General features: G+C 41.6%; 1 protein-coding gene across 7 annotated transcripts; it reads left to right on the top strand.

Annotated features, from left to right (window-relative positions):
- Positions 1-56,049: 56,049 nt before the first annotated feature.
- Positions 56,050-187,199, top strand: LOC148034664 (uncharacterized). 7 transcript variants are annotated; one of them, XR_015691103.1, is made up of 16 exons: positions 56,052-56,351; positions 56,430-56,481; positions 56,668-56,816; positions 56,907-57,189; positions 106,653-107,000; positions 107,186-107,286; positions 107,379-107,570; positions 133,733-133,839; positions 133,916-133,963; positions 134,341-134,504; positions 134,645-134,997; positions 143,608-143,729; positions 143,820-143,983; positions 178,634-179,285; positions 184,880-185,089; positions 185,190-185,736. XR_015691103.1 is itself a non-coding variant. In XM_087679615.1 (14 exons), the coding sequence occupies exons 1-14, from the start codon at positions 56,180-56,182 to the stop codon at positions 178,878-178,880; spliced, it is 2,502 nt and encodes an 833-aa protein (XP_087535741.1). In that variant the 5' UTR covers positions 56,052-56,179; the 3' UTR covers positions 178,881-179,342. The 7 variants fall into 7 exon arrangements, 2 of the variants coding, with proteins under 2 accessions (XP_087535743.1, XP_087535741.1); XR_015691104.1 differs by lacking the exons at positions 184,880-185,089; positions 185,190-185,736 and adding an exon at positions 187,038-187,199; XR_015691102.1 differs by having other exon boundaries at positions 184,880-185,737.
- The last annotated feature ends 101,159 nt before the right edge of the window (positions 187,200-288,358 follow it).

Here is a 288,358-nt window from a genome sequence, read left to right as displayed (position 1 = left end):
GGGGGCGATTTTTTTGGCACATGCAAAAAAGCAGCCGTCATGGATGGAGGAGGCAACTATTTGTTGATGGGGGGTTGTAGAGCTTCAAAGCATCCCCCCCCCCCCCCCCAAATAGATTACGTACATGATTTCCCTCTTCTCTATGCTTCCAATCGCCATTCTCCGCACGTGAGATGGCTGCCTGAAGATGAAGATTAAAAAACAGTATTTCTCTCTCCTCCCTCTCTCTCTTCCAAGAGGCAATTCATGTGGGAAGAATCAAGAAGAGAATCGAGTGATGAACGCCCGGCATCGTACCAGATCACTCCCGAATCAATGGAGGGCTAGAGTTGGCTGGCCGGAGGTGGGCTGAGCCTTCAATGAGGGCTGATCTGTAGTCCCGCATTAGATTTTAAAACCTGCAAAGAAGGAAAAAACTGGTAACTCTATTTTACAAAGAAAATTTGCTTTTTTTAAATATTTGATTGAGCCAATGTTGTTTTTATGGAGTGAAAATTGGTAGGCATGCTGTTTACTATTTGTTCTATGCTTGCAGAGTGAAAATTTTAGAAAAATTAAAGTAAAAATGCTGGAAATAATTTTTAGAAACCCGTAAAACACGATTTTTATGAGAAAAATGGGATTTTTGGTGTTTTCGAGTGGGATAAATCAATACACATGGGATAAAATGCCAATAAAATCTATATTTTTGTTGTTCTAAGAATCAAGAACCATAGCTCTGAAAATATATCAATATTTTTATTAAAATTTAGAGAAAAATGGAGAAAAATAAGAAAAAATAGGAATATACCTTTAAAAAATACAAAAAAATATAATAAGTGGTTGTGGATATATGGTAGTGGCAAAGCATGAGGTTTGGCCTCAGTGTGCCTTATCTTTTTGTCACAATCTATGATTTATTGCTTTTTATACATTAAACTATGGTAAAACAACCTCTATACACCTCTGCAACAAAGCAAAACTTAAACGGTGAGGGGGAGGGGGAGGATGATTTTGTGCAACAGTTTGAGGGTTGAAATAATACAAATTCTGATTTTTTTTTCTATGCATAGAATTTAGGAAACGATTTGAGGGCTGAAATAATACAAATTTTGATTGTTTTTTTCTATGAATAGCATTTAGGAAATGGCCTATTTGGAAATAAGGGATCTAGTAGCACAAGGTTCGCCTTGGTACTAGATCCTTACAACGAAGCATATGCGTATTAGTTGAAATTCATGAAAAGATTGTTTGTGTACTAGCACATAGGCTAATTTCGAAATATAACTATTTGTGCACGATGAGACATCCACTATTGCATTGATCATACATATGGTATCAACTCTTGGAAATGCATAGCAATTGTTTGAATTATAGTTGACCCACGCTTGAGAGGGTGAGATTTCCCTTGCCGTAGGTCAGCCGTTCGTTTCTTGGGGAAAATTATTGGTGAGGAAACATGGTATCTCTTGGATCTCGCTGACAAAGATGGGAATCTTGTGCGAATGTGTTTATATATAAAAGCAGCGTATCAAGGGGCCAATCCCCAAGATGTAGGAGAGCTGCAGTGGGGTCATGGCAATCAAATGGGGTGACTCCTGTGTCTGTGATACATGGCACTTATTGCCAATATGTGTGGGATACCCCCTTTGAGGGGTTTTGGGGAAGGTGACATTGGACTCTTATCCAGCTACAAACACAATATTAGATGTATCTAGTGTGCATTTAGTTATTACCGACGCTCCTGGTCCACGAGGCCGTGTGGTGGTGGAGTTTTCTATTATGTGCATGAGGTCCGCTAGTGCCATCCCATTTTTTGTCCCATCAACGATTGGCTCTTCCGTGATGGCATCTTCTAGGTTTAAGGTAATGCTTGAATGTGAACTGGCTGAAACCCCTCATTTCTACTATCAAGTCGTACTTTGCTTGCTCTTCCTCTATGAACAGGAGTTTGCCACCTTTATCTTGCCCTGCCATTTTAGGTTCATGTCATATATCATAGCTCACCATTAGTTTTTTTGAGTCAACTTCCACAAGGAGATAGATAAACATACATGAAAGCTCTGAAGAATGTGAAATGCTTAAGCATAGAGTAAAATTCCTACTTCAAACAATCCACACAATTCAAAAATATCCGTGACAATTTTTTCCACATTCTGAGTTTTGTCGTTTAAACATTGACTGATGTTTAAGGCATGTTTGTTTCCTTTCTATTTGCCCCCCTCCCTCCCCCGGGAATGATTTGAATTGTGGGTTAAGGACGTTTAAGTGCGCGTGGGTGGGACATTACCTTGCAAAAGCCAAGCATGGAATTGTGGGTTATATTCCAACTGAGCATGGCGGTCCATATCATAAGGTCTAATGCCTATGTGTGTGTTATAGGTGAGGATATCAGTAATAAGATCACCAGAGTCAATCCTGCTAGCAATTTGTAGCTCTTCTTCAGTAAGGACTCAATCTAGGTAAGGGTGGCTCATGACATGATATTCCAATGATCGATTGCGAGTGATGGCCAATACCCTAAAAGAGGTAGAACCTACGTAAGTGGGATCATACTTGGAGGTCTTAATGGTGTGTCACTGCTCAACATTGGTCATGATTTGGCATCCTTCTTATTCCCACTAGTATTTGGAGAGCATACCACTTGCGTAAGAAGGATCAGTCGTTATCGGCTAGCTTGTGAAGTTCTTCTAACTTTTGGCTCGTTGGCAGTGACTCTACTCTTGCTATAGGAGGTGATCAACTGTTTTTTAAGGGCTTGGTCTCAAGATATCTCGGGATTGACAATCAATTCCTTCGTGACCATGGGGGTTTTTACTATCACGAATTCATATTCCTCCCACGTGCATGGCAAGGAGTGGACATCCAACTCTAAGGATGCATCAAGTAGACCTAGGTCTAAACGCTCATAGCTCTTAGCAAGCAGGGCAAAAATGGCATCTAAGTGCTTGATGTAGGTGACCAAGTCGTCTCCTATTTTTTCAACTAGATCTTTAGTCAACGTGAGGATTGATCATCATTTCTAGGATGGCTTAAGACATGCTGTCGACGAGTAGGGTCGAAATGAGCTAGACAAGGGAGCTTCTAGTGGTCGATCCTCAAGTGGATCCTTAGGATTAATGGCATCCTTAGGGACCATGGGTTGGGCTTGTAGCTCTAGGATGTGCTACACTCAGCTTGAGAAGTAGCTAGATCACTAGGCTCCTTGGGGGTGGTCAAGTCAAAGGGAATCGGTTGCAGTTTTGGTCGATGGACTTGCTATAGTGCCAATGGCTTAGTGATCTTGGGCTCTATGGGTTTAGTAGCTCTCAACTCTACAGGCTTGGGCATGAAGGTCTCTTAGGGCCTTGCTTCCTTAACTACTATTTGATCTTGCATAGATGGGTTTAAGGGTGGCACTTGAGTAGTGCCCTCCTTTTGACAATTTTGGCTTTAGGCACCCATATCCATGCATTGCCCTTGTAATAGCCCTGCGCTTGCAACAAGTTTTTGGGAACCCATCGTATCTTGTTTTCACTTGTATCGCCTATTCTACGGCCTCCGAGCTCTTGGGTGTGAGTTTCTAGCGTTGCAAGGTTGTGTGTTCCTGCTTCTAGGATGTGGGCCTTTGTGCTTAGGCACCCGGGTAGGCTCTTTGGACTTTTTTGTATTCTTGGTGGGTTGTTGCTTTCTTGTCTGAGTGGGGTGAAATCACGACCCCCCTCCTAAGGCATGGTCATGGGTGTTGAGATATCGAGCTCCACTCGTGATATGCCAGGGTGACCGTTGTGCATTTATGTCACCGACTTGTCAGTTGAGATGCGATTGGTACACTGCCCATGAATAATAGCTAGATGACAGCTATCCTTATCTATTCTAGTTCGTAGCTCAGGTAATATGCCACCTTAGTTAGTTGAGTTTGGTTTGAGACCCATATATAGGGTTCTTCTATTTCTATGTACTTGAGTTCTTTTTGGCTTACACAACTAAGAAGAGGAAAATTGTTTTCAACCTCCACCTATGTGTGTATTCCCCCATTGTGCAAGCAAGAAAGCTACAAGTGAGACTCCTTCCTTCTCTCCCACAATCTTGACATGGTATCAAAGCCTTGTTCGTGGTAAGGAGCTCAAGAAAGCAAACCAAGTTCGCGGTGTTTTGGTAAGAGGACCAGTGTTGCTTTCATTTTACTATTTTGGGAGCAAGTCTCTGTAGGTAGCACAGCCGGAAAGTGCAAGAGTGCATTGTCTTAGATTGAGACGCCCTTCGTGGTATAGCAAGAGGGCAGTATATGCTGCGGATAAAGGCTTTAGCCCTTGGTTGCTCTGTTTTTTTTATTTGAGGCCATTTCGGGGCTTGTTTTGGAGGCGGAAGTTTTCTGCACGCACTCAGGAAAAGGCTCAATTTTATGATGTGCGACCACTGTTCTACAGGTCGGTGAAAAGTTACTGTAGAAATTGCATCATATGCCTGTGCGCAGAGACATTGGGGGTTACAGAATCATCCTTGTTGCCTGTTGATGCAAAATCGTCACTAGGAAGTGACTGTGTGGTCAAATACCACTTTCGTCAGTTTTGCAAATTTGCCCTTGTGAGGCTGAAGCTATGTTCTTTGCAGTGACAAAATTTCTTGCAGTGTTTTCTGGAATGGCGTCTGATTCTCTTTCACAGATTGTCACTGAAAAGCTTGATAAGAACAACTTCCAAGCATGGAAGTTTAGAATGAAAAATTTCCTTATGGGAAAAGGATATTGGGAATTCGTTGCAGGAAATGAAGAAGAACCAGTTCTTTCTTATGTTCCCAATCAACAGCAAATGCAGGCATTTAAAGCATAGCATGAGAGAGCCAGAAAAGTTATGTGTACTGGCTGTCTATCAGCATTTCAGACTCTATGATTGTGCATATTCAAGATGCAAGTACGCCAAAGGAGGCATGGGATACTTTGTCAAAAATGTATAGCACAAATACGCAAGCTAGGAAAATGCAGCTCAAGCAAGAGTTGCACAATGTGCAAAGAGAAAGTATGAGCATCAATGACTACCACATGAAGGTGAAGAAGATTGCAGATGCACTTGCTTCCATTGGGTCGCTAGCGAAAGATGATGATTTAGTTTCTGTGACCTTGAATGGTCTAGGAAAGGATTATGCACAATTCCGAACATCCATTTCTGTCCTTGAAAGATTTCTTGATTTTGAGGAGTTGATTGCTCTTCTAATTTCTGAGAAGCAGAGAAATGGTGGTGCATCTTCTTCAGGAGGAACTTCAAAAGAAGTTATCTTCTACACAGATGCTGGAAGAGGTAGAGACAGAGGTAGAGGAGGCCGTGATAGAAATCAGAATATGCAGCAAACTCAAGAAAACCAGTCCTATGGAGGAGGACGTGGTAACTCTAGAGGCAGGGGGAGCCAAAGAGGTCGTGGTGGATGGCAAAGAGGCCAAAATGCAAACAGTAATGTTGGATGCTACTAATGTGGTAAAATGGGTCATATGGCTAAAGACTGCTATAAAAAGCAGAATGACAACATGAATGGAAAATTGCAACAAGGGAATTATGCATCTTCTAGTAGACAAGGTGATGACAGAAATGAGCATTTGTTTATGGTGCAGCACATGAACAATTCTGTGACAAGTGCAGAAGAAAGCAACGATGTATGGTATGTTGACTCAGGTGTATCAAACCACATGACAGGTCATGCAGAATGGATGGAGGATGCAAGGAAAATGAAAAAACCAGGATTTGTGGAGACTGGTGATGATACTGCACATCCTATTGTGCAGATTAGAAAAATTCCTTTGTCTATGCAGGATGGGAAAAAGAAATACCTATCCGATGTATTTCATGTCCCGAATATCACCAAGAATCTGGTTTCTGTTGGTCAAATGGTTGAGCAGGGCTTGCAGGTCAGATTTAATCCTCATGGATGCTTTGTTGAGGATATGAAAAATAAAGGTCGCTTGATAGCAAAAGGAAAGAAGAAGGGCAGAATGTTTACGTTGGATGCAGACATGCCTGAATTGAGTGCAGCAATATTTGCACATGGGACCAATGTAGTTGCAGATATTGATATCTGGCATAAACGCATTGGTCATGTTAATGTACAGCGACTTAAATCAATGCAGGCCCAAAATATTATTGCAGGATTGCCTAAATTTAAGGTTGCAGAAATGTATAAGGTATGTGAAGCCTGTCAATTTGGAAAACAGGCAAGGAAACCATTTCCTAGACATGTTCAAGAGAGTAAGAAGCCATTGGAATTAATCCACTTTGATGTGTGGACTACTAAAGCTGCATCTATTGGAGGCTGTCATTATTTTGTCACTTTTATTGATGACTATAGCAGAAAAGTTTGGGTGTATTTTATGAAAAAGAAAAGTGAAGTCTTTGGGCATTTCAAAACTTTTAAAGTTATGGTTGAAAAAGAAACAGGCCTGCAAATAGCATGCCTAAGGTCAGATGGAGGGGGAGAGTACCTCTCAAATGAGTTTGCAAGGTTCTTGCAGGAGCATGGCATAAAGCAGCAATATTCATGTAGTCATACTCCACAACAAAATGGAATTGCAGAAAGAAAAAACAGGCATATTGGAGAGGTATCTCGTGCCATGCTCAATGAAAAAGACCTGCCTGATTTTTACTGGGCTGAGGCAGTTGCTACAACAATCTACATAATGAACAGGACTCCCACTGCAGCAATACATGGCATGACTCCAGAGGAGAGGTATATTGGTAGGAAACCAAATATTTCTCATTTGAAAATTTTTGGTTGCATTGCCTATGTTCATGTGCCAGATGAGTTGAGATCCAAGTTGGATCCAAAAGTTGAGAAGTGCATCTTTATTGGTTACTCTCTGCAACAAAAAGGGTATAGATGCTATAACCATTCTATTCGTAAGTTTACAGTGAGCAGAGATGTTGTTTTTGATGAGATGAGTAGCTGGTATAAACCAGTAAATGTGATTGATAATGTAGATGCACAAAATGGTAATGCTGCACAGAATTCACAGCAGCAGTCACAAGATATTAGTGGACCAGGAGTGTCCTCTAGCAGTGGTTCACACTCTTCGCCATGGACAGGCAGATTGAGATCAGGAGAATCTTCTCAAAGCAATGCAGATACTGGTATGCAGGTATCACGAAAAGGAAAAGAGAAGGTAGATCAGCCCATGTTTGATGTGAATGCAGGTCACTCTTATGTGGATGGTGAATCCAGTGGCTCAGAACAGAGCATTGATGATGGGTTGGGTATTCCTTCTATTGTTACACCTGGAGTAAGGAAGACCATGGATGTTTTGAGAGCATCTGGGAGTGAACCTACTTTGCGCAGGTCTATCAGAGCTAGGTATCCTGTGGATAGGCTGAAATATGATGGATTTACAGCCATTCACTATGCCTATATGGTCAAAGTGATACAGGAACTATGCCTATATTGTTTATTTTTATTTACAGCAAATGCTACATGGGAATTGGTACCTTTGCCTAAAGATAAGAATGCAATTTGTTGTAAGTGGGTTTATAAGGTGAAGCACAATGCAGACGGTTCTGTGAACAGATACAAGGCAAGATTAGTAATCAAGGGGTATGGACAAACATATGGCATTGATTATGAAGAAACATTCAGTCCGGTTGCAAGGATGGCAACCATAAGAGCAGTCATTGCTATGGCTGCATGAAAGGAATGGTCTTTACATCAGATGGATGTAAAGAATCCCTTCTTGCATGGTGATTTGCAAGAAGAGGTATATATGGAGCAGCCACTAGGTTATGTGCATGATGTTCATCCTGGGTTTATTTACAGGTTGAAGAAAGCATTGTATGGCTTGAAGCAAGCACCTAGAGCATGGTCTGATAAGATAGGACAGTATCTTGTCACTATTGGCTTTTAGATTTCCAAGGCAAATTTCTCACTTTATGTGAGAAAAACAAAGAAAGGTATTATGATGCTTGTCATTTATGTTGATGATTTGATTATCACAGGTGACAGTGATGAAGATATCCTTCATGTGAAAATGCTATTGAAGTTGAAGTTTGAGATGAAGGATTTGGGAGAGCTGCGTTATTTCTTGGGCATTGAGGTGATAAAATCACTAAGTGAAATACGGCTCTTGCAGAGGCAGTATGGATTGGACATGCTATCCAAATATGGGATGATAGGCTGTAAGCCTATTTCAGTTCCATTGGAGCAGAATGTGAAGCTGAGTGCAGATGCAGGTGAGCTTCTGGAAAACCCTACTATGTACAGACGCATAGTAGGAAGTTTGATTTATATGACTATTACCAGGCCAGATTTGAGCTATGCTGTTGGATTGGTAAGTCAGTTTATGCAGGCTCCAAGGAAAAATGCATTTGGATGCGGCTAGATGCATACTCAGGTATGTGAAGTCCACATTGCAGTATGGACTACTTTATGAGACTGGGGTTCAGATACAGTTGCATGGATACACTGATGCTGATTGGGCTGGTAGTATTTCTGATAGACGATCTACCAGTGGATGTGTTCTCTTTTGGGAGTGCTACAATCACTTGGAGCAGCAAGAAACAGCCTACAGTTGCCTTGTCCAGCACAGAGGCTGAGTACAGGGGTGCAGCAATGGCTGCATGTGAGGTAGCTTGGTTGCATAAGCTAATTTATGATATGCATCAGCCTACAGATGGGCCAGTTGTCATTTATTGTGACAACATGAGCAGTATACACTTGGCAAATAACCCAGTCTATCATGCTAGAACAAAGCACATTGAGGTGCATTATCACTATGTGCGGGAGAGGGTTTTACTAGGTCTTATTGATCTAGTTTATGTCAGCACAGAGGATCAGGTAGCTGACATATTCACGAAGGCATTGGGCGCAGTGAAGCTGCGCAAGTTCAGAGACCTGCTTGGTGTGCAAGAATTGGGATTGAGCTCGAGGGGGAGTGTTGAGATATCGAGCTCCACTCATGATATGCCAGGGCGACTGTTGTGCATTTATGTCACCGACTTGTCAGTTGTTTGCAGATGCGGTTGGTACACCGCCCATGAATAATAGCTAGATGATAGCTATCCTTATCTACTCTAGTTCGTGGCTCAGCTAGCATGCCACCTTAGTTAGTTGAGTTTGGTTTGAGACCCATATATAGGGTTCTTTCATTTCTATGTACTTGAGTTATTTTTGGCCTACACAACTAAGAAGAGAAAAACTGTTTTTAGCCTCCACTGTGTGTGTATTCCCCCATTGTGCAAGCAAGAAAGCTACAAGTGAGACTCCTTCCTTCTCTCCCACAATCTTGACAATGGGTTTCTTTATCGGTGGCTTAGAGGTCTTGGGTTGAGCCATGCAGCCCTTCCTGCAAGTTGTTATTATGCATATGTTGCCAATGGTGAGGTGAATGCACTATGACTCATAGTCCACATTGCAATGGGCCTACTTCTTAAAGGTGCATCCTAGAAGGGATTCCTTACTTGCATCTTTTGTGTTTGGCAATACATAGAAAATGATGGGCATGCTTGCAAACTCGATAGAGACTTCCACTTTGCACTTTTCCAAGAGTGCATATGATTTACCTCCAAATGGGCTGAGTTTTGCATTTTGATGAGAGTCCAATGTTCATGGGTCAAGATGTTGAAGTCATCTCTCTCATCAATCAAAGCATCGAAGGTATGGGTCTGCTAGGCAGTAACAGTTACGCGCAGGTAAGCCGATGCTACTTCTTCCTTATCTTCATCTTCAATGTCGGTAAAGGTGGCAACGCGGACATTCATAGGTGATTCTAATCAAAGATCTCAACTTGATTTTCTTTAGTATCTTTATGAAACCATCCAACCAGAACAACATACCAAGCTAGATCTTCATCATCTGGAATCAACAAATCACCTCTCAAATACATATAAGACATCGGTATTGTCTGAAGTCACAAAATTTTCAAATACCATTCGAACTACTTCAATCAACAAGTTAGAAGACCATGCCCCACTCCATCCATCGTCTGGAAGAGGTAGATCCATCGTTGAGAGCTTAATATAGAACGCCAACTTCTGTTGCTGATAGTGCACAAAAAATGAGTGATCTAGAGGAACATACTCGTGGAATTGCTCGAATGAAGACCATAATAATTCCATTCTAGACTGAAGCCTTTCCACTTTAGCCTGGAACAAAGGGCACAATGTGGATTGTCTTTGAAGAACTACCAAGTCCGTAGGGGACAAAGAAGGAACTGGCTGCACAGTAGGACTCTGTGAAGAGAACGTGACTAAACCAACTAATCGTTAAGTTGTTGAATTTGAATGTTGCTCTGTTCAAGGGTGGTATTAGCTAATTTAAGCTCCTCTATTTGGGCAGCTATCAAAACTTCAAGCTCTTGAGATTCCTTCAACAATCATCCCTCTCCTTAGTCACATTAACCACTTGGAATTTAGTGTCAACCAACTGAGTTTGCAAACCAGAAATTTCCACTTTCTAAGCATCAATAATCTTATTCTGCTACTCCATGTAGGTACAAATATCAGAAAACCTTTCTTGAGCAAAAGCTAGCTCATCATTGAGCTCGTGTTGAACTTCTTCATTAACAAGAAGAATAGAGCTGTTGGATATAGGCACTCACTGAGATCTCAAAAGAACTTTGGATGTCTTTGCATAAGAAAGGAATTGCATCTCCTGTTACCAAGCATTTTACAGAAGGAATGGAAATCTCTAGAGTACCATCACAATGTGCTCTAAAAAGATTTGGCATTGTGAGGAAAGCTGGCAATTGATTGCTAGATTGAATAGGAATAAAGACTAGAGGAGGAAGTGGAGCTGATTCATCCACTCGTTTAAGGTGTTTTCTCTGAATTACCACAAGAGGGATAAGATTAAGATCCTCAATGAAAACATCAATTCTTTTAGTAGTAGAAGGAGGAGCTTCTAGTGGATCAACTGGCAAGGTAGGAACTTCCTTCAGAGAGGCAGCATATGCCAAGAAGACAGAAAGGTAAGAACCAAATGTAACATTAGTTACATTACCCCTTGTGACTTTGACAAAGTGTTGATCCATCTTTGACAAAAGATAGGAACTCCAATCAATAGTAATGCCTTTCAACACCCTTTTGGAAGCTATAAACAACTCCTTTGAAAGGTAGTTAAAGGGTGTCTTGGCAGGCATAAACCTATCCTGAAGAAATTGGCATAACTACTTCCAAACAGGATTAGAGATCATGGAGACACTGATGCCTGAGGTAGTAATAGCCTTCTTAGGATCCAACACATCCTGTGTCTACTTTTGCAACAACTCAATGATATCCTTGTTTGAGAACAATTGTCAAGTAGTAGGGAAAGAGTCTCCTCGATAGGGTAAAGATAGAGCCTTGTCCAAGATTTTAGGCATCAGTTGGATAACTGTTCCTCTTACAAAACCAGACCTCTTACTATAAGAGGCGAGAAACTAATCATAGATATCAATATCCTCCGAGATAAGCAACAATGAAAGTGCTAGGAACTTGGCTAAGCCTACCTTGTTGATAAGATCTGAATCTAGTAATAAAGAGTAGATGACATATCAACTGAACATAGTGAACTGGGGGAGGAGTACGAAGCGCCATTCAGATGGACTATACACACACAAACAATCACAACGAATGCCTACAAAACAATAGGATAGGAATAAGATATTGATCTAAATAAACTTACATGGACTCAACCGACTAACTAACCACCCCAAGCAGGCCACATCCTAGAAAAAATCTGGCATAACCTCTACACATGTGCGACCAAAAGCTTCATGCAATGTAACATAATCAGACAACCTGAATCCCCGTATCAAGTAGAAAAGAAAAAGAAAAAGACATACTGTACCTTGACTCGTCAACATGAGCAAAACAAAAATAGAGACTCTCATAAGAACTGGTCAGACCGACATGTCACTCAAATTGTTTTTACCACCATCGAAAAAAGGGACTAGACAAGACTCCACCGTTCCCATTTCCACGAAGCATGTTCATTAAAAAGAAAATGTGCAGTTGTAGGGGAAATAAATATCATGAAGGATTCATTAAAAAGAAAATGTGCAATGGTAGGGGAAATAAATATCATGAAGGATTCATTTTAATAAAATTACTAATAATGGGTGAAATTTATTAGGTTATAAAACTTTAAAAGAAAATGACGGTTCTTTCTTATCCTTTATTTAAACATTATTAAGTTTGAAACTATGCTTTTTATCGTAATCCAAATTTCGGACCTTGATTGGGAGTCTCTAAATGTAAATTCGTTTATTAAAAATTAATTGTGTGTGTAGCACTTTTTGTTTAGTGTGTGCACTTGTGACGATAGGTTTATTTTTAAATAAAATTATATGTGTCTGTAGTGCAAGAAGTACGTGCTAAGTGAATGGTGAATTGATTTTAATTTTAAAAATATTTGTATTTAGCATGGACACATGTGAAAACGTGTGTGGATTGAAGTCCCTTTTAATAATTAATCGTGGTTTTGGGATAGCAAAAATAAAAGGAAATGAAAGAAATACCTGGGAGGGGTGTGTATGCAACTAAAAACTTGGTGCACTTGTCCACTGATGTGATGCAAGCACTGACTAAATGCAACCACAATGAAATCCAACAAGCATGCAGACTAGCTAAAAATTTGAGGACATGAGCGAATAAATGAAACGCCATATAAAAATTATCAACATGCTTTTAATGTGGTGATTAGATTTTCAACGGACAGATCCATGGATGTGATATAGAATGTGTAGGCTTAGATTTGAGTTTGTTTTTTGTATGTCTGGTTTGTTTATTTATTTTAAGGTTTGGAATATATATATATAGAAGTTGGAAGTTTTTGTTCATTTGAATTAGCAAAAGTGTGGTTACAATTAAACCAAAATATCCACTTGATTTTCCATTATTTTATAGAATTTTCTAGCTATTGTTCGGATTGTTAAAAGATTTATTTTTTAATGGACTCATTTAAGAGTTAATTTCTTATGCAAATAATAGGCTTTCAATGTGTTTCAAAGGTTTCAACTCATGTCAACTGACCATAATGGAGGGAATTTTCTAGAATTTATGGAAATTTCTCGAGATTTTTTGCTACTTTTTAGGATTTTGTGAAATTTTATAGTTTGATGATATTTGTTTATGTTTTTCCATTTTTTTAGTGGCATTATCAGCCATTGGAAATTATAACAATTTTTCAAAACATTTTCAAGATTTTTCAACTATTTTTTTAGAAAAAATATCATTTATTTTTATTTTTAAATTTTCCATATGTTTAGAATTGTCAAAAATGTGAAGGAAATTGTGTTTATATTTCAAGAACTTTCTAGAATTCTTTAAATTATCATTTTTATTTTTATAATTTAATGATTTTTTAATTAAAATTTTCACATTTTGCCAATTTTTTTAATGAATTTTGCAGGTTTTCTTATTTATGGGATTAAAATAATCAAAGTCAGGACAGCGAGGTACGTGACAGAACTACGTGCAAACGGTATCTCTATAACACAGGCAAAACCAGACATGCATCCTCACACATGAACGGGGGCTTGAATGTTACATGTACACGCAAACGGAATCAACCACGCACGTGTTGCACGCAAACAGGTGCTAACAAGCAGAAAATTTGAAGAGGCACCCGCGCGCGAATAGTTGGATTCAGGGAGGGGGTAGCTCATGCGGATCCAAGTCCCAAATGGCCAAAGGGAGGGGGACACACGGAGACGGGGGTGAAGAGGGCCTAAGAGGAGAAAAAAAAGGCGTGGGGGGTGTGGGAAGGGGGTGTCTCTATGGGGGGTCGGGAGGGGTGGGAGGAGGTGGAGGAGGTGGAGGTGGTGGAGGGAGTGGAGTAGGTGGGGGAGGAGGTGATGTAGGTGGTGGAGGAGGTCATGGAGGGGGCGGCTCATGGAGGAGGTGGTGTAGGGCGTCCACAGGGGAGGCAGCGGTGACGACCACCGCAGGCGCAGTAGCCAACGGCAAGGTGGGTGGTGATGTCCACAAGGGAGGCAGTAGCGACGAACGGTGTGGACGCAGCATGTGGCAGCCAACATCCACAGTAAAAGGCGAGGCAGGTGGCAACGGCTAGAGGGCGACGGCATTCCACAACAAGGCGGGGCATCAACAAGGCATCGCCGACGGGGAGGGAGGAGGAGGAGGAGGAGGAGAGGGTGACAGCATTCCACAACAAGGCGGGGAATCAACAAGGCATCGCCGATGGGGAGGGAGGAACAGGAGGAGGAGGAGGAGGAGGAGGAGAGCTAGAAGGGAGGAGAAGGGAGGGAGGAGGAGAAGGAGGAACCAGGGGCATGTGGAGAAGGAGAGTGGGGAAGGAGGAGGCGAGAGAGAGAGGGGTCGAGGAGAGAGAAAGAAAAGGAGAGAGGGAAAGAAAGAGAGAGAGGAGAGAGATGAGAAAAATGGGGGGTGAGGGGATTCAGGAGGGGTAGTTAGAGTGGGGGGGAGTTTGATTGTTTATTTTTATTTATTTATTTTAATATAAGAAAGACAAATGTCCCCCCATCCCGCGCACGTGCACGGGTGGGGGGTAAAAATAATTGTGTTGTCAAGAATAAGGGAGGGTGCGGGCATGCGTAGGGATGGAGGACACCATGACGGATGCGACACGGGTGTCGAAAGACAGAAATGGGGACGTTCACGTGCAAACCAACGCGACGTCGAGAAGCAAAATTAAACAAAAATTAATTCTGGAAAATCCATCTTCCAGAATGAAGTGCGAAAAGAATGAAAAGTAGGCATGACAATGTGGCAAACAGGCCAATGAAAGAATGCCATTTTGACAAAGATAGGACCCATTCATGTTGAAAAAACCATAAAAACATACCCGAAATGGGACATAAAAATTAATACGAAAAGATCCGCGGTCGAAACCCAACAAAGTGAACATGGAAAATTTTCGAAAGAATAGGTCGGATAGGATGGGTAAGGGTAAATGCCATTCTGGGGATGGTAAGGCACGTTCGCATGGAAAAAATGGCAAAAACACAAATAAAAATAAATTCAAAACTTAATACGAAGAAATTCGTGCATCGGAATGAAGCGCAAGAAAAAAGGAAAAATGTCAAGGGAAGTGATTGGAACAAGTTCGTTTGGTCAAAACACAATTTTAATGGTGTTAAGGGGCGTTCACATCGAAAAAATAAGAAAAAAGAATATAAAAATACACTAAAATTTTAATATAATAAAATTCATAGGTTGGAACAGGATGGAAAAAAAAAAGAAAAATCATGCAAGGTAGGTTCACATGGAAAAAAGTCAAAAACACACACAAAAATACCCGAAATTATAGAAAAAATAATAACAGACAAATCTTACATCAAAATGATATGCAGTAAAAAGGAAAAATGTCAAGGAAAAGGTGTAGGGCAAGGATGTCACATCAAATCATGGTTCCGATGTGAAAAATATGCTTTCACATGGAAACATGTGAAACGGATAGAAAATTCATCAAAAATTAATAACTCATGATCCGTGGCTCAGAATAGGGGTTTGTAAAAAAGAAAAGTGGCCAGATCAAAGGGAAGAATAGGGGTATAAGGTTGGATGTGGATTTCGATGAATCGAGAATGCATTCACATAAAAAAACATCAAAATAAGGAATAAAGGGAACAGAAGAAAGAACGTCCTCAGGAAGGGAGTGAAGGAGGTGGGAAAGGGACCCTATCAATGTAAAAATTAGGATATGGCATACATGTATGATCAGATCATGGTAGATGCATAAGAGTATGCAACATAGACGCGTAGGGACACGTCCCCATACTTAAGACCTTAACGGGAATGGTGAACTGAGCAACAAGGACCTAGAACTACACATCAAACCAATCGCTGATGTTCCCACCCTTAAAACATGACCGTCATTGAGAAACAGAAGGTGTAGGATTAGAAAAACTTGGCCCATGTTGCCGAGAATCGAAGTTGGTTGTCGATGTCATGTGTTGTGTCATAGTTGGTTGTGCAGGAGGTACCCAAGTGTCTTCACACACGGTACACGTCCAATGTGGTAGGGACCACGCATTAGTTCCCATTGAAGCAACATTGATGATGAAGTCGCAATAAACTACCGATGGCAAAGGATGTAGCACTTAGCTCATCGTCACTAAAATGGAATGAGAGAATAGTCACTTGCCCCACAACAGACATCACTTGATTGAATAATGATGGAAACCCAATCTCACACCTCGCTTAGAAATCAACAAGGGAGATGGTTCAAAGGGAGTAAACCAATGCGCACAATTGATGGTGCATTAGTGCATCCAACCATGTCTGGCATAGGTGCAAGAAGGAAGGCCAAGGAGCCTCGTAGTGCAGTGTACAAAATAGGGTGACGTGTCCTATGGTGATGGCGAAACCCATCCCGTATGTGCATAGGGAAACGAGAACATACCTGATGCCAAATGTCATAATGTCCCTCAATCCGCACCTCTCAATAATTGTTTGAGGAAACATCAGTCACACGCAACCCCATCTTTGTCTCACGCTCTGTTGATAAATACAGGAGGGCAACCCATTTCTTAAACCCATTGATTTGATCCTCACTGTCACTTGTGCATGCCTTGTGTGCAATTGATGGTGCAATTGTGCATCCCACCCTTTGTCGGCGTACGGTGTGAGAAGGAATGCCAAGGAGCCTTATAGTGTCGTGCGTAGGAACAACTTTGTGCTTTGTGCATTGAGAGGCCCATCTAATATGTGCAATGCTCCATTCACACATCTCACCTCTCTATTGAATATAAAGAGCAAGGACTAGTCACTCACCCCACCCTCTATCTCACACTATGTTGATGAATGCATAGGGTAGTCCATACTCACATCCCCATCCGATTAGGATGAAAGCTCACATCACTCAAGGTTTGTCGATGAAGATAAGCCTTGTCTAGTTGATGACATCAACATGGATTGGTTGATGAAAAGGCGTACCTAGGGAGGTAGGCAACAAGTCCAATGCTTGGATTGCATATTGGAAATATTGTCTGTTGGAGGAATCAAAAGCACTTATGGGGTTGCAAGTGACACTATGGGGTGTTACACTCTTCTCACTGTGCATATGGGATTCAAGATAGCTCTTCATGGAGCATACATCACTTGTCATTTCTCAACACCCCCCCTCAAATGATGAGTTCCTACACTTGTTGACTTTTGCCCTCCCTACATGATGACATGGCCTGGGAAACTAGCTCATAGGCAACCTAGTCAAGTTAAAGCTTGAAACTTTACATCTTTGGCAAGGGTTTTTACAAAGCAAATCCACTAAGGAAAAAATAGAGATCCGCTATGGGAAAAACATATGAAAGATACAATGAAAATTCTTTAGAACAATCTGTCAAAGTTGTTGATGGTAGTAGAAGCATCTTCTTCTTCTTCTTCATTCATGAATTGGTTCCGGTGGTAATCATTCTGCATTTTCTGTGCTCTTTTCTTATGAAAACATCCACTAGCTATATGGCCAATCTTGCCACAATAATGACATGTAATCCAATCCTTGTTGTTGTTGGTGCTAAGTCCTCGACCACGGCCTCTTGCTCCATAAGTGCCCTTGGTGTACAAGAGACTGTTGTTGGTGGTGTGTTCCTTTGTATCCTTGCTTTTCACTTTGCTTTCTCCATCAACTAGTGAGTGCTCAATATCTTTAAGTGAGAGACTTAGAACATTACTTAGGGTGGACACAAGATTCTCATATGGATCCTTATTTACACTTGCAATGTCAAGTATTGCGTGGTGGGGGGACTTGCTCAAGATGCTGCTAAACACACACAGAATGCACAAGGAGAAGCTCACTCAAGAGGCAAGAAGAGAGATGGAGGCCAAAACATTTTCTTGCTAGTTTCTTCTTCTTCTTCCACACACTTTACAATGTACACAAAGTATAGATAAGATACAACATAAAGGAAAGTGGCTTACTAAGTCAAACAATGCATAACCGAGTACACTAGGCGACTGGTGCTATAACTATGCCAGCTGTAAGTAGGTGTAACAACCTGAATATAATAAATAATGAGTCAATGTCCATGTAAGAGTCATAATGACCACTGACGTGCTAAGTGTAGATGTGTGGACCCATCTAACCAGGCGGTCCATCATTAATGTCCGTATGTGTTGAGCTTGTCATCTCAACACTCCCCCTCAAGCTCAACTACATCTCTGCAACTCCAAGTAAGCTTCGAAACTTTTGAAGCTTCTCTGTACCCAATGCCTTCATGAAGATGTTAGCTATCTGATCCTGTGTGCTGACATACACCAAGTCAATCTCACCTGCTAGTACCTTCTCTCTCACAAAGTGGTAGTGTACCTCAATATGTTTTGTCCTAGCATGGAACACAAGGTTCCTAGCCAATTGTATACCGCTCATGTTGTCACAATAAATGACAACTGGACCTTCCACCTGCACATCTAAATCAGCCAATAACTTTTTTAGCCATACTACCTCACATGATGCAACAGCAGCACCTCTATACTCAGCCTCTGTACTCGACAAAGCAACTGTAGATTGCTTTTTGCTGCTCCAAGTAATTGCTGCACTACCAAGAGAAAACATGTATATACTGGTAGATCTTCTATCAGACATAATACCAGCCCAATTTGCATCTGTGTATCCAAACACCTATACATCTGTATTTGCCTCATAGAAAAGTCCATAATGTAATGTGAACTTCACATATCTCAATATGCGTTCTGACTGCATCCAAATGTGGCTTTCTAGGTACTTGCATAAACTGACTCACAAGACCAACAGCGTAGCTTAAGTCTGGCCTTGTAATGGTCATGTAGATCAAACTCCCCACTATCCTCCTGAACATAGTAGGGTCTTCTATCTCATCCCCAACATCAGCACTCAACTTTACATTCTATTCCAACGGGACTGAAAGTGGTTTGCATGGTGTCATACCATACTTGGACAACATATCCAAGCCATACTGTCTTTGGGACAGCCATATACCATCATCACATTTGATCACCTCAATGCCAAGGAAGTACCTTAGCTCACCTAAATCCTTCATCTCAAACTTTTTCTTCAAAAAGTCCTTGACTTTAGCAATCCCACTATCACTATCACCTGTAATAATCAAGTCATCCACATAGATGACTATGATGACCAAACCTGCATCTCCCTTTCTCACATAAAGTGAGTGATCAGCATCAGAAATATAAAAGCCAATATTGACACGATACTCTTTGATCTTGTCAGACCATGCTCTAGGTGCTTGCTTGAGCCCATAGAGCGCCTTCTTCAACATGCACACATACGTGGGATGCTCTAAATCTTCATAACCTGTTGGCTGATCCATATACACTTCTTCCTCCAAATCACCATGCAAGAAGGCATTCTTCACATCCATTTGCTACAATCTCCAACCTTTGGTTGCTGCCAAAGCAATCACATATCTGATAGTTGCCATCCTAGCAACTGGACTGAAGGTTTCTTCATAATCTATGCCATATGTCTGGCCATAGCCTTTTGCAACCAGCCTATCTTTGTACCTACTAATAGAACCATCTGCATTGTGCTTAATCTTATAAACCCACTTACATCCAATAGCTTTCTTGCCCTTTGGCAATGATACTAGATCCCAAGTCTTATTGGCCTCTAATGTAGCCATCTCCTCATCCATTGCTGCATCCCAATGAGTATGACCTACAGCATCCTCAAAGCAAGTGGGCTCAACATCCTCAACTAGTTTCACCATATAAGCATAATGGTGAGCTGCATAACCTTCAAAACCAAACCTTTTAACAGGGTATCTGACCTTGCTAGATCTACGTACCACCGGATTACTCAATGGAGCCTTTACATTACTATGAGCTCTCTGTACACCTGGTGTCCTAACAAAAGGAATACCAAGCTCATCATCCAAGCTCTCTGAGACATTGGAGTCTCCATCAAGAACTGCATCAATGTCATCTGACACTTTATTATTTTCTTTGTCTTTACCTGTAGTGCTACTAGATGCACTTGAAGATGTACAGCTACTCCTTAGTCTCCCAGACCATGGACTACTAGATGGTGTCTCTGGTCCACTAAGAGTTCGTGATTCTTGCTTTTCAGCCTGCACATGAGTGTCATGATCATCATCAACATCCAATGCATCACCACTAGATGCATACCAACTGCTCATTTCATCAAAGATGACATCCCTGCTCACTCTGAACTTACATATGAAAGGGTTATAACAACGATACCCTTTTTGCTCTAAAGAGTGTGAACATTCTTCGGGGGTCATACCATGAAGTGCAGCTGTGGGAGTTCTGTTCATAATATAAGCAACAGTATGAATAGCCTCAAACCAAAAATACTTAGGCATATTCTTTTTAGCCATCAAGGCGAGTGCAACTTCTGCAATATGCATGTTTTTCCTTTCTGCAACCCCATTTTGCTATGGGGTATACCTACATGTGAACTGTCTCTTTATCCCATGAGACCTTAGAAAATCACTGAACTCATTCGAGATGTACTCTCCCCCTCCATCTGACCTCAAGCACTTTACTTTCAAGCTTGTTTCTCTTTCAACTGCAGCCTTGAAAGTTCTAAAATACTTAAACAATGAATGTAACAAAGTATGAACTACCTCCAAGAGATACATTTTGTGTAGGCCCCCAAATATCTGTATGCACAACATCAAGGATATTTCTGCTTACATCTCTGTCATGTGAAAAGGGTTGTCTTGTCTGCTTACCAAGCTGACATGCTTCGCATACCTTATGAAATTTTGCAACTCTAAATGTAGGCAAACTTGTAACCAACCCTTTGGACTGCATTAACTTGTAACCAGCCCTTTGGACTGCAACTCTAAATTCTGCAACTCTAAATGTAGGCAAACCTGTAACCAACCCTTCGGACTACATTAACTTCAGCCTTTGTACATTTGCATGTCCAATGCATTTGTGCCAAATTTCAATATCTGCAACAACGCCTTTTCCTTTAGCATACATAGCAGCATTCATAGTAGGAATTCCAGCATCCAGAGTAAGCATACGTCCAACTCTACTTTCCTTTGCAACCAACCTGCACTTGTCATTGAAGTATTCTACAAAGCAACCCTTTGCATTAAATCTGACTTGCAGCCCTTGCTCTACCATTTGACCGACTGACACCAAGTTCTTTGTAATAGATGGCACATGTAATACATCTGAAAGACTCTTTGTCTTACTATCATGCAAGGACAAGGGAACTTTTCCAATGTGTGAAATTGGGTGGCATGAATCATCACCCGTCTGCACATAACCTGTATTTTGTAAATCCTGCATCTCTCCAAACCATTCTGCATGGCCGGTCATATGATTGGATGTACTTGAATCAGCATATCAAACATAATCATGTGTTCCCTTTCCTGTAACAGCATTCAGCATATGCTGCATAACAAACAGACGTTCATTTTTATCTTCATTCTGTCGTGAAGACGATGCATAGTTTCCTTGTTGCAACTTACCACTGCAAATATCATCTTTCTTAGCATAACATTGGACTGCAATATGACCTGTTTTGCCACAGTAGTGACACACAATACCAGAGTTGTTAGAACCTCTGTTCTGCCATCCACCTCTTCCTCTAAAGCTCCCCCTGCCTCTAAAGTTACCATGACCTCCTGAAACCTGCATATTGCTAAAATTCAATCTATTTTACTGGTTGCACTACCACGTCTTGTACTACGGCCTCTTGAAGAGGAGCTACCACATCCCCTTCTTGAACTGGAGTAGAAAGCTTGGACCTATTCACCACTTTTTTTAGATGTCTCACTTTGCATGTTGATCTCTTAAGTAATTATAAGGGAGACCAACTCATCGAAATCTGAAAACGGCTTTCTGATATATGCGGAAGTTACAAAAGACTTCCAAGCCTTTTCATTGTTAAGTCCACCTAAGGTAGACAACACTAAATCATCATCATCGGGCATTGCATCAATCACTGCCAAGGCATCTGCAATGCTCCTTATCTTCAATGCATACTCATTGATAGACATCTTTCCTTTCTTCAATGTATTCAACTCTTGCTTGAGTTGAATCTTTCGTGCCTTTATATTTACGAAAAACGTACTTTCAAGTATGGTCCAAGCTGCATATGAATTCTTTACATTTCTAATATGTCCCAGCATATTATTGTCAATTACTGCAGACAGCCAATACATGACCTTTTTGTCTTTTGCATTCCATTCCTTCCATGCCTTTGTCTGTTCTGCAGTTGGAGGATCACTCACTTCTGGCTCCTTTTCTTCACCTGAAACAAACTTGTAGAGGCCTTTTTCAATAAGGAAGTTCGTGACACGGAACTTTCATGAAGGATAGTTGTTCTTGTCGAGCTTCTCAATGATGGGGTTTCCACGGAACTTCCATGAAGGGTAGTTATTCTTGTTGAGCTTCTCAATGATGGGGTTTCCACGGTTCTCTGTCATTATCACAAAACTAATACCAAACAATAAGCAAATCTTCTCCAACCCTCGACCTATAATGTACAGCAATACACCAGACAACATTTTTCATTGTCTGCTCAATAATACATGCAATCTACAACCAGTTTGCAGATAAACCTTGTGTTTATTCGCTGATAAACACCTTTGAACTTACAGATCTGAAATCTATAAGCTGTGCACCTGTATACGGCAGACACAACTGAAATTGCAGGATACCTCGAACTGCTATCCGCAACCTTGCGAGTCTAAAACGGGGCCCGAAATGACCTCAGATGGCCAAAATAGCTGCGAAATAGCCCTAAAGAAATCATCTGCAAAATAGATAGTGCTCTTCATGCACACCAAATCTCACTGCAATTTGAGATTTTTGCTCTGCCCTGCTTCTGGTGCCTTCACAGGCACTATCCAAGAGAAAGAGTGGAAGAATGGGAGAGCTTCTTACCCGTGGCTTGCTTGCTTGAACCTTGCTTCTTCTCCTTTACTTCAGCCTTTGAAATCAACCTCTCTCAATGGTGCGGCTCTGATACCATATCAAGAATCACGTGGTGGGGGGACTTGCTCAAGATGCTGCGCGAACACACACAGAATGCATAAGGAGAAGCTCACTCAAGAGACAAGAAGAGAGATGGAGGCCAAAACATTTTCTTGCTAGTTTCTTCTTCTTCTTCCACATACTTTACAGTGTACACAAAGTATAGATAAGATACAACATAAAGGAAAGTGGCCTACTAAGTCAAACAATGCATAATCGACTACACTAGTCGACTGACACTATAACTATGCCAGCTGCTGTAAGTAGGTGTAGCAACCTAAATATAATAAGTAATGAGTCAGTGGCCATGTAAGAGTCATAATGACCACCAATGTGCTAAGTGTAGACGTGTGGACCCATCTAACCAGGTGGTCCATCATTAATGTCCGCATGTGTTGAGCTTGTCATCTCAACATGCAAGTAGTATAGCTATTGCTTCATCTTCATCAATATTCTTCTTAAGAGTTGCAAGCTAGGTTTTTAAGCTCTTGAACTTGTTAATGTGTATGACCAGGGAGGCACTATCTTTTATATCTAGTTTGTAAAATTGCATGAGTAAATTTACCTTTGAATTCTTTGCTTGGGTACCAAAGATCCTGTCACCTCTGATACCACTTGTCATGAAGGGACCTAAAAGGAGAGAGAAAGAGGAGAGAGAAGACTACAAGAAAGAGAATTGAAGCGTACAAAGGAGAGATAAAGTCTAGGGAGAGAGATGGTTGAAAGCCATGAAGGACATGAGAAGCTAGAGAGAAGAAGGACAAAGTTGTATTATTGTAAAAAAAAAGTGATGATATCATGTACATATGTCATTTGCCCCTTTTATATGCCCCTACCCACTCTCTTCCATCATATCTATATCAAGTTAGCATCACCCTTTAGACCAATGTAAGTTATTAGAATGAGACATCTTTTCTATTTGCACTACTTATTGTCTTTTAATTTTATGATCTTTTAGTTTGTGAGCATTGTATATTTGGTAAAATAAACCAAAGCTTTGCATAGGGATGTTGATAATGTAAGATCAGAATGTTGGATTTGGTCCATAATAATTCATGTCGATCTATGCCCATTATATTTATGGGTGAAGCTTTTGATTTTGTCATTCTTAGTTATGATGCCACTAGAAAGGTATGGGTGGTTCCTGTTCATAAGAAGAGTGATGTCTTGGATATCTTTCAAAAGCACTAGGCTTATGTTGAGAATAATCACTCAAGAAAAGAAGCTATTGAAATGCTTGGAGAGTGATAATAGGAGAGAGTATACTTCACAAGCTTTTTGAGATTTGTGTGATATTTGTGGCATTAAAACACAATTAACAACTCATGAAAACTTCACTCAAAATGGGGTGGCAAAGAAAATGAATGAAACTATTTAAGAGAGGGTTCATAGTATACTATCTAATGCAAGTCTCAAATATGGATTTTGTTGAGATATCAAGATCAACATGAGTTGACACATGCGTATTTGGATGATTGTTTCCATATTCATATCACTTACATGGTTGGTACCTACATTGGTATATCATTCCAGAGATAGTGTACAACTAGATATCAATTAGTCCACCTACTTGAGTTATGGGATATCTATCTAGTCATCCTTCTAGTAAGCATGTTCACACTATGGACCACTTGTATATTATGTATGTTGTACTCTCTCTTATTCTTGGTAGACTATTATAGTGGAGAAAAAGAAGAAGAAGAAAGATTAAGGTTTTTGGCTTCCTATCTTGTTTGCATTTTATGTGTATTATGTATCTTTCAAGAGCTCAAGCTCCCTCTCTCTCCCTCATCTTTTCACAGTATCAAAGTGGCATTCAAGCAAGAATCTATGAGCCACCAGCACAAGAGTCTACAAAGAATCCTACTATGGAGTACACTTGTGGAGATCTCTCTCATATAATGTATGATTGATGAGCCATATTCGCAAGCTTAGAGTACTTGAGGGAATGTAATAGATCCCTAACATCGGATTCGTATTCCATGCATGTTTTGACATCCCTTCAAGAGTTAAAGGTTATTCATATGCAAATTATAAGGTGCACAAACTCTATAAATCTCATCATTTCACAAACAAGTTGCAAGTGTTGGGTGTGGCAAATAGTATTTGGATACTATTAGACATTATAGGTCTTTCTCAAGGTATGCTTATGTATTGAGTTTAGTATAAGTGGCAATTTACTTGAATTAGTAAGTCATTGATAAAAGTAGTTTTTTGGGTTTTGCTATACAACATTTGAGGGATTTAATCAGATTTTTCAGTTATAAGCTTGATAAGCATAATTTCCATGCTTGAAAGCTCAGATTGACCAAGGACAAAGGTTATTGGGACTACATTGAAGGAGATAATACTAAGGCTCTAAAGTTACTAGAGGAAATTGTTACGCCTAAGTAGGCCAATGTATTTAAGAAATGGAATCAGGGTGCTCAAAAAGTTATTGGCTTTCCATCAATGTTTTACATAATATGATTAGGCATATAAATGATGTAGATAGTCGGAAGCATAGAATAACTAGGTCAAGCTATTTGGTACAAATACCAAAGCTAGAAAGTTATAGTTGAAGTCTGAGTTAAACAATGTTAGGCATGACAAACTATCTACTAAAATGACTATGCATTGAAGATTAAGAGCATTGTTGAATATCTATTAAAGTGTAGGTTAATGATGATGATATAGTGGATATAGTGGCTACATGTTTGGATGGATTACGCAAGGAGTACAAGTAGTTTCAAACCTCCATCAACATAAGAGATGCCATCCTTAATTTTGTAGATCTAATGTCTATGTTAATACTAGAAGAGAAAAACTTGGTTCTTGCTGCATCTTTGTGACAAAGCAAGAACAGTTCAAAATAGAGCTCTACTCTAGCACAAGTAGAGGTAGAGATAGTGGTGGTAGAGGCTGCAGTGGTGGCTGTTATGGACAAAATCAAGGGCAATCTCATGACCCATAGGAGTATCCACATACATGTAGTAGATGCTAGCCTTGAGGTATAGGGAGCCATAAAGGACATTGTAGACTATAATGCACCCGTCGCTTGATTCAAGGGGTGACATTTTTTGGTAGTCATCGAGGGCCTATTCCCAGTTGATGTTATATGTACTCCACTGGCATAATCAAACTAAGTAGCCCTAGGTCTACCTCAGAAATAAGCACTCTCCCTCACCCATAAGGATCGACCTAAGGTTCTTTAAGACCTAATAGTCTCTAACAGCATTCTAGCACTCGACCTCAACAATCACTTAAGCAATCAATCGAAGCCAAGGGTAGACAAGTCGACACACTTGGTCCCTATACTGAGTGAGAGATGAGGGGGAGTTGGACCCGACCCCTCTTCTTGTGAGGCAAAATCTCATATCCGTTCCCTTAAAATGACACATGGTCCAAACCCTACAAAAATTCAATGATTTGTCTCTTATTCTAATTATTCATTTTTAGGAAAGCACTTAACTTGTTGAGTCCACCCAGCCACATCTATCGCTTCTGTTGAGGATAGACAATCGTCCACTTCCTAATTGAAACATTATTTGGTTTAGTTATCTAAACAAGTCATGCTACTATACTATTCAACAGTTAAAAATAGCTTCCTTAATTAACCTCTATACGAGATTCATTTTGTGTCTTCACTAAAGCATAACACTGTAAGAAGCTAGAAAGACATATGTTTTAGTCATAGATTATTGATAATATATTGTCATACTAGCATAGGTATAAAAGGTGTGAGACATGTAATTTTTAACATATTTTGCAATAATACAATTACTATCGCTCATCTCACCTCCTTGATCACAACTTTCATGACTTGTCTCTCTTCTTTCCTATCTTTCTAGTCATTCTCTCTCCTCGTTGTTGTGCCACTACGCGCACATCGTGTAAAAAAATCTAGAGTGTGGCTTCCTTTTAGATTTAGAGAGCCAATGCCACTTTAGACATTAGTATTAGTGTCCATGGTTAAAAATATTAGATTTTTTTGGACAAATTTTTAGTCAATTTTTTATATTCTAGATATTATCTCTTGTAAAAATCCATAAAACTATAGACATGTAAAAGAAAGCATGTAGCTTTCAGCCAATTTGAGAGGATTTTATGTAAAAAAAAAAGAGATTAGCGAAATCGTGCGACGCGCGATCGCTATTTTCACGCAGTGAACAGCACTCCGAAAGTGGGAGATGAAGAAGGAATGATCTGGCAAGATTTTGGTCAAGTGTCCTGGTATTTAACCCCCCTTTCGAAGCCATTGGAAGCATCAGATTGGCGATCTGAGCAGCATAGAGGAAGGAATTATTTTGTACACATTTTTATCTATTAGAGTTATATTTTCTCTTAATGTTGAGAGAAACTGACAGACTTCATCTCTGTTAGTATTCTTCTATATTTTCTAATTCTTTTTGTGAGTATTCTTCTACATCTTCAATCTCTTCGAACCCCTTCTCTTCTGTGCACTCCTCTCCTTGAATCTACCTACACCCTGCTGTCTCTTATCTTCAAGAACTTAGCTTGAAACCTTCAACCATTCTCTTATCTCTACCATCTCTGAACTCTAAGCTCTTGAACCCCCATACATTCTTCTCTTGCCAAACCCCTATGGTGACCTTCAACCCTACGCGCTGTGACATTGGTAAACCCAACGTGAAGGTCGGTGTAAGAGAACTCCAAGATGGGGGATTCTTCAGGAGATACTCTACAACAATTGGTACGCATACTGCAGTAGACTCAGCAACAACAAATCCAAATGTTACAACAACAACAAAGGCAAGACAAAGAGAAGATTGATTCCACAGCTATCAAGGCCCAGGAAGTTGGGCGTGAATTAAAACAATTTAATGGTCAAAATGTTTATATTTTTATTCGCTTATATGTTGAAAAAATGTTTTTCTTTGGTGTATCACAACATGCATAGAGCCTTATTTTGCCAGACTAGCCAAGCATGGTCTTCAAGAAAGAATCCATGGTCTTTTTCAACAAGATGCGGATTGGGTTTCATTCAAAAAAGCCCTACGCGAAGAATTCTTCTTAGAAAACTCTGGCCTAGTGACGAAGAAAAGTTTCACTGAATGGGTTGAAAAACCCAACAAAGGTTTAGCTGCAACACCTCCATACTATGAGTTTGAAAGTAAATTTGGACAACTTGATGTTGAAGACCAACAAAGTATGGAAGGTCAGAAGATTGAATTATTCCTTAAGGCTGCAGATCCCATTCTACAAGAGAAGCTTGTTGATCATCTAGAAGATGTTGCCTCCGAATTAGGAGTCAAAACTGCATGGACAAATGCTACTGATGTGGTTAACATGATTGCTCGAAGAGAGCGGATGAGACTAAGATTGGGCTCTACTTCAACTTCAACAACTCCATTGATGGAGCTTGTTCCACCTTCAAAATCCCCTATTCCTTTGACTAATCAACCAACTCTTTCTTCTTCTGTTCCTTCTAAAAATGATGTAATGGATGAACTCGTTGAAAGCATGTGTGACCTTCATCTGAATCTTACAAAAATTAGTTCAAAGTAGAGAAGTTGGATGTCAAAGTCTAAGAGCGAGGACGAGCATCAACTCAAAGACCCATGAGAGAAGGCTTTAAGAGGCGCTGTATTTGGTGTGACAGCCAACAACATGACAAGAGGGAGTGTTCTGCCTTCCGTGAGGCTGAAGCACAGAAGCTCGTCTTTTGGAAAGACGAAAAAATTCATGCGACTAAAACTGGTCTTTCTAAAGACGGAAAAATTCATGTGGCTAAAATTGGTCTTCCACTGGAGCTAAATTTTGGCAATGGTGGAATGAAGAAAAGATTAGAAGATTTAACTGTAAAGAATGCCTATGCAGCAATTGATGCAGCTACCTATGGGCTGCAAATTGAGCCAATTAAATCAAGTTTGAAAGCACGTAAAGCTAATGTGCAATCTAAAGTATGGATGCAGGCACTAGATCAAATGGAACGTGGTAAAGCAGCCAAAGAAGATTTGGCTAATGCCAGTCAGTGTGTTTGAGGAATAATTGGTTGGAAAGAACCAGTAGATTCTTTTTCTGTCTTTGCACATTTGGTTGACGTCAATCATAAAGAAGTCTTGATTGAAGAAAAGAGAAGAAGAGAAGATAAACCAGGGCCTTCCTCTTCTGGCCCTCCAAAACGAGTAGCTAGAAGAACACATGAACAACCAAAGATTGCTGAAAATATAACCCCAGATCAGGAGATGGAAGATGCACCACAAACAAATAAGACTGAAGAAAAGAAAAAAGGCAAGCGAGGAAGCAAAATTGAATTCACCTTAGGCGAAATTCTTGGAATTGCCAAACGTGAATTCCATGATGTAATTATTAATGTAATCAAAAGAAAAAGACAATATGTTGGTGATGAAGAAACAGTGCATGCTTTTTTGCAAGTTCTTCGAGTTTTTGTGCAGGATGAAGAGAAGCTGACTTCATAAGGAATTCAACTTGAAGCACTTAAAGAATTAATTGCAGCAATTTACGCAAAAATTAAAGAAGTGAAAGCTGAAAATGTAATGGTCAGTTGGTCCAAACCAGTTGGGCAGCCCACCTCTCAAAAAGAAGGCCGTCTACATCACACGCATGAGGAAGAAGAGGCTCGGTTCATTCCAAGCAGACACTACTCCCGTACGCATTGGGCAAGAGCAACAACGGAGACAGTTGTCAAAATTGGAGAAAGAGAAACACCATGTATTGCACTCTTAGACCATGGCTCGGAGATAAACCTCATGGCAAGGAGTCTCTATGAAAGTGGCGGTTGGCCCATAGATGTTGATCTAGGTTGGCGAATGAGAGGTGCAAACAACTCTTCTGGAGAGTTATATGCTGCATGTCCTAATGTGCAGGTAACTATTGGAGACATAAAAGAAATTTTACTTCTTTGTTCAAGACTCTTGTAGTTACCCTATCATTCTTGGGAAACCTTACATTTCTGAAGCCCGCTTGGAAACAAAAGCTCTTGATGATGGTCCTTCCTAGGCTCGAATCTGAAGCAAGGATAATGAACGAGCTGTCCAATTTCTTACTGTCTGTGTTAACCATCATCGAAACAGAGATCGACCGCATGATTATCCTGTGCCTCCTAATGCCCAAGAATTCAAGGGTTTTCGGACTGCACTACTATAAAGGGAGGCTATGGTAGTGTGTCATGTAAAAAGATTGAACCTCCTCATGCAACAGAAACTGTGTCTCTAGCAAATTTATATGTATGTACATCCAATAATATGGGCTATTATAAGTCTCTTCTGGCCATGTCTAAGGCTGAAAGAAAATATTTATGTCATGTAAAAAGGGAGCTGAAAACTTATGACATGATGGCTGAAAATGAAGATATTTCAGGTTTTTTTTGGATTGATTACTACTGACACATTGGTTGAAATATATGCAACTTCTCATGCAGAAAATCAGGCTAAAAATCAGTCCATAGAAGTATGTACATTTGATTTTTATTGAACAATTCAAGAATTTGTTGAATAGGAAGACAATGGTTTACTCAACAAGGCTGAAGCACGAGTGCAAGACAGTAGATAAGAAAGTCAGTCCCACTGCCTCCTGAAAGTGAAGGGCTCACTAAAAGGGCAGCAAATCAGTCAAGTCTTCATGATCCTTCCAACATTGGTCACAAGTTCACATCTGAAAGTATATAAGAGCTCAAAATAGGTGAAAATTCTTTCCTTTCGCCAGCTAAAAAACACTCTTTTATATAAATGCTAATGAAACATGGAAAAGCTTTTGCTTTTCAATCAAGTGAAATAGGTTGTGTGGATCCAAATATTGTGGTTCCTATGGTCATTTTTACGGTCCCACATGTGCTTTGGAACCTCAAGCCCATTCCCGTTCCAAGGGCGCATCTGCCCAAATTATTGGAACTTTTAAATGAGAAGATCAGAATGAAGATTTTAGAACCTTCTTCAACACCTTACTCAAACTGATGGTTTACTGTGCCTAAGAAAAATGGATCTTTACGATTCATTCAAGATCTACAGCCTGTCAATCGTGTCACAATCCGAAATGTTGGTTCAAGTCCAATTGTTGATGAGTTTGTTGAAGCTTTTGCATGTAGAGCAATTTATTCTATGGGAGACCTATATTCAGGATATGACCAATTTTAGCTTTCATTAGAAATCCGAGACATTACTACAGTGAAGACACCTCTTGGATTGGTCCGCATGTGCACTCTACCACAAGGTGCAACAAACTCCATAGCCCATATGATGAATGCCATGCACAAAGTCTTAAGGGATTTTATTCCACAACTTACTCTTCCATTTCTTGATGATGTACCTATCAAGGGATGTGAAGTCAATGAAAAGAATGAGGAGCTTGACAAAGATGGTTGCAGGACATTTGTAGTTAACCATATTCAAAATTGTGACAGGATTTTGACAAAGCTAGAAGAGGTACATCTTACCCTTTCTGGAGCTAAGTCGATTTTTGGAATAGAAGAAGTCCTAGTGATCGGTCATCTATGTGGCCCCTATGGACGCAAACCTTCTCCAATCAAGATAGATGCCATCAGCAGAATGCAAGAAAAATGCAAAAATGTTTCAAAGGTGAGAAGATTTCTTTGCGCATGTGTATTCTATCTCATATGGATACCACATTTTTCTCATATAGTCGAAAATCTTTATCAATTATTAAGAAAAGGCCAAAGATTCTCTTGGAATAAAGAGCATACTCTCACTATGCATAAATTAAAGAAGCTATTAATTTCAGCCCCCACTCTCAAAAGGGCTGACTATTCAAATGGTCAACCCATCATCCTTACTGTGGATACAAGTCCCATTGGGATAGGATGGGCTATTGGCCAAGAGGATCTCGAAGGTAACAGGTATGCAATTTGTTTTGGAGCAAAAGTTCTCAATGAACGTCAAAGAAGGTATGCACAAGTAAAAAGGGAATTGTGGGGAGTTGTAACAGCATTAAAATGTGATCTTGAATACTTTATAGGTGCTTCCGTAGTGGTAGAAACTAATTTTCTTTCACTCTTGGGCATGATTGCCAACTGCTCTACACCCGACATTGCTATGCTAAGATGGATTGCATATATTAAGTCACTCAACCCCGAATTAAAGCATATTGCAGGAAAGGCGAATACAGTTGCTGACATGCTATCACGTACAAGATATGACAATGAAGAAGAGCTGATGGAAGAAGATGAAGTTGAAGAATCTATACTTGCTGAATTTCATTCCATGGCTGTTGAAAATACCTTTTCAGTTACTGCATTTACTGGTCCAAAGCTAAAAACAACAGGATGGTCAACTAAAGGCCAGCATGCTCATTACATTGCTCAAGTTCTAGTTTATTTCCTTGAAGAAGATTATGAAGAAGATTGGCCAATATTTGAGCACAATGAAGAAGAAGGAGACTTGGACTGATGAGGAGTTCAAACATATCAAGAGGAAAGCTTATGGCTTTTTTCTTAAAGAATGACATCTATGGAAGCACGCAAAGAAGAAGAAAGGAGCACCTGATCGAATTTTAGGTAACAAAAGATTGCAACAATAGGTAATGAAGGAATTTCATGAAAGCCTGTGGGCTGGCCATAGAGGCATATGGGGAACCTTTAGTAAAGTCAAAGAAAAATATTGGTGGCAAAACATGTATCAGGACATAGCACATTTTTTTGAAACCTGTTATGTGTGTCAAATGTATTCTATGGTCAAGCATCGAGATGGGTTACAACCAGCTTATCCTTTGTCTATACATAATAGATGGGTTATTGATCTTGTAACCAATTATGCATGGACAACAACCAATTATTATTATGGGTTTAAGCAGCTATTGAGAAGCTAAACACAGCAAAACTAAAGAACAAAAGAAGATTTGATAAGCGACATCGACTTCGGCCAAGAGCAATTCAAGAAAATGACTGGGTGCTTGTCTATGACAACAGCCTAGACAATCAATACAGTGCTTCTAGGAAGATGGTAAAGCGCTGGTTTGGCCCATATGTGGTAAAGGTCGTTCATGACAATGCCACATATTCATTGGCTAAATTGGATGGAACAAGCATGAAGATACCTATAGCTGGAAAAAGAATCAAGCTCTTCAAACGAAGAGAAAGTTCAACATATAAGCTAGAAGACTTGAATATAATTCAAGAGCATCAAGACATAGAGGAAGAAGAAGAGGTAGAAGATGAAGACATTGACATGGCAAAAGATACTTCTTCTGACACTGCAAATCCATAAGACTTTGGCACATGCCAGAGGATGTGCAGGTTAGGAGGGGGTGAATGTCGTGCCGATACGTGCACACCGTGTAAAAAAATCTAGAGTGTGGCTTCCTTTTAGATTTAGAGAGCCAATGCCACTTTAGACATTAGTATTAGTGTCCATGGTTCAAAATATTAGATGTTTTTGAACAAATTTTTAGTCAATTTGTGATATTCTAGATATTATCTCTTGTAAAAATCCATAAAACTATAGATAACTTCTAGATTAGGAGGACATGTAAAAGAAAGCATGTAGCTTTTAGCCAATTTGAGAGGATTTTATGTAAAAAAGGAGATTAGCGAAATCGCCCGACACACGATCACTGTTTTCAGGCAATGAACAGCACTCTGAAAGTGGGAGATGAAGGAGTGATCTGGCAGGATTCTGGCCAGGCAACCTGGTATTTACCCCCCCCCCCCCTTTCGGAGCCATTGGAAGCATCAAATTGGCGATCTGAGCAGCATAGAGGAAGGTATTATTTTGTACACGTTTTTATCTATTAGAGTTATATTTTCTCATAATGCTGAAAGAAACTGGCAGGCTTCATCTCTGTTAGTATTCTTCTATATTTTCTAATTCTTTTTGTGAGTATTCTTCTACATCTTCAATCTCTTCAAACCCTTCTCTTCCGTCTACTCCTCTCCTTGAATCTACCTACACCCTGCTATCTCTTATCTTCAAGAACTTGGCTTGAAACCTTCAACCCTTCTCTTATCTTTACCATCTCCAAAGTCTAAGCTCTTGAACCCCCATACATTCTTCTCTTGCCAAACCCCTATGGTGACCTTTAACCCTACGCGCTGTGACATCGTCACTCATTGTCTCTCTTGTTTTCTCTCTATTCTACTCACCTTGCTCTCACCTCTCAACCTCTTCTTGACAAATGGTATCATAGCATTGGTCTTTGATCCATTTGGTTAAATCTATTCTTAGATTTCCTTCATAGACTAGTTACATTCTAGTTACTTATGGACAAGGTGCTAGCTTGGAAGTGGACAACCTGGTCAAAGCTAACTATAGTATATAAAGGCCAAGTTGGAGAAATCATAGATAAAATGGCATATCATGGACAAGAAATAGTCCATTCTGGAGGTAAAATGGTTTAAGAATGAAGAAATTAGTCAAGGTTAGAAGTCTAGTTACTTTTCAAAACAAGCTTTCTCTTTCCTCTTTGTTTCAAGCTTTTAGAGAAGCTTTCATGGTGGATAGCAAAGATCTTCTTCTCTTGATCGGTAGCTTCTTTATCTCTCACTAAAAGCATGGGATAATGATTCTTCATCTTCCACTAATCATTCCAACCACCAATATTGAAGCATGACACTCAGTAGGCATAAAAAATAAGCTTGAAATTTGCATCAAATTTTGTGTTGATTTTCAACTCTCTCTCTCTCTCTCTAGTTTATGACAACCATTCACACCTTTTCTATTACTTGCATACTCCTTGGACAAGTGTTATAACATTCTTAGTATAGTAGGGATAGACCTTTTTTGAGTCTTTGATCTCCATTCTTATCCCAAAAAACCCTACAAACCAACAAGGCAACCATAGCCACAAGTCTGAAAGGTTCAATTTCTTCAATATTTGGCTCTTTCCAACTTTTGAGGCTTCCTTACTACCATTTGCATGCAATATTGGCTTCCATAATGAAGATATTGGAAATATTTTAGCATATTAAGCTTCTTAGAGTGCATAATGGAGTCATTTTTTGGGACTTTGGATCAAAGATCTTAAATCTTTGGTATTTAAGTGTTCAAGAGTACTCAAGGCATTGATTCTTCAAGGATTTAATGGTCTTCAAGCATGTGCAAGCTGGATTAATTAGATTCTTGGAAGCATGAACCTCTTGAAGTGAGATTGGGTAATCTTTTCAACTAATAGAATAAGTTTGATTTTAAGTGAATCAATCATCTTCTTCAAGCTCAGTAGAGGTATTTCACTTGCTTAATCTCTAAAATCTCTCAACATCCACTTGTTTTAAGCTTTTCCACTTGTTGACAGGAGACTCTTGATCAATTAAGCCTCTAAATTGATCAATAGATCAGAGATTAGTACTTTTCTTCATTAATCAGAGTGTATCGATTTAAATTTCAATATTTATTTTAATCCTCTTTCATGATAATTACCATTTACAATGACTTGATGCATAATCTTGATTTGATTGTGTGATCTCTTGTACCCAAGAAAGAAATATTGCAAAGGGTAAGTACTTGCAATCAGTGAGTCATTGAATTATAGTGGGAAGACCCTCACTTAATCTCCATTTCTTGATTCTATTCTTTTTTTCATCGATCAAATCTTGCGTATCATTGAAGGGTAAAAGAATTTTTCAATTATGTATTCCATCCTTGTTTGCTTAAATAGAATGCTCTTAGATCCTTAGTGATCTCCATTTCTTGGTTTCATTTTTTTCATCGATTCTTGCATATCATTAAAGGCTAAAAGAAATTTTCAGTTATCCATTTCATCCTTGTTTGCTTAAATAGAATGCTCTTACCATATTGATATTTCCACCTAGGAAAAAGGTGGATGCCGAGGGAGATAATGGGACAATAGAGAGGTGAGCATCCCCCACTATTAAAGAGGGATGCAACCAACCGACCGAAGGGAAACTTTGCCCACCTCCTAGTGATTCAAAACCTGTCATGTTGTTATATCACTCACCACAGATACCACAAGTGGCATTATTGAAGACTTGAAGATTTTAACTAAAGATCGTTTATCAAGGCCTCATTGATTAGATATAGAGATTAAATACGTCTATTACAGGTTTACTAAAGGGTACTTCAGCCTATTTCACCCTTCATTAGCAAGGTACATGTGTACACAAGAGTAACAAGGCACTTGGATAGTGATTGGGATTTATATTTAGCCATCTATAGGTGCTACCAGTTATTCCATGTTAATTATAGGTGATACATAGGGTATTTAAGTCAAATAGTGATTTAGGACCCATTTTGGGGTACTTCCTACTAGGTTATAGATGTTTTAAAGTAATTCAATATTTTTCCAAGGCCTATATAGGATCTCACAAGTCATATTCAATCTCTGTAAACTGTGAAGGGTCTAACCTTCATCCCATTTGCTAGAGTGGCAATGAACCTTGCAGTCTCTACCGGTGTCTTTCCCCAAGCTTACAAGTATGGGTGACTAAGTACACTAACCCCTGCTCTCCCATGTACACTATCCCCTTTTGTGTAGCATCCCCTAAGGCAACTACAGGTAAGACTACATGCATCTCAGTGCCCTCTTAAAAGGAAGTTACTTATGGGGACTTAGGTATTGCATTTAGTGTTAGGCTTGGTATGTGTGTCACAACAGCTTGATGTATGATGGATTTATCTGGATATATTGAGAATTTGGTAGTTGGCACTATCATCTATTGTGTCTTTAACTTATTTGGAGCATGTTCTCAGTGATTTACTTCTTATTCTCTGATTCGTAGTGTTGAAGTTAGTGTTTCTATATCTCTATGTGGTTAGTTCTGAGTTTCTATGAGTTTTGGTTATGAGATTTGGGATTTATTGCATGAAACATTCTCTGTCATGTTATGTATTCTGCATAGATAGGGCATCAATACAATGATTCTTGCCTTTGACACTTCTAGTTCTTCCAAGTTTGCTCAGAATCCCTATTGTTAATTGTTGCATTGTAATGGAATCCTAGCTACATTAAATGGTGCACATTAAGTTATAAAAAATCATATTTGTGCCATTCAGTGGGATTTTAGGCACCACTCGGATGGTGACCACAAGCCTTAGACGATTGAGTCATGACCTTGGCTTGGATGGACTTGCCCACTTGGTCGCCTCGAACAGCCAAAATTGGGGCCTTAAACGGCCACTCAGATGCTTGGACAAGGACCCCTCATCCGAGTCCAAGTCTAACCACTTGGATGATCGAATCCTTTAAAAGGTCCACTCAGATGGCCATGAATCCATGACTCAAATGACCGAGTTTGGGACTTGGACTAGTTGTCCAAAAACCCAAATTTTACTGATTTTTGACCTTTAGGGACTTGTAGGGCCTACTTCCACAATTGACCAGTAGCCAAAGGCTAAAGTCCAAATTAGTAAATGAAACCATAAGACTGTCTACGCCAAAAAAAGAAAGAGAGAGAGAACCTAACCTAGCAGTCCATGGGGGATTGAAAGGTTCAACAATTGGCCACTACTTAAGTAGAGATCCAAATTGACTCACTTGGCTGGATGCCCGACTAGGTGTACTCCTTTTGTGACAAGTAAAGGATCCCCTTAGAGTGAATGCACGTAATGGGCATCCAAAGAATATGTGAGGCTAGATTGTTCTCATTTGAGCTAGTGCCTGCCATAGTAGTTGTCTTCTAGCCCACTAGTGCATCTATGAGGTCAACTAAGCTGGCTAGAGATGTATTCCTAATCTGGATGAGCCTTTTCTTCTCTTGACAATGTGATGGTTTGGTCCCCTCTATGTCTTTGTTCCTAGATTTTTGGGTCCCTTGTCCAATTCTTAGGGTTGTACTCCTACTAGTGGGTTTGTTTTTAGCTCAATCCCCTTTAGTGTGTTCCTTGCTAACCCACACAAACGTGCAACACTTATACACCATTAGCGTGTCTCGATGTGTGCTATGCAAAATCAAGATTTCCAACTTTCACATGTGCTTAAATGCCTACACTATCGAGTGTGACCTTTGATGGAGTCAACTGCATCAAGTAGTTTCCTATTCTTAATGCTTTTGGAAGGGGTTTTGATTACTCCTAAAATGGTTGAAAACTATCGATTGCCAAGACGATTGCTTTATCTGCAGCCTTACACTCAGTCATACTATCCAGGAGTTAGACAACCATATTTTGGAAGGGGAGCCCCTTTGGCTCTCCTTGCACCTAATGATTCAAAGCCAATTGCTCGAGGATAGACATCAACCTGACGGGAATCCCTAGACCTCCAGCACCTATCATGACCCATCCACCAAGCAAAGCTCCAATGCACATGGTGGAGGAACCACTAGAGGATTATTCTTACTTGAATCCTTATGTGTCTTATGACGAAGAGGGCAATCCCATATTGATGGACTATAGGCGTGTGTTGGACATGGCCTTAGGCAGAGGAAGAGGTAGAGGCCTAGGAGGAGCTCAGAACTAGGAACCCATAGCATGTTGGCATCTAGGGCATATTTTGTCCCATCACCCTAAAAAGGAGCAAGCAAATAGATAGAAGGTTGACTTGAGGTGCCCCGAATGTGGGGTCACACATCTATTGGCAGATTGCCCTAGACAGAAACCCTCCACTAGCTTGGCAATCGTGCCATTTGTGTGCCACTTTTTGTCACCTGACAATGATGCCACACCTATTATCCTAAACGTCATGACATGAGCTCAAACAAAGCAGATCAATATTTCATTACCTGGAACTAGCAACTTGGATGCATCCTCTATAGAGGGAAGAGGAGTTGATGATGGAGGAAAAGGAGAACTGAGGCAAAAATAAAGCTCAAGACCAAGAGTGAGACCACATTAACCAAGGGAAAATAGGTCATGGATGCCAAAGTAGAAACATCTACTCCTAGGGTGAGAGAGAAGGGAAGAACTAAGATTAGAGAGTATCCTAAACCCAACAAATAGCTGAGGACTACGGATAAGGTCAAGGAGTGGATAAAAGAAGCACAAGCTTATCTTCAAGATGCCGAACCTATCATTGAGGATGTGCTAACAAACTCTCAACCTTGAGCCCACCAACCTCTCCCACATATCTCAAGGTAGGAGAGACAACGCCACCACATGAATAGCTGCATGGGCACAATGATGAGGGGGCCATGGATACACAAATAGCTCATGAGCATTGGCAGCCAGCCCATGGAGTTGAGGAGGGAAAGATTGATGGAAAATTGCTAACCTCACTAATAACAACTCTTGTGACATTGTCATTGGGAGAAATGCTTAGGCAAAACTCTGCACTTTGGCAATAATTGAAGTGATGGGTAGAACACATCCAGGATGATCAGATCCATGAAAATGACACATAAAAATGCCCCATCAAGTCACGTTTTCTAACTACCTCAACACTGTACTTCATGAGGCACTAAACTTCATAAGACAAATAGAAATTTCCTCACACATAAGACTAACATAAATAAGGTCCAACCATGCTAAGGGTATAATACATGATCCATAAAGTATGAGACCATGACCATGGCTAACACCTAGCACAGCCCGGTGGATGGCTGGCACAGACATGACACAAACCCTTGCATGATCCCCAAAGTCAAAATGCCTTATCCAAAATATGACATATCTAATGAGAAAAATTATGCCTTACCCATAGCCTTGCACCATGAAGTAAGCCGCAAATAAAAACCATAAGTAGAGCCTCTCCAATAGGATACTTATAGCCTTCTGAATGGTTGCATAATCCCCTCAAGAGACAGTCAAAACAAAACATAAAGGCATCACATATAGGCATACATATCAAGTATGAAATAAATATGATGGACAAACAAATAAATAGATCTGACAGTGGTACATCAAAGTAACTCATGAGCTAGGAGGCTCATGAGCATCATGGCAGTCCGTAATAGACTGCTCCTGGTCATGCTGCTCATGTAATCCAAGAGGTAAAACATCCATGTCATGAATCTTGTCAACTGTGAGATCCCTAGTCTTAACTTGCTAGTTAAGATCATGCAAAACATCACTAATATCAGCCCTAACCACATCATCAACATGTGCAGGCCGATTTTCAGCATTGTGAAGCTACTTAGCATGTTGCAATCCACAAGTCTATGATACTCAGCCTATAGACCATCAAACTTCTCTTGCAATATGTCTTTCTCATGTATCAATGCTTCCATATTCTCAAATACAAAGGACTGCTCCAACACTGCATAAGGTTGAGAAAGGTAAGAAAATCATAAACTGCTCTATGAGGCAAAACTCCATCACCTGCTCTATGAGGCAAAACTGCAGAAAGTTAAACCAACTTAATGGCAACCATGGATTTCTTTTGAATTTCAGGAGGTAAATCATTATAATCTAGTTGTACCAACCTCCTTAATCTAAACCCATTTACTGCTAGCTTAATTATTTCACCCTTCAAAGTAGCCAACACATAAGTACCTTGACCCACATCTTTTACAACCTCAAAAGGACTAGTATACCACAACTTCAAGTTTCTCGAATGCTTTCCAAGCCTTGAATTATACACCATAACAAGATCTCCCTCTTTAATTATCTTTTTCTTGATGTGTCTGTTTACCCATACATGTCTTCTTGACTTTATCGATTTAGAATGGGACTCGGCATCCAAATACACTACCTAAACATCATCTTCAAACACTCTAACTGACTAACTCATAGTGTGTTCATATTTCAACTCCGCATCAATAATAGCTTGTTGACTTACTCTATCAAAATCCTCCTCTATTTTGATAAAGGCTTCTTTTGCTCTTTAAGGGTTTCCAAATCAGGTTCTTTACTCTCCTCATAGGAGTAACATTACTTTCCACAACCAAAGTACTATTCTGTTGTATGAAATCACTGCTCTGCTCTATAGAGTCATTCTTTTGCTCCATGGGATAACTGTGTTGGTGCATGGGGTTACTATTTACTAACAATGGTAAATCTGCTGCTTGGAGTAGTAACCCTATTGCCTGCAGTAGTAACCTTATTTTTTGCTGCAATAACCTTGTTTCTTGCTACAATAGCCCTATCTCTCACAGGAAGGTTGTAATCACCTTGTTTCTTATTGCAATAACCCTATCTCTCGCAATAAGGTTGCAATCAACTTCATCAAGATTTTAGTTTCCTGTAACATTAATGGCATTTGTTTTGTCCATTCAAGATAAACAAATACTACTGCCAGCACTAAAATATCACCAGCATAAGTATATTGAGATATTGTCAAAGTTTGAGAACTATTTATATCATAAAACTGACAAATAACCATAATATCCCCAAAGAATTCTGCACTACCGCTACGTGAGACACTACAGCAACAATGGCTTGCATAAAATGGATTCCGAACCTGCGAATCCTTTTGTGGCTCATCATAATCAACTTGAACAATGTCCCCTTTCATTATAACCAGAATAAAAGTATATGCAAATGTTGACAAGTAATGAGCCATAGTTCTATAATACAACCATTTCAATGAAATATGCCAGGGCTAAGAACTCATCATATACGACAACATCCATAGTATATCATAGAGAATGAAAATATAGAACCATAACAGAATAAGTAGATTACTGCTCCAAATGCAAAGAATAATTGCATTGACTTGAAAAGATATCAATGATGCTCTAGCATTTTCATCATAATAAATGTATGGCAATGTACCACCCAATTTGGATCTTGAATAAGACATTTCATCTTGAAAGAAATATGTAAGATAATCCACAACAACTTGTAACTGCTGATTTTCAAGTATTTGGAACTAGTAATCATTATGTGATTGTCGTATTTGTTGTTTTTGAGGTTGTTGTAGCACTTCTAACGGTATTTTAGCTTGTTTTAGCACATTTTGCTATTGTAAGGAAGTGCAAGTGTAGGTACTGCAGAAAGTCAACTTGCTGTTGCATGAAATTTGGTTGTTGCTATATGAAATCAAGTAACTATTGCAGGAATTCAAAGTTTAGTAGTAAGAATTCCTGAAATTTAGGTTCTTACATATAATACAAAAAACTATAACATACACTTGCTACAAGCATCCACCTCTTACAACATCGGTACTTTCATGCTAAAAAACCAATCAACATGAATAACATCAACCATTCCTGCTGCAATATGAACTGCATAGATATCCACTGTAGGTACTTGCATACTTGCAGATACTTCAACTTTAGTGAGGACAGACTAATCAGAGTCCTCAAGGACTTCAAAAATAGCAGTTTGAATTGAAACATCAACAACATGATCATTCAATGCATAGAGATCCTCAAGAATAACATCTTGACTTGAATCAAGAGAAAATACCAACTGTATATGCAAATAATCAATTTCATTATCCTTCTACTGCAGAAGAACTTCCTCAAGAGCATTAATGACTTCAAAACAATGAGAAACTTGGAAATCCATTACATTCCTTAGTTGAGAAACCTCTTGATGTAGTAATGCTTTCTTCTCTTGAAGTAGATTAATAACAGACAAATCTTCAATTGTTGCAACATTGGTTGCATTTCTCTCCTTTTCAAGCTCAACAGAAAACCAATGAATCATCCCAGTTGGATATTGAACCATAGAGTGTACCTCATGGGGAACTTCAGAAAAACCATGCAAACTGACTGCATTGTGCAATGCTTCATATTCAACCAACTCTTGCAAAGGAAATGTAGTGCAAATCTTGCAATCTTGCTCTTCCTACAAAGGGATTACAGTGCTAATCTTGCAATTCCGCAATTCTAGGAGTAGAACACTAACTTGTTCTTCAAATTAAGCAATGCAATGACTTGAAATATTATCTTGCATGTTGGAAACATCGGTATCCTGAACAAATACATCCAAAGATGTTGCATTTTGCACTACAAGTTGTGGCACTTCTTCAAGTTCTAGGGAAAATTTCCTTCATTGAAATTCAACTTAGTCTGCATTATCTTCCTTAGCATCGATAAGAGAACCAAGAAAATCATGCACAATGACATCCTCATTGCAATAACCATAATCCTCAAACTTATCATCCATAACAGCATCATTTTCTAGAATACATAACTGATCTTCTTGATCACCAATCCAATCATAATCATTGTTCATAATTGCTGGATTGCTTTCTTCTTGATTAAAGCTGACTGGAGATTGATTATGACAATTTGCAAAATACCAAAATATGGAAAATACCTTGAGATTATTGATGCAAAGTGTGTGATGATCCACTCTCCCATTGGCAAGTTTCTCTATGGGGTTTGGGGCACTCAAGGATTCTTAGCTTCTTTGGCTCTTGTCCTCTCTCGCTCCCTTTATCTCAATATTTGGCAAGATCATGGGTAAAGAGCACCAATCATCATCACTTGAACTTGAATAAGAATTTGAATCAAAATCCAAAACATCTTCATATCTTTCCTTGAGCTTCTCAACTATTGTAAGCAATCTCCCAAAATGCTTAATGCTTGAACAAGACTTGACTTTCTTGCCTTCATGATCGTCATGCCATTCATAAGCATCATGAAGAATATCCTCAAAATAATCCAACTTCTCCCATGCTTTATCCATCTTTGAACTTGAAGACTTACTATTGATAAAAACCTCTTGCGGATACCACCAAACTCATTACATAAATCAAACATGTAAAAATACTTGTAGGATTTTTCTTCTTCACAAAACCCATGAACTTAAGAACAATGCTTTGAAGTATGTCCAAATTCAAAGCAAACTTTGCACTGCTTTTTCTTCTCCTTTTATTTACCCATTACTTCAGGTAATTGTCACTACTTCAAGCAATTATCACTACTTCAGGTCTTGACAAAAATTTTATATTTAGGACATTTTGCTTCATACAGAAACTCTGCCTCATGCAGAAAACTACTTTCATGGAGGAAACTGCTTCATGCAGAAATTCTGCTCCATGCGGGAATTACTGCTTTGTGCAGGAACTTTGCTTCAAACAAAAAATTCACTTCATGCAAAAATTGTGCTCCATATAGGGATCTTGCTCCATACAACAAAATTCAATTTTCTAGCCTCAATCTTTGACATTTTTAATGGTGTTTGAACACAGAGAAATAGGAAAGCAATGGTAGGATATACAAACAGAAAACCCTTCGAACTCCATACAACAAATTCATTTTTCATCCATAAAACAAAGTCATTTTTCATAAATCTCAGTTGTTACTACTTCAAGTCTTTGCAAAATTCTACACCTAGAAAATCTTTCAAATTGTATACAAGAATTTAGGTTTCCTTCCCCAAAACAGGGTCGTTTTTTATAGAGCTTCAAATTTATGGCATCAACAGAAATCTTTTGCTATTAAACTTCCACACGAAAGATTCAGAAAAGCATGGCAAGATCTGGCAGGGTTGCCAAAGTGTTGTTGCCCTATGTATGCAGAATACATAACACGACAGAGAATGCTTCATGGGATAAATCCCAAATCTCATAACCAAAACTCATAAATGTTGGAAGAGAGGGAGAGAGACAGAGTGGAGCAAAAGATGAGCCTAAGTTCATTGTTGTTCTTCTTCCATTATCCTTTCCTCATACTAACTAAAAGAGACTTACATTGTATGACTAACCAAGACTAACTGTGGTTAAGTCACTGACTACACCGACTTATTGAATGTCACACATGTGCGTACAGCAGTATCCAGCTAATGTCAGTCACACACATAAAGATAGACTAATTGAAGAGTAACAAGAGCTTGATATTCTAACACTCCCCCTCAAGCTCAAACCATTTGATAAACTTCAAGTAGCTGTCTGAAGTATATGAACTTTTCTTTGCCAAGAGACTTGGTAAATATATCTACTACTTGGTCTTCAGTCTTCACATGAATCAAGTCAATTTGCCCTATAAGAACCATTTCTCTAATGAAATGGTAGTGAACCTCAGTATGTTTGGACCTAGCATGGTAGACAGGATTGCTAGCCAATATAACATTGTTGAGGTTATCACAATGCAATCTCACTCTGCTTTCCAGCTGTATTCCCAAGTCTTTCAACAATTTCATCAACCAAACTACTTCGCAAGCCGCTAAGGCAGCTTCTCTGTACTCAGCTTCTTTACTAGACAATGCAACAGTAGGCTGTTTCTTACTCTACCAACTGATCATACTGTTGCCCAATCCAAATGCATAACCACTAGTTGACCTCCTATCATAGGCACAACCAGCCCAATTAGCATCAGTAAACCGTGTCAAGTCAAGGGATTTTCTATATGCATAAAACAGCCCATAATCTGTAGTACCCTTTACATATCTCATGATCCTCTTGACTACATCTAAATGTGGTTTGTGAGGCTTTTGCATGAACTGACTAATCAATCCCACTGCATAACATAAGTCAGGACGACAGGTAATAGTCAAGTATATCAAGCTACCCACCATCTGTCGATACATAGTGACATTCGCTATGTTATTCCCAACATCAATCTGCAGCTTGACATTTTGATCAAGAGGTGTCTACATAGGCTTGCATTCAACCACACTATACTTCTATAACATGTCATGAACATACTGCTTCTATAGTAGCCATATACCTTAAGGCATAGAGACTACCTCAATCCCAAGAAAATACCTCAACTCACTAAGGTCTTTCACTCTAAATTTAGCCTGTAAACATGATTTAATTTTAGCAATGCCCTCTTCATCATCTCCAATGATGAAAAGATCATCTCCAATGATGATAAGATCATCTACATAAACCACTAGAAACACATATCCATGATCAGTCTTCTTCGTGAACATACTGTGATCTGCATCACCCAATCTAAATCCATATCGATGTAAATAACGGTTGATCCGAGCATTCCATATTCTAGGTGCCTATTTCAGCCCATATAAAGCCTTTTTCAGCTTACATACATGTGTAGGAAAGTCCGAGTGAACATAGCCTTCAAGCTACTCCATATATACTTCATCAACCAAATCATCATTCAAGAAAGCATCCTTGATGTCCATTTGCCATAGTTTCTAACCTTTGTATGCTGCCAAAGCAATGACAATTCTGACTATTACCATTTTAGTCATAGGACTAAAAGTGTCCTCATAGTGAAGGCCATACTGCTGCGCATACCCTTTTGCAACCAGCCTGGTCTTATGGTGTCCTAATGAACCATCTGACTTGCACTTAACCTTGTACACCCATTTGTAGCCAGTGGTGGGGACTTAGCCTTTAGGCAACTCAACCAATTCTCATGTCTCATTTTTAGCCAAGGATGCATACTCCTCATCCATGGCAGCACACCAATTATCATCTATAACTGCATCATCAAACTTTGTAGGTTCTTTGTAACTTGTCATACTAGCCATATATACATAATGGCGGGTTGGATAACCAATGTATGTAAACCTGTCAACTGGTTTTCTGACTCTCTCATATCTCCGTAACTGTGGCTCACTGTGAGCTTGCCTCTCATGAGGCGGTACATAATGACTCTGCCTTGCTCCAGCTGTCATAATAGACGAAATGCCCAACTCACTATCCAAACTGTCACTATTGGATGACTCATATCTTGCTATAAGTGGACGTGTCACATCCTCAAGCATTTTTTCTTTTCCTTTATCCAATCTCCCCCTCGCTGACATATCCGTGTCAGTGGACGTAGGAGTATGACTCCGCAAGGATCTTGACCAAGGACTTACTGTATGTGACCCATCACCTGTAGGACCACTCATAGATGTACTCACTGTAGGTGTATTTTCAGCATTACTAGTATTGGTTGATCCATCAACAGCCATTGCAACAGGATTACCATACCATGATGCCAACTCATCAAAAACAACATCTCTCCTAATCAATATCTCATATGTAGACGGTACATAACACTTGTAAGCTTTTCGGTCTTGTGCATAACCAAGGAACACACTCTTGACAACTTTAGGATCCAATTTCTTCCTCTTTTCATTAGGAACATGCACATATGCAATGCTTCCAAATATCTTCAAGTGTGAAATGTCAGGCTTATGACCATACAACCTCTTATATGTAGTTACATCATGAATCCTTGCTGTAAGAATTCTATTCAGCACATAAACAACAGTCACTACTACTTCAATCCAATAACCATCTGGCAAACTCTTCTCATTTAGCATAGCTCTTGCCGATTCCATTAGTACCCTATTTTTCCTTTCTGCTACACCATTTTGCTGTGGTGTATAGCTGCAAGTTAACTGTCTTTTGATCCCATATTTAGCAAGGTACCTGTCTAAGTAATTAGAGACATATTCTCCACCTCGATCTGATCTAAGACATGAAATTTTGTAGCTCAACTCATTTTTGGCATACTTCTTGAAGTCCTTGAATGCATCAAACACATCATCCTTATGTTTCAGTATGTAAAGCCGTGTACTTGCTGAAATCATCAATGAAGGATACATAGTAATGAGCACCACCAAACGAAGCATTATGAGATGGACCGCATACATTTGAATGTACCAACTGCAAGGGTCATGAGCTATTCCGTACATATCTCATAAATGGAAACCGTGCCTGCTTTCCAAACTGACATGCATCACATACATGTCCAAAGTCATGATACTTGAACTTAGGCAGTCCAAGCACAATCTCCTTCTGCTACATAGATTTTAGCTTTTGTACATTCATATGGCCAATCCACTTATGCCATATCTCAATATCCCATATAGCATCACCATTATGTACAAACATGGTTGCTTTCAATTCTGGAATTGACGCATCAAGAGTAAACATTCTACCATCTCTTCAGCCTCCAGCAATCAATTTGCAACCATTACCATATTCTTCAACAAAGCATCCATCTCTATTAAATCTCACCTGCAGATTCTATTCTACCATCTGTCCAATTGACAAAAGATTATTGGTTATTGTAGGTACATGTAGTACATCATGCATGCTCTTTTTCTTGCCATCAAGCATCAACAAAGATACAACTTCTTTATGCTGAATAGTATGCTGGGTGTCATCCCCAATAAAAACACATCCATGCGAACTTGCAACCATCTTATCAAACCATTCTCCATGGGGTGTCATATGATTTGAAGCCCCTAAATCAATGTACCATCTCTCATCTCTGTTCTGCCTAGATTCATTCTTAGACACATGCTGCATGGCAAACAACCTGTCACCCTGATCATCAGGAACTCCGCTAGATGAAGCATAATTTCCATGCTGTCTACCCTTGGCTTTCATGTCATCCTTCTTCTTATGACAACATTTGGCTATATGCCCATATCTACAGCAATAATGACAGTCCTTGTCCTTGTTGGACTGATCATTTGACTGCCAGGATCCTCCTCTGCCTCTAGGGAATCTCCCCCTGCCTCAAAAACCGCTAGATCCATGCCAGCCATGTGTATTCGTGCCATGCCATGCATTCTGCTATTGTTGTCCATAAGTGTTTCGAGTGTCTCCTCAACCTCAAAAAGAGCCACGACCTTTGTCGCCTCTGCCACGCTGGCTAGAGTAAAGAACGGTGTCTCTACTTTGAGATGTACTAGAGCCTATATTCAGCCCAAGCTTAACTTCCTCATGCATTAGCAAAGCAATCAGCTCATCCCAATCACGGGATTCGGCTCTCACAGAAATAGATGTATCAAAGGCTTTATACTCTTTGCCAAGTCCATTCAATATCACTGCAATCATATCATCCTCAGACACTGAAGATCCAATGGTGGCAAGCTGATCCGCTATGTTCTTAATCTCTGTAGTGTAGGCTTGAATGCTTTTGCCATTCCTAGACATGTTATTGAACTATTGCTTCAGCTGAATCTTTCTTGCATGTGTTACATTTCCATAATTATTCATGAGTATGTCCCATGCATCCTTTCGGGAATTACATCCAGTAATCTGTATAACCATAGCATCTAATATACATAAGGAAAACCAATGTAACACCTTGCATGCTCTCTCAGTCCATAGGTTATGAGCCCTTTTCTGATCATTTGTCGGATTCCTTTCAAGCATTTCAGGTTCAGCCTCATCTCTTGTACATAAGTCCCAATAACCTCTGCTAACCAAAAAATTCTTCATACGAAACTTCCATAAAGCAAAAATTTTGTTGTCCAGCTTTTCTCCCACAATTTGAGTGATATTGTCAATGCCTTGAGCATTTTCCATAGTTGCAGCTTAGGTATTCAGTGATGTATACAACATGTAATTATTTGACTCACTTTGCTACAATTCAAGACTAGTTTCCTGCTATTCAGGACAATTTTCTACAACTCAAGATAGTTTCCTGCAGATCAGGATAGTTTCTTGCAATTCATGACAGTTTCATGCAATTCAGGATAGTTTCCTATCTGCAATTCAGGATAGTTTCCTACAATTCAGGACAGTTTCTTGCAATTCAGGACAGTTTTCTGCAATAATTTTCTGCACCAAAGAAACATGGTATTTCATCCCTTTACAACCTCAAAAACATCCACAAGCATGTGGGATAACCCGTAGGTATTTTAGTCAATACATAGACTCTGCAAGCACTATATCTCTGTCTCATGTATTCTTACTGCAATGAAGAGAATATGGGTCTAAATCGGCAACCTGACATTCAGGAAATTAACTCCTTTGAGATCATGAGTGATAAATAATGCTATTTTCTTCAGAGGACAGCACCATATTTTTGGTTGCTCATATCTAGTTCTATTGCTGTGTATTCGTGTTCTGAATATTTACGATGTCTGTTTCAAGCTATCTGATCAGGAGTGTAGAGAGGCAATGCCATACACTGCTTTTACTGTATATGACCAGCCAAGTAGATGTCAATGCATTTTTTTCATCTCCAGATTTCAATTCTCAATTGCATCCAACGCTCTCTTTAGTCTTCCAAGCATTCAACATACATATGTCATGTCATACAAATGATAGGAGCTCCAAAATGGCATGTAGTGCTTCAGTAAGAGACAATGCTTGTTGCCTACATTCAATGACAGTTTTCAGCCATTAAAAATTTATAGATCTGAATATTTTTCAGCATAAAATCCCAGCTCCAGCGCATGGCATCAAGTCCATATGACTTCCCAGCATATGCCTATGCTTCAATGGTACTCCTGAACAAGTTTAAGAGCTCCAACCTCATGTCAAAGGTGCATACAAGATACATGTTGTGTATATACAACAGACCACTATTATTTCAGATTTGTAATCAGTTCTTCAAGCTTCCAAATGAGCTCTCAGTCAAGCACTGATGCTATCACCTGATGTTTATTGCAGTAAACAGCTGGTCTGCACAAGTCTTTGTTGAATATCTCAAAATCGATGCAAAATTGTAGACCACCTCGAAATAGTTAGGAATCACAAGTTGTTCTTCAAAAACCATTTTTGTAGCAAGATATAGCTTCTACAAAAAAATGGGCTGCAAGCATAGTCTCCTTTGATGATATTTTCTTCAGATTTGATGCCTTGATGTCAAATGGCCACTACCAAGCCTTCAGGCTTTAGGTGTTCAAGCTCTGATACCATGTTGGAAGAGAGGGAGAGAGACATAGTGGAGCAGAAGGTGAGCCTTAGCTCATTGTTGTTCTTCTTCTATTATCCTTCCATCATACTATAACTGAAAGAGACTTACACACACAGGTATGACTAACCAAGACTAACTGTGGTTAAGTCACTGGCTACACCAACTTATTGAATGTCACACACGTGTACAGCTGTATCCAGCTAATGTCGGTCACACACATAAAGATAGACTAACTGAAGAGTAATGGGAGCATGATATTCTAACAATAGAAACTCATAACTAACCACATAGAGATATAGAAACACTAACTTCACCACTACGAATCAGAGAATAAGAAGAAAATCATAGAGAACATGCTGCAAATTAGATAAAGACACAAGAGATGATGGCACCAACTACCAGATTCTCAATATATCCAGATAAATCCATCATACATAAGATGGACAAACGTGGGTCAACAAGCCTATTAGACCTAAAGCAAAGCGAGACAGTGTGTAAGCCACTTAGATGGTACAACAAGTTGTCAAGCCATAATACCTCCATAATACCTACTCAACAAGAGGTGGTGGATTGTAAGGTACCCATTATCCAAGTGTAATATTTAGGCAATAAATTTTATGATGTCTTATTGGAAGGAACTAGGGGTAAACATAATCCCTAAAAAGTTGTATTTGGCTCAAAAGCTTCAAGATTTAGTACCACTACCCTTTCAAGTCAAAATGACTGACCAAAGGAGACTACGCCGAGAATTTAGAAGAATTAGATTATCAAAGTGGCAAGATAGAAATTCAAGGTTAGTTTTGTTGTCCTTAGAATGGAAGGATTGGAAGATTCTTATCACATGTAATTGGGAAGGCCATGGTTCAAAATTTCAAAATTGAAGCAAGATTGGGACACATACATAGTCATCATCCGAGACATGCTTAAAGAGATAAAGCTTTTTATGGTTAATCGAGTGGTTTTGAAACCTAAATTTCAACCATTAGTAGCTCAAACTATAAGTGTGGCACTTGAAATAAGAGATGATGAAGAGGAGTTGTTTTTGCAAGCTAATCCTAATATTGTTCTAATATTTGAGGCTAATGTGGAGTGGATTTAATCAAAATACAATTACCAAGAAAGCCACTACTTGAAATAGTAATTTTGTTGTGGGAAATAGGAATTTCAATATGGGAAACATGAAGTCCACTCCGGGAAATAGGAATTCCTACTATGGGAAAGTGTAGTTCCGCTACCTGTAAGAAACCTCAATCCTATTGCAAGAAAGTGATAACTTGATGCAAGAGAGTAGCAGTTTGAAGCAAATAATGACTAATTCTAAGAAGGAAAGTCAATATAGAGATAAAGAGTCTTGGCTTCAGACATTGTGTTCAGGGCAAATCTGATGTAAGAAAAAACTATAGGTTGGTTTAGACCTATGTACTATGCAAGCAAGAGGTTGATTGAAGTAGAAAATAATTATATTATTACGAAAAGAGAGACTTTGTGTATGATTTTTGCCTTACAAAAGTTTCATCACTATTTGTTGGGGAATCCAATAGTGTTCCATGTTCATCATCAAGCTTTGTTGTATTTGATTAACAAACCACATTGACAAGAAGGTTAGCCCGATGGATGCTTCTTCTATAGGAATTTGATTGTAAAATCATTCATACCATGTAAGGAATATGTAGTTAGGAGACTTTTTGAGTAGTATTGAATTAGTAGATCATGTGGAAGGTATTAATGATCAGATGCCTAATGGTGAACTGTTTGGTGTCCAACTCCACCAATTTGACTCTTATTATGATCAAATGTTGAACTTCTTACTTGATGGAGTAGTGCTAATAGACTTATCTATAGTTCAATGAAGAAGATTGGCATTACAAAGTAGGCATTTCCAAGTTATTATGGGAGTACTCTATAGGAGAGGAATTGATCAAGTTCTAAGAAGATGTGTTTTAGTTGATGAACGATCTATTGTATTGAATGAAGCTCATGTGAGATTGTCGAGAGGACATTTTTTTGGTGAGATTACTTGCGAGAAGATCCTCCGGGTAGGTTTAGGGTAGTCTACAATGCTTAAGGATACTTATCAATATGCAAAAGAATGTATTATCTATATGCAGAGAGGTCAACTATATATAGCCTAGGGATAGGATGCAAGATCATCTTATTCTACCCCTAGAGCCATTTCAAAAATGGGGGTAGATTTTGTGAGAACCATCAAACTAGCTGCTAGTCAAGTGTGCATAGACTATTGTACTAAATGGGATGAAGTAAAGGCTTTAAGGGACTATAAAGTAGCAAGTGCGGCTCAATTCCTTTATTCTAATATCATGACAAGATTTGATTGTCCAATTGAGTTTATTAGTGATAGAGGTAAGCATTTTTTGAATGAGGACATAAGGGAGTTGAATTTTTAACATATAATGTTGCATAAGAAGTCTACATTGTATTATCCTCAAGCTAATAGACAAGCTGAGAGCAAAATCTTGTTACATATTTTAAAAAAGATTGAGAGTGACAATCGTAAGGACCGAGATGCTAAGTTGGACTCACTTGAAAAACATCTAGGCAAGTAAAAGCTTCAATATATAGGCCCCCATGAAATAGTTAAGGATTGGTCAATATATTTTTGTCTTAGCTACATTGTAAGGTGATGTTGTTATGTTGGCAGTCAATGGTTTTAGGCTGTAAAGACTTGTTTAACCTAACTATGATGACTTAAATAAGGATTCACAGCCTATGGAAGAAGCATCAATGAATTTGGTTCATATCACCACCATAGTGATACTTGAAGCGGCAAGTCAAGATTTTTGACTATAATGGTTATATGCAAGTTCTAAGGGTCTATTTCTTTTCAAGCAATGATACATCAATTTTTCAAGTAGTATTTTCTTATCACGAAAAAGCCAAATAGGTCTCCTTCCTACTATAGGAAGTGTAGAATATCTTTGATCTTACCACAGACTTGCATTAAGTAATGTGAATTTTAAATAAATTGTGGTATTCCATGCAAAAGAGACTTGTCCATCTAAATTGGTGGCAAGGTTAAGATTTTTCTAAGGGTTTTTCAAAAGCTTTTGTTACATGGCTCAACTAATCATCGTGTCCTTTTTTATGAGACTTATGGAGAACTATTGGTGACTCTAAGGTTTCATGAGGAAAAACAAGATTTGGTTTTGATTCATTCTAATTGGAAACAACTCAAGCATGGGAAGTCAATTCTTCATCTTACTACTATATTATTTTAGCTATAAGTTCGGAAAGCCCCAAACCTTAAGAGGGCTTCCCGAACCTACCTCCTTTTCCAAACCTCATTTCTTTAATCAAAACCCCCTCCCCTCCTCTCTTTCTCACGTGTAATATCTCATTTTCTCTTCCCCTTCCCTTTTTTCATTAAAGACTCCCCTCCTCACCTCCCTTTTTTAAATTAAAACCCCCTTCCCTTTTTAATTAATTTCTTCCCCCCTCCCCCCCTCTCTCTCATGTGTAGGGCCTAGGTTTCTCTCTCTCTCTCTCTCCTTTAATTAAATCAAACTTCTTTTTAAACCAAAAGTTTCTCTCTCTCTCAGAATTAGATTAAACTTTTTTTAATTGAACATTTTAAAAGCTTTTTTTAATTTAAAATTTTTCGAACATAGTTTTTCACACACTTTGAGAAAGAGATAGAATAAAAGAGAGAGAGATAAGAAGAAAAAGAAGGATAAAAAGAAGAAGACGGAGAGAGAAGGGGGAGAAAGAGGAAAGAGAATAGTATTTTTTAAATTAAACATTTTTCTTCTCCCCCTCCTGCCTCTCTCTCATGCATAGGGCCTAAGTTTTCTCTCTCTCTCTCACTCTCTTAATTAAATAAAAAGTTTAATTTGAGAGAGAGAGAGAGAGAGAGAGAGAGAGAGAGAGAGATATATATATATATATATATATATATATATATATATATATATATATATATATATATATATATATATATATATATATATATAAAGAGCAAAAAAAAAAGAAGGGAGGAGAGGGAGGGAGAGAGAGGGAGGGGGAATAGAGAGAAAGAGAATTATAGAGAGAGGGAATATCAAATTTAAGAGAGAGAGAGAGAGAGAAAAATAAAAAAGGAAAAGAGAGGAGAGATGGGGGACAGAGACAGAGAGAAGAAAATGAGAGAGAGAAAATAAGAAGAGAAAGGATTTGAACACAGTGAGATAATTATAGAGAGAGGAAAGATAAAATTTGAAAGAAAGATGGAGAATTTTAGAGAGAGAAAATATGAAATTTAAGAGAGAGAGAGAGGAAAAGAAAAAAGGAAAAGAGAGGAGAGAGACAGAGAGAAGAAAACGAGAGAGAAAATAATAAGAAGAAGAGAAAGAATTTGAACACGAAGAGAGAATTATAGAGAAAGTAAAGATAAAATTTAAAAGAAAGAGCAAATAAAAAGAAAAAGAAATAAAAGAAACATTCTTTTTAATTGAGAGAGAGAGAGAGAGAGAGAGAGAGAGAGAGAGAGAGAGAGAGAGAGCAAAAAAGAAAGAAGAGGAGAGGAAGGGAACAGAGAGAAAGAGAATTATAGAGAAAGGAAATATAAAATTTAAGAGAGAGAGAGAAAAAGAAAAAAGAAAAAGAGAGGAGAGGGGGGACAGAGACAGAGAGAAGAAAATGAGAGAGAAAATAATAATAAGAAGAGAGAGAGTTTGAACACAGAGAGAATTATAGAGAGAGAAAATATAAAATTTAAAAGAAAGAGAAGAAAAAATTAAAGAGAGAAGAAAAAAAAGAAAAAAGAGGAGAGAGAAGGAAAGGAGAGGAAAGGAGAGGAGAGGGGGAGAGAGAGAGAGAGAGAGAAGAAGAGAGAGGAAAAAAGGAAGAGAGATGGAAAAAAAGAGAAAAGAGAAATTTCTTTTTAAAATTTAAATATTTTTTGAGAGAGAGAGAGAGAGAGAGAGAGAGAGAGAGAGAGAGAGAGAGAGAGAATATAAAATTTAAAAGAGAGAGGGAGAGAAGAAAAAAATGAAAATTAGGAGAAAGGGGAGAAGAAGAAAAGGAGAGAGAGAGAGAGAGAGAGAGAGAGAGAACATAAAGAGAGAATTATATATAAGGAAAAGATAAAATTTACATACTTTAAGAGAGACTGAGGGGGTGGGGAGAAAGTGAAAGAAGAAGAAGAAGAGAGAGAGAACATGTAGAGAGAATTATAGAGAGAGAATATATCAAATTTAAAAAGACAGAGAGAATAAAAAATAGAGGAGAAAGAGAGAAGGAAAAGAGAGAGAGAGAGAGAGAAAATAAAAAATTTAAAAAGAGAATGGAGAGAGAGAGAGAGAAGAAGAAAAAAAAGGAAAAAAGAGGAGAGGGAGAGAGAAGGAAAAGAGAGGAGAGAGGGGGGAGAATAAAAGGAAAGAGAGAGAGAGAGAGAGAGAGAGAGAGAGAGAGAGAGAATTAGACATAGGGAATTTTGGGGGGGGGGGAGAGAGAGAGAGAGAGGAAAAAGAGGAGAGAGATGAGAAATGGATTGTTGAGCGAACTTCGCTTGGTGCTTCGAAGTTGCCACGAAGCGACCTAGCGTTCTGTGCGCGCGGAACGCTAGTGGTATGTTAAGGACACTTTGTAATCACTACAGTGATAAGGGCATGGTTGTATGTGACTTGACTCACGCTTTGAAGGCAAGAGCGGTCAAAAAGGAAAAGGGCATGGATAGCAAAACTTCACAAGATTCGGTGCCTTTCTTTTGTTCATTTATTGATTAGCATCAACTTCTTACTAATTGATTGCCATCAAACAGTAAATTTCAGCAAAAATTTAGCAGCACAAATAACTTTTTTTGCGTATGTTTTTCAGGCAGTATTTTTTGCGTTTTTTTTAAAAGGGATTTTTAGAGGTTGCCACGTCAGCTCGACAGTCTCTTTGATGTTTGGAGATTGAAGTTCGGTTCGTGTCTTTTGAAACATGACAGATAAACAAACAACGATTTAAACATTTGAACTCTAAAAAGATCGCCTTTGGAAAATGGGAAGAGACGCCGGTCCGGACAATGGTGTGAAAGTTGGAACATTCCAGCTTCTGGAGACTCCATAATTCTGTGCACGTTTCACTTCGAAACTTTATGCAGCAAGCTATGGCGTCCGCATCCAAGTTCTTCTGCTTCTCGTGTGCTTCCTCAGTGGTCATTGTCCATCAACAGCAGGCTACACTCCCAATCACTGTCATTTCGTCTTCCTGGAACCAGCACTCGCAGCATTACAGTCCTCCATTGCACTCAGAGTTACCACTTTCAGGTGCGAAAATGGCATATACAACATCCTTTTAATTCTGCGCTAACGCTCCTTCTTACTTTATGGTTTTGGCCACAGCAGGTGACTTGGAGCTTCTTGTGGCAAGCGCTATAGAAAATAACATTTTCGGAGAGTATGTCATTCTCTACACGCAATTGATGTCTGACTGTCCTCTATTTAGAGCTATGTCCTCTTCTTTATGTAAGAAAGACGCCATTGGGACAAGCATCTGTACCTACATTTCCTGAAAATGCTTGGTTTGGCAAGCGTGCACAACCTTTGTCTGATTGAAGGCCATGTTTCTTGACATATTACGCAGGTCTCAACCGCATGTGGTTGCCAGAGTAGGGTCTATGCTATTGGTTGGATGCTTTGATATCACCACATCTGCCTTTGAAACTTTGGTTGAGGTAGAGTTACCCATAAAAGATCTAGACGAAAGCACCATCACACCATGGGCATTCGAAGGTCAAGTCCTGAACAAAAACAGCTTATTTGAAATAATTGAGCAACGAATTTGACATTACAAAAAAATGTTAATTTTCTCATTTTATGCAGGATGTTGGTTGTTGGATGGCCCTACTTTTGTGGCTCAAAGTGATCGAATATTTTTGGTTGTGCATACTTTGTGCCAGAAGCCTATGCCCATGGAGGCTTTCCAGATGTCAACCTCTAGTGAAGATGGATGGTGGAGTGCGTCACTGTTGGACCTTGGATGCTTCAATAACAATGGGAGTATAAGAGCACTGTATTGTGGTGATTTGAAGGCTTTTGGAGAACTGGAATTGCTCCTAAGCATACAAACACCCCTTGATGTTGATTGCAGGACATCCTCTCTATGGTATGTATTGCGTGGGTTACATTATCTTATGTCTATGATAGTTTAACAGATACTTGGATGGCACAAGGATAAAACAAGGTTGTGCAATTTTTTATAGGCTTTGCTCATGTGTTTCTGTACTCATAGTTCTTTGGTGTAGATAACATACACACATGCTAAAAAGAAAAAGAAACCACGGTTCATTATGGAAGTCCCTAACAAGGCTGCTTTTGTAGGTTGCCTTTTGCCTTGGAATACTTTGTTCTGAGGAGTCTTATTAATAGAATTTGTTCTCTTCTTTGAACAAAAAAGAAGACAAAATGTTGAAACTGGCCAACTTGCATTTAATGCAGATTGGACCAACATAAAATGCTGTAAAAGCTAGACACGACATACTAAATGCTACGTGTTTGCCCAATTAAATCCACCCTACCCATGGCAAAATATGCTTGTCTAGGAATGGGCAAACAGGTTGCTAGGTGACAAATGCAAGGAAGGTGAGACAAATGAGCTAGTGGACAAATACATTGTCAGAGCTCCTAATGTCCTTGTTTGATTTAGTTATCACAAGGAGGAGATGACCATGCATGGCACACATGTTGCTAACAAATATAACAGTAATTTAGTAAATATCATTTCATGGAAATTTATTGCGGCTGTTGACACGAACATAATTCCCATTTGAGTAACTTTTAAAAATAGTAACCTTCTAAATCTTAGTAGTTGCCAGATTTAGATTTTGGAGAGTTTAATTGTATAGGTTCATTGGTTCATGGTTTGTTTCTTTGATCATGAGCATCTGGTTTGACTTTCTAAAGCCACTTATTATATGGGCTTCTAGTCAATATGACTATCTAGGTGAAAAATTCTTAGTGATCTAGGCTTTTTGGTTAATTTGACTGCCCAACTAAACTTGTAATTTCTCTTGGGCATCTTGTCAATGACGACCCAAGTATAACTCTAAGGCATTTTGATAATTGACCACCCTTGAATAGAAATATGAACATTTAACCATATTTTGAAACACTTAAATAAAATAAATTGCCTTTCAAAATAAATGAGCATAAAATTAATTTGAACCATTGAGGCAATTATCTTGGTAACAATTAATATACAAAAGGTTGGTTTCAAAAAAAAAAAAAACATTCAATCCATATAGAATTTGCAATGTTAGTCCTAAATGGAAATACAAAACTCAATATGAAAGAATCAAGAAAGAAATCTACATACTAGATGTTTCATATTGAGTTGCTTTGGATGTTGTGCTAAAAGAAAGTTCGAGTGTAGATTGCAGCGGAAGACTTGAAAAAATATGGCTAAGTCTAAAGAAAATGTAGCCTGACTAGCCTAAGGTGCCTAAGACTAACCTAAGATTCCTAAGAGACTAGCCTTGGGAAAGGTTAGGACCAACCCAATTAGAGATACTATAAGGCATTGATTGAGGGGAAGATTTAGGATCCACCACATTAGTGGCCAACCACTAATGATCCACGGATATTAGGGGGTGGAGAAAGTGCTCTAGATCCCTATTGGAAAGACCTCCTCAACCTCCTTGGAGTGGTACTACCATTTGCTAGAAGGGGTTGAGGCAGATTAAGGAATGGGAATAAGACCCTTGGCCTTTGTGCAATAATTGTCCACTATTAGAGATATAGTCATCCCTTGAATGAGCACAAGCAGTATATTTTTGTACAGTCATTAGTACTCTTAGACATAGTTACGTATTTCTTGGATACAAGTTGGATAGTTCCATGTGTTTCTAGCATCTCCGAGTAGTTGAGCAAGCTAGGCAGGCTACATAGGATGTCACATGGCATGTGCATTGTTTGCGCAACATTTATGATTATTATTTTATTGCTGCGATTTGATTTATACAGTAGTCAGCCAATTTTGAACTAGTCGACTTCTATTTTCTTGGTGGAGAGATAAAACATCTAGTAGAGATACAATCAACAACCCTTGTACATATCTGCCTTCTTCATTTCAGCGTTCATTCATTGTAGATTTCTGTGTGCTATTGTCTCTTTCTCTCTTTCTTTTCCCTCCATGTTCATTTTCTTTGAGTTCGGTCACAGGCTTTCACATTCTTGCACTTTGACATCTACATGAACTGATTTTTGGCAAAATATACAAAACCTATTCTTTTTAGGTAAGAAGTGCCATGAGGGTCTTTGTGAGGGTGTGAGTATACTAGTTCCTTTTTCCTCTAAAGAAGAAGATTGACCATTGGCATCAGAACGTGGCTCGTGTTTAGGGTCAATCAAGGAAGACAGAACTGGTTCTAAATATGGAGGTGATTCCTTTCTACTCCTTGTTTTCTTCAAAGAAGAAGGCGACTAACACTAGATGGGTATTCATGCGTTTGAGTAATTGAGGACAACGGTACATTATGCGGGAGGGGGATTCCTTGTTGGAATTGGCTACGGAGTGTTGAGCTAAAATCGCATTAGCTTGACTTAAACATCCCAAATTATGCTTAATTGATAAAAAAACTTATTATTAAAGAAAAAAAAGCGATCCTAGGGAGTTATTGTATCCCACATGTCAAACCCTATTTTGGGTGTCCCAAACTTTCTATAAATAGACATGCAGGCTAACATTCTCAATCTCGTTTTTGTAGGTTTTAAGAGGTGTATCTTTGGTACCTACATCTCGTTTGTGGAGGACATTCTGGTCAGATCTTCTCCTTGTTGTATGCTATCATCTAGCTTTTGATTTTAACCTTTGTTTTTACTTGTGAGCTATTGCCTACATCTAGGAGTTGTTGTCTAGTATCTTGGAGCTGCCGCATGCACTGAGAACATTGCGTTTGTTGCTGACGTCATCATCTAGAGCTATCGCCATCATTTAGACACTGTCACCATTATTTAAAACCTTGCATTTGCTGAGTTCTCTCTCCTCCAAGTGTCGCCTATACTTTTTGCATAGTTGTCTATTGTTTCCAGTTGTTGTCCAGTTTTTCTCTCTGCTCAAGTACTTGTATATTTGGTATTTCTCTCTCCTCATTGTATGTCTACATCAGATCTATCCTCTCTAGCTGCGTTTGCTCGTATTTGATACACAGAGGTTGCCTTGTGGCATTTTAGGATCCATTTTAGAGTACGACATACTCTCTAGCTCATAACTAGTGCCTTGATCCCTGAGATACGAGAGTTTGAGGCTCGGTATTCTTTGCATAGTGTGTTTGTTGCAGGAACATTGTATATTCAATAGTTATTTACTTCATTATTCATTGTGTTCACTGTCTCTAAGCTACCCTAACCCTAACTGTGTTCTGTGTTTATTAGTTTGTGCTTTGTCATACATTCGGTTTTGTGTTTTATCGTTTAGAGCATTTTTTCACATGGTATCAGAGCTATGTACTCTTTGAGAAACCTTGGTCTTTGATAGGAAAGTTCATTTGCAGAAGTAGAAATAATAGAAGGATCAGATGATTTCGAATGCACTCACACTACTGCTCCAGTCTTCATAGCAAAACACGGATAGAAACGATTAGGAATAGGCCTTCCAACTTGCTACTGCTGGATTTGATATGAGCGAGAACCATTGGATTGCCATAGCATGGACGTAAGCTTTATCTTGTTGTACATAGACGATATGTGAAGAAATACCCTAACACAGAGACACAAATAATACTGCAGGACAAAGCACAGATTGATAGAACACAATTAGGGTTAGGGTAACTCAGAGACAATGAACACAGAGGATGAATGAAATGATATGACTATTGAATATACAATGCTCATGCAGCAAATACACTATGCAATGAATGAATACTATATCTTGAACTCTTGTATCTCAAGGATTAGGGTAAGGGTATTGAGCTAGAGAGAGTGTTGTACTTCGAACGATTCCCGAATCGTAGCAAGGCAGTCTCTGGATGTCGAATATCAGTAAACACAGCCAAGGAAGGCTAGATATGATGTAGACGGCAGTGTAGGAGAGAGAAAAACAAAAAACGTAGGTGAGGAGAGAGAAAGACAAAACGATGGTTGTAGAAGAGAGAAAACAATAAACACAAGTTGTAGGAGAGAGAAAGACTAAAAGTGTAGGAAAAATCAGCAACAGTAGATAGCATGCTGAAATCAGCTCCAAGCAGCATATGGTAGACTGGAAACATGCGCAAGATTGTTGTAGACAGCAATGGCCAACTTCGATAGCGATGTCCTCCGCGTTCGGGGTGTGGACAACAAGCTGAAATATCTGAAATCTGCAAAAATGAGATTAAGGCTGAAAGGGCAATGTACCTATTTATAGAAAGTTTGGGCCCTCCCAAGTGGGTTTGTGCTTATGGGATACAGATACTCTAGAAACACATTTCTTTTTAAATAAATAAGGTTTCTTACTTGGCTGCGCGTTGACTGTTGAGTGGCCTACTAAGACTATAGAGATGATGGTTATCTTACCAAGGGAACTCAAGTGATCACCCTAGAGACCAGGGCATCAGACAAAGGGTGCACGTCGGCTGCCCAGTGGCCTACCAAGCATATTTACTTGGAACGGGGAATGGGAACAGGACCCTCGGAACGGGGGGAACGCCCAAGGTCAGGGAACGGAAATGGGGGAAATGACACGTCTTAAATGCCCCAAATATGCTCCACATGACCCAAATTGCCCCAAAGAATGTCTCTTTAATTGCCATAATACCCTTCAATGCTCCAAATTGTCCCAAATGTCCCAAAATTGACTTGATTAACCCCATAGTTCCAAATTGCCTTGAATTGCCCCAATTATCCCAAATTTCCTTGAAATCAGACAATATAAATGGATCATTACCTTGGAATTGAGGATAGGCTGGAATTTGATTGTGATTTGTAAGAGCTGATAATGCATCAAATTTGAACTTTGCATGGACTCTTGATTGGCTTGTGGGCTGTCTTGACACTTTGAATCTTCAACGAGAGAGAGAGAAGAAAGAAAGAAAGATATATTAACGTCTACATAAGGCTAATGTGGCCTATGAGACAAAATCTAGAGTACATCCATGTCTAATATCATCTCATCAGTAAGGTAAAGATAACATTACAAATAAGTAGGTGGCCTATGAAACAATACTAAAAATAACTATATGATGGGACTATACAAGGGTTGAACCATGTGTAGCATTGATAGAAAAGAAAAGGAAAGGAAAGGAGAACTAGATCTGATAGAACCATGTACAAAAGTGTGGTGGGGACTATGGGCTATAGTTGATCTCAAGATCTGCATATGATCTCAGCTATGATTCGGTTCCTAGCTGCTTTATTGATATGCCTGGTGGTGAGTTTGCGGTGTCTTGTGATAATGGCTCTAATCCGACTGTGGTGTGGCCTCCTCAGACGTGGTCCTGGTAGACGGGGGGGTTGTGCTCGACGAAGGGAAATGGCTCTATCCAATGTGACTCCACGGTGTAGCTTGTAAGGTGTCTGGTAGGGTGGCTATATCTTTGCTAGGTTGGTAGTGTCAGTAAGGTCGGCTTTGCAAAAGAAGTCTATCACTCATCTGTGTGTGTCCCTTTGGGTGAGATGGCCTCCTGTCTCGCAGTAGTGCAGATTGACGCCTCTCGAGCTCCAGGAGGAAAAGACACAGGCATCTCTGGTCCTCGTACTCCATGATGCGATGAAGGGGTCTAAATCCATCACGGAAGAGGCAGTGGTACTGTCCTCGTATGTCATAGTATATTGTGCATCTGCATATGTAGTGCTCCTCCGTTTGAGGCTCTCGACCACAAAGCTGGCAAGTCCTATCCTTTGCTAGGGTATTTGTCCATCTTCTTGTCTCCATTTGAAGCCTATGTGAGGAGGTGCAAATTTGTCCGATAGCAACCCGTACACTATGGGAGAGATGGGTGTCCATATATGCTGGCCGAATAGTGAAGCCATCATAAGAGAGACAAGAAATGACTCCTATAGAACTCCATCCTCTATCCTAAAGGGAGTGGTGGATGGATTCATGTCCTTGCTGTCTCAATCCTCAAGATATCAGCTCTGATCACCTGGTTCAACTCCGATTGGCTGAGAGAAAGTGTAGGGTAGTCAAGGCTATAATCCAAAGGTGGAAGACAGTCAATATCCAAACCATGTAGGCTAATCCAAATAGTCATATGTGAAAACCAATAGTTCTTCTCGCCTCTTGCTGCTAGTTGTCTAGATGAGGTTAGTGCCAATCTAGAGTATCTATGGCGTGTAAGTTCCCATAGTCTGTGCCAAAAGGTCACTGCCTTGAAGAGTGCCTTCGTAACTATAGGTGTTGCCCCTAGCTCTACTCTGACAATGGGATGTGGGATGGAGGGCTTACTCCTAATCATACATACTATCATCACGATTAGTGGCCTTTCCTTGCTATCCCAACCATCATAATAATCCCTCTCTACTCCAATCTGATCAGTGAGTGGGCTAAGATGCCTATGGTACAAGCTACAACCCCATACCTCTGCTCCATATAGTAATGACTAGGGTGTCAAACAAGAGTTTGGTGCGGGGCTCTTGGAACTTTATGTGAGCACATTGACTCTCGAGTGCCCCTAGTGCTGCGTATCCATGTGCCAGGCGTGCCTTTGATGCCCCTCAACGAAAAACATGGGCCAGAGAAGGTGACTCCCAAATAGACATATTACCTCACATGCTCCAGTATGTCTTCCCCAAATGTTAACTGGTACATAGATCTAGTCACCCATGCTGCTGAAGTATTGAAAACCATGGTCTTGGTCTTCCCAAGGTTCATTGTGAGGTCTTTATCTCTATAGAAGATGTGCAAAGCATCTAGATGGCACTGCAATCCCTCCGGTGAATTTGAAATGAGAATAGTATCATTTGCATATAGTAATATCGGTACAACACCCCTACCAGGCTGACTCCAGCTCCTCCTCCTCCTGGGTCTATGTAATCAGACACTTCATCTATGTATAGACCAAACAATGTGGGTGAAAGTGGACATCCTTGTTTCACTCCTATGGTACTGTCAATCCTCTCTAATAGCCCCCCAGGTGCTCATACATGACCTGTCATTGCCTCATATAATGCATAGACACCCCATCGTATACCCTCTGGTACTCCAATGTCCTGCAATCTCTGCATGATGCGTGTACGAGGCACTATATCAAAGCTTTGCGAAAGTCTACAAAGCAACAATAGATCCTCTTGTCTCGGGTTCGACCCTCCTTAATAATGGCTCTAAGTGTGAGAATATGGTCCAGCATGGTATATCCTCGTCTGAAACCTGTCTGTCCTTGTGCTCTCTTGCCTTGCATTTCAGCCCACTCACTGAGTTCATGTTTCAATATAGATCCATATATCTTGGTCAAAGTATGATCGATCATGATAGTCTTGTAGTTGCTAGGAATCAGGGGATCACCACTTTTAAATAGCGGAATTATAGTATTGTCCAACCAACTCATAGGAAAACCTTCATATACTGCTCTATTGAACATATGTGCTAATATGGGTGCTAAAGTGTCACAAGCATGTGAGAAATGTTCCGCTACTGGTCCATCTTCATCCTGTGCCCTCCCATTTTGTAATCTACAAATTGCATCCCTAGCCATTTTCCACGTAAAGAATGACCACTGTGTTGGCCTACAAGCTTGTGGGGGATTGCATAGGTGGCTGTCCTGGCAAGTCATACAACTGTCTCCCATAGTTAAGCCAAGCATTTGGTGATGTAATTTGTATGGGTGGACTGTCTTTCATGAAACATCTTCCATGCGCTTTTGCTATCCCGCCCCAAAAATAGCTAATATATCTTTTCTTCTGCTTTCGCTAAGTTGTCTCGTTTCTTCTTCCGCACAAGGTGTTTGAAAAACGCCTTTGCTTGGCGATGTGTCTGAGTTGTTGGGGGTAAAGGCGCCTCCGCCGTGCCGCCCCGTGTATTACTACACTGACAGTACCTGCCACTGCACACTGCAGGTGGCGGGCGCCCGTCACGCCACTTTATTGCCCGCCCGTCACGTCACTTTATTCTTTATTCTTTTAGTGACAGTTTGAATAAAGGAAGGCCCGGTCACACATTGTGACTGTTGGAGTTCCCATTTCTTGTCTCTCTCTTTCTTGCTCTTGCTCTCCCGCCATAGCTCGCGTGCAAGCTTCGATCCTTCTCACCTTTCAATTGGTATCAGAGCTTGGCATTCTCTTGCTCAAGCTCGACTCGGTGCTTCCCGACCTTCGCATCGACTCGCTTCACGCATTGGATCTCCATCCCGGTAGCCATATCCGATCTCCCCGAGCTCCCGTCACTCTCCGGCTTCCCGAGCACCTTCCCAGCCTATTGAGGCACCTTCAAGGCATTGATACTGAGGTATTTGATCATTCTTTCAGGGTTTTATTTCAGTCTACAGGTTGCAAACAGCAAGGGCAGCCATGGCTTCAAACCCTTGAAGCTTATTCCCCTCATATTGTGCCTTACACCTATCAAGGCTCAAAGAGGCTTGTCATAGGCCTTTGATAGGCCCTTCTTGAGTCCCCCATTACCCCCTTTTCAGCCCATGTGGAGCAGCAGCAAGTTCAGCACCAACAGGGCAGATTGCATCATTTTTTTCCAGGCTGTGAGCACTCATCTACTTCAGCTCCACACTTGGCCATTGCTTCTTGCTCTCTACCTTGATCAAGAGGGCTATAGACTTCATGTTTGATGTCATTCAAGCTTTGGGCATTGGTCTTGATCATTCGGGGCTGATTTCTTCAGATTTGGGACTGTCATAAACTGTCATAACAGGCTGAAAACAGGGCAGCACCATTGGCATTAGCATTTGTTGCTTATACTCCATTCCGGTTGTGCTATTTGATGCCCGTATGCGGTCTACATGATGCCTAGTGCCTTGGGAATGTATGCACATGATTATGCCATGATTTTGGCTTGAAATATTGGCTGATTTGGGACTGTTATTTACTATTATACAGTGCTGGAAACAGGGCAGCACCCCTGACACTGACATTTGTTGCTTATGCCTCATTCCATTGGAGCTATTTGATGCCCGTATGCGGTCTACTTCCTACCCGGATGGATTGGGGATGTATGCATTTGGTTTGACCATGATTTTGGCTTGAATTCGGGGCTAAAATCTACTGTTTAGAACAGTAAATACATGCTGGAATAACAGTGGGCTGAAGGTACTTTATATCCTTTGGCACTTACCTACCGATACCGGATGTATGCTTTGAGCTTTGGCATGATGTCTCTGACATTTGGGGACTACTTTGAGCATATGTATGAGATTATGGGATGCTTTTGAGCTTCGCATTAGCTCCGTCTTCACTGGCATTTGGACTGACTTGGCATGCTCGTGGACCGTCTATGCCTCATGTCTCTGCTTGACAGTTAGGCTTTTGCATTACATGCTTTGGTTCGTGACATATGCTATTTGGTTCGTGTATGCCATACCGACATTTGGAGCTTGGATTTGGATGTATTTGAGCATTCCCGGCTTACTTGATCACTGATCTTGGTTGCTATTTGGATGTCATTGAGTTGACCGAGAGCTTATTTGGGCTTATGTATTGCTTCATGGTTAATACGACCGGTGCTTCATGTATGTCATGCTCTCTTGGATGCGCTTGATGCATTGACAGGGTCACTTATCACTGGTGCTTTCTCTTGGGTTGTTTGAGCTTCTGAGCTCGCTTTGTACGCCTTTTGTGCCAGTGGGAGCATTTTACATGCTTGCTTGACCTTTGACAGTTGCATGCTATTGGAGCACTTACATGTATTTGGAGCAGTTTATGTCTTGAGCAGCTACATACGCATTGAGACTTTGGGATCATACTCCGATCTTTATGGATATGCATTGATGTACTCTTGGTTCACAGGATGCTTATGAGCTGAGTCTCATATTTGGATCTTTCTCTTTGAGCAGACACCTATTTGTGTCAGGTTTTGGCAGTTACAGGAACACTTTGCCTAGAGTGTCTGGGGGTGTGCCTTTCACTGGCAGATGTTATTTTGACATGCTTCGGTGTTGAGCTCATGTTCTTTTCACTGTCATTGGCCTTGCTTATGTCCGTTTCATGCCGGCTTTGGACCTAGCATTGTTTGCTTGACATTGGATCCTATTTTGGGACAGTTTGCTCTCTAGACTGCATACTTGCAATTTATTACAGCAAGCAGTTATTGGTGGACTGAGGTGTACTTTTCATGCTGAAATATCTTGATTTGGTGTACCGCACCTAGTACTAAGTGGGCAGCAACTTTTGGCACACTTTGCTCGCCCTTTGGACCCCATTTTGGTCATTTTTGGGCAGTTTCTGCAGTAAAACAGCAAGCAGTTTTGGACTGTTTGGGCATTTCCAGCCTGCATAATGGCGTCATCTTCGCATGATAGTGCCATCTTTAACATTACAAAGTTGGATGGTACCAACTACTCTTACTGGAAGAGTCAAATATGGCAGGTTTTGGTGCAGAAATCTCAGATTAAGCCACTTCGGTTGAGTGGGGAGCAGCTTGAAACTATGGACAATGACGACTGGCTTGAACTTGATAAGCTATGCAAGTCCACGATTGTATTGTCTCTCACTGAACAGGTACATTATAATGTATTTGAGGAAGCACAGAGTGCATGGGATCTATGGAATAAGATCAAGAATCTTTATGATAAGAAAAGTCCGGCGAGTCAGATGTACTGGTTGAAGCAGCTTATGGATCTGCGCATGAAGGATAATGCGACTATGTCTGCTCACTTGAGCCAGTTCCATGCTGTACTGAAGAACTTGACTTCGCAGGATATCACCTTTGGAGAGGAAGTAACTCCTCTTTTCTTACTTGGGACTCTGAATGAGTCATGGGATGTATTCCGCACTGCCCTATGTGCCTCTAGTGCTACTCTAAAATTGGCAGATGTTGAGAGTGCTCTTCTTCAGGAAGAGGTGAATCGCAAAAACTTGGATGCCTCTCGTGGTAGTCATGCTTTGACAGTTAGAGGCAGGAATGACAGGACTGATCGTGGTAATAATTGTGGCCGTGACTCGCAGAAGGGTCGGTCTAAATCTCGTGGCAAGTCGCGTAGTAAGTCGCGTGGGCGCAATGCAAATGTCACTTGTCATCATTGTGGGAAAAAGGGCCATATTAGACCACAGTGTCATGAGTTGCGCAATGAGAAGCGCAAGGATAAGGGGAAAGATAAAGTGCAGGAGAAGTCCTCTGATCGCAACATAGTACCTGCGAAGTCCAGCGTCAAGATTGAGGAAATTAATGTCACGCAGACTGAGGAGTCCGATGGTGGTGATGAGTTTATACTTGCAGCTAGTTCTTCTGATGCTTCACACTTGACTGAGACATCTAGTATGTATGCACAGTGCTGGTTATTGGATTCCGGAGCATCCTTCCATGTGACGCCTTACCGTGAGTGGTTCCACTCTTACCGCACTATATCTGGTTCAGTCAGACTTGGAGATGACAGGTCTCTTGACATTGTGGGCATGGGTGATATTCAGTTGCAGTTTTCCACTTGCAGTTCATTTTTACTTAGGGATGTACGTCATGTACCTGCGCTTACGCGCAGTCTTATGTCTGCAGGACAGCTGGATGATGTAGGATTTCATGTATGTTTTGGGGATTCTGCCTGGAAGATTACTCGTGGCAGACTTGTGTTTGCTAGAGGCGCCAAGGCTGGCAGCCTCTATCCTCTTGTTGTATCTGGGTCCTCAGTTGACCATGTTTTGGCAGTGGGTTCTATCCCACATGTATCACTTTGGCATGCTCGTTTAGGGCACATGTCTTTGAAGGGAATGAAAATGTTATCTGGTTTGCAGTATCTTCCGCCTTTGGACTATGCACGTTTTGACTCGTGTGATCATTGTCTTTATGGTAAGCAGAATAGGTCTACGCATAAGAAATCGGGTAGGCCACGCATGAGTGAGCCCTTGGCATTGGTGCATTCCGATGTTTGTGGACTTATGCCTTGCATGTCTATGGGTGGTGCGAAGTACTTTGTTACCTTCATTGATGATTTTTCTAGGAAAGTGTGGGCTTATCCCATAAAGCAAAAGTCCGATGTCTTGGCAGTCTTTCAGCGATGGCTTGCTCTTGTTGAGAACCAGACTGGGTATAGGCTGAAATGCCGTAGGACTGACAATGGGGGAGAATATGTCTCGCATGCTTTTGAGAAGTTTTGTGATGACAGGGGTATTAAGCGTCAGTTGACCGCCCCTTACACCCCACCCCAGAATGGTTTGGCTGAGCGCATGAACAGGACTATTCAGGAGCGTGTGCGCTCTATGCTTAGCCATGCAGGCCTACCCCTTTTTGGGCTGAGGCAGTTAGTACGGCAGTGCATGTCATAAACCGATCGCCTTCCAGTGGATTGGATTTCCAGGTTGCAGAGGAAGTTTGGGCTGGTAAGCCACCCTCTTATGCGCATCTCCGTGTCTTTGGATGTGAGGCATTCTGCCATGTGCCCAAGGACCCGTGTATTACTACACTGACAGTACCCGCCACTGCACACTGCAGGTGGCGGGCGCCCGTCACGTCACTTTATTGCCCGCCCGTCACGTCACTTTATTCTTTATTCTTTTAGTGACAGTTTGAATAAAGGAAGGCCCTGTCACACATTGTGACTGTTGGAGTTCCCATTTCTTGTCTCTCTCTTTCTTGCTCTTGCTCTCCCGCCATAGCTCGCGTGCAAGCTTCGATCCTTCTCACCTTTCATGAGTGCCTAGCTTCACTTCCCTCTGTAAGCGAGCTTGGGTGACTCTACACTCATCATCATACTAGCTATTTTGGGGAGCAGTAGATCGTGGGGGTCTACATCGGGGCAAGGTGTGTGGGAATGCATACATGGTTGATCCATGTATGGCCTCCGCTAAATCCCTTGTAAATTCTTCCAACGATCTACTGAAGTCCAATGTATGTAAATTGGTTTGCAGAGAACCACTCTAGATGTGTGAGGTGTCTTCTGTAAAGTAGTATTTGGGATGTTTAGGGAGGCATGGTGTTTCATGTTTCATATATACACAAGAAAACATGAGTGTCAAAATAGCATGATCTGTTGCTATGCCAATTGGTCTCTTAGATATCTTAAAAGTTTTGGATGTCTGGTATCGATGCTGGTGAGCCTATCAAGTAGTCCACAGTACTTGCCCCTCCTTTGTGATTCCAACATGTCAAATTGTCAGATCTTGGTTATTGTGGCAGACCATTAAAGATGGCTAGTCCATGTGCACTTTCCAAAGTCAATAGGTGTGTCCCATAGGTACTCACTTCTTTATCCTGGGCTCTCTTGCGTAGGCCTATTTCATCTATGTCGATCTCTTTGAACATGGCATTATCATGCCTATAAAAGTCACTTTGTCTATCTCTAGTGCGTGCATTGAAATCTCCTACAGATAATATGTCCCCAATGCTAGCATATCTCATGATATCCTCATAAAGTACATCAAAGGGAGATCCATCTCGTGTGGCATAGGTAGAATTTGCAGGAGGAAAGTAGCATATTGTGATGAATATATCCCGTGGTCTTCGTGCATGTATCCTAATCCATAAATATTGTGCATCATTATCTCTTTTCATTACTTGCACTATCCCTTTGAGGTCTTCTCGGTATAGAATGGCCACACCTCCAGAACCCCTAGTGCTTCCTGGTTTTCTGGCTGCTGGACGAAATGCACTTTCCCACCTGTATCCCCGCATGTCTGGTAGTCGACTGCCTTTACATTGGTGTGTTTCTGTGTACATTGCTATATCTATGTTTTGGAAGCTATATTCAAAGTAACTAGCATCCAAGTGTAGGGCTCCATTACAATTTCATATTGACCTCCGAAGTGTCTCGTAGGCCTTGTACCGTCATGAAGTCCTTTTGTCAGTGATGATGACTTGTTCATCCCTATAAACAACCCACTTTTCCTCTTTGCGAGCCTCCAATACCTTGGGCATGTGTTCTTTGCAATGCGCTATTTGTGTTGGGGTAAGGTCCTCATCCAAATAAATCTTCTCACCCTTGAGGGCTCTCCTCTTGGAGAGGAAGGCCTTTTTTTTCTCTATGTCTCCAAAGCGAAGAATTAGAGCCTTGGACTTAAGAGTCCTCTTTCCCCACTCTCCAAGCACTGACGATAGGTACGTCTGAAGCCCGAATTTTGTCAGCAAGTGTCTTAGCATCTTCCTGTGGGTTGCTCTTCTCCTCCCATCCTACTACTCTTACATGTAAAATCCTAGCCCATCTCCTAGCCTCTTCTTCCAAGGTAGCATTCATTACTTCAGTTTTGTTCACTGATGTTTTCTTATTCTTTTTACTACCTCAATCCATGGGTTGGCTTCTTCTATCCGCTTCTGTGTTGTCTTTGCCACTTTTGCCCATGAGTGAACCTCCCTTTCACATGCCTTCAAAGCCTCTTTCTCTTTTTGTAATTCTTCTTGCTCGTTCATTTCTTTTTTCTTAAATGTATTCAATTCTTCCCTTAGTTCTAAGATTTCAGATTTGTAGGCATCTACAACTTTCAGCATTTCAGTTTACAGCGTCTGCATTTTGGACAACATTTGTGCTTGTAAGTCATTCTTAATCTTTATTTGCATGTCTTGCATTTCTGCCCTTTGAGTTACCATAAGTTCGGCTTTGATCTGCTCTCGTATTTCTTTCTCCAATTCTCGTCTCATAATTCGTAGTTCAAAGCGAATCATGAGATGAATTTCTTTGTATTTCTTTTCATTCATGGTGGGTGAGGCCTTTCCATGCATGTCAGATGCTGGGGAGACAGCCCAATCACGAACCCTATGGCCATACGTCTTGTACCGTGTGTTCTTAGAAGGGGTGTTGAACATTGCTTCCATGGACGGTTGTGTTAGTTCTTGATCAGATTTGTCTCCCAGATATTCATTTTCCACGGTTTGATGCTTGCATTTGTCTACATTATCTATCTCTCACACATAGTGTGCAAAGCTACTTGACTTGTACTTTGTATTGTCAAATCATAGCAATTTCTGTGATTCGTGCAAATTTTCAGGGTTTCCCTAATCCCTCACTAAATTTTTGTAAGCCCATTAATCTTTTACGAGCCCAAATGCCATCATATTATTTACAGTCATTGCAAAAATACAGATTGTAGCCCCAATCAGTGCATTACTGCATACTCCAGGACATGATCAAAATCAAAGTCAATGCATCATTGCCTAGTCCACAAGCTAGTGCATCAATACATTCACCCAAGTCTGCATTCATGTCATTTTGAGTACATTCGTGTCATATCAATTTGATTACGTCTGCAATCTTAGTACATTGGCATCTGGGTTTGTGTCAGTACATTACTGCATACAATATGCCTGCATCAATGCATTCAGTACATCTCTGCAACACTATAGTGCTAATGACAGGTCTGCCTCATGCCAGGTACATTCTTGCTCACGACAAGTCTGCCGAGAGAGAGGAGGGAGGGAGAGACAGTGTGTGTGTGTGCACATTGGGCAATGGAGATGGGTGAACATGTGGTAGGAGTGTGATACAATTAAAAAGAAAAAGAAAAAAAAAACGTCATTTTTTGGTCAATAGGCCTGAAACGGCCGTTTCAAATAGGGAACGATAGGGGGAACGGCAAGGAACGGCCTTGGGAATGGCGGGGAATGTTCCTTGGCTGTTTCACCTCCTCGGAGGGTTTGGAACGCATTAAGCTGTTCCTACAGGCTGGAACGACCGTTCCTTGTTTCTATGCTACCAAGTCCTGCAAAGGCGGATGGAATCAACTCTCTCTCTCTCTCTCTCTATAGATATAATATATATATATATATATATATATATATATATATATATATATTATATCTAGATATATATATTTGAAGGGCTTTGTAGTTTTGATAGATTTAACATGAAGTGAGGGTTTTAAATTAGTTATTGTCATATTGAGTATTTGTGTCCCAAATGCGAGAGTAATAAAGGGATGGTCACACCTAGGACCTTCAAAAAACAACCAGACTATTCTTACCATTACTAGGTGTTGATGAAAAAGGAAAATGGCTAAGGTATGGGTGACACAAATATAGCAAAGATGTAAAGCAAGCAAGACAAGCAAGCAAGTTAGGGAGAACTGCCTTGGAGATTGCCATGTGTAATGCTACGAATATGGTGGATCTAGAGTCGATGACTCCAAAAGACTTAAAAGGGATAAATACGCACAGATGTATGTTTACATGAAAAGAATGCCAATACATGGGATAATGCAAAGGGAGATGGAAGATGTCATGCTCATGCAAAATGCAATGCAATGGTGCCACTTAGACAGTGCCCTCGCAAGGGAATTGTTCACTTGTCCAAGTGCCCTTTTACAATCATGTCATTCTAATAGTGCGGATGAAGTTATAGATGTCGATAAGTACAATATAAAAGAATAAATGAATGAATAATGTCAAAAAACTTAAGCATAATCACTATCACTATCAAGAAAAGTAGCCGCCTCCCCTCAAATTGGAAGGGAAAGCAAGAGAAAAGCACCCTTTTCTCGTCAATCTTAAGAAGTAGGGGAGGGTGTACCCAAGCCAAGATCTTGGGTAAACGGCACTGAAGAATCGTCGGATTGACCACTTTGGTCAAAATGTCTGCAAAATTGTCTGATGAAGGCACAAACTCTAGGCGGATAGTATCTAGCTCAACCTACTCTTTGGAAAAGTGGAAGTGGATCTCCACATGTTGCGTCCGTGGTGTGATGATCGGATTGCCCGCAAGGGCAATGGCACCATGGTTGTCGCAGTAGACAATGGTGGGAGAGTCACAAGGGAAGTGAAGTGCCACCAGTAAGATTCTCAGGTAGATGGTCTTGGTGGTGCGATTGAAGAGAGTCCTATACTCGGTCTCGGCCATGGAAGTCGCCATCGTCTCTCGCTTATGGTTGGACCAAGAAATGGGAACCGTGCCCAAGGTGAAAAGGTAGCCGCCATGGGAACGTCGGGTGTCAGGATCTACCCAATCAGAATCAGTATACCCCTGCAAACATAAATCAGAACCATAAGTGAGGTCAAGAATAAGTACAACGTAAATAACGCAACACACAAAGACACGCAATTCAATGTGACATTTTAGGTGTGTGAAATACTGATTGAGTAAGCTAAGTTTGGCCTAGTATGAATTAACCAAAGAAGTTTCTCTACAACAGACCTACAAGTGGAGAGTAGGATCGAGAGGCGTGGCCACACTGGCCGTGTTTGGTTTGTAGTGAACTGTTCCATGAGCAAAAGTGTGCACTTTTGTTGTGACACATAAATACAATCCCCAGATCGAACTACCTCTATCTCCAAGAAGCAAGATAACAAACCGAGGTTTGTCACCTCTAGCACTAAGCTTTGCCTTGATTTCTGCTATGGCAGCAGAATTTGAGCTTAAGTCATCGACGTACAGTAGGATGTAGCTGATCCTCTCAGTAGTAGATTGAACATACAAGTTCAGGTCATAAGGGGTAGAATGGTATCGTGAGTTTCTAAGAACTTGTCCATCCCATGGAACCAAGATAACGGTGCTTGCTTTAGTCCATAAAGAGCTTTTTGCAAGTGAAAGACCTTATCCCTTGGGTTCGCAAAACGAAATCTTGGTGGTTGCTCCACATAGACTTCCTCCTCTAGATAACCATTCAGGAAGGCACTCTTGACATCCATTTGATGTATCGGCCAACTGTGGTGGGTGGCTAGCACAAGTAATAACCGAAAAGATATCAACTGCACAATAGGTGTGAAGGTCTCTTCATAATCAATACCATGCTTTTGTCGAAACCCTTGCACGACAAGGTGAGCCTTGTACTTGTCTAAAGTCCTATCAGCCTTTAGCTTGGTCCTAAAAATCCACTTCGTTTCGATGACTTTTTTGTGGCTCGGATGATCCGCCAATGTCCAAGTCTCATTTCGGTCGATACTCTCTAGCTCCTCCATGGCAACTTGCCATTGAGGGTGTTGAAGAGCCTCTTGCTATGTATCCGGCTCAAAATGTGCTATGTAATCAACTGTAAAAAGCGATGTAAATGATGCCTAAGGTGTAAGTTAGACAAATCTTCTAGGTCCTTCCGGAGTGGAATCCGGTGGTAAGATCCGCGAATTACGCATGGTTTGCTAGTACCAGCGAGGTGACAGGTCTCGCGGAGGGGGCTTGGAAGCTGAAGAATTTGCAAGTAGGTTAGGAGCGGGTAGTCGATCAGGCTCAGGAGACACGATCTCCGATGATATGGAAGGAGGAATCCGATCGGAATCCGGTGTAGAGGATTACATGATATCCCTCTCGTCAAAGATAACATCCCTCCTTGTTTGTTCAAGGATCAAGCAAATGGTAGACTTTCGCTTCGGAGGAATATCCGACAAAGATAAGGAGATCAGCTCAGGGAGTGAGCTTTCCTATTTTATCGTTAGGCGTATGTATGTATTCATGACACCCGAAGACGACTTTGAAGTGGGATATGACAAGCTGAGTGCCAAAGAATGCCTCGTATGAGGTCTTCTGAGAAAGAGTTACAGTTGGGCACCGGTTGAGAATGTACACTGCAGTGTTAGCAGCCTCAACCCAAAGGCGCTTAGGGAGCTTTGCCATGAATAGTATAGAGCGTGCCATTTCCATGATTGTTCGGTTTTGATGCTCTACGACTCCATTTTGAGAGGGGGAGTTGGTAGAGGTGAGCTGGCGAGAGATGCCATGCTATTGTAGAAACTTGGAAAACTCATGGGAGATAAACTCACCACCTCTATCACTCCTTGATGCAACCAACATTCTATCACTCCTTGATACAACCAACATGACAGTCTGTTTGGTCATGAATCAGTAGCATCCAAGCAGAGAAATATGTGAAAGCATTGGACTTATGCTTGAGGAAGTACATCCACATGTATCTCGAATGATCATCTACTATAAAAAAGAAGTACAATGCGCCGTTCAAGGTAGCAGTGGATGTGGGTCCACAAAGATCAACATGAATCAATCTAAGAGGTGTTCAACTTTATGTGAAGATTGCTGAAGAAATGGGTATGGTGTTGCTTCGTGAGTTGACATGCTCTACAGATATCTCAAGCTAGCTTCAGGTGAGGCAGGCCCTCAACCATCTTACAGCAAGACAACTCATAAAGAGATTCATAGCTAAGCTGCTCTAGGTGGAAATGCCAAAGACGCTTATTATTTGTAGGCTCCCGAGATGCGGCTAATGCCTGGAAGCTATGGAACACGGAGCCCTCGGCTATCGGCCCGGTAAGAAAATGGGTCATGGTATAGGCCACTATGCCTCATCGTGAGCAATCACTAAACCAGTTTGAGAGTCAAGGACCTCGACTGTGGTCCCCGTGAAGAAAATTGCTCGCCTCAACCGGCAAAGTTGTTGAATAGATAACAAGTTCACCCCAAGCTGAGGGACATAGTATACATTGTCTTGCGAAGCCAGATCCGAACGCTTGTTAGTGTGGCAAAATTGATGCAACCTTGAGCTTGGATCTTGACTGAGGAGTTGTTTCCTACACGCACTTGGTCGGCTGTAGGGGCTTGGATACGGAAGATGTCCTCTATAGGAGTCATGTGATGTGTAGCTCCATTGTCCACAATCCAAACATGTGCTTATGTGTTCGACGGTGATGAGTGGGCCTCTGCGGTAACCGTCGGGAGGCAACTCACAGATGTGGATGAGACTCGCATCAGATGTCTATACGGAGACGATGTGGGCCTCTACAGACCAGCCAGACAAGCCCTTTGGAGTTGAGAACGTTGTTGATTGAGATGGTTGACCGGTGGTAGTGTAGGTCTGACCTTTCCACTGCCCCTTGCCATTACCCTATCTCCCCTGAGGGGTTTAATCGATTGAGGGGTGGGGGTCTGTTACTTGGGTTTTGATGCTGTGTCTCTCGCCTTTGATCTACACTCATCGTCAAAATGGCCAATCTTTTGACAATGTTGACAATACCTATTCTTCTTATGTACATTTTGCCACCTGGGTTCGAGTTGAGATTGGGAGTTTCCTTGTGATTCCGCTACTTGTTTTTGATTTTGATTTGAAGCTTGATTTGGTTTATCCTTCCCTTGTTGCCCCTTCTAAGAATGAGCAACAAGAGCCCCCGTTGAGGGAAATTTAATATGAAACTAATTGAATGACTGTGGATAACGCAATAACTGACATTGAAATTTATAGAAAATGGGTAAATTGGATAGAGAAACCACTTAATGCACAAAATTGAAGTATTTACATGGCAGCTTGTTAAGAAACAATGTGACCTAACCGTCTGAGGACTTAGGAGCGCCTGTAGTGGAGAATTCGGCAAGGAGACGTTGAGACTCAGCCAACTTGACTTTTAAGTCATCCTGGCGAGAGATTTTGAAGTTTTGAAGCTCATGATGAAGATTTATTCGACGGGTCCTATCCCAACCTGCATAGCGGTCAATCAAGTGTACCGACGCTCTAATGCTAAGTCAAAATGCCGAAGCTGAGAATGGAACTTATGCAATAAGCCTTGCATCAGCTCGACAATAGTGGAGGCATTCCTAGCCTTCCATGAGCGGATGACCTCGTATAGAATAAGTGCGGGATTGGATTGGGGTTCCAATCCCTGCACAAGATCTCACAGGTTTTGTGAGTCAAGGATATGTCTCATCAAGTTCGACCAAGTTGTAAAGATTGATCCATTAAAACAAGTCTTGTCATTGAATGCATGCTTGGTGGAAGGTGAGGTAGAATCATGAGGTGTAGAGAATGTGGGGTAAGATGGATATGGAGGATAAGATGGTGGTGGTGGTGGTGCTGGAAGTATCTGATAAGGAGGAGGAGGGGGAAGAGCCGAATAGGAAGAAATAGGTTGTGAGTATCCAACGAGTGTCCATTGATGTGGAGGCACTGGAACATGAATGTTTCCATAAGGTGCCGATGGAGGTAGAGGCATTGGGACACGTAAGCCCTATCCAAATGTTGGCTAGGACACAACAAATGACCAGAGGGTCCACTAGGTAATGCCATGGAGGCAAACTGTGGCACCAACTGATTCACACTTGGGAGATTATGGGGGAAATACCTAGGTTGCAATGATTCCGAAAGTGTGTGAGGATAAGGTGGAATACCACTCGACTGAGGAAGAGATGAGGTTCTCATGGCTGTGCCTAATTTGAAGAACCTCTCGGTGTGGTGAATGAAAACACATGTGATCCTATATGAGAGGCAACATACAGTGCACTTAATGGAGGTTGAAAGGATGTGGTAGTGGAATAAGAGGATGGAACATAATGTGGATTCCTTTTGCCCATTAAATGTATTAAATTGAAGTAATGATGATGAAGATGCAACTATTTCATTTTGACATTTGAAAACAAAATTGTTTAAAGGAAAAGAAGAGAAAGGAGCACTCATATTTTCTTGTTTCAACTGCTTACCTATTCTTCAATTCATAAAGAAATATTTGTCTTCCTCATTACTCATAAACCAAAATTTGTTTTGCATACGTCATTCATTATGAAAATCATCCATATTAATTGGAGAAGGGGAATCATCATTAAGAGAATCTGAAATGGTAAGACATAACCTGGCACTAGACAGAATAAGTATGAAGGCAATGGAGTGTACTTTATGCCAGTTTTCACTTGTGAATGGCTAGTCCTAAGTGGAGATTCCGCCCTTCTTGCATGGTCAATAGATCGGTACACTAAATCTAAAGGGCGAAATTCAGACTTACCTTCTATTTGGTGCTGGGCTCTATGCATCAAAATGAGATCGTACTCAGCTGCAGTGATCTCGTGGAACTCCATGGTAGTCCAACCGGTCATGTCGGGAGCTTGTGAAGCAAGCTATGAGGCCCACTCTGACTCCTTTCTCGATGGATTTAGCTCGGATGTGAGAAGTGTAGTGTTCGAAGTCAGCTGTCCTTTGTAAAATATTACATGGCATTGCGAACAGAATCTGAGAAAGAGATAGAGAGTACACAGCAGATAAGAGGAGAATCAGTAAATTTTTTAACTCCAAACAACTGATACAAAGATGGCTCTGTCCACCCGTGCGCTTCCACTGTGTGAAGCTTAGATGGCGATCTAGACAGAAGATAGGTGAAGAGCTTAAGGCTAGCTGGAACAACAATTCTGACTGAGTGAAAGATGAGTGAGAGATGGCTGCGAAGGGGTTTAGCTTTTATAGCCCGCGAAGGTCGTTAGGTCGGCCTGCTGACCGACCTACCATATGAGCCTCCACTAGTCGGACAGGGAATATTCCAAGGAATATTCCCTTTACCATCGGGCCGGAGGCGCTGCCCCTGGGACCCCCCAGCTAGGGGCCGCTTCCGCGGCCCCCGGACCCCACAATAGGGGCCCCTTTTAACTCCCTTACACTGCAACTCGATGCAATGCGCCTCGAGTTGCTACCAGCTTAACCACTCTGTCTAACCCAAAGATTAGACCCACAATGGTCACCTTTTTGCCATCCGGTCACATAGACCTCATCTGATATACAAGTCAGGACTCAACCAATGTCCGGGCTCTTATTTGGCTTCTCCTCATAATGGGGACCTTACAACTTTGAGCACCATGGATCATTGGTAGCACCTAATGAGGGTGGGGCATTGATCATATCTAACATCCTTTTGTTGTTTATGCTTCTTGTGTAGAGCTTTTAGATCAAGGCCTAGGTTTCTCTCAGAGAACTTGGCTTTGATACCATGTGAAGAAATACCCTAACACAGAGACACATAACATTGTACGACAAAAGCATAGATTGATAGAAGAACACAGTTAGGGTTAGGGTAACTCAGAGACAATAATGAATACATAGAATGAATGAAATGATATGACTATTGAATATACAATGCTCATGTAGCAAACATACTATGCAATGAATGATTACTGTACCTCAAAGTCCTATATCTCAAGGATCAGGCATGGATAATGAGCTAGAGAGTGTGTTGTACCCTAAATGGATCCTGAACCGCAGTAAGGTAGCCTCTCGATGTCGAACACCAGCAAACGCAGCCAAGGAAAGCTGGATGTGATGTAGATGGCAGTTGAGAGAGAGAGAGAGAGAGAGAGAGAGAGAGAGAGAGAGAGAGAGAGAGAGAGAGAGAGAGAGAGAGAGAGAGAGAGAGAGAGAGAGAGAGAGAGAACTTTAACCGCATGGCCCGTTTGGGTGTGACTTCGATTGCGGATGCTACCCTTGCTACTCGCAATGTCCTTGCATCATTTCGGACTGCTAGGAGACTTTTCAGGATCCCGCGCGGATACCGTGATTTATGGGGGAAGCTTTCCTTGGAACTTCAGGGTAGGCAACCCTTTCCTGCCCTGGCTATGGATCGCCCTTGGCAGGACTGGGACCTTGCAGGCCGGTTGAGTCTGGAAAAGGCCTGTACTAATCAGGTGTATCATCTTCTCATTAAAGATCACCAATGGTTGGGTGTGAAAGTTAATACTGTTTGGGGCCTGCGGAAATCACTGTCATGGTGGCAGGCAACGCTGATGGAGGGATGGCAGAATAAGACACCTTTCAAATGCAAGGTCTTTCTGTGGCGGGTAATGATTGGTGGTCTTCCTCTTGCCTCGGCCCTTTCCAAGCGTCGAATCTCGAATGGCACTTGCTTCTTCTGCACCACTTCGGCGGAATCGGCCCGACATCGTTTTCTTTCTTACCCGCTCGCCAAGAATATCTGGTCACTCTTGTCACAAATCTGGCACGCGGTGGTGGGGTCCTCACTGACTCCTTTCGATTGGGTTTTTGTGCGCCCGAAGTATCCCACACCGCCACCGTTACATATGAAGATCTTATTCCATTTTTTCAGATACTGGGGATGCTGGCACATTTGGACCACCCGAAATGCTTTTCTCTTTGATTCGGCTTCTAATGTACCGCGACATATTGCAAGGCTTAAAGGGCTCTTGCATTGGCAGCTTGATCTCATCAGGCACTCTGACTTGCTCCCTCGGGAGGATTTGTATTCCTGGCATTTGGCAATTGCCTCTGGGTCCTTGCCATGATTGGTGTAACTTTTTAGTACCCTAGTCCGGGGATTTCCCACATGTTGGCCTACGGCCCTCGTGCCTCTTGTACTCGTGTAATCATGTAATCTTGTACTTTTTTCGTAATTAATACAATTACCTTTTACGAAAAAAAAAAAGAGAGAGAGAGAACGCAGGTGAGGAGAGAGAGAGACTAAAAACACTAGCTACAGGAGAGAAAACAACAAACGTAGGTTGCAGGAGAGAGAGAGACTAAAAACGCAAGAAAAACCAGCAGTAGTTGTTAGCATGCTGAAATCAGCTCCGAATAGTGTGTGGTAGGTTGAATATAGGCGCTAGACTGCTATAGACAACAATGGCCAGCTTGGACCGAGATGTCCTCCACGTCCGGGGTGTGGGCAGCAAGCTGAAATACTTGAAATCTGCAAAAACGAGATTAAGACTGAATGGAAGGCATCATACTTATTTATAGAAAGTTCGGGCCATTTCAAGTGGGTTTGTGTTTATGGGATACAGACACTCTTTAGGAACACATTTCTTTTTAAATAAACAAGGTTTCTTTCTTAATTAAGTATGTTTTCGGACTGTTTAAGTGAAGCTAATGCATTTTTAGCTTAGCACGATATACTTCTCATTGACTTAGATTTTGCAGCTATAGCAAAAATCAAGACAAAGCTTTGTGCTACATTTGAGATGATCGGCTTAGGTTTTGTTGTCTTAGTTCTTGGGAATGGAGATAGTTTGATCCAAGGAAAGTATCTTTTTGTCGTAGTAGAAATACACCCTACAACTAGTGGAATAACATTAAACTGATCAGACATGGTTAGTGTCTACGTCTCTTGATCCCACTATCCATTTGGATAAGGATCAAGCTAATCTCTCCTGTATAAGATCTCTCTCTGACATGATGGTAATGAATCTCAGTATGTTCCATGCAAGCATGGAATGTAGGATTTTGTGCTACTCCAATAGCATTTTGACTATTTGAGGGAATGGGTGTAGGACCTTCTAATAAAATCTGTAGATCAGCTAATAATCTGTGTAGCCATCTACATTCTATCGTTGCTGTGAAGGCTGCCTTGTGTTGTGCTAAGAAATGCACTTAACCACTTAAACAGTCCCAAAACATGCTTATTTTAGGCTTATTTTAGCCAAAACCCTAAAACGGTAAGCGGATTGAGAAAGTTAAGTGGGAGAGGATCTAGAACCCTAATTTTCTATAAATTGGCAACCAGCCCTTCATTCTTTCACAATCTCGTTTTTCTAGGTTTCAGGTGTTACCAGCTTGTTGCCCACACCCCGGTCATGGAGGACATCTCAGCCGTTGCTGTCTATGTTCCCTACAGTCTGGCACCTGTTTCCAGTCCTCCACACCCTGATTGCTGTTGTTTCTGCCTGGCGACTGACTGCTATTCATTTGCACTGTTGTCGTACAGTCTGACACGCCAGCAAACTGCTGCGTTTGCGGGCTTCAGCTACCGCCCTGACAATTTTCTCTCTCCTGTCTCCAATCGATGCAGTCTTTCTCTCTCCTGCAGGCTGTCCTGTATGCGTTTTCAGTTTTTCTCTCCTGTAGGCTCCGTTTTTAGTCTTTCTCTCTCCATAGGTTGTCCTGCTTGCGTTTTCAGTCTTTCTCTCTTGCAGGCTCCGTTTTTAGTCTTTCACTCTCCTGCAAAGCTCTGTTTTTAGTCTTTCTCTCTCCTGTAGGCTCTGTTTTTAGTCTTTCTCTCTCCTCACTACTGTCTGCATCAGATCCAGCTTCTCACTGCCGCGTTTGCTGGTGTTCGACATCCAAAGGTTGCCTTGCTAGGATTCGGGATCCGTTCGGAGTACGACTCACTCTCCAACTCATTATCCCTGCCTTGATCCTAGAGATACAAGAGTTTGAGGTTTAGCATTCATTCACTGCATAGTGTGTTTATTGCATGAGCATCGTATTATTAGTAGTCATATCATTTCATTTATTCACTGTGTTCATTGTCTCTGAGTTACTCTAACCCTAACCCTAACTGTGTTCTTTTTATTAGTCTATGCTTTGTCGTATGGTTTCTGTTTATGTTTCTGTGTTAGGGTATTTTTCTTTACATGGTATTAGAGCTTGGTACTCTTTGAGAAGCCTAGGCCTTTGATCTGAAAGCTCTTCGCAAGAAGCAAGAACAACAGTAGGTTCAAATGACTTCGAACACAACAATACCAATTCGGTCTCCAGATTAGTCTATGCTGAGAACCAAGCGAGAGTGGGCTGATCAGCTTGCTCCACAAAGTTCTGACATGGTGGGAGAAACATCTGAGTACATGGAAGAAAAGATAGGCAAGCTGACCTCTGAGGAATATAAACTGATCATAGCTATTGACAAAAGAAGATTGAGGATCTTGATCGAAGGATTGCCCTTCAAGAAAAGCTTCTAAACGAAGGTATGTATGGATTTCACTCTTCAGATATTGCGCGTAAGTCTGATGATGTTGGAGGGCCGTCGAGACCTCCATCAGGGATGGGCCCCCCTCTTAGAGAGCAAGATCCAGAGTATGTTCCATTTTTTCAGACTCTTCCGTTCTCTCCTGTGCAAGGTACTTTTGATTCGTCTTTTGTGCCTTCTTCTTTTACCTCTTCTGTTTTGCAATATACTGGTAGAGATCATGTGGAGGAAAGAGTCCAGTCTGTTGACTACGAAAAAGATTCTCTAGAGGACCAATTCTTGTATATTAACACATGTCGCAGGGATTATAAGAAAAAGCCAGGTGACTCTTCTTCTGTCCTTCCTTCTTTTCCGTCTACTTCACATAATCAAAATGAATTTGGTGTTCCTTTCACTTCATTACATGGTGTATCATCATCTTCAGAGTTTCATTTTCAGTCTTTAAATGATAAAAATGAACAAAAAGAATCTCCACCTCATACACCTCACTTTCAAAACCCACCTATCCCACCACATTCTTCCGTTGCTTCACCACTTCCATTTACACCATTTATATTTCCATTTCAGATACCTCATGTCGCACCGTACATCACACCGGGGGGTTATGGAAACATAGGCACATCCTTTAGGACCTCATCCTTCCCTCAGCCGGGTGGTGTTCCACCTACCTCATACACACTTTCGGGATCATTGCAGCTTGGGTATTCCACTAAGTCTCTCGCGAGTGTGGATCAGTTGTCTCCACAGTTTGCCTCCATGGCATTGCCTAGTGGACCTTCTGGTCATAATGTTGTGTCCTAGCCTTACTTTGGACAAGGCTACTGTGTTCCAATGCCTCCACCTATACTGACACCTTATGGAAACATTCATGTTCCAGTGCCTCCGTATCAATTGGCACTCATTGGACGCTCATAGCCTACTTCTGTCTACCCACCTCTTCCCCCTCCTTCTTACTCTTATCAGACACTCTTACCTCCACCATCTTTGCCACTATCATCTTACTCCACCCACCCGACACCTCATGGTTCTAGCTCATCTTCTGCCAAGAATGCATTTAATGATAAGACTCGTTTTAACGGGTTAAACTTTACTACTTGGTCAAATTTGATAAGACATGTCATTGATTCACAGAACCTATGGGATCTAATGCAGGGATTGGAATCCCAACCCGATCCCGCATTTGTTCCATATGGGGTCGTCCGCTCATGGAAGGCTAGGAATGCCTCAGCTATTGTCGAGCTGATGCATGGCTTATTGCTAGAGTTTCATTCTCAGCTTCAGCATTTTGACTTAGCGTCAGAGCGATGGGCACACTTGATTGACTGCTATGCGGCTCGAGATAGGATCCGTCGTATTAATCTTGACGATGAGCTTCAACTTTTCAAAATCATTGACCAAGATGACTTGAAAGTCAAGTTGGCTGAGTATCGGCGTCTTCTCGCTGAATTCTCCACTACAGGGAGTCCCAAGTCCTCTGACGATCAGGTCACATTGTTCCTAAATAAACTCCCCAAGAAACACTTCAATTTTGTGGAAGGAATAGTTTCAAAGCCTACCATGCCTACATTCTATGAATTTGAGTGTCAGCTGTTGTGTTACGCATGGTTGTTCGATCAGTTTCATATGAATTCCTCTTCAGAGGGAGCTTTTCTTACTCATTCTTAGAAAGGGCAACAAGGGAAGGGCAAACCAAACCAAACCTCCACTCAAAATCAAAATCAAACTCAAAAGCTAAATCAATCTGGGGATTCTCTAAGAAACTCCCAGTCACAACTCAAACCTGGGTGGCAGAATATACCTAAAAAGAATAGGTATTGTCAACATTGTCAAAAGGCTGGCCATTTTGACGATGAGTGTTGATCAAAAGCACTAGGCACAGCACCAAAACCTAAGTCTCAGATCCCGCCCCTCAGTCAGGCAACCCCCAACAGGGGAGGCAGGGTGATGGCAAGGGGCAGTTTAAAGGTCAGACTCACATTGCCACTGCATAGTCATCTCAGTCGACAACATTCTCAACTCCAGAGGGCTTGTCTGACTGGTCTGCAGAGATCCATATCGTCTCCATAGAGACATTAGATGCGAGTCTCGTCCACATCTGTGAGTTGTCTCTCGACGAGGTTACTGCAGAGGTCTACTCGTTACAGCCAAGCAGTTCAGCTCCAGTTTGGATTGTGGAGAGTGGAGCTATATATTACATGACTTCTATAGAGGACATTTTTCGTACCCGAGCCCCTGCAGCCGGACGGGTCCGTGTAGGAAACAACTCCTTGGTCAAGTTTCAGGCTCAAGGTTGCGTTAGTTTTGCCATTGATAAGGGTCCGGATCTGGCTTCGCTGAACAATGTATATCATGTTTCTCAGCTTGGGGTAAACTCGTTATTTGTTCGATAACTTTGCCGGTTGGGGCAAGCAGTTTTCTTTATAGCGATTATAATTGAGGTCCTTGACTCTCTGATTGGTTTAGTGATTACTCGCGGTGAGGCACAGCCTAATGGCCTATGCTATATGACACACTTTCTGACCAAGCCGATCGCCGACGGCTCCGTGTTCCATAGCTTCTAGGCCTTAGCCACATCTTGGGAGCCTACGCACAATGAGCGTCTTTGGCATTTTCGCTTAGGGCATCTTGGTTATGACTCACTTTATGAGTTGTCACGCCGTGAGCTGGTTGAGGGCCTTTCACGCCTGAAGCTAGCTCGAGATGTCTGTAAAGCCTGTCAGCTCGAGAAGCAGCACCGTACCCCATTTTCTCAGCAGTCTATACATAGAGCTGAGGAGTCTCTTAGATTGATTCACGTTGATCTTTACGGGGCGACATCCATTGCCGCTTTGAACGGTGCACTGTACTTCTTTTTGATAGTGGATGATCATTCTCGATACATGTGGGTGTACTTTCTCAAGCATAAGTCAGATGCTTTCACATATTTTTCTGCTTGGGTGCTGCTGGTTCATAACCAGACTGGTCGTCGTGTTGGGTGCATGAGGAGTAATAGCGGTGGTGAGTTTATCTCTCATGAGTTTTCCGAGTTTCTATAGAAGCACGGCATTTCTCGCCAGCTCACCTCTACCAATTCCCCCTCTTAGAATGGAGTTGTAGAGCGTAGGAACCGCACAGTCATGGAAATGGCATGCTCTATGCTGTTCGCAACAAAGCTTCCTGAGCACCTTTGGGTTGAGGCTATCAACACTTCGGTGTATATCCTCAACCAGTGCGCGACTACGGCTCTTTCTCAAAAGACCCCGTATGTAGCATTTTTTGGCTCTCGGCCTATTATTTCCCATTTTAGAGTCTTCGGGTGTCATGCGTACATACACACGCTTGATGATAAGATAGGTAAGCTTACCACTTCGGATTAGATACGGCCAGTGGCCACGGCTCTTGATCCTACTGTCCACTTGTCGAAGGATACCCTAGGATAGCCCTTCGATACACACATCTATCGTTCTGTTGTAGGAAAACTTCTTTGATTAATTCACACTAGGCCAGATTTAGCTTACTCAGTTAGCATATTGAGTCAATATTTCACAGCACCTAGGATATACATTGGTTTGCATATCTTCGTGTGTTGCGTTATTTGCGGTGTACTTTTTCTTATGGCTTGACATATGGTTCTGGTTTATGTTTGCAGGGGTACACTGATTCTGATTGGGTAGGAGATCTTGACACCCGACGTTCCCATGGCGGCTACCTCTTTATCTTGGGCACAGCTCCCATTTCTTGGTCCAGCCGTAAGTAAGAGACGATGGCGGCTTCCACGACCAAGGTTGAGTACTGGGCTCTCTTCGATGGCACCACTGAGGCCATCTATCTGAGGAGTTTACTGGCGGCGCTTCATTTTCCATGGGACTTTCCCACAGTTGTCTACTGTGACAACTAGAGTGCCATTGCCCTTGCGGGCAATCCGATCATCACACCACGGACACGGTATGTGGGAGTCCACTTTCACTTTTCCAGAGAGTAGGTTGAGCTAGGCACTTTTTGCCTAGAGTTTGTGCCTTCATCAGATAATTTTGCAGATATCTTGACCAAAGCGGTCAACCGGCCGGTTCTTTAGTACATGCTACCCAGGATCGGCTTGGGTACATCCTCCCCTACTTCTTCAGCTTGACGAGGAGAGTGTGCTTCCCTCTTGCTTTCCCTTCCAATTTGAGAGGGGGCGGCTCCTACTCTTGATCGTGACAATGATGATGCTTACAGTTTTTTAGACATTACATTCACTTATTCTTTTGTATTGTATTATGGGCATTTGTAACTTCATCCGCACTATCAGGATGACTTGATTGTAAAAGGGCATTGGGCCAAGTGAACACTTTCCCTGCGAGGGCACTGTCCCAGTGGCACCGTTGCATAGCATATTGCATGAGCATGACATCTTGTATCTCCCTTTGCATTGGCATTCTGTTCATGTCAACATGCATCTATGTGCATTTATTCCTTTTCGGTCTTTTGGAGTTGTTGACTCTAGGATCCACCATATTCGTAGCATAACACATGGCAATTCTCCTAAAGGCAGTTTCCCTACCCTTGCTTGCTTTGCTTGTCTTGCGAAGCCCACCGTTTTTTTTGTCTCTCACATATTCAACACATGTTTGGTACATACACTCACTTTTATCGTCCTTAGACACTTATCCTCGTCAGTGCGAGGGATTGGCTTGCTAGTTTTGTGAATAACTTGGGTTTAAAACTCTCTTTATCTTTTCCTATCTGTCACTTAATCGGCTGTTGCCCCTATATTACTTATGTATTTTCAAAACACTTTAAAAAAAAAGAGAAAAAAAAGAAAGAAAAAAAAACAAGTCCATTGTTGATTCCATTCGCCTTTGCAGGCCTTGGTAGGCCCTTGGGCAGCCGACGAGCACCCTTGGTCTGATGTCCTGACCTCTCTAGGGTGATCACTTGGGCTCCCTTGGTAAGATATCCATCGCCTCTGTAGTCTTGGTAGGCCACTAGGCAGTCGACATGCACCTTTTGTCCAATGCCTTGGCTGCTTTGGGGTGGGATGCCTTGGGGTAAATCAAAATTTAGGCTAGCCTACTTTTCTCGCCCTATTTTGGTCTTGAGAGGGGGAGTTGTGCTAAGAAATGCACTTAGCCACTTAAATAGCCCAAAAACATGCTTATTTTAGGCTTATTTTAGTCAAAACCCTAAAACGGGGAGTTGATCGAGAAAGTTAAGTGGGAGAGGATCTAGAACCCTAATTTTTTTACAAATTGGCAGCCAGCCCTCCACTCTCTCACAATCTCTTTTTTGCAGGTTTCAAGTGTTACCAGCTTGCTGCCCACACCCCGGTCATGGAGGATATCTCAGCCCTTGCTGTCCATCACTGTTCCCTACAGTCTGGCGCCTGCTTCCAGCCCTCCCCAGGCTGATTGCTACTGTTTCTGCTTGGCAACTGATTGCTGTTCATCTGCATTGCTGTCATACAGACTGCCATGCCAACAAACTGCTGCGTTTGCGGGCTCCAGCTGCCACCCTGACAGTTTTCTCTCTCCTATTTGCAATCGTTGCAGTCTTTCTCTCTCTTGTAGGCTGTCGTGCCTGCGTTTTCAGTCTTTCTCTCTCCTGTAGGCTCCGATTTTAGTCTTTCTCTCTCCCGCAGGCTTCATTTTTAGTCTTTCTCTCGACTCATTGCTGTCTATATCAGATCTAGCTTCTCACTGCTGCATTTGTTGGTGTTCGATATTCAGAGGCTACCTTGTTGCGATTCGGGATCCGTTCGGAGTACAACACACTCTTTAGCTCATTACCCTTGCCCCGATCCTAGAGATATAGGAGTTCGAGGTTCAGTATTCATTCACTGTTCTTTGAGTTACTCTAACCCTAACCCTAATTGTGTTCTTTTTATCAGTCTGTGCTTTGTCGTACGGTTTCTGTTTATGTTTCTGTGTTAGGGTATTTTTCTTTACACCTTATACTTAGCTTCATAAGATGAGGTAGCCCTTGTAGGTTGTTTCTTGCTAAGCCATGAAATGCATGAATGGCCCAAAAAAAAAGGTTATCCTCTAGTAGATTGGTGAGTATCTAAGACTTTAGCCCAATTTGAATCATTGTAAGCTTGTAGTTGCAAGTCTACCCTGTGGGAAATATGTCTAAGTACCTTACAAGTAACTAAAGATCCGCTTAACAGCTTGCCAATAAACTATATGTGGGTAGTGCATAAACCTGCTCACTTGAGATAGTGCAAACTATATGTTAGGGTGTGTGTCGTAAAGATAAATAAGGAATCCAATTGTGTGGCTCTAAATTGCAACATCAATCATCTCACTATCTTTATGCATAGAAAGCTTCAGCCATGGCACCATTGGAGTACTCATAGGTTTACAATCTTGCTTGTTAAGCCTATGTAGAAGTTTTTTCCACATATTGTGATTGTGACATGATGATACCATACTAGTTTTGGGTGAACTGAATCCTCAAAGAGTAATGTAAAAGGCCCATAGTTGATGTAGCAAATGTATTTTTCAAGTCAGCTTTAAAATATGCAATTATGTCCTCTTTAGGTTCGGTGAGCAGTATATCATCCTCATAAAGAATGATGACCAACAAGTTTTCCCTTCATTCTTAATGTATAGAGTAGAAGCAATTGGATTATTCTTGAATCCTTGCTGTTCTGATAAGCATCTATCTTTGAATACCATGCATAAGGAGCTTGTTTCGAGCCATACAAAGCCTTGATTAAATTGCAAACCAAGCGCTCTTTGCCTTTAACCACAAACCGTGGAGGTTGTGATATATAGACATCCTCATGAAGGTCACCGTTAAGAAATGTTTTCTTAATGTCCAACTGATATACTTTCCATCCATGATGGGCAATCATAGCAGTAACACATCTAATTGTACTTATGTGGGATGTGAGAGCAAAAGTTTTCTCATAATCTATGCTCTTTTTCTGAGCATAGCCTTTGGTAACCAAGTGTGTCTTGTGTCGAGAGAGAGGCATGTGAACCCTATGTATGCGAGGGTGGATAAGGGTAGATGGGTATTGGAAATTAGAGTTTGTAGCATGACAAGAGATGTGCATAACAGGGAGAAGAGAGCTTAAGAAGTACAATAAGAAAATCTTGCTTATTTAGTTGCTTATGGAGTACAATTGGTACACTCTCTCTCTGCCAACGAGAGTGACCTCTAGGCTGTTTAAATAGCCTTTGGATGGCTAGGGTTAGGGTTTCTCTTGCCCTCTAGTTCATTCACTTCCATCTACCCTTACCCACCCTTGCACACATAGGGTTCACATGTCTATCTGTCAACACCTTGTACCTGTTAGTTGAATTATCAGCCTTGCATGAGGTTAAAACCCCATTTAGTGCTAATAGCCTTCTTGCCAAGTGGCAACTCAACAAGATCCCAAGTACCATTAATAGCAATGGAGTCCAACTCTTGCATGGCCTACAACCAATGTACATCTTGTTGTGTGTCATCAAATGAAGTAGGATCATCTTCATTCACAATTAGCTCATGAATGCATGCTCATTAAGAAGAGAGTCTACTTCCAAAATTTCCACAAAATGTGCCTCCCCTTGCATTTTGAGTAGCTTGTGTAGCCCCCCTTTAGTATGTTGAGGTAGAGGAGCATCAATCTTTACTCTCTTGGAGAGTTTGGAAAAGCCATCTTGGGACTGTTTTTGTTGCATTTACAGCAGCTCTTTCTTGATCAATTGCTTGGTCCATTGTTAGAGGCAAAATATGATCAGCTAAGGGCTGATCTGGGGTAGATGCAGCATCAACAGCTTGCTGTAATACATCTGTTCCTGGATTTATAGTAGGCTTGGATCCCAATGCAATTGGCAAAAGACCCTTAAAGACATCACCAGACTCACAGCTGGCTGGCATCTCAAACTGATCTTGAGAATAGGCTGTATTTTAGTAGAAATAACATCTTTGCTGACAAAAATCTTTCTATATGAGGATTGTACAAACAGTAGCTGTTCTATCTGAATTGTATCCAACAGAAATACATTTAAGTGCCTTATCATCTAGCCTCTCACAAAGCTCTTTAGGCACATGAGCAAACACATGAAAGTAATCAACCTTTGGTTGTCTATCATGCCATGCCTCATAAGGAGTGATCGTCTTGAGTGCTTTAGTCGGAGCCTGATTAAGTATATGATTTGCACACTGAAAGGCCTCAAGCCAAAACATGTGTGGCAACCGTTTGCATTTCAACATACATCTGGCCATTTTTAGAGGGTGTGATTTTTCCTTTCAGCCACTCCATTTTGTTGAGGTGTCATCCTCACAATGGTCTGATGTGTAATGCCATGCTCAAGTAAAAATGTCTCAAATGCACGAGAAGTGTACTTCCCCCCTTGATCCGTGCATAGCGTTTGCACCTTCAAACTTGTTTTTGCTTCCAATTTTGCAACCAAATGTTTGAAGTGCATAAATACATTTGACATTGCCTTTAGGCCATGCACCCATGTGTAACGAGAGTAGTCATCTATGAAGGTGGAAAGGCAAATGACAATTAAGAGCCCTAGTCTGCATAGGACCACTCACATTAGAGTGTATTAGCTGCATTTTTTGGATACCACGCAAATGCACTATCCTTCTTAGAGGCAAAGCGATGCGTTTTTAAAAGTATACACCACTCACATGCATGGGAAGGTGGAGTATCAACTAGAGGCAAAGCATCCACCATGTGAGAATATTGAAGTGTCATCAGACTATCAAAGCTCATATGACCATATCGAGCATGCCAAAGCTCTGCATTTTGCATAGCAGGAGTAAGTGTAGTGACTGCCAGAGCATGATGAGATCTCCTCGCATTAGTATCCAACAAGAATAGACCTTTGTACAAAGTACTTGACAAATGAAGAGCGTAGTCAAGCTCTCTATCTCTGACAATACATTTGTCATCCTCAAAGATGACTTGAAACCCTTGCTTATTAAAAGTCGAAATTGAAAGAAGAATTTTAGTAATGCCAGGGACATATAATACATCCATAAGCTGAAAATTTAATCCATGTGTAGCAATGATTACAATTGTACCAATACCACAAACATCATAACTAGAGCTGTTTGCACAAGACACTCTCTTCTCGCAGGGGTTGACTATATGGATGTGGACAAACACTTTTGAGAAGTGATATGCTTGGATGCCATACTGTCGAAATACCATTTATGTTGTGTTTCAATAGCATTAAATATTGAATCAGCCATAGAAATATCATAACTGCAAGTGAGAAATGCATAATCCTCCCCAACAAAGTTGGCTAAACCATCTCCATCTGAAGGCTGAGTGGCTATTGTTTCTTGGACAGCCAAGCCAGAGTTCTTTTTCTCCTTTGCTAACCTCTTTCTGTATTCATCTATGTAGTGGCTGTTGAGAAACCACTTCTTCAGTTTACACACTTCATTTAGGGTCGTCACTCGTTTGTCATAGAGGTTGTTGGGGCTTGCATTTTTGCAGCGTACCGGCTCATCCTCCATCATCTGGCATCATCATTATCCACCTTGTGTTAGCATCTGGGCTGCTCTCCCTGCATTTGACAGCTTTGATACTCTGGGATTTACGTATTGTTGCCTAGGGTCTCCTCGGCATCAAAGGGTTGTGGTTCACTCCCTTGACAGTTGGTGATCATCTTCCACATCTCCAAAAGTATCAGAGGAATGCGGTTTGCTCCCTCAATAGTTGTCCTTCACCTTCCAGTGATTACTTTGATAGCCCCTGCATGGAGGGCTGCGTTTCACTTCCTTCTCTGTGTAGATACTAGATTCCCATAGGTGCTGTTGCTGCTGAGCTAAAATATGCATTACTTGCTGATTAGCCTCTTAAACAGCCCCAAAACACACTAAAAATGCTCTATTAGAGTAAAACCCTAAAACGAGGAGCGGTTCGAGAAAGTTTAGTGGGAACCCTAATTTTTGGGGCGCCCTTCCATATCTATAAATAGACAGGCTGCCCCCATTCAGCGATCATCCTTGTTTGCAGGTTATACCAGTCCACACACCCTCTGCTGCTATTGGCGCCCAGTTTCCGGCTTGCAACCCACCTCCATTTGTTGTCCAGTTATCATCTACTGTAGCCACATTATCTTCAGCCTGTCCATTGCTGTAGGCGACAGCTCTCAGCTGCTGGTGACTGCTCCAGATTGTCCTAGACTGTTGTTGAACTTGCTGTATATTATCTCCAGGGTTAGCTAGCCTGAATTTTGAGCATTGCAGGCCTTGACACTCTCAGACATTGTTTCAGCCGCTGTTTACAGCAGATTGTGCACAGTTTCCAGCCTCCGATTAGTGGTACACTGCTTCGTTTTGATGACCAGCTAGTGTCATTTACTATTCAACACTCCTACACTCTAACTAGTGGTCATAGACTTGGGATCCGTCTTCGGTGGACGTCACACTTCGACATTGCTCTGCCCTTGAGCACACTGTACACTCTTATATTCGTTTACAACATTCATTCACTTCAGAGTTGTGTTCTCTCTCTACCTTCTTCTGTTTGTGTTTGAGTTTTGAGTTTTGCATTTAGGGTTTGAGTTTTGAGTTTTACGTTTAGGGTTTGAGTTTTACCCTCTGTGTCTATGTTTGTCTCTTTGTGTTTCTGTTGTGGTCGTATGCTCTGTGTGTCCTCAGTGCAAACCCTAGCAGTTTCCTTCACATGGTATCAGAGCCGGTGCTCTTGTAAAGAGTATCCTGCGGATATTGTGGAGAGCTAGTCTTTGTGCGAGGCATACAATATGACTCGTAATCGAATCACAATGTCCTAGACACCTTCTTCTCCAATTCCTATGATGTCTTATCAGGCTTCTCCATCATTGGAGGCCCTGAGACGGCATTATGGACTCAGTGAAGAGGACGACACTCCACCTTCACTAGATTTCACTAACATGACAGAGAAGGACTTTGAGGAATACTATCGCAACAAGTATGGTGATATTTACACCGCTCCTACCATTTTGCTACTACATCTGGACTGGTTGGTGAGGTTGGCCACCTCTCCGATCATGGAGGACATACGGCATTCGGAACGCTCGACGATCCATCTTCATCATCTCAGCCAGATTCAATGTCAGGTTTGTACAATTCTTTTGTGTTGCATGAATAAAAACCCTTACTTGTTTCTTCTTTTGAGGTATAGGATCCGGATGACTTTGCGTATGTAAACTTCAATAGAGGGGGACTCAAGAAGCAGACAAAATTCAGGTACATCTACAACTTCTGTTTCATTTGAGCATATCATACACACTTCTCACTTCCCTCCCATCCCACTCTTTTCTATATCACACCTCTCATCATCTTTCAAAACCTTGGATTACACTCCACATCTGCATCACACACCCTAGAGGTAGGATCTTCCATCTCTGCTCCTAGCACCTTTTCCTTCTCCATCCCATTCTTTACCTCTTTGCACCATGGTACTTCATTAGGGGGAATGCCACCCTTTGATACAGTGCCTCTCACCTTTTAGCACATGAGCACACCCATAACTCTTGGGACGATTGTGATGGGCATCCCCCTCACTATCCTTAGCTTCACATCTCCCATGACCACTCATATGCAAGGGTTTCCATCCTCAGCTTATGGTGCGTCTTCACTCTCTCCTTGGGTTACACCTACGCAGGGATTCCCATCTTTTGCTCACCGTGTTCTCGTTCCACCTCCTTGGGTTCCTCATGTGGCTACTATGCCCATGCCTAGCCAACCCATTCCTACCTATGGATCCACCTGGCACACTACACACATGCCTGGTGGGCACTCTGGGGCCCATTCCCAAGTGTACACTCCCCCATTCTACCCACACTACAATTTTTCACACTATCCATCTCCGAGCACTACCACTCCTGTTGTAACGACCAATAATGCCTTCATGGATAAGACACGTTTTAACGGGTCAAATTTCACCACTTGGTTTAATTTCATGCAACAAGTGCTTGAGTCTCAGGGTCTCTGGGAGCTTGTCATTGGTCTAGAGCTTATGCAGACCATCCACTAGCTCACCTTGATTACATTTGTCAATGGAGAGCTCGCAATGCCACAGTCAATGTTGAGCTGATGTAGGGATTGCTTCCTGAGTTTCACTCTCAGTTGTAGCACTTCCCGCTCATCTCAGAGCGTTGGAGTCACCTTCTCGACCGCTATGCGGCTCGTGATCGTACTCGGCATATCAATCTTGACTTTGAGCTTCAAGAGTTCTCTATTAAGGAAGGGGATGATCTGAAAGTCAAGGTGGTTAAATATAGGCAGTTACTTGCCGAGTTCGCCACTACTGGCTCTCCAAAGTTAGATGACGATCAGGTTATATTCTTCTTGAATAAGTTGCCCGACAAGTACTTCAATTTCATTCAACACATCATCTCCCAATCTAGATTGCCAACCTTCTACGAGTTTGAGTGTCAGTTCTTGCGTTACGCGAGGCTGTATGATCAAGTCCACAAAAATCCTCATCACAGCCTTATTCAGAGCAGAGGGGGTTGGTTGCCTCTTCTTCGGGAGGAACAACCACTAGTGGCAAGAACTCGCTAGATGCGAAGGCAAGCCAATTAAAGGGTGACTCCTTTTCCTCAGATGGAACCAAAGAATCTAGACCTATTTGGCAGTAACTCCCTAAGAAAAACCGGTTTTGCACACATTGGCAGAGAACAGGCCATGTGGACGAGGAGTGTCGCTCCAAGGCCCAAGGTCTTCTACCTAAAAAGCCTTAGCAGACCGTTGCGACTGCACAGTCCAGTGGGGCTACGCCCTCCGCTCCTGCTTCATTTGCTCCTTCAGCACCTGTTGTTATTGCCGTTGGACATGTGGCTCGAGTATAGCCTCAGCGGTCCATCTCGTTCACTACCCCTGAGGGATTGGCTGATTGGTCTGCAGGTTCCGATCCCGTAGCACTTTATGTATCCATCTCACCTTCCTCTCCACTTCATCAAGTGTTCACTTGGCAGAGTCTTGCTACTGGCCATACGCGATGATAGCCACCTTCTTTGACTCGCATGTCTCTAGTCTCTAGGTCCTTTCGGATATCCTAGGTCAGTCTAGCATTTATTTTTCGCACTCTTAGAGTCGGGCCCATAGGATTCATTATCCTTAGTTTTTCAAATTTTTTGTCTTCCGCTGCATTTACTCACACACATACACATTCATTGCATTTATTTTGAGTTAGATTTTCTTTCTGTTCTTTTTTTCTTTGGAGCATCTCACCATTAACCTTTGTGTTTGTAGATTCTTATCTCTTTTGCAGGGTTTTGTCTTTCAATGTAGGGCTAACTTGCAGATTGCTTTGGTCCTACTTGGGCTAGAGATGTGGGGATGCGCACCGTTCCTTTCATAGTTCCATCATCCTAGGAGTGCTTGCTCTTCTTTCAGCATGGCGGTTTCCCCTCCCGAGGCGGATCGTGCAACATCTCTCTCGATGCTATCATGGCGGTGACTTTTACCTTGCTCTTCTAGCGGGGTGCTTCATGCACTTCATTTTCTTTCATTCCTTATGGTTCTCGACACCATATAAAGACCGATATCAGGCTCCTCTTCCTTCTTTGGCATCTACATCCAGGTTGAGAGGGGGTTCCTACCCTTCTTGGTATTCTATGGGTTTAAGCACTTTATCTTCGACATCGGCTTTTTCCCTTTGTTGTACCGTACCTTTTGCATTACATGATTACATCATCCTTGTACTAGGGCGCTTGGGCAAGTGAACAATTTTCCCACGAGGGACACTATCCAAGTGGCACTTGCTGTATGAGCATTCTTCAACATGTAGCATACTTTGCATCTCATTGTGCAGAGCACCACTTGCGCGGATCCTAAGCTGTTTGCACTGGCGGCTGTTGTTTCCACACCACCATCCTTCTTCATCACATGGATATCTCATCACCTATTTTTTCTCGTCATCGACACCCTGAGTGGATGGGTTAGCTCGTACTGTTTTGTGATGTATTGGGTATCCTCCCTACTCCGGTCTGCTTGGTCACTTTTACTCAATCGGCCACATCCCATCAAATTTACTTCACTTATTCAAAAAAAAAACCCAAAAAAAAATCCCATGTAGTTCCATCTGCCTTTGTAGGGCTTGGTAGGCCACTGGGCAGCCGATGTGCACCCTTTGTTCGATGCCCTGTCCTTTGTGGGGTGACTACTTGGATTTCCTTGGTAAGATAACCATCGCCTTTGCAGTCTTGGTAGGCCACTGGTAGCCGATGTGCACCCTTTGTCCGATGCCTTGGCTGCTTTGGGGTGGGACGCCTTGGGGTACATAAACATCACAATGACTGGGCTAACCTGATTAGCCTCTTAAACAGCTCCAAAACACACTAAAAATGCTATTTTAGAGTAAAACCCTAAAACGAGGAGCGGTTCGAGAGAGTTTAGTGGGAACTCTAATTTTTGGGGCGCCCTTCCACATCTATAAATAGATAGGCTGCCCCCATTCAACGATCATCCTTGTTTGCAGGTTAGACCAGCCCATACACTCTTTGTTGCTATTGGCGCCCAGTTTCCAGCCTGTAGCCCGCCTCCATTTGCTGTCCAGCCATCATCGACTACAACCACATTATCTTTAGCCTGTCCATTGCTGTAGGCGACAGCTCTCAGCTGCTGGCAACTGCTCCAGATTGTCCTAGATTGCTGTTGAGCCTGCAGTCCATTATCTTCAGGGTCAGCCAGCCTACATTTTCAGCATCATAGGCCCTGATACTCTCAAATACTGTTTCAGCCTACTGTTTACAGCAGACTGTGCACAGTTTCCAGCCTCCAATCAGTAGTACACTACTGCGTTTACCTGTTTCCAGTCTCCAGATTGCTGCGTTTTGGTGACTAGCCTGTTGCCATTCACTATTCAGCACTCCAACACTGCGATTGATGGTCACAGACTTGGGATTCATCTTCGGTGGATGTCACACTCCGACATTGCTTTGCCCTTGAGCACACTGTACACTCTTATATTCATTTACAGCATTCATTCACTTCAGAGTTGTGTTCTCTCTCCCTTCTTCTGTTTGTGTTTGAGTTTTGAGTTTTGTGTTTAGGGTTTGAGTTTTGAGTTTTACGTTTAGGGTTTGAGTTTTGCCCTCTGTGTCTGTGTCTGTCTCTTTGTGTTTCTGTCGTGGTGGTACGCTTTGTGTGTCCTCAGTGCAAAACCTAGGAGTTTCCTTCATAGTTGCGTGATTTAGATAGGACAGTGCAGTTATCTTTTGAGCTTCGACTCTGCTGTATCAACTTTTCTTCTCTTATCATGATTTAGTGCATCACCACTGTGTTTTTCTTGTTTCCGAGTTTCTCTTCTCTCTTAGTGTTTGTCGTATACACTTTGTGTTACTCCCCGCAAACCCTACCGTCTCTCTGCACTATTACTTATTTTTGACATGGTATTAGAGCATACATGTTTTGATAGTGGTCGGCAGGTTGCTTGCAGTAGTGGCATTTATCCTTCTTCTTTCCCTTATTTGTGTCTTGAGCAGCTTGCTAGATGGCTGCCCCAGATAAATCTTGGACTGATTTTTCCCTTGTTGCTTGCCTTTGCCTTTGCCTTTATACCAAGAAATAATAGTTGCATCACTTGATCTCATAGCCATATTTTTTCGAGTTTGTTCCTCTTGTAACAAGAGGCCGGTTGAATGTGAGGGGTTGTTGTGCCTCCCTCAAAGACAAATTCAATGAAGTATGGAAACAAAGATAAGACTCTGGAAGAGAGTCAAGTGTGATGTTGACCATCTCTTCATCAAATATCACCCCATCAATATTCAGCAACTGCTCTCATAAATCTTGTATGTAGGTAAGGTGATTTGTCATGCCATCAGTCTCATCCATGTGTGCATTTGCCAACTCTCTTTTAAAGTAAGAGATTCTGGTCTTATTCCTGGTTGCAAACATGTGCTCAAGAGTATCCCATGCTACATTTGAGGTTTTGCAGCACGGAATACGAGGTATTATTGCTCCTTTGATGGATAGAGCAATCAAGGAAAAGCCATGTGCATCTTTGGAGTCCCATCTCCTTTGTTCAGCTGTAGGAGGAATGGGGACAGCAACAAGGGCAGGTTGCTGTCCTCTAGCATCTCTTGGAGGTGTTTGAGCAGCAATTCCCCTCAGTCTAGCCAAATCACCGGTCATACAATCCCTAAGATCTTTAGCAACCAATAGATTGTGCGCCATGAAACTCCACAAGGAGTAATTGGTGCCATCCAATTTATCCTCGAGTAAGGACGCCCAAAATGTTGTTGTCATCATGGTGACCTTGTTGTGCCGTTGCTGCAATAAAATGCACAAAATTTGCAAACTCACTCTTCCAAGCTTAAGTGTGAACTGTACTCCCACGAATATTGAAATCCCAACATGGGATAGGGAATGCAATCTCAAAACTGTCACAAAACTGTCACAAAACAAATTCTGCCATAAATGCCTCGTAAAGCATGTCAAATGTGCACAAACCACCAATGCATTGCTGTGCCTTGGAATGCATGCCCAAAAATTGAATTTCAGCAATTTAATGCTGTAAATCTTCAAATTTGCATAAATTCTTGTGCCCAAACTGTACCAACCATTAAATAAATGTTGTAGGTGCACTTGTTTTCTACCTTGGGATGTGTGAAACATAAAAGCCCCTAATTTTCTCAAAGAAATTTTGAGAAATTGAAGAAATTTTGTACTTACAGCTTTAAAATTGGATGAACTGTCGCCTTGCGATGTGAGTTGATAGCCACCGATAACTTCACTACACCTCGAGATGCGTGTTAGACCTGAAAATCACAAAAGCCCCAAATTTCTTTTGCAAATGTCAATGAAATTGCACAATGTTGGCAATTTTGGTGATGCTGCACGTGAAGGACCTTGAATTGGGTAAAGGCCCCAAAATTTCGAGTCCTGGAGATGCATGTAGAGATGTGAGCGATGGTCAAACCTTGCGGTGCTTGAAACGGTTGTGAGAATAGGGTAGGAGGTGCAGTGGCTAGGGTGTAACGGGTGGGAGGCATAGGCGGTAGCTCAACTAGTGGTGTCGGTGACACAACATTGGAGGCGGCAATGGAGCTTCTCCCACTCAGCTCCTCTCTCTCCTTCTCTTCTTTGGTGGCTTAATGGTGATGCTTCTATTGGTAGGTGTAGCTGGTGGTGGAAAGGTGGCTCGATGCTGTGATTGGATCTTGCATGGTCGGTGGCGTTAAAAGCCCCAATTGAGTAGCTCTAATACCAAATGTTGGAATTGGCTATATAGGAGAGAAAAATGAGAGAGAGTAGGCTGAGAGTGAGAGCAGAAGGGAGTGTATTTACTTCTATTGTGTTGATAGAATGTAAGTACAACTAATGTCTAAGGTTGATCTAACCAACCTTCCACACATTAATAAGAGTTAATTTAACTAACTCTAGGGGCTATTGTCACCACATTAAAGTCCTAAGACATGAGGTATCCACACCACATGTTGACACTTAAATGTTTAAGTATCCACACACCACATGAATTATATCAAGCACTGCCTAGAATTGGAAAATTCTAATATTCCCCACACAAGAGGACCAGAGGATAGGGAGTGACGTACTTGTGGGTGTGTAAGGCACAACATTAAGGGTTGGCATTCCTACTAATGATATACTAGGTTCCAAAGTGATATAGCTCTAAGTATTGAGTGATGGTCTAAAACCGTGATGTGCATTAAAGATAATGTGCGCTAAGATTGGATAACCTATTGTTAGTCTAAAGCAAGGGTTTAGATTGAAAGGAGAGGAATCTAAATATGAAGTGAATGTGGGAGGGAAGGGCCAGAAATGTGAAGGTGAATGGGAAGAACCAAACTTATACTCAAATGAAAGAAAGAATGCAAGATTACCTTGTGGAACATCTTTGAACATAGAGTTTTTTTCAAAACCATTCCCGTACCAATTGCAATTGAGAGGTGATGAATCTCGTCAGCAAGGTGCTCCAACTGAGATATACCTTGTGAAGGAGTATGAGATAAAGTCTGAAGAAGGGCTGGGCCGTCGTGAACGATCCCTAAAAGAAAGGTTAGTATATGGAGATTTGCCCTCCAAATCAAGACCATAATGTCTCCTCAGGTCCTTGGTTGAAGGATTAGAGATAGTATCTTCTCTTTTGAGCTTGGGTCTTCGGGTAATTTTTTAAATCTTGGCATTTGTCTTTTTGTCCTTACAACAGAGGTGTTTTTAAATCATTTAATCATCATTTCCTACACTATTAGTTTGTTTACTATTCATGACAGGTGGAATGCTACTTTGATGATTGTGCCTTTGCATTCTTGGTTGGCATTGGAGCCATCTTCCGAGGTCCAATTTCGGGCATGTCTACGACACTTGGTCAACATCAGAGCTCTTTGTCGAGATCGAGTACAAGCATATCTTGACTACCTTGGTGGTTGACTTTTCCTTGCTCTTCTAGTTTGGGAGGGTCATAGCTACCTCCTTTATCTATTCGATCCATTTGCATGGTGGACTTCTAACCTGGTGTTTCTTGATTAGCATGGAGCCCTCTCCCAAGTTTGAGATTCGAGCTTGTCTACACAACTTGGTTAGCATCAGTGCCCTCTATCGCGATTGAGTATAGGCATGCTCCACATACTCGACGATTGATTCTCTTTTGGCTATTTTGACTTAGGAGTGTCAAGTCTACCTTCATCATCAATTTCATCTTAGCACCACATAGAGACCGATATCAAGCTCCTCTTCCTCCTTCAACATCAATATCTATCGTTGAGAGGAGGTTCCTACCCTTTCTTGGTGTTCTACAAGTTTCAGTATTTGTTGTTGATGTCGGCTTCCCTTCCTTGGGTTGTGCCTCCCCTTTGCATCATCATCATCATCTTTCTAAAAGGGTGCTTGGGCATGTGAACAATTTTCCCACGAGGGGCATTGTCCAAGTGGCACCTTGTTGCATGTGCATTCTTATCACATGGCATTACTCTATGCATCTCATTACGCAAAGTACCTCTAAGCGAATCTTGAGTTGTTTCCACCAATGGTTCTTTTACCATCATACCTCCATTTCGCTTACCTTGTAGTTTGTTACTGATACTCATGGATGGTTGGAATAGCTTGTCTATTTTGTGGTGTGGTGGATCTAACCATCCCTTTCATTCCTCCCCTCAAGGCATAGTTTGTTAGTAGGACGAAATCTAAAAGAGAGAGAGAGAGAGAGAGAGAGAGAGAGAGAGAGAGAAAGAAAGAAAGAAAGAAAGTTATATTAACGTCTTTTAAAGACCAAAACTGGCCTATGAGACAAACTGTGATACAACTGATGAGGTCCAGCTATCCAAAATAAAAGTGCTGAATGAAAAGCTAAAAACTGGAAACTGAAAATACGGTGCTGTGAGTGTGATAAGTGTCGTATATGTGTATGTGCGTATGTAGCTCTGGTACTCCAGATAATGGCTACAAAAGGGGAACAAATGTCGGCTGTGATAGGGGAACAACTGTCGGCTGTGATAAAGTGGTGCGATGTGTATATGTAACAGATGCAGGGAGATATACTATCCTGGGATGTAGTAGCAGTCGTCGAAGTCGCTAATAGCAGGTGATCCCTCCTGGATGCAGGATGTGGTACATCGGCGGTGGAGAAAGAGCAAACTGGAGATCTGAGATCCAATGTGTCGAGTGTCATCGGATCTTAGTTTGCTGTCGATGTAGATTAAGAATCCTCCGGATCTCCTGTCGGTGTGGCTGTGGGGTTCGAAACCCCCGGATCCTCGTGCGGCGTCGGGTACGCTGGTCCTCAGCCTGCTGTAGTGTGAGCCCGGAGGTCTGGCTGGAGGCTGGTATAGTAGCTCTCACTCTGTCTGTCTGAAAGAACTGTGTAATAGTCGTCTGGGTGGGCCCCTCTCTGACTGGGACCCGCTGTGTGCTCTGCTCTCTGATGTGCCATGCCTCTCCCAGAAAACGGCCAAATGATCTCTGATCCATATCAGTCATACATCCCTGAAGTGAGCTGCTCAATGTGTATCTAGATCTCAACTCTGAGTATGCCGGGCATCTGAGAACAAAATGCTCCTCACTCTCCACCTCTGATCTGCAAAGGGGGCATATCCTCTCCTCCCGTGGGATGCCACTGGCTCTGCCACTCTCAATCATAAGCTGATGTGATGATACCCTGAGCTGTCCAATAAGAACTCTCAATCGATGTGGCATATAGATCTGCATATATCTTGGAATCTCTATGAATCCCTGCTCTGATATGCTCAAGAACTGTGTATAATAATGTGCCATCTTTGATGGTAGTGGCTGTGCAGGGCTGACCCATGTCCTTTGTATATAAATATGCCATATCTCCTGTCTGATGACTCTGTTCCTCTCAGAGAGAGAGAGGGTATAAGTGGGAGCCTGAGTATCATATAGAAGAGGTGGGAGTCTATCAATGTCCAGCCCATGTCTGTCAAACCAAGCTCTAGTCTGTGCATACCATGATGTGGTATCCCCCGCTCGAGCCATCTCCTGAGATGCCATATATGCTCTATATGCAATGCGATCTCTGTCCATATCCTGAAATCTGTGTAGGAAGCAGACTGTCTGAAATAATGCCTCGACTAGCATGGGCGGTTTGGCAAGCTCTGCTCGCACAATGTCATGTGGGACTGAGGCCTTGCTGCGAATCAATGTCATGTGGGACTGAGGTCTCTCCATCAATGTCCATACATAATCGGCAAGGCCTGGCCCCCATATAGCTGCTCCATACATCAGTGCTGGAGTGACTAGAGTATCAAAGAGCCACCCCTTGGTGCGGGGCTCCTGGAAGTGTGCCTGATAACACTGTCGCTCCATAAGAGCCAATGCTGAGTATCCTCTAGTGAGGCGGTCACGAGCTGCTTGTGTCATCGAGAAAGTCCCTGAAGCTGCTGTAAAGGTGACTCCCAAATATACATATGATCCAGTGACCTCAATACTCCCTCTTGCTGCCATGAAAATACTTTGTCTGCGTATCTGAGCTGATGTATGGAATATAAGAACCTTGGTTTTACCAAGGTTCACTGTCATGCCTCTCTGTATGCAAAAATCATCCAATGCTAATAAATGCTGCTGTAATCCCTGAGCTGAGTCTGAGACCAACACAATGTCATCTGCATATAGTAAGATATGAACTGTGGCTCCACTGAGATCTATACCTCCACCGGCTCGCTGTTGAATAAACTCTGCTATCTCATCAATGTATAGCCCAAATAGAGAGAGAGAGAGAGAGAGAGAGAGAGAGAGAGAGAGAGAGAGAGTCATGTGGTGTATTTGCCTTTGTGGATCTTGCTAGCTTGTGGGTAGCTGAGGAGCACCCTTTGTCCAATGCCTTGACCTCTCAGGAGTGATTACTTGGGCTCCCTTGGTAAGATAACCATCGCCTTTGTAGTCTTGGTAGGCCATTGGGCAGCCCACATGCACCCTTCGTTTGATGCATTGATTGCTTTGGGGTGGGATTCCTTGGGGAAAAAATGGGCTTGAGATTTTCTTACAGTCTCCTTTTGGTTTTAGTCTTGGGTATAAAAATGCATCACAAACTAATTAGCTCTTTTAAATAGTCCCAAAATTGAAATGTTACCAAACTTTCATTCAAAAAGAAATACGTTCCTAGAGAGTTTCTGTGTCCCATAAGCAAAACTTTAACTTGGGAGGATCATTCTGGATCTATAAATAGACAAGCTGCCCACCTTTCAGCCCATCCCATTTCAGTCCTTGTTTTGTAGGTTACACAAGCTCACAACCTCTCTATTGTTGTTGGTGCATTGTTTTCTACTTGTGTCCCATCTCCAATGGCTGTTGAGCCTCATGGGATTGTTGTCACATCATCAACATGTGCTGTCCAACCATCATCAACTGCAGCCACGATTGTTTCAGCACCTTGCGCCCATTTTCCTATTTCGCCTTGCTTTTAGGAAGTGCTAGACCGCTGCATTTTGTATCAGGCCTGCATGGACTGCCACATCAGCATTTAGGCGGCAATTCTCAGCTTGTGTTTTGTTGTTTTGTAGGCCACCTTGCATCAGCACACATCCTTACAGTTGTTGCTGTGTTGTTATCAGCTCCGATGATCAGTTTCCAACCTCCAACATATAGTACACTCTTGTGTTTGCCAAATTTCAGATTCTAGACTGGTGGTTTCTGGAATTGGGATTGGTCTCTGATGGACATCACACTCCAACTACCCTCTTGGCCTGCTCCCATGAGAGCCACCGGGGATGTTGGACAGCTCTGAGCATCTTGTAGATTCTTTCTATCATTTATAGTATTGATTCATTCACTTCAGAGCTGTTTTTCTTTCTTTGTTTGTGTTTGTCTTTTTGCGTTACTATTCGAGTTATTATGCTTTACTCGTGTTCATACATCTACATTTTCGCAGTGCAAATCCTAGTATATCTTCACATGCTGTACTTAATAGTTGATCATGATTCAATTCATGGATCGTTGGTATTTGGGTGATGTATTTATTGTACAACTTGCCTATTCTAGTGGGATTCCATTTTACCATCTACTCACAAGTAAGGCCTCAAAATCTTTTTTTGGAGTCCATATGGTATCATGACAGTCTTTGATGTTGAGAATAGATGTTGAAAGTTCTTGAAACTCATGTATTGTGGTTTTATTGTCATCGGTAGTTTGGGCTTGCCAAATCTCTTATAATGTTACATGTACAATTTATAGTGTATAGGAATTTAAGTGTTCTTGATGCAAGGGTTAAAGTTACAAATGGTTTCACCCCTGAAATGTATGTGTGGCATAAAACTATTCCTAAAAATGAATATATATTCTGTTTCCTGTTCTGGTCTGAAGCTAAAACTCTGCTTTGCGACTCCGAAACGTGTTTATGTTTCTGCACTTCCCAGCAACCATGATGGAGATGCTTTGCTCCATCTTCATAGGCGAGTTGTTACAACCTGCAAGAATACAAGTTGTGAGCACAAAGAAGTAAACAAGAGTCCTGAAAACTCCTATTTGCATCCAATGGCTAGGCTGTCATGGCTTGCATGCTCATCCATATCCTTTAAAATGGTAGAACATCCATCAATCCTGTAGCAAATCTGCTGGAGGAGTCAACTCTCAAGTTTGCTGGTATTCCGCTGTCCTAGGGTACACCAGTTTGCCTCACTTCATGTCAAATGGCTGGATGTTTGTAGAAGAAACAACTGGTTGGTCATTATGTATCTGACTGCCATGAAATGCACAAGATGCTCCGTCTAATCAAATTAGTTTTATTTCCAGTGAGTCACAGAGTTGTTTATTCCAACTTTACAAACAAGGTTGTTAGAGAGCAAACCTTTGATTTGATAACGCTGTGTTCAGCTTGTAGGAGTCAGTTTTTTGGTCACATAGAGAATACTAATATGGCTTTTTTGATGCTGCAGCTTAAGACCTGGATGGAATTTTGTAAGATTCCCTGTTCAGTACTATGATGCTGAGAAGACATACAGCCCAAATTGTGGCTGGAAAAAGATTCCTATAGAAGCCAGATTGAAAGTCTGCAACAGCTTGTTTCCTCCTGGTTTATGTCCTGACCTGATCTCACATATGACAGTCATCCCATTGGACCCCACCACAACCATATCATATTTAGCAAGCACATTGTCTGTGGTTGGGAGTGATGGAACGTTGACTCATGATTTTGCTGTTGGGTTTTGGGATGGCAATGTAAAGAAGGTCAGGAATGGCAAGTTTATTGCAGGAAATGAGCTTGAAGATGCACCAGTGGCATTGTGAGCTTTTGGTCCCTGGATTTGGTTTCCTGTTCCTGCTATTTGCGTCTGATTACTTTTTTGTTCTCTGTTTATGAGCTGTTTTTCTTACTGTCCTTATCTGTTTGATTTTGTTGTCCACTGTATAGATTTGCTCCTGGTTGAACAACAGCTTTTGAGGGCTCACAAATTCTGGCATGTTGCAGGCAGTTCGCTATAGTGGCAGGTGGTCAGGGGGTTCTGTTGGCTAAACTTAATGGAGAGCAAAATGCTGTCTTATGTGCAGAGACCCTTGAAGTAATAAGAGGTATATTGGAAAGTCTATGCCTTTTTCACGGTTCTATCAGTTTGGACATGCCATACCTGCTATATTTTGACAACTTACCTGCTTATTATCAGCTTGGCCAAAATTCCAGAATGTTGTTATTGGAGACCATCAAATGCTTGGACACGATCAATTTCTCTTATTTTATTCATCGATGAATCCATTTATCCCTTCAGATCAGGCTTATTTTGTGCCTTTGCAACTTACTGATCTGAAGAAGTGCTTCTTGTCAAATTTACCAGAGAATCCTCCACCTGATATTATGGGTAAAAAATCTTATTTCTTTAAGAAGTAGGTTTTTCAAAGAATGCCTTGTGCTTTCATATGCATGTTTATATGATGCTTTTCCTATGCATTTTGATATGATACTGGCTGTTTTCATATGTACTAGTTTCTCTTCTTCTTTGTATTGCTTTTCATCAGCATGTGTCTGCGTGCACATGTCCACACATACACATTTTTCTTTTTTTCTTTTTGGTTTTCCGGGGGGGGGGGGGGGGGGGACAGTGTCGATTCATAGAGCAAAATGCGGAGTCTTAGCTCCCAATTTAGGGATCAAAACAAAAGTGGGAAAGAGCTTCAAGTGCTGGTTAGCTGTTGTTCCCGAGTCCCATTAGTGAGAGAGATTTCAACTGGAGATTTAAAATTCACATTATCATCATATTGGATGCATGAACAGATGAGGTGGTTTATATGGTTCTGAATGGTAGGCAGGTATTGGAGCAAAAGGAAAAAATTGCCAAAATCTGGAAGTCTTGACCTTGTTCTTTCAAGAGCTGGAAACATTTGAAGAATTTATGGAAAGACACTGAATACTCAATGTGAATGGATCTGATGCAGAGAATCCCGAGGTTCTGATCGAACTTACAACAGGTGGGGATTGCCTTTTGCTGAGCACCATATCTATGATGGCAAGAAGCACCATCAATCTTGCGGCTATTGAGGAAAGCTCCAATTGACAATACACCAATTAAACAATGCCACAGCAAAAATTTTCGCTTAAGGGCTAGCTTGTTTTTCCAAAATTTCTCAAAAAATTCAATGGTTTAACTATCATGGTCGTAGGAAACAACCATTTTCTGGCTTTTTCACTTGGAAAGCTCCAATTGGTAATACATCAACCTTGCATCTATTTAGGAAACCTCTAATTGGCAATACACCAATCAAACAACATCGAAGCAAAACTTTTTGCTTAAGGGGTAGCTTGTTTTTTTCCAAATGTGTCTCAAGCATTTCCACCACCATTTCAATGATTTAGCTAGCATGGTCATAGGAAACAACGATTTCCTAGCTTTTTCACTTGTGCTTGCTTAGTTTTTTTGTCCATTTCCCCGGATTCCTAATTTTGGTTAAAGTGTTGCTGAGAAATTTCTTTTATCTGATGCTAGTTGCCTGAATTTCTTACCACTTTTGTCAAGCTATGTTAGTGTGCTTCTCTAGAAATTTCCTTCTAGAATCTGTATATGAATAGGTGCCCTAATTGTTTGATTTTCCTAGTCTTGAGCTGTTGTGGTTGTGCCAAAGATGGCCTCTGTAACAGAGATGGACGCTTCTATTGCATGAAACCATGTTAGCTAGGCCCCATAAATTATGATAAATGATTTCCATGCACTTGAATCTAGGGTGGAGGCATGTGTAACTCAATGGGAGAGGAGAATATCTAAGCTGTCCTATTTCCAATCTCCATGTAATATATCTTGAGTGTCAATACAAATAATGGCCCATGTGGGGCAATGAGTTCTCTTAGTATATGCCATAATGATTTGTAAAGATAGCACTTGGAAAAGATAGTGCAAAAATGTTGGTCCGCATCACCAATGTACCGAATGTCTTTTTGAGAGAGAATATAAGGGATTTGAGGCTCTTTAATTGCCAATGATCCATTGAAACATGCTCCAATGCACCCTTTCCAAAGCTAGGCTGCTCCCTTAATTCAGGGATTTGCTCGACGAGTGCAAAGATCGTATTAGCTTTTACCAATCTTGTATTAGACACATGGAGAAAGGATGAAATATATCCTCAAATTGACCCAAGATGATCTCCCAATGAGTAGTGTACCTAGTGTTCAAAAGTATTGGTATTCAGATGTTCACACATATCTACAAGCATAATCGACTATGTTTGTGGTTGTTGTAGAGACACCAAGATGGGTATGAAATAGTGATAGGGAGAGTAGAATGCTGAACGTGATGTGAGCCATGGAGTGTATTTCTTTGGTACAAGGGCGACTCAACAGGTGGTTCTGTAGGTTGATGATGAGGGTTTCATGAGGGTTCAATGATGCTAGAGGGGGAGGAGACAAGATAGACCACACATGTTACCATTGCCCTAGCCTCGACAACGAAGGTCTGGGGGCCATGAGACAGGTGTCCGCTAGAGAGTCGCCCTTCATAGCCACCATACCGCCTCACAAGAGAGAGTAGCATATCCCCCCCCTATGCGCGCATGCGGGGCAAAAACAAACACATGTGCATGGAGCTCCTTCACCTAGTGCCTCCCTAGCCTCCCCCCCTAGCCGTAGCCTCCCTCCACACCCTTGCTAGCTCTCCTCGTCCATAGCCTACCTTTCCCCCCTCACACTGCCGCTAGTTTTGCGGTAGTGCCAACTCCTTGCACATTCCCTTGCCAGCACAAATTATGTCACAAGAGTTTTTCCGTTGTGGTTCGTGGTCATACATGAGAGTGCCAGGATAGATAGGGTTTTAGTTCCCCTAGAGGTGGGGATCTTTGTGGTTTGCAAATGGAGGGGTTGCAAAGTCCACCTACTTGCACCACCAGATGGGCTAAACCATGTCTTCTTCCCTTAGTTTTCTCACTTTGGAGCTTGGTCAATAGCTTTGGTGGATGAGGTCTTGAGTGATCAGGTAGCAGATTATGTCTCTTAGTCATAGTACGGTGGCTCTGATACCAGTTTGTAGTGACGGGTTAGGCACGGAGATCTAGACAGACAGTTGTTATGCACAGTGAGAGACAGAGAGAGTGTAGAGTCGAGAGTGAGCACATTTGTAGGTAGAATGACGAGAGAGTACCTTTAGGTTTTTAGATAGATATATATGTGTAAGTACAAGTGCTAAGGGTGTGTTCACACTCGAGCACATTTAAAGGCACGAGGCCTTTATTCCCAACAAAAGCTAAGTGCAATGCAATGACCATGTAAGTATGCAACAGAAGTTTAAAAAGAGAAAGGCTAAATGTGTGCCACCATCCCATATGGCGAGGTAGCGAGGTGGTCCTAGAAGGTGTAGTGGATGCCCTAGGAATGGATACATAAAGTGCAATAGGTGAGTCACTAGCAGACCAATCAGCCAATCCTTTAAGAGTAGAGAAGGAGATAGGTTGTTGAGGTTGTTTACGTGCCACATATCCAATAGTTGCTAGGGTAGATGGCATAGCAACGGGAGGCGTAGTCCCATTGGACTATCCAGTCGGAGTGGAGGTAGTTGCAGCAGTCTATTGTGATTTTCTAGAAGGAAGACATTGGGCCTTGGTACGACACTCCTCGTCCACATGGCCCGACCTTTGGCAGTGTGTGCAAAACCTACTTTTCTTAGGAATTTGTTGCCAAAGGGGTCGTGTTTCTTTGTTTCCGTCATAGGAAGTGGTGTCACTCTTGTTTTGCCTTGCCTTCACATCTTGCAAGTTCTTGCTATGGTTGATTTTCACTCCTGAAGAAGAGGCAACCAACTCTCGCCCCTCTGAATGGATGTGTGTGGAGGACTTCTTATGGACTTGATCGTGCAGCCTCGCATAACGTAAGAACTAACACTCAAACTTGTAGAAGGTGGGTAATCTAGGTAGTGAGATACTGTGCTGGATAAAATGGAAGTATTTATCGAGCAATTTGTTCAAGAAGAACGTGACTTGACAGTAGACGAGTAACCACTGATATTCGGCCAACTTGACTTCCAAATCGTCCCCTTTCTTAATGGAAAACTCCTAAAGCTCAAAATCAAGATTGATATGTTGAGTGCGACCTCGAGCACATAGCGGCCAATGAGATGACTTCAATGCTTAGATGTGAGGAAAAAATGTTGTAATTGAGAGCGGAACTTAAGAAATAATCCCTGCATTCATAGTTGCACTCGTACGTAGTACGAACTGGTTCATACTATACGGTTTATACCGTACCGTACCGTACGAATTCGTACAAAAAAACAAGCACTTTTTTTTGGGTGCGTGGTTGTTGTTGTTGGTGGTGGTTTGGGTTGTTGACTGTTGTTGTTGTGGTGGTGGTGGTGATTTTGTAGCCTTGATCGATCAACCAAGAAAGGGGGTGGAAGCTTGATTAGATTCGTCACTCCTCATACATGTTTTGTTATGATTTATCCTAGAGCCAAAGGCCATACATAAGATATTCAAGTAGCTCCAAACGTTTCTAATTGATGTCCCATCATTTTCCACAATATGTTAGTGTTATCAATAAATAAATTCAGCACCATTCCAGAATCATCAAGTAGCTTAATCCTATTGATTTTACCTTTGTTCACAGCTCATTTTGCACCACCCAACCCAAAGCATTAGTACACATTGCTAATAAAACTAGGCCAGAGGATAGCTTGGCCTAATGTACCTTCTGAGAGTACACGAATTAGTGAATGTACCATCGATAGCTACTTTAGTCTTAGCAATGCCAAACAAAACCATAACAAAATTCATAAATCTTTTACCAAAAACTTTGGTGGTTTGTTTGGTAACTGTTGGTCTCACAGGTCATTTTGGCCTCTTGTAGACGTTAATAAAGCATCTCATGTCATTTCATCTCTCTCTCTCTCTCTGAACCTTCTCTCTCTCAAGCATACACGCCTCTTATTTGTATGATCATTTATGTATGATGTATCTGCTCCTATGTATGTACTTGTAAGTTGTAGTGCATGTTGCGCGTGCGGCATATGCCATAGAGGTTTTGGCGTGTTACCCTCAAGTATTCATCTTATATACTCCAGTAGCATTGCTATTTAGACTTTAAATATCTGTTCTATCATCTATAGTTCAAAATAATGAAGTTAAATTTTTTTCGTACTAATATCGTACTGTACCTTATAAATTCTTAAGATACCATTTAATACCATATTTTATCGTACCGTACTGTACCGTACTTTTCGTACCTGACAACTATGCTTGCATTAACTCAACATTAGATGTGGCATTGCGGGCTTTCCATTGACGAATGCGATCAGGGCGAGCTTATTGAGGGTTCATTAGCACAATCTTCATACCAATGACGAGGTCCCAAAGTCCTTGAGATTCAAGCACTTGTTGCATGAAGTTCGACCAAGTGGTAAAATTCGATCCGTTAAAATGTATCTTATCCATGAAGGCATTTGTCATGAGGACATGTATTTTTGAAACCTCACTTAATATGTGGATTAATTTTTAATCACATGATTAAGTAAATGTTGCACATGCGAGGTGCAACTGGGGTTAGAGTAAATTTATGAGTTCGGGACCCGAGAAAATCACGGAATGTCAAAGGCAAAAGTTGCTATAAGCTATGTTGCACAGGTACTTGGTGGTATATGGTGTCAATTAGTTGGCCTAGGTCATTCATTTGGCCATAAGTGTCAGTGGTGACACTAGAGATGTGGTGTTTAATGGTACCTAACGCTAATCTAATGGTCAAAGATGGCACAGAGAGACTCGGGAGTGGAAGATGCTTAGCCAATTTAATTATTGGCCAGTCAGGTTATTTTTCTGGGCACTGAAATAATTATTAGATTAATTTTCAATAATTAAGAATTGAAAATTAATATTTGATGATGGATAATGTTGGAAAAACCATTCGGAAAGATTGCCACTTGGCAAACTTGTCCATACAGGCTGGTAAAAGGTTGAAGAAGAGAAAAAACGAGATCATTCTTGTTGTAGCAAATGTGGGAGAGCTGTGAGCAACCATGGCTAGCCTATTTTAAGCCATTGTAGCTAGCCACGAGTGAGTTTTGAGGAGGCGATTGCAGATTTGGACTCTCCACAGCTAGACGATTGCATCTAGTTACAAGGTGACAATTGATTTGGATGTCTCGGCTATAGGCGATAGCATTTAATGCTGTTGTGGCAGGGCAGCAGCTGCATTGACTGATTTTCAATCATTCTTCGTGACAAAACTCTGAATTTTCTCTCTCTACAGCTTTCTCTCTCATCTCCCAGCCATTTCACAACCTTGCTCTGAAGATCTCAGCATTTGGACCCTTGGAGGCTGAGAAATTGCAAATTTCTCTGCTATAAACCCTAATTTACAAAAATTAGGGTTTAGCAACAGCCTTGGGAAGCGTGCCAAAAATTGGAAGCTCCAAGACTTGGATTTTTTCAAGGTTGAAGGTGAATTTGAGCTAAATTTAGGTGGAGGACTAGCCAGCCATTGAATTTGGGGCATTTCCATCGTCTATGAAGTGGGTGAAGGCCAATTAAGTGCCCAAATCAAGGGGCAAAACGGATTGAAGACTTGCTGTCACTTTGGATAGCAAGGGGAGTTTGGATTGCGAAGGGGATTGGGGGAATCCCATTGTAAATTAACTTCTTCTTCAATAAAGCTAAAGAAATACCGAAAGGGGCGCCACTTTTGGGGCCAATCGGGTGTGCATTGTCCAAGATCGGTAGGTAAATTTGTATTTTTAGATTTGCATTTATTGTTTGCTGCTGTAATTAAGTTGTAATCAGGGTTTAGGACCCATCCATAGAGGGAAGGCTGGTTTCAGCATTCCATTGTCGGGATACTATCAAATCCTGTGAATTGGTGAGCCCGTGGTACTTGATTGCAACTTGGGACTATTGCATTATTGCTGAAATTGTTCTCAGTAGTGAATTACAGCAAGCATGTCTTCACATGGTGATACGGGATCAAGTGGAGAGCATGCATCACTCCTTGGTCAATCAGGTGGTGAAGGGGAAAATGCAATGATTGATGTTGGGCATGGTTCTTAGCATGGACAGCATGTTGAATATATGGGAAATGACCCAAATGTTGACACTTCAATGCATAAAGAGGTTGATGATCAGCAAGGGGATGAAGAATTTGATGATAGCTTCAAGGATCGAATGTGTAAAACAACAAATATTTTTGCTGAATTGGCAAAGGATTCCTAGTTTACTCGATTCTTGAATGCCCCAAAGAAGGACAACAAAGGCAAAGAGAAGAAGACACCTTCAACAGCTTTGGGATAGCCACAAGAACCGAAGGAAATGCCTAAGCCTTCTTTAGAAGAGTCCAAAATGCCTGATAAGCACAAACAGTTTTTTGGTAGTGCCAATCCATGGGAACATGGGCAGCAAGGCAATTATGCACATGCAAGCATGGGATAGCAAGGATACTTTGGTGGTGGTACCATTTTTCATGCTATGGTTGGACAGGCACCGCATATGAGAATGTATGGCACAGATCCCTATGGTATGCAGCAGCCAATGCATGGCTCACAACACCCAATGTATCCGGGTAATGCAAGTGGAATGCCTAATCCCATGTATGGCAGCATAGGCATGATGCCTGGGGCACAAAGCGGGCCATATGGATATGTATCGGCACCCCCAGGGATTGTCGCAGCACAAGGATTTGGTGCTGGTCATGTAGGTGCTTCAGATAGTGTTGGTTTTTATGCAAATACAGCCAATGCACCCTTTTTACAGTAGCCCATTTATGATAACTTGACTCCCATAGGTCCGCCGAAGGACTACAATGAAGGTGGCAAAAGTGTAAAGTTTGAGCCTTTCAGTGGTGCACAAAGATAGGTTGAAAGCACTTGTTTTTATTCAGCAGTTTGATGCAGCCTATTTGGGAGACAACTTTACAAAGGCATCTAAGATACACAAGGTAGCCACATTTTTGAAGGGAAATGCATTGCAGTGGTGGTCTACTCTTCTTATTCAAGTGAAGTCACCTACCACTTGGGTCTAGTTCAAGCAAATGTTTGCTTCAAATTGGTTGACAAGTACCTTTGAAGTAGACATTATGACAGCTTGGAATCAGTTGAATTCCAAAGACTGCAAGAACTTGGATCAGTATAATAAGAAGTTTTGGGATGCATTGCTGCCAGTTACTTCTTATCGCATAGTACCCCTCCATGAGCAGGTGAAGAAGTATATTTGTGGTTTGCCAAAGGGTGTTTGGGATTTTTGCATTAAGTCCACTGTTTCCAGCATGTCTAAGCTTATAGAAACTGCTACTACAGCTGACACATTGCTGCGCGGAAAGGATACAAGATTCCACGACGATGATGCCAAGTCACATGTCAAAGAGACAAAGGCTGAGAAAAAGGGTAAATCTGAAAATAAAGCTGAAAATCAGGGCAGATCTGAAAATAGGGCTGGAAAGAGAAACAAATCATAGAGAAAGAGTGGGAAAAGTTATGCACGACGTTAGAGCTATGGCTGCAAATAAATGCTATATTTGTGAACAGGAAGGGCATATGACACGCAGTTGTCCTAATAAACAACAAGCGGAAAATGATGATAATAAGGGAAAGAAAGGCAAAACCATTCTTGGTTTAGTGCTTGATGTAGTGGAAGATTAGCCTAATCAAGATAGTATTGAAATTTGCAAGACATGGGGCAAAATCAAAGATCAGCATGCATTGATTTTTCTTGATCCAAGGGCATTGTCAAATTTCATCTCTCTTGATATGGCAACCCGTTTAGGCATTAGAGAGGATGAGATGGGGCCCATGGGTGAGATTGGTATGGCATGTAAAGGACATGCAGAGCTGGTCACTTCTATCATTGGAAAGCTTCGTTTGCACATTCAAAGTTATGTGGATAGCGAAGAGTTCTTTATTGCTCCATTGGAAGGATTTGATGTCTTGCTTGGTACGCCTTGGTGTCATTGTGTGCATGCAGTGATTGATACTCATGATAAGATTGTGATCCTCTTCCATAGAGGCAAACTTCATACTTTGGATGTAAAATTGAAAGGGGAATCTGTCCCTGTTGTATCTGCTTCTGCTATTTTCAAAGTAATGAAAAATCATCTTTCAGCTTCCTTAGTTTTCACTAAGGATAAAAGTGATAATGGAAATGTTGGGAATGTGACTACTTTGGATAAAGATTGCATGTCATTTTTGCAAATGTATGCTGATTGCTTTTCTCAATCACTTCGGGGATACTTGCCACTTGAAAGGCCTGAGGATCATAACATAAATTTGATCCCTAGCAATAGCCCACCTAATAAGCCATCTTACAGGGTCAATGCAGCCCAACAAGAGGAGATTATGAGCCAAGTAAATGAGCTATTAGAGAAAGGGCTGATTCAGCCCGGTTCATCTACGTTTTGCTCTCCAGTGCTTCTAGTGCAGAAGAAGGATGGGTCATGGGGTATGTGCATTGACTATCATGCTTTTAACAAAATCACGATAAAGAATTGATTTCCGATCCCTAGGATCGATGATATTTTGGATAGATTGCAGGGGGTAGCCATTTTCAGCCGTATAGATTTGAAAAGTGGTTACCATCAGATTTGGATTAGGCCCGAGGATGTATCCAAGATAGCCTTTCGAACATCTTTTGGTTTGTATGAGTTTCTTGTCATGCCATTTGGACTTATGAATGCTCCTGCCACGTTTAACAAAATGATGGATTGTATCTTTTGGCAACATAGGAAATTTGTGGGCACTTTTTTGATGACATGATTGTCTTTTCGAAGAATGAGACCGAGCATCGTAAGCATTTGGCCATGGTATTCAATGAGATGCGTAGGCATCAGTTGTTGATTAATGACAAGAAAAGTGAATTCTTTTTGCATGAAATTCACTTTTTGGGCCACATTGTATCGGTTGATGGCATTCGTATGGATCCTGCTAAAGTTGAGGCAATTTGCTCATGGCCACATCTTCGAAATGTTCATGAGATCCGTAGCTTTATGGGTCTATGTTCGTTCTACAGGAAATATGTACGGAACTTTGCTGAAATTGCTTCTCCATTGCATGCATTGCAGAAGAAGAATGTGCCATTCAGATGGATAGCAGTGGAAATTTCAGCATTTGATGCATTGAAAGAAAAGATGACTTCAGATCCTGTGCTTGTATTACTCGATCTCAGGAAGTCATTTGTTGTGCAGTGTGATGCATGTGGAAACAACATTGGGGCTGTTTTAATGCAAGATGGCCGTGTGGTTGCTTATGAGAGTCGTGTTCTCCATGGTGCAGAGAGGAATTTGCAGGTCTATGAGAAAGAGCTCTTGGCTGTAATTCATGCACTTTCCACATGGAAACACTATCTCTTCGGGGCTGATGTCACAGTGCAGACAGACCACCAGACTTTGTGCTACTTTTTGACTCAAACGAAGTTATCTGAGAAGCACATGCGGTGGGCAAACTTTTTGTCTATGTTTCACTTTCAAATTGTGTACATAGATGGCAAAAAGAATGTAGTGGTTGATGCACTATCACGTAAACCTCAGTTGTCGGTTGTTAGTATGGTTTATCACACTGAGTTGGATGCCATGAAGGATCAGTATACTACTAATTCTGACTTTGGAAATGTCTATGATTAGCTTTGCAATGGCCGGAGGCATGATCATTTCGTACTTCGAGAGGGCTTTCTGATGATGCATGGACAACTGTGTGTCACAAAGCAGTTGAGGGCCAAGGTGATAACTGAGAGTCATGATTCTCCTTATGCGGGTCATAGGGGTATTGATGCCATAGTCAAGGCAGTTGAGCACTTCTTTTATTGGCCAGCTTTGAGGCATGATGTTGAGCAATTTGTTAGGACATGTATAGTATGCCAGAAAGTTGAAGTATGATAGGCAGAAGATGCCGGGTTTTATTGTAGCCCTTGCCTATTCCCAATAGGCCTTGACAGAGCATTGGTATGGATTTTATCTTTGAGCTTCCACGCACATCTATAAGAAATGATGGGATATGGACTATCATATGCAGGTTCAGTAAGCAGGCCCACTTCATTCTAGTGAGGAAAAAGATAAAGGTTGATCATATGGCACAGCTTTTTATGCAGCATGTGTTTAAGTATCGTGGTATACCAGAGTTGATCATTAGTGATTGTGACCCATGGATGACAAGTTTGTTTTGGAAAGGATTGTTTGAGAACATGAGCACAACGCTGAAATTCTCTTTATCCTTCCATCTACAAATTGATGGTTAGTTTGAGGAGGCAAATTCCACAATGTTAGATCTTTTGAAGTGCTATGTATTAGACCATAAAGCACAATGGGAATATTATTTGCCGTTGGTTGAGTTTGCATACAACAACACAGTGCATAGTTCCACTGGTAAGGCTCCCTTTGAGGTGGTAGAGGGTGGTAAGAAAGTAGCCTCTATTTTGCACACAAAAGATAAGATCTTTGAGGCTGATTGCTATGTGGAAAGCATGGATGCAGCTTATCAAAAGGTTTTAAGTATGTGCTTCAAAGATCACAGGATAAGCAAAAGAGAGCAATTGATCGTCATAGGCGTGCTTTGCACTTTGGAGAGGGCGATTATGTATTGCTGCGATTTGAAAAGGCATGGCCGAAAAAGATGAAGGGCAAAGAGTGATGTCTATGAGATGCCATGGGCCATTTCAAGTGTTGGAGAGGATCAGTGATGCATGCTAAAGGCTGAAATTGCCTCCACACTGGTGGATACACATTGCCTTTCATGTGAGCTTGCTTAGACCTTTTCATGGAGATGTGTGAGAGGATGTATCTACTGAAATTTAGTCGGAGGTTAAAGAGCTCGATGAAATATTGGTACCAGAGCAGATTTTGGCACACAAAGAGAGGAAGATTGGCGGTAAGGGTTCCAGAAGGTACTTGGTGAAGTTTCAGAATTATTCACCAATGGATTCCAAATGGACGGAGGAGGATGACTTGGCAGACCATCCTTAGTTGTTGCAACTTAACCTTGATGCTTTCCAGTTAGAGCCGACTTTAGTTCGGGCTCAATTAGGTTCAGCAGAGCAGAGGTCCAAAGTATTACCCGATGCTTGTGAGGGAGCTAGCACCTCCGCTCCTTAGTAATGGACAGCTCTAGAAGTAGTTGATCTCGAATGTATTCAACATACATTCATGGTACTGTAGCTGAACAGTATGTTTGCCAAGAGATCACTATTTAGTGTACTAGTCACTATGTTTGGTATGCAGATCGGTATGGTTTTCACTGGAGCTCTGAAACTGTACATTTGCATTTGTTATGCTCGGTGTGTAATTAGTTATGCTTGGTATGGCATTAGTTATGCTTGGTGTAGCATCAGTTAATGATCATCAAGGGGTGATTATCAAATGTTGGTTTTCAGCATATGATCATTAATATTCAGCTGGTTTTGTGGACAACAACATGTCTTATGATGTCATTGATGTTTCAGCCATGGTTTATGTTTGGTTTTCGCTACACTATGGTTTGGTTTTGCTAGATGAGTTGAGCACACGAGAAATGGACATGTCACATGATAATCTAGCAATGTTTTTGAGATTTTGTGTCTCTTATGTTATGTTATGTTGGCTGGTAATTTTCAGCATATGTTGGGCATATGGAATGGTTAAACAGCAGTGTACAATGTTGTGTTGACTATGATGCCCTATGGTAATTCCAATGTAGTACTCTGCTTTTGATGCATTTGACAATGCAATCGAGGACGATTGCAATGATTTCAAGGGGGAGGGCTATCAGGAGAAAATGTATTTTCGAAACTTCACTTAATATGTGGATTAATTTTTAATCACATGATTAAGTAAATGTTGCACATGTGAGGTGCAATTGGGGTTAGAGTAAATTTACGAGCTTGGGACTCCAGAAAATCACGTGATGTCAAAGGCAAAAGTTGCTATAAGTTATGTTGCATAGGTACTTGGTGGTATCTGGTGTCAATTATTGGTCTAGATCATACCTAGGTCATTCATTTGACCATAAGTGTCAGTTGTGGTGACCCTAGAGATGTGACGTTTAATGGTACCTAACGCCGATCTAATAGTCAAAGATGGCACACAGAGACTCTGGAGTGGAAGATGCCTAGCCAATTTAATTATTGGCCAGTCAGATTATTTTTCTGGGCACTAAAATAATTATTAGATTAATTTTTAGTAATTAAAGGATGAAAATTAATATTTAATGATTGATAATGTTGGAAAAACCATTTCGGAAGGCTGCCACTCGGCAAACTTGCCCATACAGGCTGGTAAAAGGCTGAAGAAGAGAACAAATGAGATCATTCTTGCTGTAGCAAATGTGGAAGAGCTGTGAGCAGCCATGGCTAGCCTATTTTCAGCCATTGCAGCTAGCTATGAGTGAGTTTTGAGGAGGTGATTGCGGATTCGAACCCTCCACAGCTGGATGATTGCATCCAGGTACAAGGTGAGCTGATTTGGATGTCTCAGCTGTAGGTGATAGCATTTAATGCTGTTGTGGCAAGGCAGCAGTTGCATTTGATTGATTTTCAGTCATTCTTTGCGACAAAACTTTGAATTTTCTCTCTCAACAGCTTTCTCTAGCCATTTCACAGCCTTGCTTTGAAGATCTCAGCATTTGGACCCTTGGAGGCTGAGAAATTGCAAATTTCTCTGCTGTAAACCCTAATTTACAGCAGAAATTAGGGTTTAATAGCAGCCTCGGGAAGCATGTAATTAGGGATTTACCACCCATCCATGGAAGGAAGGCCGGTTTTAGCATTCTTCGCCGTTGCAATAGGAGTGGTAGTGCTAAGAGATGGAGAATGTGTAATGGGGGTAGGTTGGATAAGGAGGATAGGGAGATGTAGTGGAGTACACTTGGGGAAGCAATCCAGAGTGTCCACCATGCATACAAGAAGTGTGCATAGTGGATCGAAATGTGGGCATGGGTGGATTGGGTATGGGCATGGTAACCGCATGAGGAGCCCATGGTGGATGGATAGGGACACGGGGAGCAGAGGATGGAAATCTCTCCATAGGAGTGACCCAAGGGATGTGGGGCGACAATTCATAAGCAAAGGATTGATATCCTTGCATCTGAAAGGTTGCATAGAGGGTTTGTGAGTGTCTCGTGGTAGTAAGGGGGATGGCTATCACAACCGTCCCAGAGTGAAAGGATGTAGTAAAGTGGCATTTTCCCTAATGATGCACCAAGAGGTGGAGTGAGTGGAGGGTAGGTAGATGGTGGGATGGGGCAAGAGAAAGTGTTAGGGGTGGAGATGGAAGATCCAATCTCAAGTGTGCTTTGAGTGGAAGTGAAATGTAATCCAAGATTTTGAAGTGAGGATGTGAGTAGATCAGAATGTAGAGAAGATAGTGGTGGGATGGGAGGGAGTTAAGAAGTGTGGTTTACTCGCTCAAATGAAAGAGATAGTAGATATATACTTGACGATATATACTTTACGAAGGGTGTTTGCTCCAAGAGCTTCGTCTATTAAAGTTAACATAGCGAAAATCATTTGGATCCTACACATCAAAAGAAGAAACAAGAGAGGATGTTGGCTCATAGGACTCAAAAGGGGTGGCCTGGCTGAGATAAAGATGGATTGCTAGACATGCCAAATGTCTCTCAAAGTCAGAGGGACGGCCAATCTCACTAATCATTCCAAATGGAGTAGTAGCACTCGTTGGAGTGTAAAGCGAACTATACGTGATGCATAAGTGCTCCTCAAACTCTTCATCTGTAAGATGACCAAAACGAGAAGAAGATGGTAAAGGTGAAGGTGTATCTACCTCCTCCTCGAGACCATAATACCTTCTTAGAGTCTCCAACGATGGAGGAGCCTGACAGGGCATCATAGGATTTGAAGAAGGTGTGTGAGACATTATGAGTCAAAATCGAGTTCCATGCGAGTCTCGTGCAAAGACTAGCCTGCGCAATCACCGCAGGATACTCTTTAGAAGAGCATCGACTCTGATACCATGTGAAGATATGCTAGGGTTTGCATTGAGAAAACACAACATGTACGACCAAGACTGAAACACAAAGACTCAAACAGAGACGAGCAAAACTCAAACCATAAATGCAAAATACAAAACACAAAACACAAAAACTCAAAAACTCAAACATAGAGATAAGAAACTTTGAAGTGAATGAATGTTGTAAATGAATGTAAGAGTATATAGAATGCCCAAGGACAGAGCAATGTAGTGTCTGAGAGTGACGTCCACCGGAGATAGATCCCAAGTGCAGTACCCACTAGTTGGAGTGTGGAAGTACAGGAAACACCAAACGTTGATCACCAGTGATAGGAAACTAAGGTGACAATAGGAGAGGTATTTGCTGATGTAGATGGCTTGCTGGACAACAAAAACTTAGGTACTATAGTAGTTGCTTGGTGGGAGAGATGGCAACAACCTTTCACTTGGCACTAGATGCTGAAAACGCAAGCTGATCAGATGCTATGATGATATAGAAGATGGAGATCTTGAAACAACAAGGTGATGGCTGAAAATAGGTTGCCTAGGATAGTGATGGGCTGTAGTGGGTGATGGTTGGATAGTAGATGATAGATAGCTGGTGGCTGAAATCTGCATGGTAGAGTGAGAAACTTGCCAAAAAGGGTTAGGCTGAATGGTGGGCAGCCTATCTATTTATAGATGTTGAAGAGTGCCCCAAAAAAGTAGGGTTTTGGGGGACCAATGAAACTCTCTTGAACCGCGCCCAAATTTGTGTTTTTCTTTTACTAAGCATGTTTTGGGGCTGTTTTAAAGATGCTAATCAGCTGTGAAGTGTGTGTTGGCTCAATAGTAAGAACTTTGAGGTGTTGGGTAAGAGGGATGGGATGGGTAGGTAGGAATAGGATTAGGGATACTATAAGGTGCCAATGAAGGGCAGAATCTGAAATCCTTGTGCAACTATTGGCTGTGGCATTGGGACATAGGCAGAAGGTCCACTAGGTAATGCCATGTGGGCAAATTGTGGTATCAATTGGTTTACACTCAGGAGTGGGAATGCTTGGGTAAGTAATCCATGCGAGCACTATCCCAAAAGTGCTTGGTTTGGGGGCAAGCCCCCACAACCACTACACCTCCATCATTTGCGTGTGCAAAAGGCGAGGACCTATAGGAAAGGATGTGCCCGTGTTTGAAGATCTCTCCAGTGTGGTGTGTGGTTGAACATTTGGAAGTGTATTGGTTTACACTCAGGAGTGGGAATGCTTGGGTAGGTAATCAATGTGAGCACAATCCCAAAAGTGCTTGGTTTGGGGATGAGCCCCTACCACCACTACACCTCCATCATTTGTGTGTGCAAAAGCAGAGGACCTATAGGGAAAGGATGTGCCTATGCTTGAAGATCTCTCTAGTGTGGTGTGTGGTTGAACATTTGGAAGTGTGAATGGTAGTGTGAATAAGAGTGTGAATGAAGGTGTAGAAGCAGCGGAGAAGGGTGGGATTGGAAATTGTGGTGTAGAAGGGATTGAAGTGAATGGAGTAGATTGAGATTATGGGGGAAATGGGAATGCAAAAGATGAAATATATGTAGATGAAAAACCAATATCAAACTGTGTAGAAAATGCAAAACTTGATGAACATCGGGGGGCCCATCCTAGCTGAAGGCTTTGACGATTTTGCAATATATTTAGATTTATATATAGAATCTAAAGGGAGATGAATAGTGTGACCTTCAATAAGTTGTTGGGCTCAATGCATGAGAATCAAACCGTGAGATCTCGTATAGATGGAAGTGTCCAAATGGCAAAGTAGCTAGATGATTCTCCTCGTGTTGGAATGTTTGGGATCTAGTTGTGAGTACCACTCCTATGTGGTTCTTGTCAATGGTTGTTTTGTAGATTGAAGTGGTGTTGATGTGTTGGAAGCCAGCTTCCCTTGAAGGTTTTTTCTTGTGTTTGATGTCTAGGTTTGAGATCAAGGCTTAAGTTTCTTCAGAGAGTATCTAGCTTTGATGCCTTTAATGCCATGTAAAGAAATACTTAAAAAGTATACAAGAAAACACAATGATAGAACATTAGAATAAAAAGGTGAAGAGTAACTTAAGAGTAAGAGAAGAATGAATGAATAATGAATGCAGCAAACACACCGAGGATCAGGGCAGAGATGAACTAGGCATTGGAATGAACAGCTAGATTGTTGTGATGTCAAGTTTCATTGAAACCCAAGTGGGTGCCCCACTCGGTGCTAGAATTTGGGTTTGTAAGAAAACAAACTAATTTTTGCTAGTTGATTTTTGCACCTTTTGCCTTGTAGAATACCTTTAGTGCTAGGCATACTTTGAGTCCAATAGCTGTCTCAGTCCTCATTGGTAGCTAGAGGCCCTTTAGGCCACCCACACTTGAGTAAAGGAAATAGGACATCACCTCCATGGAGTTAGAAGTGGTAGGGGGATAGATGGCAGTTGTGATGAATAGACCACTCCAATTGAAACTTCGCCCCTCGCCACACCTCAATGATCACTCTGCTGGTAGTAGCTGATCTAAGAAGTGTAGACACACTACTAATCTACCACAAAGGGAAGCCTAGTGGTGCCATGGTGCCCTGCAAGAAGTCCCAATCAACCCTATCACATGCCTTCTCAAAGTCTAGAAGAAGCACCGCCACCCGTTGGCCGTTAGGTTGAGCCCACTCTTTGGCATTGAAGAAGGTGGATACATTGTCTAGGATGCTCCTATCTTGGACGAAGCTTGTTTGTGTGTCATGATTGATGTCCAAGAGAATGGGATAGAGCTGGCCACCAATCATCTTGGCCAATGCCCTATAGGCTATTGACAGTTAGGTGATCAACTACCATTGGACGACTCCAAGCAGTCTCCTCCTTTGGGAAAGATACTAACTAGGCTTGTTGACATGTTGCTTGGCATTCATTTGGAGTTGAAGATCTCTTGAAATGCTTGTAGCAAGGGGTCCTTCACCTCCTCCTAGTAGGCGAAGAAGGTTGCCTTGGACAGCCTATCCTTTGTATGGCGTTTCTAATTGTCTTGTGATTGGAAAGCTTGGAAAAACTCCTCCTCAGCGAAAGGAAAAAGGAGAAATTGGTTTGGTGGTATCGGGCAGCTTGGATGAAAGGCCACTTGATCACATCCAATAGAAATCTATACTGGATGAGGCATAGAGGAGGATATTGAGATGTGGGGGCTGTGCATCTGTTTGCCAGTTAATGTCCATCATGCACCTCGACCACTACTCAGAAATAACTCTAGCATGTCTTTCCAAGCTATTGTGAGACATGCTTTGATGCTCAATCTCTCAAGACCTCCCTCACTTGTGCCCATGTCCATTTGCCAATGTGGGAAGTTTGGAGAAATGTGGGTGTGAATTGGTCGAGGTGGGTGTGGATTGCTGTGTATGAGGGTGGGAGTGAGGGAGGATGGTGTGCTGAGGCAAGAGGCGAGTGTGGAGGGTAATGTGATGATTTAGGGGGTGGGGCGGTGGGGTGGGCTGTGCAGGTCGGGGGAGTTGGAGGGGCGTGATTGAGCTCATATGGTAGGGGGGGTGTGCCGCTGTAGAGGACCTTGTTGGCAGGGAGTGCTAGTGTGGCCACCCACCCTCGACTAAGGCTGCTAGCTCTATGTGGCTTGTCGAGGCTCTGGCTGCCCCCTAGCCCACCATCATTGGACTCTAGTGAAACCATCATCTTCAACCAGTGTAGTTACTTGCTGTGTGGCCTTAGCCCCAAAGCATGTGCACTCGAAGGCTTGGTTCTCAAAGCCATGGCAAGAGTGGCATTGTCTTGGTTGTCCTATCATTATAACTTGCTACTTGAACTCTTACCTTCATGTGTCAATCTCTAGGAACTTAGGTTTTTTCTTGGTGTCTGCCATTGCTACCCATACCTTTGGTACCCTTGTGCACATCACTGCATCATCATAGGAGGGAGGGGGGACTGCCAAAATGGCTCCCAAAGTCCGTGAATTGGCGTTACTTGATCACCAGACTGAGGAAGAGCAGGGTGATCGAGTATTGCGGAAATTCGGTGTGAAGTGCAAGGCTCTCAACTGTGAAGCTGTTGTACCATGGAACCAAATAGATGGCTCTGTTTGTGGAAACGATTGGGGAACTGTCGACCAGCTCTTGTGCTGCATCTATAGAGGTGAGCCGCACCAAGGAGATGTCTTGCTTCATCAGCATTGCCTTTGCTATCTATGAAGTGCCAATGTGCAAGGTCGAGTGAAGCTACTCTCCAAGTTGTGCCTTGGAGGGAGTGTGACCCACGACCTTTCCAAAGATTGCAGTCTCCCCACTTCCTTTTTTAGTGATGTGGACTGACTGGAGCTATTCCTTAGTGAGAATGATGTGCAAGGCATTTGACTAGGGGGCATCTAGATTCTGTGGAGTGCTTTGCTATCAGACTAGAGGTTTCCATTGTGAGTTATCACACTGAGGCCCTTCCCAGTGTGCTGCTATCAATCTGGGTGAAAGTTGCTACAAAGAAAGGGAACAGTTGATGGAAACTTGTTATACCGGAAGAGGAGGGGGAGGTGCTGTGGGGCAGTTGGGGAGGCTAACTTGGGATAGTAGGCAGGCGGGGAGGGGACAATGAGGAGCAAGCAACACAACATCTCCGGGAAGGGGGAGAAGTCAAAAGGGGGGGAGGACACTGGTGGCTGGGGTGGTAAGGCAGCTAGCAGCAGGGGGGTGAATAGTGGTAGAAGGCAGGACAGGAAAGCAGCAGAAAGCATGTGACAGGCAGGGGATGAAGCAGCAGCGTGCAACATGGTGGGGCAGAAGGCAGGGGGTGAAGCAGCTGCATGTAGCACTGGTGGCAGAAAGCGGGGGCTGAGGGTTGGAGTGGCAGGAGGCTGGGGTGGCAAACAGCAGCATGTCATATCAGGCAGCATCATGTCAGGGACATCTAACATTCATTGTTTGTGGGACTTATACCAACAACATCATGTCCATGCCAACACCATCAAACATGGCTGCAAATTGCACCTCAACATCCTGTTAAACCGGTAAAGCAAGCAATAAATAATAAGAAAGAACATTCTCCCTCTCCATGTCTGCCCACCACAACCACCACTTCCACACCACACACACCAACATCCACACCCACACCCCCACCCGAAAAATTAAAAAAGGGGAAAAAAAGAAATTCACCAACAACCCATGCAAGCGAAGCTTTGGTGATGGCTTTGAAGTAGAAGCTCTTTGAGTTGCCTTCATTGCACCTCAGGCAGAAAAAAATTGGTGTGTATACACAACCTACCAAGAAATCATCAAGCAATATCGAGCACAAGTATTGCATAAATGAAAAAGCCACCATACTCACCGCTTGCTTGCATGTAGTCCTTATGTCTACTTCTCCCACTAGGAGCATCCCATACCACCCTCCTTAGGAGTGGAAGAGGCATGTCAAGCATGGACTAACATGGTTCCATGAGCTTTCAGTGGTTTTGTGCATGTTATTTTGTCACATGGTAACTAGAAGGTTGTTGCTCTGATACCAAAGATATTGCCACTTAGAGATGATGTCCCATATCACCATGTCGCTGACCTGGTTTGAGTGAAAATGGAAGCAAAGCTGGACACTCTGGAAAAATCCCTCAAAACAGTGATTAATAACACAAAGAGAATCCTGGGCAGTAGCATAAACAGACTACATTGAGGCTTGATGAACAAGATCACTAAACTTGAAAGTAAGGATGAAGAATGGAAGAAAGGAAAAGCAACCATGTATCTAGAAATCAAACAAATGAGAGAAGAATTCACAGCCGTGAAGGGAAACAATTAAGAGGAAAGAGAAATACAAAAAGACATTATCAGGGCCATTAAAGAGATCTCCAAAGTGATCACGAAGGCCAGTAAAGTGGGTGAAAGCGGTGATGAAGAATATAAGAAGGGAGGTGGAAAAAGACAATCATAAACAGGAATGTCACATTGTCAATGCCACTCTTGAGGAAGAGAGGATGAAATAGGCAAGATGCCAAAATTAGAGAGTCAATGGCAATACTCGATAGGGAGGACTCTTGACTCGAAGAGGATGGTAAGGCCTTTTGCCAAAGCTTAGAGGATAGGGAAGGATGCAGAAAAATGCGCCCTCATATTATAATCCTTGGGTGAGGTGGAGGGAATGGCTTTCATGACAACAAAGTCTATTCTATGAGGATTCCTAGGGGATCCTATCTATATTCATTAACAAAGAGATTAGCCAACTAGTGTCTTTTAACAATTGTTTTCGTTGCAATGAATCAAGCCATCTTTGTCAATTAGTCGGCCACGATCGAGATAGCATCATGACCTTGCTTCATATAGGGTGTGTTTGAAATCAGAGTTGCAACATTGGAATGTGTGCACAAGAGGGAGAAGAGAGCTCAAAGTACAAGAACAAAATCTTGCTTACTAAGTTGCTTAGAGTACAACTTGGGTACACTCTCCCACACTTGATAGTGACCTATAGGCTGTTTATATAGCCTTTGCCAAGCTAGGGTTAGGGTTTCCCTTGCCTCTAGGGCTATTCACACTCATCTGCCCTTATACTTCCTTGCTTATAGTGGGTTCCTATGCGTGTCTTCTAACACCCCCCCTCAATGCCAGGGTGGCATTGGATTACAAAGCATGTAAGAGGTTCCCCTCCTTCTTGGGATGCCTTTATAAATTAGGCTTACAAGGTTGTTTTAGGTAGATGATTTAAAGAGTCAAAACAGTCGATCTTCAGATGGATTGGAGGCATAGTTGGCCACCAATTCTTTGGGTATATCAGGAGTGTTGGGGCATTTACTAGTGATATGCCCTGTCTTTTTACATTTGTTACATTTCATCTTCTCGGGATACTTCTTCCAGCAGTTGTTTACAAGATGTCCTTTTTTCTTACAGAAAGAACATCTAGTGAGAGCTGTATGTACCAATACTTGATCACGGGAAGTTGAAGTTGCTTGACTGTTGCTGCTTTCTTTGTGGTTCCTCTTTTCTTCATCCAAACAGGATTGAATGGTACTTGCCAATGTAGGATCTGGAATGTTGGTGAGAGTGGTTACAAGAGTAGGAAACACCTATTTTATAGCTTTTAGGAGAATAGCAATAGCATCTTCTTCATGTATTGGAGCTTGTACAGAGGCAAGCTGTGCCATAAGTCCCTTCATATGAGAAATGAATTTTCCCAAATCTTCTCTTGATCGATATTCCAAGCTAAAGAATTCAAATTTAAAGAAGATTTTAGTATTTTTACCAGTGGCTTCATAGAGCTTTTCAAGCTCATCCCATTTTTCTTTAGCAGTGTTTAGTTGATCAACATGATGAATCAGGGATTCATCTAAGTGTAACATTATGATTGCTTGAGCACGTTGGTCATCCTCTATATCAACGAGATTCGCAGAGTTTACAGCTCTACTGCCTTGAATGAGAGGCCAATACTCTCTCTCCATCATTTTGTATTTTATAAGTACTTGCCATGGGTGGAAATCTTTGCCATCAAACTTTCGAATTTGAGGATGGACATCAGCATATGTTGTGGTCATTGGGAAGGTCTTACCACTTGTTAGGACAAGGGCAGTGTCTAATTCCTTACAAATTTTCCACTGAATGCGGAAGCAAATCAGACAATTTGAAATCAAAGTTGCAATGAAGAGAAAGGCTGAAAATCATATGAATGTAATACTTCAAAGTATGACTGTGGTGGTCCTTTCTTATGTGCAAACTTCTTCCGAGGTTTAATAGTCTTTTTAGGTTTTAATGAAGTAAACCTAGACTGGACTTCAGGCTCCTCCTTGTGGTATGGCTTAGTGGATGAAGCTTGTGTTGGACAAGGTTGGTCCATGATCTCAATGCTTGTTGCTGATGATTCCGAGGAGAGTACAATGACACTCCTCCTTTTGATTTTATTGACCAGTGTACTTGAAACAAGGTCACTCACGGTATGCAATACACTTCTAGTGTATGATGGTCTATGTGTTTATAATTGTACACATAACCTTACAACAATATACGAAGAGGAATAAAAAACTCACTAGATTTTAGTGAATACCCAGCAAGCAAATGATTAGATGATTAATGACTAGTGTTTAGAAATACTAATGTCAAACTTAGTGAAATGCTTGAATGAAACCCGGTTGGAAGTCGGCTTTCCAATGCACTTTGTGATGTTCATTGAGCATACCCAAGAGCTTTTGAATTTGGAATAAGCTTCAGAGAATATGCTTCAGTGATTAGAATCATTGTTAATGAAGCTCAGAGTGAAAAAAAATGACAGAATGTCAAGCTTAGAGCTTACTGGCTATGGCTGCCACAAAATACACAGTTAGGGTTTGGCAGAGATCTCTCTCTGTGGGAGGAATTGCCAGAAGCCCTCTTGTGGGAGAATGGCCCACTAGGGGGGCTATAGAAGCCCTATGGTGGTGGCTGAGATTGCGCTGCTTGCTGCCCACGCCATGCCTCAAGACGCCACGCTATCAGAAACTGCAATTTTGACAATGCTGCCCACTAGGTCGACTAATCCCGAGGTTTATCGTACCAGGCTGATTCGCCCTGAGATAGGCAAGAAGTCCCTAGAAGAAATCAGAGGCAGATATGGCCTCCTTTGTCCTCCCCAAGTCTTCCAATGGAGGTAGGTTGTAGGCAGCTATGGAGGAAAGAAGGATAAGATGAAAGAGATGATAGCTCATGTGCACTTAGTGATAGCTAAGGTTGAGGGAAGCTGAGGAGATCAGAGATGGCTCTGATACCATGTTTGAAATCAGAGCTGCAGCATTGGAATGTGTGCACAAGAGGGAGAAGAAAGCTCAAAGTACAAGAACAAAATCTTGCTTACTATGTTGCTTAGAGTACAACTTGGGTACACTCTCCCACACTTGATAGTGACCCATAGGCTGTTTATATAGCCTTTGCCAAGCTAGGGTTAGGGTTTCCCCTGCCCCTAGGGCTATTCACACTCATCTGCCCTTATACTCCCTTGCTTATAGTGGGTTCCTATTCTTGTCTTCTAACAGGGTGATCCTACTAAAAAATGTGTGGAGATACTATACTTTTTATCAGAAATTTTTAAAGGCTTACACCCTCACTTGTTTGTGTGGGTCAACTTTATTCAGTTCACATTGCAGGCATTTATGTATACAAGACTCAACCAAAGTCTTGATGTGCCACCAATAAAAGTATCATCTAACCAAGGCCAAAGTGAGAGAATGGTAGAAATCAACTGAAATCTCAGAAAAAGCAGAAGCATTGACTTTTGGAATTGACTAAGGGCATTGGTAGCCTGATTAGTTGTGCCCTTACAATTTCAAATCTCACTGTTAACTCGTGCATAAGCTTCACCCATCTTGCCTCTCAGCTATGGAGATTGGGCTGATTGGATAGGAATTTTAACAAGTGGAGGTCAATCCAAATAATGAATCAAGCATCTCACAAATTATGATGCCATATTTTAAGTGCATGGAGGACTACCAAGAATTCCTTCTCTTGAGTGGTAGGGTATTTGGGCATTGGTTAGCTCCCTTTGTTCCCACTATTGCATTGACATCATTGTCTAGCTTAGTGGACTGTTGTTGCTGTGTTCCAAGATCTACCACGAGTATGACACAATCTTCAAGCTATTCTTTGTGTCTCCAACACCATTCTCAGCTCAGCTCATCCTTGGTCTTCAAGGTTGGGACATTATTCAGCATAGCATTCATTCATTCATCTAAGTTCTTTACACCTTGAGTTCCACGTATACTCTGTGTTTGACGTACACTTTGCATTTCTCTATGTGTGCTCAAGCATTTCTTGACAAGTGGATATGCAGAGATTCATTTGCAGAGACATCTTGGGATGTTCCCTTTTTTGGGTACACCACTAGATTGGGGAGGACAATTCAAATGAACAAGATGAGAGTGATGCCAATGATGAATCAACATTGGATTGCACAGGATATATCACCACCCCTCCTTGATGATGTCTTCAGGAGATTGTAAGACAGATTTAGGCCAAGAAAGATCTCATTCTTTTTGTGGTTACTAGTACATGGGAGTTTAGCAATTGGTAGTTGGCTTGGTTATGGTAGAGACTCTACTTCTTGTATTGGATGTAGAGAGCTAGATGAGAGACTTTCCATTTGGAATGCCCTAGGGCTTAGGAGTTTTGGAGGAGATCGCTTAGGGTGGTGTTTCAACTTTCATGGCGTTGTAGAGTCTATGATCTTCCCTAGCAAAAGATAGTCAACAATTCGGAAGTCTATTACAATGGCCGATGAATAACTAGTTGGGAGGTTCATAGTGCTAGACTATGTGGTTGACAATAAAAGAAAGTGTTAAGAATGCTAGGCCTTGAGAAAAGCATGTTTTCTCCTCAGTGTCTTTGAACTACCATGTATTCTCTCCCATCTCATGCAGACTCCAGATAGTATGGACACGAGCAATAGTGCCAGCCATGAGCTCCCATTTGTGATAGTGCCCCTGAGTCAATAGTAGTTGTGAGAAATCTAGCATGGTGATCTTGCTCATAAGCTACCCCTACACAATGTAAACATGATACCCTTGTACATCCTCACATCTGTAGGATGGGCCTCTATTTGCAACCCAAGAAATTGTCCTCTTATAGGGCTGTGTTGTTACAATATTTTGGTAGCGATGTGTGTGAACACATTTATGGCCACCGAGGCACTTTTTTCCCTCACTACGAGGGTTTTCCCCTTTGGCCTTGTACATATGCCTATTCGCTTAATGGCATACTTGGTCTTGTAAATCTTCTTTATTGATACTACTGAAAACACCTTGTGTTGTACTCTCTGTAGCATCTGCTTCTCTAAGTTGTGTGTGCATTTTTGCAACCCTAATTCCAACATGTATTGTACTTTGTACTTTGCCTTAAGACACTTTGTCCCAAGGGGATCTATTAATAGAATCTTTGTCTTACTGGGAAAAGAAACCCTAAAGTGCCCTGAACATGGTCACACTACAAGACCCTTAGTGAAACCTAGTGGCCAATGCTGCAGGCACCCATCCATGATGTCCAAGGATGTAATAGAGACACTGTATATGGGACTGTCCCAGGTCTCAGGAGTTTTGGAGGAGAGCCCTCAGGATACTTTTTTCATGGCACAAGAGGGACTATGATAGTGACATGGGGGATTGTTACTTAGGTCACAAACAGAGGCCCAGCCCATGGTTATGAGGATATTCAGGGGGGGGTCATCCATATCTACATGGTGACTTAGAGGCTGTGTGGGGGAGAGATGCTTTTCTTGGGATCCAGGACTTTCGTATTTTCTTTCATTTTCAGTTGCTCATTGTTTGGAATTACAGGCCTCCTAATTGGTTATTCATTCAAGCTTGGAGTCTCTTTTTTTACTATTTTTCAGATTTTGAAAGTCCCATACAAGGCTAATTTGTACTTTTCCTTGGGATATTTTGTTCTGAGGGGATTCATCAATAGAATCATTCTTTTCTCTGAATTTTTTTTTAATAGAACTCAATGATGATGCCCCTAAACTTTTTAAGGAGGTACAGCACAAAGTTTCTGTTTACCATATCATTGATTTCACAATGTAAGTGTTTGTTTTAGAATTGAGGGATTAATGTGAATCTGTCAACACCACCTGGTTCACAAAATGCAGAATTCAAGCAGACTGCGGCAAACTTGAAATCAGGTCAAGTTTTATCTACTTTATTTATTTATTTATGTTTTGGCACACAGAATCTGCAAATGAAAGACAGAAAATTCAAAGTCTTATGGCTATATCAAAATGTTTGAAGTTACGGGTAGAAGCTGGCTTGTCACAAATGAAAAAGTTAGAAGAGCAGGTAGAAGATTCACATCAGTCAGCACATTTGTTAAATGCTTCTGTTTGGGCCCTGACTTTTAGTATTATGATTGCAGAGGGTGACGAAGGCAGAACTTCTACAGTCCTCTTGTAGGTTGTTGCAAGTAAGATATTTGTGCAATTTAGGTTGTTACTCCTGTAAAATTGATGTTTTGACAAGTGATTGTCTATTTTTCCATGGATTCCTGTAGGAAGTGTGCATACATTAGGTGTTACATGCATTGCATATGAAAGATCTAGCATGTGTAGGCTTTATGCATTCATAGCATAGACTATGTTTGAAGAATGAAATATACCTACCAAATGGGATAAGAATACTAATGTGAAATAATGGAAAATGTGTGCAACTCTTCATTTGATTCTCTACTTTGAAATGGTGGGTAAGAGTTACTGCTGATATTATTAAGACTTGAATCAGGAGCTCATACATTGAGGCTTGAATCAGGAGTTGACATTATCGGTTTGGCTGGTGCTTTTACAGGAAATGACTAACAAGCATCAACATTCCTTAGCATCAAAAGAACCACATGGTCTGGCTGGCAAGTCCAGCCTTTTGAGAAATTTTTTACAAGCGTCTATAAGACAACAGGGAACATGTGGAAGGACGTGGTATCTTGTGGTGGATGTTCAAAAAGTGTCTAAGGAGTGAGTTTAACCTTTGAGGACTCACTTCCATTTTCTATCTTTAAACTGTGCCATTAGCTGATAATTGGAAAGTCAAAGCTGGCATAAGCATTAGCCCACAACTGAAAGAAGTTTGCTTATTCTGTTCTGTAATCTTTCAGGATAATATCTCTGCGTGAATTGACTTTGTTTTTGACAACTGATGAAGGCTCAATATCAGGAAGTTCCTCCCTCTTGGGTATGCCTTGGAAAATGGGTGAAGAGAAGCAGTTAGTAGTTGCTGCCTCTTTAATGCAGATCCCTGTTGGCCCAGGATTCCCTGTAATACATGTTTTCTTAAGGGCTACAGTATCTAAAATGGATGCAGAATCGGCAGTGCCTCCTGGAGGCAATCAATTTACTCCTGAAGGAGGCTACTGGATGCATACAGAATGGATTGGGCAAGTTCAATTTGACAGGATGCTTGTTACAGATTCTCTAGAACCAGCAGCTGTTCCGGTGGCATTCAGAGAAGGTGTACTTTCTTCTCTAACCTTGAATGTATGAAATGTGGTACCTTTTACTGCACTTCATAAATCTGTGCTCTACAGATTCCTTAAAATGACCATTTGAATCTTGCTTATCTGTGTCCTAGACACATGCATGACTACTAAGTTTTGCAGACTGGCTCTAAAAGTTAGCCATTTTCTCTGGCTACAAATGTAGGGGCTCTTGTTTTGCTGTTTAAACTTAAAGGCAGGTTATATGTTCATAGCTTCATGCCTTGTGAATAAATTTTCAGATCACCAAAAAGCATCCCATGCTGTCTCATTTTTGTAATCCACCTCATTGTTGGTATGGGACCAGGCTGGATGCCAGTTTCTAAGATGGCAGGCATTGTCTGTACAATGATGGCTAAAAGGAGCAGAATGGGCGGAGCAGTGGGATGTGGTAAGAATGACAACCATGAGGTATTGTGTGTTAAGGGCACATGTCAGGAATGAGAATCAGAGGGCAGATCAACAGGAATACAGTAGTTAGTGGAATTAGTGAGAAGATTCACCTGCAGTATTGTCATTGACAATGGCAGTTTTGGTGTTACAAGGCAACCTTGCTTTGCTATAGGCATCTCGTTGAATAGATTCTACCAAAATAAGTGCCATTTATGGACTGCATTATTACCGTGTTAAGCCTTGAGAAATTTGCCCAAAATTATTTCTCAATTGTTGGCCAATTTATTTGCCTCTCATACAGCCCCAAAAGTAAAATCAATTTATAATCAAATCAAAAACCAAAACTCCTAGAGTTTTGATAGGACAACTAGCTCAAAAGTTTTTTGGGGGACCCAGGGCCATGGCCACCTTGATCCTTTTTGTTGTCAGATTGCTGGAGCATCCATTGCTATCATTCAGCTCCCTCATCGCCATCCTAGGCTGCCACAACCATCATTGGAGATAAGTTGACTATTGGGGTTGTTAACAGGGAGAGCAGGGTTTTGGACAATAGGCAACAGTTCTGGACAATAATAGATAGCAGCCTGAACTGAGATATCCTTTGTAGATGGGGTGTGGACAGCTAGAGATAGGCGGTAGCAATCAGGAGACTGAAACCAGCCTGTCTATTTATAGATTAGTGGATCCTCCCAAATTCTCAAGCCCAAAACTAGAACTAGGAAGGGGTTGTAAACATAGCTCAACTCCATAATCATCCCAAGGTGTCCCACACCAAAGCTACAAGGGCATTGGGCCAAGGATGCACGTTGGCTGCCCAAGGACATACCAAGACTAATATGTTGGATCTAGAGTCGAGCACTCTCTAACCCAAAAGGGTAAATATGCATAGATGCATGTTTACAAGAATAGAATGCTAATGCATGGGGTGATGCAAAGGGCAATGCAAGATGTCATGCTCATGCAAAATGCTTTGGAACGTTGCCATTTGGACAATGCCCTTGCAGAGAACTTGTTTACTTGTCCAAGCGCTCTTTTACAATTATAATAATCTTGATGATATAGATAATGATATAATGGTACAAAAATAATAATGTCTCTGAAGTAATCAAAATCTTATAAACACTAAGAGAAGAAGATTGCCCCCTCTCACTATCGTATGGTGGAAGGGGAAGTAGGCACCCCCTCTCTCCTGAAGATGTGTTGAGAAATAGACAAGTGATGTATGCTGCAAGATGAGGCGCTGTATCCCATAAGCACAGTGAGGAAAGTGGAGAAGTTGAAAAGCTATAAAGACATGTACTGTTCACTTTTCAAGTAATGCTATTGTCCTTTCAATCAAGTGTCAGTGTCATTGTCCTACACACAAGAATGTGTTTATGAGTTGAAGTCTCAATCTTGAAACCTAATTCACTTGTGTGATAGTTGGTCTTGTCTGTGTCTATGTTCTCATGAGTCTTGTCTTCATCTTCCATCCTCCATAGCTCCTGCCATGGTCTAGATCCATGTTTTCTGACATGGTATCAGAGCTTAGGTGAGCATGGCACAACTCATACACTATCTCTCTAGTCTCTCTTCACCTCTGGTCACCTCTGTCCAGCTCATGACTCCATTTTCAACTTCATCTTCTTCTTGTCTGCCATAGCCTACAAGACCTACCTGCCTTGGAGCTCCTTGATCTCTCCATACAAGGCATATCTCACTGAGGCGTCTTCAGGGGAGTTGTTCCTTGACTTAGGGTGCAGCATTGTGTTACCTCACAGCATAACATTGGGCACTATTCACTCCAGCATTTCGAATTTTCTCCCTCGTTGCCCTGTTTTGACAGTCATCTGGTCTTACAGCCGAGACGACCTGCACTCATCGCGATCCATCCTGTGAGCTTAGGGGTTTTAAACTTGCCATATGAGCCTCCTTCCCTCCAGAGATCTTGAGAAATAATCGCCTCCAGGAGCTGCTACAAGCAAAAGTTCAGTCGCCTGTCTGCTAAACCCTAGTTCCAGCCATAGCCATTGACCTTCAAGGTTATAAAACTTTTCATTTTCTTACTCCTCTCAGTCCACTGAAGACTCTGTCACTCTGGTCTTACTGAGCAGTTAGTTTCCAGCAAACCATCACACTAAATCAGCAAGCATGAAGAAGACCAAGCATCAACATCCGACATTGAGCTCCAAGATAGTATCTTTTTGATACTCATGCAATGTTGTTAAACACTAATCGTCTTGTGTCTCTTGACATGTTGAGGTACAACTCTTTTGCTGGCTGACTTGCTGCTGATAAAAAATGGCAGAGCTCGAACAAATAGCCAAGTTCAACAGTGAGGACTTTCATGCTTGGAAGAAAAAGACCATGTACCACCTCATGAGAAAGGACCTTTGGAATCTCTTTGAAGATGATGAAGCTGATGCAGACGGCGAGAAAGAAGATTCTGAAAGTGGGATCCTTGCAGTAGCTCCACCAAGAACCAAAGAATGGAAGAAGATGAACAACAAAGCTCTAGGCATCATTGCATGGGGACTATCTGATGATGTCCTGCATCATATATCTGGCATCAGAGATGCTACAAAGGCTTGGGAAGAGCTTGACAAGATCTTTGGTACTCAAGCAAAGAACTCAAAGGTAAAATTGCTCATGCAATTTTATAAGCTGGATATAAAGGATAGTGCTTCCATGTCCATACACATTAATAAGTTTAAGAGTTTAAAAACCCAACTTGCAACTCTTAAAAAGAATATTGATGAAGATGAAGCAATAGCTGTACTGCTTGCAAGTGTAAACAAGGATCCATATGAGAACCTTGTGTCCACTCTAAGTAATGTTCTGAGTCTCTCACTCAAAGATATTGAGCACTCACTGCTTGATGAAGAAAGCAAATTTAAAAGCAAAGATGTAAAAGAGACCAGCTCAAGGGAAAACCTCTTATACACTAGAGGAGATATTGGACCTAAAGGAAGAGGTCGAGGATTCATCAACAACAACAACAAGGATCGGATTATATGTCACTATTGTGGTAAGACTGGCCATGTAGCCAGTGAATGTTTCCACAAGAAAAGAGCCCAACAAGTGCAAAGTGATCATCACCAGAACCAATTCACGAATGAAGAAAAAGAAGAAGAAGATGCTTCCGCTACCATCAACAACTCTGACAGACTGTTTTGAAGAATTTTTATTGTATGTTTTTCCCATAGTGGATCTTTCTGGATTTGACTTTGTAAAAACCCTACCAAAAATGTACAATTTCAAGCCTTAACTTGACTAGGCTGCCATAGAGCTAGTCTCTTGGTCCATCTTTGTATACAGGGGGGGCAAAAGCCAGCAAGGGTAGAGATTCATCATTTGAGGGGGGGTGTTGAGAAATAGACAAATGATGTATGCTGCAAGATGAGGTGCTGTATCCATAAGCACAGTGAGGAAAGTGGAGAAGTTGAAAAGCTATAAAGACATGTACTTGGTTCACTTTTCAAGTAATGCTATTGTCCTTTCAATCAAGTGTCAGTGTCATTGTCCTACACACAAGAATGTGTTTATAAGTTGAAGTCTCAATCTTGAAACCTAATTCACTTGTGTGACAGTTGGTCTTGTCTGTGTCTATGTTCTCATGAGTCGTGTCTTCATCTTTCATCCTCCATAGCTCCTGCCATGCTCTAGATCCATGTTTTCTCACATTGATGTTGATGGGGGAGGAGAAGCACACAAAGAAGAAGAGTGAGATGCATGTGCAGCTGAAAATCTGTGAAATGAATGGCCTCCAAGGTTGCCTCAGAGAAGGCAGGAACTTGGCCTCAAGAGGAAAAGACTCCTTGTTGGTCTAGAGTGTGAAGCCCCATCAAGGAAAGGCAGCCAAGATAAGAAGTGTTGAATCATCCAAGTCTCCTCTTTGATCAATCAGTAGGTCCTGTAAGGATCAGTGCCAACCTGAAAAGACAAGTTAGGAGCAAAAGATACCACATAAGACCAAAAAGCACACATACCTCAATTTCAATGAAAAAGTGCTGATGAGTGCAATGTCTTGGGTCTTGAGATCATCCCACTACCAAAACATAGCCATACTAAAGATGGAGGAAAGTAAGGTAGGAATGTGTAGTGGAAGAGAGAAGATAGGCTAGAGTGAGCCTTGCAAGAATGAATAGATACGCAAGTGGAAGGTGTGCTAGGTCTTTGGTCAATATCACCGACATTTGAAGTGGAGGAATACTCCACAATTGGCTGGATCAGAGGGTCTTTAGGAAAAGAGGTGTTAATTGCTTCTAGCTACGTACTCAATGTAGAGAGCAATTTAGAAAGAGATGGGGACTCATCAAGTCTATCCTTAAGGGAGAGAAGGAGTGCTTGAGGACCAGAGTTCAAAATAGTGGCATTGGTAGACCAAGCAAATAACCCCTTTGGTGGGCGTGGATGGTCCAGCCACCAATTCATTGTGGCACATGCAAGCAGGGTGCACACGTTGCTTATGTGTGCAATAACCCGGATTTTGGGAACTAAAGTTTTCATCTATAAGCATAATTGACGAAAACACCAAATTTACTTGATCATGTGTGTGTTGGAAACTTTCTTGATTCTTATTACTGCCGTCTATGGAAAAAGTTTTACAAACTTTTTATGATCTATTGTTACAAACATAGTCAAACTTGTTAGCTTAGAAAAGATTCAGATGTTCCTTGTGTTGCCTCTAATAGTTGTTGGTTGAACAAAACATGGCCAATGATCTATATGTATGAGGTGATTTTCTGATTTTTTGAAATTTAATGGGAAATTCACAATTTCTCGAACCAATTGGAAATAACTTGATTTCTGTTAGAACTATGAAAGGCCACGAGAATCTAGTTGTTTTCAATACTTAGTCGTAAGCACATTGTCATAACTCATAGTGTACTTTGAAATAGGATTGACATAGGCAGCATAGACAGTATGATAACAGCTATAAGGCATAGGAGAGGTGGGATGCTTGGAGGGCTGTCAACAAGTGTTTTCTTTGTGAAGAGAAAGGTCGGACAGTAAGTGATTGTCCCAAAACAAGATGAGATTATGAGTCAGGTGAAGGACTTATTGGAAAACATGTTGATTCAACCTAGTTCATCCCCTCTTTGCTTGCATATTCTTTTGATCTAGAAGAAGGTTGCTTCATGGCACATGTGTATTGATAAGAGAGCATTGAACTAGATTACCATCAAGAATTTCTGTTTGATTCTAAGGATTGATGATATCCTTGACAAGTCAGATGGATTTTCCATCTTCAACAGAATAGACTTGAAGAGTGGGTATTATTAGATACGCATTTGAAAAGATGCACATAAGATGGTGTTTAGGAAAACCTTTGGCTTGTATGAGTTTTTAGGGATGCTGTTTTGGTTTGCTAATAATATTACAACATTCAATCGAATGATGGCCATGCTTTTTTGTGAGCATAGATAATTTATAGGACATTCATTGATGATATTTTTACTTCAAATAATGAAAAGGGGCATAGAAAGCATCTAGCTACAACCTTTGTGAAACTCTCAAGCATTAATTGGTCACCAATGGCAATTAGCGTGAGTTGTTGAAAGAGATACACTTTTTGGGGCATTTATCTGTGAGTCTTTAAGGATGGATTCAACCAAAGTGGAGACCATTTGTAGTTGGTTGGAATTATGGAATTTGCATCATGTTCATAGTTTCCTCAGGTCATGTTCTTACTATAGGAGGATTGTGTACCACTTTATTGCCTCTCCCTCCACGCTTTGAAAAAAAGGAGCAGCCTTCAAACATTTGAAGGAAAAGTTCACCTTGGATCTGGATTTGATTTTGCATGATGGCTTTTGTGGGATAGTGTGATGCATATGTTATAGCATTTGTGTAGTTGTCATGCACGTTGTGTGGTAGCCTATGAGTAGAGTTTTGCTGGGTGCTGAAAAGAATCAGCAGTTTTATGAGAAAGAGCTTGTAGCTATCATTCATGCTCTTATCGTGCACAAGCACAATCTATTAGCTGCTGATTTTATTGTTTAAACTGATAATTAGACTTTGCATTATTTTCTCACTTAGACAAAACTATTTGAGATGTATATGAGTTGTGCTAGTTCCTTCCTTGTGTTTTGTCACAACACAACATTAAAAAGGTTTGTATCCTTTTTAAGTAATTCACATAATCAATTATTTGTTGAATTTGTTTCCTTTGCATTAGGAGATGTCTAGAAAAGTGGATTAGAGCCATTGATAAATGGTCATAGGTTATGGTGGACCCACACTGTGGGCTAGAAGAAAGAAAGCGCACACTTCCACCTGTATGATCCAATTGGGTGCCTATGATGAGGGTTGACATTCAAAAAACTAATCCTAAAAAAGTGGGTCTGTGTTTTGACAATGGTTACTAAATTTGATTGTTCCTAATGTTCACAATTCTCAACCCAAAAAGGAAAGCCATAGAGAAGAGACAAGTGTCAAGACACTTGTCACATGACATGTGGTTCGGTGCTTGTCTTGTGCTCCTCAACTTTCCCTCTTTGCAGTAAAGTCTCTCTTTCTCGTATAAAAGAGCTCATTTTCTCTCACTCTATACCAGCTTTCCTTAATGTAAACTCATTCATAACAATTGACAATAGTCCTAGCCATCTCCATCATCATCCTTCACTCCGTCATCAAACCCCTTAGTTTCCCTCTTCTCTCATTGTTGTTTTGCACGATAGTAGACTTGTAAATTTATTATAGCACCACTTTTTGGAGCTCTTATTCCATTCAATATCAGGATGAAAGCCATGTCAATGTATAGCTAGCCTTTTAAACCAAGTTGATAGGTTGGCTAGAGTAGATAACTTGATTTACCCATGACTAAACCTTTACTCTTACAATTACTCTTTGCAAAGGTGGTTTATTGATGCATTATTCCTTGATCATGATAAATGATTTAAAGGCTAACTAACTTTGGCCTCTAGTGAAAATGAATTTGGTAAGGACAATTTGGATGAAAATCAAGAGATATATCAAGCCTTTTAAACCAAATTGACAGGTGACCAGAGTAGGTAACTTGATTCACCCATGGCTAAACCTTTATTTTTGCTATTACTATGTGCAAAAGTCGCTTATAAGTACATTATTCCTTGATTATGATAAAGAATCATGCTTACATTGTGGCATCCGATTGCCATTGTAAGCATATATATAATCATGAAGAAGTACTGATTTTTCTCTCTTCCTACTTTTAGTTTGTAAAGAAATTAGTTATTCCATTGCATAGTAAGTATATGCATGTGATGCATGTACATTCTTTGCATGATCTTGTGAGAGTGAGAAATACTTTTCCTCACTCTCAAGTTGATTGTAAGCGAGCTCATCCCTAAGGGACTTGGGTTGAGTAGAATTACAATGCTTGTTTTTTTTTTTTCAAGGGGGGGGGGGGTTGGTTTAGTGCCCATCTTCAACCCTCATATTACCTCTATTTCTTTTATTTATCCATGGCTGTGATTTAAATAATTGTCATATTCAACTTCAAGTATTTGTTTGTTCTATTTTCTCGAATTGTCAAGTCTTGGAAGTAAGTGAATATTATAATTGTAAGCGTACTGTGTTGTACAGGCTGTTTACATATTCGGAACTCCACTTATAGATAGTGCATGTGGATAGTAATAGCAGTGTTTTGATTGATGCTTTGTCCAAGAAACCACAGGTGTCAGTTGTGTCTATTGCTTATACCTTAGAAGATTCAACTTAGTTTTTGCAGCTTTACTTAGAGGTATTCTAGCTACAGACAACATTGGTTGGGGTTGAGATAAGTTCATTAGAGCATTTGCCTTCCACTAAACCTTTGTGTCAGCGCCATGTCCCATATTCAGTCCTGCATCCAAGTGCGTGACATCAGCAAAATGATGGGCAACAGGGTGGTTCGTGAACACTTACAAGTCTCAGCAGGCCAATGCTGTTCTCTATCTTGAGTTTAAAAGCTTGATTTCATTTGTTTGGACCAGTTTTATATTTTTTCCCTTCTGTTTCATTAGCTCACCTTTGGCTTAAGCCTCAAAGAGATGGTGATTTAAGCTCTCCAGATTTGGCTCAATTATTCTAGTGTTAGATCAATTTATTTCTTAACCAAAGATTACGTATTCATAAATGTGTTGTGTGATGTGATTTCCATGTTTTAAAATGGCTTTTTGGCAGTTTGTTGCAGTTGAAACTGAGCGTTTTCTGTATCTGTGATTGGCATTATGGTGGTGAAAATACAGTGGCTTCCAGCTGCTGTTTCATTATTCAGGATATGTCAGAAGAGGATCTGATTAAGTTGCTTGATGATCTTCGGTCGATTCTTAAGATGGAGAACCGGAAGAAGTGTGATAACATGAAGCTGGTATGAGATAACATGCACAAATTCAGCACAATATTATTCAGAACTTTGGTCTACTTTGGCAAAAATAAAATTTGCTGATCTTTCTGGCAGATTAATGTGGATATAAATTTTGAGCTGGTGGCGAGTAAAGGTTCTCTTTGGGCAGACATGACTGTTTTATCTAAAGGAAGGATGCATCTAGTGACCTTAAGGGCAGAAGACTCAAAACACCTATTGGCAATGAAAGCCCTTCTTATGACGAGATTGGAAGACAATATCCTTTTGCTTTCTTTTGTTCACTGCTTGTTTTAGTGTATTTGATCCAGATCAACTTGGAGGTTTCTAAGAGATTCTAAGCTTATGTGCACCTTATGTGCATGTGCACAATTCTTCGGGTGGAAAAAATAGTGCTGACACATGTTTCAGAGGAAAAACATGCACAGGTGTGAGCACACGTGCACATGGGTGTGTGTGCAGAGAGAGAAAGAAAGAAGAAGAAAGAAAGTTATATTAACGTCTACAACAGGCCAAGTTGGCCTATGAGACCAAAATGTTGCATACAAAATGTCTGGGAGGTTTCAAAAGTCCCAGTGAAGCTAATGTGTATGCTATGTTGAACTAAATTGAGTAGGTACAAAATGATATCTAGACTAGATACAGTCTAGAGGTACTCCCAGTGCGGTGTGGAACTGCTCCTGGGGTGTTCATCCTAGGATGTCCCGCATGGGTCGGTCTAGCATGGAGAGACTAAAGCAGCGGGGCAGGGCCCTCCGATGGCGGTGTAGTATCCCTTGTATCTTCGACATGTGTCTTCTGCGGGGACGGGGGCCGGCGGGGCGTGGGTGCCGGGCTTTGCCTCTCGCTGTGGCTATTTCTAAGGTGGTCCCCCAGGGTCGGGAGGCCGGTTGGGTTGGTGGGGGCTCGGTGGTGGGGAGGGTAGCTGGTATTTGGTAGAATTCGTTGAGTGTGCGTTGGTTGGTGGCTCCTTGTCTTTGCTCCGTGGTTCGTAGGAGGTGGTCTTTGTGGCGTCGTATTTCCAGTAGAAAGAGTCCCAGGCATCTCTGGTCTTTGAATTCCATCACCTTGGAGAGTGGTCCGAATCCTTCGCTGAATAGGCAGTGGAAGCGTCCCCGGATTTCGTAGTACCCTGGGCATCTACGGATATAGTGTTCCTCTGTCTCTGGCTCGAGATGGCAGAGCTGACAGATTCGGTCTTCTGGGGGGAGGGGGTTGGCCCCGTATCTGCCCGTTTCGACCTGTAGTTGGTGTGAGGACGTGCGGATCTGTCCGATGGCACTTCTGACCCTGTGAGACAGGTGTGTGTCCATGTAGCTTGGGTGGGTGATGAAGCCATCCGGGGAGATGTGTAGGAAGTGCTCTTGGTAGAAAGCCTTCTTGGTTCCTAGTTCCGACGTGGGGGTCACCCATGTCCTGGCTGTGTCTGTCTGGATGATGTCCATAAATACAATGTGGGATTGCTCAGGAGGCACGCTTATCCTAAGATATCTCTCATGGGTCTATCTAGCATAGAGAAATTGAAGCGGCGAGGTATGGTTTCCCGATGGCAGTGTAGTATCCTTTGTATTTGCAGCAGATGATGCCTCTTGTGGGGGCATGGGCTTGCTAGATGTGGTCAATGGGCTCTACACCTCTTTGTGGCTATGTCTAGGATGGTTCCTTGTGGTGGGGCTGCCAGTCGGTCCAAGGAGGGTGTTGTAGTCAGGGGAATGGTTGAAGCTCAATAGAACTCTGTGAGTGTACGTTGGTGTGTGACTCCCTGTCTTTGCTCCTGGGTCCATAAAGAGGTGCTCTCTATGACAACGTAGCTCTAGTAAGAAGAGCTCGAGACATCTTTGATCCGAAAAATCCAGCACCTTGGATAGGGGTCCAAATCCCTCTCCAAACAGGCAATGGAAATGAGAGAGAGAGAAAGAAAGAAAGAAAGAAAATTATATTAACGTCTACGAAAGGCCAAGTTGGCCTATGAGACCAAAACGTTACATACAAAATGTTTGGGAAACTTTCCAGGTCCCAGTAAAGCTACCATCTAATGCTATGATAAACTAATTGAGTAGGTACAAAATGGTATATAGGCTGGGTACAATTCATATGTGTTCCAAGTATGGTGCGGAACTACTCATGGAGAGAGAGAGAGAAAGAAAGAAAAAAAGAAAGATATATTAACGTTTACATAAGGCCAATGTGGCCTATGAGACAAAATCTAGAGTACATCCATGTCTCATGTGATCTCATCAGTAAGGTAAAGATAACATTACAAGTAAGTGGGTGGCCTATGAAACAATACTGAAAATAACTATACGTTGGGGCTATACTAGGGTTGAACCATGTGTAGTGTTGTTCCATCGATAGAAAAGAAAAGGAAAGGAAAGGAGAACCAGATCTGATTTAGCCATGTACAAAAGTGTGGTGGAGACTATGGGTTGTAGCTGGTCTCAAGATTTGCACATGATCTCAGCTATCATGCATTCCCCAGCTGCTTCACTAATATGCCTGGTGGTGAGTTTGTGGTGTCTCGTGATAATGGCTCTAATCCGACTGTGGTGTGGCCTCCTCGGACGTGGTCCTGGTAGACGGGGTCATCGTGCTCGACGAAGGGAAATGGCTTATCCAATGTGACTCCACGGTGTGGCTTGTAAGGTGTCTGGCGGGGTGGCTCTGTCTCTGCTAGGCTGGTAGTGTTAGTAGGGTCGGCTCTGTAGAAGAAGTCAGTCACTGCTCTCTGTGTGTGTCCCTCTAGGTGAGCTGGCCTCTTGTTTCGGAGTAGTGCAGTTCGGCGTCTCGAGCTCCAAGAGAAAGAGACCTAGGCATCTCTGGTCCTCGTACTCCATGACGCGACGAAGGGGTTCAAATCCATCCCGGAAGAGGCAGTGGTACCGTCCTCGTATGTCATAGTATACTGTGCATCTGCATATGTAGTGCTCCCCTGTCTCAGGTTCTCTACCACAAAGCTAGCAAGTCCTATCCTCTGCTAGGGTATTTGTCCATCTACTTGTCTCCATCTGGAGCCTATGTGAGGAGGTGCGAATCTGTTCGATAGCAACCCGTACGCTATGGGAGAGATGAGTGTCTATATATGCTGGCCGAATAGTGAAACCATCATAGGACAGGCACAAGAAATGACTCCGGTAGAACTCCATCCTCGATTCTAGAGGGAGTGGTGGGTGGATCCATGTCCTTGGCGTCTCAATCCTCAAGATATCAACTCTGATCACATGGTCCAACTCTGATGCGGCTGAGAGAAAGTGTAGGGTAGTTAAGGCTATAATCCAAAGGTGAAAGACGGTCAATATCCAAACCATGTAGGCTCATCCAAATAGCCATTTGTGAAAACCAACAGTTCTTCTCGCCTCCTGTTTGCTAGTTGTCTAGATGAGGTTAGTGCCAATCTAGAGTATCTATGGCATGGAAGTTCCCATAGTCTGTGCCAAAAGGTCACTGCCCTGAAGAGTGCCTCCATGACTATGGGTGTTGCCCCTAGCTCTGCTGTGACAATGGGGTGTGGGGTGGAGGGCTTACTCCTAATCATGCGTGCTATTATCATGATCAATGGCCTTTCCATGCTATCCCAACCATCATAATAATCCCTCTCTACTCCAATCTGATTAGTGAGTGGGCTAAGGCGCCTATGGTACAAGCTGCAACCCCATACCTCTGCTCCATATGTAATGTAGGTGTGAGTAGGGTGTCAAACAACCAAAGTTCGGTGCGGGGCTCCTGGAACTGTATGTGAACACATTGACTCTCAAGTGCCCCTAGTGCTGCGTATCCACGTGCCATACGTGCCTCTAACGCCCCTCTCAATGAAAAAGGTGGGCCAGAGAAAGTGACTCCCAAATAGACATATTCCCTCACATGCTCTAGTATGTCTACCCCAAATGGAATTGGTACGTAGATCTAGTCACCCATGCTGCTGAAGTATTAAAACCATGGTTTTGGTCTTTCCAAGGTTCACTGTGAGGTCTTTATCTCTACAAAAGATGTGCAAGGCATCTAGATGGCACTGCAAACCCTCCGGTGAATCTAAAATGAGAACAATATCATCTGCATACAGTAATATCGGTATTAGCACCCTTGCCAGGTTGGCTCCAGCTCCTCCTCCTCAGTCTATGTAATCAGACACTTCATCTATGTATAGACCAAACAATGTGGGTGAAAGTGGACATCCTTGTTTCACTCCTATAGTACTGTCAATCCTCTCTGATAGCCCCCTAGGTGCTCGTACATGACCTGTCATTGTCTCATATGATGCATAGACACCCCATCGTATATCCTCTGGTACTGCTTTGCATGATGCGTGTACGAGGCACTGTATCAAAATCTTTGCGAAAGTCTACAAAGCAACAATAGATCCTCTTGTCTCGGGACCCTCTTCAATCATGGCTCTAAGTGTGAGAATATGGTCCAGCATGGTATATCCTCGTCTGAAACCTGCCCTGTCCTTGTGCTCTCTTGCCTTGCATCTCAGCCCACTCACTAAGTTCATACTCCAATATAGATCCATATATCTTGGCCAAAGAATGATCGATCATGATAGTCTTGTAGTTGCTAGGAATCAGGGGATCACCACTTTTAAATAGCGGAATTATAGTATTGTCCGATCAACTCATAGGGAAACCTTCACATCTTGCTCTATTGAACATATGTGCTAATATGGGTGCTAATATGTCACCAGCATGTGAGAAATGTTCTGCTATTAGTCCATCCTCATCTTGTGCCCTCCCATTTTGTAATCTATAGATTGCTTCCCTAACCATTTTCCATGTGAAGAATGACCATTGTGTTGGCCTACAAGCTTATGGGGGCTGCATAGGTGGCTGTCCTGGCAGGTCATACAACTGTGTCCCATAGTCAAGCCAAGCATCTGGTGATGTAATCTGTATGGGGGGCTGTCTTTCATGAAACATCTTCCATGCGCTCTTGCTATCGTACCCCAAAAATAGCTGATATATCTCTGCTTCTGCTTTCGTTAGGTAGTCTCGTTTCTTCTTCCGCACAAGGCGTTTGAAGAACACCTTTGCTTGGTGATGTGTTGGAGTGCCTAGCTCCACTTCCCTCTGTAAGCGAGCTCGGGTGACTCTGCACTCATCATCATACCAGCTATTTTGGGGAGCAGTAGATTGTGTGTGTCTACATCGGGGCAAAGTGTGTGGGAATGCATACATGGCTGATCCATGTATGGCCTCTGCTAAATCCCTTGTAAATTCTTCCAACGATCTACTGAAGTTCAATGTATGTAAATTGGTTTGTAGAGAACCACTCTAGATGTGTGAGGTGTCTTCTGTAAAGTAGAATTTGGGATGTTTAGGGAGGCATGGTGTTTCATGTTTCATATGTACACAAGAGAGCATGAGTGTCAAAATAGCATGATCTGTTGCTATGCCAATTGGTCTCTTAGATATCTTAAAAGTTTTGGATGTCTGGTATCGATGCTGGTGAGCTTATCAAGTAGTCCACAATACTTGCCCCTCCTTTCTGATTCCAACATGTCAAATTGTTAGATCTTGGTCATTGTGGCCGACCATTAAAGATGGCTAGTCCATGTGCACTTCCCAAAGTCAATAGGTGTGTCCCGTAGGTACTCACTTCTTTATCCTGGGCTCTCTTGCGTAGGCCTATTTCATGTATGTCGATCTCTTTGAACATGGCATTATCATGCCTATAAAAGTCACTCTGTCTATCTCTAGTGCGTGCATTGAAATCTCCTACTAATAATATGTCCCCAATGCTAGCATATCTCATGATATCCTCATAAAGTACATCAAAGGGAGATCCATCTCGTGTGGCATAGGTAGAATTTGCAGGAGGAAAGTAGCATATTGTGATGAATATATCCCATGGTCTTCGTGCATGTATCCTAATCCATAAATATTGTGCATCATTATCTCTTTTCATTACTTGCACTATCCCTTTGAGGTCTTCTCGGTATAGTATGGCCACACCTCCAGAACCCCTAATGCTTCCTGGTTTTCTGGCTGCTGGACGAAATACACTTTCCCACCTGTATCCCCGCATGTCTGGTAGTCGATTGCCTTTACATTGGTGTGTTTCTGTGTACATTGCTATGTCTATGTTTTTGAAGCTATATTCAAAGTAACTAGCATCCAAGCGTAGGGCTCCATTACAATTCCATATTGACCTCCGAAGTGTCTCATAGGTCTTGTACCGTCATGAAGTCCTCTTGTCAGTGATGATGACTTGTTCATCCCTATAAACAACCCACTTTTCCTCTTTGCGAGCCTCCAATACCTTGGGCATGTGTTCTTTGCGATGCGCTATTTGTGTTGGGGTAAGGTCCTCATCCAAATAAATCTTCTCACCCTTGAGGGCTCTCCTCTTGGAGAGGAAGGCCTTTTTTTTCTCTATGTCTCCAAAGCGAAGAATTAGAGCCTTGGACTTAAGAGTCCCCCTTCCCCACTCTCCAAGCACTGACGATAGGTACGTCGAGAGCCCGAATTTTGTCAGCAAGTGTCTTAGCATCTTCCTGTGGGTTGCTCTTCTCCTCCCATCCTACTACTCGTACATGTAAAACCCTAGTCCTTCTCCTAACCTCTTTTTCCAAGGTAGCATTCATTACTTCAGTTTTGTTCACTGATGTTCCCTTATTCTTTTTTACTACCTCAATCCATGGGTTGGCTTCTTCTATCTGCTTCTGTGTTGTCTTTGCCACTTCTGCCCATGAGTGAACCTCCGTTTCACATGCCTTAAAAGCCTCTTTCTCTTTTTGTAGTTATTCTTGCGCGTTCATTTCTTTTTTCTTAAATGTATTGAATTCTTCCCTTAGTTCTAAGATTTCAGCTTTGTAGGCATCTACAACTTTCAGCATTTCAGTTTTCAGCGTGTGCATTTCGGACAACATTTGTGCTTGTAGATCATTCTTAATCTTTATTTGCATGTCTTGCATTTTTGCCCTCTGATTTACTATCGTTTTGTCTTTGAGCTGCTCTCGTATTTCTTTCTCTAATTGTTGTCTCATAATTCGTCATTCAGAGCGAATCATGAGATGAATTTCTTCATATTTCTTTTCATTCATGGTGCGTGAAGTCTTTGCATGCGTGTCAGATTCTAGGGAGATTGTCCAATCATGGACCCTACGGCCATAAGCTTGTAGCGTGTGTTCTTAGAAAGGGTGTTGAACATTGCTTCCATGGACGGTTGTGTTAGTTCTTGATCAAATTTGTCTCCCAGATATTCATTTTCCACTGTTTGATGATTGCATTTGTCTACATGATCCATCTCTCATACACTGTGTGCAAAGCCACTCAACCTGTACTTTGTATTGTCAGACTAGAGCAATTTCTGTGATTTTCTACAAACTCTTGCCAATTTCCACGGTTTCCGCAACCCCTCACTTAATTTTGGCAAGCCTAGTAATCTTTCACGAGCCCAAATGTGTTCGCACTGTTTTCAGTTACTGCTCACGATTGCATTCTTTGGTGACGACTGCTCATGTCTGCATTCCCTGCTCACGACTACATTCATTCAAACCAATGTGCGAGAGACTGCTTACATGACTGCATTCCCTGCTAACCAGCATGCGAGAGACCCTGCTTACAACTACATTCCCTGCTCATGACTACATTCATTCACACCAATGTGCGAGAGACTGCTTACACGACTGCATTCCCTGCTAACCAGCATGCGAGAGACCCTGCATTCCCTGCTCACGACTACATTCATTCAAACCAATGTGCGAGAGACTGCTTACACGACTGCATTCCCTGCTAACCAGCATGCGAGAGACCCTGCTTACAACTGCATTCATTCATTCAGGCCAGAATGCGAGAGAGAACGACTGCATTCTTTGAACATGACTGCGCACGACTGAGTGAGAGAGACCTGCTCACGATTGCATTCCATCACGCCAGGTACAATATCTTATGCTAGGTCCCTCGCACCACGACTGCTCACCACGAGAGAGAGAGAGAGAGAGAGAGAGAGAGAGAGAGAGAGAGAGAGAGAGAGAGAGAGAGAGAGAGAGAGAGAGAGAGAGAGAGAGAGAGAGAGAGAGGTGTGGAGAGAAGTCGACGCGATGGAGATGGGGTCGTCGCCTGTGCGTCGTGCCCTGCTGCCCCCGTTTTGACCTATCGCCAAGTGCCCCTGACGTCGCCCCGTCCTGCTCAACCTGTTGCCGTTGCCCGCGTGACCCTGGCGCTGGCAACCCTGCATGCCCCTCCCTGTGCGGCGACCTGATCCCAGCCTCGCGCCCCTGTCTTCCCTGTGCGGTCCTGTTCGCCATCGCCATCGTTAGCCTGACGCCTGATGCCTGATGCCCGTTCGACGTCTGCCTGCCCCAGCCGCCTGACGCCTGACGCCTGACGCCCGTTCGACGTCTGCCTGCCCTAGCCGCTTGACGCCTGACGCCTGACGCCTGACGCCCGTTCGACGTCTGCCTACCCTGTCCTGCCCGTCGACAGCCTGCTCGGTCTCCTGTCCTCTCGCCCGCCCCTGATGACTGCTGCCCTGTCGCTTGTCAGACGCCCTAGTCTGACCACCGCCATCGCTTGCCAGATCTGTGCAGCCTTGTCTTTCTACAGACAATGAGAGAGTGCGAGCGCGCGAGCGCGAGCGAGAGAGAGAGAGAAACGCCAGAAGACAGCAGTATGGCTAGCCTGGATATGGATTTTCTCGACCGGACGGTGGCAGCCCTTGGCTCTGATTCCGATACAGAGGAGCCGGAGGATATGGTGCCCTGCACGGAGGAGATGCCTCCGGGCTCTGAACTGCAGCCTACGGGCAAACGCTCCAACCATACTCCTGACGAGCCAATGGGTCCTCAGGAACGTTCCTATGCGCAGGTTGCCTCTGATCCTGTGGAGTCGCAGGAGATAGACTGGGAGCATTTGCTAGACTTTGCCAATACTCTGCTTGGCGATTATGTCCAGCACAACAATGAAACTTTTTCTGATGCGGGAACTGATGATGTGCTGGAAGCCACGGTGGACCCGAAATCAGTCTTGCGGTCCTTCTCAGTGTTTTATGACCGTGCAGTCATACTTTTCTTCACCGGTAGAATCCCCGTGCTTTCACATATTCGCCAGTGGATGCATCATTTATTGCAAGGGGAGTGTGTTGAGGAGATCTTCCTTGGACCTCGCGGCTTTTATGAGGTGCTGTTGAAATCAGAAACACATCGCGCTGAGCTCCTGTCCAAGCTGCCATTATTCTTTGATCGCCGCTTGGTCCATGTTGTACCATGGCGCCCGATGGCCGATTTCCAGCGTCTGCTTCAACGAGAATGCCCAGTATGGGTAGAAGTGGAAAATTGTCCGGCAGTTTATTGGCCATTGTTGAAGGATGCGATGGCCGTTGTGAGCACAGTGCTGGTGCCCCCAAGCCTCAAGGCTATGAATCGCAACCATTTATGCATGCTATGGGACACAGCCAAGAAAAGGCCTACTTGGCTTCGCCTCAATTGTTCTGGCATGCATCCCTTGCATTTTCGCTTGAAATGGGGCAATTTTGCAGGCCACTGCTTTTCATGTGGTAAATTGGGGCATTTCATGGCCGAATGCCCTGAAAGGCAACCGTCTTCCGAGGATGCGTAGGCTGTGCTGCCTAAGGATGACATGGTGCTTGATGCCCCGATGCAGGAGGCCCTTCAGCCGCCAAATGTTGTGGATAAAGGCAAACAACAGGTCCTGGGTTTGCCTCAAGGCTATGAATCGCAACCATTTATGCATGCTATGGGACACAGCCAAGAAAAGGCCTACTTGGCTTCGCCTCAATTGTTCTGGCATGCATCCCTTGCATTTTCGCTTGAAATGGGGCAATTTTGCAGGCCACTGCTTTTCATGTGGTAAATTGGGGCATTTCATGGCCGAATGCCCTGAAAGGCAACCGTCTTCCGAGGATGCGTAGGCTGTGCTGCCTAAGGATGACATGGTGCTTGATGCCCCGATGCAGGAGGCCCTTCAGCCGCCAAATGTTGTGGATAAAGGCAAACAACAGGTCCTGGGTTTGGACTCTCGTAGCACTGATTGGATTGAGGCCCGTCCAGGATAGGCGTTATCCCCGCCCTACTCCCAAGGCAGTGGATTTCCCTTCTACCTCTAAAGCAGGTCGCCCGAATTCGTTTGCAGTATTGGCTGGTTTTCTGGATGAGGGTGTCGTGGATGCCCTCGCGGCAAAGGTGCAATCGAGGCAACAGGCGCCTCGTTCCTGACTTCCTTTTTTGAAAATATATGAAGATTGCCACGTGGAATGTGCGAGGCATTTGCTCTCGCCATAAGCAACATACCATGTGGTCTGTCTTGCATGAGAACTAGTGGGATGTATTGTGTGCAGTGGAGCACAAAAGTCACGGTGAAGTAGGAAAAGTTGTGGATTGTCATGGATTCCGTCTGTTTTATGCAGGGACACATGCTAAGCACTATTCGGGCGTGCTGATGATTGTCCATGAGAAATACCAGCCTGTTCTTGTTAAAAATGATGTGCAGGGCCGCTTTCTGGTAATCGAAGTCTTATTTAAAGGAGAGATTTTATGGTTGCTGGGACTCTATGCTCCGAATGATCCCGCATCCCGACGGGATCTATGGTCAACTTTGCAGGGCTCCATGGCACTTGGCCGCAGGGGGTTTTTGATGGGAGATTTCAATATGTGTGTTGACTCTTCTCAGTCCACCTCAGGGCATTCGGTAATGGATACGCCAGAAAGCCGGGTGTGGAACTCCTTTGCTTTGCACGTACTTAAGCAAGATCTTTGGTCGTGGCTTCACCCTTCTGTTTCAGGTTTTACTTTTCATTCCGCACAATATGCAACCACTTGGTCGCGGTTGGACAGAATGTATATCATGCAGGGGGATGATTTTCTTCCCGAGATGCTGGAGATGAAGGTCTTGCAGCAATATGCGTTGTGGGATCATTTCCCCCTCCAGCTTGAGATGCGGGCACAATCTATTGCACCTTTTATGCAGTTGCCGGATAAGCTTCCTTTACACTTCAACTCCTCTTATTTGAAGCATCCAATTTTTCAGGGTTATATGCAGCAATTGATTGCGAGGTTCTTATTGGACTTCGCCTCTGAGGGCTTGGCTTCGTTTGCACGCCTGCTCTCTAATGTGCAGCGGGTTGCTTGGTAGTATGGGATTCATAATGCCTCTCTTTGTCGCCGACGTCGACATGCAGCAGAGGACTTATTGGCCTTGGTCCGTTCCTTGCTCCTGGACTCCCCAGATGATGATTTTCTGCTGTCACTGGAGCGGCGTTTGGCCCATCTTATTCAAGTATTTAGCTTGAAATCTTATCAGCAGGCCAAGCTGCATAACTTGACTGACACATTGCAAGATAGTGCCTGCCAGTCTCATAAGTTCTTTTGCGCCTTGCATGCTTCTCCGGCTCGCGAAAATATGACTCGACTCCAGAATTCGGAAGGTCGCATGGTCACTGATCCGCAGACCATTATCAATATGTGCAGAAATTATTTTATGAATCTTTTTGGTTCTTCTCCCTTGCCTTCTAGCCAGGTTACGCATGCCCGCTCGGTCTTCTATCATCTGGTCCACCAGCAGGTTCCATTTGATATGCAAGCCACTTTGGAGGCGGATATTTGCGAAGAGGAGGTTATGGATGTTTTGTTGCACCTGCCTAAGGATAAAAGTCCTGGTTGGGATGGTCTCACTAATGAATTTTTTGAGCACTCGGCCACGCAGTTGGTAAAGCCATTGGTGGTCATGTTTCAGCAGGTTTGGGAAACAGGGGTCATGCCTTCTTCATGGAAAGAAGGCCTTATCAAACTGATTCCCAAGGTCCCTTCGCCGTCAAAGCTGCAACACTGGAGACCAATTTCGTTGATGGGCGCAATGTATAAAATCTTTTCCAAAGTACTGGCAAATTGGCTTCACAAGCACCTTCCAGCTATTGTGCACCCTCTCCAATATGGTTTCATTAAGGGCCACAACATTTTGCATAATATCTTAAATGTGCAAATGGCTATTGACTATGCGCGGCACTCCAATCAGCAAGTGGTCTTGATTCAATTGGACCTGGAAAAGGCGTTTGACTGTGTGGACTGGTCTTTCCTTGCAGATCTTATGTCTGCTATGGGCTTTGGTAGCCGGATGTTCCGATTGATCTACACCATTAGTACTGAGGCTTCTTCAAGGGTTATGCTTAATGGTGGGGTTACAGAGCCATTTGTCCTTGCACGCTCGGTCAGACAGGGTTGCCCTTTGAGTCCTCTCTTCTTTGCCTTGGCGACTCACCCGGTCCTTTCAATGCTATCCTCCATGGCGGCTTCTGCCCAGCGGGCAGGGTTATCTCTTCCTTTGGGGCAGCACTTCATTAGCCAATCTTTGGCTGATGACTCCTTTATGATTTTGCAGGCGGACAGGGATAACATTCGCAAGGCATTAGATGTTTGGACGCTCTTTGGTCAAGCCTCTGGTCTTCGCATCAATGCCTTTAAGTCAGCCATTCTCAATTGCACGGAGCCTGATTTACAGTCATTGGGCTGGCAGGGCCAGGTGGTTTCCCGTAGCTCCATTGTCAGGCATCTTGGATACCCATTGGGGTTGGATGTACGGCCAAAGGACCTGCTGGAGTGGATTTCACAAAAACTGGCCGCGAAGTTTATAAATTGGAAGTCGCAAGCCTGGCCGTTCCATGTCCGCCTCAAAGTGGCTCAGACAATTATGCTACCAATACTGACGTATTTCCTGCCATTACTGCCATGGACGCCCACTACTTTGAAGGCTCTCATTCATCCCATTTGTTTCATGCTATGGAAGAAAGATTCACTGCAGGCAGGCATTTCCTGGATTTCATGGTCACATGCATGTACCCCTAAGCACATGGGTGGTGGAGCTATTTTGGATGCAGAAACTCATATGTTGGCTCTTCGTTGGTCTCTTTTTCGTGCCATGTGTGTGGATCATCACCCGTGGACCATCATAGCCCGTTATTTTCTTGAGGACAGCGGGCTCCGCCAGGGTAACACACGGCTTCGGGCCTCATGGTGGCATGTCCTTAATGCTGACTCTCGATTTTCCAGTCCCTCTTCCTCTTTGTTACTGCACTTGGTCGGCTCTTGGAAAGTGGTGCTCCAAAAGGCCCGTTGGCATCCTGTAGGGGACCGCTTGCAGACTAATTCTTTTCAGCTGGAATTGTTGGCAGTATCCAGATTACTTTCATGGGAAGATAAACATCAGCTCAGACCAAGATTTAACCGCATGGCCCGTTTGGGTGTGACTTCGATTGCGGATGCTACCCTTGCTACTCGCAATGTCCTCGCATCGTTTCGGACTGCTAGGAGACTTTTCAGGATCCCGCGCGGATACCGTGATTTATGGGGGAAGCTTTCGTCGGAACTTCAGGGTAGGCAACCCTTTCCTGCCCTGGCTATGGATCGCCCTTGGCAGGACTGGGACCTTGCAGGCCGGTTGAGTCTGGAAAAGGCCTCTACTAATCAGGTGTATCATCTTCTCATTAAAGATCACCAATGGTTGGGTGTGAAAGCTAATACTGTTTGGGGCCTGGGGAAATCACTGTCATGGTGGCAGGCAACGCTGATGGAGGGATGGCAGAATAAGGCACCTTTCAAATGCAAGGTCTTTCTGTGGCGGGTAATGATTGGTGGTCTTCCTCTTGCCTCGGCCCTTTCCAAGCGTCGAATCTCGAATGGCAATTGTTTCTTCTGCACCACTACGGCGGAATCGGCCCGACATCGTTTTCTTTCTTGCCCGCTCGCCAAGAATATCTGGTCACTCTTGTCGCAAATCTGGCGCGCAGTGGTGGGGTCCTCACTGACTCCGTTTGATTGGGTTTTTGTGCGCCCAAAGTATCCCACACCGTCACCGTTACATATGAAGATCTTATTTCACTTTTTCAGATACTGGGGATGCTGGCACATTTGGACCACCCGAAATGCTTTTCTCTTTGATTCGGCCTCTAATGTACCGCGACATATTGCAAGGCTTAAAGGGCTCTTGCACTGGCAGCTAGATCTCATCAGGCACTCTGACTTGCTCCCTCGGGAGGATTTGCATTCCTGGCATTTGGCAATTGCCTCTGGGTCCTTGCCATGATTGGTGTAACCTTTTTAGTATACTAGTCCGGGGATTTCCCACACGTTGGCCTACGGCCCTCGTGTCTCTTGTACTCGTGTAATCATGTAATCTTGTACTTTTTTTCGTAATTAATACAATTACCTTTTATGAAAAAAAAAGAGAGAGAGAGAGAGGCATTGACTCGGATCTCTAGATGTGCTGACAAAGGCGAGTCAACAAGTCCTTAAGTTGTTCCTCCACTTATTCCTTTGTGATATTTGCTTCCATCAATTCCCTCTAGTGAGGCTTGAATTAATTTCAAACCAAGCACGAATGTATCTATGAATAGAAAGAACAAAATCGGAAAGAACTTCTTGCAAAACCAACAAGGATCTATAGTATTTAAGACACATTTGTATGATGGATATGGGCTCAACAACCATTTTCACTTGCTTGTTCATCATTCACACAATATTCTCTTGGGCATATTTTTTACGGAGACAAAGAAAAAAGCGATGAGTCTGACAATTATTATCATGCAAAGCATCCAAATGAGCTAGCAATTTGAACTAGCATTTTCTTTCTCTTGTAGAGCTTGAACTCTGCATTTCAGCCATTGTGTACATGTAGCCAAGTCATCAGAGTTGTCCCAGCCTATGACATACGGAGTGAATGTCCCAATAAAGAGTGCAAATACTGCAATTCTACACACAAAATAGAGGCATGTTGAATACCATACTGTTAGGAGAAGGAACATGCATTATCCCTAAAAATAGGCCATGCATCAATATCTCCAGATAGAACCTACATACGAAACTAACCAATCAATTGTTGCATGTACCCAAAAAATTGATTGTTTGATAGAAAAGATTGTTGAAACATAAAGGCAAGCGGGCAGTAAGAGTCTTGAACACATGCATCGGCCGATGAGTCATGTCCAAAACCAAGGGGTAGTGATCCAAAAGGACATGATGCCTCTCGACCCACATGTCAATCTTTGTTGGAATGAAGGAATCACTCTAGCAAATGTACATTCTATCCAGTCAAGCCCAGTTCGAATGTTGGAGACATTGGTATGTAAAACCAAACTCATAAGGATGTAACCATGACCATATGTCTTGTTTGAAAGCCAAGGTGGACATAGCACCTCATGCTTGATGCTCAAGGCCATCCATAATGTGGCAGCCTTGCCATTGAAACAAGACATGTGGTCTTAGGTGCATCCTTTTTAGTGTGGATTTACATATTGATGTGTACAACTGTTAACATTTGGACACTTGGTCTGTATTGGACAAGATGTACATTTGTTGGAGTGATTGCTTTCTTCCAGTAGTGGTTGAGACATTTGGGTGGAGAGAGGTCATGCTCTTTTTTATTATTATCCCTTGGTTTTGGAACATACTCATGGGCTAGTGCATGCCTTCAAGGCTTTGATTTGTCTCTACGTTTTAGTTAGTCTTTTTTGTTGCATGATCAATTATTGGGGTAGATGCAGCAATTGATTGCTTCATTTGGTATGCAGGTTCTGTCCAAAGGGTTCAAGGCTTTTGTTTGCCTCTACGTTTCAATTAGTCTTTTTTGTTGCATGATCAATTATTGGGGTAGATGTAGCAACTGATTGTTTCATTTGGTATGCATGTTCTGTCCAAGGATATAGATGCACAACCCATTTTTAGGGATAATACATGTGCTTTGTCTTGATAATATGGTATTAAGCATGCATCTACTTTTTGAGCTGAACCACTTGCAATCCTTGTTGGAACATTTGGTGTCTATGCATAGGCAAAGTATACCTCTAATGAATTGGTCGCATATTCTGAATGATTGAAATACAAAGCTCAATCTCTTCAAGATGAGAAATATGCTGAATATAAATTGCCGGATTGTCTAGATGCTATGCGTGATAATAATTGTTAGATTCATAATTTCTTTTCTCGTCTATGCCAAAATGTGCTCAGGAGAATATTGTGCATTTGATGAAAAAGTAGGGTGACTTAGTTACCAAGCATGGAACTATTATTTAGATGTATTTGAGTACTACAAATTGGTGCTGGGTCCGCATGAAGTTCTTTTTGATGTTATTCATTCTACTCATTGTTACATTTGTAATAGGGTTCAAGATTAGATTAAGCTTGAATGGGTTGATTTGATGAAGGCGGATATTATTAAGGCTGATGTGAAGGATGTGTTGTCCCATCTACCATGCAAGAAAAGCCTAAGTTGGGATGGCCTCCTAGGAAGTCTTTTTGTAGTTGTTCATCTATGTAAGTATTGTTTTATTCAGGGACGAAACATCATACATACTATTTTGAATGTTTAGATGGGGATTGATTATGCCAAGTTTGTGGCCAAGAGGTTATAATGATCTAGCTAGTTATTGAATAGGCTTTTTATTATGTTAGTTGATCTTTTCTACGACGACCAATGTCTAGCATGGGTTTTGGTCCTGTCATGACTTCTCTTATTGATGCCATCAATTGAGATGTTGAGGTATATAGTGCATTTAATGGGGGGGTCATAGACGAGATTACTCTTGTCTTGTTCTCTTCATCAAGGATGCCCTCTTAGTCCTTTATTGTTTGCATTGGTCACTCAACCGATGCTCTCTTTGTTAGGTAAGTTGACTGATGAAAAGGAGATTGTTGGTTTAACTCTTTCTTTGTAGAGCTCAACTTTTGGATCAATCTTTGGTAGACTATTTCTTTATGTTTCTTAAGGTTGACTAGACCAATCTGAATAGGGCAATGGATGTTTGGAGTCTCTTTGGTTGAGCTTTGGGGGTTCATATCAATGCTCAAAAATCTACATTGATTTCTTGTACAGAGACAAATTTGCAAGTTTTGGACTGGTAGGGAGTGGTTGTTTCTAACGATGAAATCACTAGCACTTGGGTTATCCCACTGGCGTGGTTCTAGCTCCTCAGGTTGCTTTGTTGGATGTAAATCTCCATATGATAGCTTTGAGAGTAGCTCTTTTGCAGGCTCAATGTGTTGAGTCATCCTTGGATTGATATTGCAAGATTTTTGATTGAGGACAGTGGTATCTCCCATGGTAGTACTATTTTCCGAGCTTCTTAGTGGCATGTTTTAAGTTCAACTTGACCTCGTAAAATTTCATGTTTTTTTCCCCTGACTCATTTGAGAAGCTCTTCCCCTGACTCATTTGAGAAGCTCTTGGCAAGAGATTCTCCACTTTGTAGTTTGGTGTTCTCTTGATCTCCGAAAGGGGGATAATTCATTGCAAGCAGAAGTGCTAGCCACTTCTAGGGGGCGAGATTGGGTTGATAAAGACTTGCAGCGAGATACATTTGATTGAATGATTAGATTGGGGTTGTAGACTGTATGTGATGCCATTATTCATAGTCAGCCCAATCTTTATTCTTTCCATTACATTTGCTAGTACTTGTGGGTACCTAGAGGCTAAAGCTAGATTTGGTCCACCTTGAAGAAGCAACTTCAGCAATATACTTTGTTGCCCTGATTTTCAGCCTTCTGTTCCTTGGGAGGATTGGGCATTTATGAAACTAGACGATTTTCTAAAAAGGTTCGCTAATTAGATTGACCATGGAAGCCGAGCCTTCCCTATTGTACAATCAAATATTTCTTTTTCTAAAACTTCTACAATGTCATCAAGCCAATATGTGATAAGATCTACTTCATAAGGATCTTCTTCTTGAGAGATTTTGAACAAATGTGCATCAGAAAGATCATCTACAATGCGCTTTCTACCAATTCTCCGTTGGGTACTCATGACAAGTGATTCATAGTGATGTTTTTCTTTTCTTACAACTACTCAAAAGTCAAATCCAAGAAAAAGCGATAGCCACCAAGCTATGCATCTTGCTGCACAAGATTTTTTAAACAAGTAAAGCAAGATGATCAACAAAAAAATAGTAGTGAAATTTTTTCATAGCAAACACCATTGCCAAACTTCTCTCTCTTTAAAGAGTGGGTCGAGGATATGAGATGGATATGAAACTTTTTCATACATATGGAGGCTGCTTATTGGGGGTCTTTCCATTGGGGACGTGCTGCGTGCTTGCAAGATCTTCCATCACTACTCTATCTTTTGCACTTTATATGGTGAGACCCCAATTCATCTTTTCATCTCCTACTCTATTGCGTGATAGATTTGGAGCTCTATTTCTGTGTGTGGACATCGGTGACATAGCAAAAGAATGGCCATTTGTTCTTGGGTCATGGGCAAGTTGCCTTCTTTGACCACTTCGTAGCCAAATCATCCTTATGTTTTCCATTTTTTGAGATGGAGTGCTCCTTGGCACATTTGGCGTACTTGTAATGCCTTCATTTTTGATTCTGCCTTGAGTATGTGTGGTTCCGTTGTCCTTGTTCGAGGATTACTATTACGATAGATTTCTTCCATGGTTTTGGTTGACTTAGTCCTCGTTGAACTGGTTGCTCCATGGTTGCATGTTGTTCGGTCCACTCCTATTCTGTCCCCCACATGATATTTATGTGCTATGTTTTGGTAGACTTTTGGCTTCAATTATTTCGGTTAAATTAAACGGCATTTCGGGGTTGCCGAAACGGACCAGCCGTTTCAGACCGAAATGGAAATGGCAGATCGGTGTTTCGGCATCGTGCGGTCCGTTTCGGGGCACTCCAGCTCCCACCGCCGCTGCCGCTACCTCCTCCTCCTCTTCTTCTTCTTCTTCTTCTTCTTCCCCCCCATTAGCCTTTACTTCTTACTCTTCTTCGTCTTCGTCTTCGTCTTCTTCTTCCTCTTCCTCTTCCCAATCCTCATCCTCATCCTCCTCTTCTTCTTCTTCCTTTTCCTCTTCTTCCCCCCATTAGCCTTTACTTCTTCCTCTTCTTCCTCTTTCTCTTTCTCCTCCTCCTCTTCTTCTTCCTCTTCCTTTTCTTCCTTTTCCTCTTCCTCTTCTTCTTCTTCTTCTTCTTATTCTTTCCCTCATTACCTAAAGGTTAATCATGGCGTTGGATCCATATTGGAGACATGTCATTCCAATCAAGGGATACAAGGGCTTCAGCGGATCAAAGAAGTGGCGGTGCAACTATTGTGGATTGGAGAATTCAGGGAGCGTAACACGCGTGAAAGACCACGTGGCATGCGTTCCCAACAAAGACATCGGGCCTTGTTGTCCAGACTACAGTTGCCACTCATTCATTGATGTTGATACTTATTACTCAGTAGTTACTAGAGTCTAGAGACTAGTACACAGTGCTCAGTGCTCAGTGCTCATTGGACTTTGGAGTTTTAACTGATTATTCACGTGATATAGTTACATGTATCATTGTGTCTTGATTTCACTTATTATGCATCTTAATTCTTGTTCCATTGTTCTTGATGCCAGTCTCCACTGTTCTTGATATCAGTCTTCACTGCTCTTTAGATCATAGATGATTTAGGAGTCATAAATTATAATTCATTTGTTGCCTTCAGTTTTGAAAATTGAGTCTTAATTGTGTTAAGTTGTCTTAAGTTTCAACTATTGAGTCTTAACTCTTCAATCTTCACTCGTGAGTCGTGACATGTGTAATGAATCATGATTTGAATCATATAACATGGACTTAAAAAGTTTTGTATGAAAATTGGGTACATGTTATTGTAGGCATTGATATATTTACATACCCACATAATACTGTATTTATTTTAGTGTACAATCCGAAACGCCGTTTCCCCGTTTCCAAAATTTGGCCAAAACTCCGAAACTCCGGTTTTTCCGGTTTCCATTTCCCCCGTTTCCGAAACTCCCCCGTACTATGGACTGAAGGGCTTGTAGCCCATGGCCCCTATTTATACTATAGCTTAGGGAGGTTAAGGGGAACACATGTCATTACAAGAGGATGCTACATGGCATGACTTGCATGTCGACACATGGCATGACATGGATACTGACACATGGCATGCTGACATCAATGATGACATAAGCGATGATGCGAATATCCTTGCTTGGGTGTGTGTTATAGAAACAATGGTTGTTGATTATGGAAATCATCCCAAGAGGGCAATAGTCTCCTACAAGCATTGAACCTCAATGCAGAATGACAAGCACCTTATCAACTACTCCCACTATAGGTACTTGAGATGACCGGGGTCTAGAATAAAATATCTTACCTTTGTGTTGAAAAGTGTGAGTGACATTTTCAAAAGTTGGATGCACATAAGTGAATGGTATTCTTGATAAGTATGGCGTTTAACCATGGTGATCCTAGAAGCATCCTTCTTGATAGGCAATATGTGGCCCACCCTCAAGTCTAGCTTGAAGGGAAGCTGTATTTCCATTTCCATGTAGATGAGGAGGCATATGGGGAGAAACACATTGTTGGTGAGGGATATCTTGGGGGTCATGCTCTTGTGTATCCACCTCAAAATCCAGACAATATTGCAAAGCCTCAAGACTATGATCACATTCAAAAATGAAATGGCCCAATTGGCCACATCTAGAATAGTGTTTAGTAAAAGTCCCCTATTTTAGATGACAAACCAATTCAGGCAACCGTGGAGCTTCAAAATGAATTTTATTGGGCCAAGGCTTTCTAGTATCCCAAGGCATGCATGCTCTATTTTTGTTATGGGAAGCCAAAGGCGAGGCTCCACCAAAACCCATCCAAGAGACCTCAAAACTAGGAAGGATCTGCCAAAGCTAAGAAAAAAAAACCACTTCCACCCAAATTCGACACACTTACCTAATAGCATCTTGAAATTCATCCATGAGCCTCCATGGAATCACATGAACCAATAGACCATCCAAAAAATAGAGGGATATGCTGCCTTATCCATGCATGAGTATGTGAAGTACGGAGGACCTCAAAGAACCCCTTTGGTCCATCATCAATCTCCACAAGAGGATCTTGCTTATGCCTATTATCATCATTTTGATGCACGTGATCACTCAAAAGCATTGATTGCAACCATGTTCTCGTACTAGTAATTAAGAGAATCCTTCCTGTGAATTTAAAGATGGCTGCCCTGTCATGGAAGATAGCAATCTCGTGTAACACTATCTATGTCCCTAAGACAACCACTACAAATCATTGTTTGGTAAAGAGTTCACTTTTCCTTCATTTGCATGCACATAGTCATTCATGAGATTATTAGCACGTGCAAGCATATATTAAAAAGACCCATTTGTTTGTGAGTGGGGAATACATGCACCTTGTTGAGGCATCTCTAGAGTAGTCGAAACCGGAGGATCAATTGCCAACTTGCGGCATTTACCTATCTCATCATCTTCCAGTGACTCATGAAAATCCTTGGCCAAATTCTCAATATTAGAGTCCACTAATTCTTTTCCTCCGCCTTCTTGAATTTGTTGATCAAGAAAATTCATATCTACACCTCAAGTTGCCTACATATCCATGCCCAAAGCAACCCAAAACAAACCGTATTCAAGAACAACATAAATTGACTTAAAGTTGTAACCTTTTATGAAAGCTGGGAAGGCTCATGTAGTATTGCAGAAACTCTAGTTGCTTATTTTTTCTAGAAAGGATAATTATATTAGTAATCACATTAGGAGTACAAGGGTCATGACAGAGTAGCAGAAGAGATTGCCGTATGCCAAGAGACTAAATCCTCCTTAGGGAGAAGATTAGGATGCTAAACAAGATCTAGCTTTGCCAATGAATAAGTTGTTTTAGCCTAGAAAGATGACTCTGAACCCTAGAGGTAGAATCAAATATAAAGGCATTCTGGGTGACTCAACTGTGCCAGCAGCTCCAAAGTCTAAGGAAATGAAATAAATTTCATATGTGGTTGTGTTGGAGTAGGATATTTTTCCTTGCCGAATACCCAAGTGTAAAGAAATGCCCTAACATAGAAACATAAACAAAAACCGTACGACAAAGCACAAATTGATAAAAGAACACAGTTAGGGTTAGGGTAACTCAGAGACAATGAACATAATAAATAAATGAAGTGATATAACTACGGAATAATACGATGCTCATGTAACAAACACACTATGCAGTGAATTAATACTGAACCTCAAACTCTTGTATCTCAAGGATCAGGGTAGGGGTAATGAGTTGGAGAGTGTGTCGTACTCCGAATGGATCCCGAACTGCTGCAAGGCAGCCTCCGAATGTCGAACACCAGCAAACGCAACAGTGAGAAGCTGGATTTGATGCAAATAGCAGTGAGGAGAGAGAAAGACTAAAAACGCAGGTAGGACAGCTTGCAAGAGAGAGAAAGACTAAAAATGTAGGCAGCAAGTGAGAGAAAGACTAAGAACGTAGGCAGGATAGCTTGTAGGAGAGAGAAAGACTAAAAACGCAGGCAATAGGACTGTGATGACGTGGTAGACTGTATGGCAGCAGGTCTGTAGAGGAATAGCAATCGCCTGGCTGGAATCAGCTCCAAACTGCGTGAAGAGGGCTGGAAATCAAGCGCCAACTGATGGAGATAGCAATGGACAGCTTCGGTTGAGATGTCCTCTACGAACGTGGTGTGGGCAGCAAACTGAAACACTTGAAATCTGCAAAAACGAGATTAGAGAAGAGTGGAGGGCTGGCTGCCTATTTATAGAAAATTAGGGTTCTAGATCCTCTCCCACTTAACTGTCTTGATCTGGTCCCCATTTTAGGGTTTTGGCTAAAACAAGCTTTAAACAAGCATGTTTTGGGGCTGTTTAAGTGGCTAAGTGCATTTCTTAGCACAACACCAAGTTGATGGAGAGGGAAGGACCAACCACATCCCTCCAAATGTTAGACAACATGGACCAAATCTTTCTAGCCAATGGGCAAGAGATGAATCTATGGCTAGAAGATTCCATACAAGGGGTACAAAGGAAGTAGTTACCATTTGAAATACAGAGCATGGAGAGAGAAACTCTAGTCTATGTGTGTGTGTGTGTGTGTGTGTCTCTTTGTTGTAATGAGTAGTTACATTAGATCAAATCACACGATGAATACAAAGTCTCTTTTTTTTGTAATAGGTAATTGTATTAATTACATAAAAAGTACAAGATGCAAGATGGCTTTAGACCATCATGTAGAAGAAGATACAAAGTCACAACAATGGAGCAAGGAGATTGCCGTTTGCTAAAGATTTAAATCCTCCAGAGGGGGAAGATCAACATATTGGATAAGATCTAACTGCCAATGCAAGAGACCCTTGATTCTAGCAATATTTCTACGAATACTTGTAGCTGAATCAAAGATGAAAGCATTCTGGGTGACCCAATTATGTCAACAAAATCTGAAAAAATGAAATATAATCTTCATATGTTATTGTGGTGGGGTGGGATATTGTGGCTAGCAAAAACCTTGGCAAAAACCCAATAAGAGGGGTACAATGACAGACCAGCCACGAATCTCCAAATATTTGAGGAGAAAGTGTAGATTTTTCTAGCTAAAGGGCAGGAAATAAACCTATGACGTGAGGACTCCACATTGGTTGTGCAAAAGAAACAAAGACCATTGAATATGTGGGGCTGTGAAAGAGCTGAAGGGAGGGGTAGTCCACCAATGATCACTTGCCAAAGAAAGACCTCGCATTTAAAAGGTGTTTTATTCAGCCAGCCCTCCATCACAACCATCTTCCACTAGGCCTTAGATTTATGCATACCCCAAGTTGCATTGGCTTTATCAACCAGCCAATGACGATCTTTAATCATGAAATGGTAAACCTAATTATCTAAATCCTTTTGAAGGTTAAGACGGCCAGAAAAATCCTAGTCTTGCTAGGGATGATCAAGAATAGGTATAGCAAATGGTTGCTTAGGCTGCAACATCCTGTCTAGCTGACCCCATAACTCACGATACCCATGAGGAATCCAATAAAGTCTCCAGGCTGTGACGAAAGACATGAACAGTCCACGGCTCATGAGAATGGCATCAGCAAAAATAGAAGTCAGACCTAGACGCTCCATACGATTAAATTTGGGGGGATCTTCATGTTTCCCATCCCAGGAGAGCAGCTGCAACACAACCAGCATGTCCAGCTGAAAAGAATTAGTCACCAAGCCATCCTATGCAGGATGCCAATGGACGCTTCAAAGAACCAGGCACCAAGAACAAACCAAAATAATTCACCAAAGAGGAGGAAGATATCGAATAGTGGGCATTAGAGTTAAGAATGTGCCACCATGAACCCTAGCAAACCAAAATAATTCACCAAAGAGGAGGAAGATATCGAACCGTGGGCATTAGAGTTAAGAATGTGCCACCATGAACCCTATATGCTAGTGTTACTATGGATGATGCCTATCTCCCAAAAAACGGACAATAAAGACCTAGGGGTGATAGGCAGTGCAGATAGCTCGAAAGAGGGACCAGCAAAGGGCCACCATATGAGTTTTCGCATTGAGAATAGTTCCACCACCCATACTTTTAGGGGTACAGGCATGATTCCAAGAAATGCAAGAAATTCCTGCATGCAAAGCTCTCTCTCTCTCTCTCTCTCTCTCTCTCTGTGAGTTACTTGTAGGTCTGACAGGTCATGCTGCCTGTGAGTTGCATGTCTGCAGAGATCGTGATGAGCCTTTTGTGGACTGCAAGTCTGCCCAGTAGTCAGCCCAGGTCTTGTGCTTGTCTGGAGCTTCAGATACACCTGCTGTTCCATGTGTCTCCTGCATCACCTGCGGTATCTACCTGCCACTGTTGCTTCAGAAATGGCAGCAATGTGTTCAGCTCCTGCACAACTTTGGCCCCCTTAAGTGCGCAGAAAGTGAAGACGGAGTTCGTGATGGGCTCGGTACTCGCCGTGCACCTGGTCCCACTGGTTGCAGAGGGAGTGGATGATGGAGGTCCAAAGCTCTGCCAAAGTCGCATATACTTAAATGCACTCCCCGCCAAAAACCACTTGATAGTGTGCCTTCGGAATGTGCCATCTTGTAAGACTTCCTATGATCTCCCATATCTCTAAGTGCTCTGTTGTGGGCTCCAATACTTGGCGGATGGGTAAAGCCTCCAAGCCAACCACTGCACAAGACCTAGCCTCGATGAGAAAAATCGTATCATGTATCCTAGTCTTATACAAAAGGTGACGACCCTGGCTGACTGCCTGCCAGCAAAAGCCCCCCACGAGATACGTCCAAGGCTGGGTGCCACATGGCGGAGAGTACGGCAGGCTCCTCTCCACACAAGTTGTGCTGCCTTACAAGACCAAAGGCAGTGCTTTGGAGTTTCCAAATGTTGCTGTAGGCAGCGCTTACGACCTCCATCCTACTACATTTGTGCCAACCAACTCCCAACATGCAAACCCCCATGTGCCAAAAGCCAAAGGAAATATGACACCCTCCTTGGCCTCTAGCTGTCCCATAGGTGATGCTAGAAGGTCACGGACGGCATTCGTAATGCTATGCTCCGCCTAGTATCTGCTGCGCGAAGCGCCCAATCCATATCTGCTTGCATCAGTACATGTCTACCAATCTTGATTGTGTACTCCAAGAACCTCAGAGACTTCTTGGCGATCGTAGTGGCCGGACGTAGCCACTCTCCAGGATTCCACTCCAACTCATTAAGTGGCTTGCAAACCCATATCCAAAGGCGCTACTCCTGAAACTCCTCCCAGGGCACATAAGGGTCCAATTGCTAGGTCTTCCCCTAGAGTCCGCCGACCACACGAATCCTCCTCCAGGAAAGGACAGCTATCTCCTCATCGTGCTGTCCTCTGTCAAGAGCTAGATGTCCCCCATCCTGCACGGTAAAGAAAGTCCCACAGGGGGTACCACCCACTCTACACCTGTAAGGGATACCTGCCGGTGAGAATCTAGCAGTCCACACCTCCCTAGGCTTCACTGGCTCTTGGATCGGGGGATACTCCTGAGTGATCGCTAAGTCAATCTCCCTTCTCCTTAGCTCAACTTCTCATTGACATCCTGATACCTGCTGCAACATCTCCTCATCTGCCATCCTGTATACCTCCCTCCATGTCCTGATAGTATGAGTAGGGCCAACCTCCCAGCCAGCCCACCGGATGTGGGAGCGCTCACCTATCTGTATCCTGTCCCGATCTCTGACTTGGGAGTTCTAGACCACCAGTTGGCGATCTATCTCTTTGTGGCATCCTGGGAGCCTTTGAACTAGGGCCTTACGAAGGCCTTGCCACACTTGAAGTAAACTGCGGAGGAAGGAAGATGTGGGTGGCGTAATCTGGACAATCATGAAGATCCATCTCAAGGATGGCCTCTAGCCCCCGCCAAGCCTCGGTCTGCACTCCTGGAGACCCTCTTGCAAAAGGACCTTCCAGGTTGCCCACCCGGTATGAGACCACGGACCTCTAGCTTGCCCAAAAGGGCCAAGCTCTGGAACTCTGGGTCAATGATCCCAAGCCCTCCCTTAGAGTGATGTCGGATGATGGTCGCCCACCTCACCTTGGCACAGGAATCCTTGGAACCGTTTGAGCCAGCCTAAAGAAAATTCTGCACTAGGCATCAAAGTAACATCACACAAGATGAGGAGAAACACCAACAAGAGGCGATGTACCAAGCGGTCACTAGGAGGACCTGGTTGACCACTAGGGCTCGGCCTGCTAAAGAAAGGTGAACAGTGCTCTAGTAGGTCGGCTTCCACCTAATAGAGTCCAGAACTCGAAGAAACTGCTGGGCAAGAGTGATGTTGAGGCCCACCTAGAATCCTAGATACCAGAGAGTTTGTCCCCTGGTCACCCATCTGAAACCCAGGTGGACACCCCACTTGGTGCTCGAGTCCGGATCTGTAAGAAAAACAATCGACTTTCGCCAATTGATTTTCGCTCGAGCTGCAGTGCAAAATACCTCTGGAGCTAGTCTCACTCTCTCCAAAATCAACTCATCATCCTCAACATAAAGAGCGGTATCATTTGTATAATTTGAGTCTGGTAGTTTAGTCTCCTTCCTTATCAAAAGTCATTGGCCACGTAGCCCGCTCACTCGTGAGTGGAGGAAATAGAACATCGCCTCCGCAAAGAGTAGAAACAGATATGGGGCAAGAGGGCAGCCTTGCCGGACAGATCTCTCTAGCCGCTCCCTTTTCCTGCCACGGATGAGAACCCTGCTAGTGGCCAGTCTATAAAGTGCCGAAAGCCCGCAGATCCATGCTTGAGCCTCGCCATGGTGCTCTCTAAGAAGTCCCTGTTAACCGCTGTCATAGGCCTTCTCGAAGTCCAGGAGGAGTATTGTTAATCCTTGACCACTATGCTGAGCCCACTCGGTCACCTAAAAAAAAGTGAAGACATTGTCTAGGATGCTCCTATTGTAGACAAAACTTGTTTGGGTGTCATGAATGATGTCTGAAAGCATGGGGCGGAGTCGACTCCTGATCATCTTGGCTAGGGCCTTTTCGGCCACTGACAACAAGGTGATTAGTCTCCATTGGGATACCTCCAACCGATCTCCCCTTTTGGGGAGGAGACTAATTGGACCTGCCAATAAACTCCTTGGCATCCGTTGTTGTAGCGTGTAGGGTTGAAGGTCACCACAGGGGTTTGGCAAGAAAACTGGACAAGATAGGTGGAGATGTGTCTTTAGGAGATAAGTAGATTACAGTGAATGTTTAAAGGTTCAAGTAGTACTTCACGGTCAATCATAGGGGTTTGAGAGAGAAGAATGTATGGGGGTTCAAGAGCTTAGACTCCGGAGATGGTAGAGATAAGAGAAGGGTTCAAGGTTTCAAGCCAAGCTCTTGAAGATGTTGATAGAGATTTCAACCTCATGTTCTTAGCAAAGATCACAAGAGTATTATCGCATAAGTTCTAACTCAAATCAAGCTTGTTTTCTTGACTGTAAGAGCAATCACAAATTATAAAATCAAGTACAATATGCTATCATGTATCATAAACAACTCTACATCCCATCATTCATACATGATGCCATAGCATGAATCAACTTTGCACGATTACATTCAATGTAGATTGTTAGGGACAAAAGCTTATGAGTCAATTACAAGGCTTGTAGAGCAAAGAGATTTGCTTCAAGAGAGCTTCAAATTGAGTTCTTGATAAGGATAAGTTACCACAGCCAAGAAATAAGAGAAAAAGCTCATTGTAATTCAACTCAAAGCATCTATGAATGATCTACAAACATTGTGTTGTCATAGGGGCACATAATACTTGCATATTTTGACAAAATGTCTTCTGTAGAGGTAAGAAATGAATTAAAAGAATAATGATGTAGCTAATTCTCTGAATATGGCTGAAGATATCAGCCCCAAATCAGCCCAAATATCTTTCGGAATTCACATTTGATGATAGCATAAACTTTCCCTAACACGGTTTTGGGGCGTTTGGTGTCGAGAGTCCACCACGGGGGTAAGAGACAGCAAGGTGAAGGTAGATTCAGGGAGAGGAGTAGATGAAAGAAAAGGGGTTCGAAGAAATTAAAGACGTAGAAGAATTCTCCAAAAAAGAATTAGAAAATGTAGAAGAAAACTAACAGAGATGAAGCCTATCAGTTTGTTCCTATATTATGAGAAGATAAAACTCTAATAGATAAGAACGTGTATAAAATAATACCTTCCTCTATGTTGCTTAGATTGCCAATGTGATGCTTCCATTGGCTCCAAAAGGGGGGGTAAATTACCAGTATGCTTGGCCAGATTTCTGCCAGATCACTCCCTCTTTATCTTCCACTTCAGAGTGCTGTTTACTGCCTGAAAACAGCGATCACGCGTCACGCGATTTCACCAATCTCTCTTTTTACATAAAATCCTCTCAAATTGGCTGAAAGCTACATGCTTTCTTTTACATGTATCCTAATCTAGAAGTTGTCTATAGTTTTATGGATTTTTTACAAGAGATAATATCTAGAATATTAAAAATTGGCTAAAACTTGTCCAAAAATCTAATAGTTTTGAACCATGGACACTAACACTAATGTCTAAAATGGCATTGGCTCTCTAAATCAATAAGAAAGCTACACTCTAGATTTTTTACATGGTGTGCGCATAGCGGCACGACACTGTCTTGAGCCGAAAATCTCCTGAAAGGCGAGTAGTAGGGGATCCTAGTAGGTAGGGAAAAAGGCCTTAGAAAGACCATTCTCTCCCAAGCATTTTTACCCATCCTCTGTATTGAAGGCCTCAGCTAGCTCCTTCTCTGTGAAGGGGTCTAGGAGGGAGCGTTCCATCTCCTTTGTGACAAGGGGCAGAATGCAATCCCAGACATGCTACCTACATTGCTATACTCTGGTTGAGATTGCTTCCTATTGAAAAAGTTGTCTGCAGAAGTTTGTGGAATTCTCCAACACCTCATCTCGGCTAGAGCGAATCCTCCCGTACTGAGCATAGAGGTTGCGAATTCGGTTTCTTGAGGTGCAAGGTTGATGCAGTTGAAAAAATTCCTTGCACATCGTGTCTCGCTTCCGCGCCACCCAAAAAGCTGCTGAGGTACGGAAGGAGAACCCAGAGCGCTTGCCCTCAAGGCCGGCGAGGGCTGCCCATGCGCGCACCTCTTGTGTGTTGAGAGTGGGATTCCTTGGTGCCTCTTGGAGTAGTCTCTGCGTGGCTACTAGGTCTCGCTGGAGTGGTCTCTCCTCCTTACTCTATTGCTAGGCCTATAGGGCTGCCTCATGGTAGATCTTGCTCGACTCGGCTAAGGCCTCTGCAACCTCGCTTGTGATCTGGTCCCCCTTGGCCCACTCCCTAGTCCAAAGCTGCTCAATTTGCCTTCTCATCTCCTCCCTCCTGTAGATTGAGTCTGGGATTTGACAAGATCGCGTGTCATGGGCTGAAGTAGGAGCATCAAGAGTGAGGAGAACTGGACAGCGATCAGACAAAGTGGTACCAACCAACTGCCCTACCTGGCCTCCGCGAGAGCACCCCCACTCTCCCACATAGAACTTGTCCAGCCGCTCCAGAAGAGCTCCGCCCAGCCGCTTGTATCCCCAAGAGAAGTCAAGTGATCTCTCCCTCTTGTGGAAAGAGTGACCTCTCCCTCTTGTGGAAAGCTGGGTTCCGCCAAGCATCACGTGCTCCTACTACGAGAAGAAAGACCTCCCATGCCTCTTGCTCCTCCCTTGCCATACCGTGGTAATCTTTGCCTTTGCCTTGCTAGTCCTCTAAGGCCTCAAGGTTGTTGAAGTCTCCTCCAACAATCTAAGAGTCCACCTCTGGAAGTTGTGCTGCGATATCACCCCAGAACCTGTTGCATGCCCTAACCTCAGTAGGAGCATAAACATTGAGGACTCCAAAGCACGAGTCCTCTATATCCAATCTGATCCATAGGACCCTCCTTGCCACAATCGTCCCGTGGTCTTGTATATAGGCGGTAAGGCTCCGGCCAATAGAGGTGCATATGCTTCCACTCTTGCCGTGGGCGCCGATGGAGTACTCTCAGTAGGTGTGTGAACTGCCTGGAAGTACCTTCCCTACCCGATGGGCTTGGGAGGGGGTGAGCTTGTGCTCTTGAAGAAGATGTCGATCCGTTCAGCAAGAGTAGGTAGTAGCTCTTGCCAAATAATCAATTTCCTAGAACCACGTCCCCCACTGTAGTGGAGACTGTTCATGTTTTATGATGCTAGATGTAAACTCATGGGGAAACCTGTGATTGGCCGAACAAGCATCTGTTCGGTGTGGAAGCTGCTGATGAAGAGGAAGAGCTATGAGGCATGTGAATGTGCTTGGCCGTAGGCTTGGAGGGTGAACTCCATTCCCCCATGGTGGCTCTCGAGCGGATCATGGGAGTGATAGATGCTCCAGGTGGTACCACCAGGTCGTTTATTAGCTAGGCTGAGAGGTGTGACTTTGTATGCAAGGGGCCACTCGATCACATCCACCGGTGAACTCCATTGTGGAGGGGCCCAAAAAATAATTCTCAGATGTGGGATCTCGGCTCCAGCCCACCAGTTAATGTCCATCATGCCACTGTTCGGGAAAAAGTGCTAGTTCTCCTCCCATCCATTGGGAGATGTTGTCTACAACGCGGCCCCTCACCTCCTCCTCTATTTGTGTCATTGTCCAGTCTCCTGAATGAGAGGTTTGAAAGAAGGCGACATAGTTTGGTCTATCCGGTGGTGCTAGTAAATGGACCTTGCCGCTCCTTGATTTGTGGACCATGAAGGTCCCCACCTCTAGAGGTGGTGGAAACTCTCTGCGCTCCGCAACTCTCAAATAAGACCACAGACCATTGCGGAAAAACTCTTGGGGGAGCAATTATGCCTGCCAAGGGAAAGTGTGATGGGCGGTTGGACTAGATTAGTTGGTGGCTGTTTGGGGGAGGGGGCGCTTTGGGCTGCTGGTGAGGAGAAGATATGGGTGTGTGAGGCTCATTACCCCTTGTGGGAAGTGGGGGAATGGATGGGGGGGAGGGGGGGGAATACGTCCTGGGTGAAGATCGGGGGGGGGGGGGGGGGGGGCGCTCATCGGCGAGGGACAAGGGGAGAAAGAGGATGAGTAAGGGGTGGTGGGGTGATTGGACGCATGAGGCGGGTGTGAGGGGGAGGCGAGTGGCCTTGGAAGGGGGAGGTTGTGGGATAGGGTCGGGGGGGGGGGGGGGGGATCCATGAGGGGGGGGGGTGTATGGGGGTTGGGGGATCTCGGCTTGGGGGAGGGGGGGACTGAGACGCCTCAGTGGGTGGTGGGGGTGGGGGCTTGTGATCCTGCTGGGTGGGACGAGGGGTTGCTGCGGGGTGTTTTGCCGTCGCCCACCCTCTTGCTCTCTGCTGTCGTGGCTGTGTCTAGGGGGTTGGCTGAGGCCCCCCCCTGTCGTCTTTCTCTATGTCGTTGCTGAACACGTGTGAAACTGTTAGCATCCACTTGTGGTTTTGCCGGTTGAGCCACGTTGGCTCCGAAATGTGTGCAGTCTATTGCTTGATACCCAAAGTCATGGCATCGCAGGTACTAGCTAGGTTGCCCTGTCACAATAACCTGATGCATGAAAGAGTGTCTGTCTGGCTCAATCTCAAGAAACTTAGGTATGTTCTTTGTATCTTTTATAGCCAGCCGTACCTTCGGGACTCGTGTGGCTGTCACTACATCTGCAAAGGAGGGCGGAAAAACTATGCCGAAAAGCTGTTCAAAGTCCTCCACTAACTGACAATACTCTACTGCCAGTTCGGGGAATAGAAGGGTGATCGGGTGTCTAGGAAACCTGTTGTGGAGCGCGAACTCCTCCACTGTGAAGCCACTATACTAGGGAACCATGTAAATGCCCCCCTTCGTGGAGGCATAAGGTGAGCTATTCACTAGATTGCGGGTTGCATCCATGGAGGTGAGTCAAACCATTAAGATCCCCCAACCCATGAGAACTGCCTTCGCAATCTGCGCTGTGCCAATGCATAGCGTGGAGTGAAGCCAATCCCGAAGCTGGTGGAGAGTGTCCTATGAACTGTCCATAGATTGCTGTTTCTTTAGAGAGGACAACGCGCAAGGTGTTTGACTGGGGGGCACTCGCAAAATGCTCTGGTGTTTGACCAGAGGTTTCCATAGCGCGTCATTTCTGGCAGCTAACAATCTCGGTGCTGTGATACCGGGCGGAATGTTGCTGCAGACGGAGGGAGCAACAGATGCTAGTGGTATGAAGGTGCAGCATAGGATGGAGGCATCGGAGCAGGTCGATTGGGGAGGTCTTTCGTGCGTTAGGCAGAGGGCGGAACCGCCACAGCAAGTCGATGCTCGTTGATGCAGAGGGCAGGGCGTGATGGGATAGGCGTGGGCACAGTCGGGCGGTCACGATTAGGACAGGTGTGGGTAGGCAGTCTGGTGGTGTCGTTGGTGGGCGCGAGTGCCGCTGGTGTAGAAACGGGCTGGGCGTGGGTGGCCAGTCCGGCCAGGCAGGCAGGCAAAGACTGGCTAGGTGGGTGGCCAGTCAGGCCAGTCTCAGACGGCTGGACGTGGGCGGCCAGTCGGGGTAGGCGGGTGCGGCCAGTCGGGGCAGGCAGTCGGTCGCGATGAGGAGCCGAAGTGGCTTCCATATCCTTCATGACTTTGTACACAGTGCGGATTGACGGTTAATCTTGGGAAAACCAAGATCTTGATCTTCCACACATTAGACCTAGTGAGAGGAGGAGATCAGTCTTTACCCTAGGAGCTGGAGAGGTGGAGGTTTTGGGTTCGTATGATTTCTTAGGGATCACTTTCACTGCATTTGCTAGTTACCATGGCATAGGCAGCCAGAGACCGACTCACACAAGGATATGCAGCATTGGCCATGATGGAGAGATTCTCACCAACCAGGTTCATACATAGAGTACGTGATATGCATCCAGATAGACTGCCTAGGAGGGCCTTTGAGGCCTCTAGGCAGCTAGCTCAGGCAGGGAAGGAGACTTCATGTATGCACAGGTCGAGCAGTGGCTTATAGGATATGGGATTGACATGGACCATCTCCCCCCCTTTTAGTATGATCTTGACTCCCCCTTCATACACCTCTCTCACACAAAGAGGAATTTGGTCATGCGACAATATCTCTACCAGTTGTACATATAGCATACATGGCTATTACCCATGCAGCCCCTCCCCCTAAAGATTTCTTACTACAGAGATCACTTCATGTGGACTACTGTGGATGGCTTCATTGAGAGACTTGGATACCTAGATGTATACATGCCACATGAGAGGCGGGTTTAGCTTAGGGTATCCTTTCAGCAGCTTGAGATTGTGACCGGGAGAGCAGTCCACATTCCTAGAGTTGAGTGGATTTTGTAGATTATGCCAGGAGGTAGAGAGCGAGGAGCACTACGTTTGTAGATGCAGAGCCTATAGCACAGTTCGAGCTAGATTCCCATGCTATTTGGAGGAGACACCTCATTCAGACTAGTTATGGAGTCCCCACACCAGCACCACCTAGGCCAATTCCTAGTTGAGATTCAAAGGCTCCGCACATCACTACTACAAGCTGGCACTACACAGAGAGGGGGGTGTGTCACAACTTACTAATTTCTTCTAGACGGTGCCCACCAACATAGCACCCACGCAGATAGGGGTGACAGTCCAAAGAGCTGAAGTGATCAGGGTGCCCACGGATACACTGGGTACCAAACACAGATACTACATGAGAGAGCGATGAGGGACATCAGCCAGTGACATGAGCAGCAGCTGATAGAGTTGAGGACCCAACCTAGATGCTACCCTCATACTATTTCATCCGGGATGTGTGACATACTCTACCCATCGATCTTGACTGGGTGGAACTAGATATATGAGTATCATTCAACCACACAGCTAGACATGTACTATCTCATCCTCCCATTGTATCCCTATACAAGCACTATTTGGTCTTGTAAACTGCCTTGGCTTCTTTTAAAATATATCACCCAGCACATCACATTTTGATGTCTAGTGGCGATCAAGATTGTACATGATTTTGTCTCATAGCCTGATTTTGGCCTCTTTCCTGCATGTGAATGTCTATTAGAGCATTAGCACTCCACCTGCCTTGTCTTGGGTGATGTTTTATGTGGATTTCTTGCATCCCCCTCTCTCAATTTCTATTGGTTGGCCTTGGGCATATTTGGACTAAACTGGTTTCATATTTGATTTGACTACAGGCTTTGATTCGTCACATTGGTCATATACAGAGATTGTTGTTACATTCCACTTTAATTGTGTCTCCTTTGTGATGTGATTTCTTTCTGCTAGTAACCTTGTAGCAGCTTGAGTTGTTTTCTAGTTGCCTATGAAAGTTTTATTTGCTTTGGCTTTAGTTGATATGGTATTTCTAATTTCGATAACTTTATGGAAAAAGAAAAAGAGAGCATGGATTCTTTGCTGGTTAATCCAGTTCTTGTACATGTGGTTGAAGAGGCAATAGGTTTTCTAATTAGAACATGGCTGAAGAGGCAATATGTTTTCTAATTAGAAAATATGAAAAGGCTCTGTACCTTACAAGAAAATTAACATTAGTCTTGTCTAGAAAGAGTTGAGAAGTCTGTGGTATTTTGAGATCGACTGTTCGTGGTCATTTTTCAACAGCAAACTTTGTGACCTGTCAGCTCCATATTTTCCACTTTTTCCTGGCAAGTTTTCAACCAATTGCAAATCACTTGATTTCACTAACTAAAGAGAGCCTTAACCTTTTTTCATAGTTCCAACTCAGAATTATGGCTGCATGCCCTGTCATCTCAAGAGCTGTTCGTGATTTTGTTGGTGCATTCCAGGAGGAATTGCATTATAAGAAACTTCTGATGAGTGATTCAATTAATGATGTGCAAAATGAGAGAGAGAAAAATCTTTATCTTGTGGATTCTTCAACATTGCGTGAGATGGAGCTGCAGATGTCAACTGATCTACATCTCTCCTTCCTACTGACAGCGGGTTCAAGTTCGATGTAATATTCACCAGCAAAGTAAGAATAGCTGGAAAAAGTTCACACATTAAAGTTTGATTTTAAGCATGCATAGGACATGATGGATTGTTCCTGTACCATCAACCAGTCACAAATATTGTTTAGCAACTCCATGCTGTCAAATTCTTCACTTGCAAGAAAGAGAATGTGATATGGGGATTTTGGAGTCTGGAGAAAAAGAGAGCCTGATCCACAGCCAGAAAGGCTGTGATGCTGACTTGGCATGGGACCAGACAAAACTTGGGTTTACTTCATAATGAATGTAACTACAGGAAGCAATGCATTTTCAAAAGTTTCTCAGTTTAACTGGATAAAAGTTGGGTTTCTCCTGACTAGGCTTGTTATCCTGCGACAGCTTTGGGAAATCACCAACAGCATATTTTCATAACTGGTAATACCAATTTTAAGTGGCCATAAAGTTTGAGACTGTTAGTTGTGAACAAGGTGTCATTTCAAAATGTTGTGTAACTTTTGCTTTTTCAGAGAAAAGTAAAAATTCTATTAACACACCTCAGAACAAAGTGTCCCAAGGCAAAAAACAAGTACAAAGCAGCCCTGTAAGGAACTTCCATATCAAGAATTATATAGCAATGGGAAGTCTATTAAAAAGCTTGAATGAATAGCCAGTCGGGAGGTCTATAATGCCAAACCATGTGGGTTTGGGAGAGGAAAAAGGTGCCGGAATCCCAAGTCCTGAGAAACACATCTCTCCTCTTCCTTGGAGTCTCCGAGCTGCCTTGTATTCTCTCCCATCTCCCATGGAGAGTGTGCATAGTCTCTGTCCAGATTCTGGAGAGAGTCTGTACAGTAGACATGTCCAAAAAATCAATAGTCTATTACATCTGGCTGTCCATATGCACCAAGCAATAATAGTTATGAGCTCCCAACTGTGAAAGGGGCCTTGAGTCCATACTGTCTGTGAGAAATATGACATGAAAGTCCTGCTCACAAGGTGCCCTGAGATGAGATAGTCTTGACACCCCTATACATCGTCACACCCACAAGCTGGGCCTCTATCAGTGACCCACGCAAGTGTTCCTCACGTAGCAATCATGGAATCTGTAGTGCCATGAAACACCGTCCTAAGGGCTCTCCTCCAAACCTCTTGAGCCTTCCATAAGCAATCGAGTCTCATGCACCCCACATCTAGTGCAAGGAATACGGTCTCTACCATAGCCAATCCATGTACCAATTGCTAAACTCTTGTGTACTAGTTTCACGAGGACGTGAAAATGTGATGCTTTGCTTATGTTTAATTGACATTTGATTAAAGGATTAATCAAATGTGCAATTAAAAGATGCACATGTGTTGCACATGTGAGGTGCAAGATACTTATTCACAGTTGAAGGTTGAAGGACCTTGTGAAAAAGATGGGTGTCAAAGGCAAAAGTTGTAACAAGTTACACTTGTTAGATTCTAGGTGAATTTTGGTATCAATTTGTCCCTAGGACCATTAATTGGCCATTAAGTGTTAGTGGTGACACTAGGGACTAGGCATTAATTAATGGATTAATGCATGTCCAAGGGTCAATTAATGCATGGGATCACTTTGGGTTGAAAATGGCCTAGCCAATTAATTTTTGGATGGGCAAGGTCAATTTTTTGGGCATGGATTAAGGGTTGAATTAATTTTCAGAATTAATTGATTCTGAAAATTAATTAAATGACTTGAAATTGCTGAAAATGGATTAAGAAAGTTGCCACTTGGCAAAACTTTCCAATGCTAGTGGGAGAAAGGCTAAATAGGGCTGAAGGGAGAGGGAAATCTCGCTTTTTTCATTTTGGAGCTGTTGGAAAGAGGTGTTGGACTGTTGTTGCCAGCTTTTGGGGCCATTTCCCAGCCATTGGAGACCATTTTGGTGATGGAGATTGCATATTCTTGACCTTGGGAAGCTGGCAATTGCTGCTGATGCACCTTCTCTTGAAGATCATAGTCTTTGATGCTCCTATTGTTGTTGGTGCATCCATTTGGGGCTGGTACAACAGGGCAGCATCAGATTTTGATCAGCTCTTCGCGACAAATCTCAAAATTTTCTCTCTCTACAGCATTCTCTCATCTCCTTCAGTGTATGCTCAGCCATTCTCAACAATTCTTAGTCATTCGGAGAAGATCTCAGTCATTTTTGGTGGGCTGATCTGTAATTTCTACAGTAAACCCTAATTTACAGTAGAAATTAGGGTTTAGCAGCCACCTTGGGATTCGTGCCAGAGATTGAATGCTCAAGGGATTGAAATCAGCAGCTGATAATTGAAGATTATCAAGGGAATTCAGTAGCCAGCCTATCCCAAATTGATTTGGGGCAGCATTTGGCCAGCCAAGGGTCAAATTGGAGAAGAAGTCTTGGGTGAATCAAGGGGCAAATGACCCAAAAGGCTTGCTGGTCATTTATGACAGCAAGAGCAATTGGTTAGTAGGAGGAGATTGAAGAATCTTAAGTTGTACTCCTTCCAATTGAATGAAAGTTAAAGAAATACCGCAAGGGGCGCCAATTTTGGGGCCAACAGGGTGTCTACTGTCCAAGAATGTTATGGTAAAGTGTGTATTTCATTTTATGTGCATTTATTTATTGCTGTAATTAACTCTTGAATCAGGTTATCACCACCCATTCCAATAAGGAAGGCTGGTTTCAGCTAGTAACTAGAGAAAGAGTGAAATGTTCTTTGGTCTAAAGCTGTGCTTCAATATACTCCAGAAGTCTGCCAGCAAAGGTTGTGATATACCATGGATAGTCCAGTGCCCAGCTACAGCCAACACCACTTTGGTCCTGCTGATATGTATTCTCCTCCCCAACCTAGTAGTATAGCCAAAGAAGGGGATATTCCAAGGTCTCTCTACAAATGGATCTCTCCATATCCACTCCCCAGGATCCCACTGAAGCGTGTGTAGCAACCTCCTCTTGTGTGCCCAATGTTTCCATCCATCTTCCATACAAGTTTGAGGGTTTGGGTCTAAGTACCAAGTCCTGTCACAATTCTTTATTGAGAGCATCCTGTGAATTCTAACTGATCCAAATCTCTATTGAAAAAGTAAACACACTCTCTCCACTGGTGGCTACCATTGCAAGAAGGATCTCTCCTTTGGTAAAGAGCCCTATCTATGTTTGATCCATCATCGTCATTTCTCCATTCAAGGGATACCACCTACATGATGCCCTCCATTATGACTCTTGCCCCCTCGATACCTCGAAGTCTTTGTCTGTCTATATAAGCTAGCAGCTCTAGAAAGGCAAACCACTCCCCCACTATAGAAGCTACTTGTGCCAAGAACCTCTCCCAACATAGGAGGGTCCTCTCCCCACTGGTGTGGCCTCTCTGTCTTGAGTAGCAAATTAAAAGGAAGTGGCTGCCTCAACTTCTCTTCAACACTCATTGGGTCAATCTGACGAAGTCTTGTAGATACTGATCTCCATGCCCATATAATAGATGCAGCAAATTTGATATCAAAATTGTTCCGAAGCCTTGTAGCTTGGATATGCTGAAATAGCTAGTATGTGCTAGGCTGCCATGGCCCTCCATAGGCGGGAACAATGGTCTTTAATCTCTATAATAATAGCTTCTTCCATGGCTTCTCACTCGAAAGAACGCCCCTCACAATGAGCTTTACCATTAGTGCTCTACTTTGACTATTTGGGTCAAGGACCCCCAAACCGCCCTTGGATGTAGGTTGGATCAATGCCTACATGGCAGCACAAGTATCTTACAGAAGTGCCATAGGGGACCCAAGTGAAACTCTCATGTGGTTTTAAATCTATCTGTTGAGCATGACAAACCCAAAATCCATAGGATTTGTGCTAGTTAGTAAGAGCTCTTGAGGCTTTACAGAAAACCTTCATCGCAACTACAAAGGCCGTAAAATCTCCTCATCCCCATCCAGCCAACAACTCCTCAAACTTTGGAATGCGAAGTTTCATGCCTCGAATACTTGCATTCCTATCGCTTAGGAAGGAGCTTATAGCCTATGAGCTCTATTGCACCTCTAGTCCCACCAATTAGGACCTGGCTATGAGTTGATGAATATGGAATGGATACATCTATAATCCGCTGCTCTGGGAAACCCATCCTCAACATGGTGCTTCTAGAAACTTCCATTCAACTCTGTCATAGGCCGACATTGAGAAGCAAAAGAATGAGATTTTGTCCCTTGGATCATGTAAGAGTTGTGGACATAGCAACATGGAATGGCAGGGACCATTCACACTCAACTACTCTTATCCCCTCCAACATAAGGAGAGTTCACATGCTTATACTTTGAACACACCTCCTCAATGCCAGTGGTATTGGATAAAGCATGGCAGAATGCCCCCTCTTAATCCATAATGAGATGCCTTTATAAATTAGGCTACAAAAGATGGTTATAAGTAGAGAGTTTACAAGACTCAAAAGAGTCGATTCAGTTGATTGGGAGATAAAGTTAGCCTCCAATTCCTTAGGTGGTTCTAGAACACTGGGATACTTACTAGTAATATACCCAATCTTTTTGCATTTATTGCACTTCATTTTTTCTGGGTACTTCCGACAATTACTTACAATATGCCCTGTTTTATGAGAGAAAGAGTACTTTGTAGAAACTGTATGGACTAACACTTGCTCTCAGGAAGTAGATGCTGAAGTGCCTTCGTTATGGTTTCTCTTATCTTCATCTAGATATGATTGGATGGTACTTGTCAAAGTTGGATTAGGGATATTGGTAAGGGTAGTAATAAGGGTTGGAAAGACCTTCTTTACAGCCTTTAGAAGGATGGCAATGGCATCTTCATCATGAATTGGTGCTTGAACGGAGATCAACTGTGCCATGAGCCCCTTTATATGTGAAATAAACTTACTTAGTTCTTCTCCTTGTTTATACTCCAAGCTAAAAAATTCAATCTTTAGAAAAATCTTGGAGTTCTTCCCTGTAGCACCATAGAGCTATAATCTATAGATTTCATTTCTCCTTGGCAGTGGAGAGTTGGTCAATATGATGAATTACGGATTCATCTAGTTGAAGCATCATGATAACTTGAGCTATGACTACATCAAGGGGATTTGATGGATAAATAACCTTGGTCCTTTTTATGAAGGGCCAGTAGTCCTATTCCGTCATTTTATACTTCACTAGGACTTGCTAGGGATGGAAATATTTTCCATTAAACTTACGGATTTGAGGCCTAACATTTGCATAATTCATGGCCATAATAGGAAGGTCTTACCAATTTCCCTAGGCAATGGCAATGGCTAGTCTTTTACAAATGGCCAAGTATTGTCTTTTCTTCTCCCTTTGAAGTGCTGCCAATGAGGCTCTAGCAGCCCTCCCTTTTTCTAAGAGGTCTTCCCTCTTGCTCCTAGCCTTCTCTTTAAGAAAGGAGCTCACCTCTTGCAAACCCTCATCCAAGTCTCTAGCTGCCTTGCCCATTGAAAATGATCCTACAAGTGAAGCATTGTCTTGGGAGACTAGTGTAGTATCTAGTTTGAATCATACACCTTCCGTGCATTGATGGAATCTTGGTGCCGTGAGGAAGGGATCCCAATGCTAAAGTAGAGACCGCGATTGTGATTGATGGGTGCTAAGGTCATCCCTCTGCCACTGCATCTGCGAAGGTCCTGTCCCGTTGAATGACACGCCCAAAAGCTTTTCCAATTTGGGCTATATGAGGCAAAAAATACTTGTCCAGGCCATGGAGGTGTATCGTGATAGCTGTGGCATCTGCGAGCGTGGAATAATCCTTGCTCTCCATCTATCTATCAAAGAAGGCAACTGTAGTTTGGCCGTCTAATGGGCTAATGGCAAGTGCTGCTCTAGAGTGCTCTGGTGTGCTAAAGCTGACCCTGCAGCACCCTTTCCCGAATGGGGTTACCTTTGTAACTCTCGTTGGAGTGTGTGTGAGAATTGCTTGTATCATGTCTTTTCAATTCGTGCATTGGTGGTTGGTCACCTACCTCTCAGCACGCTAGAGAGGAGGCCTCCAAGGCCACCACTTTATCTCTAATGTTGAGCTCTGTGTCAGGATCAAACCTAAAGTGTGGGATTGTATCAGCCATGGGAGCTATGGGGGACTGCACTGGAGTCCCTGAAGGTGGAGGATGGACTGGCTACTGCCTCACGGCTCAAGTTTTCTCCTTTTGGCTGCTGTGGGGGACCGGGACCAAGATAGGATTGATCCATGTATCAAAGCCAAGTCTCATGAAATGAGCGGGAGATCTTCTTCCAATAAAAGGTATTTGGAAATCTATAATCTGTCGTTTTGTCTCCCGAAACAAATTCCGTTTCCCTAATAGGTTCGACTCGTATACTGCCATACTTGATGACGCCCGAAGCGCTGGTCTGGTACTTGAATGGTGCTGCTAGGGCGGGGGAGAGGCCATGGGTTCAGTGAATGGTAATTTCCGTATGCCCCCTCCTCTCTGCGAGAAGCAGGCCGTCAGCTTGAGCAGCCCCCCTGCTTCTGACAAGCAGCCCCTCTCTGCTTCTGTGAAAATGTGACAGTTTTGTGCGTCGTTTTGCGCTGAGCTTGGAGAGCACCTTCCAAGTCAACATATTGTGTGCACGTATGTTCTTCAGTTGGCCGGGTGCCTTGGACAATATGGGAAATAATGTATCATGCATTATTTAGGAGCCTAGTCTTTTGATTCCAACAGTTCTCTTCATGCCTATCGCTGTAAATGATAGGTCACATATGCGATACCTTGTTGTGGAAGGGTTTAACCATTCTTTTTGGTGGTTATGTTGGTTATACAAATTGATAAAGTAATGTGCAATGTGATCATCAAAACAAATTAAGTATGCTTGTGTCTTAAGTATACACCTTGGATATCACTTACAAGACGATCTTGTGAATGTTTACTTGGAATATTTTTAAGAGTCCACTGTTGTGAATGTTGTGTGGTAAGATATTTAAATGTGATGGTTGGTTTTGATTCCTTGTAATCTGACTTGATGATGCATTGCAAGCTCGAAAGTTCTTGAATGTACCACGTCTTAGAATTAGGAAATAACCACTATGCATACATAGTAGTGAATATGGTGTAGTTGAGTGGTCTCTTGTGCATTTGATCAACTTATCCTTGTAATCTAATAGGGCATATAAGAAACTTAGAAGGCTTGCACTTGAGCTTACTATAGCTTTGTTAGCATGTGTTGTGTTGTATTTGGTGGTGGACATATTTGTGTGATTGGGGTTGTTTTAGATTACTTGCCATGTAAATACAAACAACCTAGTCTTGTCACTTTATGGCGAGTAGCTCGTGACATGCTCCATATACTATACAAAGATAATATCTTGATCATTAACTTACCAATGATCATTTATGCCAACCCAAATGATATTTGATTCCTTGTCACTTTCTTTGTTTGCTATTCAATGTTGACTAGCACATCACATTATGAGAGGGGCGTCCCTTTACCATGCACTAAGAAGATGACATTGACTATCTTTAGTTAGAAGATGACTCACTATCCTACTTGTCAATTTCCTTGTGCTTGTAGTTCACTCACTCTCACCAACCTCATAATATAACAACCTTGTGGGCTATAAAAGGGCCATCTTCTTAGAGCCACGGTCATCTATCTTTTGCCCATTTATAGTTTTTTAGGTAGTCTTAAGCTTTTCACTTATTATCTAGCAAAATAGTTAAACGGCTATCCAATGTTCATAGCACAAGTACATGGGTAGATAGAGTCAGTCTGTTTTGAATCAAGGAAATTTTGTTCTCCAATTTGTTGTTTACATGGTTTTTTTAATTTCGATCACTTTAGGTACGTGAGCAACCATACCTTGATTATGCATCTCCTTTAACACCATAAATCCAATGTAACCAAATCCAATTCGAGAAACTATACCTTGCTTACACATCTCCCTTAACACTACAAATTCAATGTGATCAACTTTTTCATGGCTAGGTTTACTTGTTTTTAGTATAGTAATGGCTATAAGAATGCAAAGCTCATTGAAGTTGTTCCTTCTTTCTCCTTTGTGAGCAACATTGTTAAGAATCTTTACATTTGTCTCGGTAAATCACTTCATAGCCAAGATCATTTATGGAGGGAATATATAATAAATCTTTTTTTAAAATTTTCACTTGTAATAATAGAGAAAATAGTATATATGCCCTCATTGGGGCATTTTGTATTGTTTTCAATTGTCTTAATGATTGGTTTTTATACAGGTTGCATATAACTCTATACACCTTTTTTACTGGTCATGTGATGGGAGAAATCATTATCCACCAATATCCATGAGGTAATAGTAGTTGCTTTTTGCATTGAGAAAGACACTTTCTCAATGGCCACCATAAATAACTTCAACTTTGCTTAACCTCCCCATATTAGTTGCATCCTATACTTTTTTAGGGTACAAAATTTTTCATGTATCTTCTTGACATGACAATTTACAATTGCATGCCCTTTTTCTTACACTAGGAGCACGCTCATTGAAACTTTTTCTTATCACTTTTCTTTTCATTAACATCTTTTGATAGAGGAATTACCTTTGTCTTTTGCATTAGAGGAGAATGTTGTATATCCATTGTTGCTTCCTTTCAAGGCTTTAAGCCACAATCGCTCTTCCATGTGTAATGTATAAAATTATTGTCACAACTTTAGGTCTCACCTAAGTGTCAAGAGTTATTATCAGTTTATCCAAAATTAATGAACAAATCCAAAAAGAATGGCTAACACTTGTTGAAAGTAAAGCACGAAAAAGTGAAGAAATTCAAAATAAATGGTGATGGTGAGTTGAACTTAAAGGAGTTTGAAGACTTAGAAAAGGAAAGGGACACATCATTAGTTGCTAACAAAATGGTATTGTTGAATGTTGGAATCACACTACTGTGGAAATGGTAAGGCCTATTCTTAGCGGAAAGGGATTCCTAACTAGTTTTGGGTCGAAGCTATGAATATGGGAGTTAACCTTCTCTATGGAAGCTACACAAAGGTGCTCGAGGGAAAAATATTGTATGAAGCCTACACTAGTAAGAAACCATCTGCCTCACATTTAAGAACTTTTGGATTTGAATAATGCACATATACTCTAGATGAGAAGAATAAAAGTGAAAATAAGAAAGTAACAAATGTATCTTCTCATGTTATAGTAATGAGTAAAAGGCTCACAAATTATATGACTAAGAGGCAAATAAGATCAAAACAATATATGATGTGGTGCTCATAAAGGAACAACAACATATAGTGGAGGGAAAAGATAAATCCTTCAACTTTATCATCAAGCAAATAAGTAGTCGATTACGAATCTATCCCAAGAGCTATTCATATTCTTAAAGGAGGAGGAAGCATTTCCATCGAAGGAGGAAGATAAATTTCACCAATTGGCTATCTCAACACAAAAAAAGTCATTGTCACAATGGGTGAAGCAACTCTATGATTGAAATGAACGTATGAATATATCTCTTGAGGAAAAGGAAGATTGGTTAATGAGGTCTCATAGAATAGAGGAATAAAGAAAGTTTTCAACTCACATGGTCAATATTCTGAGAAGTAAATGAGCTAGCTGACTTGGAAGAAGCACTTGTTAATTGAACATGAAGAATAATTATGGAAGTTGAGTAAGAAAACATAATGAAGAATGATATTTGAGAGCTTGTGGATTGGCTAGTCCTAAGGGAAATGTTATTTGCACTATGTGGGTTTTGAAGATAAAGTACAAGGTTGGTAGAATCTTAGAAAAGTCAAAAGACACATTAGTTGCATAGGGATTTTCATGTATTGAAGGGTTTATTTCAAGAATAATTAAAAAACAGTTGCTAGGATGATTACTCTCCACACATTACTTCTAGTGGCCCACCACAAGATGTAGGCCAATTACCAAATGGATGTTATATTAGGACTCTTGAATGGTGACCTCAAGAATATGTACATAGCTCCGCTAGGGTTTGAAGCTCCCCATTCTTAGAACAAGGTTTGTAAGCTAGGAGAAAAGACATTCTGTGGGTTGAAACATGCCCCTAAAGCATGACACCATTGGATAGATAAGTTCTTTTTAAGCTTGAATTTCAAAGGGTATGCCGTAAATGGTAATATGTATGTTTACAAGGATGGTCGAAAGTCTATAGGCATTGTCCTATATATAGAAAATCTTCTTATTATAGGTGACTATGAATATATATAATCCATCAAACTCAAAAGGCTTTGAGGTTTAGGTTATATGAAGCTCATCATAAACACATTAATTTTTCTTAAAAATATAGTTTGAGTTTTGGTTTAATATGCACAATTATAATGCAAGTTACTCCTATGTATGATTGGATGATGTGAAGAACACTTTCAATTTCAAACCTTCGGATCTTAGAATACGTGATTGCAATACAAAAACTCTGTATACGATGCACAATTTGACATATCTAATTATTTTCAAATGATTCAATAAGAATTGACTATCTCGTGTGTGACCTGACAAAGTGGTTCTTGGAACAATACCAACTAGACCCCCCTTGTCACAAGCTCAATCATCTATATAAAATCTATGCAAACGAGAGAAGATTCTAGCACTAGTTGTCCTATCTATATTGGAGAACTACTAGGAACCTATAGATATGCCAATTTCTGTGATGCACTAAGGGTACGGTCCTCTAATATGGAAAATAAAATCCTCCCAATCTGCTTGCTCTCCTCCTTTGATAGTGGCTATGCATTTTCCCCTTCTATTCTCCAAGGCTTCAACCATATTCAACTCCCCACCTACAAGTTAGTGCTCAATATGAGGTAGAGACACGTAGTCTAGAAAAGTCCTCTCCCTCTCCGACAATTAGGGGCGTATATGACCAACAAACCTATTAGTACCTCATCCACTCTCACAAATACACAGAGTGCTCTCCCTAGTATAAGGATGCCCCAATCCTGTAATGCACGAAGACAATGCTCACCAACACAAATGCATACTCCTGCCTGTATGCCTGAGGCTCCTACAATGGGTGTCCCATACGTGAAGCCTCATCTAGGCAACAGCTTCCCATTGCACTGGGAAATCCTCTCATCCAAGAGGTGATGCTCTTGTAGCATAAGAAAATCCACTAATCCGCCCTTCCGAGAGGTGATTCTCTTGTAGCATAAGAAAATCCACTAATCCTACAACTAGTGCTCTATGGAGATCCTGTTTCATGAGGCTCTATCCTTGGTGGAAAAGTCTTCCACCAAAGCCTCGAATATTCCATGAGAGGATCCCCATGGAGATCGTCTAGTCTCTTAGACTAGCTCGGCCCCATGGACCATGCATGTCTCTTTTGTTGCCTAGTGTATACTTTGTCCTATCTCATTGTTGAAATCTCTACAACCTCATGAAGAGATGGGAATTAAATGGAGTCTAAAGAATCATCTGAATTTGTGCCAAACACGTCCTTGCTCCCTCCCTCGCTCTCGTAAGTAATTGGATCCACCTGTCTCTCCATGGGAATCCCTCCCTTTTGCTGAGTTTAAGGGACCTGAGAAACAAAGTATCCAATTGAGGCCTCAACTACGGGATCCATCTCAAGTGTTCTAGGTGTGGCCATCATCACCTCACAAGGTTGGGGGTTGTGAGCTAACTGCTTCATCCCACATGAGGAAGTCATTGCCACTCTAGCTACTAGTGCTACAGTAGGTGATTGAGCCGTTGTCACTTATGACTTGCGAGAGGGAAACTTAGGTATAGTCGTCTCTGTTGCCTCAAGTGGTGCAATCAGAATCTTGTGTGCAACATGCATGGGATCCCTAGGCAGCTATCCATCATCTCTTAGCATATTGCTCTCAGACTTGTCTCTCTTCTTGTCTCTATCTTTGTATTCCCCTTTTTTTAGTGGCTCGTCTTCTCTACCACTCCCTCTCTTGTGCTAAGGTCATCCCTTTGCCACTGTATCTACGAAGGTTGTATCCCATTGAATGAAATGCCCAAAAGCTTTGCCAATTTGGGCTATATGAGGAAAATGTCTAGGCCATGGAGGTGTACTGTGATAGTTGTGCCATCTTTGAGCATGGAACAATCCTTGCCCTCAATCCATCTATCAAAGAAGGCAATCTAACATGTAATGGGCTAATGGAATGTGCCGTTGTGTAGAGTGCTCTGGTGTGCTAAAGTTGACCGTGAAGCACCCTTTCCCCAATGGGGTTACCTTTGTAACACCATTGGAGTGTTAGTGTGAGAACTGCTTGTATCATGTCTTTTCAATGCGTGCATCAGTGGTTGGTCACCTACCAATCAACATGCTAGAGATGATGCCTCCAAGGCCACGAGTTTATCTCTCAAATTGGGATAGATTGTAGCCTTTGGTCCTTATTTTTGCTCTTCCAATAGTAATAAATTTATAGCTAATGTTGAGCTTTGTGTCATAATCGAACCTAATGTATGGGATTGTATCAGCCGTGGGAGCTACGAGGGACTGCATTGAAGTTCTTGAAGGTGAAGGATGGACTGGCTACTATCTCACGGATCAAGTTTTCCACTTTTGGCTATTGTGCAAGATCTTGTGATGCTAAATTTTCAATGCTTTGCTGATCTTGTGGCATTTCTTGTGAGGAGGACATGAGTGATGAGGAGAGGGTAGCCATTGCTTGGCATAGTGCTGCTAGGGCGGGGGAAGAGGCCATGGGTTTAGTGAATGGTAATTTTTGTTTGCCCCCTCCTCTTTGCGAACGAAAGCAAGCCCTTAGCTTGAGCAACCCCCTTGCTTTTGACAAGTAACCCCTTTGCTTCTATGCAAATGTGACAATTTTGTGCATTGTTTTGTGCTAACCTTGGACAGGACCTTCCAAGTCGACATCAAGCTTGTTGAAACCCATGCAATACGGTTGAATTGCTAACCTGGATTGGCTCTGCCTCACCCTATAGTCCTGATGACTATGGCCTTGCCTGCATAGGATCACTTTTGGTGGAGGAATTACCTTTGTCTTTTGCATTGGAGGAGAATGTGGCATCTCCATTGTTGCTTCATTTCAAGACTTTAAGCCACAACTACTCTTCGATGAGTAATTCACAAAATTACTATCACAACTTTAGGTCTCACCTAAGTGTTAAGAGTTATTTTTTGCACATCCAAAATTAATGAACAAATCCAAAGACTACCACATATATAATAGCTTCTTTGTAATGTTCTGATACACCAAATCTAACAACAAATTGAAACTTTTTCTTTGTCCTAGTTCTAGTGCCTCCACAGGTACTATCCAAGAGAAAGAGTGGATGAATGGGAGAGCTTCTTACCCATTACTTACTTTTTAGAATTCTTACTTCTTCTCCTTTACTTCAACCTTTAAAACCAATCTCTCTCGATGGTGCCACTCTGATACCATGTCATGAATCATGTGCCAGAGGGGAGTTGCTTAAGTTTATACGCTAAATACACACCATACACACAAGGAAGCTCACTCAAGAATACAAGAAGATAGATGGAGGTCAAAAGATTTTCTTGTTGGTTTCTTCTTCTTCTTTTTTCACCTAGTACAATACACAAAGTATAGATAATATACAACATAAATAAAAGTAGCCTACTAAGTCAAAAAATGCATAATTAACTATACTAATTGACTAGTGCTATAACTATACCAATTTTATGTAGGTATAGCAAACCAAATATAATAACAAGTCACTAGCCATATAAGAGTCGTAATGACCACCAACATGTTAAGTGTAGACATGCAGACCCATCAAATGAAATGGTCCATCATCAATGTCTCTGCATTTTGAGCTTGTCGCTCAATGCAAAGAATTTCTCATTATCAACATGATTATTAGTAGATGCATAACTATTATACTTTCTTCTCCCACTTCTATTATCTCCACCTCATCTCATTTTTGGATAGCCATATCCAATGTGACCTTTTTGATCGCAGTTGTAGCATTCTTCCTTATCATAACCTACATTCTGTTTGCCACATCCTTTATTTCTCCCCTTGTCTCAAGACTAGCATCTACCATGGTGACCTCTACCTCTACTTGTATTAAAGTAGAGTACCTATTCTAAATTGTTCTTCCTTTGTGATGAAGATACAACAAGACCTAAGTTTTTCTCTTCTAATATCAATATAGATATTAGATATGCAAAATCAGGAATGGTTTCTCTTGTATTGATGGAGGTTTGGAATTGCCTATACTCTTCACTTGAACCATTCAAATATTCAGCCACTATATCATCATCGTCAACCTATACTTTAATAGGTCCAAGAGCTTCAACAATACTCTTAATCTTCAATGCATAGTTGTTGATAGACAAATTGTCACGTTTGACATTGTTTAACTTAGACTTCAATTGCAACTTTCTAGCCTTGGTCTTGTTGATAGATAGTCTACTATGCATGATATCGTTTAACTTGGACTTCAATTGCAACTTTCTATCTTTCATCTAGTTGATAAATAGATTTCCACAATTGACATTGTTTAAGGTAGAGTTAAATTGCAACTTTCTAGTCTTTGTCTTTGTACTGAATAGCTTGACTATATCGATCCATGCTTTTGTAAGGCTCTCTACATCCTATATATGGCCAATCATATTCTAAAACACTAATGAAAGGTCTATACATAGATTTTAAAGCACCTTAACTCCATTCCTTAAATGTCTTGGCCTACTCAGACGTGGCATTTTCCTTTAGTAACTTTGGAGTCTCAATGTTATCTTCTTCAATATACTCACAATAACATTTACCCATAAAATTCTAAGCATGGAAGTTATTCTTGTGAAGCTTATCATCACTAACAGTTCAATTAAATCCCTAAGAATTTGTGTAGTAAAACCCAAAAATATTTTTTGATCAATAACTTGCTAATCCATGTAAACTACTACATGTACTTAGCTAGGCGCATAAGTATATCTTGAAAAATGTATGTAATGTCTAATAGTTTGTAAGTATCATCTACCACACCCAATACCTATAACCTATTTGCAAAATGATGTGATTTTTAGAGTTTGTGAATCTAGTAAGATTCACACACAAACATCCTTTAACTCTTGAATGGAGGGTGAAACATGTCTCAACACAAATATGACTGCATAGGTGAAAATTAGAGAAGTACCTTATAGCCCCTAAAGCACTCAAAGCTCATGAAGATACCTCATCAATTAGAGATCATATGAGAGAGATTTCCACATGTGTATTCCATAGCAAGTCTTCCTTGTAGTCTCTTGTACATGTGGTTCATAGTTCCTTGCTTGGACACTATTTTAATACCATGAAAAGATGGGTTGAGAGAGAGAGGGATCTTGAGATCTTACGAGACTCACAACAAATGGAGAATGCGCACAAGATAGGAAGCTAAAAATCCTAGCCTTTCATCATCATCATCATCATCATCATCATCATCATCATCATCATCATAGTCTACCAAGAATAAAGAGAGAGTACAACATACATAATATACAAGTGTTCTATAGTGGAAACATACTAATTAGAATGAGGCTAGATAGATATCTTATAATTGGAGTAGGTATCTAGCTACAAACTATCACTAGAATGATATATCGATGTAGGTACGAACCACATAAGTGATATGAATGTAGAAATGGCCATCTAGGTACATGAGTTTTAGCTCTCATGTTGAGCTTGATATCTTAATAGGAAGGGGATGAAATCACACTTGTTTCTCTCAAAGAAGACGTATCTCATCTTATGTTTGGTTGTGATAGTGGGATCTTCAACACTCTTGGTGCTAGGAAATGTTGCCTTATTGCCCTTGCTAGCTAAATAGACACAATAAATTGTAGGTTTCCTTGTGTTTCTAACAAGAGTGAGCATTTCTCCTTATGGGAACTAATTTTTTTTCTATGCTTCATGGATTTTGTTTTGTTTTCACTTGTTCTTAGCATGATGCAGCTATATGCCATTCCAATATGGAGGCTAATCTACTCTAGATCCTCTAGGTTTACTTGGTAGTTCTGGATGTGTGCCTTAGGGATGTGTCAAATATCTTTGCAATGCTTTCCTCCCTAGCTATTCCTTCTTTTGCTTCCTAGAGTAGAAAGATGTATTTCACTCACAAGTTCAAGTCGATCTAGCCTAGCAAGGCATCTACCACCTATAGATTATGTGTGTGTCTAGCTTCTATGAGCATGTATATATCTAAAATTTATACAACCACAACTTTCAAACTTGGTGACATGGAGAGTATTTCTTATTCAAAAAGACTCATAACCCTTTAGATCATGAAATGACAGGCAAGTCTATATAGGGCCTATAGGTAACTTTCCGAAGAAGGACTACCTTCATGCTTCTATGTATTTTAGCATGTGAGTGCTTCCTCAACCATGCTTTATTTTTCCTATTCTAAGAGGTTCCTTATGTACATCACTAAAATTTTCTATCATTGTTCTCATGTATGTCTTGAAGTAGGTGTGCATACCTTCACTACTCCTCCACTAAAGGTCTCCAATTAAAGTCAGTTCCAAATGTCTAATTGAGGTTCAAAAGTGTGTATGCATCTAGAGCAAATAACTTTCTTTTTTTTGTTTCAAATTGCTATTGTGATATATGACAATGTGCTTGGGTAGGATAAGTCCAATGGTCTTCTTAGTCTTGCAAGTATTAATGCAAAATGCTCACCAAACTTCACTTCTCTCTTTAGACATGAACTTTGCCTCTCCACACCCAGCCTTGTGTTGTGCTCTCAAATAGATATAAGTGGGTCGATAGTTTACAACCAAGGAGATCCAAAAGATTTAGAATGCAAGTAGCTTTAGGTCATGTAAGAGTATATACCAACTTGGTGTAATCTCAACTCAAAGTAAGTGATGTCTTGAGTTATGAGATCCACTCAAGGAAGATGTATCCTAATCAAGGCAAGCAATAAGGGGACCACATTCATGCAAGTGGTTGCAACTAGGGATAAGAGAATGTCCCAACTTGAAGCGGTGCCAAGGTATGTGTTAGTCAAATTAAGTGTCCCTTGAAAAACTGTGTTAACCCTCATTCAAAAGGTGAGTGAACACTCAAGCCCAAGAATCAAAGCTAGTGTCATTCCAAAAAAAATATTATTTGAGATGGGAGGTTTCCTTGAATTAAGTTAATGTGAAGATGTAATGACTTGGGGTAAGCTCTACTAAATATGAGCATGCCCCGAGGTAAATGTAATTCAATGATGAGGTTTTTAGATCAAATTCAAGGTATGTGGAAAACTAAAATAAGTGATGAGCCTCACTTGAGGCATTGAGGTAAGAACAAGAGTCCACTCAAGGTAGATAAATACTCAAAGTAATTAGTAGAGTGCCAACTCAATGCGTAGGATGTATTACTTAAGGTAGTGAAAGTTTAAACTTCACCTAAGGTAAGTATGTTGAGTAGTCAAAGTATGCAATAACTCAAGGTAGATGTGTGCATGAGAATTATCTCAAGGGATGTGAGTATGGCTCAAGGTAAGTAATATGTTGTCAAGTTCAACTTATGGTAGGTGGTATGTGGAGAGAGAGAGAGAGAGAGAGAGAGAGAGAGAGAGAGAGAGAGAGAGAGAGAGAGAGAGAGAGAGAGAGAGAGAGAGAGAGAGAGAGAGAGAGAGAGAGAGAGAGAGAGAGAGAGAGAGAGAGAGAGCTCTTGCAAGACAAAAAACACACGAAGGAAATGCACACAACATAGAAAGTTGATACCCTAGTCCTTGTTTTTTTTTTTCTTCTTCTTCACTATGTGAGTCTACCAAGATACAAGAGAGTACAACATACATAATATACAAGTGATCCATAGTGTGAACATGCTAAATAGAAAGATGACTAGATAGATACCTCCTAACTTGGGTAGGTCGACTAACTAACCTAGCTATAAAGTTAGACTACCTGTAAAGTATCATTAGAATGATATGATAATGCAGGTACCAACCATGTCAATGATATGAATGGGGAAAAAATCATATAGGTACATGGGTGTCAACTCCTGTTGATCTTGACATCTCAACAATGACCCCACTCAAGGTGGTTGATAAATCATATAGGTACGTGGGTGTCAACTCCTGTGTTGAGCTTGACATCTCAACAGTGACCCCACTCAAGGTGGTTGAGAAATCCTAGTCCAACTTGATGTTTGTCTTGCTCAACGTAAATCTCAATGAGAGATTCCAAGTGATGCTTTTGAATTCTAAAGGTGAGTTAGTCTCATGATGTGATGTATAAAAACTCGAGGTGGTTAAGGAGACTTTTATTCAAAAATCCATTCAACACCCTTCCATAATATTTTAGTGCACATGTAATGAAGCAAATTATCAACATGAGAGTTGAAGCCTATTCCAAGTATAAACCTTGTAAATACTTGAGCCAAGAGAAAAGAGGACTTTAGGAATTAGTATAAAAAGGAAAGAAGTGCTAATGTAGCATCATTCTCTGTCACTATCACAAATTTTCCCTTCTTGTGTTTCATGTTATTGTACTTGGTTTGCAGCTCATGGCTACATTGTGCTATGGTAATAGAAGATGTTCATGGCATGGCTATGCTTGTATCTTAGTTTGGTATATTTCTTGTTATGTGTAGCTTAGAATATATTGATTTCCTATTCATTTCCATTGTTAGATTAGTATTTCTTTACATTGGTATTAGATCATTAGTTTAGATCCTTGTCAGGAGTCATTTTCTTGTACTTGATCCAGTTTCACAGACTAGGGAATGGAAACCACTGTTAGATTTGAGTTACGGGACTTAGTTTCTTCATAACCAAGGTTATATTTGAAGTTATGTTACAAACAGTGACAAAGATGGTGATTCTTGGCATTACCCTATGGAAAATGGCGGGCTCCAACCAATTTGGCAACTCGTGACCAAGAGTTCTAGACCAAAAATTGGGGTAAGTTGGACAAAATGAGGGTTACATGACTTAGTTTGTGGGTTAAACTTGAGTTACTTTTCAAGAATAGGGGTTTCTTTCCTTTCCTTTTTCAAGCTAGCCTCAAGAATCCATGGCCAAAGACTAATTTAATCTCCTTCCCATGTTCACTATAATACCAATGGACTCCATATCCTTGCTCTTTACCTCTTGAGCTTCATGTAGACTAGTGATTTGGCTAACTTAGCCTTCTTCTTTTCCTCTTCACTTCATGGGATGTTGTTGCGTGAAATGTGCTTGCAGTATATATTCGACTTGTTCTACAAAAAAATGAGCTATATGGCTCAAGCAATCCATGGCTAATGTTCCAAACATCATTAGCAAGTGGCCTTTTTTAAGCTTAGGCAATATATTTTCCAATCTTGGACTCTTCTCTCTCCCATGAAACCCTATACTTGACAGTTTTGGACAGCATCAAAGAATTTCAGATTTCTTGAAGCAAATGAAGGGAGTCTTGGTGGCAAATCACTCATGGAGCTTGCTTACACCTGTGGCTTCAATCTATTATCAACATTGAAACAACATTGAAGAGTTTTTGGCATATATTGGTCTATGGAAGCTTTGGATAGCATGCATCTTCAATGTCACTGAAATCCTTGATTCTCTTCTCAATTTTTGGAGTTTAAAATCTACATTGGAGTTGTTCATTATCATCCTTCAAGCTCTACATCAAATGGAAGAAGAATATACCTTCATCAACCATACTTGAAGCATTGGAGAAACAATGGAGTTCATAGGAGAAGAGTATGAAGCTAAGAGCTTATTCCATATTGAAACATGCTTAAATTGGGACTTTCTTGGATCATTTGAAGCTAAAGACAAGTCATCTTTGCGAGAGGTATTGTAACATTCTATCGTTGCAGTAACAACCCCCTTTTTTTAAATGAAAAATAATGAATTTTCTTTCATTTCCCCCTTGCCGTTGTTTGCCGAAAAGTGGTGAGGGGGGAAAGTAGCAGTTGACGTGGCGACATAGGCAATGACGAAGAGGGGGAAGTCAAAGATGTCATGGATGACGATGGCGATAATAGTGAGGAAGAGAATGATGACATGCAAGGAGGAAGGCCAAATCTACTCGTTCCACAGCCACCTGGAGGATGCAAGGAACCTTGGTAGCATGCAGATGATGACAAATGGTGGTTACCGCCACTACGACTCCACAAACACACACCCCCCCTTCCCCATCATAAGGGGTAGGGGATGTATTGGAACGGAAGGGCCTGGGGGCAGAGAGAGAGAGAGAGAGAGAGAGAGAGAGAGAGAGAGAGAGAGAGAGAGAGAGAGAGAGAGAGAGAGAGAGAGAGAGAGAGAGAGAGAGAGAGAGAGAGAGAGAGAGAGAGAGAGAGAGAGAGAGAGAGAGAGAGAGAGAGAGAGAGAGAGAGAGAAGAGGAAGAGGGAGAAGAAGAGTAAGACAGAGGGAAAGAGAGAGGAGAGAAGAAGAGAAGGAGGAGGAGAAGAAGAAGAGAAGAAGAAGAAGAAGAGAGGGAGAGAGAGAGGGAGAAGAAGAGTAAGAGAGAGGGAGAGAGAGAGGAGAGAAGAAGAGAAGGAGGAGAAGAAGAAGAGAAGAAGAAGAAGAAGAAGAAGAGAGGGAGGAGAAGAGAAGAAGAGAAGGAGGAGAAGAAGAAGAGAAGAAGAAGAAGAAGAAGAAGAGAGGGAGGAGAAGAGAAGAAGAGTAAGAGAGAGGGAGAGAGAGAGAGGAGAGAAGAAGAGAAGGAGGAGAAGAAGAAGGGAAGAAGGAGAGAGAGAGAGAGAGAGAGAGAGAGAGAGAGAAGAAGAAGGGAAGAAGGAGAGAGAGAGAGAGAGAGAGAGAGAGAGAGAGAGAGAGAGAGAGAGAGAGAGAGATTCTTTCCCTTCCCCTCTGAAGAGGGTGGCCACACGCATCTCTTTTCCCCCCTCGTAGCTGTGAACCTATATCATCTCGCGGAATTATCCCCTATTCGCGAACTTAACTCTCTCTCCAATTGGCCCCACTAATCGAGCACAAGGTGCGGGAGTCTTGTGCGACTCGCAAAGATCGAGAATGGTCCCCCAAGTAGGAAATGATGTGCACAGATGGGAACCTCACAACGAGCAATGAAGCCTCGCACAAGGACATCACGACCAATCCACATGTGATATCGGTCATAAGTAATGTATTTCCAAATTAGTAGATGCTTTCTTTGATGTCCCGCATGAGATGCATTAGACCCATGTTATGCCATACAGGAATAGGACATTAAAAAGGATAAACTGCATCGCAAGTGTTTGAAGGATTGCATGGCAAACAGCTTAGCCTAGAAAAGAATCGTTATCGAGCTCTAGTTCTTTGTCCAAGCTCTCATTAATAGCTTATGTTTGATAGATTGGAAGTCTTGATGTTGTGCATAGTTAACACAAACGGTAATCATAAGGGCTAAAATTGAGATACCTTGAGATCCATCTGATAGCCACGATGTTATCAATCCTATTCAGGGACTGGAATAGATACAAAAAACTCTAGGCCTCAAAGGCAAATGAAGAGCTCAAGAGTTAGGAAACCCTAAGTCAAAGGAAAGACCGATGCTTTTGTACCAAAAAAGGTTCGGTTATCGATTAAAGTAAGGGATTATTAGAACTCATGTCTTGAGCAACGTTGAAACTTCGACATATGTCTTATAGCCGAATGGAGGAAGTGTTAAAGTAATTTTTGCATGGAATTGCTTAGATCCCAAGGGGGAGAGTAAACATATGATGGAAGGTTATCGTGACTATTTCCGCAATGTTTGGAAAATGATACCGATGTTTTGTTGATTGATTAAATAATGTCCTAAATGCTTTTGCATTAAACTGATTATGGGATGTGAATTGGATGATTATTCCAAGTGCTTGTGTTTGATGGTAAATGCATGGTAGGGGTCTGTAATGACAAGTTGCCATGGGAATAAAGAAATGTTCTTCTTAGAAGATGATATTAGGCTGATTGCCTTGATTGTGCTTGGTTCTTAATTGGATTGATTAAGAAAGGATATTTTGCGTGGGTGGATCATCTCCAATGTCACGCCGCATTTCAACCCGAGAGAGCACTCTCAATTCACGGGCTGAAAGTCAAGTGGTGAAAAGGCCAACCACAGAGAGTGGTCTCACTCCTAGGTTTCTTGGGGTCAGTGAAGCTCTGGACACCCCTTGCCAAATCCCAGACAGAGTTGTAGACTGCCGTGAGCCCAACATCTGGGGTGTTGGAAGATCCTATTCTCTAGATAAAGGATAGAAACTATGGTGCCATGTGATTTGGACCGGGACTTTTGTTGGACATAAGGGATATATAATTCTCTTGTATGGGCAGGAGACAAAGATTAACTTGAGATAAGTTAAGGAACTTGTTTGTCAAAGGATTGGTTGCTCTGTGTTTGTGTCTGTGATGTAACTTACGCAAATAAACCTTGTTCCCTAAAAGGCCAAATCAAGGGGTGGATTTTAAATGTCACATATAAATGTGATAGGACCTAATTAGAAAACTAAAGCTATCAAGGAAAGCGAGTGGGCAGAGCCTTGAGGAGTCTGTCATCCTATGGTAGGGTGGTCCCAGGAGAGCTGGGAGGCTTCTCACAAGGTTTTACCATCATTTGACCCCTAGGTATGGTTAGGTTAGAACTCGATTCATGCCATTTTAGGGGACTAGAATGGGACTATGTCCTACGGGCAGAGAGGTTGAGTGGTGCATCCCTCTCGTTTCCCATTCTCCTTGAACCAAGCGTGGCATGGGTCTACTTCAAATTTGGTATCTCTACGTAAAGTAGGATGTCTAGAATCTGACAATAAAATACTATCAGGAGACCTTGACTCCTAGGAGCTCAGATTGCAGGTCCCTGATCCTTGTGGGTTTGGCCACGAACGTTCCATTGCGAGGTGGACTTGGGAAAACCTAGGTGACAAACCTTGGAACATTCCATGGGAGTGCCAGGTGGCGACACTTAGATTCATTTCTTGATGGACCACTAAAAACGTGCTTGGACAGCTAAAAGGCAGGCACATTACATGTATCTACATCAACTACATTTTTCACATACAAGCTTAAGAGGTACTTTCAATCATTTTAATCTCTCCCTTTTGAATCCAATTGCAGAGCTAATCCAATTCATGGAAGAGGGATTAAAATGATTAAGAATTTCAATCGTTTTCTCAAATGCATTTCATGAATAATCCATAGAGCTACCTTAGTGATTAATCATTGTTTGATCACTTTCATTCACTAAAATAATCACTCTCAATGCCTCTAATTCTCATCCATTTTTCCCTAACCTTGACATTCAACTGTTTGCCTCTTGTTTCATTGCCATGAATGAAAATTTTTCCCAATAGTAAGTGAAATAAAAATTGTATAGCAATGAGTCATTGCTTCAGGTATTCCTTACCTAACCCCATTTCAATTTTCAGCCCAAGTCCATCCAACTTCTTGCGTATCATGAAATGGAAATCAAATTCCTTTCAATACATACATTTCATGCTATCTTCTTAGCCTAGCATTTATTTTCCATGTCTATATCCACGAGGAAAAGTGAATGTCGAGGGCGAGTTGGTAAGAAAAAAGAGAGGTGACCCTCCCCTACTGACGAGGAACCTGAAGGGGAGCACAACCCGTCTTCAGAGGGAAATTTGCACACTCCTCAAGTCTCGGATCCCACGCATTTAAAGTTTGGGTACAGGTACCATTTCAAAGGCACAAGAATTCATTCTACAACATGATTTACTTGGCAGTGGTTACATGATGTAACGACAAATGCATGACAACATAATGCAATGCAATTGGAAAAATCGAGACAGAGCTATGCTGAGCAAGATGTATGCAATGCAATTGGAAAAATTGGGACAGAGCCATGCTGAGCAACATGTATGTTACTTATGGCATTTGCAATTTGGTTCAACACTAAAGAGTTGTGACATGGTATGCAAACAAGGTCTCATTGATTGGATCCCTATCTTGCAGTCTACAGTGGGATTATTCAACCATTTTGGTTCTTGTAGAGGTTGCATGAAATCCCATACAGTAACAATAATTTGATTACAAAATTTTCCATCCTCAACCATTTGCAATACTTGATAGCTCATTTGAAAGGGAGCATCTTAAGCTTTAAAGAGAGCCAAAAAGTTCATTATTTGGATCATTAGAGCTCAATATATTTGAGTTTTTCTTCTGATTTACATCCAAGACAGGACGCCACCTATGGCTAAAAATAAAAGAAAGGACCCCATTATGGACACCATTAGTGAAGGATTAAGGGACTATTAGCTAGATAAAGAGCATGAAGCTTCACAAGAGGCTATTTACCATGAGAACCATGATAATGAGGGGCTAGAGATTAGTTTAACACATGTTGCAGTAGTAAACAATCAAGTGAATGGGGTTGGCACTACTCATGTCTCTATACTGATTCAAACAATTTTCAACAACTCTCCAATGACACAAAGGACATGAAGTTGGGCATTGACAAGCTTGTGGCTCTCTTGAGTGAGAGGATATTAGCTACAGCAATTCCAAATGCTCCAAGACCTCCCATTATTGAAGAGCAGCCAAAGACCACAACTCCCAAGGTTGTTGGACATTATGAAGTTGGAGAGCCATAGAGCTCAGCCCTCTCATTTTCAGCCTCAATTTCAGTCCCTTAATCAACCCAAGATCTACACTAGCCCTCATGGGCAGGATTTGAAAGATAAGACTCATGCTAACTCAAGGCTTGATGATGACACACATGGATGCCATCCTTTTAACAATTCTCTTTATGGATAGCCATCTACTATTCATAAATCTACACATGAAGAGAAAGCTGAAGAAGAAATATCTTATCATGGTCAAGCAAGTGGAGGTAATAATCCTTATGTGTAGCACCCTTACAATGGACATGGTCATGTAAATTCAGCTCCAAATTCTTTTGGACAGCCACATCAAGTCAACAATAATCATGTAAATAACCATCCCTCTAAAAAAGGCCCTTATTCAAATCAGTTTTGGCCTCATCAAATGAGTGGACAACAGCCACCAATGAATGCCACAATAAATATACACTCTCCAATGTATGGACATAAAGTCTATGGAAAACCTCATGTTGTTGGCAACTCTTTCTTTCCACCACAAGGACAATTTAATAAGCCAAATAGGTCTGTAAATATTCATGGACAGCAACAACCATATGTTCATGGAACATGGAGTAACGATGTTCAAAAGCAAAATTCTTTTGGTCCAAAATTTAATGGACAACAACATAATAATGGCCAATCTCATCAATATGAGTGGGATTACAAGGAGAAAATAACGATTTCTAATTTCAAGGGTGAAAACCCATCCCCTACCGAATTAGAACAATGGTTTGACAAGCTTGAGATGTATTTCTCTTTGTATCCTAGACCGGTGAATGCAAAGATAAAATTTGCAGGTCTACATTTGGAGGGATGTGCACGCACTTGGTGGTGATACATGTCAAAGATTGGTAATGAAATCTTAACATGGGATGCATTAAAGAGGGCAATGATCAAAGTTTTTGTGTCTCCTGTTGAAAAAGAGAAGTTAGAGAAGAAATGGCATGCTCTTAAGCAAAGGGGATTATCGGTTAGAGATTATTCTAACCAATTTCTTAACCTCTCCATGTATGTGGATGGAGTATTCGACAATGCCAAGCTGAATAAGTATATATTTGGGCTTGACTATTCTCTATCTTTGGAAGTGGGAGCTATGAAACCATCCTCTTTACAAGCTGCCATACAATTGGCTGAAAGGTATGGTTAAAAATAATAAGCTCCAATTACCTTTAACTACTCGCATACATGATGTTTTTCATGTATCACAATTGAAGAAGTATATTAGGTAGGATGTACAAGTTATTGAAGAGCTTCCATCACTTGATGAAGATGGGCTAATTGTCTATGAACCAGAGGAGATTATTGGGAAGTGTGAAAAGGTTCTTAGAAACCAAACTCTCACTAAATATTTTATTAAATGGAAGGGGCTACCTATGGAAGAGTCCAGTTGGCAACCCTCTTCTTATTTGGACACTTTTCCATGGATATTGCAAGATGAATGATGATAGTCCGTGTAGGGACAATTTGCTGTTTTAAAATACTATTATTAATCAAATTGCCTTAATTACATCAAAAAGTGGTCTTGATGGTATGGGATGATGCCTCAGGTTGTGTATTTCATCTCTACACCTCAAACACTAAATTTGGACACTCCAATCAAAAGTTATGGCAATTCTACTTATGCATCCCTGTTTGGACAGTAAGCAGTCAATTCACTATTTCAAGCTCATTGTGATGTTTCTTCACACAAAGTGCTTCCACATGATTATGGATCTTCATCGACATAATTTTCTTCATTAACAACTTGTCTTTTACCTCATTATCTTCAGTTTTGAGGAAAAAACATCTCTAGGAGGGGATGATTTGTAATGAACATAATTGTTGTAATATGTCACCGCAAGATTCTCCCCCCCTTTTTTTAAACCAAAGAAAAATGAAACAATTTTAAGCTGCCCCCTGTTAGTGCCGCCAGTTGGCAGAGGGAGGGGGAGCTGAACTCCCAGTCAACGAGAGTGAGGGAGGAGTCATCTATGAGTCGACAGAGAGCTAGAGGTGGTGGCAGCAACGATGAAGAATAATGACGAAAAGATGAACTAGCCCCCAGGAGTCACAGATTGCATGGCAGGATTGTTGTTCAAGCCACCTAGGTGAATGCAAAATAAGGGGGGCTGTGTCAATACACTAGTATCAACCTTCTTTCTCCCCCCTATAAAACACCCACCCCCCTTACTACCAACTTGTGAAGGAGAGAAGGAGAGGGAGAGGTACTAAAGGAGAGTAAGAGAGCGAGAGAGAGAGTGAGAGGAGAGGGAAGGGGAACCTAGAATAAGAGAGGAAGAAAGAGAGAGAGAGAGAGAGAGAGAGAGAGAGAAGAGGCCCAAGGACAATTCATTACCTAGACAAAGCCTCGAGCACCCTCTCTCCCCATTGACACTTCCCGAGATCTCTCCATCGATTGCATCTAGGTTATGAGGAGATCACGAAAGTCAAGACAAGCGGTAAGGAACTTGGGCACCAAGGAGCCCTCCAAGAGAAGTGAAGGATGCATTCCAAGCTCTGAAATGGCCCCAAAGTGCAAACTCTCCCTAGTAGTTGGAAAAGCTGCTAATACAAAAGGAGGATTGGGCAAATATGCCACCATCAACATGAACAGGTTATCGGGCGTAAATGCTAATTCGACATTTCAAAAACAGGTACCGCTACTGCATCTAGTACTTTGAATTGAACATTTAAGCATGGACATCATTAGGAAGAAGTCATACTTCGCATAGCGTAACTTGCATAACTCAAAAGGTAGTTGAAAAGGCTTAATAACCATCAATTTCCATGAATAAATTGAGCATCTACATGTTGTTGCAATAATTAAGTCAAGTATTAGGTTTGACCTTTTGCAAATGCATCATAGATTGTCAGTGTACATATATATTCTGTATAGGTCAATTGCATTTTGTAGACTATTGGAGTAAATTAACTCGCATTTATAATGAACTCATGTACACTCGTACTAAAATACTTAGGTTATGCCTTATGAATTGCATAAATGCATTAGAAGGAATTTTCATGGATCACGATTCGCATCGTATCATCAACTCAGGAAAGACTTGCATCTAGATTTGCATGGCATCATGGAAAGCTTCAGTTGCACCACATAATAGAGATGCATCTAAAAAGGTAGATTTAAGATGTGCATGTGAAATTGTAAGCTTAATTGAAAGGGCCAATTTGGTAAATGAAATCCTACATGATAAGTGAGACTAAGATCTAATTTGACTCAACTAGGATTTTAATCGCAAATAGGTCAGGTTGTCCTTATGACCATATTTGTTACTTAGAGTCAACATGCTCTTTGGTATCTATCCCAATAACTAGCCACGGTGGGTCCAAAACACTCTTGGGTATATCATTTTCAAAATATGATACATCTCAAAGCTAAGACAAGAAAACTCAAATGTCGTATCCACAAGAAGAACGACTATTCGCCACATTAGATTTGATGCTCGCAACTATTTAAGGATGGAAAATGGGCTTAGTTTATGCTTGACTTACGAGAGGAATGAACAAAAGCTCCTACTATCTTGAGGGAAGGAAACCCTAGGGTAAACTTAGAACCCCAAAAAATTCTAAGGTGGAAAAATGGTTACCAACTGACCAATTGAAATCCTAGATCAAGACCTTAAGATAATATTCAAAGGTTAGTAATTTAAGGAAGCTACAATCCAAAACTATAACATAATTTCTCACCCCTATTACATAGGAGTGAGGTCGGAAAGAGGGTATTCCCTATCCCTCAGAAGATAATGGAAAATGACACCAAGGCAAGAAAGACCCAAGAAGGGCAATGCTAAGCATTCAAAGATGGGAACTCCACCTCAGCAGATGTCCTGAGCACTTGCCTTCATTGTTGTATGTGTGCTTGTAAACCTAGAGTCACTGTCTAGTATGGATTGAATCCATGGAAGATTACTTCAGTGCAATAGGAATAACACCTATAAACCAAGCTATGATTGCTAAGCTCAAGCTTATCGGTGAAGCTAGGCTTTGGTGGAAGCAATGGTGTAAAGACCAAGCAGTCATAAAAAGCACAATAACTTGGGATAAGCTAAAGGAAGCAGTGTAGGGAAGATACATGCCACCTACATACAAAACTCAAAAGATGAACGAGTTCTTCAAATTGAAATAGTTAGGCATGTCTCTGGAGGCATACTACTCAAGATTTTTCTCCTTGTTGAAATACGCCCCGAGAATGAGTATTCCCCAACAAGTCTCGAAGTTCTATGATGGGCTGAACCCACCAATGAGCACTCGGTTGGAATCAATGCATCCTTCGATTTGCAAGATGCATTGATAAGAGCGGGACCTATTGCCCAAGAAGTCTAGTCGAAGCCCAGAAATAGCAGGCCTTGGTCTCACAAAGACGAGAATCCAAGGATGTTGAAAGCTCAATTCAAAAGGGTATAAGGACAGAGTCAAGTCCAACGAAAGAAGCCGAGGGAAAATGCAATCAATGACTTTGTCCCCACTCAAAGAAGTGAGCAAAACCTATGATGCTTCCATTGTAATGAATTAGGGCACTTCAAAAGGGAATGTCCCAAACTTAGTTAAAATTATCGTCAAGGAAAATTTAGTGGCCAAGCTAGAACTACTCGTGGCCACATTCATGTAGCAAATGGAAGGGAAAAAACTTCCAATATCTTCACTAAGGGAATTAATGAAGAAGAACACCCGTCCATGGAAGCTGAGATTGAGAGGGTATACATTCATGTCGCTCTCCATAAAAAGGGGCCGAACAGCCAATTTTTGGTGATCCAAACACCATCGGATTATCAAGGTAAGAAATTCAAAACTCTGATCGATTGTGGCAGCACTCATTCTTTCATTTCACCAGCTTGTGCAAGAAGGTTAGGGATAGCCACTTTAGCTGCACCTACCTTGCTTGTCAAATTAGCAAATGGGCAAGAAATCACTTGCACTAGACAAATTGCTAAGGTGGAATTCCTACTCAGAAATGAGCCCACAATTGTTAATTTTAGGGTAATGAATCTAGGAGTCCATGAGTGCATGCTCGAGATGGATTGGCTAGTCCCCAACGAGGCTCACATCCATTGTGGAAAATGTCAAGTCTCCTTTTCAGAATCCTAAAGGTGAGCTAGTTACTACATAATAAGAAGCAGGTAAACCAAAGATCCATCTAGTTAAAGCAACGCGAATAGCTCAAGGAATAAGAAAAGGATTACCCATCTATCTAATCAAGCTAAATAAGCTAGAACAGGTAGAGGACTCCATTGAAGAACCATCATGGATAAAAGAGTATATGGATGTGTTCCCAGAAGAATTGACTGAATTGCCACCACCTAGGGAAGTGGATCATGAGATTAAGCCAACACTAGGAGCTGCACCAATCGCAAAAAGGCCCTACAAGATGTCCATTCCTGAAGCTATTGAGTTAAAGGAACAACTCAAACAGCTACTAGACCAAGGGTACATATGCCCCAACAGTTCTCCTTGGGGGGCTCCAATCTTATTCCAAAAGAAGAAGGATGGTACACTTCACCTTTGCATTGGTTATAGAGGCTTGAACCAAGTAACCATCAAGAATAAATATCCTATCCCAAGGATAGACGAGTTACTTGATTGATTGTAGGGAGAGAAAATATTCTCCAAGATTGATTTGAGGTTAGGATACTACGAGATTCGTGTCAAAGAGAAGAGGATATTCCTAAGACAACATTCAACACCAGATATGGTCATTTTGAATTCACAATGAAGTCCATTGGATTGACTAATGCCCGTGCCAAGAGAGAGTCAACATAGTCATTGAAGATATTCTTAGAGCATATTGTTGTCGCAAACCCAGGAAATGGATCAAATATCTACCATTGGTAGAGTTTGCCTATAATGCTTCCTACCAACAAAGCATTCAAATGACACCTTTTCAAGCATTGTATGGGCATGATTTATGTACTCCATTGAATTTTTTAGATCCTACCTTGAGGGTAGAAGCTTCCAAGAAAATGCTTGAGGAAATGGATTAGTATGTCAAGGCCATTAGACAAGACATTAGAGCCGCCAAGGATAGGCAGAAAGCCTATGTTGATTTAAATAGATAAGAGTGACTCTTCAAAGAAGGAGATATGGTTTTTATTTGTGCATGACCCAAGAGGAGTTCCTTATCACTAGGAGAATTTAAGAAACTAAGTCCAAGGTATTGTGTACCCTACAAGATCCTCAAGTGCCTAGGGCCCAATGCCTACAACTCCCTAAGAACATAAAGGTTCACAATGTATTTCATGCTAGCCCACCACTAAAGAATTATGTATCCAATCCTAGCCATGTGCTGAGTGATCAAGAAGTTGTAATTCCAAGCCAAGGAGTCCTTGAGCTTTGCCAAATAGAATCCTAGACACTTAGGAAAAGAGATTGAGGAGTAGAATCCTCAAAGAGTATCTCATTGAGTGGAAGGACTATCCAAAGAGGATGCCACATGGATTGATGAGAGTACTCCCAACCAACAATACCCCCAATTCCTTTCGAGATGAGGACATATCGATTCCTTAAGGGGGGAAGGATGTAATATGTCATCGAAAGATTCTCCCCCCCTTTTTGAAACCAAATTAAAAAGAAAAATTTTTACGTCGCCCTCTCCTTGTCAGCGCCACCAGTTGTTGAAGGGAGGGGGAGCTAAACTCACAATCAACGAGAGTGAGGGAGGAGTCGTCTATGAGTCAACGGAGAGTTAGAGATAGCGACATCAATGATGAAGAATAATGGCCAAAAGACAAACTAGCCCCTAGGAGTCACATATTGCATGGCGGGAGGGTCATTTTCTGCTGGCCGCCTGGGTGAATGCAAAACAAGGGGGCCACGTGTCAATATCCCTATAATACCCTTCTTTCTCCCCCCCTATAACCCCCCTATCCTTAAGGATGGTACGATAATTCTCTTTTCTTCCCCCTCCTTTAGCGAAGATAGGATAATTTTCTCTTCTTTTTTCCCTAACTATTACCCATCTTCCCTTATAAATCTCCACCCCCCCTCCTTTCCACATACACGCTATTCTTCTTCCTCCCCCTCCTCCCCAACTCCCTCCCTTGCTGCCAATTTGTGAAGGAGAGAAGAAGAGGGAGAGGTAGTGAAGGAGAGTAAGAGAGAGAGAGAGAGAGAGAGAGAGGAGAGGGAAGGGGAACCTAGAGTAAGAGAGAGAGAGAGAGAGAGAGAGAGAGAGAGAGAGAGAGAGAGAAGAGGCCCAAGGACAATTCATTACCTGGACGAAGCCTTGAGCACCCTCTCTCCCCATCGACACTTCTCAAGATCTCTCCATCAATTGCATCTAGTTGATAAGGAGATCATGAAAGTCAAGACAAGCCGTAGGGAACTTTTGCACCAAGGAGTCCTCCAAGAGAAGTTAAGGACACATTCCAAGCTCCAAAATGGCCTCAAAGTGCAAACTCTCCCTAGTAACTAGAAAAGTCGTGAATATGGAAGGAGGATCAAGCAAAGATGCCACTATCAACACAAATGGGTTATCGGGCATAAACACTAATTCGACACTCCAAAACTAGGTACTGCTACTGCATCTAGTACTTTGAGCTGAACATTTAAGCAAGGACATCATTAGGAACAAGTCATACTTTACATCACATAACTTGCATAACTTGAAAGGTAGTTGAAAAGGCTTAATAACCATCAATTGCCATGAATAAATTGAGCATCTATAGGTTGTTGCAGTAATTAAGCCAAGTATTAGGTTCGAACTTTCGCAAATGCATCATAGATTTCTGGTGTACATAAATATTCCATATAGGTCAATTGCATTCTATAGACCATCGGAGCAAATTAACTCGCATTTGCAATGAACTCATGTACACTCTTACTAAAATACTTAGGTCACACCTTATGAATTGCATAAATGCTTAGAAGGAATTTTCATGGATCGGGATCTACATCGTATCATCAACTCAGGAAAGACTTGCATCTAGATTTGCATGGCATCATGGACAGCTTCAATTACACCACATAATAGGGATGCATCTAAAAAGGTAGATTTAAGATGTGCATGTAAAATTATAAGCTTAATTGCAAGGGCCAATTTGGTAAATGAAATCCTACATGATAAGTGAGGCTAAGATCTAATTTGACTCAACTACTCTGCCAATGCAAAAGGCAAAGGTGGTTCCTCCACCAAAAATGATGGTGACAAAAAGAAGAAGGGCGGCAAGAAGAAGTTTCAAGGAGAGTGCTTCTACTGCAAGAAGAAAGGACATGCAATTGCAGATTGTCGTGTCAAGAAGGTAGATGAAAAGAATGGTACCCTTAAAAGTAAAGGGAAAGAGACAGGCAATACGGCTGAAGCAGAGTTGGAATTATTCATGGTGACCATTGAGGAAGTGTGCTCCTTGGCACAAGAAGAATCTACCACTGACTCATGGGTGTTGGATAGTGGGGCCTCCACAACAAGAAAGATCTATATAGTTCTATGCAGCCTCTACAAGAATCCATCACCATGACGGTTGGAAATGATGCTAAATGCCCTGCTGCAGGCATAGGTACTATTTGTTTTGTTGCTGCAAATGGTGAAGTCAAAAAGCTTTCAAATGTGTTGTATGTTCTTGAAATCAGGAGAAATCTGTTATCAGTTGCTGCCATAACGGATCTTGATCATGAAGTGAGGTTCAAGAAGACAGGTGCAGAAATTCTTGATAGTGCTGGCACAATTGTTGGCAAAGGAGAAATAAGGAACAACTTGTATGAGCTAAGTGCTCTTACAGCCACCCTTGGAGTGGGCACAAGTAAGCTTTGACATGAAAGGTTTGGACACATCGGATTTGTAGTGTTGAAGGAGATGCAAAAGCAAGGTATGGTTGCTCACCTACCTACAATAACTGAATTGAAGGAACCATGTGAAGCTTGTATGATGGGCAAGCAACATAGAAAGGATTTTCCAAAAGAAAGCAAGAATAGAGCACAGGCTCCTCTAGAGTTGGTGCATGCTGACTTGTGTGGTAAGATGCCTACACAGGCCTTGGGGGGATCTTCTTATTTTATGTTATGTTAATTTTCGACGACTACAGTAGGAAGATGTGGGTGTACTTCCTTCGTGATAAGGCTCAAGCTTTTGGTAAGTTTAAAGAATGGCTAAAACTTGTTGAGAATGAAACAGGAAAAAGTGTGAAGAAATTTAGAACAAATGGTGGTGGTGAGTTCAACTCAAAGGAGTTTGAAGACTTTTGCAAGAGAAAAGGGATCAATCATCAATTGACAACGCCTTACACACCTCAGCAAAACGGTGTTGTGGAACACATGAATCGCACCATTGTGGAGATGGCAAGATGCATGCTAAAGGGCAAAGGATTGCCCAACAATTTTTGGGCTAAAGCTGTTAATACTGCAGTCTACATTCTAAATCGGAGCTATACAAAGACTCTCAAGGGAAAAACACCTCATGAGGATTACACCGGTAAGAAACCATCTGTCTCACATTTTAGAATTTTTGGATGTGAATGTTATGCACATGTTCCAGATGAGAAGAGAAACAAGTTAAAACCAAAAAGCAGAAAATGTATCTTCTTGGGTTATAGTGATGAGCAGAAGGCTTACAAATTATATGACTAAGAGGCAAAGAAGATCATCACGAGCCGTGATGTGGTGTTCAAGGAGGAGCCACATACAATGGAGGAGGAGAAGGCAAGTTCTTCCACTTTATCATCAAGCGAAGAAGTAGTCCACTATGAACCTGTCCCGAGAGCTGTCCCTATCCTTAAGGAGGAGGAAGCATCATCTTCATATGATGAGGAAAAAGTTCACCAACCTGACATCACCCCACCGAAAAAGCCATTGCCGCGTTGGGTGAAGCAGCTCTATGACTACAATAATCCTGTGCCTGCATCTGTTGAGGAGAAGGCATACGGGGACCAAGGAGGTCTCAGAGAATAGAGGAGCAAAGGAGGGCTTCTACTCACATAGTCAATATGGCCTTGATGGTTGAGATTATGAGAGAAGTAAAGGAGCCAACTGACTTAGAAGAAGCACTTGCAGATCCATCATGGAAGGCTGCTATGCAAGCGGAGTATGACATCATAATGAAGAATGACACTTGGGAGCTAGTGGATCGACCAGCAAAGCGGAAGGTTATTGGCACCAAGTGGATCTGGAAGATAAAGTACAAGGTTGATAGTACCTTAGAAAAGTACAAAGCTAGATTGGTTGCCCAAGGATTTTCACAAGTTGAAGGGTTTGATTTTCAAGAGTCATTTGCCCCAACTGCCAGAATGACCACTATTCGTGCGATACTTGCAGTGGCTACCCACCACAAGAAGTGGCCAGTGTACCAAATGGATGTTAAGTCAGCATTCTTAAATGGTGACCTCAAGGAGGAGGTGTACGTGGCTCAGCCCCACCAGGGTTTGAGGCCCCCCATTCTGAGAACAAAGTGTGTAAGCTGAAGAAGGCATTGTATGGGCTGAAACAAGCCCCCAGAGCATGGTACCAACGGATAGATAAGTTCTTTTTAAACCTAAACTTCAAAAGATGTTCCTCAGATGCCAACATGTATGTTTACAGGGATGGTAAAAAGTCTGTAGTGATTGTCCTATATGTGGACGACCTTCTTATTACAGGTGACTATGAAGATATGATCAACCAAACTCGAAAGTCTTTGAGTTCTGAGTTTGAAATGACAGACTTGGGCTTGCTGCACTATTGTTTGGGGATTGAAGTCTGGCAAGAGCCAGGAAAGATCTTCATCTCTTAGAAGAAGTATGGAGGTGAATGCAAAGTTATCCGTTGAGGATACATCAACACTAGCAGACATTGGGAGGTATAGGAGGTTGGTCGGTAGTCTGATCTACTTGTATATGGAGCCCCATAGAGAGACACCAAGGAAATAGGGTTTCTACTGCAAGAAAATCTATCTTGTCATCATCAACAAGCTTTTTTATTAGGTTTTATATGATCACAATGAAGAAAAGAACACCAAGCACAACAAATGTTCATTCAGTATCATGTAGATCTCCCACGGATTTGATAAAATCAACCATATTCTTCATAATCTTCATAATCTCCATCAAACTAACAAAGAACACAAAGGAATATACCATCTTTGAATGGAAATCAATCACATATTATTCATCTTCAATATCTTCATAGTTCGCTCTCTCAATCTCTCATATACAATCACACTGCTTTCATAGATTTGACTATCTCTGACTCTCTCTCTCTCTCTCTCTCTCCATCAATAGTACATTATATCCTCACTACAATGCTCTCATAATAACCCTCAATAATCCTTCTTAGGTCGTGGATGCACCTCCCAAGAGGTATGTCTGGTATGAAAGGTCACCAGAGACTTCATAATGTCCTGTGAGATCTGTATTCTGTCACTGTCTTCTGTAACCTTCTGTAAATCTTCAGTAGTTACTTCTTCACTTCAATTAGCTTGGATAGAGCTTCCATTCATCCTTTCCTAAGATTAAAAAACTTCCCAAAATATCCACACATTCAACATAACACTCAATAGAAACAACATAATAGAACCACAAAGCAACAGAAGTACAGAACAACATAGCTACAGAAGCTTACAAAACTTCATAGAAGATCAACAAAACCCATAAAAATCATAAAAACCAAAACAAAACCAATTCAATCTTTCATAAACCTCTTCACACAACTTCAATCATCTCTCAAAACATTCATTCAACCATCTTTACTACCAAAACGGAAACAAAACATAAGAAAACAGAAGAAAATTAGACCTTACAGAACCAAACATCCTCATCAAAAACCATAAAAAACCCTTCAAACTTATCCAATCTTTTCAATCACTTCAAAATAAACAACCATTTATCATTAAAAAAAACAAAAAATCAGCCCAAAAAATCGACATATTTCACACTCAACATATCTCCACACTTAGAAAGGAAGCGTCCTCGCGACCTCAGGAAAAAATGAATAAAAGCTCTAATCTCTTTGCTGAAAAATCTTCAATCAGCACAATGTAGCAGCTAGAATCACGACCCCAACATCAGCTTCATAAAACCTATATAATATGTTTCAGCTTCCAAATCTTCAACTGCAACTTCATCCAGCTAATAAGCAACATAATCAATCTTCACAGCTCCATCTTCATCAGCTCCTCATCCACCAAGAAAAACAACAATACCCAATACAAAAAAAAAAACCATACACAAATATAATTTGAATGGCACATCTTCTCAAAAATATTGAAGAGAAAGAAAAAATTTCCATTAAAAAGAAGAGAGTGGACACAATCAAGATAACCCTCCTACTAAGTAGGATGAATATATTTCTTCATAAACTGCAAACTAGTTTTAAGACGGTCCAAGGCTTTGTTTTCATCCACAAAGTACTGAGGTACATTTTGGAGGAATTGTAGGCAACACATCCTTTCCAATAAAATGATGAATCTGGTAGGGAAGGCCTGTGCAAAATAATATAAGAGATCCATCTGAGCAACTGCTACATCCTCATTTGGATTAATCAGCATCTAGGGGATACCCTTGCAAGTATTCAAATGTGACTAATGATGCATGAACGCAAGATACCGGCAAAAATGAGCAGCAAGATGAATTGTGGTATCTCGATCGCCTTTAGCAGCAGTGGATGGATTGTGCGCAGAGTGATTTTGTCCATTATACTGAATTGGCATCACCTCCTCCATCATTTTGGGTAAGATATCATCAACAGAGGTTTGCCTTATATATCTCTTTGAGCAATGTGGATTTGGAGCCTCCAGAGGATGGATGGTCCAATCTCTGGCATGCGGATCTCTTACAAGCTGTTTTTGACAGATTTGTGGATGATTTGATTTCCCATGAGGTCCAATTACTCTCTTTTATGTATCTTACAGGATATTTACAGATCCCTGATGAGGAAGATTTAAATGTTTATGTGGGAGATGTCATCTTACAAGCAGTGATGTATGTACATTCAGTTGAGCTTCTATTAGCAGAGAGTTTAAGAACTTATCATGAGCAGACGTCTTGGTGCAAGGGATATGCTTGGCATCCACCTTTGGAGGATGTTGCTTTGGAACCTCGCGGCCTCAGAAGTGTCTTTCATAAATCAGATATCCAACCTCTTCAATCTTAGTTGTTAAGCTTCATTGCTGATAACCCATTATTTACTGAGTCTTTCTTTCAGGATTTAAATTTCTGATATTCTATTTATCCTTTAGATCCTGCTGATCTTTTATCATATTTCCTAATGTCTTATCGTTTCCCATTATATGTTTCTCTTCTTTCATCTAGTCCTGCTTCAGGATTTCCTCACATTCCAGTGTTCACTACATGTCCTTTCATTGCTGATCCTATAGTATCTCCTACTCCTTCTGACATTCCACCTACTATTCCTCCTGTTCCTTCAGTTTTTCCAACAGAATCCCTTCATAAATTTTTGGTCTATTCTCCATCTTTTCCACCTTCTTTATCCCTTCAATTACCCTCTTTTTATGATTTGTCCTATCCTCCATTACAATGCTCTCCTTTCATTCCATTACCCTCTCCGACAGATTACATTAACCTTCCTCCCCAAACAGTGCTGGATACCCCAGGGTATGATGGTGACGTAACCCATCACAGAGCTTAGCCTTATGTTGCAACTGATTAAGCTCCTCTTGGGATGACACCACAGAAGATATAGGAGCAGGAGGGGAAATAGAAAGAACATCCACCTTCTGATTAAGTTCTTCAATGAGCTTTTGTTGGGACTCTACAATGTCCTGAGATTGCTGGAACTGACCCTCACTGGTAGCAAGCTTAGTAGCCAAAGTGACCATCTCTACGAGGGCAGAATTCTTCTCAAGCATCAAAGATGCATTCTCCTCCTCTAGTTTAACAACCTTAGCTTCTAGCTCCTGAATAGTGACCTTCTGTGAATCCATTAAGGCTGTGGCAGTAGTCATCTGATTGTGGATATCACTGAGGGTAGCCCTTTCTGAAGACAGATCCTCCAGTGCCTTACTCAATTGACTAGTGAGGGACTCCACCTTGTCTTGCATGGAAGTGTAAACACTGGTGTACAGTGTCTAAAGACAGGAAGTAAGGGAAGTTTCTAGAGTAGACTGGAAATTGAAAACCATCTGTGGAAGCATGGGTCTAGCTAATATGGTTTGTAATGATGAAGGGATCGGTGAATCTAATCTTCCTTCCTTTTGAGCGGCAAACAGATTGGTACAGGAAAGGAAGGAAGGAATGGCACTGCCAGACATAGCAGGAATGGATGTTTGCACCAATGGATCTTGGACAGAAGGATTGGAAGGTCCCTTTGTGCGGAGGCGTTTCTTTCGAGAAAAAATAACAGGCGACTCCTCATCTTCTAAATTAAGCTGCATGGGCCTAGGAGAAGAAACTGATATTGTAGGCTGCACTGGTAAAGGAACGGGATCTGGCACTGGAACACCACCAGGAGGAGGTGCAAAAGTAAGGATCTTCTGTAGAAAGGCACCATAAGAAACAATACTATTTTGACCTTTCCTGACACGCTGGAAATGCTGATCCATCTTAGATAACAGGAAACTTGCCCAGTTGAATTTAGCTGCCTCCAGAATCTTCACAGAAGTTGTGAATAATTCTTTTGACATGTATTTGGATGCATTCTTCCCTAACATAAACCGGTCTTGTAGGAACTGGCATAATTGCTTCCAAACTGGAGAAGAAATGTGGGCAATAGATACCCCTGATCTATTAATGAGCTGGTTAAGGAGCAAGGGAGTGGAAGTTTCCTTCTTCATCAGGGTAACTATCTCCTTAGCTGTCAGTAGTTGGTTACCACTGGGCACAAAGGAAGCAGATAAGGGCAAGCATAGTGCTTCACTAATATTGGCTACTGATAAAAAAAATGTTTGGTTGTAAGCCAGGCCAGACTGGTTTTTGTAAGAAGCAAGGAAAGAATAACACAGCTTCTCATCCATAGGTGGTAAAGTGAGAGCCACAAATGAGCGAAGGCCAGCTCATCGAATACAATCTGCCTCTAACAGAAGAGAATAGTCATGGATCACAAGAGAAACATGCTTGACCACAATGTGAGGCGTAGAAAGAGGTGCCATTCAGACTATGTAAAAGAAAAACCCACACACACCACCAGGAAAACAAAAAGAAAACGTGCAAAACCCAAAAAGAAAACCAAGACTGAGACCATCAATAGGAAACCAATTAATTGACACGATTGACTGGACCATAACAACCCCCAGGCAAACCACATCCTAGAAAAAAAATAACATGACCTCTACACATATGCGACTGAAAGCTTTATGCTATGCACACATACAAGCACCCAAATCCCCGTATCAGGCAGAAAATAAAATAAAACTACATTCCGTAGCCTAGACAGAGACTCAAAAAATCATGACACAATAAAAAATACCATGTTGACCAATATCACATTACTATTCCCACTCCCACGTAGCGCTCATGTCCTACAGTGCGGTGGAGTGTGTGAGTGAAACTAACGACTCATTTTTTTATTATGTAAACAATTAAGCATCGTTCATTATTAAATTAACCCGTTAATGCATGGTGAATCGACATCATAACCCAGCCCCACTCAGATTTTGACACGACTGACTGACTGACAAGGTCTCTACTAATGCAGTTCCTTGTTATAATTAGATGATGTGTGGCACTTGCGTGCATGCATGCGCGACTTTGGGGGTTGATTTTAATTACAAGTTAATGTGTCTGAAACGCATGTGTGTGTGCATTTGTGAATTGATTTTAATTTACAACTTATGTGGGTTAGGGTGCAAAGGTACACGTGTAACGGAAGGGGTTCTTTTTACAATTAACGTTTGGTTCATTTTATTTACAAGTGATGAGGTGCAGTCTGTTAATTATGTGTGTGCAATGGTCGGTTGATTTTATTTACAATTAATGTGTGTTATTGTGCAAGTGAGAGAGGGAAAAAGAAAAGAACCTGGTAATGTGTGGGTCTGTCTGCAAAGTCTGAAACCGGCTTTGGTGCTTCTTTTTTAGCTCTTGCATTCTTTCTTGGCACTTCCTCATCCTTCTTAGGATCGACTTTTTTGTCAACAGGCCCTAGAGGTCCCCCTTCCATGCTAGGATTTAGGACTTGTGTCCTCTTATCCCCTTGCTTAGGGTTTCCCTCGATCGATTTTGCATTATCTTTATCAACCTCTTTAGCCTTTTGGCCTCTTGTCACGGCTCGTAGGCTAGAGGTTTCAGCGCCATTGACGCGTACAGCCTCGATAAGGTTGACTCCGTTTCCTTGTGGCAACTCTTCTATAGTGGTCTTTCCCCTTTGCAATATTTGTCTTGGTCCATCATTTTGCTGGAGGCTACTACCTTGCACTCTATGATTAACTGGACATGGTTGTTTACTCCCTTGTTGGAGGAAACTAATCTTACTCCAACAGGTAGTGACTAAATGGCCCGACTTCCCACAAATATCACATTTAACATTTGGATAGTTTCTAGGGAAATGTTGTCCATCACACCACTTACAACTGAATCTTGAAGGACCACCCTCTTCAGGGCGTCGACTCCCTATCAGATTCTGCTACTTCTTCAAGGAATTGACGTCAACAACTATTTGCCGATATTGTTCAGAAATCATGTCAGTGTAGTGCTTCATCATATCCTTAACTTTGCCAAGGACATTAGATGCACTCGACTCATAGCCTTGATCATCCATCCATCGTTCCATTGGCCTAACAATTTGATTGGGCATTGGTTGCTGACTCACAGGAATAACATTAGGATTCAAAACTTGGCCTCCAACACTTGGTGGAGCCAACTGACTAGCCATAGGCATAGTCACACTGGGAGGCGCTGGCAGCAAAGGTACATTTTGAACTATGCTTCCTCTCCCATTAGGGTTACTCATAGGCATCCCTTGACTTCCATTTATCAATGGTAAATTTCCTCCAGGTACTAGACCCACATTAAGATTTATTCGAGAGGAGTAGGCCGTTTGTAATCGTGACTCTACTCCTTCTGCCCACGCAATGGCATTGTCTATATCAGCCAAAGCCACACTGCTCAATTGTACCTGAATATTGAAATCCAATCCATGCAAGAAGTATTGCAATTGGGCAGCCAACAGAATAAGAATGTATGTTTGTAACTTACAAAACACTTCCTTAAGCTTCTTGGCATAGGCTTTTACATTCTCATGGGGGTCTTGACGTGTTACATTCAAAACACACAACCAGTATTGGCCACCCCTTTCAGGGGCATATTCTCTTTGGAAAGCTGCATAAAATTGGTCGATTGTGGTTATGGTTCCAATCTCTATGCTATGATACCATACCGCAGCCCTTCCTTTTAATGTCATGTTAAAGAACATCATAAGATGTCCCTCTCCTGTAGGAATTGCAATGGGTTGTGCCATGACGACAATCGGATTGACACTAGGAGCTTGAACTGATGGAATCACACCCCCACTTGAAGTGGGTTGACTTGGTGGAAGAGAGGAAGAACTTGTGCTTCCTCTTGCACCTAAAGGACTATGTGCAACAGTTGGGTTACTAAGACCACTGCCTCTTATGCGTATCGGGCTACTCCTTTGAGGAGAATAGCGACTTACAATCTCCAACCGCCGTCTAGCCCTCTCACCACGTTCTGCTTTTTGCATTTTGGCTTGATGGTCCTTGTCAAAGGACATAAACTAACTTTTTGGTCCCTAAAAACCCTAGATTCAAGAACCACCACTTGTTGGCAGCTCTCGGTAGACGCACCACTGATGGGACCTGAAATGGGCTGGCACTGATTATGGGACTAGCCAGACCTCATGCTCATAATAGACAAACACACCCTCACGGCCTCGCAGACCAGGAGCGTCTATCTACTGCTAAAGGACAAACTACCCTAAAGCCTAATCTATGCATTTATAGTTTTATAGTTTTCTAGTCCAATGTTTCCTTTTCTATAAACTCCATAGAGGGAGAACCCATATACATTGGCAATAAATACTACAATAATCACATACATGGGAGGCAACCTCTCAATAGAAACACCGCGGCCCCACTATAGCTCTTCTATATCTCAGGGATTAGCCCCTTGATTCGCTGCTCAACATATAAAACAAACGAATAAACTCCACTCTTCATTTTAAACATCTCCAGGAGATATACCATGTTTTCTCACCAAATAATCCCCCAAGAACCCAACCTCTATCTATCCTACAGCTTAGGATGCCTTTTCACACTCAACGTGGGTCATTGTCATTGAAAAACAAGTGCTATGCATCCAGGTTTTTTTTTGATACCATGCTTTCATGCACATGCAAAAGTGAATGATTCTAAAGTGCTCAAACATCATTTTAAATCAGCAACGTGCTTGTGCAAAAACAAGCTTTTAATTGCTTATTCACTAACGCATTGCAGCGATAGCACCGAGATAACACTTGTGCTACTATCCTCTTAATCAACATACCACAAATTCTATGACATGATGTGCATCGAAAAATCAGCAACAATCAGCATGCAAATCACACCATTCAAACATTCCAACCCCCTACGTTTAGGTATTGCTTTCGTTGCAAAGGTGTGGAGGTTCATTTTGTCATGTTTTAACGTAGAAAAAGCAATAAATCACAAACTTTGACAAAGAGATAGGGAAAACTGAGGCTAAACCTCATGCTTTACCACTACCATACATCCACAAACAATCATTATATTTTTCCAAGACGTATTTCTATTTTTCCCCTTATTTTTTCCATTTTCTTGATTTATTTGGCAATAAAATATACTATTTTCTAGTTTTTCCTATTCCAATCACTTCAATATACTAACATTCACTTTATCTTTCATATTCCCCCCATGGGAACACTTTTTGCTCACTCGAAACGGAAAAACTACCATTTTGCCACTTAAAAACCGCATTTCGAGTTTACGGGAATTAAATAAAGCATGAAAATCATTGCAAAACCAAGATTTTCTGATAAACAGTTATTACTCATAATGCAGACAGCACAGAAATAAATTTTCATCCAATAAGAACATAATTATCATCATAAACTATAAAAAATCCTTTATTTTTCTTCATAAAAACGATCATACCGTGTTTTTATGTAACCCAAGATGCCTTGAATGATTGCATAATCAAAAAATGGAGCCTCCATTGCTCTCAATCCAATGCTGTACTTCAACCTTCATCATTTCCATCAATCTTCACCACCACTTCCTTCATTCTCCTTCCCCGGTTCCTCCATCAAGATGACACACATGAACAGCCCATAGAGAAGAGAGAGAGGGAGGAGAGAGAAAGACTAGAATTAGTTCTTTCCATCCACACAGCCATTCTAGGCACGAAGGGTGGCGATAAGACGAGCAAAGAAGGAGAAGATTAGCCCCAATGTCAGTTCCATGGGGTACATTCAGCCTGACAATCATGAGGAGAGAGGATGAAGCGAAATTTGCACCCTGTTCACATTGCCATACTCCACGCCTTCATCATGTTTTTTTGTTGCATGAAATGTGGGGGGGGGGGGGGGGGGGTTAAAATTCCCCAAAGGAACCCCCCTTTGGCCAAGGTGGTGGCCACCCTTTCAAATCTTGGCCATTTGTTGGCCACTCCCGTGTCCAGACTCCGATTCGAGCTCTAAAAAATCCTGGGCATCCGGCTTTACATCCCGCACTGATTGGCAACTCTTGGCATACCGCACGGTAGTTGAAAAAATTATAAAAAATCCACAAGTGTCGTTCGGGCGCCTTTTAAAAGTCGTCTTTCACTTGGTTCTTAAAATCGTCCTAGCTGCAGCCGCACCGCCTTCGATGTTAAATATTTTTCTCCTAAATTCTGGATTTTTTGGCAAATTTTAGGCACATCCTGGGCTCAAAACTCCGCTCTCAATCCCAAAGACAGTAACCCATCTCACCTGCATCCCCATAACCAAGGAGAATGCATTTGAAACTCTTGGGATCCAGCTTACTTCTCTTGTCCCTGGGCACATGGCAAAATGCCTCACATCCACAGACACGGAGATGCGCATAAGAGGGAGGTTTTCCAGTCCATACCTCCTTTGCAACCTGGAAATCCAAACCACTAGAGGCTAATCTATTTATGACATGCATAGTTGTACTAACTGCCTCAGCCCAAAAGCTCTGTGGTAGGCCTGCATGGCTAAGCATGCTGCATACATGCTCCTGGATGGTTCTATTCATCCGCTCAGCCAAACCATTCTGGGGGCAGTGGAGGGGGCGGTCAACTGACGCTTAATACCCCTCTCATCACATAACTGCTCAAAAGCACGTGAAACATTCTCACCCCCATTATCTATCCTTAGGCATTTTAGCCTATACCCAGACTAGTTCTCAACCAATGTAAGCCATCTCTAAAACATAGCCAAGGCATCGGATTTTAGCTTAATGGGATAAGCCCAAACTTTTCGTGAAAAATCATCTATGAATGTAACAAAATACTTTGCACCACCCGTAGACTGACAAGGCATGGGCCCACAGACATCTGAATGTACCAATGCCAAGGGCTCACTTATACATGGCCTACCAGACTTCTTATGCGTAGACCTAGTCTACCTACCATAAAGACAATGCTCACATGAATCAAAACATGCATAATCAAGGGGCGGTAAGTACTGCAAACCAGAAAGCATATTCCCTTCAAAGACATATGGCCCAAACGGGCATGCCAAAGAGATACATGTGGGATAGAACCCACATACAAAACATGATCAAGGGAAGAAGCTAATAGAATCAAGGGGTAGAGACTGCCAGCCTTGGCACCTCTCGCAATCACAAGTCTGCCACGAGTGATCTTCCATGTAGAGTCTCCAAAACATACATGATATCCTCCATCATCAAGCTGTCCAACTGACATGAGACTGCGTGTCAAAGCAGGTACATGACGTACATCCTGCATAACAAAACTGTTGCCAAAAGGAAACTACAGCCTAACATCACCAATGCCCACAATATCAAGAGAGTTGTTATCACCCAAGCGCACAGAACCCGAAACAGTGTGGTATGAATGAAACCACTCTCGGCAAGAGCCAACACTATGCATACATAGAGTGTATCTCTGTCATCTGGGAAGCACTAGAAGAAGCTGCTAGGATCTAATCATCATCATCAACATTCTCAAGCTGCATAACATTGATCTCTTCAATTTTAACACTAGACTTTGTAGGTACTATGCTACGATCAGAAGACTTATCCTACACTTTGTCTTTCCTCTTATCTTTGCACCTTTCATTGCGCAATTCATGGCATTGTGGCCTAATATGGCCCTTTTTTCCACAATGGTGACAAGTAATATCTGCATTCGTGCCACGGGATTTGCTACGTGACTTCACACAAGACTTGGATCGAGATTTCTAAGAATCCCGTCCATGGCCACTACCACTGCCATGCTTTCCATATCCATCATTCCTGCCTCTAACTGTCATAGCATGAGACACACGAGAGGCATCCAAATTCTTACGGTTAACCTCTTCCTACAAAAGAGCACTCTCAACATCAGATAATTTCAAGGTAGCAGTAGAGGCACATAATGCAGTGCGGAATACATCCCATGACTCATTAAGAGTACCAAGTAAGAAAAGAGGAGTGATATCCACTCCAAAAGTGATGTCCTGCAAAGTCAAGTTCTTGAGTATAGCATGGAAGTGGCTCAAGTGAGCAGACATAGTCACATTCTCCTTCATGTGCAGATCCATAAGCTACTTCAGCCAATACATCTGACTCGCTGGACTTTTCTTGTCATGGAGATTTTTTATCTTTTCCCACAACTGCCATGCACTCTGTTCTTCCTCAAAGACATTATAGTGAGCTTGTTCTATGAGAGACAATACAATAGTGGACTTGCATAACTCATCAAGCTCAAGGCATTCCTCATTTGGCATAGTTGCAAGTGGATGCCTGCTTAATCTCAAAGGTTTGATATGCAATTTCTGCACCAACACCTGCCAAATCTGGCTCTTCCAATAGTGTAATCCGTACCATCAAGCTTAGTGATGTTGAAAATAGCATGATCAGTAGATGAACTCGCCATAATGTAGGCTGGAAGACTATAGATAGTTCAAAACTACTTGTTGTTTACAGTAGAAAATGACCAAATAATCACCAAAATCGAGGAAAAATGGCAAAGAAATTGGAACCAAAGCTGCTGCCCACCAAGTACTAGTGAAAGTACATCATTCCAGAGTGTTTCAGCATGAAAAATCCATGTCAGTCCATACATATATGCTTACTGTAATAAATTTCAGATTTCAGTAAAAGAGATCTAACAGTGCCAAAATCGGATCCCAAGGCAATCAGATACTGCCAAGACCAAAGTCGACATCATGCGGGCATAGCATAAGCATATGATGGTCGATAAGCATGAATCCAACACCCAAGTATGTCATACAAACATCTGCCCAGTGAGTAGGCACACCCCCCAAGCAACGGGGCAAAGTGTTCCTGCCACTACCAAAACTTGATACAAGTAGGTGTCAGTTCACAAAGATACGGATCCAAAACTGAGACTTAGCTCATTAGCATACAGTGAACCAAGACATATGATGTATCATCCCAAAAGGTAAGAAGTTCCAAAGTCTCAAGTGTCTGTAACTGCTCAATAGCATGTAACGGCTCAATGCATAAAAGTACGACCTATTCAATGTCTGATAAGCATTCAAGAATGCTCCCACTAGCACAAAAGTCATATGTACGAGCTCAAGAGCTCAAGCCAAGGCAAGACACAGTGCCAATGACATAAGCTTAAGACAATACATCAATAGTACATCCCGAACATGTAGGCGGTAGAGCATCCGTATGTAGCATCCATAAGCATGTAAGACATCAAGTACATCCCAAGATAAAACTTTGGCAAGCCAATAAATAGCTCAAGTAAGCTCCATGAATCCAAGGTCAAGCCATGACTGAGCTCCAGTAGCAATAGGCTCCAAACAATGTAACTAGCATGTAGTAATGGCATAGGCTCAACATGTCAAGACCGGTCAGACATAAGCAACATACATGCCATAAGTACATCCAAGATAGAGCATCCAAATGCTTTGCAAAGTGAGATCAAGCTCAACCAACGATCCCAAATCAAAACCAAGCTCTATGTCGAGCCCCAAGTGTCAATACATCACCATATATGTCCGAAATATAGCCCGAAAAGCATAGACATAAGCATACATGAGTAAAATGACTTCAGCCTAACTGTGTACAGAAGTGATTTACTGTTTAAATTTGAGAATTTCAGCACCAAAATCAGCTCCAAATGGTTGCCAAACAATAGGCATACATTCCCCTAACATCCGGGCATCAAACGGGACCAACCAAGCATCAAGTGACAATGTCAAACAAGCTATAGCATCAAATGTTAGTGTAACACTATCATAAACTGCCTGTGGACTGTTATGACAATCCCAAAATAGTGTTAAATCAGTCCAAATGCTATGCCAACACATCAACCATCAAAACCAAGCATCAAAGCATGTTCATATGCCCGAAATGGAGCCTTTCCAAGTGCCAATGGAGGGGGAGAGCTGTTGTTGTGACTGTCAATGCTAAAGACACATATGGGAGGGCTGCGTGATTTTGCCAACTGTAAATGTTGGTCTTGGGGCTGCAAAAAATGGTGGCCAAGCTTCGGAGGGGTTCGGTTAAAGCCAAGGAAGGCCTCAAACAAGCTCTAGCAAGTCTTGTTCAAAGGCAAGTGAGATATGAAGCAAGGGAGCTTCAATGGTGGCTGCCCCAATCTTGTTTACAGCCAGTGAGACCTGAGAACTAAAGTAAACCCTGAATAGAATGATCAAATACCTCTAATGTAATGCCTTGAAGGTGCCCAACAATGCCGAGAAGGTGCTCGAGAAGCCGAGGAGTGAGGGGAGCTCGAAGGAGTCAGATATGGCTGCCGGGAAGGAGACCCAATGCAAGTAGGGAGTCGATGGGATGCTGAGAATGCCACGAACCAAGCTCAAGAGTGGAAAAGCAAAGCTCTGATACCAGTTGAAAAGGAGTGACGGATCGAAGGTTGGACTCAAGAGCTATGGAGGGAGAGCAAGAGCAAGAAAGGGAGAGACTAGAAATGGGAACTCCAACAGTCACAATGTGTGACCGGGCCTTCCTTTATTCAAACTGTCACTAAAAGAATAAAGAATAAAGTGATGGTGATGGGTGCCCACCACCTGCAGTGTGCAGTGGCGGTGACTGTTAGTGTAGTAATACATGGGCGGCTAGGCAGAGGCGTCTTTACCCCCAACATGTACATTGGCATATGTTGGACCCAATAAGCATACAAGCCTTCAATGCATAAAGCTTTCAAATGAAATACTTGCTATTCAATGCATATATATCAAAGAACCTTGCTTCAAACTAAGCAAAGAAATCTCAAACCCATCCAAGAATCATCGCAAGCCATGTACCAAGCATCCCCAAGTGTTAAGCTAATATACATGCACCAATACCAAGCCCCTAAAGCATCAAACGATAGGAGATATGCTTTTACCAGATAAATGACATTCAACCCTATTATTACAACAATGAAATATTTGAGAAACTTGAGCCAAAAGTGTGCTCAAATCAATCTAATATCATATCATAACACTGGCATAGCATCCTCTAGTGATCCGACATCAAATAGATATTCTAGGAAGCATAAGTGACCTCTAGACAATGAGGTAAGTGTTGTCCTGAATTGTATTATGACCAACTATCATAAACTATGAGACAATGGTTGATCTTGGGAGCTTCAAATGATGCCTAGACTCACTCCCAAAGTGCCAAATCACAATGACAAGTTAATGCCCAAGATTGCTCAAGAGCTTAAGAGCTGAAGATGAGGATCAAACTAATCAGAGATGGAAGCCAGCAAACTTGTGCAATTCATAGTGAGTTGCTGTTGATATCTACTACCATTACTAAGTTGAATGTGTCACAAGGGGAGATCCAATAGATCCCAAGGAAGTCCTAGAACAACAAGCCTATAGTAATGGGAAGAAGCTATGAGAAGATGGAGCTCAATGCATACCTTGAAGGTTGAAGCTATGGCTTCCCATGAGTATGAACTATTGAAGGTATTTGAATGGAAGTTGAAGCAATGCTGGTGAGTCGGTAGGCTCAATGTCTTGAGGAAGATGGCTCTAATACCAATTAAAGGAAGTGAACCCGGAGTGAAGCATGCAAGTGGAAGCAAGATCTATAGTGAAAGGAGCAAGAGCAAGACAGAGAGGCACACACAAAATGTGGGAACTCTAACAGTCAGAATCTGTGATCGACCTTCTCTTTATTCAAATGTCATTAAAAGAATAAAGAATTATGTGACAATGATTAGTGTTTGCCACTTGTAGTGTACAAGTATATGAGTATTATCAGTGTAGTAATACACGGGTGTCGAGACCAAAAATGGGCTCAACACTAGCTCTAGGGCTCTAGCTAAGCCTCCTATACTTACCTAAACATATAAGGTAGCATCCAAATAACGTGTGGTACTATCCTTTTAGAACTTAAATCAAATGAATTCTATATGATAGAATATGCATAAAATCAAAATTCAAATGATACTTAACTTCCACAATCCCCTTCCCCCTACCATTTAAGATTTTGCATTTAATGGGTAAGTTAAAAGGGCATTTCATGTAAATTTTCTTTGTACAAAGTGACAAACACACACTATGACATATAGATGTGCATAAATCAAGGAAAATACTCATTCTTTACCTCCATTATACTTGCACAAACATACTTATAATTTTTCATTTTTTGAAGATGTAAAAACTATTTTTTTCTATTTTCTTTAGCTCAAAACTATTATTTTTATACTTTTTTATTTTATTTATATAAAATGCTATATTTTCTCAAATAAATTAAAAATAATAATTTACACTCTAATCCATCATCACATTTAATTTTATCCCATATGAGAGCTAGATTTTAGGAGCCGATTTTGAGCTGTGCTTGAAGCATTTGAGGCCGTTTTTGGAGCACAAAGTGCCCGAGAAGCACCAAAGACTAAATTTTCATGAAAAATAAAATGGTGGCAGATGGTTGAGAGCTGGAGTTTTCCTACATGTATTTTGAGGTCTAGAATTCAACGCAAGTCTTGGTTCACCAATAGGAGATCGTTTGACCCCCCATTTAATCCCCATAAGGTTTGGTGTTATAAAGCAGCTACTGGATCCAAGAGAGCCGAGAAAGCGTGCGACAAGGTCCAAGTTTATAGATTTCAATACTGTGGAGCCACCTATCTAGATGGATTTTGAATCCGAGTCCATTTGCTCGCTCAAAAACAAAATATCCACTTAGGGACAGTGTGAAAACAAAAAAAACTGAACCAGCTATTTTGAATTTAATAACCTTAGGCTTAGTAAAAGCCTTTAAAAACACTATAAAATTGACGAAAAGGGGGGTACAAAATTTTTTGCGCCCCTTCCGAATCTCATCGATGATGCTTCAATTGTGATCATTCTAAAGAGAGAGAGATATTCCTGATCAAAGTAGGGAGAGGAAGGAGATGTGTGTGATTTTTTTGCTTTTCATGGAGTATTAAGAATTCTAAAAATTCAGTCTTTCTTTCTCCTCTCTCCTCTCTCCTCTTTGCGGTTATTCATATGCATCAATTCAAAAGAGAGAAGGGGGAGGGTTGTGATGAAGAATCCGGAACAAATGATGATGCTAGAGCGATGGAGGATGTAGATTCGGGGCTGAGAGAGTGCGTTAACAGTAAAAAAGAAGTGCTAGTGGCAATGAAGAAGTGTTAACGGCCTCCTGTCTACAAGATACGAGCCTCAGAATCGCGGTTTCTATGCGTAAGTGATGCCAGGAGGCATATTCCACGGTGGATTCCGTGAGGTTTTACGGTGGATTCCATAAACTTAGATGACCGGGGCTCATACACAAAGAGGATTCTTTGTGCGAGAAGTTGATGGGGACGCCTGTCCTTTTCGGGCGTTTCATTAATTTAGTGTGTACATGGGTGATTCCATAGCGGGTGATTCCGCAAAATGCATATTAAATTAATAAACATTTATGAGTTTAGAGTGCGCACTCGTAATAAATTAAGGTTAGGATTTATTTCTAACCAGTTGATTTATTTATGTAGCTGAAGACTGCTAGGTATTCACTTTTGTCGGTTTAATTGTATTATTTTACTAACGATTGTGAATGCTTCAGTTGATGTGTAGAGATAGCAACAGTGGTGGAGGAAAGCATTGGAGTTTAGCGAGTATTCGACTTTTGGATTATATTTTGATAGGCACCATGCCTATATTTTGTTATGTCTATAGAGACATTGATTATTGATTATTATTTTGTATGTGCCTATGCGCCCGGATATGTTATTTCTATTTGGACATTGAGATTGGGCGTGCCAGACTCTATGGGCATCGTCCATTAGCTTTATTTTCCTATTTTTGTAGAAAGCAAACTCAAAAGCTAAAAAGCTTGTCATATTTTTGTAATTGGGCTATTATTGAGCATGAAGATTGGAAATATACATAAAATACATGCTTTGTGAAGCGCTCACACAAGGCATGGGGGAGATTGAACCCAATTTGTCTCTTGCCTCTTGTCGTGCATGCTTTTACATTGTTTTTTGTGCAAAAAGGTAGAGTTCATTGTTCTTGGGGACCTTCTGGGATTCACTACGTGAGCATTTTGCGACCGATCTGTGCACCAGTGGTATCAGAGCGGAGCAGAGATCAAGAGCTTCCAATCGCTACCAATCTCGGGCGAAGGCAGAGCTCCAGGAACAAACGGGCTCTATAGTCAATCTCGTCGCGAACTGTCGATACAGGCAGACTTCTGGCGATCAAGAACCCCTGTTTCTACTGTCAGATCGCGAAGGACCAGGCTCTGCAGGCGGAGGACCACTCCTACATCCTCACATACAAGTCGTGAAGAAACAGTGAGAAAAACTCTTAATCTATCTTTATCAAAGCTTAATTGTTAAGCTTAAAAGCTTAAGAAGAGGCTTAATACTTCAAATTTCTAATTGTGAGGTCTCTGAGGACCTCCGATTTTTTCGCGCGGCGAAAAAAATGGACCCCCCCCCCCTCACGAAATCACGACGACCTTCTGATTAAGCTATTAAGCTTAATCTCCTAAGCTTTCTGCAAGTCAGGCAAGGCAATCAAGTTCAGCAACTCCGGGTCCTGCACTGCAAAAGACAAGTTCTGTAAGTCACGTGGAATCAAGTTCTGCAAGTTCTGCAAATCGGCCGAAGTTCAGCAAGTCGGTAACTCTACAAATCTGCTAAGTCTGCAACTCTGCAAGTCAGACTAAATCAGAACTGACTAGTGCTTAAAACTCATAGAAGACTTGTTCGTATGCAAAAACTCTGAACTGGAAAGTTGTTCGCAGCAAGCTGTTCTACCTATCTACAAGTTTGTTGAAGTACTTTCAACAAACGGATACAGAAATATTACAGATTTTATGAAAATTGAGAAAGAAATACCCAAAAATACATAGCCTTGTAACCCGAATTTGAGCTACGCTCATCCTGCTAACCTGATTTTGAGTGAGAAAGGTTTATTGAGTTTTACAGGATGACTACCCCACATATGGATGATCCTATGACTGAAGACGACTTACTTGAGCCTACCATGGAACAAAAGCTGGATCTAATCATGCTACAACTGGAAGAAGAGCGAAGGGCTAGGCAAGCATTGCAAGCGCAATTGACAAAACTACAAAGAGCGTCCACCGACAAAGAAGAACCTCAAGCTGAAGATTTGATTCGACGTACCATCGACGCCACTCTTGAAGCACAAACAATTCACAAGGAATCCAAGATAAGTAAACGAAGTTTCAAGTTTCGCATTTTCAATGGTATACGAGAAGGAAAGACTGTTTTATCATTCATTAGCCAGTTTGATGACTATTTCCATGAGGAAACTTATCCCGAAAAAGATAAAATCAAGTGTGTTACTAATCATCTGATAGACAGAGCATCACTTTGGTGGATTGTAGTCCGCAAGAGCATAGAATGTCCTGCTACTTGGGAAGATTTCAAGAAGAAGTTCATGCAGAATTTCCTTCCACCGCAATTTCATGAGAAGGCTATCAAGCAATGGGATTTACTTCAACAACGAGATCGTGAGCCTATTCCATAGTATACAGAGCGTTTTTGGAATGCACTCCTATAGCTACGCATGCTTGAAGACGTACCAGAGACGACACATAAGCAGAAGTATATGTCTGGACTTCTTGGACATTACTACGCTGAAGTGAACATGTTCAAGCCTGCTACCCTTGAAGACGCCATCTCCTTAGCTCACGACACTGAAGATAAGTTACGCGGAAGAGACAGACGACCACAGCAATTCCAAGCCAACGGTAATTATGGATCTAAACAATTCAATTCCAATTTTAGAAGGTTTAATCCAGGTCGTTTCTCATCACCATCTTTCCGCAAGAATTGGCCTAAACCACCTGCATTACCATCCACTGTCAATCCAAATTCTAAGCGTATTCCACAAGCAAATCCAAATGTACCCAGACTTCCAGCCATTGCAAATAATGTAACCAAAGCCAAGCCAATAGTATGCTACAAATGTCACCAGCCAGGGCATCTCGCAGCAAATTGTCATTCAAAGAAGCCACCAGCACATATCAACTACCTTGGAGCCATGGACGAAGACAAATATGAGGATATGCCAAATTTTACTGAAGATGAGGATGATCCTACTACTACTTCCGACACTTTACCAGGTATGCCTACTCCACATTCATTGTTGACTATGAAATGTATGGTGCATGGAAAGGAAAGAACTATTTTACATGATGATGGTAGTACCCATGACTTTATTTCAGCAAAATTGGTAAAGGAATTAAAATTGCATACTGTACCTACGCATTACCGCATAAAAGCTGCATTTTTAGGCACTAGGTACAATGGCACACAAGAAGTTCAAGAATTAGAGATTCAAATTGGTTCATACATTGAAAGAAGAAATTTCTTAGTTGTCCCATTACAGTCAAGCGACATTATTTTAGGAATGCCATGGAGACACCAGCATAATCCAAATATAGATTATTCCACGCACACAATGAATATTAATTTTCAAGGAAAATCTATTACATTATATGGTATGCATGCATCTCATATTTTTCCACTGCTTTCGCATACTCAAGCAAAACGTGCATTACGCAAGAATACTAAATCATATCTCATTTGGGTGAATGAATTGCACGCAAAGGAAAATCATATGCACCCTAGGCATAAGGAATTTCTTGCATATTTTAAGGATTGTTTTGCAGAAGGCCTACCACCAGGTTTACCACCTTCACGTCCAGAAGACCATAAGATTGTTATTCTTGGCACACAACCACCTTGCAAAGCACCATATAGGCACAATCAAATAGAGCAAAAAGAAATCCAGAGTCAAGTTGAAGAATTACTAAATAGAGGCTTAATTCAACCTAGCAGTTCTCCATTCGGTGCACCTGTACTCTTAGTCAAGAAAAAGAATAATACCTATCGTATGTGTATTGACTACCGGGCATTAAATAAGATCACTATAAAGAATAGGTATCCTATACCTAGAGTTGATGACCTTATGGACAAACTGCAAGGATATTTTATATTTAGTAAAATTGACCTTAAGTCTGGATATCATCAGGTGAGGCTAGATAGAACTGACATATTTAAGACTGCATTCAGAACACAGTTTGGCCATTACGAATTCTTAGTCATGCCATTCGGATTGACTAATGCACCTGCTACTTTCAGTAGAATGATGAACCGTATCTTTTTGAAATATCAGTATTGTGTGATTGTTTTCTTTGATGATATTTTGGTGTTTAGTCAAAGTGAAAAAGAGCATTATGAGCATTTAACATTAGTTTTTCAATTACTGAAAGAAAATCAATTGTTTGCAAATCCTGACAAGAGTGAATTCTTTAAGACGGAAATAGAATATTTAGGTCATATTGTATCAAAATAAGGAATTAAAGTTGATCCTAAGAAAATTGATGCAATATTGCATTGGCCTGTTCCTAAAAATGTACATGAACTACGCTCATTCCTTGGTCTTGCTAGTTTCTATAGGAAGTTTGTACGTAATTTCTCATTACTTGCTTTACCATTAACCAAACTTCTTAAGAAAGGAATTGTTTATCAATGGACTGAAACTCAGCAGAAATCCTTTGATTTACTGAAAAGTGCATTAACCAATGCCCCTGTTCTACAATTGCCTGACTTTAATAGACCATTCTTTCTAGTTGTGACCGATGGTAGCGGATCATGAATAGGAGTCGTACTAATGCAAGACAACCATCCAATAGCATATTCTAGTTCTAAGCTGAAACCCTCTGAGCTCAAATATTCCACTTATGACAAGGAACTATTAGCAGTTGTACAAGCATTAAAACAATGGAAGCATTATTTAATGGGTTCATAATTCATGATAAAGACTGACCAGCAAAGCATTAGACATCTACTTAGCCAACCCCAAATTTCTGACCGTCATATCAAATGGGCTTTCTTCATTCAAAGTTTTCATCCTATCATTCAATACCAACCTGGAAAAGAAAATGTAGTTGCTGATGCATTGAGTAGAAGACTTGCAATTCATAATATTTCTATCATATCTTTTGATTCTTTGAATGCTATGAAAGACACATATCACCAGGATATTACTTTTCATTCTGATTGGTAAAAATTAGTTCAAAATAATTTCATTCCTGTTGATTCATTCTCATATAATGATGGATTTATGTTTTTTGAAAAAAGACTGTGTGTTACTATTCCATTCCGATCTTTTGTTTTGAATGAAATTCATTGTCCCCCATATCAAGGTCATAGAGGAATCATATCTACATTACACATGTTAACTGAAGATTTTTATTGGCCGCATATGGATGCAGATGTATCTAATTTCGTTTCTGAATGTTTGATTTGTCAAAGAATAAAGAGACATCATGGTAAATAGTATGGATTACTAATGCCTTTGTCTATTCCATCTAAACCTTGGGAACATATATCTATGGATTTCATTACTGGTTTACCAAATACTAAATCTAATCATGACATGATTTGGACAATTGTAGATAGATTTAGTAAGCAAGCATATTTCATTGCATATAATAAAACTTTAACAGCATCACAAGCAGCACAGTTATTTTTGAAAACTGTTTTTACTAACCATGGATTGCCAAAAGTGATTATTTCAGATCGTGATTCTAGATTTTGTAATAATTTTTGGATTACACTGTTTGCAAATCTAGGCACAAAGATTGATTTCTCATCTGCATTTCATCCAGAAACAAATGGACAAACAGAAGCAACAAATAGCACCATTTTAGATCTTTTACGTGCATACACTATCACTAAACCCCAGACATGGGATACTCATTTGCATTTATTACAGTTTACATATAACAATACACCGCACACATCTACAAAGAAAGCACCTTTTGAAGTCATTTATGGATATAGATTATCTACACCTGTTGCATCTTTGTCTAATAGAATTCAGAGTGCTGATGATATTGCTACTATGCATAACAGTATTTTTGATAAGGTTAAGGATATGATTGCTAAAGCCCAACAATCATATACCAAACAAGCCAACAAGAAAAGACAAGCTATGAATTTCAAAGTTGATGATTATGTTTGGCTTAGAATAGAAAAGCGTAGACTACAAAGTGTAGATAGACATCCAGTTGTCAAATTAGCTCCTAGATTCTATGGACCATTTAGAATCATTCATAAGATTAATGATAATGCATTCAAATTAGAATTGCCATTTCATTGGAAAATTCATAATACATTTCACATTAGTTTATTGAGACCCTTTAGAGGCCAATTACCTATCCACCCTGTTTATGAAAACCCACCTTTATTAGAAGAAGAGACTGAAATACTTGAACCAGAAGCCATCATAGACACTGACTACATGACCACTAGAACTGGCCGAAGGTATTCTAGATATATAGTAAAATTTAAGAACCATCCTGTAGAGGAAGCACAATGGATGCACGCTAGAGACTTAAATGCTTTCCCCACTCTGTTAGCTCCACATTGAGCTAATAGCAATTGAGGTCAATTGCTATCCCACCCCGGGGGTATGATGCCAGGAGGCATATTCCACGGTGGATTCCATGAGGTTTTACGGTGGATTCCGTAAACTTAGATGACCGGGGCTCATACACAAAGAGGATTCTTTGTGCGAGAAGTTGATGGGGACGCCTGTCCTTTTCGGGCGTTTCATTAATTTAGTGTGTACATGGGTGATTCCATAGCGGGTGATTCCGCAAAATGCATATTAAATTAATAAACGTTTATGAGTTTAGAGTGCGCACTCGTAATAAATTAAGGTTAGGATTTATTTCTAACCAGTTGATTTATTTATGTAGCTGAAGACTGCTAGGTATTCACTTTTGTCGGTTTAATTGTATTATTTTACTAACGATTGTGAATGCTTCAGTTGATGTGTAGAGATAGCAACAGTGGCGGAGGAAAGCATTGGAGTTTAGCGAGTATTCGACTTTTGGATTATATTTTGATAGGCGCCACGCCTATATTTTGTTGTGTCTATAGAGACATTGATTATTGATTATTATTTTGTATGCGCCTATGCGCCCGGATATGTTATTTCTATTTGGACATTGAGATTGGGCGTGCCAGACTCTATGACACCGTCCATTAGCTTTATTTTCCTATTTTTGTAGAAAGCAAACTCAAAAGCTAAAAAGTTTGTCGTATTTTTGTAATTGGGCCATTATTGAGCATGAAGATTGGAAATATACATAAAATACATGCTTTGTGAAGCGCTCACACAAGGCATGGGGGAGATTGAACCCAATTTGTCTCTTGCCTCTTGTCGTGCATGCTTTTACATTGTTTTTTGTGCAAAAAGGTAGAGTTCATTGTTCTTGGGGACCTTCTGGGATTCACTACGTGAGCATTCTGCGACCGATCTGCGCACCAGTAAGTGAGAGGTTCTTTCATTTTACGCAAAATGATTGAAGAAAGTGCTTAATTTTGTTTGTTCTTGATTTCCCCTGTCACATTCTCTCTGAAATATGAAAGAAAACTAAAAAAATATGATGATATAATAATTTCTCTTGAAACACGCAATTTTTATAAAAAATAATGAAATTTGGGATTTTTATTGAGTGTTTTGGGATCATATGGGATAAAAATGGATATGGAAATGATGTTGAGTGTCCTTGATCAATAAGAACTCATAATTCCTATATATTTTATTTTTATGAAGAAATAAATGAGAAAAAATGGAAAAAATAAGAAATTTTTTAGTTTTTATGCCTAAAAATTTAGGAGAAAATATGTTTTATATTTGTGAGAATATAACAAGGCTAGAGCATGAGAATCAAGCCTCAGCCAAGTCTTGTTTCTATGTTATAGTGTGTTTTTGATTACTTTTTATATGAAACATTACATAAAAATGAATCCTACACCTACCCAACGAATGCAAAACCTAACCGGTAGTAGGGGGAAAGAGGGTTTGTGAAACTGGTTAGTCACTAAAAATGATTCAAATTTTGATTTATCTATCTGTATACAACATCTAGGACGGATTATCGTTTGAATTAAGGAGATTAGCAGCACAAAGAAATTCGGTGCTAGTCTCTATCAATGCAGTACATACGCTTAGTTGGAAAATCATTGAAGTATTGTTTTTGCACTTCACCTAGCTGGTTTCTAATGATAAAATGCTTGTGCAAAATGGTCACTCACACTTGCATAACATGGTATTAAACCTGGACGCATTGCAATTGTTTGCCAAATAATGACCTGCATGGAGTGTGTAAAGAAACCTGAGCTATAGGGTAGATGAATGGTTTCTTGGGGCAAGCTTGGTAAGGAAAGATCAAATCTCATGGATCATTCAAAGTATATCAGAGTGGAGATTTTTTGTATGTTCTTTATGTTACAGCAATGCATCGAGGGGTCAATGAACGGTTTCTTAGGGCAAGCTTGGTAAGGAAAGATCAAATCTCCTGGATCGTTCAAAATATATAAGAGTGGAGATTATTCGTATGTTCTTTATATTAGAACAGTGCATCGAGGGGCCAATCCTCTCAGTGTAGGAGAGCTCTAGTGGGGCCACGGCATTTAGCCGAAGGGGTGTCTCCTTTATGTTTGTGTTACGTTGGTATATTATACCAAGATGTGTGAGATCTCCCTCTGAGGAGTAAGGATGGGCAATTGTTGGACTATGTTCTACTACAAACGCAATATCTAGAGTAGCAATTAGGGCATTGTGTCTCTTGGATGCTCCTGGCCACGAGGCCATGTGGGGTTATCTTGTGAGAGTTATAGAGGTCCGGCTAGTGCTTATAGCTAGTGTCGAGGGCCCGTTTCAGGTCCTGACACCATAAAAATGTGCTTTGATTTTTGAAAACCAAGAAAAGCATCATTTTTTCTCTTAAGACACACATATTGAGTTTTCAAAAATTAATAACTCACATGCACAGACATAGTTTCTAAATTTTATGCTTCACATCTCTCAAACATATCAAAACCAAGCTTTTTAAAAAATTTCATCGCATATGAACAAGATTTGCACCATGAATTTTAAATAAAGAATCCAAATTTCTATTAAAAATAGGCTTACTGCCATTTCTCAGGTTTCAGGTCTCAAGAGTTGACTTTTTAGATAGCCTCACCAATGATCTCCAAATAGTGCTAGTCATTACTTTTCAGCATCAACATGATCTCATATCAATCCAGTTCAAGGCAGACAATTGATCTTCATCCCAATCTTCCCCAAAGAATACTTGCATGAACAACCCTCAAGAGGAGAGAGAGAGAGAGAGAGAGAGAGAGAGAGAGAGAGAGAGAGAGAGAGAGAGAGAGAGAGAGAGAGAGGAGAGAGAAATATTGAAATTCAATCTTCAGGATCAAGCCACCATCTTCGGATCTGAGATCAACAAAATAAAGTATAAAATTCGAGAAACAGCCTGCTATGATCAGAGTATAGCTTGCTTTGAGCCTCCATACCCACCCACAACCCCCCCCAATCAATTTCTCATGTTGCGTTGTAGAATGCCATCGTTTTTTTTTCAAGCATCGAAAAAATGGCCCCCCTTCACACAAAAATTTTGGAGGGCCTTTGAGCCCCTAAACACCACACCTTGTGAATTTTAAAATTCTTTTACATTGCTCTTGGACCCCCTGTGCCCAGCCTTTGGTAACTTAAACATCTGGTATCTGATCTTTGATTTAAAAATTTATGTCCAGCTGTCTTGAATTCCCACACTGAACTTATTCCACATTATTCTATACCTGAAAAAATAATGAAATATCTTAGACCACTACAAGATCCATCTTTCGAATTGATTTTAAATCCCGCCTTCTACGGCTGCTTAAAATTGTCACATTTGCGTCTACCACTTCCAACGTGCTTTAGTTTTTGCTTCAAATTGACAAAAATTAAAACATTTTTTACTTTCTTTGGGTTGTAAAATTCCACTTTCATTAACAACCATAGGATAGGTGACTCAACCCGTCAAATCCACGAACTAATCTACACATAAAAAAACGCAAAAGAGCATCTAGCTACTACAATGAAAATACACAACAAAACACAAACATAGCTCTCACGCTACTTCCTAACAAAATCAAAGCATGAAGATCCACAAGGGATAGGCAAAGCATAATTTGACAGAAATCTAGAGCTAGTTGCTAACTGATTACTCCAACATAGACCGTCATCTAAAAAAGAATTGTCAAAGGAGTCATCCTAAGTGGTGGTCTGACCTACCTACCTAGCCTAGGACAACTGGACCAGGAACTCCTACTAGGGAAGGACTCCTATAGCATAGTCTTGCATTTTCATGTACTTTTGATTTAGCTTGTTTGACCCAATGAGAATAAGGCATCAACCGTAGGTCCTGTCTCGGAACCCAAGAACCAACTAAGCTATCGCAAGGCGACACTAAATCATTTTTCCTTCCACTCACTTTTAATTCCCTCTAGCCATCCTTATTGATTTTTATGGCTAAATGTCATCCCAAGGAAGAAAGGCATTAGTCTTGAGTTGTGACTCATCCCTAAGAACCTACCAGGCTTTTGCAAGGCAATGATATATCTACTTTTGGAATTTTTCCTTGCTTTCTTTCATTTTTTTAAGGGTTAGAACCCCTTTTTATGCGCCTCCATATACTAGGTCTTTCATATATATTTATCATTTCAGTCTTTATTTTTTAACAGGCTTCCCTAACTACCTCACAACTAGCAAAAGGTCCTAGAAACAACTACCTACTAGTATTTGGCTAGTAGGCTAGCAAGACTGGCTCACTAAGGACTACTTTCAAAATAGCTCTTAGAGTGCTTGGCAATGACTTCACATGATGTAGACAAATGCTCAAACCTCCCCAAAATATACCAAACCAAACCCTGAGACTTCATGCCTTGACTTGTTAGTTCCTAAAAGAAGAAAAGTCTCCACATACACATATGCATATATAGCACAAAGAGAAAGAACTCGTAAATGAAGGACATCACCTGGACTTGGCCATAAGAAGCTTCAGTGCAGTAAGAGGCTCGCTCTAGGACTCCATCAAATCTATTTAGTATGGCACTAAGATAAGAAACTATTAACCACACTCACACACCAAACAAATACATGGCCCTCTTGGCCTTATGAAATCAACTAGTGCTTTGCAAAATAAATGGCCCTCTTGGCCTAACAAAATAAAGCATTATACTATGAAAGACATGGACCTCTTAGCCCTAAGGAAAACATAGCTATAAAGCACACCAAGAAACATCTTATGGCTTAAAAAAACACCCTTGGTCCCCATATAAATCATACTTAAAAATATAGCTCTAGACCAAGGGAATGGGCCACTCAAGCCCTACACTAAATGTATCAAATATTAGCTATCCCTCCTACATAAATGGCGAGGGGTGTTTGACGAATATGTCATTTAATGATCCTATGCATCCACAAAAGAATAGGAAGATGGTCAATTTCCACTTAACTCATCACCCATACTAACCATTGGTGGCCATAACAAGACATGTCAACCAAGTAGTCCCCACAACAATCCTAGTCTAATAAGATCAAACAATTCTAATAACCCCTCAAGACCATAGTTGAGAAATACATCCTCCATAAAGGCATAATTTGCCAACAAATCCTCAAAGCGGTTTCATTGACGAGGAACCAACTGACAAGTCACTATCTCAAAAATATGAAGTATATCCAAGGTTGCATGATGATACATCTATAGGATGGAGTCCCTCACACTATAAGTCCCATTCAATTGGTTGATCACTAACTACAAGTCACATTTCATCAATAAATGGCGGATATCACCACATCAGACTATATTCAACCCCATGACTAAGGCCTTGTATTCTACCATGCTATTAGTAAAAGCAGTGCCTAAATAAACTCCCATTTTCATAACAACTCTAGTTGAGGGTCTTTAGTAACCATATGGACACTCACGTGCTTAATAGACCCTTGTGAAGCTACCTCAAAATACAAGGCATAGACCCATACTTCGTTAATAGGCCACGCCATACTGATTAACCTACACATACTTATGGTAGTCAAAGTTAGCCTAAGAGAGAGGATGTATGATAGGTACAATCCCTCCTTCCTCACACAAAACTCAATAGGATGCTAATAAGAACCCTATGAAAATGGTGGTTATAGACCTTAATGTCCCAACAAGTAAAAGATCCATCTTTCCACTTAGTAATATGATAACCCTTACTCCACCATATCACTTGACCTTGGTGGTAAGAGTGCTCTAAATACGGATGTTCAAGATAAGGAATGATTTTGCCTATCCAATTTCTTTGGCACTTACTACAAGTTCGATGTCAACCCCTACACATAATAGGGCTTCAACTTATTAAATTTTACTTTACTTTTAAACTCTATCCCCTACAAATCTACTAAAAGGGCTATAAAGCCATTATTTCCTATACGAATGACCTTATAAGGGCCATCCCAATTTGGATTCTAACTTGCCAAGAAATAAATCTCAAGATGAACATCATAATATAGGACTAACTGACCCTTCACAAATTTATATCTTTTAGCACAAAGGTCATGAAGTGCTTTCATATTCTTCTTCCCTACCTCTTGATGTAACAAAGCCTGCAATCAAATCTCATCAAGATGTGCTAGGGATGTCAAGCTTTCTCGCAATGCTTCTTCTTTACCCAATGAATGGTTCAATGCAAATCTCATAGTAGATCACTCGATTTCCAAGGGCAAGACACACTCTTCCCCATATACCAACTTAAATGGAGTGTGGCTTGTTGCTCTCTTAGATGTAGTATTATAAGCCCAAACAACCACATGTCATGAAGTTTATTGTCCTAATCATGCTTACCCTTAGATACATTCTTGGATAAAATCCCTACAAGCTACTTGTTTAGTACTCTCTACTTGTCCATTCACTTGGGGATTATATGAGGTGGTTTTATTATGTTTAATTTTTAGAGCTTCAGTCAATGCTTTTATGACCTTGTTCAAAAGGTATCTCCCATGGTTGGACACTAGTTCTTTAGGTGGACGAAAATGGTAGACAATTTGTTCCATAATGAAACTAGCTATTTTCTTGGCATTGTCCTTCATCATATCTTGAGCTTGAGACCATTTCATAAAGTAGTCCATTGCCACAATGATATAATGCTTCCGCATAGTAGGCGAAGGATGCACAGGTCCAACAAAATCAATGTGCCACTTCTCAAAGGGAAAAGTCACAATAATAGGATTAAGCAGTTGCTTACAATTTTCCTTAGCATCGTATCTCTAACAAACATCACAATGCTTAACATATGAAAAATCATATTGAAAAATCATCAACTACCAATAGCCAACACGTAAAGCTTTTTGGGCAATGAGCCATCCAATAAAATGGCCTCCATATGTTGAATCATGACATTCCTTTGAAATAAAGGATACCTCATATCAAGCACCACACAATGACAATAAATCTCATCTACACATTTTCTAAATAAGACACGTGCTATTATTGAAAAGTAAAGTGCTTTCTACTTAATCTTCCTCTTCTTGGATTTAGAAAGAGTTTCCATCAAGCTGCCTATTGATAGATAATGCATGATAGATGCATACCATGAGAAATAGAGGCTGAATCAAGTTTGTATGAGTCCTCATAATCCCTAATATCAGCTCACTCTTCCTTAGGCTCACGAGAATCTACTAGACACTCTACAATACCTCGTAGCTTTGGTGGCTTGCTCCTAATCTCACAGTCAAACACTTGCAAAGAAATCAACTACTTGGCTAGGGGATTAGGGGATTGAAGCTTGTTCAATAATAAGCACAATCCCTCTGCCGTGGTGAAGAACATCACCTTCTCATAAAGAATATAATGTCTAAAATTCTTGGTGGTAAATATCATAGCCAAGCAAACCTTCTCCAAATAACTATAATGGAGCTCTAAAATTCCCAACCTAGCTTGCCAATGCAATAGGATGATAAAGCTATGCCTCTCAAATTTAGGATAGGCAATAACTAATACTACACCTTATCGCATAGCCATGAATATGTAGAAAACCTCACCCCTTTTTTGAGCCTTTAAAACCAACACTTTGGATAATTCCATTTTAACATCTTCAAACTATACTTTGCATGCTTCTATCCACTCAAAAACATGGATGTGAGATAACATATTCATCAAGGGCAACAAACATTCAACCAATGTATTAATGAGTCAACGATAGTATCCCAAGGATGAAAAAAAATTGTGAAACTCCCTAGGGCAAGTGGGTGGGCTTAGGGCCACAATAACAACCACCTTTTAAGGGTTGATGGCAATACTACCAGCCACACTCACACCATGACCTAATAGCAAATCATAATGCATCCCGATAACACACACTTTCGAGGATTCAACAATGTGCAATACTCAGGACAATGCTCAAAACATGTGCATAGAACAATCAACTATCTATGATGGGTCATGGTAGTTGCCCCCAAATCATCTATAAAAACTTTTATCTCTTCAAGGGATATATGAGAAAATGTCTTATCAACTGTTCTTTGTCAAGACCCAGAAGCATTACACGGGCCAAAATCCATGACACGGTACATAAAAGTACCAAAAATTATCATGGCTATCATCTTTAACTTATTCTTATCAACTATGGCCATCTGATTATAACCCATGAAACAATCCATGAAAGAGTATATCTCTCACCTTATCAGTTGATCTAAAATTTGATCAATAAAGGGAAGAGGATAATAGTCCTTCATCGTTTGCCTATTCAATTCCTTAAAATTGACACATGGGCATATTTGATTTTTATTTTTCTTCCTTATTACTACCATTGAACACCATTTTGTATGTTCATGAGAAAGATCAAACTAGTCTTCCTTAAATGCATCAATTTCTCTAAAAGAGTCTCTCTCTGCTCAAACAGCATACATCTAACCTTCTGCCTCACTGGCTTGCTACCTTCTTTCATTGATGGAATTATATGCATGGTAAAAAAGGGGAAAATACCATTCAATTCATCATAAATCCATGCAAATATATCCCTCAACTCCTGTAGGAGTGCTACATAATCTACACACTCCTTAGCAAATAACATAGTGCCAAGTTTAATGGGGTAGGGATCATTGGGATTCCCAAGATCTAGCTCTATCACATCAGCATCACAAATCCTATCCTTTGCCTCTATTGGCTCATTTAAACATACTTGATAAATCTCCTAAATGGTAGAACCCTCTTCAGAATCACTAGAACTTGAGGTTCCAACATCTAAGGTTCCCTCGAGTGCATCCCATTCTATAGTGGGAGGTAATGCCCTTTCATCCAATGGGTGCTCAGGGTATGTATCCATAGTTATTATTTTCAACACACAAATAAAAATCAATTGACCTGCTAGAATATCCACAAACAATCAGAATGTAATATCCACGAATGTCCAAGTAACAATTGGTATCTTGGCCTCTCAGCAAAATGGAAAACATGGAAGTCAAGACGCACTCAATATTAGCAATCATCACATGTACTTGTGTTACCATTTCTTTCGGTTACCTTAGGCTATCATCATCTATTTTTAAAACCTTTGTGACATCCTTTTGCATTGGTAGACCCGAGCTCTCTAATAAATCCATACTCATAACATTTACGGATGAGAGCTGGGGTCCACCACTGCATTGTCTATCAAGATTCCATTGACATATGCATGCACCCTAGGGTAGTGCTTCTCTACATGATCCTACCATTCACTACCTACTTGATAGACACTAAAAGGTTCTACGACGTAACCCATTTGTAGGATTTTCTTGAACTCCTTACTAATTTTCAAGGACAGTTGGATTAGTTGTAGCAGATTCACTTCCAATTTAATTTCACAAAGCATGTTTGCTAGGTCAAACTCACAGAAGTTGGCCACCACTACTCTCTTCTCTTTCCACACCAACTGCTCCTTTGGCTTCTTGATAACCTTAGTAGCTTCCTTTTCTTTCTATTTCCATTTTCTTTTGATCACAAGCTCCTATAAAACACTATGGTTTTTAAGAGGACCGACCTAGGCATCTAACACCTTCTTATCATCCTTGCCAGGTTTAGGGTTAACTTTGCTTGTATTAAGGTCATCTTTCTGGGCGTCTTTCAGTTTCTGACCCCTAGTTACTACCCCAACATTGTTAGGAGATAAAATCTCACTGATTGCCAAAGTTTCAACCAAATTATCACACTGGGAATTTCCTCTAGTGTGGCTTTACCCCTTTGCAAAATTTTCTTAGGGTCCTCTCCTTTGGTATTTTCATTATTTGCACAATGGTTCACAAGCCCAAGTTGTTGATTGCCTTGTTGGAGAGAAGTAACCGTACTCCAACAGGTAGTGGCTAAGTGACCAGACTTCCTGCATATGTCGCATTTGACATTAGGATAATGATAAGGAAATGATGCCCACCACACCATTATTACAGCTGAATCGTGATGGACCCCCATCATTGGGCTTTCTAGTACTCATCAGGTTTTGTTAATGCTTTAAGAAATTAACATCTACAATGATCTTGTGGTATTTCTCACTAATCATATTCATATAATGTTTCATCATATCTTTTACTTTCCCTACAATGTTTGATGTAGAGAGGACTCATAACTAGTGTCTTTAGGAGCTACCCTCTCACTAGGTTGCAAGAATTGCAAAGGGGCTTCTTGGTGTATTGACCCTTGATTTACAAAAGGAGCTCTTTGGCTAGTTGGTGTCTTAATGATAGCTAAAGGAGCTGACAACAAAGACATAATTTGCATCATGCTTCCTCTACCATTCGGGTTGGTCAACACAAGGATACTAATCACATCTTGATCTCCACTAACCAATCCCAAAATATTTCCAAGACTAAGGCTTGAATTTAGGTTTATCCTTGAGACATAGGCTGTTTGCAAGAGCGGTACTCTACTTTCTCTGCTTGGGTTATAGTAGTATCTATATCCACTAGAGGGACACTACTCAACCACACTTGGATATTGAAGTCCAATCCATGCAAGAAATATTGCAATTGGGTAGTGGGATAGAGTTAGAGGCTTGCACCTTGCGAAAAACCTCTTTTATCTTCTTTGCATATGCTCAAGCATTTTCATGGGGTTCTTGATATGTCCCATTTAGAACGCATAGCCAATATTTTCCATCTCTCTCAAGGGTAAATCCTCTATGAAAGGCTCCAAAGAATAAATCAATTGTGATTACAGTACCAACTTCTAAGCCATGATACCACATAGCAGCCCTCCCTTTTAGGGTCATGTTGAAAAACATCATGAGATGGCCTTCATCTTGAATTTGGCAATTAAACACAAGTTTTTTGGAACTTGCTGATGTGAAGCTCCACATCCACCTATGCTAACCCATTAAAGATGGGTAGAGGGAAACCTAAAGCTGACAAATCTGACATGCATGTAGGAATTGCAATAGGTTGTGCCATAAGGACAACTGGATTTGTTGTAGAAGTCTATAACGATGGAACTACAACTCCACTTAAAGTGGACTGACTTATCAGGAGAAGGGGAGCACTCTAGCTTCCTCCTCCTCCTAATGGAATGTTTATGGCACTAGGGTCACTAAGACCTCATCCTTGTAGGGGTATCAAGCTACTATGTTGAGGGGAGTATCTCCTAAGGATTTCAGCCTACCATCTAGCCCTTTCAGCTCTTTCTTATTTTTGAAACTTGACTTGAAGGTGTTTAGAAATAATCGATCTATCTTGATGCTCTTTGGTATAAATTGACTGAGCAGTCCCTAATTACCAAGATTCAAAAATTGCCATTTACTATAGCAGCTCTTGGTACATGCACCACCATCAAGACAAAAAATGGGCCCTAAATTGGCTCTAGGGCTCTAGTCTTTGACACTCACCTAAACAACCCCACCGCCTTGCAACCATGAGCATATAAACACTATGAACTCATTTATCAAAAGAATGCATTTGTAGATATAATCTCTAGATCTTAGTCCAACGTGATACCCTTCTCTACTCCAAGCACACGGAGTACCCAGACAAATCAGTGTCTAGCACCTCATAACACAAACAAAGAAAGCACCCCCCATCTTATCATTGTGGCCCCACGATGGCTCTCCTACACCCCATGGATTAGCCCCGGAATGCGATGTTTCAACATAAAGTACATACACAACATCGTCCTCTCTTTTAATAAAATGTTCCAGGATAATATAATCCTTAACCATATGAGTCCCAAAGGATATGATAACACTAAACTTATAGGTCAAGGGATCCTCACACTCAATATGGGTCAATCATTCAAAATCAAGTGCTATGCATCCAAGAGATCATTCCCTTGATACCACTTACGAAAATGTGGATGCAAGGTGAATGATATATATACTCAAACAAGTAAACTTATAAATCAATCAGTGTGGATATGGACAAATAGTCATGTCATGATTTCACTCTAGCATATTGATTCATTGTTAAGGTAGCACCACCGGCATAACCCATGCTATCGCCCTTTTAGAACTTAAATCAAATGAATCCTGTATCCTAGAATATGCATAAAATCAAAATTCCAACACTCTAACACATCATCACATTTAGTTTTATCTCATATCAACATGCTTCGATTGCCCAAAACCAAGAAAAACATCATTTTTCCTCTTAAAACACGCATTTTGAGTTTTCAAAAATTAATAACTCACAGGCACGAACATGAGTTCTAAATTTAATACTTCACAACTTGCAAGCATATCACAACCATGCTTCAAATAAATTTTTATCGCATATGAACAAGATTTGCACCATGAATTATCAAAAAACATCTGAATGTCTATTGAAAAGAGGCTTACCACCATTTCTCGAGTTTCGGGTCTCAAGAATTGAACTTTCAAATAGCCACCAAATCTGCCATTGATCTTCAAATAGCCTTGGTCATTACTCCTCAGCATCGGCATGATCTCATATTAATCCCATTCAAGCCGGGACAACTAATCTTCATCTCGATCTTTTCCAAAGAATACCCACATGAACAACCCTCAAGAGGAGAGAGAGGGAGGAAGGAGAAAGATTGAATTTAAATATTCACGATCAAGCCACCACCTTTGGATCCAAAACCAGTGAAATGAAGTGCAAAATTTGAGGACAACATGCTATGATTAGAATATAGGCTTGATTTGAGCCTCCACACCCCCCCTCTCATCAATTTCTCACATCGCCTTGAACCATGCCATCATTTCCTTTTTGGGCATAAAAAAATGCCACCCCCCTTCACACAAAATTTTTGGGGGATATTTGAGGCCCCAAAGGTCACACTCCTCAATTTTAAAATTATTTTACATTGCTTTTGCACCTCCCATGTTTGGCCTTTGGCAACTTCAACATTCGTGGCGGCATCCGATCTCCACTACAAGCTTCCATCGAGCTTTAAATTTTGCTTCAAATTTGTAGAATTTGGCACATTTCACTCTTTCTTTGAGTTGTAAAATCCCACTCTCAATAGGCAGATAAGCATAAGCACCTTTACCCACAACACAAAGCTCAGGAACCATTGGGATTCTCCATTGCCATGCATAGAGAGAGAGAGAGAGAGAGAGAGAGAGAGAGAGAGAGAGAGAGAGAGAGAGAGAGAGAGAGAGAGAGAGAGAGAGAGAGAGAGAGAGAGAGAGAGAGAGAGAGAGAGAGAGAGAGAGAGAGAGAGAGAGAGAGAGAGAGAGAGAGAGAGAGAGGGTAGGCTATGGTAATTTTGGTTGAGCTTTATATAGAGAGAGTAAGCTATGATGGTGATGTCTACAACACTCAATGGGAGAAAGAGAGAGAGGGGGAAGGCACAAAGAGAGATAGAGAGAGATAGAGACAGAGAGAGTAGGCTCACAACCCTCCTCCCCTCACCCCCATGCACATCCTCCCCCCGGTGGGCCACCACCATTCCTCACAATAAAAAAGCCATAAAAGGCCTAAAGAAAGGGCTATACTACCCCCCCTCTTCCCCTTTGTTAATGTAAATGTTTCATTTCTTCACAATATGGTGTTTTCTGCAAAATTTCAACAAATGCATGTGGTGTCAAGGACACCACATTTTGTGCCACCAAACCATTCTTTTAGCCAAGAATCAAATTGCTCCTTATTTTCCAAGTGTGAAATTTATCCTTTCGACTTGGTACCTCCCCCTTTAGTATTCCTAGATAACATAGAATGAGCTGCAATCAACCTTGTAGACACAGCATTTGATCCCCATCATACTCCTCAGTCATCTTCTCCTCCACCAAGGCTTGAAAGCTAGTGGTGCTGAGTTGTGCGATCTTTTCCACAATAGCCCAAGCATGCTTCTTGTTGGTTTCCTTCCATGCTTGGTGACCACAAATGGATCCTCATCTTACACTCCACATGCCACCTTCTCCACTTTGTTGCCTCGGAGAACACAAATCAAAAACATCGTCGGGGTAAAAAATACAACTTAGAGAATATGCCAAGTTGTGCCTTCGATATGATGACACTGAAAGAACTTCAGTAATGTTAAAAAAGATATCGTCATCTTCATCTGAGTCTCCTTCTAGACAATCATGTTTTATTTTCCATCATCAGAATCAGTTGCATTCACCATCTCAATCCTTCTCATGCCCAAGTCTTCTAGTATATTATTCATTTGGCTATTGGACCTCGTCAGTAACTATAGTTTCCATCTCCACTTTCTTAGCCTTTTTCATATGAATGAATACTCAGAAATGGAAAATGCTGCAACATTCAATATCCTCATAAAATGATTGCCCTCTTTGCACATTCATAAACCCGATCAAGAAGATAGGAATACTCGAAATCCTCAAAGCACTTATGCAATGAAGAGATAGGATCATTAAAATACTCGAGAAGGCAAACTTGTTTTAAATCCTTCCCAATGTTGTCCTTGATGAGTAACCACAAAGTAATGCCTCTTTCTTTCTCCTTTGGTTCAAGTAATATTTTCCTCCTCTCCTGACATGAGGACAGTTGAAACCAACAATATCCATACTGGGATCTCCTCCATTAGCTTGTCATTGATACTTCCTTCAATTTTTTCTCCTTCATAGCACATGTCAATGCTCTTTTGATAATAACCTCCATTTGTCGTCCTGCTATATCGGTTTCATGCAATGTGACCTAGTAGAATTTGATTTGAAAGAAGTACACTATGCTCAACCAAACATGATTTGAGAAGTGATGCAACATCAAATCCATGCTATGCAATCAAACAAGTGATGTTTCCACACAAAAATATGAATGCATTGAGGAATTGTGCCTAGCCTATCTACATGTCCTCGTGCATCATGCAAAATGCAAGTGATTCCTTTATTATTTAAGATCCTTATCATCACCTCTCAACACTTGACGAGAAAATCTTGTACTCCACTCCAGGGAAGGGACCCTAACAAGGTAAAAGCAGGTCATGGCATAGATGCATGATCAAATTGAGGCATATGCAGGGGGATATGCATCATAGACATGCAAGGACGCATCCCCACACTTAAAACCTTAACAAAAAGGGTAAACTAAACATCAGGGACCTAGGACCACACATCAAACCAATTGCTGATGTTCCCACACTTAAGACCTGACCATCACTAATAAATAAAAGGTGTAGCATTAGAAAAACTTGGCCCATGTTGGAGAGAATTGAGGTTGGCTGGCGATGCCGCATACTATGTTGCACTCGGATGTAGGAGAGATTAAGGTGTCTTTGCAATACATACATGTCGAGCGGGGTAGGGACCACGGAGTAGCAATACACAGGGGGATAGCTTTGTTGAGGGAATAATTGGAAACCATCAATGGCAAAGAATATTGCACTCAGCTCATAGTCATCCAAATGGAATGAAAGAGTAGTCACCCCATTACTAACATCACTCGAGTGAATCATGATTGAAACCCAAATCTCACACCCAGGTTAGGAATCGACAAGGGGGATGGTGCAGAGGGAGTTTGCCAGGGTGCATAGTTGATGGTGCATTAGTGCATCCAACACCATTTGGCATAGGTGCAAGCAAGAAGGCCAGGAATCCTTGTTGTGTAGTGTACGGAAGAGGATGACGTGTCATGTGGTGATAGCAGAAACCAATCCTGTGTGTGCATAGGGAAACAAGAATGTACATGGCTCCAATTGTCGTAACGTCCCTCAATCCTCACCTCTCAATAATTGATTTAGAAAACACCAGTGACACTCAACCCCCCTCTGTCTCACACTCTGTTGATAGATACTGGAGGGCAGCCTATTCCTAAAACCCATTGATGTTATCCTCACAGTCACTTGTGCAGAGGTTGTATGCCTTGTGCACAATTGATGGTGCAACTGTGCATCTTGCCCTATGATGGCCTACGGTGCGAGAAGAAAGGCCAAGGAGCCTTATAGTGTAGTGCACATGAACAGATCATGCTTTGTGCATTGAGAGGCCCAACTCGTGCATGCAACACTCCATTCACACATTGCACCCCTCTGTTAAATGTAAAGGGCAAGGACTAGTCACTCACTCCACTCTCTATCTCACACTCACTGATAGATATAGAGAGCAAACCATACTCACATCCCCATCTAGTTAGGATGAAAGCTCGCATCACTCAAGGGGTTGTCTCGATGAAGATCACTTCATCTATTATTTTCATGAGGCTCTTGAAGATTAGGCGTACCTAGGGAGGCAGCCACCACGTTTGGTACTTCGATTGGGCTGGAGATGGTTTGTTGAAGGGGTCAGATGGATTGATGAAGTTGCTGAGACAACGCACCAGGGGAGGTGGATTGAAATTGTATTTGAAGAAGTTCTGCTGGTGAGTCAGCTATCCTGAACTATGGGGTGTTACCACCTTTTCCACATCCAACTTTCCCCCTAAGGGTGTTTACCACCTTTTCTTGGAACGAGGCCTGCTATGACAAGGAATTGCTTCATTTTCTCCCATAACAATTTGTTTGTTTTATTTTATTTTATTTTATTTTTCTTTTTTTCTCTTCTTTCCTACTCCCAAGGATGTTTCCACCTTTTCTCAAAGAATAGGTCGGCATAACAGGGACCAAAGTCATTTCCTCCCATAATCAATATATTTTTATTTTATTATTTTTTCTTATTGTCCATGAAGCGAAAAATAGCAGGGACACCATGTATTAGAACCATCCTCGCCACCTCTGTTTGAATTAGATGGAAGGGAAGCTAAGGAGGAGGAGGAGGAGGTGGCTGTGAGGGGATATCAAGACAAAGCCATAGCATCAAGATCAGTAAGAGGGTTATCAAGAACAATAGGCAAAGGCATATTGACATTCATTCAAGGAATTAGGAAGCTATCAATGGTGATTGTCAGGATCCCTAGGGGGGGTAATATTGCTTGAGGGTGATAGCCATTAATAAGACAGGGATCATCCAAAACATCGATTGCCTAGACTTGGATTGAGCCTTTCGGATCGACGGAAAGTACCTTATAAGGGTTCATCCATTGTTCTTGAAGCTTACCATGAAACTTGCCAAATTGAGAATCATAAGAGATAACTAAATCACCTTCCTTGAACTCCTTCTGCTTGATGAAGCTGTCATAATAGACCTTTATGTGAGCTTGTGTGGTTTCCATACACTAGAGAGCCATCCTACAAATCTCACCAAGACACTCTAAGTGCAACAAATGACTTTGCAGGGACCCAGCATTCATTGATGGCCACATGTAGGGAGGGAAACTCTAGTTCAACAAGAAAAATGGCTTATGTACCATACACCAATTGGAAGGGGGTCTATCATGTAGTTGCTTTATGGGAGGTTCTGGGGCCTCTGTAAGTCGATCATCCCAATCACAGCAATATGTGGCAATCGTCCTTGTTAGGATCAAGCAGAGGATGTAATTGGTAACTTCAACTTGACTATTGGCTCTGGGGTAATAGGGGGTGGACTTGCGATGGCGAATCTTATACAGTTCTGTCAATTCCTCCATGATTTTTGGAACAAGCAGAATACACACCGACTAGGGTTTAAACACCCAGTCATAGTGATTGGGGTATATAAGATGTAAGAGCCCCAGATTAAGGTAACCAGTTATTATCAAGATCATACTCTTCACCTTCATCTCTAGCTTCCATGGGTTCCTCCTTCCTTCCCTCCTCTTTTCTCTGTTTCTCTCTCTTCTTCTAGTCTTCTTCCTTCTTCTTCTTGCTCTCTTTCTCTCTCCTTAGCTCTTCTTCTCTCTCTTCTCAACTTCTTTCATTACAAGTGGTATCAGAGATTCAGTTTTTGGTCCTTTTCTTATTTTCCATTTCTTCCTTTTCAAATCCCAAAAACCCTAGTTACTCAATTTACAAGTACAGATACAACAAGAAGGACTGTAGTTAACTTCAGCTTTTTGTAGCAAGCAGGAGCTATGGCTGGAGACTCATACATATTTGGAGGTAAAATGGTTAAAATAGTAGGTCATCACTTCTTTTCATGCAAATTTTAAGGGTTCCAGGTCAAGTTTAGAGTCTCAGGAAGAGGGCAAAACCTCAGCTACTTTTTGCCCCATCCCTCTCTTTCTCTCTTCTCTTGCTCCATGGCTGCCAGCCCAAAGAAACCCCAAGATCTAGCCTGAGGGTACTCCCCAACATCAACCAACTCCAAAAAATCATCCTTGACCCCCCAAGCTATTGATCAAGTAGTAGACTTGGGGAGTTGCTGCCCAAAAGGCCTATAGGACAGCCCCCGCAACTTGCGGTGCATTTTGCGCTAGCTACCCTGCCCTCCCCCAACCCTCCTGCCATTTCCCCACTACTGCATGGCCACTCCCTGCCACTCCTAGGCATTAATTTAGCATACCTCTCTCTTCCCCCTTGGCACTTTTGATCCTAGGACTCAACCTTCAAGGTGGCTGGGCAATTTGGGGCAGCCATGGATTCTTCCAATTGAAGCCATCTCTGACCCTGAGAGCTCAACCCCCACAAGTCCTTCAGCCTATGAATGAATCCTCTCACTCAGATGAAGATATGGAGTTCAACATGCATGGAAGCTTTGTGGGCAGCCATGAAAGCTTCACTTGAAGCTTCCCATTCGTGAAGCTCACAAATGCTCACAAATTTTTATTTTGCAATTAAATAAGGACAATTGTGATTAGCCCTTTCTAGTATCTAATGATTCAGCTTTGCAAGCCTTACTTGCGGAATACAATGACCTATTTTAGATGCCTACATCCCTTCCCCCCAAGAAACAAATGGACCACCCACTTGACCTAGAGCCCCATTCCAAGCCAGTGAATAAACCCCCCTATAGACTCTCCAAGTGTGAGCATGAAGAGGTTGCAAAGAAAATTAAGGAGTTGTTAGATATGGGTTTCATTGAACCGAGTTCTTCCCCCTATGCATCCCCTATCCTCTTAGTAAAAAAGAAAGATGGCTCCTTTCGCATGTGCATTGACTACAAAGACTTGAACAAAATTATAGTGAAGAACCGCTATCCCATCCCACGGATTGATGATTTGCTGGATGAGTTGAAAGGGGCATGCGTTTTTACTAAGATTGACTTGTGCTTTGGCTACCATCAGATTTGTATGTGGACAGGAGATGAGGTCAAAATGGCCTTCATGAAGATTGATCGTGGACTCTATCATTTTCTAGTGATGTATTTTGGGTTGACTAATACCCCCACCACCTTTCAAAGCCTCATGAACAAAATCCTACAGTCCTTTTTGTTCAAGTTTGTGCTTGTTTTCTTTAATGACATCCTCATTTACGGTAAGTCATCCACAGAGCACTTGACACACATTCAGAGGGTGTTTGACTTATTGAGAGAGCATCAAATCTTTGCTAAGGAGAGAAAATGTATATTTAGGTAGACATCTGTGGAGTACTTGGGACACATTGTGAGCAGAAATGGTATACAAGCTGACCCAAAGAAGGTGCAATGTGTTAGAGACTACTCTCTCCACCACCATTTCTTTGCATGGCTTTCTTGGTCTCTCTTCATTCTACAGATGCTTCACTAAGCACTATGTTACATTGTAGCACCTTTGATGATCGCTTGAAAAATGAGTCATTCTTTTGGGATGCCATTGCGGATCATAGCTTCAAACAGTTAAAGGGCGCACTTACTTTAGACCTCATCCTTGTTTTCCCTTACTTATCTAAGCTATTTACCATTCATTGTGATGCTAGTGGCTGGGATATTGGTGTAGTATTGTTGCAAGAGCATGGTGTGATTGAATTTGAGAGCCGCAAGCTTGATGAGAAGGAGATGCAAATGAATGTATAAGACCATTACCAACCACTCTAACCAATATGCCTGATCCTCAACTTGCTGATATTAAAGCCTCTTTGCTAGAGGAAGAAAAGAAACTTAAAAGCAAAGAAGAGCCTAGCACTTCAAAGGATGAACAAATGTTATATGTAAACAACAGATACAAAGGTAAAAAGGAAGCGCTCTTCTATGACTTCTGCAAAAGGATCGAACACACTGAGAAGTTCTATCATGCTAGGAAGAGGTCCCAAAAGGCCTATCTTGCTGTGAAAGAAGAAGAAGACCATGGACCAAAAGATAAAGATGAAGATGAAGATGAAGATTACCAGGAATGGAAGGACAAGCCTCATTAGTCCTTCTACTCTCATTACTTTGATAGACTGTTTTAAAAGCCGTGTATTTCCTAGCCCTAATGCTTCTTGCCATAAGCTTTGTAAAATCCTCATGTAACCTGGCACTACAGTCCCTATACACTTTGTGAGGCCCCTGTTACAGCCTCTGGATGTCCATCATGTTTTGGTGCCCACACTTAGCCTTTTCTGCGATAGCCTCTAGTGTCTACCATGTTTGTGGTGTGCCCACACTTTGCAGGTGGTTCTCATTACAGCCTCTACACACTTTGTGGCTTTCTAGTTGTGATTGAGGAGGGGTGTTGAGATTCAGCAATCACACTCACTAATAGTCTCTTTGTACGGAGATTTAGGGCCAAGGACATGCAGACTTACCTATCCCATATGCACAGTGGTACCTATCCCATATGCACAGTGGTGCCTACTACAGTTTCCTACTTTCCTATAAAGCATTGTACTTGCTTCCTTTTCTTAATGCAATGATAGTACTCTTTTCTTATCAGTAAGTGTCAGTGTCATTGTCCACATACACAAGATTGTGTTTATGAGTCCAAGTATCAATCTTGGAACCTAATTCACTTGTGTAACAAATAGTGTCTTTGTCTCCTCCATCATGAGTTTACTCTTCTCCTTTCATCCACTTCTCTCCTCTTTTCTCTCTTTCTTGCTCTTCTTCTAGTCTTCTTCCTTCTTCTTCTTGCTCTCTTTCTCTCTCCTCAGCTCTTCTTCTCTCTCTTCTCAGCTTCTTTCATTACAATTTTGTTAAGGAAGTGGGTATCTTTTTCATTCATTGACAAGCTTTAGGGAACTACCAAAATAGGTGATGATATTCTCGTACATGAATAACATCACACTATTACCATCATCCCACTTCAGAGCTTTAGCGTCACACCCTTTGGTGACATAATCACTACATACCATGATGTATCTATTCTGCTTCCATCTGGTGGGGGGATCGATTGGACCTACGAAGTCGATGCCCCACTTCTCAAACAAATTCAAGGGAAGGATAGGTTGCAGTGGCATGTCACTGGTCTTGGTGGGTTTCCCCATTCGTTGTGACGAGCATCACATCACTTGTAGTAATCATAAGTATCCTTGTGGAGGGTCGGCCACCAGTATCCTGCTAAACAAAGCCTTTCTGGCTCTTGCTTCTCCTACAAAGTGGCCTCCACATGGCTCATCATGGCAAGCCTTTAGAATAATCCCAATATCATCCCCTGCAACACATCGACTGAGTACTTCATCTTTGCATTTCTTGTACAATGCGCCACCTAACATGGTGTAGGGGGATGATTCTAATAGAAGCTTCTTCCTTTCCTAGCTAGAGATGCCTAGAGGATACTGTTGGGTTGCCAGCAGGATGTCTACATACCAAGGGGTGACAGTTTCTATCAGGAACATGGAAGCATTAGGGAGGTCTAGATCATCCTGCTCCTCTTTTGTAGTCTGTGGGATACACGATAAATGATCAGCCAAAACATGGGAAAGAGACCAGGTTTGGTGATTACCTCAAAGTCAAAATCCTGAAATAGGAGGAGCCATCTCATCATTCTTCCCTTCACATCTACTTTGTTCATCAAGAAGGATAGGGCCTCATGATTCACATAAAATTTGAAGTGAGTTGACAGCAGGTAGTGGAGAAGCTTCTCTATGATAAACACCATTGCCAAGCATTCCACCTCTGTCTCACTGTATAGTTACGCTCTCTATCAATGACTTTTCGGCTTGCATAATAGATGGGCTGATCCAACTTTGAGGAGCCTGTCTGGCATAAGATTGTGCCTAAGCCTTCAATTGATGCATCATTGTGCACATGGAACTCCTTCATCCAATCATGAGGTTGCAAGATAAGTGCCTCAATCAGGCACTATCTCAGAGTGTTGAAGGCTTGATCACAATCCTCTGTCTAAATGAACTCTATATCCTTCCTTAGAAGCCTATGCAAGGGGGCTGCCTTTGTTGTAAAATGGGCTATGAGCCTTCTGTGGTATCCCACATGGCCTAGAAATCCCCTCAACTATTTGAGGTTGGTTGGTACTGTCAAGACTGCAATCTTCTCAATCTTTGCAGGGTCTGTTGCTATTCCTTGTACAAAGACAATGTGATCCAATAAATAGGACTCTAGAAGAGACTCCAAATATACATTTTTTGGGGTTGTGGGAGATCCCATAGTCCTGGCATCGATCCCATATACATTTTTTGGGGTTGAGGGAGATCCCATAGTCCTGGCATCTATCAAATCATTGCTCCAAATGTCCTCAATGTTTAAGGATCAAACCATAAACACAGAAATCATCCAAGTATACCGCAATGAAGTCGTGCAAATGATTTTGAAATGCGGTCATCATGACTCATTGGAAGGTAACATGGGCATTATAGAGCAGCCCAAACTGCATCACTCTATAGGCATACGTCCCCCACTCTATTGTGAAGGTTGTCTTAGATTGATCTTCTTCTGCTATCTACACTTGGTTATAACCACTGAATCCATCCAAGAGGGAGTAAAGCTCATGGCTTGCCACCGTGACTAACAAATCGTCAGTGAAAGGGATAGAAAAATGATCCTTCTTCGTCTTTGAGTTCAACTTGGAAAAATCCACACATATTCAAAATTTTCCATTCTTCTTGGGTATGACCATGATGGCTGAGACCCATTCACTGTGGGACATTGGATATATGAACTCGACTTCTAGAAGCTTTAACAGTTTAACCAAGGTAGAGTAGTTTGGGTTCATTCACCTTTGTCGTTTCCATACATGCTTGGCATCAAGCTCTAGATCAATGTGATGTTGACATATTGTGGGATCAATCCCCTTTAGATCTTTATAAGACCATGCAAACACGTCCAAGTTCTCTTTCAATAAGTTATATAGAATTGATAGTTCCTCTTTTGACAAGTTGCCACCCACCTTTAGGTGGTGTTCAGAGCCATCTACATCCACAAGTCAATTGTCTTTCACCTTCTACTTCATGGATGAATGTCCCACTGACTGCTTCTGGATACAGATCCAACTCCTTCAAGGGAGTGGTGTCCTCATATGATGTTCCACTAGAACCGACTTCTTATTTGGGTTTCTCCTTGGGATGTTGAAATGGGATTAGGACTCTTTTGGGTTTGGTTTCAAAATTAGTTACCTCTTGGGTTTCTCCTTGGGTTTCTCCTTGGGATGTTGAAATGGGATTAGGAATCTTTTGGGTTTGGTTTCAAAATTAGTTACCTCTTGGCTCAAGGACTCATCTTCTGATTATGCATCCAAGAATGTCACATAACAGGGACCCTCTAATGTTTGTTGGGGCCATTGGATTGGTGGTTGTTGGCAAGGTGCATCATCATCATCTTTTCTTGGGAAGGATGGGTGAGGGTGGCAAGAGCCACTGCTAAAAGACGGCTTATTCTTTTTAATCCATTTATTATACAGATTTTGCATATGAGAGGATCCATTTACCAGACCAAATGCCATTCTGTCCCACAGCATGAGATCTTCTTCTTCTGGTGCTTCTAGGACGTCCTCCTCATATGTATCCTCTTCAAGTGGGATAGATTCTTCCATTTTGCTTTCATAACCATCTTCCTCAGTATCATCTTTGTCCTCTTTGGACTATGTCTCTATCTCTATCTCTGTAGAAGCTATGTAAGAGAGGAACAGGTTCTTTGTTTCATATTCTACCTCTGTCTCTGGCTCTGCTTTGGCCATGTAACAGGGAGAGTAGTACATTGAGGCCTCTATCTCGCTATCATAGGTAATGTCGGAAGTCATTCTTGGTTCAGGCAAGAAGTATTCATCCATTGACAAGGACTTTGCATCTTGAGGTAGTTGGCTTACAATGCCCACTATTAGGGACTATGCCACTGTTTTCTTGGGAAAGATCTATTTAATAGCTTCTTCTTCTACTGATATACCATATGTACCTTCATTGGAGGAGTCTGATAAGACTTTGATAGAGGTAGATCCATTACCTTTCTATGACCCATACAACTTTAGCACCACTTTGTTGGGTCCTTTGCCTAGGGTTAGGGTTCATTTGAACCAATTCGTCCTTGCTCTCACTTCAAAAATTCATGGATTCCCCAGTAGAGCAGAGGGTATGAGGTCCCATAAGAATTTGGTTTCACCACCAAATATGTCAACCAATAGTATTTTCCTGCCAGGGTTGTCTTCACATATGGGAGAGTGCCCAAATGCTTGATTCTACTCTGGTCTACCAGTCTCATAAGCCACTGTGTAGGTTGCATATCTTGTAGGCCTAGATCCTTCATTCTGATATCCATCACGATGTTTACTGATCAGCCTCCATCAATCAGTGCATCTGCAATGAAGCAACCTTCAATCCACACGCCAATCTCTGGAGCACTAGGATATAGGAAGGTGTTGACGACATCCACTTCCTTTACAGGCTCTGGAGTCTTATTAGTCTTGGTTGCTATTGAAGGAGCAATCCTTAATCCACGTCTTCGGGTCAAGATGCTGTTGGAATTCTTCCAGCAGTTGGAAGATAGCATCAACAAATTGTCAAAATGTTAAATTTGGTTTTAAAATGTCTAGGTCTTTTACCAAGTCACATTCTTTAATGGGATCCATGCGCTTCTCCAGCTGCTAGAGGAAATGGGGCTACACCCATTTTCATCTTTCATTTTTCTTCTAGCAATGGCAACAGCAGCACTTCTTCTATTTCTAGAGGTATTTCTATATTGTCTATCTCTTGGACCTTTAGTTCTGTTTCTGGAACTATCTCTAGTACCTTATGTGGCATTGTAGTGCTCTGTACTACAGGGTTTTGTTTTGTACTGGCCCTTCTATTGGTAGGTTGAACTTCACACTCTTGGTAGGAGGATTGTTCTCTATCTTGAAAAGTGGTTCCTTCTTCTTGGCACATGTAATAGCAGTAACTTCCAACTCCACCAAATTAGAGGCAGACTCATGTGCCTTCTGCTAGATATCAGTGGCATTGGCCTTGATAGGAGCTAGACTAGGTGTAATAAAGCATAAACGCCTTAGTCTAGGGTAGGCTAGGGTTAAGTATAAAAGGTGGAGATGTAACATGTGAAGTATCTTTTTGCCATTATATAACATTACTTGTTTAAGGTCTCAACCTCCCACCATCTAAGAGGGTGAATACTCTTGGCCACCATAGCTTGGGGTGCATACCTTGCTGCAACCACTCATCATTTGATTCTCAACCAACATTGGTAATATCATTTCATACCTAGCCACCTTGGCTATGGTTTCTTGGCATTTTATGTCTATTTCTTGTATTTTCAGTTTAATGGTGGTAGTGGACTGGTTGACTAAATCAACTCATTTCATCCCTACTAAGGCTCAATTTATAGCAAAGCAAGTGGTTGAATAGTGTCAAGATTGTGGGAGAGAAGGAAGGAGTCTCACTTGTAGCTTTCTTGCTTGCACAATGGGGGAATACACACAGAGGTGGAGGCTGAAAACAATTTTCCTCTTCTTAGTTGTGTAAGCCAAAAAGAACTCTAGTACAAGGAAATAGAAGAACCCTATATATGGGTCTCAAACCAAACTCAACTAACTAAGGTGGCATACTAACTGAGCCACGAACTAGAGTAGATAAGGATAGCTATCATGTAGCTATTATTCATGGGCGGTGTACCAACCGCGTCTGTAACTGACAAGTCGGTGACATAAATACACAACGGTCACCCTGGCGTATCACGAGTGGAGCTCGATATCTCAACATTCCCCCTCGAGCTCAATCCCAATTCCTGCACACCAAGCTGGTCTCTGAACTTGCGCAGCTTCTCTGCGCCCAATGCCTTTGTGAATATGTCAGCTACCTGATCCTCTGTGCTGACATAAACTAGATCAATAAGACCTAGTAAAACCCTCTCCCGCACATAGTGATAATGCACCTCAATGTGCTTTGTTCTAGCATGATAAACTGGATTATTTGCCAAGTGTATACTACTCATGTTGTCACAATAAATGACAACTGGCCCATCTGTAGGCTGATGCATATCATAAAGTAGCTTATGCAACCAAGCTACCTCACATGCAGCCATTGCTGCAGCCCTGTACTCAGCCTCTGTGCTGGACAAGGCAATTGTAGGCTGTTTCTTGCTGCTCCAAGTGACTGCAACACTTCCAAAAGAGAACACATATCCACTGGTAGATCGTCTATCAGAAATGCTACCAGCCCAATCAGCATCAGTATATCCATGCAAGTGTATCTGAACCCCAGTCTCATAAAATAGTCCATACTGCAATGTGGACTTCACATACCTGAGTATGCGTCTAGCCGCATCCAAATGCGGTTTCCTTGGAGCCTGCATAAACTGACTTACCAATCCAACAACATAGCTCAAATCTGGCCTGGTAATAGTCATATAAATCAAGCTTCCTACTATGCGTCTGTACATAGTAGCGTCTTCTAGAAGCTCACCTGCATCTGTGCTCAGCTTCACATTCTGCTCCAAAGGAATTGAAATAGGCTTACAGCCTGTCATCCCATATTTGGACAGCATGTCCAATCCATACTGCCTCTGCAAGAGCTGTATTCCACTTGGTGATCTAATCACCTCAATGCCCAAGAAATAACGCAGCTCTCCCAAATCCTTCATCTCAAACTTCTGCTTCAATAGCATTTTCACATGAAGGATATCTTCATCACTGTCACTTGTCATAATCAAATCATCAACATAAATGACAAGTAGCATAATACCTTTCTTTGTTTTTCTCACATAGAGTGAGAAATCTGCCTTGGAAATCTGAAATCCAATAGTGACAAGATACTGTCCTATCTTGTCAAACCATGCTCTAGGTGCTTGCTTCAAGCCATACAAGGCTTTCTTCAACCTGCAAACAAACTCAGGATGAACAGCATGCACATAACCTGGTGGCTACTCCATATAGACCTCTTCTTGCAAATCACCATGCAAGAAGGCATTCTTTACATCCATCTAATGTAAAGACCATCCCTTTGATGCAGCCATAGCAATGACTACTCTTACGGTTGCCATCCTTGCAACCGGACTGAATGTTTCTTCATAGTCAATGCCATATGTTTGTGCATACCCCTTGACTACTAATCTTGCCTTGTATCTGTTCACAGAACCATCTGCATTGTGCTTCACCTTATAAACCCACTTACAGCCAATTGCATTTTTACCTTTAGGCAAAGGTACCAATTCCCATGTAGCATTTGCTTCCAAGGCATCCATTTCTTCATCCATGGCTTTCTCCCATTTTGCTTTTCCCATGGCTTGCTCAAAAGAAGTGGGTTCTGGTTCCTGTATCACTTTGACCATATATGCATAGTGAATGGCTGTAAATCCATCATATTTCAGCCTATCCACAGGATACCTAGCTCTCGTAGACCTGCGCAAAGTAGGTTCACTCCCAGGTGCTCTCAAAACATCCTTGGTCTTCCTTACTCCAGGTGTAACAATAGAAGGAATACCCAACTCATCATCAATGCTCTATTTTGAGCCATTGGATTCACCATCCACATAAGAGTGACCTGCATTCACATCAAACATGGGCTGATCAACCTTCTCTTTTCCTTTTCGTAATACCTGCATACCACTATCTGCATTGCTTTGAGAAGATTCTCCTGATCTCAATCTGCCTGTCCATGGCGAAGAATGTGAACCACTACTAGAGGACGCTCCAGGTCCACTAATATTTTGTGACTGCTGCTGTGAATTTTGTGCAGCATTACCATTTTGTGCATCTACATCATCAATCACATTTACTGGTTTATACCAGCTACTCATGTCATCAAAAACAACATCTCTGCTCACTGTAAACTTACGAGTAGAAGGGTTATAGCATCTATACTGTTTTTGCTGCAGAGAGTAACCAATAAAGATGCACTTCTCAGCTTTTGGATCCAACTTGGATCTCAACTCATCTGGCACATGTACATAGGCAATGCAACAAAAAATTTTCAAATGAGAAATATCTGGTTTCCTACCAGTATACCTCTCCTCTGGAGTCATTCCATGTATTATTGCAGTGGGAGTCCTGTTCATTATGTAGACTGCTGTAGCAACTGCTTCAGCCCAATAAAAATCTGGCAAGTCTTTTTCATTGAGCATGGCACGAGATACCTCTCCAATATGCCTGTTTTTCCTTTCTGCAACTCCATTTTGTTGTGGGGTATGACTGCATGAATATTGCTGCTTTATGCCATGCTCCTGCAGAGGAACCTTGCAAACTCATTTGAGAGGTACTCTCCCCCTCCATCTGACCTTAGGCATTTTATTTGCAGGCCTGTTTCTTTTTCAACCATAGCTTTAAGAGTTTTAAAATGCCCAAAAACTTCACTTTTCTTTTTCATAAAATACACCTAAAATTTTCTGCTATAGTCATCAATAAAAGTGACAAAATAATGACAGCCTCCAAGAGATGCAGCTTTAGTAGTCCACACATTAGAGTGGATTAATTCCAATGGCTTCTCACTCTCTTGAACATGTCTAGGAAATGGTTTCCTTGCCTATTTTCCAAACTGACAGGCTTCACATACCTTATGCATTTCTACAATCTTGAATTTTGGCAATCCTGCAACAATATTTTGGGCCTGCATTGATTTAAGTCGCTGTACATTAACATGACCAATGCGTTTATGCCAGATATCAATATCTGCAACTACACCAGTCCCATGAGCAAACATTGCTGCACTCAATTCAGACATGTCTACATCCAACGTAAACATTCTGCCCTTCTTCTTTCCTTTTGCTATCACGCAACCTTTATTTTTCATATCCTCAACAAAGCATCCATGAGGATTAAATCTGACCTGCAAGCCCTGCTCAACCATTTGACCAACAGAAACCAGATTCTTGGTGATATTCGGAACATGAAATACATCCGACAAGTATTTCTTTTTCCCATCCTGCATAGACAAGGGAATTTTTCCAATCTGCACAATAGGATGTGCAGTATCATCACCAGTCTCCACAAATCCTAGTTTTTCCATTTTCCTTGATCCTCCATCCATTCTGCATGACCTGTCATGTGGTTTGATGCACCTGAGTCAACATACCATACATCGTTGCTTTCTTCTGCACTTGTCACAGAATTGTTCATGTGCTGCACCATAAACAAATGCTCATTTCTGTCATCACCCTGTCTACTAGAAGATGCATAATTCCCTTATTGCAATTTCCCATTCATGATGTCATTCTGCTTTTTATAGCAGTCTTTAGCCATATGACCCATTTTACCACAGTAGTAGCATTCAACATTGCTGTTTGCATTTTGGCCTCTTTGCCATCCACCACGACCTCTTTGGCTCCCCCTGCCTCTAGAGTTACCACGTCCTCCTCCATAGGACTAGTTTTCTTGAGTTTGCTGCATATTCTGATTTCTACCACGGCCTCCAAATCGGCCTCCTCTACCTCTGCCTCTACCTCTTCCAGCATTTGAGTAGAAGACAACTTCTTTTGAAGTTCCTCCTGAAGAAGATGCACCACCATTTCTCTGCTCCTCAGAAATTAGAAGAGCAATCAACTCCTCAAAATCAGGAAATCTTTCACGAACTAAAATGGATGTCCGAAACTGTGCATAATCCTTTCCTAGACCATTCAAGGTCACAGAAACTAAATCATCATCTTCCACTGGCGACCCAATGGAAGCAAGTGCATCTGCAATCTTCTTCACCTTCATGTGGTAGTCGTTGATGCTCATATTTTCTCTTTGCACATTGTGCAACTCTTGCTTGAGTTGCATTTTCCTGGCTTGCGTATTTGTGCTATACATTTTTGACAAAGTATCCCATGCCTCCTTTGGCGTACTTGCATCTTGAATATGCACAATCATAGAGTCTGAAATGTTGATAGACAGCCAGTACATAACTTTCCTGGCTCTCTCATGCCATGCTTTAAATGCCTGCATTTGCTGTTGATTGGGAACATCAGGAAGAACTGGTTCTTCTTCATTTCCTGCAACAAATTCCCAATATCCTTTTCCCATAAGGAAATTCGTCATTCTAAACTTCCATGCTTGGAAGTTGTTCTTGTCAAGCTTTTCAGTTACAATCTGTGAAAGAGAATCAGACGCCATTACAGAACACTGCAAAAAATTCTGTCACTGCAAAAAACACAGCTTCACCCTCACAAGGGCAAATCTCCAAAACTGGCGAAAGTGGTATTTGACCACACAGTCACTTCCTAGTGACGATTTTGCATAAACAAGAATGAATGATGATTCTGTAACTCCCAATGTCTCTGCACATAAGCATACGATGCAATTTCTGTGGTAACTTTTGACCGACCTGTAGAACAGTGGTTGCACAGCATAAAACTAGGCCTTTTTCTGAGTGCTCGCAGAAAACTTCCGCCTCCAAAACAGGCCCCGAAATGGCCTCAAATAAAAAAAACAGGGTCGTCGAGGGCTAAAGCCCTCACCCGCAGCATATACTACCCTCTTGCTTCACCGCAAAGGGCGTCTCAACCTGAGACAATGCACTCCTGCAATTTCCGGCTGTGTTACCTGTAGAGATCTGCTCCCAAAACAGAAAATGAAAGCAACACTGCTCCTCTTACCAAAACACCGCGAGCTTGGCTTGATTTCTTGAGCTCCTTACCATGAACAAGGCTCTAATACCATGTTAAGATTGTGGGAGAGAAGGAAGGAGTCTCACTTGTAGCTTTCTTGCTTGCACAATGGGGGAATACACACAGAGGTGGAGGCTGAAAACAGTTTTCCTCTTCTTAGTTGTGTAAGCCAAAAAGAACTCTAGTACAAGGAAATAGAAGAACCCTATATATGGGTCTCAAACCAAACTCAACTAACTAAGGTGGCATACTAACTGAGCCACAAACTAGAGTAGATAAGGATAGCTATCATGTAGCTATTATTCATGGGCGGTGTACCAACCGCGTCAGCAACTGACAAGTCGGTGACATAAATACACAATGGTCACCCTGACGTATCACGAGTGGAGCTCGATATCTCAACAAATAGTTCATGGAATGTATTTTTAAGATTCATGGTATGCCATTGAAAATAGTATCACATCATGATACTAAGTTCATGGGAAGTTTTTGGAGGAGTTTATTCACTTCTATGGGAACAATTTTGACTCCTAGCATGGCGTATCATCCCCAAACCGATGGCCAAACGGAGCATGTCAATAAATGGTTGGAAGTCTATCTTCATTATTTTTGCCATGACACTCAAGCTTTGTGAGATAATTGGTTACATATTGCTGAATTCTATTATATTAACACTCATCATATGAGCATTGGTATGTCGCCATTTGAAGTGCTTTATAGATACAAAGTGCAAATAACTTCAGCCCTTTTTCATGAAGATGTGAATCCACAAGCCAAGGTTGAAGTTGAGAAAATGGAAACTCTTTTGCATCAATGCAAGGAAAACATTAGGAAGGCTCAAGATGTTATGAAGGCTTATGCTGATGAAAAGAGGAGACCTTTGGATTTTGAAGAAGGAGATTGGGTATTTTTGAAAGTGCCTAAATCTAGGTATGCTTCTCTCAAAGGCGGTCATAATAAGTTGGCTCATCGTTTCTATGGGCCTTATCAAATCCTCAAATGAGTTGGTGAGCTTGCATACAAGCTTGATTTGCCTTCTTCAACAAGGATTCATTCTATCTTCTATGTTTCCCAACTTAAGAAGTATGTGGGTCTAGTCATAAAGGTTTTAGAGGAGTTACACTCCCATGGATGAAGATGGTCTTATCATTTATGATCCTAAAAAGGCTATTGGAAAAATAGAAAAGGTTTAAATGAATCATTCACTGTTGGAATACCTTATTAAATGGCGAGGTTTGCCCATGGAGGAGTCTACTTGGAAACCATCATCATACCTTGATTCTTTTCCATGGCTTTTGCAGGAAATAGAGTAATATCTGAATAGGACAACTTGCTATATTAAATTTCTATCATAAAAATAATTGCTCTATGGTCATCAAAATTGGATTTTTATGGCATGGGTAGATACTAGGGATTGTCCTCTACATTTCTATAGCTCATACATGGTGATTGAACATTTCTTCTTCAAGTTATGGCCATTCTTGTGAATCAACCTGTTTTGGATAGTTTCCAGTAGTCAATTCAAATTTCATACTTGTACTTCATTGACATATGAGATCTTATTCAATTTGGAGTTTCATTACACCATGGATTCATCACTTACAAAGCTATCCTTGTAATCTTTCCTTGTAAATTGTCCCGATTCCATCTTTGAGGGCAAAGCTCTTTTAGGCCGAGATGGCTTGTAATAAAGCATAAATGCCTTAGTCTAGGGTAGGCTAGGGTTAAGTATAAAAGGTGGAGATGCAACATGTGAAGTATCTTTTTGCCATTATACAACATTACTTGTTTGAGGTCTCAACCTCCCACCATCTAAGAGGTTGAATACTCTTGGCCACCATAGCTTGGGATGCATACTTTGTTGCAGCCACTCATAATTTGATTCTCAACCAACATTGGTAATGCCATTTCATGCCTAGCCACCTTGGCTATGGTTTCTTGGCATTTTATGTCTATTTTTTGTATTTTCAGTTTAATGGCTTGTTGTGTAAATTAGCTTCTTTACACTGGAATAGCCTTTGTAGTGTGGATATCAGGATCTTCATTGTACTCTCCCTTAAAAATTGGCAATGGGACTACATTTGCTAGCCTGTCTCATCAATATTTCTAGGATGAATCTGACTATGAAGGGGACCTTGAGTCGCCATGGGGAGTTCTATGAAGAGTGATTTTAAGGTGTCAAAGGAGGCTTTTGCTGCAAGATTGTTCTCGGCCTTTATTTTTGCCTTCTCTCTTCTCACGTACCTCTGGACTCGTTCTAGTGCTTGCCTCTTGATTGCAACATTCATCAAGGGGTTGGCTCCAACCAGTTGATCTGTACTCAACAAAATAGAATCAGAGGGGGCTTCAGTCCCTAGAGGAGACTCTAGCCAACATCTCTTCTACTTCCTTCTTTTCTACATCTCTGAATTCAGCCTTCAAACCACTATAGAGGGGGAGATATTCTGTCCTGAAGGTATCAAAACTCATTCTTCTGAGAATCGTTGTTGTGCCATCATCATAATAATGCCATGGTTTCAATAGTGTATGTTATGAAGAACACTCTGTCTACCAAGTTCTACTGGGTTGCTAATTGGACAAATAGGAGATTGTTAGTGCACCACTAGACGTCCCACATGTCCTATTGTTGAGCATCTACGAACAAATTTCAACTTTTTTCTTTCTTTTTTTCGTAAACCTCCACTAACCATGACTCCTGAAGCTTCTTCATGATCTCCCACTTGATGATGTCTAGAAATTCTTCAATAAAGGCCAAATTCTCCATTGATACTCATTCTCTTTGTTCTACTCTTCAGTTTTGTGGGAGAAACTTTGCTACTATAATGCAAGTTTGGCAGCTTCAAAAGGTAGTGGAAAGAGGTCATCACAAAGGGACCGCATGAGAATGGCCTTGTTATTTCTCCATTGGGGGATGAATATTTTGTAGAATGTGGCCTTGTCAAGGAAAGATTCCAATTCTTCAATAGTGATAGGAACTTTACACTCCATTTCTTTTCTTTATCTTCAACAGTGCTAATTCTTCCATTTTCAGTCTCTGTTTGTGCCTGTTGATGGGGCAGTTTTCCTCGGCTGCGCAACAAAAACATGGAGCCCCAAGAGAGACACCAAGAAAAAAGGGTTTCCACTGCAATAAAATCTATATTTTAACATCAACAAGCTTTTTTTTCATTCTTTAAAAAACTACAACAAGGAAAAAGAACACCACCAGCAAGAAATCTTCATGTAGCATCATAGAAATAATTCTCCTACGACTTTACCTTCAACAAAATTCATAATTTTATTTATTTTCTTCATATTTTTCATTAATAGACAAAGAGAAAACAAAAGAAACAACACTTTGAATGAAAATAATCACATAGTATTCATCTTCATTGTCTTCATAATTTTTTCTCTTAGTCTCTTATAGATAGATACATTTTTTTCATAGAATTCGCTATCTCTTGCATATGATCTCTCTCACAATAGTACATTCTCAATATTACATCAAAATCTCACTAAAATACCTAATAATCACTCACAATAATCTTTCTTAGATTGTAGATACACCGCCCAAAAGGTATGTCATATGCGAAAAGGCACTAGAGACATCATAGTGTCATGTGAGATCTGGCTTCTATCATTGTTCTTCTGTAACCTTCTGTGAATCTTCATCACCTACTTTTTCACTTCAATTAGCTTAAATGAAGCTTTCATTCATCCTTTTCTAAGACAAGAACACTTCCCAAAACATCCATACATCCAACATAACACTCAACAAAAACAAACAACACATACCTAGAAACAACTGCCTAGTAGGCTAGCATGATAGGGTCACTAGAACTACCTTCTAAAATAGTTCTTAGGATGCTCGACAATGTCTTTATAAGAGGAAAAAAACTACTTAGACCTCCCTAGACATATCTAACCTATTCTTGAGACTTCATGCCTTGATCATCGGTCCCCAACAAAATAAAGAAAAATCCCCAAAAATACACATAACCATTTAGCATAAAGGGAGAGAACTCATAAGGGAAGGATATCACCTAGACTTGGCCATAATAAGCTGTAGCAGCAAGAGGCTCACTCCAAGCACTTTGTTAGACTTGTTTGGTACAACAATAAAACAAGAAATCATTAAATCTACTTACATCAAATAGATATATGGCCTTCTTGACCTAATGAATATAACATGTCACAACAAACAAGATGGCCCTCCTAGCCTAGCAAAATATAACATATGGAGTCCCATAGATCTTGTTTCAAGAAAGCGAGTGCTTCCTTTGGTTTTGTTGCGTTGATGTTGTAGATCTTCGGGAAGTCGTATCGACCATGGATGTCATGGTCAAAGTCTACTCCCACCCTCTGAGGATATGAGAGTTAGGTTGGGTCATTTTGTTCGAAGGGTACGGAGCCACAAAATGACATCCACACATCCACGTTCATGTTCTAGACTCTTCTCCTCCACTTAGGTTGGGATTCATAGCCTTTCACCATGTGGGGCACCTCCTCAACCTTGTTCTCTCAATAATCCAGGGATTATATCCCCCAAGCCATTGTATTTCTGTCTCTTTCAGCGAGTCATTGGTCACTAAGCCTCTTTCCCATGGCGATTACTTCCTTTTTTCTTCGGTGGATAGCACTTTGCTCAAGGTCGCTGGGTATCAAAGGTCAAATTGAAGGGTTGGCACGATTTTCCCACTGCTCCCAAACAGATAGCTCCATATTCAAGTTCATGGGTGAGAAGTCCTTTTTTAGTGAGATGGGAGGCTGTGGGATTGCGGGAGGTTGTGATTTCGCCCTTTTGCATGCTTGATCTAGCATGCTGGCTCTTTTCTTTTTGGCTTCTGTGCCCTCCTATCTGTTGTAGCATCATGTTCTTGAGGGGGCTTTGGTCGTGGTGAGGAAGGTGGTGGGAGCCACTCCTCATCTTGTTGTGCTTCTTCATGGCTTGACCTTGCTCCTTCCTCTTGTGGTTGCTCTTTTTCTATGAACCCAAGTGTGTCCACTTCTTGTGAAGTTAGGCCTACTAAGCAGAAATCGTGGCATTGCTCTTCCAGGCTTGGGCCTACTCTACTAGGTTATGGCAACATTTGTAGTCCTACTTTCAGTGCTCTACGAGCCATTCCTAGTTTCCTTTTGATGGCCTCTATGGATTCTCCATCCTCTGCCTGGGTGACATCCATGAGAGTATCCAAGAAGGCGCATTGCTGCATTTGGAAACTCACTTGGGCAGCCTTTGCTCTACTTTCAATAGGTATTTTTTCCTTTTCTATTTGAGCGAGATGGTGTGCCAAGGCTTCAATTCTTTCTTCATTGTGGATTGCCCACTCCTCAGTTTTCTCCATCATCTCCGCAAAGCTCTCCCCTTGCCTACGTGTTGCTAGGGATATTATGATAAATTCCTACTCTTTCTCCTTGTGGGTGAGCTTCTCCTTTTCCTTTTCCAAGTGTTGAATTTCTCTCTCCACCCTTTCCTACTCATTGATTTCTAGGAATAACTTGATTACAAGGTCTTCGACCTCTCGGTGATGCTCTTCCTATTCGTGTTTTCTTTCTACTTCTTTCTCTGTCAACTCTTCCATGCTTGATTGGACTCTTTGTAGTTAAGTTTCCAAGTCCTAGTGTTGCAGTATTAGGGCCTTATATGCGTGTTGTAGTAACACCAGTTCTTGGGCTTTGTCTTTAAGCTACTACCTCCAGGTTTTCTCCTCATCCTCCTTAGGGCTAAGGGTGGCCCTTAGCTTGCTAATCTCTTTTTGGTATGTGGCGACTTGTTGAGTTTTTTCCAGTTGGAAGGCCACCACCACCTCTTTCTCAACTTCCAACTTAGCCAGTGCTATTATTTACTCCTTCTTTGCTTTCTCTAGTTGAGAGAGAAGCTCCTTGACATATTCATTGTGCTCTACAAGTGGCCTCTCTGTTGCGGGGGTGGAGGTTGTGGATCCTGCCACCCTTCGCCTCTTCGGGTCCTACCTTGACTTAGCGTCCATTGCAGTGGGACTTTTGGTTCCTACCAAGGGGTTCCTTCTCTTGCTCCTTGGCCCACTTCTTTATTCACAAAGTATTAGACCCAAGTCATTAAGTTCTTGGCATCTACCTAGGTCGTAGAATTGGGAGTGGAGATGGCGGCGATGGTGGCGGGCGTCAGGAGAGTGGGAATGGGGGTGATTGGGGCCTTACCCTTTCCTTCTTGCACTACAAGTGGCATGAATTTTGGCACCTGGGTACTTGACCTTGACCCTTTGTCTTTGATTGGGCTCGCGGGTTCCAGCTCGTCCTGCCTGAACTGCTGCTCAATGGACCTGCGTGTGGTGAGGGCCATGTCCCCTTCTATTTTTCTAAACTCCTCCTCCTCCTCTTCCTACTTCCTCTTTCTTTTCTCCTAGCCTTTTTGGACTCCCTTAGATCCTTTTGCAAATCTACTTTCTCTTTTTTCCTGGTCTCCTCTTCCTGCTATTCTTATGCAATTTTCCTCTTCATCTTTTTGGCCTTTCTTTGCTAGTTTTCTCTTCTTGTTCCTTGCTTTCTTCTTCTTCACTCACTGTCCTTGTTGAGATATCGAGCTCCACTCGTGATATGCCAGGGTGACCGTTGTGCATTTATGTCACCGACTTGTCAGTTGCAGATGCGGTTGGTACACCGCCCATGAATAATAGCTAGATGACAGCTATCCTTATCTACTCTAGTTCGTGGCTCAGTTAGTATGCCACCTTAGTTATTTGAGTTTGGTTTGAGACCCATATATAGGGTTCTTCTATTTCTTTGTAAGAGAGTTCTTTTTGGCTTACACAACTAAGAAGAGGAAAACTGTTTTCAGCCTCCACCCTTGTGTGTATTCCCCCATTGTGCAAGCAAGAAAGCTACAAGTGAGACTCCTTCCTTCTCTCCCACAATCTTGACATGGTATCAGAGCCTTGTTCATGGTAAGGAGCTCAAGAAAGCAAGCCAAGCTCGCGGTGTTCTGGTAAGAATAGCAGTGTTGCTTTCATTTTCTGTTTTGGGAGCAGATCTCTACAGGTAGCACAGCTGGAAATTGCAAGAGTGCATTGTCTTAGGTTGAGACGCCCTTCGCGGTGAAGCAAGAGGACAGTATATACTGCGGGAGAGGGCTTTAGCCTTGGCAAACCTGTTTTTTTGATTTGAGGCCATTTCGGGGCCTATTTTGGAGGCGGAAGTTTTCTGCACGCACTCAGGAAAAGACCTTATTTTATGCTGTGCGACCACTGTTCTACAGGTCGGTGAAAAGTTACTGTAGAAATTGCATCGTATGATTGTACACAGAGACATTGGGAGTTTCAAAATCATCCTTAGTTCCTGTTTATGCAAAATCGTCACTAGGAAGGACTGTGTGGTCAAATACCACTTTCGCCAGTTTTGCAGATTTGCCCTTGTGAGGGTGAAGCTGAGTTTTTTGCAGTGACAGAATTTTTTGCAGTGTTCTGTAATGGCATCTGATTCTCTTTCACAGATTGTAACTGAAAAGCTTGACAAGAACAACTTCCAGGCATGGAAGTTTAGAATGACAAATTTCCTTATGGAAAAAGGATATTGGGAATTTGTTGCAGGAAATGAAGAAGAACCAGCTCTTCCTGATGTCCCCAATCAACAGCAAATGTAGGCATTTAAAGCATGGCATGAGAGAGCCAGGAAAGTTATGTACTGGATGTCTATCAGTATTTTAGACTCTATGATTGTGCATATTCAGGATGCAAGTACGCCAAAGGAGGCATGGGATACTTTGTCAAAAATGTATAGCACAAATACGCAAGCCAGGAAAATGTAGCTCAAGCAAGAGTTGCATAATGTGCAAAGAGAAAGTATGAGCATCAATGACTACCACATGAAAGTGAAGAAGATTGCAGATGCACTTGCTTCCATTGGGTCACCAGTGGAAGATGATGATTTAGTTTCTGTGACCTTGAATAGTCTAGGAAAGGATTGCACAGTTTCAGACATCCATTTCAGTTCGTGAAAGATTTCCTGATTTTGAGGAGTTAATTGCTCTTCTAATTTCTGAGGAGCAGAGAAATGGTGGTGCATCTTCTTCAGGAGGAACTTCAAAAGAAGCCGTCTTCTACTCAAATGCTGGAAGAGGTAGAGGCAGAGGTAGAAAAGGCCGATTTGGAGGCCGTGGTAGAAATCAGAATATGCAGCAAACTCAAGAAAACCAGTCCTATGGAGGAGGACGTGGTAACTCTAGAGGCAGGGGGAGCCAAAGAGGTCGTGGTGGATGGCAAAGAGGCCAAAATGCAAACAACAATGTTGAATGCTACTATTGTGGTAAAATGGGTCATATGGCTAAAGACTGCTATAAAAAGCAGAATGACATCATGAATGGAAAATTGCAACAAGGGAATTATGCATCTTCTAGTAGACAGGGTGATGACAGAAATGAACATTTGTTTATGGTGCAGCACATGAACAATTCTGTGACAAGTGCAGAAGAAAGCAACGATGTGTGGTATCTTGACTCAGGTGCATCAAACCACATGACAGGTCATGCAGAATGGACGGAGGATGCAAGGAAAATGGAAAACCTAGGATTTGTGGAGACTGGTGATGATACTACACATCCTATTGTGCAGATTGGAAAATTTCCTTTGTCTATGCAGGATGGGAAAAAGAAATACTTGTCCGATGTATTTCATGTCCCGAATATCACCAAGAATCTAGTTTCTGTTGGTCAAATGGTTGAGCAGGGCTTGCAGGTCAGATTTAATCCTCATGGATGCTTTGTTGAGGATATGAAAAATAAAGGTCGCTTGATAGCAAAAGGAAAGAAGAAGGGAAGAATGTTTACATTGGATGTAGACATATCTGAATTGAGTGCAGCAATGTTTGCACATGGGACCGGTGTAGTTGCAAATATTGATATCTGGCATAAACGCATTGGTCATGTTAATATACAGCGACTTAAATCAATGCAGGCCCAAAATATTATTGCAGGATTGCCTAAATTCAAGGTTGTAGAAATGCATAAGGTATGTGAAGCCTGTCAGTTTGGAAAACAGGCAAGGAAACCATTTCCTAGACATGTTCAAGAGAGTAAGAAGCCATTGGAATTAATCCACTCTGATGTGTGGACTACTAAAGCTGCATCTCTTGGAGGCTGTCATTATTTTGTCACTTTTATTGATGACTATAGCAGAAAAGTTTGGGTGTATTTTATGAAAAAGAAAAGTGAAGTTTTTGGGCATTTCAAAACTCTTAAAGCTATGGTTGAAAAAGAAACAGGCCTGCAAATAAAATGCCTAAGGTCAGATGGAGGGGGAGAGTACCTCTCAAATGAGTTTGCAAGGTTCTTGCAGGAGCATGGCATAAAGCAGCAATATTCATGTAGTCATACCCCACAACAAAATGGAATTGCAGAAAGGAAAAACAGGCATATTGGAGAGGTATCTCGTGCCATGCTCAACAAAAAAGACTTGCCAAATATTTACTGGGCTGAAGCAGTTGCTACAGCAGTCTACATAATGAACAGGACTTCCACTGCAGCAATACATGGGATGATTCCAGAAAAGAGGTATACTGGTAGGAAACCAGATATTTCTCATTTGAAAATTTTTGGTTGCATTGCCTATGTACATGTGCCAGATGAGTTGAGATCCAAGTTGGATCCAAAAGCTGAGAAGTGCATCTTTATTGGTTACTCTCTGTAGCAAAAAGGGTATAGAGGCTATAACCCTTCTACTCGTAAGTTCACAGTGAGCAGAGATGTTTTTTATGAGATGAGTAGCTGGTATAAACCAGTAAATGTGATTGATGATGTAGATGCACAAAATGGTAATGCTGCACAGAATTCACAGCAGCAGTCACAAAATATTAGTGGACCTGGAGCATCCTCTAGGAGTGATTCACATTCTTCACCATGGACAGGCAGATTGAGATCAGGAGAATCTTCTCAAAGCAATGCAGATAGTAGTATGCACGTATCACGAAAAGGAAAAGAGAAGGTTGATCAGCCCATGTTTGATGTGAATGCAGGTCACTCTTATGTGGATGGTGAATCCAGTGGCTCATAACAGAGCATTGATGATGAGTCGGGTATTCCTTCTATTGTTACACCTGGAGTAAGGAAGACCAGGGATGATTTGAGAGCACCTGGGAGTGAACCTACTTTGCGCAGGTCTACGAGAGCTAGGTATCCTGTGGATAGGCTGAAATATGATGGATTTACAGCCATTCACTATGCATATATGGTCAAAGTGATACAGGAACCAGAACCCACTTCTTTTGAGCAAGCCATGGGAAAAGAAAAATGGGAGAAAGCCATGGATGAAGAAATGGATGCCTTGGAAGCAAATGCTACATGGGAATTGGTACCTTTGCCTAAAGGTAAGAATGCAATTGGTTGTAAGTGGGTTTATAAGGTGAAGCACAATGTAGATGGTTTTGTGAACAGATACAAGGCAAGATTAGTAGTCAAGGGGTATGCACAAACATATGGCATTGACTATGAAGAAACATTCAGTCCGGTTGCAAGGATGGCAACCGTAAGAGTAGTCATTGCTATGGCTGCATCAAAGGGATGGTCTTTACATCAGATGGATGTAAAGAATGCCTTCTTGCATGGTGATTTGCAAGAAGAGGTCTATATGGAGCAGCCACCAGGTTATGTGCATGCTGTTCATCCTGAGTTTGTTTGCAGGTTGAAGAAAGCCTTGTATGGCTTGAAGCAAGCACCTAGAGTATGGTCTGACAAGATAGGACAGTATCTTGTCACTATTGGCTTTCAGATTTCCAAGGCAGATTTCTCACTTCATGTGAGAAAAACAGAGAAAGGTATTATGCTACTTGTCATTTATGTTGATGATTTAATTATGACAAGTGACAGTGATGAAGATATCCTTCATGTGAAAATGCTATTGAAGCAGAAGTTTGAGATGAAGGATTTGGGAGAGCTGCGTTATTTCTTGGGCATTGAGGTGATTAGATCACCAAGTGGGATACAGCTCTTGCAGAGGCAGTATGGATTGGACATGCTGTCCAAATATGGGATGACAGGCTGTAAGCCTATTTCAGTTCCTTTGGAGCAGAATGTGAAGTTGAGCACAGATGCAGGTGAGCTTCTGGAAGACCCTACTATGTACAGACGCATAGTAGGAAGCTTGATTTATATGACTATTACCAGGCCAGATTTGAGCTATGATGTTGGATTGGTAAGTCAGTTTATATAGGCTCCAAGGAAACCGCATTTGGATGTGGCTAGACGTATACTCAGGTATGTGAAGTCCACATTAGAGTATGGACTATTTTATGAGACTGGGGTACAGATACAGTTGCATGGATACACTGATGCTGATTGGGCTGGTAGTATTTCTGATAGACAATCTACCAGTGTGTATGCGTTCTCTTTTGGGAGTGCTGCAGTCACTTGGAGCAGCAAGAAATAGCCTACAGTTGCCTTGTCGAGCACAGAGGCTAAGTACAAGGGTGCAGCAATGGCTGCATGTGAGATAGCTTGGTTGCATAAGCTACTTTATGATATGCATCAGTCTACAGATGGGCCAGTTGTAATTTATTGTGACAACATGAGTAGTATACACTTGGCAAATAACCCAGTCTATCATGCTAGAACAAAGCACATTGAGGTGCATTATCACTATGTGCGGGAGAGGGTTTTACTAGGTCTTATTGATCTAGTTTATGTCAGCACAGAGGATCAGGTAGCTGACATATTCACGAAGGCATTGGGCGCAGAGAAGCTGTGCAAGTTCAGAGACCTGCTTGGTGTGCAGGAATTGGGATTGAGCTCGAGGGGGAGTGTTGAGATATCGAGCTCCACTCGTGATATGCCAGGGTGACCGTTGTGCATTTATGTCACCGACTTGTCAGTTACAGATGCGGTTGGTACACTGCCCATGAATAATAGCTAGATGATAGCTATCCTTATCTACTCTAGTTCGTGGCTCAGTTAGTATGCCACCTTAGTTATTTGAGTTTGGTTTGAGACCCATATATAGGGTTCTTCTATTTCTTTGTAAGAGAGTTTTTTTGGCTTACACAACTAAGAAGAGGAAAACTGTTTTCAGCCTCCACCCTTATGTGTATTCCCCCATTGTGCAAGAAAGAAAGCTACAAGTGAGACTCCTTCCTTCTCTCCCACAATCTTGACAGTCCTTTCACTAGATTGTACCTCCTATTCTTGGTGAGGTGGCGACTTGCTCGGTGTTTCATCCACTCCCTCTTAAGTTTCCTCCTGCCCTTGCCCCAAGGCTTCCCTGATGATCATTGTGAGGACCCCACCAAATCCAATGGTTGCAACCTTTGATGATGATGAAGGTTTCCTTTTAGCTTTGGCGGCATGGGATTCCCCCATGCTGGGTTTTCCTCACATTGCCAGAGATTTTGTGGAGGTCTCAATGGTCTTCCTTACAAAACCGTTGAGGTTCACCTCATCTAGTGCCATTGCTGCGATGCTCTCTAGTAGGGGGACATTGAAGTGGCTCATGATGGTGTTGTATCTTTGACTAGAGAACAATACATGCACCATCTTGGCTTGGAGTTGGATTTCAGGGTCATGAATATCCGCCAAGCTGATTCCGTCATTGGTGTGGACCCTTACCTTGTCCATTCCTAACAACGCATATACATCTCTCTTTGTCTTCCTCTCTACTTTGTTCACCAAGACCAAGGCCTTTTCCACCAGCTCCGAGGTCAGCTCAATTTGTACCTGATGAATTTCCTCTCCCTCATGGACAGTTATTGTTCCACAGTTCCTGTAGAAGGTTCTCAAAAATTCCGCATAGTGGAAGTAGTCTACCCCATGGCCTACTACTTCCACATATTTTTGCAAGTTGCTTTGCTCGATGATTTGTCTCACAGCCCGTTCTTCAATGGCCACATCTTCTAGGTTGAAGATGTGCCAAAACTTGAACTAGTTAAAGGTGCATGTCTCCATTGAAAGGCTATACTTTGCCTATTCCTCGTTTGAGAAGGGAAATTTGCTAGCCTTTTCTTGGCCTGCCATGATGGGTGCATGTCATGAAACCATATTTTCCATTAGTTTTATTCACAATAATCACACATAGAAGGGAACGATTACATATTTACTGAACTAAATTGCGGAGTACAAGAATCAACTTTTCTTCCAATCTATTGATTTCAAATTTTATTGGGCTTTTTTGCATTCACAAGTTGTTTCCCCCTACTAATGTGCGCCTTTACTTTATTGTTTTCTTTGTGTGTTTAATTTGATTTATCTCACTCCAACCATTGCCTTACTTTTACCTTACCTGTCCCCCCTTGGGATTGAGAAGGGTCCTTCCTAGGATTGGAAGCTGAGGCCAATCTATGCATGGTTCTAGTATTTTATTTTCACATGAGCCAAGCATAAAAGTTTGGATTATATCCCATGTGAGCATACCGGTCCATGTCGAAAGGTCGGATGCCGAGGTGGGTGATATAGCTAAGAACATGAAGCAAGAAGTCACCAAATCCCATGCTACTAGCAATATGGAGTTCTTCCTCAATGAGGATGCTGTCTAAGTAGGGGTGTCCCTGAATGTGTTCTTCCATGGGTCGTCACAAATGGTCACCTATAAGAGGTTGGAGCAGCATAAGTTGGGTCATACTTTGATGTTTTGATTGCGCACCATTGATCAACATTTGACATGACCTTACATCCCTCAAGCTCCCATTGGAGGCAAAGAGTATACCATTGTTTCAAGAAAGGGGAGTTGTTGGTTACAAGTTGCTTCAAGTCTTCTATTTCTTGATCATTGGCACAAGTTGTACACTTATCATACGTAGTGATGAGGGGTTTTTGCTGCACTTGTTCGTGAGAGACCTTGGAGGCCATAAGTTCCATAGTTGCTTTAGAAGCTTTGACAAATAGGAATTCTGATTCTTCCCAAGAACAAGGGAGTGTCTGTATTCCCATTGCCAAAGCTTCACCCAAGAGGTCTAAGTCTAATTGATCATAGCTTTTACCTAATGTCATGAAAGTAGCGTCCAAGTGTTGGAGGAAAGCAGTCAAGTCGTCCCCAATATTTTCAACTAAGTTGGTGGCTAGGGTTAGAATTGATCACTGCTCATAAGAGGGCCTAAGCCCGGTAGGTGGTTGAGGCTTGACACAACTAGAGAGTTCAGTAGTTACGGGCCTTGGCTGTCGAGATGACAAGCTCAACACATGCGGACATTGATGATGGACCGCCTGGTTAGATGGGTCCACACGTCTACACTTAGCACATCGATGGTCATTATGACTCTCACATGGCCACTAACTCATTACTTATTATATTCAGGTTATTACACCTATTTATAGCTAGCATAGTTATAGCTCCAGTCGACTAGTGTAGTCAGTTATGCATTGTTTGACTTAGTAGGCCACTTTCCTTTATGTTTTATCTTATCTATACTTTGTGTATATTGTAAAGTGTGTAAAAGAAGAAGAAGAAACCAGCAAGAAAACGTTTTGGCCTCCATCTCTCTTCTTGTCTCTTGAGTGAGCTTCTCCTTGTGCATTCTGTGTGTGTTTGGCGCAGCATCTTGAGCAAGTCCCCCCACCACGCGATTCTTGACATGGTATCAGAGCCACGCCACTGAGAGAGGCTGATTTCGAAGGCTAAAGCGAAGGAGAAGAAGCAAGGTTTGAGCAAGCAAGCCATGGGTAAGAAGCTCTCCCATTCTTCCACTCTCTCTCTTGGATAGTGCTTGTGGAGGCACCGGAAGCAGGGTTGAGCAAAAATCTCAGATTGCAGTGAGATCTGGTGTGCGTGAAGAGCACTGTGTATTATGCATACAAGCCCTTCAGGGCTTGTCCGCAGTTATTTTGGGCATCAGAGGCCGTTTTAGGCCCCGTTTTAGAGCCGCAAGGTTGCCGACAGCAGTTTCAGGGTACACTGTGACTTCGATTGTATTGACCGAAAGTGGGTGCACAGGTTACAGATTTCAGATCTGTAAGTTCAAAGGTGTTTACCAGCGATTAAACCCAATGTTTATCTGCAAACTGGTTGAGCAGACAGTGAAAAATACTGTCTGGTGTATTACTGTGCACTACAGGTCGAGGGTTGCAGAAAATTTGCTTGCTATTGGTATTAATTTTGTGATAATGGTAGAGAATAGTGGAAGCCCCATCATTGAGAAGCTTGACAATAACAACTACCCTTCATGGAAGTTCCGTGCCATGAGCTTCCTTATTGGAAAAGGCCTCTACGAGTTTGTTTCAGCTGAAGAAAAGGCCGGAGGTGAGTGATCCTCCAACTACAGAAGAGACAAAGGCACGGAAGGAATGGAATGCAAAAGATAAAAAGGTCATGTATTGGTTGTCTGCAGTAATTGACAATAATATGCTGGGACATATTAGAAATGCAGAGAATTCATATGTAGCTTGGACCATACTTGAAAGTATGTTTTCTGTAAATACAAAGGCATGAAGGATTCAACTCAAGAAAGAGTTGAATACATTGAAGAAAGGGAAGATGTCTATCAATGAGTATGCACTGAAGGTAAGGAGCATTGCATATGCATTGGCAGCGATTGATGCAATGCCCGATGATGATGATTTGGTGTCGTCTACCTTGGGTGGACTTAACAATGAAAAGGCTTGGAAGTATTTTGTAACTTTCGTATATGTTAGAAAGCCATTTCCAGATTTCGATGAGTTGGTCTCCCTTATGATCACTGAAGAGATCAACATGCAGAGTGAGACATCTGAAAGAAGTGGTGAACAGGTCTAGGCTTTCTACTCCAGTTCAGGAAGGGGATGTGGCAGGTTCTCCTCAAGAGGTCGTGGTATAGGATGTGGTAGTGACAACCAACAAAACAAATTGAATCAGCAATTTGGAGATATGTAGGTTTCAGGAGGTTGTGGTAACTTTAGAGGTAGGGGGAGCTTTACAGAAAGAGGTGGATGGAAGAACAGAGGTTCTAACAACTCTGGTATTGTGTGTCACTACTGTGGCAAAACCGGTCATATTGCAACCCAATGTTATGCTAAGAAAGATAATATCCGCAGTGGTAAGTTGCAGCAAGGAAACTATGCATCGTCTTCATGATAGAATGAAGATAAAAATGAACGTCTGTTTGTTATGCAGTATATGTTGAATGCTGTCACAGGAAAGGGAACACATGATGATGTTTGGTATGTTGATTCAGGTGTATCCAATCATATGACCAACCATGCAGAATGGTTTGGAGAGATGCAGGATTTGAAAAATGCAGTTTGTGTGCAGACGGGTGATGATTCATGCCACCCAATTTCACATGTTGGAAAAGTTCCCTTGTCCTTGCATGATGGTAAGACAAAGAGTCTTTCAGATGTATTACATGTGCCATCTATTACAAAGAACTTGGTGTCAGTCGATCAGATGGTAGAGCAAGGGCTGTAAGTCAGATTTAATACAAAGGGTTGCTTTGTAGAAGTCTTCAATGACAAGTGCAGGTTAGTTGCAAAGGGAAGTAGAGTTGGACATATGTTTACTCTGGATGCTGGAATTCCTACTATGAATGCTGCTATGTATGCTAAAGGAAAAGGTGTTGTTGTAGACATTGAAATTTGGCACAAATGCATTGGACATGCAAACGTACAAAGGCTGAAATTAATGCAGTCCAAAGAGTTGGTTACAGGTTTTCCTACATTTAGAGTTGCAGAATTTCATAAGGTATGCAAAGCATGTCAGTTTGGTAAGTAGGCAAGACAACCCTTTTCACATGACAGAGATGTAAGTAGAAATATCCTTGATGTTGTGCATACAGACATTTGGGGGCCTACACAAAATGTATCTCTTGGAGGCAGTTCATACTTTGTCACATTCATCGATGATTGTTCTAGAAAGCTGTGGGTATATTTTATGAAGGAAAAGAGTGAAGCGTTTGAGAACTTTAGAACTTTCAAGGCTGCAGTTGAAAGAGAAACAGGCTTGAAAGTAAAGTGCTTGAGGTCAGATGGAGGGGGAGAGTACCTCTCAAATGAGTTCAGTGATTTTCTAAGATCTCATGGGATAAAGAGACAGTTCACATGTAGGTATATCCCACAGCAAAATGGGGTTGGAGAAAGGAAAAACAGGCATATTGCAGAAGTTGCACGTGCCTTGATGGTGGCTGAAAAGAATATGCCTAAGCATTTTTTGTCTGAGGCTATTCATACTGCTGTTTATATTATGAACAGAACTCCCACAGCTACAGTTCATGGTATGACTCCTGAAGAATGCTTTACTGGCAAGAAGCCTGATGTATTGCACTTGAAAGTGTTTGGCTGCATTGCGTATGTTCATGTGCCAGATGAGTTGCGGAAGAAACTGGATCCAAAGGTTGAAAAGTGTATCTTTATTGGATACTCTTTTGAGTAGAAAGGGTATCGCTCTTATAATCCTATCACATGTAAGTTCAAAGTGAGCAGGGATGTCATCTTTGATGAAATGAGCAGTTGGTATGCATCTAGTGGTGATGCATTGGATGATGATGATGATGATCATGACAATCATATGCAGGTTGAAAAGCAAGAATCACGGACTCTTAGTGGACCAGAGACATCATTTGGTAGTCCTTGGTCTGGGAGACTAAGGAGTAGCTCTACATCTTCAGGTGCATCTAGTAGCACTACAGGTAAAGACAAAGGAAAGAATAAAGTGTCAGATGGCATTGATGCAGTTCTTGATGGAGACTCCAGTGGCTCAGAGAGCTTGGATGATGAGCTTGGCATTCCTTCAGTGAGGACTCCAGGTGTGCAGAGAGCACACGTCAATGCAAAGACTCCATTGAGTGATCCAGTGGTACGTAGTTCTAGCAGGGTGAGATACCCTATTAAAAGATTTGGTTTTGAAGGTTATGCAGCTCACCATTATGCTTATATGGTGAAACTAGTTGAGGATGTTGAGCCCACTTGTTTTGAGGATGTTGTTGGTCATACTCATTGGGATGCAGCAATGGATGAGGAGATGGTTGCATTAGAGGCCAATAAGACTTGGGATCTAATATCATTGCCGAAAGGCAAGAAAGCTATTGTATGTAAGTGGGTCTATAAGATTAAGCACAATGTAGATGGTTCTATTAGTAGGTACAAAGCTAGGCTGGTTGCAAAAGGCTATGCCCAGACATATGACATAGATTATGATAAAACTTTCAGTCCAGTTGCTAGGATGGCAACTGTCAGATGTATGATTGCTTTGGCAGCAGCCAAAGGTTGGAGGTTGCAACAAATGGATGTGAAGAATGCCTACTTGCATGGTGATTTGCAGGAAGAAGTGTATATGGATTAGCCAACAGGTTATGAAGATTTAAAGCATCCCACATATGTGTGCAGGTTGAAGAAGGAGCTCTATGGGCTCAAGCAAGCACCTAGAGCATGGTCTGAAAAGATCAGAGAGTATCTTGTCAATATTGGCTTCTATGTTTCTGATACTGATCACTCACTTTATGTGAGAAAGGGAGATGCAGGTCTGGTCATCATAGTCATCTATGTGGATGACTTGATTATTACACGTGATAGTGATAGTGGGATTGCTAAAGTCAAGGATTTTTTGAAGAAGAAGTTTGAGATGAAGGATTTAGGTGAGCTAAGATACTTCCTTGGCATTGAGGTGATCAGATGTGATGATGGTATATGGCTCTCCCAAAGACAGTATGACTTCGTTATGTTGTCCAAGTATGGTATGACAGCATGCAAACCACTTTCAGTCCCATTGAAGCAGAATGTTAAGTTGAGTGCTGATGTTGGGGATGAGATAGAAGACCCTACTATGTTCAGGAGGATAGTGGGGAGTTTGATCTACATGACCATTACAAGGCCAGACTTGAGCTACGCTATTGGTCTTGTGAGTCAGTTTATGCAAGTACCTAGAAAGCCACATTTGGATGCAGTCAGACACATATTGAGATATGTGAAGTCCACATTACATTATGGACTTTTCTATGAGTTAGGTAGATATGTATAGGTGTTTGGATATATAGATGTAGATTGGGCTGGTAGTATGTCTGATAGAAGATCTACCAGCGGATACATGTTCTCTCTTGGTAGTGCAACAGTTGATTGGAGCAGCAAAAAGCAATCTACAGTTGCTTTGTCAAGTACAGAGGCTGAGTATAGAGGTGTTGCTGTTACAGCATGTGAGATAGTATGGCTGCAAAAGTTAATGGCTGATTTGGATGTGCAGGTGGAAGGTCCATTTGTCATTTATTGTGACAACATGAGCAGTATAGAGTTGGCTAGGAACCCTGTGTTCCATGCGAGGACAAAACATATTGAGGTACACTACCACTTTTTGAGAGAGAAGGTACTAGCAGGTGAGATTGACTTGGTGTATGTCAGCACACAGGATCAGATAGCTGACATCTTCATGAAGGCATTGGGTACAGAGAAGCTTCAAAAGTTTCGAAGCTTACTTGGAGTTGTAGAGATGCAGTTGAGCTTGAGGGGGAGTGTTGAGATGACAAGCTCAACACATTGCGGACATTGATGATAGACCGCCTGGTTAGATGGGTCCACACGTCTACACTTAGCACGTCGGTGGTCATTATGACTCTCACATGGCCACTGACTCATTACTTATTATATTCAGGTTGTTACACCTATTTACAACTGGCATAGTTATACCGCCAGTCGACTAGTGTAGTCGGTTATGCATTATTTGACTTAGTAGGCCACTTTCCTTTATGTTGTATCTTATCTATACTTTGTGTATATTGTAAAGTGTGTGAAAGAAGAAGAAGAAACCAGTAAGAAAACGTTTTGGCCTCCATCTGATGCCAGGAGGCATATTTCATGGTGGATTCCGTGCCACGGTGGATTCTGTGAGGTTTTGCGGTGGATTCCGTAAACTTTGATGACCGAGGCTCATACACAAAGTGGATTCTTTGTGCGAGAAGTTGATGGGGACGCCTGTCCTTTTTGGGCATTTCATTAATTTAGTGTGTACATGGGTGATTCCATAGCGGGTGATTCTGCAAAATGTATATTAAATTAATAAACGTTTATGAGTTTAGAGTGCGCACTCGTAATAAATTAAGGTTAGGATTTATTTCTAACCAGTTGATTTATTTATGTAGCTAAAGACTGCTAGGTATTCACTTTTGTCGGTTTAATTGTATTATTCTACTAACGATTGTGAATGCTTCAGTTGATGTGTAGAGATAGCAGCAGTGGCGGAGGAAAGCATTGGAGGATAGCGAGTATTCGATTTATGGATTATATTTTGATAGGCGCATACCTTAGGCATGACGCCTCTATTTTGTCACGCCTATTTATTGAGGCGTTGGATATTTATTATTATTTTGTATGCGCATGGGCGCACGATTATGTTATTTCTACTTGGACATTGTATTGGGCGTGCCAGACTCTTTGGGCACCGCCCACTAGCTTTATTCCTATTTTGTGTTAAAGCAAACTCAAAAGCTAAAAGCTTGCTATTTTGTAATTTGGGCTATTATTTGAGCTTGAAGATGAATAATACATAAAATACATGCTTTGTGGAGCGCTCACACAAGGCATGGGGGGAGATTGCACCCAATTGGTCTCTTGCTCTTGTCGTTCATGCTTTTTACCTTGTAATTTGTGCAAAAAGTAGAGTTCTATTGTTCTTGGGGACCTTCCGGCATTCACTACGCGAGTGTACAGCATCTGATCTGCGCACCAGTGGTATCAGAGCGAAGCTGAGATCAAGAGCTTCTAATCGCTACCCATCTCGTGCGAAGGCGGAGCTCCTGGAACGATCGGGCTCTACGGTCACTCTCATCACGAACGGTCGATACAGGCAGATTTCTGGCGATCAAGAACCCCTGTTTCCATCATCAAACTGCGAGGGACCGGTCTGCAGAGGTGGAGGACCACTCCTACATCCTCACATACAAGTCGTCAAAAACCAGAGATAAGTTTCATGACTATAAGCCTAAAAGCTTAAAAATCAAAAACTATAAAGCTTAGTATTAAGCTTTAAGAAGCTTAATATCCAAAATTTCAATTCGGGCGACGTCAGTATGCACTCGATGTCTTCAAATGCGACGACAGCATGCCGCGATACCTCAAAATCAGATTGGGCTTGGTAAGCCATAAGTCACATTACTAAGCTAAGTCATAAGCCACACAGGTCACACACAATCAATCAGATTCAGCAAGTCTATCAAGTTGAAGTTCTGCAAGTTTCGTAAAGCAACCAAGTTCTGCAAGTCTACAAACTCTGCAAGTCACATTAGTCTGGTACTCTGCAAGTCAGACAAGTCAACTGGAGTCAAAACTGACTTCTGTCCAAAACTCATAGAAGGGCTGTTCCTGTGCAGAAACTCCGAACTGCAAAGTTGTTCATTGGATGGTACTCTACCCATACGTAGGTTTGCTGAAGCATTTTCAGCATATGAAGAAGGATAAAATACAGATTTTCGAAGATTGTGAAAGCCACACCCAAAAATACATAAGCCTTGTATTCCCGAACTTGAGCTACGCTCATCCCGCTAACTTGATTTTGAGTGAGAAAGGTCTTTTGAGTTTTGCAGGATGACGGAACCACATATGGATGATCTTATGGCTGAAGGCGACCTACCTGAACCTACGATGGAGAAAAAGCTAGACTTAATCATGATGCAATTGGATGAAGAATGAAGGGCTAGGCAAGCATTGCAAGTTCAACTGGAAAATTTACAAAGATCGTCTATCGACAAAGAGGAACCTCAATCTGAAGATCTTATTCGACATACCATCGACGCAACTCTTGAAGCTCAAACCATCCGCAAGGAATCAAAGATAAGTAAAAGAAGTTTCAAATTCCGTACTTTCAATGGCACTCGAGAGGGAAAAACTGTTCTTGCGAATTTAGTCAGTTTGACGACTACTTTCATGAGGAAACCTATGCACAAAAAG

Source organism: Lygodium microphyllum, chromosome 6 (assembly GCF_053477565.2).
Source record: "Lygodium microphyllum isolate KBCC chromosome 6, Lygodium_microphyllum_v1.1.10, whole genome shotgun sequence".
In the NCBI taxonomy this organism is placed as follows: Eukaryota; Viridiplantae; Streptophyta; class Polypodiopsida; order Schizaeales; family Lygodiaceae; genus Lygodium; species Lygodium microphyllum.
The sequence above is the reverse complement of the archived record's forward strand: the minus strand, read 5'-3'. Positions and strand labels throughout refer to the sequence as shown.

Bases quoted from the DNA above. Each gene is read 5' to 3' on its own strand.
- LOC148034664 (XM_087679615.1), top strand. From the start codon at position 56,180: ATGCAGCAAGCTATGGCGTCCGCATCCAAGTTCTTCTGCTTCTCGTGT. The intron at 57,190-106,652 runs GTATGTATTGCG...TTGATGCTGCAG, and splicing joins TGCAGGACATCCTCTCTATG to CTTAAGACCTGGATGGAATT. The intron at 143,730-143,819 runs GTATGAGATAAC...TCTTTCTGGCAG, and splicing joins AGTGTGATAACATGAAGCTG to ATTAATGTGGATATAAATTT.